The 288358-nt window shown below is 45.5% G+C and overlaps 1 protein-coding gene across 2 annotated transcripts; it reads right to left on the bottom strand.

Moving 5' to 3' along the window:
- Positions 1 to 121948: 121948 nt before the first annotated feature.
- LOC146772574 (excitatory amino acid transporter 5-like) lies at positions 121949 to 278250 on the bottom strand. Of its 2 annotated transcripts, none has more exons than XM_085637743.1 (11): positions 277914 to 278250; positions 187960 to 188039; positions 179907 to 180119; positions 168168 to 168210; positions 162610 to 162829; positions 158061 to 158160; positions 152934 to 153167; positions 140335 to 140529; positions 138188 to 138322; positions 128559 to 128658; positions 121949 to 122244 (listed from the first exon to the last, which is right to left on the bottom strand). In XM_085637743.1, exons 1-11 carry the CDS (start codon positions 278088 to 278090, stop codon positions 122107 to 122109), a joined length of 1635 nt encoding a protein of 544 aa, XP_085493869.1. In that variant the 5' UTR covers positions 278091 to 278250; the 3' UTR covers positions 121949 to 122106. The 2 variants fall into 2 exon arrangements, with proteins under 2 accessions (XP_085493869.1, XP_085493870.1); XM_085637744.1 differs by having other exon boundaries at positions 278044 to 278249.
- Positions 278251 to 288358: the final 10108 nt, after the last annotated feature.

The raw sequence follows: 288358 nt of genomic DNA, 5'->3' as shown, positions 1-288358 counted from the left end.
AAAAGTACTACAGATATTCTTCAGTCTTTAAAAACACTGTTCGTTCAGTTTTAACTGTCATTTTGTTTAATCCATTGCCTTTACTTCATGTAAACATTTGTTCATAAAGTAGTCTGTGGTACAGAAGACTTTTATGAGTTGTTTCCCATATTGTATATGGTTAATCATTTTGTATAATGTGTTAAGTTATTGATTTATTTTATATAAATTAATTTATTTTTCAGACCGTTTTTCATCTTCTCTTAATATTTAAATTGGTTTACTTTAAATAAAGTATAAAGTATAACACTGCTTTCCAAATTTTAAAAATAAAAAAGAATCTAGGTGTGGTATTCTTTGAATACTTGTCTTCAATGTTCTTAAATGTAAAGCAATTACATTCATCTGGAATGTCTGTTAATTGTTCAATTTTTTTATACAGGGTTTCTCAAGACTGATTCTCAATTTAAATGAACAGTGTTGGCATTTCCAGGGTTAACTGCTCGACCAGATAATTTTCTGTGCTGTATTCCGCAACGGATAGAAATTCTACTAATGTGATGCATGTGATACCTTTTATTAAAGCCATAGAGGCCTTGCATAAGAGAGGCCTTGAACGGTTGACCTTAATAACCACCTCCGAGGCTCTGACACTAATGTAGCCTACTATATCTACACTTTTCGTTCTCCCTGCAGTGAGATGTTACTGCTCTCATTCAGATTTTGAAGGATTGTCGTAGTTTCTTGTTTGGGTGATCACCTTTTCACTTGGTTTATTTCAGCATTGAAGAGCTGCAGTTAAAAGGGTTAATTCCATTTGTTTTTTCTACCACCATCATGTCGCTTTTTGTGCATCCCAGGGCACTTTACGTTTTTACCTTTGGCTTAAAGACCACTTTAAATGTCCACCAACCTCCTGGTTTCCAAAAATAACAATACACATTTATATACGGAGAGGGGCTTTTGAGAAGTGAGACCCCTTCATTCATTGTCTGTTCAAGTAATCATTTTTTGCTTGTGTACACCACCGTTTATAGCATGGAGCAATGGTTCAGACAAATTCAGCTATTACCTCTATTCAAGGTGAATAACAGCAATTTGTTTTTATACATTTATCATGCTCCTTAATAGTAGTCCACTTTAGTGCCATGGCACGTAAGCTAATTTCTGCTTTAAGTTCATGTTTTTAGTTTTGCAATGGTTCATTTTACATTTGTTTTTTTCAAACGGGAGTAGCATCTTCAGAAGGCAGTACTTTTACTTTTGCCACTTTTTTTACATTTGGTTTTGTACAGTTAGCAAAAAGAGGGAAAAAAACTTTGAAGGCTTGCCAGACCCAAATCAGACTGCTTTGCCAATACTGGATTTAGTTAATGTAGCTAGTCATCAACTCAGATAATTTGAAGTAGAATCTTAATGGCCCATGCCCCAGCTATGATTTGGGATGTCACGGTAAAGGGGATGGAATTTTTTCAAGTTGACTCTCATTCTAGATGTCAATTTTGAGTGCATTATATAAATCTTTTTTTATAGACAACTGTTATTTTCTTACATGCCTCTACTCGTCAATGTGTTCCTTAATACTAATTTCCTTTCCATATTAAAGCTTGGTTTTGCAGACTGAATTTGCTATAAAGCACTCTGGTATCATTTAGTTAGTAAATCTTTGCCATGTAAATAATATTCACTGGGGCAGCATATTTTACCAATTTGAAGTTGGATCATAATGTAATAGTTGCTACTGTCTTATTTGTATATTTGAGATGTAACTCCACCTTCAGCTCAGATGTATTTTTCTACCATTTTGTTTGGTCATAACACAGAAAAGGAGGTCAAAGGATTCAACCCCTCCCAAAGCTACAAGGTCTGACCACTAGGACGATATTATATTATCAAGAAGTCATTAGATAATGCCTTCATAAAGTTCAGGAACTGGTACAATAAGCGCCTGAGAAGTAAACCTAGCCCAAAGGGGGAAAAGTTACTGACCGCCCCTATGTCGACGGAGCAGATGTGCTATAACATCGTAGACTAAAAAGATAACAAAAGAATTTCAGATCATTCTGGCAAAGGAAAAGTTATACTACCACTGGTATTTGAGGCATTCAAAACTGCGATATGGAGTTGCGGAGGGATTCCTAATCCAAAAGCTAGACAGAAGGAAAGCAGACATGTTAGTCAGTGTTTTGTGTATGCAGGCTGAGATTTGGCCCCTCAAAAGCTGGTTTTTATCTGGAACTTGTTCATACTAGATTCTAGAGGATAGGTTGAAAACTGTCTTAAGCCTTGCACCACACCAAAAGTTGCCTTGGTACTAGCTTACCCCTTTCCTTAGTTAACTCCCCAAATGAACAAGTGGGCTCCAGAAAACTACGTTTCACATTGACATTACCCACCACATGAGACTGATACATTTCAAGGGAATGCACCGGTGATAAGAGACACCACTTTTTCCAAGAAGATTAAAAACACAAGATAACTAATTATGTTGGACATAACTATAGAAAGGTGCATTTAGCTCTGAAGCCTACTCATGACTTACACAACAGAAACAAAAGCATCATCAATGAGATGCATGAGAACAGTGTTGGCATGTAGGGAATAATTGCAAAATCCTGCACAAAACTTGCACACTCTACTACCATGCAGCAAACACACTAATAACTTCAATGACATCACACATAGCCAAAAAATAAGTCCTGGTATGCAGCATGCATCCTTGGATGGTCACCCACCGCTTAAACCTTAACTCCTTTTGGGCATCTACCGTGTGTGTGCGTGGCTATACTCCTCTAATTGACTTGTGACCGGAGGTACAAATGTAAAATGAATATATAACCATATCAGTGGTATGTGGTGCTGGGCCAATGAGGTCATACACGTGTTTAAGATAGTCCATCCACTGTGGGGTACATGGGATCGGGCACTCCCTCAGACATGGATGAGAATTTGCAACTAATGCAGTAAGAGCTTCGTATTCAAGAGAGACTCTGTGCTTAAGGAACACCGGAACTAATGGGTCATCCTGAAGCCCATAAGCTAGGCAACACTTGCAACAAATAAGTATGCCAAATGCACCACTTTGCAGTAAATTATACAAGTCCCACTATAGCATGAAGTACTCCAAGGTTACCTTGTAGTTTAGAGTATCACCTTGCAGCTAGACATATATGGCACAATATGAATACTTTAGTTAAAGGCACCAACTTCCAGGCAGACCCGTGTCACCGAAACTGTGATATAAATCAGAGGCTAGGTTTGTACACCTAGCATCTCACTAAGGACTAATCTTCATATTTTGTCAAACTGAAACAATGAGCAATTCCACTGCACCACACAGTTTACTCAAACATGTCCACCGAATGATTATGTGCATAAAGTGACTCTTGCAAACACCATACAACAGCAGCTAAGCGAACAGCATCAGTAAAATGGTATGACTTGCCAAACATACCATGAACTTCAAAATAGGTGTGCTGTTGCAATGTTCAATAATCCTTTTCAGACACTGCATATCCTTATCATTCTACAATTTATTTTTTATTCATTTTCCCTCCTTACATGCCTTGTGTGTATCTTCCCCATTTTTGTTGTTCAGATTTAGTTGGTGGTGTACTTAGTGTCAGCGAATGAGATCCGAGGTTTTGTTCCGTTTGGGACTAGCTCCTGCTTGTGCCTTCGTTGTATTGACTTGCATGAATATATCAAATGAACCTTGGCTTTCACCCTACCTTCTGTCGTGATCTTGGAAGGTTTGTTTTAACACACATTTTTAGTTTTCCACCTCACATGATGTTCCTCCTCCAGTGTAATGCAGCATTAGGGAACAACAACTTTTGCCTAATCTGTGCTAACTCCCTAGTTCGTCACTCTGAACGGCTTCTGGCTTCTTGGGGATACTGCACCACTTAAAACTGCTCTTGTGTTTTTCCTTTATTGCACTCAGCTGTTTGCTTCGTAACATTTTCTTTTATGAGCAAGTCATTTTTGCATGTTCTTTAGGGCTTCCAGACCTCTGTGGAGGTGCAGGTTTTTTCTTTTCATTTCTTTTTTTTTTGTCCTAAAGGTTGTCTCTTAAACATTTCACTAGTCCTTGGAAGTTGTCCTAACATCTTAGTGCATCGGGTTCAGTGGTAAGCCAGCTTTTTGTCAAAATTCATTTCCCACATCTACTGAGAAAAGATGCAGGAACAAATTAGGTTTAGAGTGGACTGAACGAATAGTTTCTTACCTGTCGGTGTAGTTTTGCAGCTTGAAGATCTTTCTGGATTCACTGTGCTGTGCATTATTCCGCGATCTTGTGGTTGGGTCCGGATTCGTAGTCTTTTCTTTTTTTTTTTTTTTTTTTTTTTTTTTTTTTTTTTTTTTTTGTAGCCCAGGTGGGCGTCGACTACCACCATTTGGTGCACCTCCCGTGACGTCGTCGTGCTTCCTGCGGAAGTCCCACCTTTGGGGCGCCATCTTCGGGTTCTTTTTTCCCTTTTTTTTTTTTTTGTTTTAACCCTAGGCGAATTAATTCTTCTTGTCCATTTTTCTGTAAGTTTTCATTCCTTGTGATCTTTTCCATTTCACCCCCTCTTCCTCCAGCCTCATCTTCCTGGCGGAGGTGGGTGGGTTCGCTAGTGAATCCAGAAAGATCTTCAAGCTGCAAAACTACACCGACAGGTAAACTATTCGTTTTGCAGCGTTGATCTTTCTGGATTCACTATGCTGTGCATAGACTTTGTAGCGGTTTTCCTAATTTTGTGGCGGCTGGGTGGTAGATGAGCGTTGGTCGTTGAAAATGTGCTGAAGCACCTTCTGTCCGACCTGTGCTTCCTTGTTCATCTGAATGTCCACGCAGTAGTGTTTCGTGAACGTGTGCACAGATGCCCAAGTTGCCGCGAGGCATATGTCCTGGATGGGCGTGTTCGCCAGGAAGGCCACGGTGGCCCCTTTCTTCCTTGTGGAGTGAGCCTGAGGCCCCTCCGCCAGCTCCTGTCCAGCCTGTTTGTGGCAGAATTGAATAGTGAGGGCAATCCACCTAGCGATGGTGCCCTTAGTCACTGGTCTGCCCATGAAGCTAGTAGCAAAGGACACAAACAGCTGCTTCGACTTCCTGAGTTCTTTGGTTCTCTCAATGTAGTGCATCACCGCTCTTCTTGCGTCGAGGGTGTGCAGGGCCTTTTCTGCCTTTGAAGTCGGGTTTTGGAAGAAACTTGGTATCTGAATACTCTGATTCATGTGGAACGCCGACACCACCTTGGGCATGAAGTGTGGGTCTGTTCTCAGGACTATTCTATCCTTGTGAATCTGAATGTAGGGTTCCTGTAGTGTTAGTGCTTGAAGCTCGCTCACCCTGCGTAGTGAGGTTATGGCCACCAGAAAGGCCGTTTTCATCGTCAACATCTGCAGTGTGGCCTTGTGAATGGGTTCAAACGGTGCCTTCATGAGCTCCGTCAGAACCACGTTCAGATTCCATGCCGGCGGCGGCAACCTTTTCGGGGGGGCCATCCTTTTGGCTCCTTCCATGAATCTCTTCACCACCTGCGAGGTGAAGAAACTTCCACCCTTTTCACCTCTTGTGTAGGCCACGATTGCCGCTAGGTGTACCCTTAGTGAGCTCGAGCAGAGGTTACTCTTTAGAAGGTGTGTGAGGTACCTCAGTACTGTTGAGTCTCTTGTCATTCTGTTTTGCAGGCCCTTTTTCCGGCACCACACAGTGAATCTCTTCCATTTTGCGCTGTAGCATTTTCGTGTAGTTGGTTTCCTTGCCTCCCGTAGCACTCGCAGTGTGCTCGGAGGCAACCTTAGGTGTGCGAACTCTAGGTCTTCAGGAGCCATGCCGCCAGGTTGAGGGTCTCTGGCTCTGGGTGCAGGACCTCTCCTTTTTGCATTGAGAGCAGGTCCTTCCTCCTCTCGAACTTGTATGGATTGCCTTGTGCCATTTCTTGAATTTGTGAGAACCATGTCTGCCTCGCCCACTGCGGAGCCACCAGGATCAGAGTCATGTTGCTGGTTCTGCACTTGTCGAGCACTCTGTGCAACAGGGGTATCTGTGGAAAGGCGTAGGCAAATGTCCTCGACCAGCTTATCCATAGGGCATTTCCCTGGGATTGCTGATCTGGTTGCCTGGACGCGAAGCTTTGGCATTTTGCATTGTGGCGTGTTGCAAATAAGTCTATTGTGGGAGTTCCCCATCTCCGGAAGAGTTTCTCTGTTTCCTGGCCATTGAGCTCCCACTCGTGCGATGCCGAGGTCTGCCTGCTTAGCCAGTCTGCCTCCACATTGTCCTTCCCCGGTAGGTGAATTGCCAGTAGATCTATCCTGAGAGGTATGGCCCATCTCCAAATCTCCTGAGCTAGAGAGGAGAGAGGGAACGACTGTGTCCCCCCTTGTTTGTTGATGTAGAACATTGCCGTGGTGTTGTCTGTTTGGATCAACACCCTCTGGTTGTACAGGTGCCTCTGGAATGCCTTCAGGGCTAGCAGGATTGTTTTCAACTCGAGGTAGTTGATATGGCGAACCGCATCTGCTGGAGCCCACAGACCCCTCACTCTGAGGTTGTCCATGTGCGCTCCCCATCCCTTTTGCGATGCGTCCGTGGTAATGGTCACTGTTGGGATTGGTGGTGTCAGGCTTCTCCCTGCTGTCATGTTGTCTCTGTTCCACCAAGTTATCTCCTCCTGCACTGCGTGCGTAACAACCACTAGATCCTCCCAACTTCCGCTTGCTTGTGACCATTGCTGTTGTAGCCATTCCTGGAATGGTCTCATGTGCAGGCGTACATTCGGCACCAGCTGGATACACGACGCCATCATCCCCATCATCTTGCTCACAGCCCTCACTGTCAGAGCTCGCCCCTTCTGGTAGAGCCGCGTCTCCTTCAGTAGTGCATCTGTCCTCCTGTCGCTGGGCACTACTGTACTGTTGAGGGAGTTGATTTTCGCCCCCACGAAAATCTTCACCTGTTCCGGTTCCAGCGATGACTTGCCCCAGTGGATCGAGAAACCCAGATTTGTGAGGGTGTCTGTTACGCGTTTTGCGTGCCTCTCGCACTTCTCGCGTGAGTTTGCCTTGACCAGCCAGTCTTCTAAGTAGGGGTAGACATGGATTCCCTGTCTTCGTAGGTGGGCCGCGACCGCCGACAGGCATTTTGTAAAGACCCTTGGTGCCGATTTTAATCCGAAGGCCAGGGTTGTGAACTGGTAGTGTTCCTGTTCGATGTTGAATCTTAGAAGGCCCTTGTGTCTTCTGTTTATTGGGATGTGAAGGTAGGCATCCTTGAGGTCCACGGTGACCATGAAGTCCCCTTCTCTTATTTGTGGTAGTACCTCCTGCAGCGAAGTCATTTTGAACTTCTGCGTTCTGATGAACTTGTTTAGGTAACGCAGGTCCTCTACCACCTACCACACTGCTGTGACTGCGCTGTACTAGCGCTGTGTAATTTTAAGCTTTCCTCGTTTTTGTATTTGGGTTACTGCTTGCTTTATATTTACCCCTGTTTTTAAACTCTGCTGCCTGCAGCTCGCGCCCCGCTCCCCTTACCGCATTTAAAAAGTGCACTTTTGTGCCTCTAAAGCACCACCACTTTGGTGGGTCCGGGTCCTGGGCTCCATTTCAGGCGCCATCTTTGATTGGGGCTTCTTGTCCGGCGGCGGCCGCCATTTTGGAGCGGTCTCGCGCGCCAAGGGCTCACTGGAGAGCCTATTTAAAGTCGCTCCCTACGCGCAGCGGGACGCGCAGGTGGACGCCTTCGCGTAGCCTGAGTCGTGCCTGAGTCGTGCCTGAGTCGTGCCGGAGTCCTGCCCGAGTCCTGCCCGTCTGCGCCCGTCAGCGTCCCGGAGGCGGCGGGGCGGCGTAGGACTCTGGTCAGGCGTGGGCGAGGATGATCCATTATACCTCGGCGATGCTCCGCGCCATGCGTACTACATCTAGCCTGTGTCGCTCAGTATTTCCCGGTCGACACAAGGGTAAACGACGCTGCACGGCCTGCGGTTGGTCGCCCACTGGGGCGCAGTGTAGCGCCCTTAGGACAATCGAGGTGCATGCGAAACATCTCTGTCTGCTGCTTAACACAAGGTCGGTAGGAAGACATGCCTTGCACATTTACGATCTTCTTGTCAGGGAGAAACCTCTTTGTCTGCTCCTGACCGAAACTTGGTTGGTAGAGGCGTCCAATCCGGACATCTTCACTGCGATCCCTCCGACCTATAACATTTTTCGCCAAGACAGAGTTAAGGGCAGGGGGGGCGGAGTCGCTGTCGTGGTGAGGAAGAACCTTTCCTGTTCAGTTCTTCCCGTGAACTCCATTGAGGGCTCCGAATCCCTTGGTTTTATGCTGAGACTGTCTCCAGGCCATGCGCTTAAGGGCCTGTTGGTCTACAGGCCTCCTGGCCCGGTGGGCTCCTTCTGGGAGGACCTACAGACAGCCATTTCGGAGCTGGCGCTGTCTGCACAACATTGTCTGCTGGCAGGCGATTTCAATTTTCATCTTGATGTCACGGATGACCTGGATGGGGCTAAATTGTTGGATATTACATCTCCGCTTGGCCTGGCACCGTTTGTATCAGGGCCTACACATGAGAAAGGACACACTCTTGATCCAGTGTTCTCCTCTGTCCCAATTGTTGACATTGAAACGCGGCCGGTGCTCTGGTCGGATCATAGGCTGATTGGGTTCTCTGTGTTGGAGAATGGGCGGTTTGACACCTGCGCCCCTACGGTGCCCAAATCGGCCTCGAGAGCGTTACACAGAGTGACGCCTGCTATGCTGGAGCAGGCGCTCGCGGAACATCCCTGTTCTCTCTCGGGGGATCCGGAAAGAGACACTGAGGCCCTGCAGCAATGGTTGACCGAGAGGTTAGATGATCTTGCCCCAAGGGCAACCCCCCGGTCCACGGCGATACGGCAATCAGCACCATGGTTTACGGAGGCGCTACGCATGGCTCGCAGCCAATGTAAGGTCGCTGAGCGGGCCTGGCGCCATCAATATGATGGGGAGGCTAAACTTGCCTATAGGTCGGCGGTGAAGGCCTATCACCGTGACATTCTTGGTGCCAAGCGGGAATATCTTGCCAGGAGGATTGAGGCGTCGGCGAACTCCTGCAAGGAGATCTTTACGATTGTGAAGGAGTTCACGTCCCCTACTTCTTATTCACCCCCGCCTGTATCACCTGATGCGTGGGCGTGTGATCTTGCCACTTTTTTCACCGACAAGATTAAGGCAATTCAGGCCTCCTTCTCGGAGAGCTTGGTGGAGGGTTGCTGTGACTCCGGGGCAGGACTTGGAACATCGTCCATGCCTACGGCCACCCTGGAGGACTTTCCTCCTGTCTCCAGTGACATGTCCCGGACTCTGCTGGCCAGTCTCAAATCTGGCTCCCCACTTGACCCCTGCCGCACCAAATTTTTGGCCGGGATGGCGGCAGTGGTGAATCCTCTGGTCAACCCGATCCTCAATGCCTCCTTGAGGGAGGGGAGTATCCCACGCACCTGGAAAAGGGCGATGGTGATCCCCCTCCTGAAAAAGCCTGGTCTTGATGCCGAGGTCTTGGCCAATTACAGGCCAATTTCACTTCTCCCGGCTTTTGGCTAAGATCACTGAGAAACATGTCCATGGCGTCTTGTCGAGCTTCCTAGAGTCCAACAATCTGCTCCATCCATCCCAATCCGGTTTCTGTCCGAATTTTAGCACGGAAACGGCGTTGGTGGAGGTCTCTGAGATCATCAGGGAGACCTTGGATGTGGGTGGCAAGGCCATGTTAGTCATGCTGGACTTGTCGGCGGCCTTCGACACCGTCCCCCATGAGGCGCTTCTCGCCAGGCTTTATGACATCGGCCTAAGGGGGACGGTGTTCAGATGGTTTACATCTTTTCTGGAGGGCCGCCGCCAGACGGTCTGGGTTTCCCAGAGCTCCGCCGAGATGCCGCCATTGGGAGTTGGGGTTCCACAGGGTTCTGTGTTGAGCCCAACATTGTTTAACATCTTTATGTCCCCCCTGGCGGCTGCGGTTGAGGCTTACGGAGCCCAGATCGTGTCCTATGCCGATGACACGCAACTCCTCTTCACATGTGGAAAAGATCAGACATTTGATGGGGAGAGAATTCGGGACTGCCTGGACAGGGTCTTCGGCTGGTTCCAGCGGAATAGCCTGAAGGCCAACTCCAGCAAGTCAGAGGTTTTATTCTTCGGCTGTGCCATCGATCCCGAGTGGCGGCAGTGGTGGACGGCCGCCATGTGTCCTCCGGCACAATCCTCCTTGGTTGTCAAGAACCTTGGTGTGAAGCTTGATAACAAGCTCTCTCTGAGAGCGCATGTCCTTGGCCTGTCCGGCACCTGTTTCGGCATCCTGAAAATGCTCCGCAAGTTTCTTCCTCTATTGTCTGCGGAGCACAGACGGATTACGGTGCAGGCGCTCATCGGATCTAGGCTAGACTATGCCAATGCTCTTTTCCTAGGCCTTCCGAACTCTGCAGCCCGTGCGATCTTTGGTCTGCATAGACGAGCACGGGCTTCTGGGCTGCTGCAGACGCTTCATTGGCTGCCGATCCGGAAGCGGATTATTTTTAAATCCCTGACGCTCGTGCACAAAGCTTTGTTTAGCTCAGGCGCAGGATATCTGCAGAAAAGATTGGTCTTCTACCGTCCTGCGTGCTCACTGCGTTCGGAATCCCTTTTCACTGCTGTGGTCCCACGCGTGAGGAAGGCCCGCATTGGGGGACGCTCTTTCAGCCTCAAGGCCTCCCAGTTGTGGAATTCGCTTCCACTGGCACTCCGCAGCACTCCCAACTTGCTTCAATTCAGGAAGAATTTGAAGATTTGTTTTTTTTTTTTTTTTTTTTTTTTTTTTTTGAAAACCTTTGACATTTCAAGCAATTACACATATGGGCCTACAACCCCCGGGGCTGGCCGCTAAACAATCAGAATAACAGAAAGCAGGTCTATCACAGTCAGTACCTCGGGGAGCAAAATCTCGACACTAGCATACTCCCAGTCTCTGAACAGCCCAGATAGGAGACCAGGATAATAAAGGTTTACATTTTATAATAGAAAAGGATGGAAGGATCAGGTGCCAAACAGTTTCCCAGCAGCGAAAAATGGCAGGCAGAACGATGAACGTAAACAATACACAGCAGTCTATCTAAGCAATGGCGCTGAAACAGTAAGTTCAGGATGTGGAGGAATGACACGGCCATTTGCGCCTGCAACCCCCTGCCCCAAGGCCCAGGAAACTCCACGGAAATTATGGCACTCCGGAAACAGCAGTGATTAACAACAATGGAGTACTACCATACTGATCCCAGAAAAAGACAAAGAAGAGTAAGAGAAGAAAAGGAGGCCATAGAAAAAGGAGGTGAAAGACTGAAGGATCCCCCCCCCCAACCCCCCACCCTGCACCTCTGCAGATGAGTACGGCCCCCCCCCCCCCCCAGCAGTGTGCCTGTCGCCCCGGAACCAGACCCGAAATATAGAAGAACAGAGAAAAGAAGTGGGAAAGGAGCCCCCACCAGACGGGGGGGCAGAGAGAGTATTAATAAACTGGAGGAGGGCCTGCAAAACACGCCCCCGGTTTCTCCCTCCCGCACCACACGGTTTCCCATAAAGCATACAATAAAGAACACAAAATCGACCCTGTCAAAGAGGAGTAAGGAGCATTACGCACTTGGTACATTAACAATTATGCCATGAGAGCACACAACTCCCGAGCCCGCCCGCCTAGTAGGTGACCACCTCGGAAGGGTCAGCATCATCCTTGGCCACTCTTTGCAAACCCACCCATGCATTCCCCTCGTCCCAGTGCCATGTCCAATGTTACCAGAAAGAGAAGTGTCCAATAAAACTCAGGAAGCGACACACACAGGTAGGGTAAAGGGCTCTGAAGATCAACACAGTCAGCTCTAGGGAGGATCGTCTTTCCCGATGCCGAGCCAGGATTTACACTGCACACCAGGCCCAGGAAGGCGGAATCAGCCAGGGCGGGCGACCGTTGCTTGGACGTTGCCTGGGTCGTCGGAGACCGCGCACGGGACAAGGCCACCCCCCCCCCCACTCAGGTCCGGAACAGACCAAATCCACAGCCAGCTGATCGCACGTTAATATACTGTCCGGAGAGTCCAGGTGTGCACTATTCACAGGGGCGGCCACGACACTGTCCCCCCGTGCGCGGCGTGAGAAGTCCCAGTGTACCTGGGGATAGGCAGGCGGCAACTGTTCCGACGCTGATGTCACTCCATCGAGCTTGCTCCCCAACACCCAGGCTCCGTGAATCAGGGTGGAATGAAGGGCACCGAGAGCCTCGAGAAGGTCACCGTACCCCAGTACAGCTCCCGGCGCCCGCTCCGCTACGCTCCTCAGAGTCACACCCTCCCAATCCTGCTGCAACCCAGTGTACAGGATGGTGGACTCTGGCATACCAAAATGGCCGCTGGGTAGGTCCATCCCAGATCGGGACCGGGGCTCAGACACAAGCGCCTCGGGTTCCATGGCACTGGTAACTGGGTTCTGAGGGCAGGCAAGCAATGTGTCCGGTGTGTGGTCACGGGCCACAGTCGTCCCCACCACGGACCAGCGCCCGCGAAAATCCGGGAGCAGCCCGCAAGAATCGGGACAAGTTACGGGCTGCGTCCGGTCAGCCCACCGGCGAAGGCTGAAGCAATCACCGGAGAGTCCTGTAGTTGCCACCTCAGGCACGCACTCGTTCAGCTACGCTTAGTGGTAGGAGCGACCACGGCGAAGCGCAGTCCGACATTCACACCACTCCGGCAGTCCGACCCCACCCAGTCACCAAAGGCCGTTGTTGTTGCACTGCCGCCCGGCCACGGCGTTCACTCGAGATCCTGGCTCCGGGGCTGCACAGGCCGCAAACTTCAGACGGACATTTCTCCGGCGGTACCGCTGCCAGAAACTTCGGGGTCACACGGCCGGTTGCCGCTCGCGTTCACCAACACGGGTAGATAGCGCAGGCTAAGGATCTCGTGCAGGATATCTGTGCGGGGTGCGGAGGTTCACGGAGCCGGGAGCCTACGCTGCCGTCCCGGTCGCCATCTTGGCTCCTCCCCTCAAGACTTGGCTTTTTAATCATTCTGTTTAGGTGGGCTTCTTTCTTTCTCTTTTGGGCTTTGTTCTTCTTGCTATGTTGTTATACTCTGTAGCTGCCTGTGGAAAGCGCCGGGACGCTCTTTTAGAGTAGCCGAGCGCTATAAAAATGCATTTTAACATAACATAACAGCAGGTCCAGGATGGGTCTGAGGTTTCCGTCTACTTTCGGGACCACGAAGTAGTTTGAGTAGACCCCTTTGTTGCGTTCTCTGAACGGCACTGCCTCTATGGCTCTCTTTTCTAGAAGTTTCTGTGTTTCTTCTCTGAGTAGTGCCAGTTCCTGGGCCGATCTCTGTCTTCCCTTTGGTTTCCTGTTTGGAGGTCTTTTCTCCAAATCTATGCAGTATCCGTACTGCATGATGTTCCGTATCCACTTGTCTGTGGTTATACGCCGCCACTCCTGAAGGTAGAACCTCAGTCTTCCGCCTACTGGTGTTGTATGCTCGTAGGCTTTTGAATATTCTCTTCCCCCTGATGTTACTTTTTTGCGCCTCACCCTTGGGGGCATGACGAGGGTAGGCGTCCTCTTGTGTGCTGAGTCACTTTGATGAGGGCTGTTCGCCCCCTCTCCTCCGTTCCCTCTCCCGCGAAAGGACTGGCCCCGAGGTTGGTACTGCCAGTTTTGCTTCTGCTGACCTTGTCCGTGGCTTTCACCCTGCTGGAACGTCTGGTGCGACGGCCCCTGCTGGCTTCCTTCCCTACCGTAGGGTCTCCTCGAGGGATTGCCTCGCCTCATTCCCCTCAGCTGTAGGGCCCCCATGGACCTCGCCGTTTCGTTTTCTTTTTTCAGCTGGGTGAGCTTCTCGTCCACTGTTGCTCCGAACAGTGTCTCTCCGTTGAAGGGGGGTGCCAAGGATGTTGTTCTGCACCTCCGGTTTGAATCCCGAGATTCTTAGCCATGCATACCTTCTCTCGGTGACCCCTATGGCCATGAATCTTGCTGAAGTCTCTGCCCCGTCCAACGCCGTCTTTATACAGGAGTTGGCGATGTTCTTGCCTTCGTCTATCAGGTGTGAGGCTCTCTGGCGGTATTCTTCGGGGAGGTGCTTTACTAGCTCCCCTATCTTGTCCCAGTGCTGGTACTGGTGTCTATTGAGGAGTGCATTGGAATTCGCCATGCGCCAGTGCATTGCGGCGTTCCTCTCTACCTTTCTTCCTGTGAGGTCTATCCTCCTGCTTTCCTTATCAGGTGGTGGGCCCGAAGTTGCTGGTACGTTGGCCCTTCTCCTGGCCGTGGAAGCTATGATGGAGTCTGCGGTCAGGCTACCCTTGATGTAAGGGGGGTCCAGGGAGGAGTGCTTATATTTCTTCTCTGTCCTGGGTGTGATCGACCGGCAGGTCGCTGGTTCCTTGAAGGCTTCTCTCCCCTGATTCATCACGCTTTGTAGCATGGGGAGGAACTGGCTCCTTGTCTGGATGGGGAGCAGGGTCTCGAGGAGAAAATCGGCTTTCGGCTTCTCCTTGTCGAGTTTGACGCCGAAGGCTGTTGCTGCGCTCCTGACCACCATATTGTACACCCTGATGTCGTCGGGTGGCGAAGGCCTCGAAGGGTACGTGTCCACGGGCTCCTCCGGGTTTTCGGTGTCGAGATCCTGCCATTCGATGTCGTGGCTGGTAGATGGCGCCGAGTCGTAGAACGACTGTTGGTCTTCTTCCTCGGCTTCTCCATCATAATAGGCCTCTTCTTCCTCTTCGAGGTCCCTTGTTAGTCCTTCGGTGTCGAATTCGTCCTCGACGACGTCCGCTGATGAAACCGTTGGAATCTTGAATTCCTTCATCTTGGCGTCGAACTCCTTCTTCCTTTGAAGGATGTTCTCCATTTCGGCCTCGAGCCGCCTCTTCTTTTTCTCCATCTCGGAGATGCTTTCGGCGTCGACCGCGGGCCTTTTCGATGAAACTTGCGTCGACGTCGAACGTTCTTTCAGCGTCGATCGGGCCGTTTCCTGGGTTGTCTTCGACCCTTGCTTTTCGGCTTCTTTCGGCACCAGGGAGTCCTTTTCTAAGGATCCGCTCAGCCTCTTGTCCATGGTTCCCCCTTTGGTCGTCGAAGTTTTCGGCGCCGGGGCTCCCTTCATGGACTTAGACTCTGATTTTCTCGAGTCACCCTCGTGTTTTCGAGGTACTTTGTTTTGCGCTCGACGATTCTCTTACCTCGTCTTCTTTTTCCTTGTCGGTCTCTACGACCGTGAAGTTTTCGGCTGTCTCGGCGACGTTGTCCTCGTCGTCCGTGGAGAGGCCCAGATCGTAGAGCGACGGGGCCTTACCCTTGCCATCCATGCTGGCGTTGGCTCTTCTCTGCCGATCTCTCACCCTGAGTGTCTTCGGCGCGAAGGCTGAGCAGGCGTTGCAGTCCTTACTCTGGTGCTCGACCGGTAGGCAGAGGTTGCAGACCGGATGCTGGTCCTTTTGCGCGAACTTGTGGTGGCAGTTTGGGCAGAACTTGAATGGCGTCTTGTCCATTGCGCTCAGGGCCTCTGAGTGCGCATTCTCCAAGGTCGTCGAAGAAAAAAGGGCGCTGAACCTCCTTTCTTCGCGCTGCTGATGAAATCTCTTCCTTTCCTGTGATATCCTCTATTATTTATCGACGAAACTCGCTTTTCGTTCTTCTTCCTTCGAGAGTAATTCTGGAGGTTCCCGATGACGATCCAGACCCAACGGCGGAAAAAAGAATCTGAAGATGGCGCCCCAAAGGTGGGACTTCCGCAGGAAGCACGACGACGTCACGGGAGGTGCACCAAATGGTGGTCGTCGACGCCCACCTGGGCTACAAAAAAAAAAAACAAAGAAAAGACTACGAATCCGGACCCAACCACAAGATCGCGGAATAATGCACAGCATAGTGAATCCAGAAAGATTCACGCTGCAAAAAGATAATTCTTAAAGGCAGATGCCTACCATAAGCTTTGTTCTCAACTCTGCCCTTTGCCTTTTGAGCACCCAACTGGTTGAATCCAATAGTTTGTGTGGGAGGGTGTAATGTTCTTACTTCTGTATTGCATGTATATACATGCTCTGATTTGTTTTGATGTACCATGTTCTGCTTCTTTGATCGTTAGTGTTCTTGATGAATGGTGATTCAGTTCTTCAAGGAAACCAGCAAGGCAGGAGGTGCGGTCGTGGATTCCCTTCTCTACACTTTAGAATAAAAGACTTGCCTTGCTTTTACATTACAATTTGGTTCATCTGATGACTTTTTGGATCATGTTGAATGTGTTGCGACCTTAGTTGGGGATTTGTATAAGGGTAATGGTAATATTTCCAGCAAAGGTTAGTTGGAACCATTAAATGCTGGTCCAAGGAGAGTAACTTGATACCATTTGCCATAGTAGCTGGAGGACTAGCCCTTGTGGATAGTTTCTTATTACGCTATGATGTCTTTATTCCACCCATTATGAGATTACTTGATTGAAGTCCATGAAGGTCATCTAGGGTTACTACAACAGTTGGGAATATCAAGCAGTTTTATTGGTGGTCAGGCATAGATGCTTTTAATTTATCACTACCTAACTGTGTTTTTAAACGTGGCTGTCCATTACTAATTAGCACTTTGTATTCAAGCCTACCTGCTTTAGATAAACTCCACCGACGCGGCTTGTGCCGTTGCGCGGAGGGCTTCCCAGGAGTTCGAATAAGGAGGCACTTCCGGTGAGGGTCAGCACACTAGATCATTGTGCCCCACCACTACATAATCACATGGTTAAATGCACGCGCAGCGGACACTGGCGTGCCGAAGGCAAGCCCGTCTGCGCCTGTCTGGGGCTAGGTGCTACCCACTATGCCCAAATTACATCGTATTCAGCCACTGAACTGCTAAATCTACAGGCGAACTGGCCCATCAACCCATCCTTAAATCTTTATTTATCTACTATAGGGATCCTTAACCCTAGGTATGGATCGCTCGTACTCCCTACCTTACCGCTTAGGGAGTGCTCTTCGGCCAATGCAGAAGAAACACCGGATCCTATCTCCTCCTCGCACCTTAACAAGACGTACATGGTGTTCAACTACTTAAACACTCGCTCACTGGTTAAGCACCAATTAGAAATTTTTCACTTACTTGACTCTAATAAACCAGATATACTTCTCTCCGAGACCTGGCTTACTGCCGACTCTCTCCCTGATATCTTAACAGCAATCCCTACGGGGTATTACATACTCCAGACCAACAGATCCCCGGGGAAACCCGGTGGTGGAGTCGCTGCCATTATTCGCCATAAATTTAGATTCACTGCCGTAACAGTGACTGGCATACCCTCTGTTGATAGTCTTATTTTAAAATTTGACTCCCCTCATTTCCCCTTTATTTGTGCTCTCTTTTACAGACCCCCTCAACACATGCCCTCTTTTCCTCAGCTGGCAGGTGATCTGATTTCCCAACTAATCAACAATGCTAAAACCATTATCATAGGGGATTTCAATTATTGACCCTCAGACATAAAGGAAAGCACTAGCTCCTCAGAATTTACAGATCTCCTTTCTGGGCTAAACTGTATCCAGCATGTACACACTGCCACTCATGAGAAGGGTCATATTCTGGACCAGGTATGGACTGCCAATATGGTTATTTTGTCCCTCTCCATCTCCCCATGCTTGTGGTCAGGCCATTATATTATTCATTTTTCGTTGGATTGCTCTCCCCCTCACTAAACCCCCATCCATGGGCAAGCACTGGGCTAGAAACTGGAATCGGGCCTACAAAGAAGTTTTTCATTCCCTATTAAAGACTTCCGTCCCTGCTGAGACGGACTGCCTTAATATTCAGGCCTCCGCTATCAAGTGCTGGCTCGACTCAGCCAGCAATGCCGTAGCTCCTTTTAAACTTTCTAAACTTAAACGTCCTCACGACGCCCAACGCTGGTTTTCTAACGAACTGAAAACCAAAAAATTAGCGCTTAGACAGGCTGAACGCAGCTGGAGGCGCGATTACTCCCCGGAAAGGAAAGCTATCTATACTAGCCTTTTAAACAACTACAAAAAATCCATTATCCAGGCCAAATCTACGTACTTCTCCCTGAAAATTATCAACTCCGCTACGAAAACTAAAGACATATTTGCTATTGTTGATGAACTATCGTTACCAGACAGAGTTACTGCTAAACCACTCCCTTCCCAACTGTTATGCGACGCCCTTAATGACTACTTTGTGGAGAAAATCGCCACTATCAAAAACAGCATCCCCCCGCCCGCGCTCCCTTTAGACCCCATGATCTCGTTTAAAAACCTAAAAATACTAGATCAAATACCCCCGATTTCGAAAGAGGAATTTCTTGCCCTTGTAAAGAAAGTTGGATCAGGATCCCCAACAGACCCCTGTCCTCCTCACATTCTTCAAGAAGCATTCTCCATCTGTCCCGATCCCCCTCTAGCACCTCTCAACAAATCTTTGAAATTAGGTGTGGTCCCTGACTCTTTTAAAACGGCCGAGGTTGATCCTATCCTCAAGAAACCCAATGCCGACCCCTCAATACTTACTAACTTTCGTCCGGTCTCTCTACTCCCCTATCTCAGTGAACTTTCGCTATTTCTACATCCCCAGCAGGCTGGATTCAGACCAGCTCACTCCACAGAGCTGGTCATACTTGCAGTCATGGACGAACTCAGAAAGGGGGCTGACCATAACATCCCTCAGGCCCTTATTCTCCTGGATCTCTCTGCTGCTTTCGACACGGTCGACCATAATCTTTTGGTCGACCGTGTCGGGAGCGCCGGTGTCCAGGGAGCCGCCCTAAAATGGATCACCTCCTTCCTTGAAAATCGGTCACAGGCAGTTCGTTTAGCTACCTTCTCAGCTAGGAGGGTAAGCCTGACCTGCGGAGTCCCTCAGGGGTCCTCTCTCTCTCCCCTCTTCTTTTCAACCTCTATATGCTTCCCCTGATCCGCTCCCTACGTAACTGCGAGGTAGCCACTTTTAATTACGCCGATGACCTTCAGCTCGTTTTTAAAATTGACTCTTCCATTTCGTCTAGGTCAAATTTTCAGGCCACCTTGTGCCTCATCAGTAACTGGATGAACGCCAGTCATTTGAAACTCAATCCTGATAAAACTGAGCTCGTCCTGACTGGCGGCACCTCTAATCCTTGGAATACCAATTTTTGGCCCCCTTCTTTAGGTACCCCTCCTCAACCTGCGGACTCTGTGAAAAGCCTTAGGGTCATTATGAGTAGAGATCTGTCCATGAACACTCAAATCGGCACAGTGGTGTCGTCTTGCTTTTTTCACCTCCGCAGAATCCGTAAGATCTCTAGATTTCTGACCACCGAGGCGCTTACCGTGGTTCTTTTGGCCCTAGTCATCTCTCGTATTGACTACGCCAACTCACTTTATGTGGGCATTCCAGCTTACCAGCTTCACCGTTTACAATTGGTCCAGAACCAAGCAGCCAGGCTCATATTCCACCAACCTAGACATCTACGTGTCCGCCCCCTGATGAGGAGCCTCCATTGGCTTCCAGTGGCAAACCGCTGCGCTTTTAAATTGGGCTGTACCATTTTTAATGCCTTAGCTGGTCTTGGCCCAGCCTTCATTTCGTCCTTGATTCGTTGTTACACTCCGTCACGTACTCTTCGTTCTTATTTAAATCTGCTCGTTATCCCCCCCCCTTCAAGCGGAAAAGACTTGGCGGCCTTAGATTCTCTCTATTGGCCCCCCCAATTCTGGAATTCCCTGCCTGTTGAGCTTAGGCTAGCCACCTCATATTCCCGATTTAGAACTCTTCTTAAAACTTTTCTTTTTGTCCAAGCATACGAGTAAGCCCTGTTTATCCCTCTTCTGCCGCTTCTCCTCCACTAGCGCCATGAAACCGTTTGGTGTAAGAGCGCTCTGTAAAGATTTTTAACATAACAACATCTAGGTGTCTTCCTGCAGTAATAGAGGAGCAGCTTCCAACTCCCAGACCAGCAAACCTTGTCTGAGGTAGCTGGGACCTTATATAGTCTGCTATTGTTTGGTACATGTGTACACTGATTGATTGTTGTATCTGGTGTTTCTATTGGATTATGGTTAGTGTCCTCATTGGTTGGGTATTTGAGGGTTCTGATTGGTTTCTGGGTCTGTGAATCAATCAATGTAGGGTTCGGATTTGTATTGGAAGTAGGGACTAGGACTTACGGTGTTATTGGGACTAGGGCTAGGCCTTTAATTGGAAGTAGAGATTAGGGCTTCTGGTGTGATTGGTTACTGGACTAGGTGTGGGACTAAGAGTAGGGTTAGGCTTAGTATTGGAAGTAGGGACTTTGGCTTCCTGTGCCATTGGTTGCTTGGACTTGGGTTGGGACTACTGCTAGGGTTTTTAAACTGATTGGTTGCTTGGACTAGGGCTAAGATTGGCTGGAAAGTCCTGGTCTCCTACTGGTTCCAGATTTTAGGGGTAGTGTGATTGGATAGTGGTAGGGTTCCCATTGGCTGAAGGGGTCACCTGATTACAAAGGCTATAAAAGGCCAGGCTTAGGGCGTCTCAGCCCGGGTGTCGCGGCTAAGGGCGGAGAGGACAAGGGCAGTTGCCTGTTTGAGCCTGGTCAGGACCAGGGCCAAAAATGCTGCCCATGTTCCCATTCAGTAACACCCACCCACAATTTATTTTCACTATAAATATGTACCTGTCTTTGTGTATTGCTTTGTATAAACATGTAGAATAATTGGGTTTTTAAAAAAATTCCTCTTTGTTCTACATGTACTTGCTTCCATTGTGCATCTATGTACCTCCATGTCCTTGGATCCGTGAGTCTGTTACTTTTCTCCTGAAAAAGCATGTTCGAGGCATATGAGCTGCAGAATTCACACTGTGCATAGACTGCCATCTGGTGTTGGGCTCAGATGCTTGCACCTTGTTGTATTGGAAAGAAGTCTTTTGTAGTCACGAGATAGGTGACTCCTTCCTTGGACGATAGTGCGCATGGGCATCGACTCCATCCTCAGTTTTTTTCCACCATCGGGTTCGGATGCAACATCTGCGCTCCGATTCGGTACTGTATTATCCAAACCTTTTCGACACGCAAACGATCAAAAAACTCGATGGTGTTGTCTTCGTACACGCGTGCCCTTCGACGCACTCCTCAAATACCAGATTCCAGTCGTCGACACGGGCCGCTGGGCCTATCGACGCCATTCGGGCCTATGGCTAATGAAAAGGACTCCATTTAAAAAATGCCCCCAGTGTGGAGCTAAATTACCACACAGCGACCAACACAAGGGTGCCAATTACGATCCTGTAAAAACCGGGTACGAACCGTCGGACGGAGCATATTCTCCGTCTGACGCGTACCCGGTCGTCAAAATTTACAAACATGGAATTACGATTCGCACGGGAACAACATTTCCGTACGAATCGTAAAAAACCCCGACCAAACAAAATAAACCTACAAATGCGATCCGGGAAAGCGCCGACCTGACGTCGGGACGCTCGCAGCCTGCCATTCACGAACCAGGAATTGCGATTCGCACCGATGTCATCCCGCACGGTGAATATTTTCCGGCTGCCAAAAACTGCCGGGAAAGCAGGACGACGCGAACAAGGACTACCAGTACGCGACGGACAGACAGGACGACGCAAACAAGGAGGACCTGTACGCGACTGACAGACAGGACGACGCGAACAAGGAGTACCAGTACGCGACGGACAGACAGGACGACGCGATCAAGGAGGACCAGTACGCGACGGACAGACATGGACCCGAACCTACGTGTCATCCCGGCCCTCATAGCAGTCGACCTCCTCTACAGGTTCGGACGCAGACGCCGCAGAAGGTCAGAACAACTAAGGGAGGGGGGAAAGTGGGGTGGGGTGGGGTGGGGGTGGCAGGACCAGGGCAGGCCACAAACCCCCCACCAAAGTCACACAGCACACATGCCCTGGACATACCTGACTCCCATGCCCTGGTCACTACGAGGGGGTGGGGGCGTGTCCAGCTAAGCCAGCGACCGCCACAACGGAAGTCCGTCACGACAACCAAACAGGTACGTCCCGTACCCACGCCTGAAGAGCGTGGGTACGAGTCGTACCACGCCCACACCCACGTCACCCCAACAAAGGCGGGACGGCTCGTACCCACGTGGCAAAGGCCTGGGTACGGGCCGCACAAGCATCACATAGCGTGGGGACGGATATGTACGGACCCTACCCCCACCCCGTATGCATGGAGCGTACCCCCACTCCAACAGTGTAAGTACGACCCGTACCCACACCCGCGTACGTATGGAGCGTGCCCCCACCCCAACAGTGTAAGTACGACCCGTACCCCCACCTGCGTACGTATGGAGCGTACCCCCACCCCAACAGTGTAAGTACGACCCGTACCCACACCCGCGTACGTATGGAGCGTACCCCCACCCCAACAGTGTAAGTACGACTGTTAGACGGACCGGGAGGGTCGGCCGAGGACAAGGGGAGAGGTCTCCGGGGAGAGCCGTCTCCAGCGATCGTACAGACGAGTAACTTCCCCCCCACAGATGTACACCACACAAAGATAAGGTTTTGACGTTCTTTATAAGCAATCTTTAGGTACGATAGAATGGTACAAGGAGGTCAGGACTCAGGGGTCCCCTCGATTCTAGTCTCTTGGTTGGGAAAGGGGGTAGCGGGACAGTCTTGTTACCAATCTGGTAGCTGAGATGGTATGATGGATAGCTCACAATCCAAGAGCTCGGCGTTCTAGATGGACGGGCCGCGGCGGCGCCAGCAGGTCCCGGTGAAGGTGGTAGTTACAACGGTCCGCGGCAGCGCCAGCAGGTCCCAGTGAAGGTGGTAGTTACAACGGTCCGCGGCAGCGCCAGCAGGTCCCGGCGAGGATGGAGGATGCAAAAGGCCGCGGCAGTGCCAGCAGGTCCCAGTGAAGGTGGTAGTTACAACGGTCCGCGGCAGCGCCAGCAGGTCCCGACGAGGATGGAGGATGCAGAAGGCCGCGGCAGTGCCAGCAGGCAGGACGATAGTTCGCAAGGCAGGGCTACGGCAGCGCCAGTAGTCCGTATGGGATGAGTTCTTCACGGTGTCTCTCGACTCCAGGATACAACTGCCTTCCTGCTCTGGAGCTGCCCCAGTTATAGGTCTGGCGCCCTTTGATGTCCGGACCCTCGCACTTGGAGGTCGGGAGGTCCGGGATGAGGGAGTCCAGACACCCAGCAGAGGGGTGGAGCCAGCGCCCGTGGGAGCTGGGGGGGCGATCGTCACCTGGCGGGGGAGAGCCATCGACACTTCTTTCTCCCATCGACCTGCCAAGTGGTCCGTTCACCTCCTGGGTGGATGGTGGTGCCGGGATGTCGGGGCCTGGCCAGGCCCAGGGTTAGGGTCGAGCTGAGGCCACGCGGCCTCGTGGTGCAGTGTCCAAGATGGCGGCCGGGCCGGGCGAGGGAGCCGGTAGTGGTTCGGCCCCATGATACAGAGAGGTCCGGGGGCAGGAGTCCCGTCTGGGGACGGGGTGCGGGTTGTTTCTGTGGGTAACACCTGGAGGGCCGGGGCTCGGGCCCTGTCATGCGGGGAGGGAGCAAGCCCTTCACGTGGCCTGTCCAACAACGACCCGTACCCACACCCGCGTACGTATGGAGCGTACCCCCACCCCAACAGTGTAAGTACGACACGTACCCCCACCCGCGTACGTATGGAGCGTACCCCCACCCCAACAGTGTAAGTACGACACGTACCCCCACCCGCGTACGTATGGAGCGTACCCCCACCCCAACAGTGTAAGTAAGACATGTACCCTCACCTCGAATGCATGGAGCGTAGCCCCACCCCAACAGTGTAAGTACGACACGTACCCCCACCTCGAATGCATGGAGCGTACCCACATCCGTGTATGTCATGAGCGTACATATTGTGAAATTGGAGAGGGGGGTGCAGAGTCCTCCCAGCAGTGCCCTGAGACAGGAGGGGTGGGTGCAGAGTCCTCCCAGCAGTGCCCAGACACAGGAGGGGTGGGGGCCCTATCACTCCCAGCAGTGCCCAGACACAGGAGGGGTGTGTGCAGAGTCCTCCCAGCAGTGCCCAGAGGCAGGAGGGGTGTGTGCAGAGTCCTCCCAGCGGTGCCCAGAGGCAGGAGGGGTGTGTGCAGAGTCCTCCCAGCAGTGCCCAGACACAGGAGGGGTGTGTGCAGAGTCCTCCTAGCAGTGCCCAGAGGCAGGAGGGGTGTGTGCAGAGTCCTCCCAGCAGTGCCCAGAGGCAGGAGGGGTGTGTGCAGAGTCCTCCCAGCAGTGCCCAGAGGCAGGAGGGGTGTGTGCAGAGTCCTCCCAGCAGTGCCCTGAGACAGGAGGGGTGGGGGCCTATCACTCCCAGCAGTGCCCTGAGACAGTAGGGGTGGGGGCCTATCACTCCCAGCAGTGCCCAGAGACAGGAGGGATGTGTGCAGAGTCCTCCCAGCAGTGCCCTGAGACAGGAGGGGTGGGTGCAGAGTCCTCCCAGCAGTGCCCAGACACAGGAGGGGTGGGTGCAGAGTCCTCCCAGCAGTGCCCAGACACAGGAGGGGTGGGGGCCTATCACTCCCAGCAGTGCCCAGACACACGAGGGGTGTGTGCAGAGTCCTCCCAGCAGTGCCCTGAGACAGGAGGGGTGGGTGCCCATCACTCCCAGCAGTGCCCATGGAACGCAAAGGGTGGAGTAGTCACAGATACCATGCCCACAAATGTCAGTCAGGTGCACAAAGACCCTGCAGTACATGTACGCGAGGCTGGGAGTATACGCATGCATAGCGCAGAAAAGAAAACATGTACACATGAAGTCATGTCAATAGGCCACATACACAAGTACAATGACTACCAAGGATGCCACGAATGATGCAGGTGGAGACATCGCTCAGCATGCATGTGCAAAGGTGAAGGACTACGTCACACACCCAGCTAATGGACACACAGCTCTGTGCCAAAGTCAGGGGACACCCTGCAGGGAAGAAGTCAGGGTACACAGAGGAAGGAATACACCTTGGGACAATTGCAACATGCAGCAACTGCTTACATGAATGGAGAAAGGTAGCTAACACCGTGTGATGGCACACAGATCCCAGGGTCCCCCCTATGAGCAGCACACTACTACATTTCCCACACACCCAACACATGACCAACACCCACAACCATGTAGCAGCCCCACCAACAGCAATGCCAGCAATGCAGGAGTGTTCCAAGGGCAAAAAATAAATAGCTTTATTCAGCATGAGCAAAAAACTAGTATGACGTAAGTCCAATATTAACAAAGGCCATAGGGCAGTCCAGGAGACCCAGCTGGATGGGGGACACAGTGGGATGCGTGTCCCCTAGCTTGCCTGCACAGTTACAATCCGTTGTCTTCCACAGGGGTGAGGGCATCATGTGGGGGGGAAGAAACAGGCACCGCAGGGACAGGAGGGTGAAGGGTAGGCGTTGTGGGTGCAGGGATGGAGGACTCCACCACAGGGGGTGGGGCAGGGCCAAAGGCGGAGGCCAGGATCTCGCTGCACACCTAAGCAAGGTCCTCCAGGGACTCCCCTGCACCCAAAGGAACCACAGGCCCCAAGGAGGGGGGAGGTCAGAGGGATGGGTCGCAGCGCCACTGGGGGAGGGTGTGGACAGGGGGGGGGGGACTCAACCACCCTGACCGAGGACTTCCTTGACCGCTTGCGTGGTGGCGTCACTGTGGGGCTCAGGGACAGAGCGGCCATGAAGGAGTCTTTGGGGGAGATGTGGCCAGGAGAGCTGAGGGGAGGGGATTTGGAGGGAGTGGATTGGGTGGAATGCGGACTCCCACTCTGGCTGCGTGTCACACGTTTGCCCCCCGACCCAGTGGGTGTGCCTACTGCACCCTGTGTGTGCGTGTCAGGAGGAGTGCGGCGGACCTTCCCTGCTGGTGTGGTGCCTGTGTCTGTTGTGGTGGGTGCATGCTTACGTCTGGGTGTATGTGGGACAGGCATGGGAGTGGGAATTGTGGAAGGAGCAGGGGTAGGGGGTGGGACGTAGCGCTGCAGGAGACCCACTGCTGCAGTCAGTGTGGAGTCTATGGACCTCAGCAAGTTGCGTTGGTCAGCCTGCGATGAATGAATGCCCTCCAAGTATGCCTCCATGTTGTTGAGGACCTGGCTGTGGGCATGGAGGACATTAAGGATCGCAGTCTGACCAATCTGCAACTGCCGCTGGATGTCCACAGACTCAGCATTGGCGGCAGCAGTGGAGACAGGGGCAGGGGGTGCGGTGCCTGGCAGGAAGGAGACATGTGGTGACCGGGCACGTTGGGAAGGGACACGAGCACGTGGGAGGCGGCTGATGCCAATGGAGGGGGCGGTGCCAGATGTAGGGCTGCTGTCAGATGGTGGTGCAGCCACCGCCCACTCGGAGAGATCATCCTTGGACCCGTCAGCTTCATACTCTGTTGTGCCAGTCGACAGGTCCCCGGGTTCACTCTCCTCCGCCTCAGTCCCACTCGAAGTGCCAGCCCCGATGTCACCGCTGGCACTGGTGCTCAGTCCCTCCGCGCCGTCTGTGTCCATGTCTCCCTCCGTGTCCCCCGACGATGCTGTGGGCAGGGTGAAGAGACAGAAATTAATCATACACCTGTATACATATGTCACATGAGTCAAATCTACGTAGGTTACAGTGCATAGCTTGAAACAAAGAGTTACAACTACATACGTAGGCCCTGCAAGACACAGTTGTGTGACCCACCATGCCATGGAAAAACTATGGAGAGCATGACACAATAGCAAATGAGATGACATGGTATTCTGACTGAGGAGCAAGGCCCTGGGGACAATACAGCACTGCATCTGCACCACACAGCGTGGCAGGAAATTGGGATGAGCAGGGACCAAAGCCAGGAACTAGAGGCACATGCAGCATAGGTAATACTGAGAACATGCCCACCCTGACTGGCACGCTGCACCTTGAGTGTATGTCCAGACAAACATCACACACTGGCCAGTCCAAGCAAGGAGATTACAGTTCTTGACATGTAGGCCATGCCCGCCCCACCCACCCCCTACATGAGACAAATCTGTGGAGACACAGGAAGCACTTACATCTCTTAGTCTGGGTGAAATACACATGGGATGCAACAATTCAAGATTGCACACCAAATACCCAAGGTGCGCCTGTCCTAATAATAATCTACAAATGGGCATCATCAGATGATTGCAACAAGACACACAGGCAATGGCCACCGTGAGTATGTACTTTGAAAATCAGGTCAGGCTGGACAGTGGACACTTGTAATACATCTCACGTCAAGAAACATGGTGCCAGGGGACAATGGCACAGAGCACAACCTATGCTGTAGACACAGAGATTGTCGACATTCTCGGATTACACACATGATACCTAGGAAAAGATGCCCCTGGGGACAGTAGTGGCCACACAACTCCATGCTCCTGAATGGGAATGACTGCAACACACGCTAACATCCCTGCACTATGCCTAACGCACACTCATGCACATCATGTCACAGGCCACCACATGGGACATGCCTGCTGGAAGGCCTGGCACTCGAGAGATTAACTCCCATGTCTGGACTCAGCATTAGTGCCAACTGACATGGAACCCACAAGTCCAGAACTGGACAGGGCACAGGCAAGGTCACAAAACCTGTTACACACCACCCCCACACATGATGCTGCAGGCATTGTACACTTGGAGAAGGTGTCAGGCTACATAACCTTGTGATGGAGTGACTACACACAGACCAGGGAACACATTGCAAGGAGGGGAAGGGAGGCAGGAGAGCACTGCAATACTGTGGGGAACAGGATCTGCACAGCACCATAAACCCTGGAAGTGTATCCATGGAACAGTGCACTTACAAATGCTGGTTAAACACAACAAACACACACACGTACCTACCCCCTTCCGGCTGCTGCATGTCCTGTAGACGCCTGTCCAAGTCAGGAAAGACCACCGCCAGCACACGTTTCTGGATGTGGGAGAGACTGCGGCGCCCGCGGTTCTTGTGGCTCTCAGGTGAGTCCCCCAGCAGGACCCGTGCGATCCTCCGCGTCCAGCACCGGATATCCTGCCAGCGTTTCCTCACCTGGGACAGGTGCCGCCTCCGACCATCCGCACTCCTCACGGCGCTGACGGCGTCCAGCCATATCTGCTCCTTGGCAGAGGCGTCTACCTGTGAGGATGAACAAGTGACACTACATCAATACACCTTGCACATGTCACGGGGACACAGATTAGAATACATTTGCTGTTTACAACAAGGCATAGTGTGCATCCAACGCATTGCAACTTTGTCATAGGGACATGATCCTGTGGGGGAAGGCCAAAAGCAGTACGTGCCATTGAAAGGACAGAGGTGGAATGAGGGCAACTACACAATCAATGAGCCAGGCTCACACTGTGCATCACACCCACCCCTCCTGTCTCAGGGCACTGCTGGGAGTGATAGGCACCCAACCCTCCTGTCTCAGGTCACTGCTGGGAGTGATAGGCCCCCACCCCTCCTGTCTCAGGGCACTGCTGGGAGGACTCTGCACACACCCCTTCTGTCTCTGGGCACTGCTGGGAGTGATAGGCCCCCACCCCTACTGTCTCAGGGCACTGCTGGGAGTGATAGGCCCCCACCCCTCCTGTCTCAGGGCACTGCTGGGAGGACTCTGCACCCACCCCTCCTGTCTCAGGGCACTGCTGGGAGTGATAGGCCCCACCCCTACTGTCTCAGGGCACTGCTGGGAGTGATAGGCACCCACCCCTCCTGTCTCAGGGCACTGCTGGGAGTGATAGGCCCCCACCCCTCCTGTCTCAGGGCACTGCTGGGAGTGATAGGCCCCCACCCCTCCTGTCTCAGGGCACTGCTGGGAGGACTCTGCACACACCCCTCCTGTCTCTGGGCACTGCTGGGAGTGATAGGCCCCCACCCCTCCTGTCTCAGGGCACTGCTGGGAGTGATAGGCCCCCACCCGTCCTGTCTCAGGGCACTGCTGGGAGACATCAGGCATTCCCCCCCCCTGGGACCCCCCCTACAGTATATAGCATGTGTGTCACACCTGGACACAATGGCAGAAGTCACAGTCACTAAAAAGGGACACAGTCTGTGCCAGTGGACACTGCACTCACCTGATAACCTGGTCGCCCATACAGCATGGGGTACCGTGGGAGGATCACATCCACCAAAGCCATGTTCTCCTCCAGGGTGAATGGCTGTGACCTCTCCACAGCCCTTGACATGGTTCCAGGGAATCAGTAGCAGCAGCTGGGTCGTGGAATACAAAGATGTGCAGGCAAGTGCTCCCTCATGGGACCTGGCTGCCTTATATCTGCCTTGCTGGCCCATCTCATGCACAGGAGTACAGAGTGATTGGTCACTCACATTTGCATCCTATGTTTCCTCCAATCCCTTCAAACCTAGCAGTCTGTGGGTTCTCGATCGGTTTTATTCTCCTGCATGATGTCAGCCCCACAAACACATTGCAACAAAGTAGATTAATTCCAACTGACTTCTGCTGTGCACCTTCCAGAACAAATTCAAAATTTGAACTTGGTCTCCATGACAACCAGCATGCATGTAGGCCTTAATACTTGTCCCTCATGTGTCCCCTATGTAATTTGGAGCTTCACACACACGTACGGTGCGTTCCGGAGCCCTAGGGCACCCCAAATGCATTGCAACGGCCCGTACACGCGTGCCTACGTTCACTATCACTATGGGTGTCCTCGCGTATGCGTACACGTAGTGATAGTGAGCGTACAGGCGTGTGTACGGCCCGTACCACTACGAGTACGCATACGCGAGGACACCCATAGTGATAGGGAGCGTACAGGCGTGTGTACGGCCCGTACCACTACGAGTACACATACGCGAGGACACCCATAGTGATAGGGAGCGTACAGGCGTGTGTACGGCCCGTACCACTACGAGTACGCATACGCGAGGACACCCATAGTGATAGGGAGCGTACAGGCGTGCGTACGGCCCTACCACTATGGGTGTTCTTGCTTATGCGTACTCGTAGTGGTACGGGCCGTACACATGCCTGTACGCTCCCTATCACTATGGGTGTCCTCGCGTATGCGTACTCGTAGTGGTACGGGCCGTACACATGCCTGTACGCTCCCTACCACTATGGGTGTTCTTGCGTACTCGTAGTGGTACGGGCTGTACACATGCCTGTACGCTCGCCATCACGATGGGTACACATACGGCAGCACTCCCATAGTGATATGGGAACGTACACAGGCCCTCTTAGCAGCAGTACGGCGGTTTTCACACATCACAGTGGTGACAGGCGGCACACAGGTAGGGATAGGGCGGACATACTTGTCCATGGATGGACATACTTGTCCATGGATGGACATACTTGTCCATGAATGGACATCAAGGCATTGTCTGTGCATTACTACATGTGTGGGGCACAGGTGTGACGGGCTGTGATGTGGAAAATTACTCCTGAGTCGAGAAGGCACCAGATGTATGATGAGATGTGTACAGATGTACTGTGTGACGGTGCAATGTGTGCCAGGCATGCCCTTGACTCCTTTGACATGTGTGCATGTCGTACTGCACACTTGGGGTGAGCGTCACTGGCATGGCACGGACACCAACACACGGAAGTGTCCCCTGATGCCCGGTACAGGGGTTACCACACCTGACTTGTCACTACCCACGGTGCACAATGTGACTATGTCATGTATGTGTGGGGGCTTCCCATCAGGTTGATGTTGGAGCACCCTCAAAAGCTGCAGCTGTTGCAGCAACCAACATGTGTCTGTGTGTAGATTGACATTGCACACTGTTCCGCACACCATGCCACATGTGGTATCGGATGTGAGGTGCACATGTATGCATGGGACACGGAGTAGCGTGACAAGGACATGTCTGCATCCTCACAATGAATGTGTGGTGAGTCATGACATGTGCACCTTCATGGCAAGGTGTGTGGGCTGTCCTAGTGTAATGTCATGTGACCTGTGGCTCTAGTGTTCCGCTACCAGTCTCTGCAATCGGCATCCTACTTCTGCTGATGTGTGGGCGTATGTCACTCCTGTCTTGCGTCTGGCTGTTCACTTGCACTGGGACACAGCTATTCCCATGGCATGGCATGGGGAGGTTCTCAATCTCCGTGTGTAGCTGGGTCTTGGTAGGAGTGTCACCTTGCATCCATACGTGTCCTGGGCATGTAGCACATACCTGACTCCCTATGTAGCATATGTGTATTGACAGATTAACATGTGCTCAGTACATATGAATTGTTGTCGTAGTGCACTCACTCTTCCTTGTCACTTCCAAATAACTGCAGAGCGCCGCCTCTTGCCTGACCAATTCCGGACTTGGCTGCCATGCGGGAGAATGACAGCATCCGGTGCTACCGCTTCCCCCAACCGTTGATTCTGGAGTTGACGGCGAGACTGGCACCACACCTGCAACCGCAGCACAGGTATCCTACGGCACTGACACCCCAGCTGAAGGTAATGGCTGCCCTACATTTTCTTGCCACGGGTACCTTTCAATATACCATAGCTCATGTTGGTGGCATGTCCCAGAGCATGTTCTGCCGTCTGCTGCATGATTTCTTAGAGGCCATGTTGATTCACCTGGATGACTTCATCAAGTTCCCAACCCCTGAACAGTTGACTGCGGTCAAGCGTGGATTCTATGCCCTGGGAGGGATGCCCCATGTCATTGGGTCCATAGATGGGACACATGTAGCTTTGGTACCACCACACGCACGGGAGGTGGCGTACCGCAATCGGAAGCACTACCACTCCATCAATGCCCTTGTGGTGTGTCAGTCCAACATGGTGATTTCACATGTCTGTGCTCGTTTTCCAGGATCAGCACACGATGCCTACATCATGAGGCGTAGCAGGATGCCTGAAATGATGATGCAGCTGCGCAACGAAAGAGCATGTGTTGTTGGTGGGTACAGTCTGTCTGTCCTGTATTTTGCATAGCCTACCAGCACGACCGCTTCACCACTTCTAACGATGTCCATGTGCTTCCCATGTAGGGGACGCTGGCTATCCCAACATGCCATGGCTGCTCACACCTCTCCGCAACCCCATCACGCCGGCCCAGCTCCGCTACAACACCGCCCATGGCCGGACAAGGCGAGTGATAGAGAGGACGTTTGGCCTGCTGAAGAGCCGATTTCGGTGCCTCCACAAGACCGGCGGCGCGCTCCCATATGCCCCTGCGAAGGTCTGCAAAATCTTCATGGTCTGCTGCATGCTGCACAACATGGCAGTTGAGAAAGCTGTGCCACTCATCCTGGATCAAGATGACGAGGACCATCCACCCGTGGAGGACGAAGGGCTTGGCAATGGGGCTAGTGATGTGGAGGATGTGGAGCCGCAAGAGGACATCCGGACTCGGCTCATACGCGACTTCTTTGCTTAGTGGTGAGTACCAGTGTCTGAGTGTGCACGCATTGGTCCCCGTGTGGCATGTGTTGTGATGTGTGTCTCCACCTGCATGTATGGCACGTGAGTCAGAGGTGTGTGTGGGTGTGTCACTGGAGTGATGGTGGCAGTGATGGTTGTATTTCCCCAGTCCCAATTGTGACCTAGCATGTTGTCATCCATACATGTGTCGAGTAAATGCACATGCAAGTGGCTGTGCTTTTTGTGGCTGACTTCTTGTGCGTCTTTTTTCCCCAGGTACTTGCGCATGCCGTCTGCTGGTTGCATTGTTGTGGCACTGCTATTCCTCATGGACACGTCATCGTGGGCTGACTCCGCGTTACAGGCACGGACATGTTTGGAAGTCTCCATAGGGTAAGGGATGCATCAGGGGTGTATTGGGTGTGGCAGTTGTTCACGATGTATGCACACTGCCCCTGTCGATGTTTGGTTCCTCTGCAGCCATGTAGCATCACCATGGGACACGACATGCAGCTGTGTACACCTGAATAGATGGTCTGCCTGGTTGACAGTCATCAGTGATGGGATAGTGGATTGTGATGATGGCATCAATGTGTGTGACACTGCCCTCGGACACATACGGTTAGCATTGGCTTGACATGGTGTGGGACTTCCACATCAGCGGATCAATGGTGTATGGCAGTCTCTCCGTGAGCAGCTGTGGGTGTTTAGCTGTTAGCCGACAATTGTGTGCCAGTTCCATGGCTAACACGCATTTGTGCTGCAGAAGGGGGGTGCCAGTGTTGGACCCACATGTTACTCCACAAGATGTGTTCATGTGTACTTCAAGTTGCCTCTGCAATCCCGAAAACATGACTAATAAAGGTGTCCCTATGCCTCTAAGGTGCCTCTTCTCAGTCAATGCTGGTGTGTTGCCACGGTGCATCCAGCATGTCTGGCATGGTTTTCCCTGATAGTGGCTATGTGTCGATGTGTCGAGTAGCAAGATGCAAGCTGTGTGTGTGGGCTGAGACTGTGTATTGGGCATGATGTCCATGACTGTGTGGGTATTGTGACATGTGCCATCCCCATGCATCCAACGTTGGCCAGGCCCCCATTCTCTGCATCCACCGGACTCAAGCTTGCAGGACATGGTTCTGCCACCTGTCTACACATACCTGGGTGCCCCCCAGGACACTGGACATGATCCCTGACCTCTGCGCATGACTGTTGCTGTACTCAATGTGTCTGTCAGCACGGTTGTGCGGCCACCCCCTCAGCTGGTTGGGCCCATCACGGGTGTGTATGGTGCTCCATGTCTGTCTTGCCTAATACACTGTGACCCGTGTGTCCTGTGCCAGACTCGGGCCCCAGGGTGTGGATGGTTGGAGTCAAAAGAGAGCTCAGGCATGTTTAGACTTTACAACACACATGTAAGGTAATAATGCAACCAGCAGGCATCTTCTCTTCATGGTGTGAATTTTTATTTTGGGGGGTGGGGGGGGATAAAGTGAGGGGCTTTCCGGGAGTTTGGAATCCAAAGTTCAGTAGGGGAGTTGGTGTCCTTGCCATTGGAAATCCTCATAGTCCATGCCACAGTCTTTGTCAACATTGGTCAGACAGTGACCAACAGGGCCATGTGGCAGAGAATGTCTCTTGATGCTGTGATGCTGTTGCTCCAGTGGGCCAGGTGCCAGGCCAGGTGTCCTGGGAGATGGTGATGTAGCGCCGACCCTCACGGTCCTTTCCGTGGACGACCCGGCCTCCTGCGGGGACCCTCAGCAGCAGGCCGTGACGATGTTTGGGATGCTCCATCGGATGTCTCCTCCTCCTCCTGATCCCTCCCTGTGGGTGGTGATGTTCTACGCCGTCTGGCACAGGGAGGGTTGCCCATGTTGTCGGCCATCCGACGGAGTGTATCGTGAATCCCCTGGAACACCGTCACTTGCTCAGCCTGTCTGTCCTCCATCCTCCGTTGGTGTTGCAGTAGACAGGCATGTTGCTCCGCATGTTGCTGGGCCTGCTGGGTCTTTATCTCATCGAGGGTCCCCTTGATCTCATTGAGGGTGGACACAACCTGGGCCATGCCCGTGGTGTCCTGCCGGTATGTGTCCATGATGTTACGGACATGGGCAAATACCGGTTCCCCAGCCAACTGGTCAGGCTCGCGCCTCTGCCGTCCTCCACTCCCACCACCCCTGCCCACTTGCACCTGGCCTGCCCTTGTGGGTACATCGGGTCTCCGGGACCCCCGAGGGGTGGCATTGGCGTGGTCGCCTGCCTCCTCCTGGGTGCCCGGGACACCGTGTCCCTCCTGGCCAGCCTGGCTGCATTGTGGTGGTGGGGCAGGGATCCTGGGTGTCTCCTGGGATGTGGCAGGAGTGGGGGTGGTGGTTGGCACAGTTGTACCTGACGCAGGTGCTGCAGGTGGTTGGACACCAGAGGGGCCAGGTCGGTCGGGGTCGTCCACAGAGTGGTGAGAGTCGTCGCTGCCGGTGGGATCGGGCTCCCGCAGATCCGGGTCCTGTGAGTCTTCCCCCCCCAGTGTTGGGGGGTGAACCACGACGTTGACCTGTGTGTGAGAGAGACAATGTTAATTTTGGTCCATGCAACATCCATGTTTCATCAGTTTCAAAGTTGGCACTTTTCCTCTTGGAATTAGGATCTGTCTTGCATTCCACTCACAGTGCACTTGTGCATGGGTGTGTCCCTTGGGCACCACTTTGGCCCCTTTAACTATGTGTGGCACAGTCTTACTTGCTGCGTCAAGTGTGACTGCAGTCATCAGTGGAGTGGGCAGGTGTGGCGAGCCATGCATTGGCGCCTTCCGTGTAGCACTGTACATGTGCACATGGAGTGGATCCACACACTTATATAATGCAGGTAGCTGTCGTTGTGCTCGTGAACAGGTTGTGACATGGCCCTGTGTTTTGCCATGGTGAAGAGGGGGGGTTCTGGCACTGGCCACCCTTGGCTACATGCACGCAGTCTACCTGCTGACGAGCAGACATTCCCACACACCACACGGCTGATTTGCTCTCCCTGTGTCTCCCTCCCTCTCTGTCCCCCTCTCCCTCCCTCTCTGTCCCCCTCTCCCTCCCTCTCTGTCCCCCTCTCCCTCCCTCTGTGTGTCAGCCTCCTCCCTCTGTCCGTCTTCCTGTGTCTCCCTCCCTCTCTGTCCCCCTCTCCCTCCCTCCGTGTGTCAACCTCCTCCCTCTGTCCGTGTCCCTGTGTCTCCCTCCCTCTCTGTCCCCCTCTCCCTCCCTCTCTGTCCCCCTCTCCCTCCCTCTGTGTGTCAGCCTCCTCCCTCTGTCCGTCTTCCTGTGTCTCCCTCCCTCTCTGTCCCCCTCTCCCTCCCTCCGTGTGTCAGCCTCCTCCCTCTGTCCGTGTCCCTGTGTCTCCCTCCCTCTCTGTCCCCCTCTCCCTCCCTCTCTGTCCCCCTCTCCCTCCCTCTCTGTCCCCCTCTCCCTCCCTCTGTGTGTCACCCTCTGTCACCTCAGCCCAGCTTCCTAGACACACACTTTTTCCAGTCCTTTGAATGGCCCTTGGCTTGTTGCTGTGAGTTTGTTTCTGATCTCCAGGCACCCATTGGGTGTAGTGTCTGTGTGTGCGCTGCTGCTGTGGTTGTGTGTGCTGCCACTCTTTCACAGTGTTGGCTGTTCATTAGCTGCTGTCATGTGCAAAATAGTGCCTTCACCCCCATGTGTTGATGCAAGGCGTCCGCCATTTGCTGGCGAGTCTTTCCTGTGTGGGGACACACTGTTTGTCTGGCTGTGACCTGGGCCATATGGGCAGAGGGCATTGTTGTCTGCTTCTGAGTTGCACTATGTGATTTTTGGGGCCCACCCTCCCGCCATCCGGGTTACCGTGTCATGTGTTGGTGTCTTCTGTGGCCTGTGACTTGACATTGTCCAGCTGGGTGCATGGGGCATGGTGGCGGCAGTGGCATGTGCGTGTTCATGGAGTGTGGTTGAGTCATGCGATAGGTTGGGGTGGTTGCGTGCCTGTTAGTGATTTTGGTTGTGGATGAGGTCCCCCCCATGTGAGGTGCGTTGTTCGTGTACTCACCCGGGTCTCGGAGTCCTCCTAATCCTTCGACTGCCTCCACCGGCTGTATGGCCATCACCCTCTCCTCCCAGGGCTGGTAGTGTACGGGTCTGCGGGAGGGCCCTCCTCCAGTGGCGTTGGCCTGGTTGTGTTCCTCCAGCATCTTGGCTCGGACCCTCCTCTGCAGATCGTACCACCTGGCTTGGCATTCCTGCATGGTCCTTCTGGTGTCCGCAACAGCATTCACAGCATCGATGATGGTCTGCCACATGGCTGTTTTTGCTGCAATGCTGGTCTGTCTGACCAATGTTCCAAAGAGCTGTGGCTCGACTCTGAGGATTTCATCAACAAGGACCTCCAACTCTCGGTTACTGAACTTTGGATTCTTGTTAGTGGGCATGGTGAGGGGTGTGGGTGTGGATGGTGGGGGGTGTGTGTGGATGGTTGTGGGGGTGTGGTTGTGCAGGTGTGTGTGTGTGTGTGAATGTGATGAGGGGGTGTTTGTGGAGGTGGTTGTGTGAAGGTGTGCAAGTGTAAGGTGTGGTGAGGCTTGTAGTATGGTTCTGTGGTGTCTGGCAGCAGTGAGTCTGTTGCAAAGGCTCATGGTTTGTGTGTGTGGGCCCTTTTTATTGGTCCATGGGTGGGTGTGGCTGTGTTTGAAGTTTGGGTGGGTGTGTTATAAGGAGTGGTGGTGTTTTGGGCCTCTGTTTGTTTTTGGCAGTTGCAGGTCAGTGAATGTGTTTTTTTAGTGTTTGTTGGCCATGTTTAGTGGCTTTGTGCCATTCGAATAGTGTATTCTTGTGTTGTTTTGTTTTGTCCTGGTTGTGTACGTGCGTTTTGAGCGTGTGTACGGTGTGTACATGGGCCATTTGGTTGTACGGTGCTGTCCTTGTGTGTGGCTTGGTACGACTCGTACATGCGGTTGTGATGTTGGGGCCTGGGGTGCGCTCCGTACTTAGGAGGTTGTGTTGGGGGTGCGACTGGAACGTACTGGGGTGTACATTGACGGTGGTACGACGCGTACAGGGGTGGGGGTTCGACTCGAACGTACTGGGGTGTACATACATGGGGGTCGGACATGTACAGGGGTGGGGGTACGACTCGAACGTACTGGGGTGTACATACATGGGGGTCGGACACGTACAGGGGTGGGGGTACGAATCGAACGTACTGGGGTGTACATAGACGGTGGTACGACACGTACAGGGGTGGGGGGTTGACTCGAACGTACTGGGGTGTACATACATGGGGGTCGGACACGTACAGGGGTGGGGGTACGAATCGAACGTACTGGGGTGTACATAGACGGTGGTACGACACGTACAGGGGTGGGGGTCCAACTCGAACGTACTGGGGTGTACATACATGGGGGTCGGACACGTACAGGGGTGGGGGTACGAATCGAACGTACTGGTGTGTACATAGACGGTGGTACGACACGTACAGGGGTGGGGGTACGACTCGAACGTACTGGGGTGTACATAGACGGTGGTACGACACGTACAGGGGTGGGGGTTCGACTCGAACGTACTGGGGTGTACATAGACGGTGGTACAACACGTACAGGGGTGGGGGTACAACTCGAACGTACTGGGGTGTACATAGACGGTAGTACGACACGTACAGGGGTGGGGGTACGACTCGAACATACTGTGGTGTACATTGACGGTGGTACGACACGTACAGGGGTGGGGGTTCGACTCGAACGTACTGGGGTGTACATACATGGGGGTCGGACACGTACAGGGGTGGGGGTACGAATCGAACGTACTGGGGTGTACATTGACGGTGGTACGACACGTACAGGGGTGGGGGTACGACTCGAACGTACTGGGGTGTACATACATGGGGGTCGGACACGTACAGGGGTGGGGGTACGAATCGAACGTACTGGGGTGTACATAGACGGTGGTACGACACGTACAGGGGTGGGGGTACGACTTGAACGTACTGGGGTGTACATTGATGGTGGTACGACACGTACAGGGGTGGGGGTTCGACTCGAACGTACTGGGGTGTACATACATGGGGGTCGGACACGTACAGGGGTGGGGGTACGACTCTAACGTACTGGGGTGTACATACATGGGGGTCGGACACGTACAGGGGTGGGGGTACGAATCGAACGTACTGGGGTGTACATAGACGGTGGTACGACACGTACAGGGGTGGGGGTTCGACTCGAACGTACTGGGGTGTACATACATGGGGGTCGGACACGTACAGGGGTGGGGGTACGAATCGAACGTACTGGGGTGTACATAGACGGTGGTACGACACGTACAGGGGTGGGGGTACGACTCGAACGTACTGGGGTGTACATTGATGGTGGTACGACACGTACAGGGGTGGGGGTTCGACTCGAACGTACTGGGGTGTACATACATGGGGGTCGGACACGTACAGGGGTGGGGGTACGAATCGAACGTCCTGAGGTGTACATAGACGGTGGTACGACACGTACAGGGGTGGGGGTACGACTCGAACGTACTGGGGTGTACATTGACGGTGGTACGACACGTACAGGGGTGGGGGTTCGACTCGAACGTACTGGGGTGTACATACATGGGGGCCGACACGTACAGGGGTGGGGGTAGGAATCGAACGTACTGGGGTGTACATAGATGGTGGTACGACACGTACAGGGGTGGGTGTCCGACTCGAACGTACTGGGGTGTACATACATGGGGGTCGGACACGTACAGGGGTGGGGGTACGAATCGAACGTACTGGGGTGTACATAGACGGTGGTACGACACGTACAGGGGTGGGGGTTCGACTCGAACGTACTGGGGTGTACATACACGGGTGGGGGTGTACATACACGGGGGGTACGTCTCAGACGTACGGGGGCGGGGGGGAGTGTTGGGCACGTATGCGGGCACATGTCTCCATGGTTGCTATGGGAGTTCGGTGCGGACGGTGTTTTTTCCATACGGTTGTGACATCGGACGCACGGGATGGATCGTGATTCCTCGGTCGGACTTCACCTTTCACATTTGTACGGTAAATCGTCCGAGGACGTGTCGGACACATTTTCCGACCCGAGGACGTGTGGGAAATCATTCCCGATGCGGTTCGTATGGACTTTTTACCATGCGAATCGTGATTGCCAGTTCGTACGGCACTTGTACGATTCGTACGGTAAAAAGACCGGATACGAGTCGCACGGGGAATTTTTTTACCGGATCGTAATCGGCACCAAGGTCTGTAACCTCTGTCTCTCGCCCGAGCACAAGGAGAGTAATTGCCAGGCCTGCGCCTCCTTTCGATCCAAAAAGACTATCCGTGATCGCCGGCCCGACGACACATTATGGCGCAACAAGCGGCTCTGGTGCCAGAGAACATCTTTAACGAAGGCCCCAATGTCCCGGAGGAGGATTAGGAGGATCTGGAAATCGTTTCAGAGGCAGACGACTCCAAGTCAGATGACCACATCACTCCAAGTGAGTACAACTGCTCCAACCCCACCTGAAAAAAAGAAGACTCGGGTAAAGACTTCGCCTGCTGGCCCCACTCGCGACCGAAAGAAAGCTTCAGAAGCCCCGCTTCTGGGCCCGGCTCCAAAGACAAAGGAGAAGCCTTCCAGCGGCTCTGGACCGACCAAGCCGTATATTGGTGCCCTACACACACCATCGGCACCGAAGCCGAGAACACATCCTACTCCCGCAGTACCCAAAAAGCCATTGGCACTGAGCACCTCGGCGCCGAAGGAAAAGGCCTCGGATCCGAAACCAAACATTCGGAACCGAAAAAGATTTAAACATCGAAGCCGAAGGATCCAAAAACCCCCTCAAAGGCTCCAGAGCAGAAATCTAAACCCTGCTCTGACCTGAAAAAATCGACGCTGAAAGCGACTACCGAAGAGGAAGAACTTTTTCGACTGGATCCCATCGATCCGAAACAAAACTCTCCAAATGGACTCCAAAACAGGACATGTGGTCCATGTTCCACACAAGAGAAAATTGGACACCCCACACATCCCTGAGGTGCCTGTAATAAACAAAAAAAAAGACTGCCACTTCAACCTTTATGACCCTCTTCTCCTATTCTTCCTGCTAAGTCTTTCTCTCCTCCAAATTCTACCATACTCACCACAGGATTATGATGATTTAGGGGGTCGGGGAGGGAACAATGACCTTTTCACTGACCCTGATGACAACAGACATACCATAGGACGATTGGGTTCATTATGATGACCCAGTAGGTCCTCCAGACCTTCCTGATCCCGATGTATACCCTACAAAGCCATCTCCCCCAGATAACAATATTGGTTTTAGTCCGCTTTTAGACAGAGCTTCCCATTACCATGGTGTTCAAATGCATTAGGACCCCGCAGAGGAGGACTTCCTGATAGACACCTTTTCACAGTCACAAAAGACTGTACAAACCTTACCAATGTTAAAAGGTGTCATTAAACACGCCCCAGCCATATTCAAAGACCCTGTAAGGGCTAGAATTCACAATCCCAGAATTGACAAAAAATATAAACGTGCTCCCAATGATCCCACTTACATCAAGGGTCAACTACCTTTAGATTCTCTAGTGGTGACCAACGCTAGAAAACATGTCAACTCAAACCTCCGGTCATGCTCCATCTCCGGACAAAGTCCAAATTATTAGATGCTTCGGGCAAACGGGTTGCTGCCCAAGCAGCTAATCACTGGAGGATTGCCAATGCGCAGGCATTACTTGCGAGGTATGATAGGGCTCATTACGACCGTTTGGAAACCCTATTGCAGCCAATGATTTGATTCAAGAGGGCAAATTAATAACTAATGCATTAATCAAGTGCGCCCTCAATGCAGAAGACACCTCATCTAGGTCCATTAACAGTGTGTTACTAAGGAGACATGCCTGGTTGAGCATTTCTGGTTTCAAACAGGAGGTACAAACAACTATCCTCAATCAGCCGTTCAGTCTTCCTCCTACAAAAACACCACACAAACGTCCCCCAAAAAGGGATATTTTAGAGGTGGGTACAGGGGAATTAACAACAAAGGAAGAGGCTGAGGTAACAACAACACTTGCCTCTCCCACTAATAAGCAGTGACTTCCCTCCAGACCATTCCACTCCGGTCGAAGGGAGAGACTGACAGTTCCTACCAGTCTGGAATTCCATCACTACTGAAAAGTGGGTAAGACAAATTATCCAGTATGGTTACTGCCTGGAACTTAAAGCTACTCTACCCAACATACCACCCCAAGCAGCGTCCAATGTCCACAGAGCATCTGACTCTCCTCAAACAAGAAGTTCTTTCGCTGCTTAAAAAGCATGCAATAGAACCAGTCCCCATACAACATCAAGGAACAGGAGTTTACTCTCTATTTCCTAATCCCCAAAAAAGACTATACCCTAAGGCCAATATTGGACCTCAGACCTCTCAATCTACATACAGTCAGATCATTTTCACATGATCACTCTTCAACATGTTCTACCACTGCTTCAATAAGGGGACTTCCTTGCCACACTAGATCTCAAGGACGCCTACCTCCATATTCCCATACACCATGCTCACAGGAAATACCTAAGGTTCACAGTGGACAGCCAACACCATCAGTTCAAAGTCCTTCCATTTGGGGTGACCACAGCACCCAGGGTATTCACAAAGTGCCTTGCAGTAGTAGCAGCACACTTGCGAAGACAATCCATGTATTTCCATACCTCTACGACTGGCTCGTAAAAGCCAAGTCATATAACCAGTGTGTTCACCACACTTATCAAACCATTCGGCTGCTACACAACTTGGGGTTCACAGTAAACTACACCAAGTCACACCTTCAACCCTCCTACATACATCAGTATCTAGCTCTAGCATACCCCAATCGAGCAAGGATAGCCAGTATGCAAACCCTCATCTCCAAGTTTCAGCCCCAACACACTCTCCCAGCACGAGTGTTTATGCAGCTCATATAAATGATGGCCTCTTGCATTTTCATTGTACCTCACGCAAGACTTTAGATGTGCCCTTTACAGCAATGTTTAGCATGGCAGTGGAACCAGGCTCGAGGTCAACTTGCAGATCTGGTGTTGGATAGCCGCACACATTGCTCTCTGCAGTGGTAGTACACACAAAACCTTTCCAGAGGGCGGCAGTTCCTAGAGCCGGTTCCACAGATAGTGCTAACAGCAGACGCATCACTCACCGGCTGGGGAGCCCATCTCCTAAACCACACAATTCAGGGCAGGTGGACCACTCAACAAAAACTGTTCCACATCAATTACCTAGAATTACTGGAAATTTTTCTAGCGTTAAAGTCGTTCCAAACACATCTCAACAAAGCTGTCCTAGTCTGTTCAGACAATGTGACAGCACTGTATTACATACAAAACAAAGAGGAACACATTCTTTGCAACTGTCTCACCTAGCGCAAAGCATATGGAGATGGGCCATTCCACAAAACATATCTTCTGGCAGAACATCTTCCAGGGGTAAACAATCAGATGGCGGATCTGTTAAGTCATCAGACTCAACAGATATACGAATGGGAACTTCATCCGGAAGTTCTTCAACCCTTCTTCCAGATGTGGGGCCAACCAGACATGGATCTGTTTGCAACACGTATGCAAACGCAAAGTGCCCAACCTTCGCCGCCAGGTTCCCACACCCGTTGTCCAAGGGCAATGCGATATGGATGAACTGGTCAGGCAGATTTGCGTACGCTTTTCCGCCACCCCCGCTCATTCCACTAGTAGTACGCAAGCTCAAACAAAAGTCTCTCAAGATGATCCTAGTTGCTCCAACATGGGCACGGCAACCATAGTTCACAACACTACTCGAACTCTCAGTAGTTCCACACCAAAAAATTACATCTCTCCCCAAAGCTGCTAACGCAGAACCATGGAGAGAAGGCACCCAGATCCAGCACAACTGAATCTAGCGATCTGGCTCCTGAAATCCTGGAGTTCGGTTACCTTAACATCCTACCGGACTGTACGAACATTATTAAAGAAGCCAGACGCCCCACTACTAGAGCTTGCTATGCAGCTAAATGGAAAACATTTGTCATTTACTGCAATAATAACAAAATTGACCCATTAGATGCCTCAATTCAGAACATTATCTGTTATTTGCTACATTTACATAGATGCAATCTGGCATACTCATTAATAAGATTACATCTGGCTGCCCTTGCAGCCTACCTACAAAACAGACCACATTTGTCATTGTTTAAAGTACCCGCTATCAAAGCCTTTATGGAAGGCCTTAAAAGGATAATTCCACCCAGACTGCCACCCTCTCCAGTGTGGAACCTAAACATTGTTTTTTACTAGACTCATGGATCCCCCATGTGAGCCTTTACACAAATGTGAATTACAATTCCTTACATGGAAAGTAGCTTTCCCTGTCGCAATCACCTCTCTCAGAAGAGTAAGTGAGATCCAGGCTTTAACCATACAAGAACCATTCTTACAAATACATCGTAACAAGGTGGTTCTTAGGACAAATCCTAAATTCCTTCCCAAAGTAATCTGCTTTCCACCTTAATCAGTAGAGTTACCAGTATTTTTCCAAAACCCTGATTCCGTAGCGGAAAGAGCTCTTCACATGCTCGACATTAAAAGAGCTTTACTTTACTACATAGACTGGACTAAAACCTTTAGGAAAACAAAGCAACTGTTTGTAGCTTTCTCTCTACCTCAAAAAGGCAATCCTAGTTCCAAAGCCGGAATTGCCAGGTGGATAGTAAAATGTATTCAAATATGCTATCGGAAAGCAAAACGTACATAAAGAATTCCCCCTAGAGCGCATTCAACACGCAAACTATGGGCTTCCATGGCATTCTTCTGGAACATTCCCCTAGAAGACATTTGTAAAGCAGCAACGTGGTCTACGACACACACCTTCAACAAACACTATTGTAGATGTGCAGGCAAAGCAACAAGCTTCTGTAGGCCAAGCTGTTCTTACAACACTTTTTCAAACCACTGCAACCGATACAGGTGACCACCGCTAGGGGAGACACTGCTGTACAGTCTGCACAGTGTGAATTCTGCAGCTCATATGCCTCAAATGAAAAATGCTATTTACCGATATGCATCTGTTCTTGGCATGTAGAGCTGCAGAGATTCACACGCCCACCCACCTCCCCGGAACCTGTATCTGTTCCAATTTTATCTTACTTAGATACATTCTCATGAACATCTTTCTGTTTCTTACAAACTCCATCATTTCCCTTCATGGCGAAAAACAATGAGGATGGAGTTGATGCCCATCCGCACTATCGTCCAAGGGAGGAGTCACCTATCTCATGACTACAAAAGACTTCTTCCAAGATGACAACAAGTTGCAAGCATCCGAGCCCAACACCAGATGGCGATCTATGCACAGAGTTTGAATCTCTGCAGCTCTACATGCCAAGAACTGATGCATACTGGTATGTAGCATTTTCCATCCAATGCACTACACTATTTCTCATCCTGTACCTCTATCAATATCTTTCATCTACATATACTTACCTCCTTTATGCATCTATATACTTTCAATGTACATATGGATCTATATATTTATCACTTTCTTCTAATTTGGCATTTCCAATGCACTACCCTATTTCTCAGCCTATACTTCTCTCAATATATCTTCTAGCCCAACTTTCTGACTCACCTCAAACTACTTTCTACTACTCTTTCCAATGCACTACCCCATCTCTCACTCTATACATCTATCAGTATATCCTCAACATCCACTCTCATTTATCCCATACCACTACTATGATCCCCAAAATAACCCTTTCTAGACTCTCCTACTCTACCCTTCCTTGCAACATCTGACACCTTTTACTATACCGATCCCCCAAAACAAACCTCTCTAAACTCTTCCCTCTGACTCTTCCCCCTCCAAAAACCCTTTTACTCCTCCAAAAGCCGCCTCCTGCTATTACCTAAAAAAGAAATTTTTAAAAAATCCCTTCACTCTTCTGTCCCTCCACTATCCTTTTCAATCAAAATAACAAACTAACATGTTCACTTCTCAAATTCCATATTCCACTATGCTAACTCGCCACTAATCCTTTATGGGTTCCAGAGTAGCGTGCTACTCGCCAATAAAGCGTTTCAACACCCCATCAGGGTTACAAGCGCTATATAAATGCAAACCTTTTTTCCCTTTTCTACCCCCCCCCCCACACCCTTCTCAGTCCAAATAACTGACTAACATATCCACCACTAAAATGTCATGTTTCACCATACTAATTCAACATAAATCCTTATGGGTTCCAGAGTAGCATGCTACTCGACAAAAAAGCGCTACAAAACCTTATCAGGAGTAGCAAACAATATATAAATACAAACCTCTTTCCCTCTTCTATTCTGCCACCTACCCTTCTCTATCCAAATAACTGAATACCATATCCACCACTCAAATTACTTCATATTTCACTATACTAATTTTCAATCGCTAAACCTTTATGGGTTCCGGGGTAGCGTGCTACTCGCCAGAAAAGCGCTTCAACATCCCTCAGGGGTAGCAGGTGCTATATGAATGCAAACCTTTCTTCCCCTTCTATCCCTCCGCTATCCTTCTCACTCCAAAAAGCTAATATCCACCACTCCAAATTACTTTCATATTTGACCATACTAATTCACCACTAATCCTTTATGGGTTTCTGGAGTAGCGTGCTTCAACACCCCATCAGGGGTAACAAGCGCTATATAAATAAAATCCTTTTTTTCCTCTTCTATCATCCTGCTATCCTTCCGAATCCAAATAACTGACTAACCTATCCACCACTTAAAATTGACTTGCATGTTTCACTATACTAATTCAACACTAATTCTTTATGGGTCCCGGAGTAGCGTGCTACTCGCCGGAAAAAGCACTTTGATACCTCGTCAGGGGTAGTAAGTGCTATACAAATGCAATTGCAATACAATAGAATACAATTTTCTTGTTTCTGACAAATACTAGAAGTTATGAGACACCATTGTACATGGTTCCTTTACCCGGTGGTCCTTGAGGGAAAAAGTTGCACTTGATTTTGCAGGTCAATTTGATTTTTTTGCCTTATAACAAGTGTATGTGGGTCCTTGTAGATTTTTTTTCTAGGTGAGTATATTTTGATTTTGTCTCCATCTGATACTTAGTGATTTTTTTTTCTTCAAATTTTTGTTGTTGTAGAAGGACCTCCGAAAGAACCAGTCGCTGATAACGGGATATTCATTTATGGATGATTTACAGATTAAGCAATGCAGGTCACTTTATTCCCCCCCCCCCCTACACTCCAATGGATTGGTGGAGTGCATGAATATGTTTTGCTCCATCTTCAGGTGTGCCTGTGGAAGTGTTTTTGCACAAGAAGGTTTGGTGTTATGTGGTGACCCCCCACAATACCATATTTTAGTCTATATTTAGGTAGTTTCCCAATAGAATGGGCAGGTGTGCTTATTGCCCTGATTGGGTTATAGACATTAAGGGTAGTGCAGATGGTTCAGGAGTTGATTTAGACTTAGTCAAAAGCAAGCAAAGTACTATAAAAGCTCACTTTAAAAGCAAACTTTGCCAAAGAACTGGTCTTGGAAAGTGGAGATTGGGTTCTCAAGAAGCCCAATAGAGTAAACAAAACAAAAAAGGGGGACTGTAAGTTTGCTGTCTGTGTAACATTTATCCTGAATGTCGAAAGGGGCTGTGTTTTTGGAAGTGGAAGTGTGGTGGAGCAGAACAAGCCTCAAAATATCTCCTGAACAGTCTCTGAAAATTTGGCATGTAAAGAAAAATGGATGCTTTAGTGTTAACAGTGATGTTAACCATCAACTTGCTACTTCGTCAATTGCTACTCGTGTTTTTTTATTTTATTTAACCTGGATCACCTTCATATGAGGGAAGATCTGGTCAGACAAGTGCAGGGTCAGCCTTTGCTGGCATTGATAACTGTTTCGAATAACACATCCTCCTGTTCATCTTCATTGGAGGGTTTTCCAAGAGCTAGTTTTGCTAATTTGGAGGAATCCAGGTTCTTCAGAGGCCTAATCAAAAAGTTTCTATACCTGTTAGGTTTAGAGATTATTAAATGCATTAATTCTGTTTTTGTGTTATATTGTATGCATTTATTCTGTTCTTATGTTCATGTTTAGTTTTTACTATTAGATTTTTTCGTTTTATTTTTACAGAAGGGTAAATATGTAATGGTGTGTAATATTCTTATAGCGCTTGCATATACCAGCTTTGATTTGTTTATGTTCGATCTATGTTCCACGTTATGCTTCCTTTGTCTGTGTACTTGATGAACAGTGGTTCATTTCTTCTAGGGCGCGGCCATGGGATTCAAACAAGACTGCATTTAATAATGAAGAATGTGTGTAATAGGCTTTTGTCTGTGTTGCAAAGTCATCCTGTGCCCTTGGCACCCCCCAACGTTTTGCTGAATGGTACTGGTGGTAACTGACTGACTGACCCTGGGCTCTGCCGAACCAGGGCAAGTGCTATGCTGAAAGACACATTTAGAATACAGTGAAAACACCTACATACACTTTGGTGACTATGGTATTGGGTATCCCTGTGATTGGCATGACCTGCCCTATCAGGCCCCATTAAATAATAGGGCAGGGGGATTAAAAATACCTAGAAGTCCCTAGTCCACAATAGGGCATGGCAGTTTAGAGGCCAGCAGCTTTTTCTGCACTTGCATGTGTGCACTGCTGAAGCCTGATGTCAGTTTAAAAGCAGCGCTAGGTGGCAGGACTGCTTTTAAAAAGTAAATGTGGCCCAAACTGGACTTTTGTGTTTGGGGCACTTAGAAATGGATAACCTACAATGTTTTGGCATATTAGGAAATCACAGGATCTCCCCTAGGTGTCCCGGGGGGTGGGGGTGGTGGGGGGGGGGGTGTAGGTATTTATAAGGGAGATCCTTATAAAATGAGTTTGTATGCCCTGGGTTAAGTGAAATTTCACATTTCACACCCCACATTGTGATAAAGTGTTGCTCAAATTCGACTATGATGCTAAGAGCACTGTGGAGGGAAGATCTGCAATTTTTCTACAGATTCAGAACCCCCAAAATCTCCCCTAGTTGTTCCATAGGGCTGGGGCTGTAGATATAGGCGGAGTACTTATAAAATGTTTTTATACGCCCTAGTGCTGGAAAAATGGCCCAAGTCATTTTTCCCATTGCAAATCCCATGCCACATAAGTCCCTTGCTCACTTTACCACTGGATTCAAGCTAGCCTGGCTGATGACGGCCCATCATCCCCTTTGGTTTTACATAGGTTAACATGGCAAAAGGATTTTAACTTCAAACTCCTGATAGGATAATGATACAACTTCCATTCAAAGACTTCTCAGAATGGTAGTGATAAATCCAACACTATATTGTTGAATTTCTCCTAAAATGTACAGACAAGAAGTTATAAGACTTTCTTGTTGGTAGGTCCAGATTCAGCCTTCCAGTGGTCTGTCCTGATTGGTCAGAGTTAAGTGGATTATCCAGGCTGCTTTGAAGAGGTGATAGAGCCCCTGGGGTTAACCAACTTTACTGGGAGGGCAAGGTCCAGCTACACAGGAATGCCAGAGCAGGGGGTGGAGTCGTAATCCATGGTCTTCAAAGGGAAGGGGAGGCCTTAGTGTCATTTACAACTTCACTCTTGACCCGAGGCCAGAGCCAGGCTTATAGAAGGAATGAGCAGGTGCAGGGGGGAGAGGCTATGGAAAGTAGCCATCCTAGGGGTGTTTAGCCAGACCTTACCTCCCTGCTGGAAAATCAGCCATTATGAATTTGGATGATTTGGTGCACTCTGGGGAAAAAATAATGCCACACTCTACAGGATGTGGTCATATCCATGGGGAGTTGCCCTGCTCCCATTGGTCAGGAGTGACCTGCTTGAACTCTGAATATGTATCTGAGAAGGGCAGAGTCTCTCAGATCTGCTGCTTGAAACTTAAGAAAGCAAGACGTTGCCATGCTGAGAAATTGGGGTGCAAATTCTAAGGCCTGCCCTCTGAAGACTGCACCAGCTGAAACTACAGCCGTGTGGATTACCTTGTGGTAAAAGAACTAAAGAGTGGACTCCCTGCAAGCTACAGGTTAACTGAGCTCACCTGGAACATCACCACCAAGGATCCTCAACCTGGAGAACTACCAGTGGATTTGTAAGGGTTTTGTCCAAGTGGATTGTGGAAACTGAAGTCCTCAACTTTCAAGGACCATCTTGGAGCTTCCAGACTCTTGGAGTGAGTTTGAGACACTTTGGGACCCCTTGGGGAACTTCAGGAAGAAGTTCCAGGAGTTTGGAGAACTTTGTAGCAACTTTTGAAAAAAGCTCTATGGGGGACCGACTCAACCTGGTCAGCCAAGCCGCCTGCCTTCAACCGTGAGCCGGCCAAGCCATCCGGTTGCGTCCCACTAAAAGATCCGTGTGTCCGCTTTCTAGAGTTCCACCGGGAGTAGAAGAAATCCAAGGCCGGCGAACCCTCACCGAATTCGGCCGGGTGAAGAGCATCGAGGGACCCCGCGAGAAAAAGCTCCAGAAAAGATTCTAAGTCCGAAGGTAAAAACTGTGACCGGGACCTACCGCGAGGGGTAGCCGCTCAGGGCTCCATCGCGGTCGGCCTGAAACTTTGACTTTGAGCCGGTCTATCGTGATCAGATATCCCAATAGGGTGCTATGAGTTTCTAAGTGCTATATAATGCTAAATGTTTGAACATTCATATCTCCGATTCCCTACATTGGATTTTTGTCGTTTTGGTGTCATTTGAAAGATACAATATTTCCTTTTTTATAAATTGCTGTAAATTTTTATTGTGTTGTCTTAATTATTTACTGAATTGGTGTTTTTAAATGCTTTACATACCTGTCTTTGAAGTTAAGCCTGCCTGCTCACAGCCAAGCAACCGAGGGTTGAGCATAGGAAGCATTTGCTTAGACCTATTCTGAGCCCTATACTGTGTTAGTGGCCTTATTGCCAGTGGCAGACCTACATTTGCCCCTACCAATAATCCACTTTCCAACAGTGAGAGTGGCCTAACAGCATGAATGGTAATACTGTCCATGCTTAATTGCCATGGTTTCAGTTTAGACACTTAGTCTTCTGACAATGTTCATTTGAAGCAACATTTAGAATCTGCTCTTTCCTTTTTCCCTTTTGTAGGCAGGCAACCAGGGCAGATGGTCTTGCAAAGTTGCATCTTGGAAGTAAGAAGGTAAAAGTAAAATTTTCTGTAGGTTTCTGGTAGGGACATTGCACGCATTTCTACCAAAGCCTGAAGCTGAGTACGGGTGACCGCTTCCTCCCTCCATAAGACATTATTGATGATAAAGGAATATAAGAAGCCAGTGCATCGGCAGGGTGGGACAAATAGACTGATTGAGGGGCTTTCTACTACATCTTATTTATCAAGTCACAATCATTCTGATACACTTGACTTGTAGACAAATACTGCAAAATAAATATGATAGAATACTAAACTTTGCATGTGTTGTCACCTGCAGATTCTATTCACCCTAAACACCTATCTACAAGGATAACTCATTATAGGAGAGGTGGGAGACATCTGGCAGTACTCTTTTTTTCCCTAAAGGGTGCTTTTTCTTTTGGGACTATGGGTATGATCCCCAAAATGTTACTAATGAACATAATACAAGACCTATATTCTTCACTGACATGACATAGCTGCACTAGAAACCAGACCTGAGGCACAAGCCCTTTTGTTTATACTAGCACCCAGAAAAGGAAGCTGGAGGGCCACATCTCATCAGGTACACTTGCTAAAGGGGAGAGTAAAATGGCTGGCAACTGTAGACCGCGGTGTTACAGCCACCGTTTCAGGGATTCATGTTTCCAATACTAATGTATTGTTAGCAAAATAGGACTACACTCACTGAGCCAACAACCACGAGTTACTGGAACATGGCCAGTAGCCATACAAATAAGTCAAATTAGTGATAAGATGTGAGGGTGTCGGGATTTAAGATCACACTCTCCTGATGTCTCTTGCATGTGAACCAATCCCGCATCTGGTCCTGATGAGCCCTGAATTTCCTGGGCTGTTAGTAACCTAGCAGCAAATAATGGCCTTCAAACTCTTGGAGCAATTCCAGGCCCCTCTGGTTCGCCTTAGAGTTGGAGGAGTCTCCATTTACACTGCTGCTATCGAGTCCACCTCTGATGCCCCTAGACCAATGCCTGGGCCGGTTTCACCTCTGTTACCAAGGTTCTCACTGGTTCCTTCCGTACTAATACTGACCACTGGTGTCAATTGACGATCTGATCTCAATGCTGGTCTTTGGCCCAAAACGGACACCTGCCGACCCCAGGTGTATGTCACAGTAAGAAGCTGGCTCTGTATATGGTATTTCCACTAGGTGGTTATAGCGTGCACAGAGTTCAGGGGTTCCCCTAAAGTGTACAGAGCTTAATATAAAACCCAAAGTGTCCTATTGGTGGTAATGTGGGCGAGCAGCCTTTGGCCTAACACAGAGGGGTGTAAGATATTTGTTGCACAACATAGACCAATAAGGGTGTAAGACATTTATTGCACAACATTGACAAATAATGGACACACAACTCAAGAAGGAGGTCCAGACCAATTTTAGAAAAATATACTTTGTGTTTTATTTTAAGACCAAAATCTTCGCAATCGGGCAAGTACATTTGAAAATAAAAATACTTTTCACTTTGAAAAATCGTCACTTAAAAACTTTTCAGCACAGTTCAATGTTATCCTATGGGGAAAACAATATTGCGGGTAAACGGGTAAGTAATGCACTTACACTTCCAGTCTTTTGGGACCAAAGATCAGCCGGGAGCAAGGGTCAGGTGAGTACCAAAACTGCCCCTCCAGTGGCACATGGGCGGCCGGATGCAGAGGCAGCCTAATGCTTTTTAGTGGAGTTTGGAGGTGCTCGAAGCCTCACTGTTCGCAGATAAGTAAATCGGTTGCAGGGGTCAACCTTTGGGGGAAAGGTTAAGCGGGGGGGGACCACAAACCACCACCAAATATACCTCATCAGTGGCAGAGGGGCTGCAGTGTGCAATTTTGACGTTTGTCACCCAATGCTTTTCAATGGAGATTCTTCTGTTGGCAAACAGCCTGCAGGCGTTTCACCAGAGATTGCAGGAGGGAGACCAATGACTCCAGAGGTAAGTAGAGGCACCGTCTGTTCATCTCACCAGGGGCTAGGGGTGCCTTTTGACGTTGCAGCCGGTCGTGTTCAGGGGAGCCTCTGGATTCACACCAGGCGCCGCTGTGTAGATCAGGAGAGGTCAGCTAACGCTGGACATGAGGTCAGGACCACTGGGGAGACTTCACTGCACAGGTGATCCACTCAGACTGGGGCCGTGGGCGTCTGGTGCAGAGTGAGCAGGAGACAGATCCACCTGGATCTAGAGTCCTTGTAGTCTGTTTCTTCTGGACAGGTCTGCTGTCCTCAGGATATTGAAGTCTTTTTCTAAGGCAGCAGTCCTCCCAGGGTTTCAGAGGTTGCTGGCTGCAGGACAGGTCGCAGGTTCGCAGAAGCTGGATACAGGCCGATGGGGCTGGGGCCAAGGCAGTCATCTTCAGTCTTCTCTGCCGGGATGTCGTCTTTCTTCTTAGGTCATCGCAGATCTACTTTCTAGGTCTGGGGGAGACACTGAAATACTACATTTAGGGGTGTTTTAGGGGAGTATCAGGTAGGGCTAATGGCCACCTTACCTGGGGTGACCACCCTCTATTATGCCACACTCCTGTGGGAGTGATATAGACCTAGCCCTGATTGGAGGAGTCTCCTAATCTTCAAGATGGCAGGGACTGAAAGATGTGCTTCACATCGCCTCCCCCATCTTAGGGGTGGAGTTGGCAGAGATGGACACACCTAGTTTAAGTTTTCCCACGTTTTCATACCCAATGTTGGGGTGTAAACCGGGGCTGTGATCTGCTGCTAGCAGCAGAGGCTGGGGGTTGCATTACAAAGGCGGCAGGCCTTTGAAGCTTCCCTATTCGAGGACTGGCCCATTCTGGGGAGGATATGTGACACCTCTGCCCAGGATGTGCATTTTCTCTGGTCCCACATAGCAGGGGCTCTCTCCCAGGGGTCCAGAAACATGTCTGGTGGTGGCTGGCTGTCTACAGAAGGTCAGAGACCACACCAGAATTGATAGGTTTTCAGGGGGCACCTCTGAGGTGGCCTCTGAGTACATGATACAATGCATCACACTGGTAACTGTGTATTTATTGAAAGGAGTAGTTTGGTACCAAACACTCGTGTTCAGTGAAGCCATCATGGTGCTGGGGAACTCGAGTTGTCGAGTTTTCAGCCCAAGTACTCCTCTGTTATGCTTCACAGGCACTTACAATATTAAGGAATGGGCGTTAATATTGTAGGGGCATATCTGCCCATGCAGATATGTCCTCACCTGTGGTATAGTGCACCCTGCCTTAGGGCTGTAAGGCCTGCTAGAGGGCTGACTTAACCTATACCTTCAGGCATTGCTGGCTGGCATGGCACCCAGGCAGGGTGACATATCGACTGTCGTTTTCTCCCTTACGGGCATGCAACCTGCAAGGGCAGTAGCACGATCCCGGCGACGGGGCTCCCAAAAGACACTCTTCAGCTCCCAGACCCCCAGGGTACCACTCACTAGGGACTTGCAGGGAGCAGAAGAACCAATTATGGATATATTTTTAGGGAAGACTCACTGGCGCAGTGGACCTGGTTGGCAGGGACCCTGTGCACTACATTCGCGAACACATCAACACCAGGCAAAAAGTGGGAGCTTACCTTGCAAAAAGAGGCACTTTCTCAAGTCTTGCTATGAAATCACAAAAGTGCAATCGTTGGGTTATACTCCCAGATTTCAACCCCAGCCCTCTGCCTCAACAATAGTATCCTTATAGGGTTTAGGCTATTTTTGACTCCGATTTAGACCCAGTGCAAAACTCCATTGTCTCATGATACTGATACAGATAGTGCTGGATGTATGACGGGACCACGCATAGCTTTACAACTCTGTCTAAACCACAAATAAGTGAACCACACACGTCTTTACCACGCATGTCCATAGAGATGCATTAAAACTACCTTCACCATCCATACTTTTACCATGCATTTCTTTACCATGCATAGTGTTTCAAAGCAAGTTTGTGAAGCATGTTCAGTTCATAAAACTTTATTCAGCAATTTAGAACAGTCATAAAAGTGCAGGAAACATTTAATAAATACATTTAAAACAATCTTAGTATCCAGATAAAATCCTTTACTATATCCATATTATACTTACATTTCATGATTTAAAATCGGGTTCCCACTAATACAAAATACTTTTCCTCACATTGATGGCTTTCAAAATAAAAAGAGCAACATTATAACACACAGAGGGTTCCCTTAGTGCATGGGTACTCACAAACATTTTACCGGGGGGTGCAAAGTTTGGTCATGGTGTGACAGAGAGCCACACTGATGCCAGCGGGTGGGTAAAGTTGGTGTGGGGGAAGCAAAGCATGTTTATATAGTGGTTGAATGAAATTGCATAATGTGAAACTAGAAAACCTGGGATGAAGCCCGGCTTCTCCACTTGACCAAATTGTGTGACCCTGGGCAATTGTTTTATTTTGATTTCCCTCCTTTTTCTTCATTATCATATAAGAAACTTGAAATACATGACTTACGGACGCATGCTGTTCAAAATCATCTCCTGTGCTTGGATGTAATCACTAATAGCATTGTTGTCAGGGTGGGCAAAAACAACATGAACATTTCTAGATTCGTGTTTGAAAAACATCACTTTAAGAAAAATACTACTGAATGCACTGCTATAATTTGAATTCCTGAGGTGAAATAGTTCTACAGGTCAATAAAATACACTTTTTGAATTTTGAAAAGACTCCTATTTTTACACATTTAATGTGTTTAAAAATGTAGGTGTTCCTAAAGTTAAGGGCCTAGTTGCTGCCTTTCCCCGACTGCAGTTAACCTTTAAATAAGTTCTTGCTCTGTGTATATATAACATTTTTCTTCATGTTAGTGCTGATTCGAGTAAATACCAGCCCAGTGCTGCTGCCGCCCAGGGGGCCGCATGTAAAGGTCAGAAGGACCACATGCGGCCCCCGGGCCGTTCTTTGAGTATCACTGACTTAGTGCAATCAAGTATTTCATAGCAGCTTTAAGAGATTGAATATTCTGTACAACAAAAATGGGTTTAAGATGAAAATATAGAAGATTCTGGTAAAAATTACAAAACTGCAATGCGCTTTGCTTGCTTCAACCATCGCATCAGCAAGGGGTCATATCTGAAGGACAAGACTTCATATCTGGAAAGCCACTAAGTAGTGCACAATACCAGTCTTACCAAGACAAAATGATGCTGAATATTTGTCACACATGATAAATAACTTTCCACCTGCCTCTAAATCAACTGACATGTATAGGGCAACTGGCGATTTTGATCTGTCGGCAGCCATTCACCGGTCGGGTCTATGCTGCAAAAAGTTTTCTTAAATGGCCATCTTGGTCAATGATATACCTGTGCAGGATCTGACCATATGGACAGTTTAAACAACATGCTAAAAGAGGAAATGATATACACTAGCCAAGGGATACGTGAAATGGGATCCAAAGTAAATCTAACATAATGAATCTAGTAAAACTAGCTTTCTCTTTTACCCGTAAAGAAAAACATAACAAAGGTCTGACCAAAAGTATGTCTACTAAATATTGCAGTCCAACCTCCTGGTGAACAATCGCGCTTGAAGCAGAAGCGAGTAAACCTAGCCATATAAAAAACTATTTTCCTTAACTTGCAAGGCAATGGTATAGGCGTAACCCCAAAAACCAGCCCCATATGTAGCAGTGGCCAACCCCTCTAGCCTTATAAATATCGTCCATTTCCCTAATGGGTCGGCTACATAATGTAAAAGAAAATCTAAAAATCCCTTGCGAGACTCTGCTCATTTTAGCTTTAGTATTTAAATTCTGTTGTACCATGAAGCGTTGCCTGTAAATAAAACACCCAGGTAACAAAATTAGTTTACTTTAGCAATAGGGGTATTGTCAATAAAAAACGTTCTACATTGTTTATACTTCAGACCACAAACAATAGTAACAATTTGAATTATTAATCGCCATTTTCTTGAGTACATAAACTCTCCAAAAGCATTCATCAATTTCTGTAAGCCAACTGGGGTCCTGAAGCATGTTAAAAAAATAAAATAGTTTCTATACATCTAAATATTTTGTTTTGATGTTTTCTAAAAATGTAGTAACATTTGCAGAAACCCACCTATTTTTCTTTCTAGAAACATTTTACTGAAAACTTTCAAACAATAAGCAGAAAATATATGTAGATTAGAGTAATACATCAGAAATAATCCCATTACAACTGTAGTCCTTCCTTGGTTTTGTAAAACAAGCTGAACAGAAATAAAATGGCTGCCATAGTTTCGAATTTAGAAAACGTTTTCCTCAAACATTTTAAATTCACTTCAAGTCATAATAAGAAACACGTTTCAATATACATTCCAATGCATATTTTTGTTCGAAATGTGGTTACCCCTTTAAAACGAGCTGTCCATCATTTTGTGACCAGTCTACACGGACCATGATCGCGGCCACATGTCTCTTCGGCTCTGTGAACAGTGACAATTTGCTGTAGTGATACCGCCATATATCAGAGAAAGTAAGTACAGTGTTTAAGCGAACATACCTAGTATGGGCAAATTATTCCACATGATTAATTTGTTATTTTACACATTTCACAGATTTGAACAAGTTCTGGGATTTCTTTTCTCTGAACAGTAATCATTTACCATAATGTGAGTACACATTAGTTAGATTTTACATGAAAGTAATAAGAAAAAAGTTTGCAATAGTTTCTGTAATTAATTTTTTTAATATGTTCTTGCAGCACCAGGAGTGACTTACAAGGGAGATGGTAGACAGACATTGGGGGCAATTGTACTATTAAACCTTCACAGTGGGTGTCCCTCTGGGCAGGTGCTAGACAGTGAGTTTGGGAACATTTCTATTCAAACTCCGCTGTGGGCATCCAGCAGGGCAGTTGCTGGACAGAGTTTAGGGGAAAAAATACTATTGTAGCTCATCTATGGGCATCACTCCGGAAAGGTGGTGGACAGTGACTTTGGTCAAAATTACTATTCTAACTCTGCCAGAGGTGTACCTCAGGGCAGGTGCTGGACAGTGACTGGGGACAAAATTACTATTCTAACTCTGGTGTGTGTCCTCAGGGCAGCTGCTGGACAGTGACGGGAATGGTGATTGCAATTGGTTTTGGAAAAGTAGTAACCTATATTTTCTTTTCTTACAGTGCCAGGCATGTTTTCCAACTACTCTGGTATCTCTGAAAATAATCACCTTTGAACCCCAGTGTAACAAAGCCATCACACATTTAAAAGTAAGTCAACCTTTACAAACAAGTCACCAAAACATAACAATAGGCAAGAAAATTAAACTAACAGCTTGTTCTAACTTTTTTTGGTCTCCACAACTAGAAAATCAATGGCATTGGACAGTGAAATTTTTAAAACCCAAACCAGATTCTCATCAGCACCGACTTTCACATACAGCAACAAGGAACACAATACTCCCAGTAAAGAAATCTCACCATTCCATTTCTCCTATCACTAGCGTCCTTTTTTTGCGGGTTGAGATGTGCAATTATGCTACACATTGTAACAATTTGAACATAGTATCTGTAATGTTCCTGGTCTCTGTTGCTAGGTAAAATTAACCAAGTAATGCCTTTCTTTCCAAGCAGGCATACAAACTGTGCGCAAAAATTATAAATATATTTTAAAAACACAACAGCTTATACTTTTTCCTATTTCTTTTTTTCTCCAGTTATTAAACCTACAACATTGGACTGAACAAGCCACCAAGCCTTAACCGGATTTATCATGTTCCAGACTTACTAAAAAAGTTCTAAGAAACAGTATACTCTGGGTAAACAAAGCTCACTTTTCAATTTCTCCTGTAACCAAATCTTTTTTCCCCAGGTTGAAAATTTGCATACTAACAATGCCATGTAACCTTTTCAACAAGGTTTCCAAACTGTTCCTTTTCATTATTGTTAGCGTAAAGTTAACAAACAGTTGTCCCCCCCCCCCCAAGAGGCATACAAGCACTGTACATAAAATAAATATTGCAACAAAAATATTGAAGTTTATACTTTTTTCGTTTTTTTTCCCCACAGAATCTAAAGAAATGGCTAGACCAAGCCAAGCAACATATGTAAAGCCAAGAAGGTGCAACCAACCACTCAAATACACTTGCTACCTTTATTGTAAAGATAGATTGACTGAGCCCTGGAGTCATTGGAGGTGTGTGCAACATTTTTATCCGATTGCACTGGTAGAGTGGTTACTGTAGACTGTGTGGAAAGCACATCTGAGCATAACCACTCTGCCTTTGCAATGGAGATAGAAATTAGAATGTCCAACAAATCAAACGTCTTGCATCCACCTCCATTGAACCCCGGGGAACAGTCTTGAGGGAGGTATCACAAAACATTCCCATCAATGTTTCTAGTAGTGTGCCTGCAAATACCCAACCTCCGGAGGATGATCCAGAGACAAAACCGGGCAAGTAATCCTCAACGTGTGAGCCCACAAACCCTTTCTGATATTAATATTCTCCAAGAACTTACAATTACTTTTACTAATGAAACTTTCTTACTGCATGATAATGAAAACCTTCAAAAAATAATACACATTTTTTTTTCACCAACCCGTAACCTAGTAACACTTAAATAGTGATCTGGATGATGGATGGTAGTTTTAAGTCTACACCCCATCCATTCGCCCAAATATACACTATTCATGCGAAAGTAAATTATACAACCGTACCATTGGTATACAGTTTACTCCCAGACAAACATTCCTCAACTTATTCTGAATTTTTGTCAGTGACAAAGCCAAAACCTTGAATAAAAGTCCTAGAAAAGTAATAATTGACTTTGAAATATTAATTATTAATACCATTACTAAATTATATCCCACCACCGAAATTCAAGAATGTTTTTTTTTTCCTCACTTTTCTCTGGCATTTTGGCAAAAAATCCCCAAAACATCTTTAGTTGAGGATTATATGTCTGCCAGTAATTTGCAATTCGAATTATGTAAACTACCTGCCTTATGCTTGGTACTACCTGAATGTGTGTAGACGAGTGCTACACATCTATGACTGAATCAGATTACACACAAAATGACGATCGGCACCCTTACTAATTTATTTTGAAGACACCTGGATTGGCTATCTAAGCAGGTCGGGTCTCCGGAGGATGCCAAGGTTCCCTAATGACTGGTGGAACTGCTACATGACCTGCTTAGAGGGTGGTGCGAAAACTAACAATGCCATTGAGGGAGGGCACAACTCCTTCATCAAATCTATTGGCTAACATCACCCAAACCGCTCACTTCCTGGAAATTTTGAAGAAGGAGCAAAGTTTCCAGGAAATGAGAACTACACAATCTTTTACAGGTGTTCTGAATCCCAGGTATCTAAAAGGAGTAAACCATGTCAGAAAGACTATTGGCAAAAATCAAAGACTTTTCTTTCAAGAGTGCTTCAGACTACCTGGAAAATATTGGCTTTATTTTGCTCTACTAAAAGCCTCTAACCCTCTCTCCCATTACTTGCCTGTTTTTACAGTTCTCCAATTTAAATTGGCATATTTTAGAAAATTATTTTATTCACAAATATTTAAAAACGAAATCTTCCTACCTAAAGAAGTCTTATTTTTTCAACTCTTGGCAATGTTTTAACTCCCTCTGTCACCAAGATTTTTCCAGCCTAAATATCCAAATAAGATTCCCACATCCAAAACCATGACAGTGAAATTTTATTTTTAAACAAAAAAGCGAAATCTCAAGCCAGAGAAAGATAACCATCCTCTTTTATGCAGGAAGGGTCATCCAAAAACAGGTTCCAAAAGCTTTTCCAAAGCAGATCTCTTCTCCATGCTGATGTCGAAATCTGTTCCATGTATCATGGTTGCCGACCAGACCATTACAAAATGTGAAAACTTACAAACAAGTTCCCTTTCCTTCCAAACAATAATTGTTAATTAAGACGAAATTCCAAACATCATCCTTCCATGTGCACCTGCCTCATCCCACCAAGTACGAGTTTCTTCGTCATAAAAAACACAGCGGAAAAAAATAAACGTTTTTCTTTACATAAAGGTTTAAAAAACGCTTACTTGTGCTTTTTTTTCTTTACTTGTTTTGTACGAAATACAACCGTTGTGACGCAAGCATACTACTGCATCATGTACGGGAATGGAATGTGTTAAACATTCAAACAATACAACATTGCCATTACTGGACCATCGCGTGGGACCACCTTACTGACTGTGTTGACTCTGTTTTTTAATTGACTGGCGAGGACTTCCTACTCATTTTCCTTTGCTAAGATTGCTTGTGCCTTGTTATCAAAGGACGCAGGCACATTGATCGCTAGTATTTTGACCAACCTGGGTAGCTGCGGTTTTTGTTTTCTGAGGGCGCATTATAGGGAAATGGAAAACCATGGAAGGTGTGGGAGGAAGTGGTGGAACTCGAGCAGTAAAAGGGAAGAGGGCCAGGAAAACACTCAAACATCCGGGCAGCAATTGTGTTCTTGACTGGATAGACATTTTAATTAACGAGTGTGAGGTCATTTTAGAGGGCAACCAGACTGCGCCCAGCACCTATGGCGATTTAGCTGATAGACCCCCCTAAGTCTTAGGCCAAACTGCCCCCCAGTTATTCCGACGATGTTTCAAAAACAACCCCCAAAGAGGGCTCCCACCGAACCCAAAACTTCTGCACTAACATCTAAGGGCACACCGTGCTCTCCCCCTGCCTCCATTGATAATACTGGCTCAAGTGCCCTTCCTTTAGAGCCAGTAATCCACTGCGCCAACAGATTTTCACACCGCGACGACTAGCATAAAAAATAAATTAGAACGCTCAGACACCCACCTTATTTTAAACACACTTAGAGCAGAGATCGGCACAATGAAAATCATGATAGGTCTCGCCACCTTAGTCAAAATGCTAATAAAGGCAGACTCGTTTTGCATACAGCATGACACCCTTGTACATAGCCATCATCCACACTCCACTCACAATGACCTGTCCCCACAAGAACTAGTATCTCCTGGCAAAGGACATACTTTTCAGGACCCGATCTCTTACCACCTGGTCATTCCCGCTACTTCCACCCACAAGCAAGCTACTAAAGATCTTCCAGCTGGGAGAAAGAGTAGTTTTGACATCCCTATACAAGATAAGCTTAAGATGCTAGCTGTCCCACAGTATCCTACAAACAGCCATAGGGCTGCACACCCATGGCAAGCCAATCTTCCTCCACAAGCAAGTCGAGGTAAGCCATTTTTGCCAGCTGCCCCAACCACCATCAGCCTGCCACAACCCAAACAAATCTTCATGACCAATGTCCCGAAAACTAACACTAAGCACGCCTACGAGAGTGAAGACTCTTTGATAAATAAGGTGATCCATTGGATCCGTCATGTCAGGGGCTGTCGATCAGAGACGACATTCTCAGAGCACGGAGGTGTTCCTATACAACTAATTACCTGGATAATATTGAGATTACCTTAAGGGGAACTGAGATGACGGAAAACCTCCTTGCCCTAGAATTCCGCACCTGTGCCCCCGATGGGTCTTCCATTCAATGTAGGCGTTTTCCAACATCACAGCAAGGTAGGACACCACCCTCACATACACCAATACTCTTGGCAGGCAGCTCCTCCTTGGAAGCCAATGACTGACTACAGGACACGCCCATCCGCCATTCCGATCTTGCCTGCATAGCATATAGTTCCAACTACACAGCTAGCTTTCTTCCTAATTCTACTCCTCCCAGCCTCCCAATCTGCTCTAGACATAGTTCCCTGTGCCTGGCCAGCCCATGTAGTTCCTCTACCTCCATATATGAAGAACAAACATCTGGTAATCAAGTGCATATAGCCTTGCAAACACTATCCCACATGCCAACCAATACTCACATTCCCACACAAAGCAACGCTTCCGGTCCTATGGACCCTCAGCAATTGAAGATTGTGTCATGGAATGGGGTGGGTTTAACCAGTAAAATCCCACTGCCCCATTGGAACCAACTAGTGGAAGGCTTTGATGTATATATTTTTCAGGAGACATGGAGCTTGGTCCCCTTACACAAAGTTGGCTATACCTGCTTTAATTCACCCGCAACTTTAATGGGAAAAGGGCGCCCATCGGGTGGTCTGATTGTTTGGATAAGAATTACTCTAGATTGTCGAATCATCCTTCAATCAAGTTCAAGTCCTGACATCATATGGTTAAGAATTAGGGGACCTAGGGGCAGACCCACAGTCAAACTCTTTAATGTCTATGCAAGAGGGACAAAGGGAGGTATAACCTCAACCACCCTGACAGCATTAGACGAATGCTTAGCTAACTGCTTACCTCACCCAACAGTGATAGTCGCGGGGGATTTTAATTGTACCTTCGAACCCCTGGCACTGGAAGACAAATTGGGATTAGAAGATCAAGATAGCAGGTGGGCAATCCCCCAGCTCGACCTCCCCTTAGTCAAAAGATGGACACAGCAGGTACTCCAACTTAATTCTATCACTATGGAGTATGGGCTGAGGGCAGCCAATGGCAGGACATTATCTGATAAGAAAGGTGCTAATACCTACAATAGAGCCAGCAGCCCATCCTGGATCGACTACATCCTCCTCGATATAAAATTTTGGGGGGGGGGGGGGGGGAAGTATGATCATTATGTCAGTGGGCTCGACCACAGAGAGTGATCACAATCCCCTGTTCTTAACCTTGAAGCCCTTGTGGGAGGCACCCTACTACCAGTCGATAAACCAACTACTGTTACTTATGTTGTATGTTATGTTGTAGACTTGTAAAGCGCACAGCTGCCCCAGCAACAGGGCGTCCCGGCGCTGTAGACCGCTGGGGAACCCGTCCTGGCTATCCCTGTGAGATGGTCCCTTTCTGGGTATCTCCAAGGTGAAACCAGGCATCCCCGGCGTCTGTGGGGGGCCGTTGTAGAGATGAGGCAAGCTTAATGCCCAGAGTTGCCGAGTGTGTTCCTGGTTAGAGTAGGTACCGAGGCGAGAATTATCGAGTCCGTTTTGACCCTGGTCCACGACCCTGCCGCGTCGGGAATTGAACCCTGGTCCCTGACCGATTCTCTGCTTACGGGTCTGCCGCCTCTAACCAGTGAGCCACACCTCTCCACTTACTAGAGACATAGTCCCATCTAACTGTAAAAAGTTTTTGAAATGGAAAAAGATAGCCCTGAGTGACGCAACGATTGCAGGCATCAAATCCGAGCGAAGCGCGGGTATGGCCAAACTCCACACCGCGGCCCTAAGCCCAACCATACCAGCGAACATGTACAAGGCCCACACGTACACTATTCGCCAAATTAATACATACTTTCAAGCCCCAAATCAGAATAAAAAACCCAGGTACACTATCAAGGACCCATAACCCTGGTATAACAAAGATTGTAGAGAAAAAAGACTGCTCCTGGCCAAAGCCATCAAAGTAAAAGATCAGACCCTCATAAAATTGGCCAGAAATTCCTACAAAGCATCACAGCGTGAGGCAAAGATGAGGCGGGATGAGTTACACTGGGAACAACTCAAAGGCACATGCTCTTCCAAAGACACCAGCTCGTTTTGGAATTTGGTCACTTGGGGAAGCAAGGCAGGTGCACGCCCACCCCCAAATTATATCACTAGCCAGATCAGGTATGACCACTTTAAAGGACTCTATTCAACAGCAGAGGCTAGTAAAGAAGGCAAGCTAGATGCACAAACAGGCCCAGTATAGAAGAGGAGTGTTTTACCTTACAGGAGGCAGAAGCTGCAATAAATAAAATTGTTCCAGCAGCAGGTCCCGACGGCTCGCCTGGGGACCTTTTCCTGTCCGATCCCCACCACTGGACTCGCTACATTTCACTTTTAGCAAATGAAATAGCCAATGGCACACCAGTGCCAGCGTCATGGAAGGTGGCAGAAGTTGTCCCCATCTACAAGAAGGGTGACAAAGACTACCCTTCCAACTACAGACCAATTAGTCTGATTGACGCTATGCAGAAGGTCTTTGGCCGGATGCTTCTGCATAGGATCCAGTCTTGGTCTGAAGAAGAAGAAATCCTATCCCACTATCAGGCCGTTTTTAGGTCAAAGACCAGGACAATGGACCAAGTGTTCAGACTCCTCCTCGTTTATTGGAAGGTAGTGGTGCTAGGCAAGGACAGTCTCTATCTTGCTTTTATTGATTTGAAGACTACCTTTGACCTGGTTCCTAGATCCAGGTTGTGGACGACGCTTGGTGAAATGGGTATCCCCCTTTCATCTTAAAAATTCTAATTCAGCTCCACGAGGGGACTTCAGCCCAAGTCAGGTGGGGTGAGCAGGGACAACTAAAAGAGCTCATCCCTGTCAACAGAGGAGTTGGACAGGGATGTGTCCTGGCTCCAACGTTGTTCTCCCTTTATGTGAATGGGGTAGTTATTTTCCTCCTAGAGGAGCCTGCAGACTTGCCTACCCTGGGTGGCAACAATGTTAATGTTAAAAAGACTTATATAGCGCTCTGTTACCCAGAGGTGTCCTGGCGCTGTAAGCTATCCACCTGAGATTGGTCTGTGAAATGCTGATAAGGAGGTTTAGTTAAATAGCCATGTTTTTAATTCTTTCCTGAAAGAAAGAAGGTCCGTGAACTTCCTGAGTTTAGGAGGCAGCCCATTCCAAGCCTTTGCAGCGCAATGGCAGAAACTCCTACCTCCCCAGTTAGTTTTGTTAAAGCGGGGGAGGGTAACTAGATTAGCCTGAGCCGAGCGCAGGGCTCTTCCTGGAACATACCACTGAAAGGCACGTTTCAGAAAATCAGGACCAATTCCACTGAGTGCCTTAAAAACAACGCACAGTGCTTTAAACTGAATTCGTTGCCTGACGGGCAGCCAATGGAGTGTCCTGATACCCTTTCTCACAGAGACAAATCTAGGTGTCCCTGTGATCAGCCTGGCTGCCGCATTCTGTACAATCTGTAGTCTAGCCAAGTGTCTCTCCTGGATATTGATGTAAAGACTATTACAATAGTCCAATCTGGATAGAATAAATGCCGTGACGACTGTCTTTAGGCTATCTTCAGGGAGGAGGAATTTAATTTTCCGAAGGGTTCTTGAAATGAAAAAACAGGAAGAGACAACCCTGCTAACTTGGTCACCGAAGGAGAGTTTGGAATCAATAATCACTCCCAGGTTCTTAGCTCGAACCACAGGTAGTGGGGGTGAGCCCATTCCTGCTGGCCACCAATCTGGAGTCCAGAGGTTAGTGCTATTCCCAAAAACAATCACTTCCGTTTTGTCAGCATTGAGCTTCAAACAGTTCGATGCCATCCAGGCAGAAATCTCCTGCATACAATTATGACAGCTGGATCCAATCTCAGTTTCAGCCCCCCTTTTAATAGATAACACAATTTGTGTATCGTCCGCGTATGTGGTCAGCTGAAAACCAAATGATCTAATCACAGCGGCTAGCGGCGCTACATACACGTTAAACAAGGTAGGGCTAAGTGAGGACCCTTGTGGGACCCCACAGGGAAGAGCGAAAAGGTCTTGATTTGTATTTGCCTAAGTCCACTGTTTGAGTTCTTTTGGTCAAGAATGACCTAAGAAGATCCCAAGCCTTGCCTGTAACCCCGGCCGCAGATAAACGGTCCATCAAAACCACATGATGGACCGTATCAAAAGCGGCCGAAAGGTCCAGTAGAACAAGTATGGCGTCACCTCCCTGATCTAGGGCTTTCCTGACCTCCTCAGTGGATTTAATCAATGCCGACTCAGTGCTATGTTCAGCACGAAAGCCAAACTGTATTTTATCAAGCAGAGAGTTGGCTTGAAGGAAGGAACTGAGTTGCCCATTCATGGCTTTCTCAAGTATTTTCCCAGGAAAGGGAAGCCGAGAAATGGGCCTATAATTACAAGGGTCAGAAGGGTCTAAATTGTTTTTTTTTTAAGAGGGGGAGGATAGAAGCTATTTTTCAAGCACATGGAAAATGACCACTGTCACAGATCACTGCGAACAGTGGGGTAAGAACTTCCACGCTCACTTCCGGGACCAGGTGCAAAATAGATACTTGACATGGGTCCAAAGGGGAGCCGGATCGAGTCTCAAAGAATAGTTTAAAAACCTCAGATCGGTTTGGGGGAATAAAGCAATCTAATGTTGGAGTATGTATGTTACCACCAGATGGTTGAGTTAGAACAACTTTTGTGGCTCCAGAAGATATAGAGGAAAATGAAGAAAAGATCTTTCCTACCTTTTGTAGGAAAAAAGCAGCCAGAATTTCACAAAGTTCTGGACTACTCTCGGTTTTAGGGCTATCGGGAGTGGTAAGTTTAACAATTGTTTTGAACAAAACCTTAGCTGAAGGTCCGGCCTTCTTGATTTGATCTCCAAAATATGCTTTCTTTGTTTCTAAAACCAGTTTTTTGTATTTGGAGAGGCATAATTTATAGATCTCTTTATCATGAGTATCATATCTTTCCCTCCACTTACGTTCGAATTTTTTGCATTCAAGTTTTTGTTTTTTAAGATTTTCCGAGTACCAAGGGGCAGATGGCACTATTCGTTTAAGGATACATTGTTTGCCTGGCGCAAGTTTCTGACAGGCAGAATCTATCCATTTCGTGTAAGCATTTGTGTCTGAATCTACATTAAATAAAAGAGCAGGCCGTGTTGATTCCAACAGATTCCCCAATTCTCGTTTATCAATATTTTTCCAGTCCCTAGTGATCGTGGACACCTTCATGGAGGATCTAGAATAATTACGATTAGTTACTTCAAGATCAAAGAGAACCGCCCTATGATCCGTCCAGGTAAGAGGGACTGTTTTGGAGTAAGTAAGAGAGGGGTTGTTTGAGAAAATTCCATCAAGAGTATGGCCTGCCGAGTGGGTGGGATCTGTTACTAATTGTTTAAGATCCCCACCGCTACAAATCTGCTGTAGGCTAATGTTATCCGTGTCGGACAGGTCTTCGAGATGAAAGTTAAAATCACCCAACACCGTGAAAGATTTGTTGCATAGCCCTTCCTCTAATAATGTGCCAATAGAATCTAAAAACTTGCCCTTAGGCCCAGGAGGTCGATATGGAAGAATGGCACTGAAAGTATCGTGATCTGATATTTGCATGTTAATACATGTTGCCTCACAGGCCGAATTAGAGGCCTTAGTAAAGGCAGACTTTAAGGTTTCATGATATAACACCGCCAGACCTCCTCCTTTTTTAGTCGGTCTGTCAAGTGTATAACATCTAAAACCAGGGGGGCATGGCATTAACAAGATCGTGGCCCGATGTTTCATTCGTCCAGGACTCCGTAATAAGAGCTAATTTAATATTGTGATTTGCCATAAATAGAGCGCATTCCATACTGTGCTTAGTTAGTGACCTTGCGTTCAGAAGCCGGCACTTCAAAGATTCGTACTCCGATGAAGCGGGTCTGCCACTAACAGGTCTGCACCCCATAGTACCTACGTTTTCCCCAATCCATATGTAGTTACATTGTTGGCATAGCTCTGTCTGCAGGCCACTAATGCAATCAGGATTAATCCGGGTGCAGTTAGCCTTACCCCCCTTCGGGTCCCAGCTCAGCATTTCCTCCCTGGAGTATCTTCTAGTAGTAGACGGGAGAGAATCAGGGGAAATGGCCCTATGCCCGGACTTAGCGCGGACGGGCGCAGACGGGCTTGCCTTTAGCGCGCCTTCGGCGCGCTGTCGGCGCGCCCGCTGCGCGTTCGCGCCAGCGTGAGATTTATACCGGAATCTGTCAGAGCACTAGAGCGCTAACCGCTAGCAGTGAATACCAATGGCGGTAAAAGTAGATAATTCCCCCTTCCGGCCCCGTGACCAGAGTGCAAGTCGACAAGTCAATGTGCAAAACAGCAATTACAATCAACAATGATGCAGGTAAAAAAGGTTAAAATATGTAAAATATGCTTATAGGCAAATCGGCAGGTTTCTCGACCACCAGCCTGACTAGCATTAGACACAGCTTCGTCTAGGTGGTAGCGCTGCGCGTTCGCGCCAGCGTGAGATTTATGCCGGAATCTGTCAGAACACTAGAGCGCTAACCGCTAGCAGTGATTACCAATAGCGGTAAAAGTAGATAATTCCCCCTTCCGGCCCCGTGACCAGAGTGCAAGTCAACAAGTCAATGTGCAAAACAGCAATTACAATCAACAATGATGCAGGTAAAAAAGGTTAAAATATGTAAAATATGCTTATAGGCAAATCGGCAGGTTTCTCGAGCACCAGCCTGACGAGCATTAGACACAGCTTCGTCTAGGTGGTAGCAACAAGATACCACCCCTGTTTTCAGACGACACCCTGTTGATTTCAAAGACCCCAGTTTGACTACAACACCTTATTGACAGATTTCAAACCTTCTGCAATAACCCTTGGATTGGTAATAAACAGCACAAAAAACAAATTTATGGCCTTCAACTGCCATAGATCATATAAGAATGGACCTTTGCTGGGAGGGATACCCCTTGAAAAGGTGGACACCTTCGATTACCTTGGTGTAAGACTCAATGACAAAATGTCTTAGAGACCCCACTTAGCAAAGATGCTGTAGGCACACAAGCGTGTGGTAGGAGTAATTGGGAAGGAACACCGCCTTTCACACACTAGGCCTATAGCTCCCGCTCTACAAGTATACGATAAAGCAGTCAGCTCTGCCCTCTACGGAGCGGAGGTTTGGGACTTTGATAAACTTGAAGAGCTTAGTAGATTGGAACATACATTTTTAGGAGTCCTGGTCATGGCTCCCCTCACTGAAAAAGGGAACCCCCTAGTAAGTTAATTTGAGGTCAGGGAACAGGGGGAAACAAGAAATATCAACTATACTAAGCAGTATCCCTCTAGACCTATCTTGCTTTACTTAATGTGGGTACAAATGGAAATAGATATCACAACTATGTGTACATTTATATAACTTATTTTTATTTATAGTTATTTTTACATTGTTTCTTCATGGTTAATTACTTCTTCACATTATTTTCTCATATAGTACAATTCATTGCTTTTTTGGTAAATGGTTTTGTCTTTTTATAAAATACAGAGTGTAAACAAACGTTTTTTTGATAATCAAACCATGTGTGTTTCATCAATAATTCACAACAAAAAGGATAAGAGTAACCCCACACCAATCACACCTCTAAAATATCTACATACATATCACATTCATACAACACCTTACAAACAGCACCCCAAAAGAGAAAGACAGCAATTATGAAGCTCGTCCAAGACAGGGCAAGCCGCTGAATCCTCTGATAGATTACTAAGCGTTGGGGTGTCTCAAACTCTCTGGTCGACGCACGTTTCGGTGGCCTAACACTCTTCAGATGCCACCTTCTTCAGGACCTGTTGCTACGTGTGTTAATCACGGGCAAGGGTGGGGGCCTGAATTATCTGAAAATCAATAAGATAATATTACTGAACATGATTTTGTGTAATATCAAATACCTTGTGTCAACCCCACAGGAGAGTGTACAATTTATCTCCAATACGTAATTAATTTGGATGACCCTTAACACTGTCAGGTTAGCAAAAATGCTACTGAATTCATTGCCCTTTGAATAGTATTACTGGTTTACTTAAGTGAGGAAAGAAGAGAAAGTTTAGAAGAACAGAATTAGTAGAAGATAAGTAAAGTATATAGTCTTGGCTTCTACTTCCACATCTACCCATCTATCATTCTGGGGGACTTCTTCACATACTACGTTTAATAGATATGAAGAAGAAATGCACGAATATACCTGATATCAGGCGAGCTCACTGGTAGTAGTATGGGGACGTATGATTGTCTGGATTTCAAGGAAGATTGACTTGACTCTGGCTATTACTGTAAGAGATAATGATAATTCGGTCGTCTATTTCTAATGGATGTATCATTGTTTGACCGCATATTTGCCCAATAAATCATCATCCAACATACCTCATATATGTCTGAGTCACTCCGAAAACTGTTAAATGAGGCCGTACATTCACCACGTTATCAATTTACGGTATCTTTTTATTTGAAGAGACTAGTTGCGTTCAAGATACCCATGATCCTCAGGGAACCTGTATTTGATCATAAAAACTGAAGGTTATTATCTATGCGGTTACTCATAGTAGGGGAATGGATGGATTGTACCTATTTATAGACAAATCACTCTGTTTGTAAGACTAAACCTACTTGTTCAAAACTGTTTTCAGTCTTGTCTCTGCCGGTTAGTCTTAGTTATTATTCACTTGACGAATGGGTCTATCTTCGTCAAAATTCAGCGTCTGAGTCTCAATGCCTTTGCAAACGCTGATGTGGAAAATGAAATAGAGAGAAGAAGATAATTAGCTATTTTTACTGTTATTTTCCCCGGAGCCAATATATGTGCAAAGGTTTCTTGGCTTTAGTTCTGCTGTCATTTCAAATTTCGTTGATTGGGGCCCCCAACAGTTTAGGGTATATATTATGCTAGTGATATTCTCCCTATCTAACAAAACAATGCTCGTAGGCTGGGGTTAGTCCACTCCCCCCTCCCGTGAGATAACCACCTCCCAGACCACGAAACCTAGTTTCCCTTTAACCCACTACGTCTTATTACGATTCGCAAAACTATGATTTATGAAGTTTATATCGGGATAAGTCAAATGCCAATTCCCTGAGATTCCGTTTGGGCCCCAAATGCGAACGAATTCGTATGACGATTTCTCACCCGTCGCTTGATGCTGTATGGTGTTCTCCAATGGATCTTAACGTGGTCCGGCTCCATGTGAGTCTCAGGCGAAACTGTTGCTTTTTATATACCTTCCGCCTAAGCCTATTTTAGAGGTGATTGATAAATACAGAACACCTGCGGCTCACTATCAGCGGGCTATACGTCATTTCCCGATACATATCCTCTTCGTAGGGTGTTCCTGATAAAATTCCCTCCATCTTGGAATGGTTTTTGGATAAATGGAGCCCTATTGCGACTTCTGGCAAATCTCATACTATTGTTTGCCACGTTCCACTATGGACCCTGTGACATGGAGTTTAAACTATTATATTTGCTAGACATCGTACCGGTATTTGTTATTTACGGCAACCCAAGTGTAAACGTTAACTTTGTTTTTGTCGGAAAAACGTTGGCGCCATGTTGGAATGGGTTAATCCCGGTATATGTATGTCCTACAGGATGGCTGTTAGTGCCGCGAATCTAAATCGACATAATGAGTACGGTGTATAACAGAAATATATTGCAAATCGTGCGACAATAAGATATAATAAATGCAGGTATCTGTACAGAATGCCATTTATATTGGAAATACTATTAACCGTTCTCCATCAGTACTGGAATTACCTAGGCAGAGCCTTCCGTTTCGATTCACTTGTATCCTTTGTCCAGGTTACAGAGGTTGTGGTTTATAAATAAACCCAACTTAGTTACATTAATGTGTATGAACCTCATGTGAGGTACAAGGAGCATTGGTAAAGTATCTTCTAAAGTCTATAGCTTCACTTCTACAGTCATTTAGATGGAATTAAGTGCGAAACATAAACGCCATTATTTAGTTCAAAACTAATCTCAATGTTCCCAAGTTGAGGTAGATGTAAGATGGAAACTAGGTATACATAGTAGGTGATGTGTTTTAACTAGCAACTAGTATGCCACACTATTTCCTCGTTCAAACCGTTTTTGACTGTGTCTAGGGTGTAGATCCAATAGTTCTCACGTGTTTTTCTCACTTTTTGTGTTTCCTTGCCCGAGATATTTTTTATCTTTTCAAGGATCAACCATCTTAGATCATTTTCATTGGAAGAACTGAATACTGTTTGAACGAGGAAATAGTGTGGCATACTGGTTAAAGGATGTTTACATTTTATGCAGAAGACGATTATGCCATGGACTATTCACTGTTTGTATACTGTATGAGAAGAATAGTGTGGTGGTGTAGCTACTGGACGCCATCTCACATGACGTGCCAACATATGTTCCGGTAGATTATGTACAATTAGAGATGACAGCCTGAGTATACACTCAGGGATTGCTAGTTAAAACACATCACCTACTATGTATACCTAGTTTCCATCTTACATCTACCTCAACTTGGGAACATTGAGATTAGTTTTGAACTAAATAATGGCGTTTATGTTTCGCACTTAATTCCATCTAAATGACTGTAGAAGTGAAGCTATAGACTTTAGAAGCTATAGACTTTAGAAGATACTTTACCAATGCTCCTTGTACCTCACATGAGGTTCATACACATTAATGTAACTAAGTTGGGTTTATTTATAAACCACAACCTCTGTAACCTGGACAAAGGATACAAGTGAATCGAAACGGAAGGCTCTGCCTAGGTAATTCCAGTACTGATGGAGAACGGTTAATAGTATTTCCAATATAAATGGCATTCTGTACAGATACCTGCATTTATTATATCTTATTGTCGCACGATTTGCAATATATTTCTGTTATCCACCGTACTCATTATGTCGATTTAGATTCGCGGCACTAACAGCCATCCTGTAGGACATACATATACCGGGATTAACCCATTCCAACATGGCGCCAACGTTTTTCCGACAAAAACAAAGTTAACGTTTACACTTGGGTTGCCGTAAATAACAAATACCGGTACGATGTCTAGCAAATATAATAGATAAAACTCCATGTCACAGGGTCCATAGTGGAACGTGGCAAACAATAGTATGAGATTTGCCAGAAGTCGCAATAGGGCTCCATTTATCCAAAAACCATTCCAAGATGGAGGGAATTTTATCAGGAACACCCTACGAAGAGGATATGTATCGGGAAATGACGTATAGCCCGCTGATAGTGAGCCGCAGGTGTTCTGTATTTATCAATCACCTCTAAAATAGGCTTAGGCGGAAGGTATATAAAAAGCAACAGTTTCGCCTGAGACTCACATGGAGCCGGACCACGTTAAGATCCATTGGAGAACACCATACAGCATCAAGCGACAGGTGAGAAATCGTCATACGAATTCGTTCGCATTTGGGGCCCAAACGGAATCTCAGGGAATTGGCATTTGACTTATCCCGATATAAACTTCATAAATCATAGTTTTGCGAATCGTAATAAGACGTAGTGGGTTAAAGGGAAACTAGGTTTCGTGGTCTGGGAGGTGGTTATCTCACGGGAGGGGGGAGTGAACTAACCCCAGCCTACGAGCATTGTTTTGTTAGATAGGGAGAATATCACTAGCATAATATATACCCTAAACTGTTGGGGGCCCCAATCAACGAAATTTGAAATGACAGCAGAACTAAAGCCAAGAAACCTTTGCACATATATTGGCTCCGGGGAAAATAACAGTAAAAATAGCTAATTATCTTCTTCTCTCTATTTCATTTTCCACATCAGCGTTTGCAAAGGCATTGAGACTCAGACGCTGAATTTTGACGAAGATAGACCCATTCGTCAAGTGAATAATAACTAAGACTAACCGGCAGAGACAAGACTGAGAACAGTTTTGAACAAGTAGGTTTAGTCTTACAAACAGAGTGATTTGTCTATAAATAGGTACAATCCATCCATTCCCCTACTATGAGTAACCGCATAGATAATAACCTTCAGTTTTTATGATCAAATACAGGTTCCCTGAGGATCATGGGTATCTTGAACGCAACTAGTCTCTTCAAATAAAAAGATACCGTAAATTGATAACGTGGTGAATGTACGGCCTCATTTAACAGTTTTCGGAGTGACTCAGACATATATGAGGTATGTTGGACGATGATTTATTGGGCAAATATGCGGTCAAACAATGATACATCCATTAGAAATAGACGACCGAATTATCATTATCTCTTACAGTAATAGCCAGAGTCAAGTCAATCTTCCTTGAAATCCAGACAATCATACGTCCCCATACTACTACCAGTGAGCTCGCCTGATATCAGGTATATTCGCGCATTTCTTCTTCATATCTATTAAACGTAGTATGTGAAGAAGTCCCCCAGAATGATAGATGGGTAGATGTGGAAGTAGAAGCCAAGACTATATACTTTACTTATCTTCTACTAATTCTGTTCTTCTAAACTTTCTCTTCTTTCCTCACTTAAGTAAACCAGTAATACTATTCAAAGGGCAATGAATTCAGTAGCGTTTTTGCTAACCTGACAGTGTTAAGGGTCATCCAAATTAATTACGTATTGGAGATAAATTGTACACTCTCCTGTGGGGTTGACACAAGGTATTTGATATTACACAAAATCATGTTCAGTAATATTATCTTATTGATTTTCAGATAATTCAGGCCCCCACCCTTGCCCGTGATTACCACACGTAGCAACAGGTCCTGAAGAAGGTGGCATCTGAAGAGTGTTAGGCCACCGAAACGTGCGTCGACCAGAGAGTTTGAGACACCCCAACGCTTAGTAATCTATCAGAGGATTCAGCGGCTTGCCCTGTCTTGGACGAGCTTCATAATTGCTGTCTTTCTCTTTTGGGGTGCTGTTTGTAAGGTGTTGTATGAATGTGATATGTATGTAGATATTTTAGAGGTGTGATTGGTGTGGGGTTACTCTTATCCTTTTTGTTGTGAATTATTGATGAAACACACATGGTTTGATTATCAAAAAAACGTTTGTTTACACTCTGTATTTTATAAAAAGACAAAACCATTTACCAAAAAAGCAATGAATTGTACTATATGAGAAAATAATGTGAAGAAGTAATTAACCATGAAGAAACAATGTAAAAATAACTATAAATAAAAATAAGTTATATAAATGTACACATAGTTGTGATATCTATTTCCATTTGTACCCACATTAAGTAAAGCAAGATAGGTCTAGAGGGATACTGCTTAGTATACATGGCTCCCCTCACTCCTTTACTGTTGGATATGGGTAGGTGGCCAATAGCTGATGTAGCTAGGCTAAGCCCTGTACTTTTCTGGGCCCGCATTAGGCGGACTCCCGAGCTTCTTTCCTATGCTGAAGCCCTTACCGAGATCATCCGCCTAGACACCGGCTGCAAAATAGGCTAGATTGCTGGTATTAAAAGAACCCTTTCAGCCATAGGCCTTCAAACCTGTTTGGATAGTCAGGAACCCCCAAGAAGAGAAGATCTCAAACGCCTATATTGGGATAGGGTGGACCAATGGGAGATTTCCAAACCAAATGTGGGTAAACTAATAGCAGAATTTCTCTTCCACAGATAAGACACCTTGAGCCCTTCCTTGACACAATTCTGGTACCAAGAGACCGAATGCTGTACATGCATTTCAGGTTTGGAACCCTTCCTGTTTGTGAGGTGACAGTAAAGTGGGCCACCAACAATGGGAAAAATTATCTATGCTGTATGACCCTTAAAGAAAGCATTGCCCATTTAATGTTTGCCTGCCCTGCATACAAAGCACCACGGGCCAAATGGCTGCAGCCGCTATGTCAGCAATTGGGCACACGGGACCACCACACAGCATTACGTATTCTCAGATTGTATCCTGGGCCATTCTTTGCATGCTGTGTAGCAAAGTTCTTGGGACAAGCATGGCTCATAAGGTGGAAAGCCCTCGAAAGATCGGTTTAAGTTCGCTGGAAACTAGGAAAGATACAATTTTATGTTCTAATGTAAAAACTATTTGCACTTTCTGGCACAAGCACTTTATTTGTCAAAGCTTTGCTGCAATCTTGGGGTCTTATGAATAGCAGTTTAGAAAACTGTCCCCTTACCATTTTGAAGATTAAATTAATTGTTTTAATACCTTTTTAACTGTAGAAATGTATTTGACAAATTTAACTGTGCATCTGCTAATGTTATCCTGTTTTTAACACTCTTCAGATGAAATATGCTTTATCGAATTTAGGGCTCAATTGATCATTGTTTCCTGTATGTATTGCTTATGTAAATCGGAAACGTATATTTGCACTATGTTTTTAAAGGAAAAATGTATTTTAAACACAGCTTTTATGACATTTTTGTCGAATAAAGCTTCTTATTTATTTATTACATTGATCAACCCCAGTGTTGCATGCCGCCCTCCTTCTAGCCTTGCAATAAATGTAGTCATCTATAAACATCTAAAAAGCAAAGTTGGTCTTACCTGACGGCAGCCCTCCCATATTTCCGATCTCCAGGGCGACGCTATACCAAACTGTCGAAACAGATGCACAATCTCGTACATCATAGCTGGATACAAAAGCAAGAAAAGGACTGTTTTGCATATTGAAATCAATGGAACATCAAGGGAATGAAACTTTAAAAAAAAAAATGTTTCGCAATGTTGATTTTTTTTAAATGTATTTTTTAGCAAAGATTTTACATTTTGTTTTTAAAAAATGTTTAATAAATTATTTGAAATGGAAAACTGTTTATTTTTTAATTAATAGTTATTAAATGATTGCAAATAAATTAGCTGTATATTTATCTGTTTCTATTAAAATGTTTTTAAAAAATTAACCACTTCAAAGTTAATAAAATAAAATTTTAAGAAGGTTGAAGTGGCTTGTTTAAAAAAAATGAATACTCTGGTCATAACAATACCGGAGTATTAATACACTTCCCCACCCTGTATCCCTTCTATCCCGTACCTGAATACCTTATTGTTTAGTTTCTTTGCTCATTAAAATTGGTTTTACTTGTAGTTTTGTGGGTTCAATTAAAACTTGGGTATTTGTTTTAAAATTATATCTTGATATACTTTCCACCCTATACCCTTGCATCCTGTCCCTAAAATATTTATCTTTAACTTTTTACTTGCATGCGTAATACAATATTATTTTTTCCAATGTAAAATAAATTGATTCTCATGTATTTACAGTTAATACCTGAGTATTAATACACTACCCTAACCTAAACTGCAACATCCCTTACATCCCGTCCCTACAACCAATTTTCTATTACAATTGAGGACTAGTACTTCTTTAAATATTTATTAAGAATAAATTAATACTAAAGTATTTTTTTTAAATTAATACCAGAGTATTAAAACCCTTCCCAACATGTACCCCTATATCCCTTAGATCCCGTCCCTAAAATCAACCTCCTGCATAAGAAATAAAAATGTTATTTTTACACTTGTAGAATAAATGAAAACTCCAATTTACTTTTTTTTTTTTTTTTTTTGGCAGTATATACATATATTTCAACAATACAATGCAGTATACATCAATCTCTTGGTCTTCCAGTGATCCAATCAGAGATAGGGGACCAAATCATTTTACCAAAGTCCTGTTTTTTCTTCCCTTTCTGGGCATAGAGAGAGATCTCAATGTTATAAATGCCCAATAATCTAGATAGCCATAACTGAAAAGAGGGGGCATTTATATCCTTCCGGCCTGAGGTGATTAATATCCGAAGTACTGCTACAGATATGAAGACCAGAGCTTCCTCAGCTTTCCCAAGTTTTAATCTGTTATCTATACCGATTATCATCAGAGAAGATGACCATTCTATCCTCCGGCCTAATACCTCCACCCAGAATTTACCTATCTCTCCCTGAATAGCTGATAGCGAACCACAGTTATAAAACCTATGTAGCGAATCTGCTTGAGCCACATTACATCTGGGGCACTTATCGTCGGCTTTAACCCCCCACATAAAAAGCTTTGCGGGGGTAAAATACAAATCAAACAAAGTCTTATAATGCTGGGCCATCAAATTCGTAGAGCGAAATATTTTTTTATCTATATAGAGTGCCATATCCAAATCCACATCGGGATTTCCTAATTTCCGTACAAGACTATTCTCCATTTTCTCTATATCACCTTGGATTTCACCCAGCAAAGACATATAGATTATTTGCTTCTTATGCCCCCTTTTACCAGCATGTCGATCAGAGGGACTTTTGAAACCATTGGCCACCTAATTCTTAAAGCTTTAATAACACTGACCAGTTGGACGTAAAAAAGCCAATGGCTTGAAGGGATATCAGCTCTACTCTGGAGAGCATCAAAGCCACTCATCCCATCTTCACCCACCAGGTCTCCTAGTGTACTAATTCCATGCTCCTGCCAAATCCAGAGATTCCTATCTAAACCCCTCCCCCGAAATAAGCTAGAGTTACTAAGATGGAGATATGCATGAATTTTGGGAATTTTAAAGAAACTAGATATAGCTCTCCAAAGTCCCCATACTCCTTCCAATATCTTAAAACGGGGTCTTTTATAATATCTACGCTCAACCTCACACAACAGGAGACCATAAGCTTTCCTTCCAACTAATAACTCGTAAATGGATGGTGGAGTCTGTGTATCTCCATTCCTTAGATTATAAGATTGTGTAGAACGAAAAAGAATGAACATTTCCGCCAGCAGGCAAGACCAATGATAAAGTCTTAAATTAGGCAAGGTGAGCCCCCCCCCTATCCCACGGAAGTGACAATAGGTTTGTGGAACGTCTAATTTTCCCATACTGCCAAACAAATCTAATGAATATTGATTCTAGCTGCTTAATAATTTTTTCCTCAACTAACAGGGGTATAGCTCGGAAAAGATATAATATTTTTGGCAACATTGTCATTTTGAGGACGTTGACCCTCCCAATCAATGATAGATGTAAAACATCAATTCTTTTCAGATCTGTTTCAATCGTTTTTCCAAGTGGGATGAAGTTCTCCTCTGTGATCCTATTGACTGATGCATTAATTCTAACTCCCAGATAGGTTGCGGAGTCCATATACCTGGAGTCAGCTTTATCTATATTTGCCGTACAGATAATTTGAGTTTTTGATTCATTTAACAGATAACCAGATTTATTACCAAATACCTTAGCCAACTGAACCAGAACCCCAAGTGCCTGTTGCGGATTAGTAGTGATCACAGCCAGATCATCGGCATATGCCATAATTTTATTTTCATATCCATTGTATGTCACTGGTTTTATCAGGGGGCTGGCTAAAATCTCCCGAATGAAGGGGTCCATATAAAGAGCAAAAAGGATAGGGGAGCAAGGACAACCTTGGCGCGTACCTCTACTTATAAATATTTTCTCCGAACACTCACCCATAACCACAATCCGAGCGACTGGATCAACATACATTGCCCTCAGAGCAGTGATACAATTCTTGCCGAAGCCCCTACCGATTAAAATCTGCCAAAGAAACTTCCACCCGACACGGTCAAAGGCTTTCTCGGCATCGAGCAGGATCATGGCCATCTCTCCCCCCACTGCAGACTAAATATCAAATAGAGCTATTGCCCTCCTAATGTGGTCTGTAGTACCACGCCCGGGTACAAATCCATGCTGCCATGGGGAGACGAGATCTCCTATGACCCTGCCCAGCCTCTTAGCCCATATTTTGGAATATAGCTTTGTGTCTGTATTAATTAACGAGATTGGGCGATAAGAGCCCGGCTTCTCCCTAGGTTTCCCCTTCTTATGGAAAACCACTATATTAGTTTCCTTCCATGATTCCGGGACCACTCCTGTACCCATTATCCCATTAAAAAGGTCACTAAGAAACGGGGTAATCTCTGCCTCAAAACATTTATAGACCTCCAAGGGGATTCCATCGGGACCTGCTGCCTTGCCGAGGGCTGTCTCGCACAGGGCTTCCGCTATTTCCCTCCCGGAGATAGCTTTCTCTAGCTCTTCTCTACAGGTATCTCCTAGACGAGGGCCGTTGTCAACAATCTCCTCACTCTGAGGTTCATTTAATGTAGCCTCTGCATATAGATTTTGATAAAAATTCTTAAAAACCTGGAGGATATCTAAGGGTTCAGAATATTCTATCCCATTTTCTTCCATCTTAGAGATGGTGTTTTTTGCCTTCCCCTGCCGAATTTGTAAAGCTAAAATTCTGCCTGCTTGTTCGCCCGTTTCATACCGTTTAGCCCTAGATGATTGGTATTCAAACATTGCTCTCTGTGTAACCTCCTTCTGTAATTCAGCTCTAGCAACCAATAATAACCTATAGCTATCATTACTAGCCCGGCTTTGAGCAATGTCAGAGGTATGTTGTTCCTCTGCAGCGGACAAATTCTTCACACATTTCTCAACCTTACTCCTATCCTCTTTTCTCAGCCTTACGGAATAACTTATCGTTTCGCCTCTAAAAGCAGCCTTGAATGCCTCCCATACTCCATTTCGTGATGCACTGTATCTATTAGCATCGAAAAAATCGACCACCCATTATCTAATATGACCGACGAAACGATTATCCGATAGCAACCTCCTTTCAAACGTCCATCTTGTCCGATTCTTTGGTACTCCTACCATTTGTACTAACAATACCAAAGGGTTATGATCCGACAAAAACTTCGGAAGTTTAAACATTTCTACCCTGTTGATTTCTGAGGAGGATATAAAAAAATAATCCAGTTTTTAATATTTTTTAAACGGGTTTGAAAAATATGTAAAACCAGATTTTAAAGGTTCCTTAACACCCCATACATCAATCAACCCATGTGAGTTGATAAGAGCTTTTATAGCCTTAAAAACTCTCGGTTTTCATCCAGAATAAGCAATGTTGCTGGCCCAATCAGCCATGATATTCAAATCCCCACAAAATATTATAGGGGTTAGCCAGTTTACCAGCTCCATTTCTAGAAAATCGAAGATCTCAGGGTCGTCACAATTTGAACCATACACAACACACAATGTAAAACCTTTTACCATCTCTGCCAATAGCCATCTCCCACTACCATCGGTTTTAATTCATCCAACACCACCAATAGAGGTCCTGGCTAAGACAGCGACCCCTCTGATTGTTGATGATTGAGTTGTACAAGCTAACAGCTCAAAACCATTTATATGCATAAGACTCCTTCGGGCCCAGGGGAGATGGGTTTCTTGTAAACATAGAACGTCAAAGTTATTATACTTCACATACTGTGCCAATTTATTACGCTTCCTCCAATCATTCAGCCCCCCTATATTAACTGAGCATATTTTAATGCCTGCCATCCCTAAGATATAAACAAATAACAAAAACCGTCTGACCCATTGGCGATTTAGCACTTATTTTAATCCTCATGAACTGCCTACACAAATAACCAACTTTTCCTTCTTCTTCTACAAACACCATACTGCATCTAGTTTTTCCACATTTTGTTAACCCACCACCCTTACCCAGCCCGCCCCCCCTCTCCCCATGCCACCCCCCCCTCCTGAGAAGCGCTCAGACCTAGTCTGTGCTTAGGATGGTGTGCATGATTTGCAGTGACTGCTTTCTATTAAGGCCAAAAGATAATCTTAAATACAATCGAGGCCCAACCATTATTGTAACCAACATAATATCGATAGACTATTGATAGTCTATTCCCCCTCACCTCATTTTGACAAGGCGGGTGAAGAAAACAAGCTAGGATATATACCCCCCCAACTACTTAACAGATGGTTCCGTTTTGTCAAGAGAGTCCAGGTACTCTTTTGCCTTGATTTCTGAGGCAAAAAAGATCATCTTCCCTGCATTAATTATTCTCAGCTGAGCCGGGTTTATCAAAAAAGCTTGAATCTTTTTATCCTGAAATAATCTTATCATCCCTCTCAGCCTCCACCTACGCTCCACTGTCGTATGGCAGAAATCAGGACGGACAAAGAAAGAGACCCCTTCGCTGCTTCTTTTGGAGTCTGGTCTAGCTTTTTCTGCGATAAATTGCCTCAAAATATAGTTACCAAAGAAAACCAGCACAGCCCTGGGCTTATCTCCTTCTTTAGAATTTTTATGTATATTAAAGGGGGTACGATGGACCCGTTGAATTTCAGTAGCCCAGTTCCAATCTGAGAGCTCCGGAAATGCTTGCTCAAAAAGTTTGACCATGTATGCTTTAATATCCGAGCCCTCAACTCCTTCAGGTATTCCCAGTACTCTCAGGTTATTCCGTCGTAGCCTGTTCTCCATCTCCTCTATTTTCCACTGCAGATCAACCACCTGTGCAGAATGGGACTTCACTTGGCTAATCGCCTCCGCTGCCTCTGTCTCCGTTGACACGATTCTCTCCTCCAAGTTAGATTCTCGATCCCCTATATTTGTGCAGGTTTTAGATAATTTCCTAACACCCTGGATCTTCCTCATAGCAGCCTGGGCCTTGCGATTGTCCTGGCGAGTCTCCTCTCGATGTGAAATTATCTCCTTGTGGATGGCTTCTAGCATAGAGATATGAGCAGTGTCCAAATTAGGGGAACCCTGTAGAGCCAGAGTAGAGGAATGATCCCAGCTGAGCTCGCCTTGAGAATTAACGTGGGCTTGAGGCTGTTTTTTCCCGGGTGGACACGCCGGAGGTCTAGATGTAATTATGGGGGGGTCAAGTTCTAATTCATTTTCTGAGTCCAAGAAGGAACTACACTCATCATCCTCGGACCACTCTGCCCCCTCTGAAACAGAGAAAAAACACTCACTGGAATCCTTATCCTTATCCTTTTCTCCTTCATTGGAGTGAACCCCAGAGCCAATCCCCGAGCCCGCGACCGAGATCAAAAAGGCTGACTCTTCTGATTCCTGCGGGCACAGCTCGCTATCAGGTTTATCAAGGCCCTGCTCTGGAAGGGCTACGTTATCCCTCGCTGCCTCCTGAAGGGTCAAATCTTTGTTCATCTCACCCCCGATTGCCAGACCATCTAAATTTTTTCCCCTATTAATTGCGCTAGGTGCCATGGGTAATGCCTGCTCACTATGGAAGAGTCCATCCTTTATATTAACAGTCTCGATAATCACCATCTCTGAGGGTACACTGTCCCTCCTGTGTTTTGTTTCATTCATCTTTAAGCCCTCCTGCTCCTTACCGGTTTTTGAAAAAATATCAGCAATTGAGGCTGTCGAGGATGTAGCCTGTCTAGTTCTCCCAAGAGTTTGTTGGCTTTTTTTTGTTGAGCCAGGTCGACTTGCTTTCCCGCTCAATTCATCGTTAGCTGCCGTATTTTCACCTTCTTGTAGGAGTTTTTTCCTTTGGATGGCCGTTTTCCCGGCCGCCGCTTTCGGAGCCATTATGCCTTCTCTCCTAGAAAACCACTTCGAAAGGACCGGTACAACACAGCAAACGCCCTCTGGTCCAAAGCGAAACTCCGCTTCACTCAGCCTGGAACGCTGACCAGAAAGCGAGCCCCGCCCTCCTATGCGTCCGGCACAGCACTCAGACGCGAAAGCCACAAACGCCCAGGTAATCCTCCTCCTCCTGGAGCAACAAAGTATCAGGTATGTAAATACTAGCGTTCTCGGCATCCCCAAAGTATGTGTGCAGAAGGGGATAATCATTTCCCGGGATAGCGGGTCAATGGGTCCAAATGTTCCGTCTCGATCGTCTAATCCTTACGAACCGTCACTACACCTCCGCAACGGCTAAGGTTTAGCCGCCATCTTGCTTCCCCAATGCTGTCTAAAACTCCAATTTACAATAAATACCGGAGTGTTAGTAGACTACCTCGCCCTATACCCCTATTACCATTACATCCCACCCCTAAAAATATTTTTTTTTAAGCACATTTAGTCCAGAAAAATATAAAATACATTAATACTCGAGTATTAAAAATAATGCAAGAGTATTATTACATTTCAAAAATCGGGTATTAAATTGTAATTAAACCCCTAACTATTTTTAAAAACCAGTAAACAACCCTAATATGCTTGCCAATATACTTGCATATATATGCATGGTAAAGACATTGGTTGTAAAGACATATGTTTTAAAGGCATGCATGGTAATGACTGTGAGGTAAAGGCTGTTTCCCAATGATGATGTAGCCTTCTCATTATATTGCTAATGCTTTGGGTTAGACTGCTCCTAAAACAGACCTTAACTCTCCACTTGGATCACAACAGAGGAAAGTGCTTCGCTTGCGCTGGTGGTTCAGAGGGCAGCAGAAATACTAGACAATGGCAAATGTTATTTATTCTTCAACTAGGTCTAGCCTCCTCTAAACATCATTGCTGTTTAATCAAGTCATTAATGTACATAATCAAAGTCATGCTTATGCACACCAGTCAGCCGACCTGTTGCAGGGTGACATAGAATGGATCATGAGTGGGACTTTCCTGACTAAGCATCATTCACACGGTAGCCAGATTGTTCAAGTTAGATTAGTCCAAATTCTTTCCTGAATAGTGTTCCGAATAGGGAGTCAAGAATACTTAATGCTTGCAGAAAGAGAATGTTTCCTTCAGCTATTCTAGACATTTGTTATTTCAATGCAGTTTGTCTCTTGAATAGGTGCACCCACTAGGTATTGGGTATGGTGATCAATAGCTTGCTGGACTTCATGGTGCCTGGCACAGGTGATTCGGATGCAGCATGTGTATGCTCTTGGTTGTCCTCAACACTGACTGCATTGGCACAGCTTTTGGCATCTGTGTTGTACTAAGAAGGCATGCTGAATGAAAGCAACTTGGTTTTCTGGAGGCGACCAGGCGTTCCTAATAGTCTTTTCGATTGCTCTAGGCTAGTCAGAGAAAAAGTAGATTCAGCACTGTAATTATCAAGAAGAGTCAGTCCACAGCACATTCTCTGAGGGCTAAACCAGTTTCCCATCAATACAGAAAATTCAGAAGCTATTTTGGGGAGGATGGCTTACAGACAGTGCAACATCTTCCAATCAGTACTGCAACAACCAAACCAGTCATTTCGGGCCTGGCACTGGTAGAGAACGTTTAAATTGCGAGGTTTGCTGCCGCCTCTTTAATTTGCCCTTCCTGGTTCGGGCCTTGCAGGTTGGAAGCACAATACAGCATTTTCTTTCCCTGCTGGAAATCCTTACATCAGCCAGATGGGTCAGATTGCTCAAAGTGGTAATGCCTTGCCCTTTTTTCTCCTCACCACCCAGAATTCGGAACGACTCTCAGGTGACTCTACAATACTGATGCAGGAAGTCAACCTTCTGCTGTCCAAGGGTGCTTCTGAGAGGATTACAGACACTGAGAAAGACAAGGATACTGTTTGTGTTACTTGTCCTGAAGGAGGAAGGCCTCCGTCCGGTTTTTGACCTCGGCCCCTTTTCTAAGAGAGGACAGTTTTAAAATGCTCACTGACTGTGTGTCCTCTCTGGTTGCAGGGTACCAAAGGGTGACCTTGGACCTACAGGAGAAGTATTTCCATGTATCTGTCTTGTTTTAAATTACCGTCCTCCACTTCACCATTTCCTTGGCTATTGGGTATTGAAGAAAGTGGTGGTCCCTGCCAGTCTTCGGAGGTCAGAAGAATATGTATTCCCATACATCAAGGATAGGTTGATGAATGCAGCCTCACTGTAGTTAGTTGAAGACTACCTCTAGATGTTGGCCAAACTCCTGACGTCACCGGGGTTTCCCAGCAACGAGCTAAAAGTCCCCCTTGAGCAGAGGATGCCATTCATTGGACTGTTCTGTACAGTGGTGCATTCTAAGCCTTTCCCCCACTGACACAAGTATGGGATATTCAGGATATGATGCTGATGTTTTGAGATCAGATTTTGGAGAGAATAGCTCTTGGGCTTCTTGGCCTTGAACATGCTCCAGCTGACCTACAGTCCTCCCTAAGAACTCAATGGGTCCAGCATCGAGGCTGCCTCTCTAACACAATTCCAGTTCCCAAAGGTTACAGCACAAGATCTGCAGTGGTAGCTGGTAGGTGCCAAACTGTAGGGTAGTGGTAAGCCACTTTCTCCTCTCTACCCAGAGTTCTGTGGTGATCGACCTGTTTCTGTTGGGTTGGGGCTATGGATAAAGGGACCTCCGAACCTCTGGACTTCAGTGGAGAGACAACTCCATGTCAGTCTAGTGGAAATGAGGAAAATAAAATATCATGAGGCCTATGTGTCCCCGTGTGTTCCCCCACACTCATGTGCACATACATGTCACCTACGTATTTCCCCTCCATGGCCTGTCTATCATGATGCTCATGCTATAACGTGGCCTGCCATAATCCAGTCTCCCATGAGAGAAACGACAAATCTGCTCTGAGGCCTACACGTTTTGCATCATGTTTTCCTGCATTTCCATTATTGTGGCCCAGCCAGAGCCGAAAAAAGGCTTCAGGCCTCAGAACGCTCTGAAAGCTGTAGCTGCGTATCCTTGGCCTTGCACACTTGGGCCTCAGCCAAAGGGGCCCTGTCCGAGACAGTATTGAGCACGGTTATCTGCTTACTCCTACCGAAACCACATTCCTGCCTGGAGAAGGAGGGATAAACATGACATCTGCAAAGGAGAAGCCTAGCCTTTCTGTCTCTTTTTGTGTGATTACAAAGCTCACGTCAGTGAAAAGCCCATAGCCCCCGTGCAAGACTTCAGCAGTAAACGAAGAAATAAATGCCACATTGGCCCTTGGTGATGGGCAACCTATGTCACGAATCAGTCCCTGCTCCAAACTTTAGATATCAGACAATACGAGATGTGCTGGTCACCCTGACACTGAAGGTCTCACTTCTAGACTACAGACTCCCCGGTTGCATAGCAACCCTTTACACGTCATGCTCGAGTTGAGCACAAGTAAGGCAAAGTTCCAGTAAAGTTCCAGCTGATCACGCAACCCCCTCTAGGCATCCACCCACCTATGACACTTACCTGTTATCATCAAGTGGACGGCCACCTTCACGCCTACTTACACGCCCACATGCTCTTATCTCATTCTCTCTTGCTCCGCCTGAAGCGCTCTTGCTTACGTATATTATTACAAACATATATATACTGTACTCTTTGAATAAAGTTTGAGAATACCTTTTTGAGAACCCTGGTCCTGATCCCTTGTAGTGATGGAACTATTCTCCCTATAACTCGAGTTATTTGAATAAAGCCCTTTTGAACCTGATACCACGGACTCAGCCTTTTGCTTCATGTATAATTGTATTGATATCTTAAAATTCTGAAACTCGTAATAATTTATTTATGACATAATGGCGCCCGAACAGGGACTGATCTCCTTCCCCATGCGCCGGAGATGAAGGTCCAGTTTTGCCCCCTTCCACAGCTGTGACGGACTTCGAGTGTACACGACGCGGGTTTTCCCGCCAACTCCCTCAGGCCAACGAAGGAGGCGGACTGCGACCAGGCATCCATACGAGGCGGTGAGGATTGCGGATCGTTCCGACCCAGAGCCCACCTGCAAGAGAGCTGTGTCCGAGGTTTCAAGAGATCCACCTAAGATACGCCATTCCCTGCGCAGCGTCGAGTTTCCGAGGCCTTCAAGTTCAAGTACAAGTTCTGCTTCCCGGTGAGTTTCTCATGGGGGTTGCAATCATGACGGGTTCATTTAATGAACACGGTAAAGACGTGTCTCACTTGTGAGACCGGTATGTTCAAGTGCATGCGTTCAAGAATTAATGTTTCCAGATTTAGAGGCCAAGTTTTCAGGTGCACCGATATAGCTGTATGAATGTTATCATCTTAAGTTAGGTTCAGTTAGGTTTGAATGTGTCAGGTTTGTGTGTAAGTTTGCTGCATTGTGATTTTTGGTTTTTTTTTTTGGTGTTCATTGTGATTTTTGTTTTCGGTTACATTCCAACATGCCGTTATTTTCGAAACTGCGTAAGATAGGTACCAGGAAAGGTGTACTAGAGGAACCAGTTAACATTCCACCTAGAGACACACCTGGACATTTCATGTACTGTAAGCATGGTTTAGATGCCGTGTTGTTTTTAGAACTTTGGGTGGATTACACGAAGGATTTAGAGACAAAGTATAAATGGCCCATTACGGGAATGTGGGATGCGGAATGCATCATGAAGGTAGAGGAAGAGATACGGAAGAGAAAATCTAGACCTGCTCAGAAGGATGCCATTGAGTTATGGCGCAAGGAATCTCATAGAAGAACAGAGAAAGAGTTCCACAAAGCAGAGAGAAGTAGACAGGAGTCCGAAAAAGCAAAGGAAGAAAAATTACAGGAAGAAGGGGAGCGGGTAAAAAGAGAGCAGGCTGAAAGAGAAAGAAATACTGCCGTTGCTGGTATTTATCCCGTCCTTTCAGAGGAACTAGCAAAAGTGGCCCCAGTAGAAAAATTAGTTAGAGTGCCACCGCCAGTACCCCGAAAAATAAAACAAACAGCATCCGACACGTTCATTAACAACTACCTAGAGGAACCCCCACCATCATACGTGGACGGAATTTTCCCTGCACCCCCAACACAAGAAAAGCTCCAGGAGCTCGAGGACGGCGGGGAGGGAGGATCCGGGGCAACATCAGGAGGGGGACCGACAGTAAAAGTAGCAATCTCCGAATGTATATATGACCCAGATCCAGGAAAGGGCAGAATGCTCGTGTTTTCATTACGGCTTAGACGAGCAGTCGCAGATTTGGAAAAATTGCCAGATATGGATAGACATCTAAAGAAAATGTACACGTTCATAAGAACAGGGGAAGGTCCTGAATGTATAGCAGAAGCCGTACAAAATAGAAAGGTAATTATTAAGAACTATATCCTTCGCTTCCTAATTAATTGTCTGATCAGAGAAAAAGACGAAGGTGATGGTGATGTAGACCGTTGTTATACTGGTTGGAGTGATCGCATAGATGCCGGTCAGCATGATAAATCAGGCCAAACAGACAACATGTTGACCAAAATCCTGAAGGCAATAATAGCATCACATGAAGGAAACCCGCACGAAACAGCTGAGTTATCTTCTGATGACGAAGCAGGGGACACAGACAGAATACATTATGTGGGCCGTGCCCGGCGATTCGAAAGGCCCAAGGGCCTCAATCACCGTAAACAGGGAACTGCCATAAAAGAAAGATATTCCCTTGAAAGTTTGTTCCAGATCACCGAAAAAGCGGTGAATAAATGGCTGGGTAACGATCAGCCCCTCACCCCGACCGAAAATGAATTAGCACGATCAGCTACCCTGTGGATATCCCAATATGATACATATAATAATGATATCGTAGCCCAAACGTTCCTGAGCCTCCCACCAAACGAACAGCGCATAGCTGGTGTTTACATGGTCCAACATTTGATCACGCTATATGAGAGTCAATATTCTGGTCCTGGTCTGTTGTATAAATTGCTGGACGACATAATACTAGACAGATGGATGAACATGGGTACTGAACTGATTAATGTCATTCTGGATCAGCGACACAAGTATATAGTATACGTGACTAGATCCCTGCTTCCCGCTCCACCTCAGGTTAAGGAACAGTCGTACGACAAGCTGAACCCCCTACGAGAGGTTCATCCTGTAAAGGATGCAAACAATGAACTGCAACGGGTGTATGTCTACACCCCCTTGTCAAAATTAGAGATACTGGAAATGAAGAAAATGTTACCATCCCATGATAAAGACCCGGGGGGTTTTCACCGAGAACTAAAGGACATTCTTCGTCTAGGAGAATATACATATGCTGACATTCTAAAGTTATTAAAAGTACTATTGCCCGCTGGTATTTACGAGAAATTGAAAGGACAGGACTGGGAGGTAGGAGACAAAAGACTCAGTTGGGATATACTGGAAAGAGAGGAGGCAGGAAGGGGCCCGGGGGTTGGTCTGGGTCCTCGAGCTAAAGACCTACCTGAACTCCTTGTACAGGTTTTGCCCAGATTACTAATCACCAAGAAGGAAGACTGGGATGCTATTTCGGCCTGTAAACAGAAACCAGACGAAGACACTAGCGATTTTTACTCTAGGTTCGATAAATGTTTCACTATCAATAGTGGTCTTAAGCCCGGTAGTGATTCATATCCCCATCTTTTCGTGAGCAAACTAGTAGAAAATTCCCTACCAGAAGTGAAGTATAGGGTACTAAAGGTTGAGAGTACTTGGCAAGCAAACAGCCCTTCACAAATGTTACAGATGTTACAATACCACCAGAACAGAATTAGAGAGGAACACGAACAGGATAAGAGACGCATGAGAGACACAAAGATGAAGATGCTGGTGGCCCAATCAACACCGGCAAACACAAACACGAACAAGAATAGCACGAAACAAAATACTGGGACCTGTAATTATTACAAGAAGCCAGGTCACTTCGTAAATGAATGTGCAGTCCTGAAACACAATATAGCGATAGGTAAAACTAAGCCACGATCTTACCCTCCCAAAGAAAATAACACACATCAGACATCAGACACCTTTCCACCACCGCCGCCGCCTGTCCATGCACCTGCACCAGCCCACGCCACAGCACAAATGTATGAGCACGCTCAGACTAACTATCCAGAATACCAAGCATATTCGTGAAAAAGCCCAGAGAGGGAATTCGACTTGCCCCTTATTCCAGTTCCTGTGGACCAAGCGGGTCCCTATGTGCATGCACGTTTACTAGGACAGAATAAAAAGTTTTTGATTGACACCGGGGCAAGTAGAACTACCATCAGTCATTCTGAGGTTCCAGGGGCACCCCTCTCGGGCTCAAAAAGCATATCCCTGGGCTTTTCAGGAAGGCCTATTATCAATGAGGTTTCAGAACCAGTCTCTTTAGGAGTCGGTCCACTAATACATACAACAGACTTACTGCTTACTAAATCATGTCCAGAAAACCTACTTGGCATAAAAACATTAAAGGAACTGGGAGCAGTTATCTGTTGCCCGCCAGAAGGAGTGCGACTGTATTTACGTGATTTCAAGGGACATTTTGTCATGAAAGACGTTGACATCAGGCTTCAAAATGTACCGCAGCACCTATGGGCACAAGGCCCGACTGACGTAGGTTTCATGAACATTACACCATACCAGGTCACCCTCAAGGAAGGAATGGTGCTGCCGCGGATTCGACAATATAAAATTCCTCCTGAAGCTGAAGTAGGGTTGCTGAAAATTATCGATGAACTCATTGCACAGGGGGTGGTGATGGAGACAGAGTCAAACATATGTAATTCACCTGTTCTTCCTATTCTTAAAAGAACTGATCCCAATGCACCACCTGTCTATAGATTAGTTGTGGACCTGCGAGAATTAAACAAATGTGTGGTACCACAGTACCCTGTGGTCCCGGACATTTCTTCATTATTGACTGCCATTGATGCGAAGGCTACGTTCTTTACAGTTATTGATCTAAAGAACGCCTTTTTCAGTATCCCAATACATCCGGACAGCCAATCTCTTTTCGGTTTCAGTTTAAAAGGCCGCAGCTTCAGATTCACAAGAGCACCACAGGGCTTCACGGAAAGCCCTAGCATCTACAGTCAGGCGCTCAAAAGACAACTAGACAGTATTCATATGCCTACCACTACAGCACTGATACAGTATGTAGATGACATTCTCATTACCGCACGATCGGAAACTGACTGGGAAAGTGCATCACTCACTGTTTTACATTTCCTGGCTGACAAGGGGCACAAAGTGTCCCCTTCGAAGTTACAATTCTGTGAACAGCAAGTGGCGTACCTTGGGCACTTGCTATCCAAGGAGGGTAGGCGACTAACACCAGAACGTATTCAATTGATTTCTGGTCTTTCACAGCCCAAGACACAAAAGGAGGTACGTGCATTCATTGGCCTCACTTCATATTGCAGGCAGTGGATTCCCCAGTATGCTCACATAGCCAAGCCCCTAATACAATTGACGACACAGGAGGCAGCTTCTACTAAAGTCCTCCCTTGGACACAAGAACACACTGTGGCATTTGAAGAATTAAAAAGAGCTTTATGTCAAGCACCAGTTTTAGCAATCCCTGATTACAACTAATCTTTTATGCTTTTTGTGACAGAGCGGGATGGAACAGCACTATCTGTCCTCACACAAGATCATGCAGGAAAACACAAGCCCTGCGCTTATTTTTCTAGTACATTGGACCCAGTAGCACAGGCTTTGCCTGCGTGCCTAAAATCTGTTGCAGCAACTGCCTTAGCCATAAGACAAAGTGACTCGATAGTGCTGGGCCACCCCCTGACAGTACAAGTACCACACGCAGTAGAGGTTCTCTTGAACCGAACACAAACACAACACCTGACTGTGGCGAGACTGACAGGTTATGAGCTGACGTTATTTCAACCACACATAGAGATCAGACGATGCAACATACTGAATCCTGCTACTCTTTTGCCCTCCAGTACAGAAAACGTTTCCCCACACGACTGTGTTGAAGTAATACATACCGTGACTAAACCAAGACCAGACTTGACAGATGTTGCACTCCCAGACCCTGACCTAACACTCTATGTTGACGGCTCATGCATGAGGACGGGAGCGGGAGAATTAGTGGCCACTGCTACTGAAATCATAGAGACTAAAAGAATAGACATACTGTCAGCACAAGCAGCAGAGCTCATCGCTCTGACTCAAGCGTGCATAAGAGCTAAGCACCTGAGAGTAAATATTTACACTGATTCACAATACGCATATGGGGTAGTTCATGACTTCGGCGTCCTATGGAGGGAAAGAGGGTCCTTGACTTCTCACGGGGCCAAGATACAGCATGGCCCCCTTATTCATGCCCTTCTGGAAGCGATACATTTACCAACAGCCATAGCTATCCTGAAATGCAAAGCACATACTAAAGCCACAGATACCATTTCTCAAGGCAATGATCTGGCAGACCGAACAGCTAAACAGACAGCTCAGACCCCACTAGACATGACGAAATCACAGGTACCATGAAGGTCCAAAACCATGACAGTTAGGGATCCTTCCAAGGATGTACAAGACATACAGACACATGCTACTCTAGACGAATTAAAGAAATGGTCGGAACAAGGAGGGGTACTGACTGATCAGGGTTGGATGACTAAGGGCAAAGAAACATGGTTTCTTCCTGATTCAATGGTACAAGTGATTATAAATACCGCACATAGCCCTGCACACTTAGGGGAGAGAGCAATGCTAGACAGCTTACAGAACATATGGTTCAACAAGCACCTGCGTGCAGCAGCGAAACAAAAAGTCAGAACATGTATGATCTGTTGCCAATTCAATCCAGGTAAAGGCATTCCGATGGAACAAGGTGGTTTCCATCCACCTGACCATCCTTTCGAAGTCCTTCAAATGGATTATATCCAAATGGACAGATGTAGAGGTTACAAATATGTCCTAGTAGTAGTATGTTCCCTATCAAGATGGACAGAGGCCTATCCAGTCCCTGATTATACTGCTGTGACTACCGCCAGACAACTGGTGCGAGAGTTTTTCCCACGTTATGGATTACCGCGTGTCGTATATTCCGACAACGGTCAGCCTTTCTCTTCTGAACTCATGAAACAAGTGTCCCTTCTGTTAGGGTATACCTGGAAGTTCCATTGTGTACGACATCCTGAGGCAGCAGGCCTTGTAGAAAGACATAATCAGACCTTAAAAATAAAACTAGCAAAAATTTGCGCAGACAAAGGTGTGGATTGGATGGTAGCCCTGCCGGTTGCCCTCTTTTACATGCGAATGGTAGCCCATTCTAGAACAGGCTTATCTCCCTATGAAGTGGTCTTTGGTAGACCACCGAATATGTGGGGCACTCCAATGCCTAAAAAGATCACTGATGTTGATAGTAACATGCTGACAGATTACCTGGCTTCCTTGATGTCTGCACTACTCTCTTGTTGTTCGCAGGTTGCTGCCGCCTTCCCTGACAACACCCAGGTCAAGGAACATTCCCTCGCTCCTGGGGACTTTGTTCTTATAAGGAACTTTGACAGAACGAGCCCTCTTGAGCCAAGGTGGAAGACGCCTAAACTAATACTATTGACTACGAGGACCGCTGTTAAAGTCGAAGGACGAAAAGGATGGGTCCATCTACATCATTGCAAACGCTACTTTGGGAATAACGATTCGTTTAAAAAAGACGTAAAGACTTCAGACTTTGAGCCCCCTTTATTAGAGGAGACTCCTCAGCAGACTTACAAAACCAAACTTAGATCTAACAAGTCAGAACCCGTTTGATCAATTAAGTCCACTAGGTGGTGAAGCGGTTGAACATGTATTCTGGCTCGCATAAGATCTTGGATACCGGAGATTAGAAAAAGAGCAAGATGAAAACAAAATACTGTAAAATATTACGTGGTAGATGTAGTGACTCTGATATTTTTATTTCTTCTGTGCATCACGATGATATGTATCAGCTTAATACTACATGCTATTTTTCCTCCTATTGCCTCACTCTTACACTCTACCAATGATACCATAAAACACACATTCAGTGATCTGCCATCCCATGAGCTATCGTATCGACTTGCCTTACGCAACAATACTTTTATCCAGATGCTGCACCATTCGCATCAGACTAGCAATGCTACAGACTGCTGGGTCTGTGGCCGACTTCCCCCGTATCAGAAGGTGAAAGGAGTGTTGCCTCTTTTCCCTTTTCCATTCTCCCATAATGGTTCTTGCGGAGCATGGTTTGCCTTAATGACATCCATCAATGGTGATGCCAAAGAATGTCAAGACAAGGAATGTAGGGGCGACTGGGTATGGGGTAACTTGAACAAAGCCATGAATAAAGCATGTTTCCCAGATGAAGAAGGTCTTCCCCAAAGGAAAGGTACCGATCTAGAAAATGAAGAGTATCTGCAAGGAAATGCGACCCTTGACTTTATAGTGTTGAATGTCAAGCCCATACACAATTTAGGTCCATCCTCAATCACAGTCCTGCCAGTAAAAGGGAACTTGTGTGTCAGAAAAGAAGGCTCTGTACAGTTGGGGCACAGCGAGTGTAACACTATACTAGTGTTCAAAGACAAAGGAAAATCTTACTTCAGAGCATCACGACACACCTACTTTATTTGTGGCCAGACAGCCTATGTACAACTGCCCTTAGACTGGGGTGGGACGTGCTATATATCATTTCTCCTACCACCCGTTTTCTTGGCCCCATCGAACTATCATCAAAATCTTCAACTAGCACTTATCAGGCACAGACGAGGGCTCGATGCCTCTGGCATTGACCAGACTGAAACAGCTTGGGAACAATATACAGATTTCAACAAAGGATTCTTTTTCTTCATAGGTCCCGTCCAGAATAGTAAACTTATCCGCAGACTAACAAGGATTCTAGAAACAGTTGCTAATGAGACTGCATCAGCCCTGGGGAACTTGACCCAGGAACAGTCTGCTATGAGAATGGTCGTTCTTCAGAATCGTCTTGTTCTTGACGTCATCCTAGCAGATAGGGGCGGGGCCTGTAGGGTCATCGGTTCCAGCTGCTGCGTTTTCATACCTAATAACGCACCGTCTGTATACAAAGCAATAACAAGACTCCACAAGATTGCCCAAAGCATACACCAAGACCCAGGCACGTGGACTTGGTCCAGTTGGCTCTGGGAAATAATATCAGCATGGGGATGGAAAGTGTTGACCGTCTGTGGACTAATTCTACTGATGATATTCAGTTGTTGCCTATGTCTGCAGTGTGGCCCGGCCATTTGCGGCCTGTGTGCTACTGCATGTGTCCCACATCCCCATTTACAAAGCATTGAAAATGGAAAAATAATGCTGCAAGAACAGATTGACTGTCTAATGAGAATAGATATGACGTAAGGGTCCACTAGGGGACAAGGAGGGAATGAGGAAAATAAAATATCATGAGGCCTATGTGTCCCCGTGTGTTCCCCCACACTCATGTGCACATACATGTCACCTACGTATTTCCCCTCCATGGCCTGTCTATCATGATGCTCATGCTATAACGTGGCCTGCCATAATCCAGTCTCCCATGAGAGAAACGACAAATCTGCTCTGAGGCCTACACGTTTTGCATCATGTTTTCCTGCATTTCCATTATTGTGGCCCAGCCAGAGCCGAAAAAAGGCTTCAGGCCTCAGAACGCTCTGAAAGCTGTAGCTGCGTATCCTTGGCCTTGCACACTTGGGCCTCAGCCAAAGGGGCCCTGTCCGAGACAGTATTGAGCACGGTTATCTGCTTACTCCTACCGAAACCACATTCCTGCCTGGAGAAGGAGGGATAAACATGACATCTGCAAAGGAGAAGCCTAGCCTTTCTGTCTCTTTTTGTGTGATTACAAAGCTCACGTCAGTGAAAAGCCCATAGCCCCCGTGCAAGACTTCAGCAGTAAACGAAGAAATAAATGCCACATTGGCCCTTGGTGATGGGCAACCTATGTCACGAATCAGTCCCTGCTCCAAACTTTAGATATCAGACAATACGAGATGTGCTGGTCACCCTGACACTGAAGGTCTCACTTCTAGACTACAGACTCCCCGGTTGCATAGCAACCCTTTACACGTCATGCTCGAGTTGAGCACAAGTAAGGCAAAGTTCCAGTAAAGTTCCAGCTGATCACGCAACCCCCTCTAGGCATCCACCCACCTATGACACTTACCTGTTATCATCAAGTGGACGGCCACCTTCACGCCTACTTACACGCCCACATGCTCTTATCTCATTCTCTCTTGCTCCGCCTGAAGCGCTCTTGCTTACGTATATTATTACATATATATACTGTACTCTGTGAATAAAGTTTGAGAATACCTTTTTGAGAACCCTGGTCCTGATCCCTTGTGGTGATGGAACTATTCTCCCTATAACTCGAGTTATTTGAATAAAGCCCTTTTGAACCTGATACCACGGACTCAGCCTTTTGCTTCATGTATAATTGTATTGATATCTTAAAATTCTGAAACTCGTAATAATTTATTTACGACAGAACCATGTAGCCCTAAGCCATCTGGCCATCCACCAAAGAGGTGTGTGCTAGGGCTCATGAACAAACTGACCACCATGTGGTTTTGCAATAAGCATGACGTACTGGGGGTTCTGGATCCTGTGCGAGGAGATGCTAGGCCTCTGGGTGTACCTTGACTAGCAGACTATCTTCGTGATCAACACCTATTTAGTCGAAACCCTGAATGCCAGAGCAGATAAACTCAGCATGTGCTGTCTGACAGTCTCGGAGTGATGTTTCCATTCTAGGGTATCGCAGGACCTCTAGGATCAGTGGCAAACTTTGGCTAGATCTATTTGGCACCATTGAGAGCACAGTGTCAACAAATCTGCACATTGGCGTTTCTTCCAAAGTTTTGCCTAGAAGACCTCTTCCAGCTGGAATGGAAGGCTGGACTCCTGTGCTCCTTCCCACTGCTAACTCTAGTGACTTGGTTATGATGAAGGTCAAGATAGAACAGGCCAAGATCATTGCCCTGAACTGGCCAGGATAATTTGGTACGGAGCCCCTGAGCTGGAGTATTTGTCTATTCATCAGGTTTCCACTTTGGGAAGACCTACTCTCTCAGCAGCACAACAGACATCAGCATCTGAGTCTCCACAACCTATGTTTCCATTAATGGAGATTGTCTGTAACTCAATGCGTTTGACTTGCCAAAGGCGAAGGTAGATGTCATCCTTGCAGCCAGACGTCCTTCCACAAAGTTGATCTATGCTGGGTGCAGGGACAGACATGTTGCTTGGCGTGGAGCTCGAAATACCCACCTTTTACAAGTCAAATCTTCTGATGTTCTTTTGTTTATTTTTGATAGCCAACAAGGCCTTGGAGTGGGCATAGGGAAAGGTTATTTGTCAGGCCTTTTGGCTATCCAGTGTTTACCTGAGCAACCGTCTTTGTTAGGTCATGGGTTGTGATGTTTCACAAAAGGTTTAATTCATATGTTTGAAATTGAACCACTTGTTAAGCTTCAAAAGGGGCTGAACTTCCTCTATTGAACTTTTACCCTGTGCACTCCTTTCGATCATATGCACAGCTGTTTCATAAGGCACTTAGCAGTCAAAGTTGTCTCCTCATTGCTATTGCATCAGTCCACCCCATGAGTGAATTGCAGGTTCTTGTGGTTCAACAGCCGTCCAGCGCACACGCAGGAGGCATCACAGACCAGTTACTGGATCGGGTGACCGGCGGCGGCGACTTAACTGTTGACCCACAGTCGCATGAACTTCAATGAAGGGAAATGTTTGGCATAGAAATACCAAACACTGCAACTTACGTCGTCAGCTATAATTCACAACGAGAACCCTTATGTGGTAACAATTTGATAAGAACTTGGGACGCAACGAAACATGTGTTGAATGAAATTGCTTACGAGCGGAACAATAAACCGAGATACAAAATAAAGCAGTGAAGCAAGAAAGTTCTTACATTGTCCCCAATTTGTTTCTAAACTGCAGGCGTGTGCAGGGGACTGTTGTGTTTTCTGTCAGTGGTCTCACCACATTTTAGGGAGAGTGGTGGTTCTCCCTACCTCTTTGCACCGCACTCACACCACGTCACAACCAAATAGTACCTGCATACTGCCTAGGAGTACCATTACCCTATTCAACTAACGACCAGACATGCAACTTACACATAAAGGCTCATCACAGGGATGATCAGTTCTTTCAGCTCACTGAAGGGGTTCAGATCCATTGTCCTTGAGCCCAGGCCACTACAACAACTTTGGTGAGAGGGGAACATGTTCTAGACCTCTGTCCGGATATGATAGGGGTGTATGCCCACGTCCTGAAGCATTGTTGCGTTGACAGCCAAGTCCAGTTGGAAGGGGACTCTACCGGCTTGATTCTGCAGGACCTTTTTGGTCCTTCAGAACCAAGCTCACTCCCCTATATCATCCTCCATTGTGAGGTATTGCTTTGGTATAGATTTTGAAAGTGAGGGCTCTGCGGTTATAAGTACGCATCAGAAAAACACATCCTTGGGAATGCTCTTTCTTGTGGATACTCTAGCCTCGGATTCCTCACTGCCCTCTCACTCCCCATTCTGAGGAGTATACTCTTTATCATTCAAAATGGTTTCATGTTTGGGAATAGCACGCACACAGACAATTTGTTCAACTCTTTGCATCTGAAGGAGCGGAAAGAGAGAACCAAGGAACTGAAAGTGCACAGTAGTGGCGCTTATATGTGGCTCCACTGCCATTTCCAAAGCAGTGTGGAGTCGCACCAGCGTCACCTACTGGCTCGAGAGTACTGTTGGAAAAATTCTCTGAATCCATTGTGGATCGTGGGGTTATTCGAAAGGTGAGCAATCTATTGTTATAAAATCCACCAAAAAGAGCTTTCCCAAAGGTAAATAAATTGTTAATTTGGAAATTCATGGACAGTGCCCTTTAAAATACAGGCAATTGGTTAGACTAAGAACATAATACTGCCAGGGCTCATTTCCTCCAAAGAGCAGTAGCAGAGTATACTCAGTTGAATTGACTACCATGCTTCCTTAGAGGGCCCTCCTTCCTTGCCCCACCACTCCTTAAAAGAATAATGAGGGGGGGGGGGGGGTGGCAGCATTGGGCAGTTCTTTGTTCAAGTTTCCTAGAACAGTAAATATGTAGTTTAACATAGATAACTCAAAAATCTATGTTTTATACTTGTTTTACAAAGACAATATACCTCCTAAGGAATGAGAGAGTTGCTGTATTTATTGATTAGATCAATTTAGTATTAGGCCATACCTTTTACTCTTTAGCCCCTTCCCATTCATCTAGTCAAATCCTCATCATTGGTTGTAACACTTGGGTAAGGGCCATAACCTCTAAATGAATGCAAACTGAAAGGCACAGTAACGTCTGGGAGTCACAACCTGATAATTCAGTGCCCATGCTCTTCATCGTTACAGAAAAGCCTGAACCCATATAAGATCCAATATGGTTTCACCTGAATTGGGCCCTAGACAGTACAATATTAGTGGTATTTGTCATGTGTTCAAGTCCAGTGTGATACTGGGGGACTTGGTTGAGGGATAACACATGCAGTCTAGTATTTGTGATCTGTTGCTCACTGTTCTTGTGTGTGTAAAAAGATGGATAGATCTATAAAAATAGCTGTGAAGTGCTAAATTAGTACAGAGCTTCTGGCTCAGTCACATAAGCACATGAGTATATATACCTGTTCAAATGTAGAAGAAAATGAAACCCTTAGAGAAGCCCACAGACGTGTAGTTCATGTTTGATTCAAACATATTGCATGTAGCAAAAATAGTTTTAAGTGCAAAATTGTAATGTCAACAGACCAGTGCTTTGCCTTCTGAGCTCTTGGACTTAAATTTGCTTCATATTATTTATCTTTTATGCATTGTTTGTAATGCAGCAGCAGAGGATGAAACCTAAACTGAAGATAACAGGCAATGAGCAGATGCCTAGCTGTTCACATTGGAAGAATGCAAGAGATTCTTCAGGAGGAGATGCAATGGGCTATGTTAGAAACCCAACTTCACCAAATCTACAGTTTCTAGCTTGTCTATGCCAACTTTAAAACAAGACTACACCTACTCGGGCTAAATGGCAGTGGTCACGACTGAATTATAAAATGTGTGTTAATCTGCAAAACCACAACGGCTTATTAGTACTTTAATTATCTAGAAACACAATTTTGCAAAATGAACAAGTGGGTACACTGGGATGCAACTGATTGAGATACATGCTAGAAAGTTATGTAAAGGTTAATGATGTGAAGCTTGCAGTTTTTAAGGTGCAGTACATTAATACTTAGACCAGGGACTACATTTTAATTACTTGCCCAGAATAAAAAATACATACCAGTCACCAAACTTTTATGTCAATGCAAAAGCACAGATATATTTAACAAAACATATGACCGCAATATTTAACAGCTTCATCAATTGCTGGGATATTTTCTTCCAGCTTAAAAAATAATTGCTAGCTAGCCATGAACAAATAAATCATTCATCTTTGGATAAAGTCTGACATTAACTCAGATTGTGAAAAGTCGTCTTATTTGCCTACAGAATCGTAGTATTTGCCACAACATTATTACTATGGTTGACATATGAAAATACGGAAAAGAGAATTTTTGAATATTTTTTTTAATTACTATCATGAAGGTAGTTGATATTTTGATATGGTTGTGACCAAAATCATCTCCCCGGCATCAGGGAATAGTTGATGGCACAGAAGCCAAAAAAACCTTTGCTGCTCAAAAGTCTGATCATCTCTACCTAAGGCACAGAAAGCTAATAATCACATGAAAAAAAGTGTAATAATCCCATTGGCCTGACAGCTTATTCTTTGCTTTTGGTCTTAACTTTTAATCAATTCATATCTTATGAAGAAAAAATGTTTTGTTTTTTCTTGAAGTTTTAATATTAATTCTTGAACAGGATAATTATTTGCATTAATGTAAAAAAAATACAGAACAAATTAATAGTTAATTTAGAATATTTATTGAGCATCTATTGTAAAATCTTCGTTTAGTTTCTATTTCTGAGAATGGAGTAATTCAAGTCAGTCAAAGTGGATCAGTCGGGCTATTTTTTATGTAGGTTGACCTCTAATTATATCCAATTTTGCAGACATTAGTTCAAGAAATTCTGTTTACAAATCTTCCCTTGGAGAAAACGTTTTCAATCATGGAAAAGCTTTTGATGTTTATAGGCAATCTATGTTTAAATCTTATCGTCAGTTTGGATTTGGTACCACAAAAAAAGATTACATTATTATATATAAACTTGATATCAAACTGTATGGGATAAGACAATCAAAGTATTGTTATATCCATAAGAAGCACAGGATACAGGGTAATATCTACCACAGGGAAAGTGTACATTTCAATGACAAAAGATTGTATTATAGATTTGTAGCACCAGAGGGATTGAGTCTCGAGTGAGATCTCATCCTTGTCACCACAAAACTGGTGTCATTTATCACTCAGCTCCCCAATTGTGATATGATGAAGCTTTATTCCTACAATGCCACAGGCACCACATGCTTTTTGCTCTACTCCTTTCTTTTATTTGAATCATGCATTTTTCCAAACACCACAGAGCTTTCAAGTTCCAAATGAACAACGCATCATAGATGAATAGCACTTCTCTTCTTCTTTTACATTAAACAGGAAGAAGCAAGAAAACCTAGAATATCACACTAATCTATTGTTAATAGTATATATCTCTATTCTTCAGTTGTCATAGTTGCACAACACAATCATATTTCATATCTCCCTTCTTCATTTATTTGGAATCCTTATGAATATATTTCAATCAGTCAGGTAAGTGGTAGAGAACAAAGGTGAGGTTGGTACATTATCTAATATTGTATTTTTTTTTATCTGTTGCTTGTTCTGGAAATATGACGATATTACATCTTCATGGCTTGTCTCCTGATTTTACGTATTTTGTTCATGTTATGTATGTGCTTTTATGATATGTTTTATTGAAATAAAGCTTATTTCACTTAACTAATATTGCATTACCTTCGATTCACCTTTTTAGAAGAAATCAAATTATATTCCAAAGTCATTGGTTATTTATTCAAATGTCAACAGAGATGTTTCCACTTATTTATTTTATTTGAAAATCCTGTTAATTGAATACCATTAGAAACCTGATCAAATTAAATATTCTGCCTTTATTTTTAAATAATATTAAAAATAACCAAAATATTTTTTTTTTCTATTTACCTGCGTATTTGTCAATAATCTCTAATATATATTTGGTGTTGACGACTGGAATCTATTAAAATGTTCACCCTGTTATTTTCTACTCGTTATCTGTTTCCTTTCCATTTACCCAGCAATTTTTTCTATCAATTGATTTTATTTTGCCAACAAGCGTATTGAATAAAAAGAAATCCATTATAGATTTATCTATACTAAATTAATTTAAAAATAACTAAAGTGGTTTTATATTTCTAGACCATGGTTTTGTTTTAAAATATTTAATTTTGCCTTTTTACTAACTTAATTATGATTTTCACTTTCTCTATCTGGTGGCTCTCAAAGAACATATCACTGATATATATATTTTCACTGAAAAAACAAAGGTCACGGATATTATAGTTGGGAAATGGAATAATTTGTTTTTTTTTAATTAATTAAAAAAACTAAAGGCTACAGGGATGTTATAGTTAAGCTCAGGTTAGTAGGCCTGGGCAAAACCAGTGAAATTCAGCAGTTACAGTAAGCTGACCTCACATATTACATTGCTTATGACATGGCCAGTGAAATCACTGATGACATTTCAAAATACATGAGTAAGTGGCTGTGTGATTGTATGGGTTACTGACTCGGTGCGTGAGTGGCAATCCCACTGTGTGGAACTTACTGGAGGAAACAAAAGGGGTTCCTGGCACCCAAGGACCCCCAGCATCCAAGGAGACTTCATCCCCCAATCAGCAGTGTGCCAGGAGGCACGTTTGCAGAGTAGTGGGAAATGAGGGTGTGGTCTTTGACAACCTACTCAGCAATCCCACTGTGTTTGAGTTACAGGAGATAACAGGAGGAATAGTTGGCACCCAAAGACCCTCAGCAGACAAGGGGACTTAATTTCCCAACCAGCAGTGTGCCAGGAGGCGTGTTTGCAGAGTGGTGGAGAAAGGGTGTGTGGCCTCAGAAGTCCTGTCAGCAATCCTGCTGTTTGGGACTTACTGGCGGTAACAAGAGGGCATATTGGCCACCAAGGACCCTCCGCTTTCAAGGGGACTTCATCCTCCAACTAGAAGTGCACCAGAAGCCATGTTTGCAGGGTGGTGGGAAAAGGGAGCATGGCCTCCGACCCCCTCTCAGCAATCCTGCTGTGTGGGACATACTTGAGGTAACAAGAGGGTTTGTTGGCCCCCAAGGACCCTCTGGAGACAAGGGGATTTCATCCCCCAACCAGCAGTGCACCAGGAGATGGGTTTGCCGAGTGGTGAAGAAAGGGGGTAGGGCCTCCTGTGAGTTGGCGGGCATTCTTTTCGAGGGAAGGGGGCTGTGTAGCTGTAGGAAACTGGCTCTATATATACTACACCAAAATGAGGTATAGTGTGTATAGAGTCCAGTTGACCCCCAGAGGTAGGCAGAGGTTAAAGTTAGATCTGTACTCTCTATTTGTGGTAGAGTGGACGAGGAGTAAGGCAGTATCAGAGGACAGTGTTAAGCATTTGGTGTATACAATCAGTCAGCAAATGAATTCACACACTCAAGAACTGAACTCTAGGCCAATTGTTTTTGTATAAAATGATATACTGTTGTTTTATTTTTAGAACCAAGCAAGCCTGGCACAGGTAAGCATGAAATACTTTACAGTAATAAGTTGCTGATGTAGAACAGTTCGAGAATGCAATAGGAATTGTACTTTGTTTGATATACAGGGGATGCAGTAGGTTGCAATACTTAGCAAATACTAAGCGTGGACGTAGTGCTCCGCTCCGCCTGCAGAGTGTGTGTAGTGCTGCCTACTTCGCGGTCCGTAACGTAGGCGTAGCAGGCAGGCTACACACACACCACGGCGGAGCAGAGTTGCCCGCCACCCGCCTCCCTCCCGCCCTCTTTTAAAATGCCTTACAATGTTTAAAAACATGTTAAAAGTAATTAAAATTACTTACCTGAGCTGCGGCGTCCCAGGGCTCCCTCTTCCTGCTCTATCGCCGACTTCTTCCTCACAAATGCGCATGCGCGGGCGCCTGCGCATGGGCATTTTCCCATGTGCACTACCCCAACACCCTGGGGGCCCGCAACGGGCCCCCATAAGCAGGAACCGCATGCCTTTCCGAAAGGCGAATCACCGCCTGAACCATAATATGGATGGTGGTGTCTTTTAGACACCGCCACCATATTATGCCCTTTCCCGGCCGGTCGACGAGTCTACCGGCGGAAAAGCGGCAGGCGGTCTTTCCGTCTGCCGCGGACCCCCCAGGAATGCTAATATGGCGGGGGGGTCAATCAGGCAAGGATTCCGGATCGCCCCGTCGGGCCAGCGGCAGTCACAAATCGTGTCTGTGTGTGTTTTATTATTATTGTTTGTATACTACAATTGTAACTATTTTTCTTTGGTTTTTTTTTTGTTTTTTTGTTTTTTGTTTTTTGAAACCTTTATTACAGAGTTCAAGAGATATACAAGTATGGGCCTACAACCTTCAGGCCGGCCGCTAGTAGACAGTGAGACCATGAAACATATTCATAAACACAAGCAGCAAGCAGTAAAAAGTCCCACTGATCAAAAATATCATTTGCGGCCACATTGCCCAAACATCCCAAATGGCGGTTTCCTTTTAAATGAAAAACAAGAAACAAACCCACAAGGCGGCAAAAATCTAGGCAACAATATGTGCTCCCCTCGGGAGGGCTCTACCAACCTACAAGAATAAGAGGGGGGGAAGGGCAGGGGCAGAAACAAAGTGGTTACGGTAACACAGAATCAAGAGAATGTGCAGACTAGGGAGACAGGGCCGCCGCCAAGTCGGGCGTCAGTGGCGGGGTACAGATCCCGCCGCGGTAGGAGTTCCAGGGGCCCCACACCTTTACCCATTTCCCAGGCTTACCTCTCGCCACATACACAACCTTTTCTCGGAACATACACCAATCCATATTTTCCTTCCATACCGAAATCGTGGGTGACCTCTGGGAGCCCCACAATTGTGCAATGTCACGCTTGGCCACCATATATCCCAATGTCACCCACCACGTTTGCGTCACCGTATAATCAGTCGGCTCCCACACATTCAGCAGACACCGCCTAGCCTCGGGGAGCAGCGCAACATGCGTGACCGCTTGCAACACCTCATGCACACCACACCAAAATCGAGTCACCTCCGGACATTCCCACAAAATGTGGAGGAAGGTCCCTAACATGCCACACCCACGCTTACACATCCCATCCACCGCGTATCCCATACGCATCAGGCCCGGTCCCGTAACGTAAACCCTGTGGAGTATTTTGAGCTGGACGAAACGAAGGCGGGCCAGTATGGCCACCTCTTTCGGGGAGGCCACCGCAGATACCCAATCCTCGTCGTCCAGCTCCAATCCATCAGCGACCCATGCCTCACGGAGGGCAGCCAGCAGTCCCGAGCGATCATTGATGAGCTTTTTATAGATCAATGAGATAGTGCCATCCGGTACATGCCCATCTAGCACTCTATCTTCCAACGGGGAGCACTCCGGGATGGACGCGACCTCCGGGAACACGGAAGACAACGCGTGGCGAACCTGTACAACCCGGAAGTACTCCCTGTCATGCAACTGGTATTCCGCTTTCAGGGCATCAAACGTTTTAAATCCCCCCTTCGTCCAAAGATCGCCCACCCTGCTAATGCCAATCGTGTCCCACTTCTCGAAACCTTTCGTCGTCCACAAACAACCCAGTCGTTTAGAGGCGTACAGTGGCGTCGCCCGGGTCAACCGATCTTTCCACCCCATCGCCGAGTTTGCCGCATGCCACACCCGTACCGCGACCCGTGTCGGACCAGTCAAACGTGCGTCGAGCGATCTAGAGTAGAGCGCACGATTGTAGTCGCCACCCGGCAACAACAATTTGTCCATTTCAAAAGCTGGATTAAGGGCGGGCCCATAAAGCCCGTGGTTTATCGCAGCCAGCTGGGAGGCCCAGTAATAACGTTTGATGTCGGGGAGGGCGACCCCCCCCATCGTACCACGGGAGCGTCAGCTTCCCGAGGGCGATCCGCGGCCTCCCATCCCAAAACAGTTGGCGTTGCAGACCCTCCACCTCCCGAAAGTAACTAGCCGGAACGACATCCATCGTGTTTTGCAAGGCATATAAAAACCGTGGCAACGACATCATCTTAAACAGCGCCGCCCGGCCGAGCGGCGAGAGCGGCAAGCGCCTCCAACGCGCCACATCCGCCTTCAAACGTTGGAGGGGGGAGTAGGTTCTGTGTGTATCGGGCCGCCGAGTCCAGGGTAATAAAAATACCCAGCTACTTAAATCCCTGTTGAGCAACCTGGATAGGACAACCCCGCGGGAGGATAGGGGCCTCCCCCGAGAGGACATGTACACAGGATTTAGCCCAGTTGATGACTAGGCCTGAGTTACGGCCAAAGGAATTCAGCACATCCACTAACACAATCAACGATTCACGCGGGGAAGCAAGATACAAAAGAATATCGTCCGCGTAGAGAGAGACTCGATCCTCATACTCAGGAGTCCATCGGAGACCACGAATCGAAGGGTGCCACCGCAGCCACTCCGCCAGGGGCTCCAAGGCGAGCGCAAAGAGGAGAGGCGACAGCGGGCAACCCTGTCGCGTGCCCCTACCCAATTCAAAAGGAGCCGACACTCTACCATTCACCACCACCTGGGCTAGCGGTCCGGAATACAACAATTTCACCCAGCCAATCAATCCCGGGCCAAACCCAAACTTCTCCAGCTTCGCCCAGATATATGGCCACTCAAGCGTGTTGAATGCCATAGTGGCGTCCAGGGACGCCAAAATGGCTGGCTCACGTATGAACGGAACCCTCGAGAGCACCCCATGCAGACGCCGCAGGTTAAGCGCGGTGTTGCGATGAGGGATAAAACCGGACTGGTCCTGATGGATCAGGTCGCACACCACGCTGACCAGCCGATTAGCCAGCACCTTGGCCAGAATTTTCGGTTCCGCATTCAAAAGCGAAATGGGCCTGTAAGAAGTGACCCGATCACGTGGCCTCCCCTCCTTGTGAATAACCACAATAGTGGCTAGACGCTGGTCCAGCGGGAGGGAACCCGCCGCCCGGGCCGCAAGGAACATATCACGAAGATGCGGCGCCAATGTATCCGGCCGCAATTTGTACAATTCAATGGGAAGGCCATTAGGACCCATGGCCTTGCCAGAGGCGACTGAACGTATGGCCAGAGCGATCTCCTCAGACGTCGGAGTCGCGTCCATCAACGATTTATCCTCCTGCGAAAGGGAAGGCAACGCAATATCTTTAAGCAGGTCGCGGGAATCCTCTTCTGAGCGAGAAGATACCGGGGAATACACCCCGCGAAAATACTCTGCGAAGCAATCAACAATTTCACCCGGATCAGTAACATACACACCCTCCACTCTCTCAACCAGTGGAACAACTCGACTCGCTCTCTCCTTTTTATCCAGCCACGCGATCAGTTTTCCAGCTTTATCGCCCCTGCTGCTCCCTATTCACGCCCCTGGCCGCCTCGGTGACTAGGGCTTGTTTGATCCTGAGAGCATGCAGTTTGTCGTCCGTGACACCACAATCCAGGTCACCCTCCAACTCAGTTATCTCAGACTCGATACGGGTCACCTCCTCCCGCTCACACCTCTTGGAATGGGAAATGAGGGACAGGGCCCCCCCCCGGAGTACCGTTTTGAACGCCTCCCACAGAGAAACAGCAGACGACACTGATCCCACATTATCTCCAAATATTGCTCAAGGGATTTAATCAAATCTGCGCGAATTTCGGGATTACGCAGGTACCAGGGGTTGATCGGGACCACCCTCCCCTCCATCCCCGGGACAATATCAAGGTGCAACAAGAGAGGGGAGTGGTCTGAAATACCCCGAGCAAGATGCCGCACCTCCCCGACCCTCCCCGCCTGTGCCGCTGGCATCAGAACATAATCAAGTCTCGAAAGACTACCATGAGCCCCGGAATGAAAGGTGTATTGTACCTGCCCAGGATGTTTTAGCCGCCAACAATCCACTAGACCCAGGGTATCTAAGAGGCCAGACAACCAAGTTTGGGCCCGGGGGAGATCCCTGGGTGGGTGACGATCCTCAGTTCCGGAGACCACAGCATTAAAATCCCCACCAACCACTAAGATACCCTCCGGCAGCCCAAGAAGAAGGCGCACCAAATCAGCAAAAGTAGTCGTCTGCAACCCGTGACATAAACAGAATCCAAAACAACTACTTTACCCTCCCATCTACCCACCAGAGCCGTATATCGACCCCTGTCATCATGGAGCACCTCGTCAACCTCCAACGGGAGCGAGGTTTTAACCATAATGCCCACACCCCTCGAACCAGAGGTGAAGCCCGAATGGGCCACAAGGCGATAGCCCCGCCTATTCATAGCACAGAAGGAATTACCAATAAGGTGTGTTTCTTGCAAGAACACAATATCAGGTGAAATCCGTTTTAAGAACTGCAGGACCACCCCCCGTTTTATCCTGTCCCCCAGTCCGTTAACATTCCAGGAAAGAAGTCTCAGTCCCCTACCCCCCATCACAGCCAAAACCAATCTGTCCCCTCCCAGAGAGCACCTTGAATAGAACACAACAATATGTCTGCCTTGTGGTACAAACAAACAATACCCAACCCCAACCCAACATTCCAAACAAAACTCCCCCCTCCCTGCACCCCTGCATGAGCCCAAACAGCCCCCCCAACTTGCAGTGTGCCTGTCGTCCCTGCATGAACTAAACTACAAAGACCCCCTAGAGGAGGAAAGAGAACCCCCTCGAGACACACCACAACCTCCACGGGAGGGGGAGCAAAGCACGACAGTCAAGAGACCCTGAGCACAGCCGAAAAGTGGCATCATCAGGAATTAGCCCCAGTATCAATACCGCTGGTCCGGTCCAGTGGGCACTCTCCTCCCGCGGCCCCCACACCCTCTCGATCATGTCCCCCAGGCAAAGTGTCCAACCAGTCCCCGGCCGTCTCTGGACGGTCAAAGAAATGAGAGCGACCCTCGGACTCCACACGCAGTCTGGCCGGGAAAAGCATGGCGTATTTCAAGTTCATATCTCGGAGCCGCCGCTTAACGCCCATGAAACCCAGCCTCTGCTTCTGGACCGCTTGAGTAAAGTCAGGATAGAAGTTGACCTCCACGTTCTCCAGCTTAAGCGGCCCCTGCACTCTAGAAGCTTGTAAAATCGCATCCCTGTCCCGAAAGTTGAAGATACGGGCAATAAGAGGCCGCGGGGGAGCTCCGACCTTCGGCTTGCCACCAGGAACTCTATGGGCCCTCTCCACCGCAAAGAATTTACTCAAACCTCGAGGCTGCAGACGATTAGAAATCAGGTCCTCCACAAAGAGATCCGCCGCCGAATCCTCCAGTCCCTCTGGCACCCCGATAATGCGAACGTTGTTCCTCCGGGCCCGACTCTCGGAATCCTCCAGTCGCCGATCCGTGAGCGCACTGGCCTGCCGGAGCCGACGTACCTCCGTCTGAAGGGCCGCCACCTCAGTCGTGAGGCCCGACGCGGTGTGAGCCAAAGAATCCACCCTGTCATTTGTCTTGGAAAGATCTGCCCTGACAAGGTTAACATCGATGAGAACCGCGTCGAGTTTGTGCGCCAGGGTATCAAATTGTTGACCCACCGAGGTCTTCATCTCCGCGATGGCGCCCATGATGTCCTGCAAAGTCAGATCTGTCGGCAAATCCGGGGCATCTGCGGGGCACTCAGGAGACTTATGCGACCCGCCTGGAGAACCCTTCGGTAGGGTGTAGCGATCCATAATGTTGGCTTGAGTTGCAGCGCCACGCCGGGTCGGTTTGGCCCTTGGCCTCTCGCCATCCTGCTTCGTCGCCATTGTCCTGTATCCCGTACACCCACGAGTCCTACCGCGGAGAGCGAACAGTCGAGGCCAAGGACCCCAGAGGTCGCCTCAGAAAGGCGGAGCAGGTCCCCGCAGGGCAGGCAGGGTCCCCCAGCGAGGCAACCACCACACACACAAGAGCCGTGATCCCACTCGCGACAATGGCAAGAGGGCCCAAAAGCGAAAGTGAAAGTGTGGGGTACGCGTCACGCCAGGCTCGTCCCGACGTTGTTATTCACTTCTCCACTGGATCACCCCCCAACTCAAGTCCGGGGTCAGGAGAGGAGCAGGCCGCAAACTTCAATCGATGCCCAGAACGGCACACGGGGTCCGATTGAAATACGGAAAACGGGTACCACCGCGGCTCAGGTTCACCAACACTGTCCCCTCAACCGAATCAGGATGAAGACAGGATAAACGTAGGAGGTCGCGGAGGTCCTCGGGAGCCTCGCACCTACGCGGCCATCTTGGTTGCGCGTTAGGCTCCTCCTCCTATTTTTCTTTGTTGATGATTAATTGAACATATTCTATTTCTTGTTTTTCTCTCAGTGAACTAAAAAAAAAAACAATCTGTGTCATCTATCTCTGTCTCCTCTATTTGACTCTTATTCCTTTTACTGTACATGTTTATTTATTCAGGTCTTTTTTCCCTGTTGTGAAGGGATCTCTTCTGCCTGCTGATAATTCTCTATTTCCAAATTTATACTTGCCACAGCTATTTTCAGGCACTTCCCAGATTTCCCTAGTCCTTTTGTCTGTGCCATTTTCCTAACATGCTCCTGCTTATATGCTCTCATGTTCCCCTGCCTCACAAAAACTGCATTTTACTACTTACTTTTAAGTAAGATGTTATTGCCTGTCCATTGTAGGCTATTGCTGTTTAGGCTCATTAGTACCTTCCAACTGCCTTATTTATCATTTTCCATTTTTGTTTTACTCAAACATATTTAACAAACCTCCAATTAACTTTGTTTTTGAAATTGTAAGAAGTTTTTGTTCAAGTTTTTTTTCTCGCTCAGAAGTCAACAGGTTATCCTCAATGATTTTAAATCTTCTTCCTCAAACTAATTCTATTCCTTAATAATTAGTATTTCAAAATCCTCTTTAAATGATTTTTTAACTCAAATATCCCTTTTCATAATTTTGTTACCTTTTCTCCTGAATATTGTTTTTCCACAATGTAATTTCAACTGAAGGGGCTTGACATACTCGCCAAAACAGTTTTCGTTGTTTTTTCTTCTATATGAGGTAGATTCCTTTCCTGATCAAGAAACCCAAAGAGTGCAAGCAGGCAATGCGGAAAAGCACATGGGTGAACGTAACACAGAGAAAATGTGGAGAATGGCAAACTCACTGGGTCAACAAATACAAGATTTGGACATCAAAACAGATACATTTGGAATACCAGTGGAAGATGCAGTCAAACATGTCACAGACATTAAAAAAAACAGCAAGCCACATTTCAAGATCAAGTTGTCATTCTTTCAAAAGAATTGGAATCACTGAAATCAAAGCAAGATGACTGTGAAAACCAGATGTGTAGATGACATTTTTATATTTATAGGCATTCTAGAACAAACATAGTGGGTGAATTACCTGTATCTCAAATGATTGGTAAAAAACTAATTCAGGCACACATTCTACCCAGGAACTGAAGAAGATCATTCTGTTGGTAGAGCACACAGACTTCATTCTACACCAGCTAAAGTACATTTATGTTTTTAGCTATTTTGATTTCTAATAGAACATTTTGGGTGCAAATTCAAGGTTGCAATAATGAGGTAGGGATCTCCTGAGAGAGATAGACATAACACTATGTAGCAGGAGGAGTAGGTCGAGGTTAAGGACATGGGTGTCAAGTAGGGGATGAGAAGTGAAGTTGGCTAGCATGTTGGGTGAGATTGATGGGGCATAAAGAGTACATTGCTTTTTTGAGATTCTCATATTTAGGAGCAACACTCAAATAAGCTTCATGGAAATAATGTACTCAGGTTGTTGAGTAGGAACAAAATTTAAGTTAAAGTCAATGACCTTAAAAACAAAAAATAATCTATCTTTCCTTGGTTTAATAAAGTCTCACAATTGTCCTTATTCCAGAACGGCACATAAAAAACCAGCATAAAAAGAGAAGTCTTGGGCTGCTATTGGTCAAGACCTGTATTCATCTGCTTTTCCATAGATAGGGCTGTGTTGGCTCGCTTTAGCTCTACAAATGAATCACCAACCTTTTATGATTGTTTGATGTTATCACCCAATATAAGATGAGATGGTTTATATTTCCAAAAACAATTATAGGTGAAGATTTTAATTTGCTACAATTTAAAAATTGAATCTTCAAATTTCAATATTTGTCAAAACAGGCGCAGATGTGCTAGAGCATTCTAAAGGACTATATAGGATATATAGGAAGTATGGATTCCTAGAGAGCTAAAAATACATTTGTTCAACACTTTTCCAAACATTTCCAGACATTTTCGTGACTGGATTATATATTAATATCTAAGGGCCATATGTATGAAGCCAAATTGCGAATGTCAGCATTTGCGATCGCAATTTAGGCAGTGTGCAATGTAGCACACAAAAACCCACTCGCAAAATAAGGAATCGCAAAATGTGCGATTCCCTATTTTGTGAATGCATTTAAGGAATCCCAAATTGCGATTCCTTAAATGCAATGTAGGAAGCACCCAAGTTGTGCGATTTTGGCTTAAGGAATCGCAAATTTCCACCAACTTCAGGTTGTTGGTGAATTGCGATTTCTTTGAAAAATTCCCTTTTTTGCATTTTTCAAAGTGCCATGTGGCACACATACCTGCCCTCAGGGCATGTATATGGCGCCACATGTGCACACCTGCTTATTTCAGGAGTTAAACAGGGAATCTATTGACACCCCTGCAACCTTGAAATTGCATTCTCAATTTGCGATTCTCTAATTGGGAGTTGCAAATTGAGAATGTCTTCCCATTCATTCCTATGGGCCTTCTAGCCCATAGGAATGAATGGGAAGGTATTCCTTATTTGCGAATCTCAATTTGTGATTCGCAAATAAGGAATATGTAGGATTTGCTAAATATTTAGCAAATCCTACACACATTGCATTTTGAGATTCTCGAATTGCAATTCCCTGAAAATCGCAATGTGAGAATTGCAAAACGCGTTTTTCATACATATGGCCCTATATCTGTCAGGTGCTGACCAATGGTGCCTACATTACGGGCATTTCCGTGGCAGAGCCCCATGTACTACATTTCCCAGAAGGCCATCCTTCTGGGAGGGGTCTGACGTCGTATATCGCATGAGACGCGTACCGAGCGGTGCGCGTAATTCAATCGAGTGATTGCTGTTGGGGGAGGCAGCGTGGCTGCGTTGCACGTCTGAAAGCTTGTCGGTGGCATTCAGGAGGGGGAATCCCTCAGGGGAATCCCTCAGGGAAGCTTGGTTACCGAGAGAGAGACCGGTGCCACGGACGTATATCTCAGCTTTGTAGACGGCTGTCTACATTCGTCTTTGCTGCAGTTCAGGAAGCCTCTCATTACCCTCGGGAGCAGCAGAGGGAGAGCAAGGCTAACGGATCCCTGCCTAAGCATACAGGGAATACTACGCTCTCAGGGAAGAGTGCTGGGATGGAGTCCAAAACTTGCCTGGGAAGAGGAGGAGGACATGGTAATGCTCTCTTGCCTTTGATGAACAGTATTAGTACGCAGTCTCACAGCTTACATAGCGGTGCAATCTGCTGGATCTTCACCTTCTTGGTTGGGCAACTTACAGGTACCATTTGAAGATTAACTCATTGTGTCTGGATTGCCTCAATTGCAGTATGTGTTCGTCGTTCCTGTGGATGGACAAAATTGACTAAGCCTATCAAAGGAATAATTTTGACATGAATGCAAAAGGAAAGAAATTAGAGTCAAGAAATACTATTGACTTGGTGCACCATTTTTATTTTTGCTTCACATTGTTCTAAAGACAATACCAGTTGCCTATCAGTTCTTCTGATTTATGACTCTTGATTTTCCTCCTAAGAACTCTCCTGGGGGATTTTGTTTTTCTTTACTATGTTTTCCACTGGTCTTCATCTACAGTTTGGGGGGAGTGCTGGAAGGGTATATAAGAGTCATGTTTATTTCCTTCAGTAGGAAAGTAGGAAGTGGGAACGAATGACACTGTCCATTGTTTTGTTGTTGTAGGTATCCGATCTTCTAGGTTGAGAGAAGTATCTTGTCTGGAAAGAAGATAGGGACACTAAGATAACTGTTTGTGTTTCCAGGTACTAGCAGTTGTAGTGAGAATTTATGAGAGTAGTCTGTCGTGGAACTGTAGTAATTCTATGTTTTGTGTTTACAGGTATACCATTCCCCGCTGTTCCTACCCTAATTCCTTTCCCCTGCTTGATCGCCTCTATACTCTGTGTATGATACGTCAGAGTTGGGGATATCAGGAGGTGGACCCCTTTGTGCATCGCCCGGACCCTGAGGAGTTCCTGTGGTCATTAGAATATTAATCAGTGCAGTGGTTACTTTTATCCCATACTCTTTTTTGTTAGCCACCCAGCTTCAAAGTAAACAATTGAGTTTCACACACCATTGAAAAATACCCTAGAGGTAATTTAATTCAATAATTTTCCAAAGAAAACTTTGTGTCTGCATCTGAAGGAAAACGTTTGGATGCCTGTAAAACAACTGAAAACGGGGAAAGAATTACACAGCAAACACAGTAGGCAAAGCTAAAAGCCAACAACTAAGGTCTTTACTAAACGACCTGCTGCTGCCCCAATTGTGGCTTAATCCAAAAAATAATAGATGCCATTACCAAGCTTGGGAAGTATCAAAAGATATGCGAAGAATACATTTTCCAGAAAAATATATTTTGAGGTCCTTATGACTGGACAGCAGCTATATGAGGATGGTGAATATGCGGGGAAGATTCTTACCTGGTGCACTAAGACACAAAAAATGAAAATATAATTTCTTCCATTAGCTATCCAGACACAGGCATCATTAAGTTCAAATGTTAAAAAACAGAACTGATTACGTATTTCTAAAATAATTATCAAGCTCAAAAATTACCCTCTAACAAGAAGATTGAGAGATTTCAGAAACTGGCCAGTATTTCCTCATTATCAGATAAGGAATACCAAGTGTTAGCTTCCCCGTTTCAGAAGGGTGAAATATTTGAAGCAGTAAGCAATTTAGCTAAGGCATCAGAGTAGTATCAACAGGTTATCAATGAATGAAAAGATTAACTTATTAAGATTTTAATAATGTCTTGCTAGGGGTAAAGTTCTTAGTTTCATTCTTAAGCATACTTTGATATGATTGCAGAAGAAAGATAAAAATGTAATCTAGGGTCTTGGATTTGATACAGAGAGATATTAATGGCTTTATTCCCACCCATCAGGTATAGACCAATGCACATTTCTTCATGAAATGCAAAGCCTATTTTTCTTACAATAAATATCCAGCTACTAATATTTTTTTGGAGGCCAAAAATGCTTTTAACTTTGTGACTTGGAAATTATGAGTAATTATTATTATAATAATTATAGTCTATGTTCACTGAGTACTGAGCATGTTTGTTCTGTTTGAGGCAGTGATGCTATGCTTTGCAGTGCCAACCATTGGTTCTTAATGGTAGTCTATTTCACAAATTAAGTGTTTGCCACTTTTATTGAACCTTTATCTACTGTTCTCAGATCAAACACCTCCATCAAACTTGCTTTGCCTAATGCCTGTAAGCTCAGACTTTCTGCCAGTGATATACAGCTAATCTTACATGCAAATAAGCAACATTTAGAAAATGTTTTTTCAGCTGATTGCTACATTCGGCATATAAAGTGAATGTTTCTAAATATTTAAGTTTTGCTTTTCAGTGCCACAGCCCTGAGTGCTTTCTAATCCTAATGGCTTAAGCCAAAACCACAATTTAAATCCTAAGAGATATCTAGGGATTTTGGTAAGAGGAATCGACAACATATGTATGACTTGTTCCCATTATTAAACTAAAATGTGTCTATTGCAAAGATGGAGCTTATTTACACTTTGGGGTCTATTATGATGGCGGGCAGACTTTGTCCGCCCCCACCCCATCGCCCCAGGAAATGGGACTGCCTGGTAAGGGTGCGGCGGTACCGCATGGGCAATTAGGATGCGCCCGCCACACTGGCGGGCGCATCCCGCATTTTTTGCATAGCGGCAATACAAAAAAGGCATGTGCGCATTTGCATGCAAATGCAGCGGAGTACCATAGGTTCCCCCCATGTGCCCCCTCACCTCCCCAACATCCTGGGGGGCCGCAATGGGCCCCCAACTAAGGAAACCGCATGCCTTTGCCACCACTGAAAGGCTGCTTCCCCCTGCCATCATAATATGGATGGCGGTGTCTAGCAGACACCGCCACCATATCAGGCCCCTTTTCTGCCCGGTCACCTGTGTGACCGGCGGAAAACAGGTGGATGGTCTTTCCGTCTGCCGGGGTCCCCCCACCATACTAAGATGACAGGGGGGAAATGGCATGCGGGCGAAGGAGAATGTCGGGCGGATCGCCACTGCCATGCGGACGGTGGCGATCCGCCCGACATTCTAATAGACCCCTTAGTATTAATGGTCTTGTTTCAGTGTTAAAAATAAACATTCTTCTTCCTTTTCACTTTTTTCCCGACACTGCTTTGTATATAATGGTGCCAATTACGATCCTGGAAAAAAATTCCCCGTACGACTCGTATCCGGTCTTTTTACCGTACGAATCGTACAAGTAGCGTACAAACTGCCAAGTACGATTCGGATGGGAAAAAGAGCACACGAATCGCATTCGGAAAATTTCCCCACACGTCCTCGGGTCGGAAAAAGTGTCCGACACATCCCCGGACGATTTTACGTACAAATGTGAAAAGTGAAGTCCGAGCGCGCAAGTACGATCCATCCCGTGCGTCCGATGTCACAACCGTATGGAAAATGCCCCGTACGGACCGAACTCCCATAGCAACCATGGAGACATGTGCCCGCATACGCGCTGAACCCCCCCCAGCCCCCGTGAGTACACGCCCAACCCCCCCGTGTATGTACACCCGTGTACGAGTCGAACCCCCCGTGTATGTACACCCGTGTATGTACGAGTCGAACCCCCCGTGTATGTACACCCGTGTACGAGTCGAACCCCCCGTGTATGTACACCCGTGTACGTACGAGTCGAACCCCCCCGTGTATGTACACCCGTGTACGAGTCAAACCCCCCGTGTATGTACACCCGTGTACGAGTCGAACCCCCCGTGTATGTACACCCGTGTACGTACGAGTCAAACCCCCCGTGTATGTACACCCGTGTATGTACGAGTCGAACCCCCCCGTGTATGTACACCCGTGTACGAGTCGAACCCCCCTGTGTATGTACACCCGTGTACGTACGAGTCGAACCCCCACCCGTGTATGTACGGTGCGTACCCCCAGCGCGTACATACATGGGTGGGGGTTCGACTCGTACGTACACGGGTGTACATACACGGGGGGTTCGACTCGTACGTACACGGGTGTACATACACGGGGGTTCGGCACATACTCACGGGGGCTGGGGGGGGTACGGCGCGTACCGGACCCCCTAATCTGGTCGTTTCGCGGCGTACTTCGCTTTTCCGGCACTTTTTGGGTGCCGTGAAAATATTGCCGTCCGGACTGCTGTCGGTTCAAATCGTACTTCCTGGGTCGTGAAACGCTGCCTGAAAGCGTCCCGACGTCACGTCGGAGCATTCCCGGATCACATTTGTATGTATATTTTCGTCGGTCGGTGTTTTTTACGATTCGTACGGAAATGGTGTTTCCGTGCGAATCGTACTTCCATGTTTGTAAAATTTTACAACCGGGTACGAGTCGGACGGAGAAAACGCTCCAACCGACGGTTCGTACCCGGTTTTTCCAGGATCGTAATCGGCACCAATATGATAAATATTATTTAAAAAAGTTGAGGATTTTACCTGTAGTTTGATATGGCATGAATGCCAAACTGCAACTTGTCTGACAAAGCTATCATTGTCATATGAGGGAAGAGGTCTGACCGTACCAGATTTTCAAATCTATTATTTAGCTGCCTACTTATTACTGGATACCAGATTAGTCAAGCATTACACGTCTAACATTTTAGACAACTTTTATCTTAATCTTCTAATTGGTGATCAATATAGATGCCCATCTCAAAAAATTCATATGTTACAATCCAAAGCTAGTAAATAATCACACATTTAAAACATATGTCCAGTGGCGTGAAAAATTAATGTGATTTCTTCTGATGCCATAAAAATATGAAGAATATCGGGATAGTCTGTATTGAGTTGGCAGGTAAGGAGGCCAGTTAATGGGAGAAGATTGGTATGGGCAGAATTGGGGTTTGATTTATCAAATGCCAGATGAAACATTTGGATTATCTAATACACTAAATGCATCAAATTGCTCAAAGGTTTCAATTTTCATACTGAATACACACCATTTTGTCCAACTTTGGATCTCAAGATATTGAAAATATAAGATCACTGGTGCTAATATCTACAAAGAGAACCACAGATGTGTAGGGACTGAGAAACAGGATAACATTTTGCAATATGTCAAAAATATATCGCTTTTAATTATTGAGGCTATCTTAAAGAAATTGGGATAGGATAGAGGATTGATAATAAACTCTGGAATATGGAAGCAGGTGTCTGACTAGAGTCAGTGCAAACTTTAGGAGAGTGCAACTCTGCACAATGATTGGTCTATTACACACTCTGCTCCAAGACACAAAAGTAGGCCTAAAATTCTGGGTGAGTGTCCCAGATGTTGAGGGCAAGGCAGCTGGATACATTTGATTTGGCCCTGCCTCTCTTTACAACAGTATGGGCAAGTTTTTCATATATATATTTAAATGTTTAAACAAAGATTTAAAACCAGATGCAATTGCATTCTTGCTTTCAGGATATGGGAATTTCAACTAAAGTGGCTTGCAGATGGTGGTTCTTAGCAGCATTAAGTGGTGGATCTGTGATCACCACTCACTGGTAGGATAATGAACCCTCCAATTTGATGCCATGGTGGAAAAAGTGAATCAAATACATGGTTTAGAAAAAGCTTTTGCAAAATATATTGGAGCCGTGTGCAAATCTCAGGAAATGTGGAGGTCATATGAAAATTGTATTTAAAGCTATTATCTATATTTCTTGATTAACAAATGTGATGATGTTAATCTGAATTCAAATCACAAGTTTAGATTTCATTGATTGTATATTTATGGGTTAGTGTTATCTTTTGGTATTGTGAATCTAGTATAGTCATTATTATTATATTATTATGTTTTTTTACCACCTCAAGAAACTGTCTAAAATAAAAAATTTGTCGCCTTCTCCTAGTCTCAGATGAGCCAAATATAACTATTCAATCATTCATTTCCTTTTTGTAGATCTTTACAAAACAGAAGAGCTTCAAAAGTATCACAAGTGATTAAACATTACAGCAGGCCGTTGACATCTACGCACCAAGGATCGGAAACAACATTCCCATATCCATCAGGAGCACCACAACATTTCTACTATTTAGGAAACAGACTGCAGAGGGCTCCACTGCCTTTTGTCCAGGTTCACACTATAGACACAGCACATACATACATCCATTCCCAATAACCAGTGTGCTACAACATTTAAATTAATCTTTGCATAACAGCACGCTAAAAGTTTTTAGGTATTTCAATTAATGCAAGCCTAGTTCCAAGTGTCACAGGAGCACTTGACAGAAGATTGTTTTTTCAACAGGAGCATCTCAAACATGGGGTAGTGCGCTCAGAAATATGACTGTTGGGTGCATATTATTGAGATACTACTGGACCGCACACTCTACAGTTAGTTTTTTTGCATTTTATAATTTTAGATTATCAATGTCACATATTTACCATTTGAGGCATCATGAGATAAAGTAAATCATTTAGTGGATTAGTTTGTGTGAGTGCAAAGAATAAACACACCCTTATACAAAGGTTTGACCTTTTATTTCCATGAAAAGACGTTTTGATTTGGGTGTTCTTAGAGAGGGGATGTATTAATAGGTGCATAAGATCAGTTTGATCACTTCTCCATATACCATTTGGCATGAAAATCTTACCCGGAGGGATTACAATATAAATACCGTATTGTGGAATTCAGCATAAGAAATTATTATTAACTTCATATTATTTGTTGACTGAACATAATGCTTTTCCTTTCAGTATTCCATATAGCCTCTCTTTTCCCTCCATCTCAGAGTAGTGTTCTTGTCACAAGGAGTCAAACTGATTTTTAATGTTTCTTCCATTGACTCGTACATAATGACATTTTGCAGGCTAGAATCTTTAATGATTGAAAGTTCTTGCTTGTCATGGAGGTATTGTGTTTGCTATGGAGGTGTGAGGCATTGTGTTTGGCCAAACACTAGATTGAGGTATTGTTCGGTCTCCTCAATGAGACTGATCCTCCATAAAACGCACCCTTCTCTGAATTCTTGAGAAGAAAATGTCTCCACTCTAAAAACCACCATTCTGGCCTGCTTTCTTGTATATCTTTTCCGTGCTGATTCAAATTAATTTTCATTTTATTCCTGCCCTATTACTTCGGTGTTTTGTGTGTTTGTTTGCATTGGACTTGTACACTCCATTACCCTTTGTGGTTTCAATCCACCTTATTAACAGTTAAAAATGTGCATTTTTTTCATATGACTGCTCTGTTCCTTAATCGAAGGGCACATACTTCTTGCTTGATAGCACTGTAATAACATAAAGAAACAGGTGTGCAGTTGGTTTTATGTAAGGTATTCCCCTTGATGAACTGTTTTGCTCATACAGTTTCTATATGAAATGCAGGAGGAAATTGTATGTGTTCAAAAACCCATAAACAAGCTCATTTCATGCAAAACACATAATTAAAAATCGAGCGTGAACACCAGTTTTAAAGAAGACATCTGGTGAATGATGTCATAGTCAGTCTGAAAAACCAAGCAAACATCATCAATGTCTATCGATTGTGATTTTTAGCGATTAAGGACTTGATATATTGAACGTTTTGTTCCTTCTACAGGAATGGCTCCTTCAAGATTCCAAATGCTAATCCAAATTTAGGCAGAAAAGTCAACAGCCATTTTTTAGACGGTACCATGTCAAAATATTGTATAGAAAATATTAACCTGGAACAATATGAACTGCAAGATATTGAATTGCACAATACCTTCAAGGAAAGCACTCAAAGAGGTAGATTTGATATTATAATTGCACATCTATGTATGTTGATGATATTTTATAGTTTCTTGTTGCAGATTGATATGTAAAAGTCAATATTCTGTTACTTCTCTGTTTCAGAATATCCAACATTTGAATTCACTGCTAATGGAGATGATCCTTTTCTAAATTAAATAGATTGGTTATTTTTTATTTCTTTTGTACAGCCTCTCAAAGAGGTGTTCTTTGATACCAACGCACATGCTCATCCATGAGTTATATAGAAACAGTAAGAACTTCAGGTGCTTCTGTGGTTAGAAAATGTCCCATTTAGAGACAAAATGTAAGGAGGGCCATGGACATACTCAGAAAAGTAAGATACTTTTGCCAATCTTAAACAACTTCCCACTTAGTCCGGAATTGGGTCATGTTTCCTTATGACTGCCTGAAGCACAGCATTCAACTGCTGTCTGAATCGTACAACTCCAACCAGAATCTCTTCCAACATGATAGATTCATATGTTTTATTTGCAGGTGATGTCATCAAAAAGGAGGAAATTGATGGGCCTTCAACATAGAGGCCGCATATTCATTTCACACATTGTCTTGGGTTCCTTTCTGCTTTATCATCAAAACCACTGGTAGAGATGCTTGAAGATATGGGTTGCTTAGACCTGGCACACATTGTAATGAAACCCAGTTCGTTCTGCCAGAGCCTCTTCTATTATCTCCATCACTTCATGCTCTTTGGTCATTGGCTTCCGTTGCGCATTCGAACAAGGCTCCGTGGGAGTCGGCAAAGTTTGCTGGAAAACAAATCACAAAGGCGGCAGATAACATTTTGTTTCCTTAATCTTTCCTTACAATTTGCCTTGTAATATACACTTACTGATATCAAATGAATAAATTACTTTTTGCTTTTCCAAAGGGCAATGGCACACAGCTATGAAATTGTTTGCCCAACAAATGGCGATGCAGAGATGTCTGACAGTAAAACTGTTAAATCTTCTCATCCTCTAAACTAACAGGCTTTCTATAAATGAAGTGGTAATTGCTGAGGAACTATTTCTACTTTTACTGCTCATTAAGTTTTTTTATTCATTTTTTAAAATTTGCTAAGGGATTGATTATTGAAGCCGCATTTTGCACAGCAATGAACAATTATAAATGTACATCCCGCAAGCAACAATTGAAATCATCTACCATTTTGTTTAGAAATAGCTTGAAAGTTATGATTACATATCTGCGCAATATCGATCAGAGTAAAATATATGTTGTGAAGGATAAATAGGTCCTTGTAAGACTAAAATGTTTACCAAGTGTTTGTGCATTCAATGAATGGCAATGGTGATCAATGTATTGTGTCTAGAGTCATTATAATGGAGGCTGAAATAGTGTGTCTTGAATAGTCAGAACTGTATTCACTACACTACACTACAAATCCCAGCATGCCCGATGTGAGAATGATAAAACAGGCACACCTGAGGCCAGCATCTACATGGAAACACGCAGGGGAGAATGCAGCGCTGATAAAGAGTGTTCACTCACGATGGCCTCTGAGTAAGGAGATAAATGAACTCCGAAACACGTCAGGCCAAGGACTTTTGAAAGGGATGCGAAACTGATAGTCTGTTAAATAAATTAAGTGGATACTTACCCTACAGCGGAGCGCGTCCTCATTTTCTGGGCAACCTGTGGTGATATGATATGCGGCAGCTCCAGGCCGCAGAGGATTGCTGCCACCCCTAAAAGACGTGAAGTGGAGGACCATATGAGGGGAAGCTCTCTCCTGGTTTCAGTGGCGCTGCAGGCAGTGGATTAAGACTACCAGGGTCCCATCCAGGCCCAATGGAGGGCCGGTAACTTTGTCCCGTATAGAAGCGTGAGTGACCCAACCCACTGGAGGGATTAAGATGCGCCTTCAAAACTACAAATCCCAGCATGCCCGATGTGAGAATGATAAAACAGGCACACCTGAGGCCAGCATCTACATGGAAGCACGCAGGGGAGAATGCAGCGCTGATAGAGTGTTCACTCACGATGGCCTCTGAGGAAGGAGATAAAAGAACTCCGAAACGCGGGCGCCACTAGGTGGTTATAGTTAGGATAACAGCCCTGAAACCTATGGTTTTTTCAGTGAATATATATATATATTTATGGCAAATAGTTGTAGTGCATTATTTCTTGATGTTTCTTAATGGAGATCAATTCTTGTGTCTGGGATAATGGTGATAGACATATTCACTAATTAAATATTAATTTAGCTTATTTGTGAAAAGTTATGTTTTTTTCTATAAGCATACTGCTTTTGCAATTCACAAAAAGGCGGATCTGATAGATACATCTTGCCGCAAATTTCTTGCCTTTAAATTTCACCTGCACCAGACTAGATCTGGAAGAGTTTTTGTGAGCTGTACCCCTGCACACCGGTAAGTAGCGTCGATCAGCTTCACATAGTGTTGTCTGCACTGGCAGTGATGTTTGCATCACCTATTTAGGTACCACCTCGGGGTTCTGACATCAATTCCTTTATTTCCACTCGAGCCTGCTCTGATCTGAGAGAAGAGCTACCTTTCTGTCAGTTTTTGACAGGATTTTTGTGGAGTTTCTGTTCTTTTTAGAGGTTTCCTCCTGGTGTGTTGAGGATATCATCGAGAAAGATAGGCTGTAAACCATGTGGCACCTGTCACTATGCCGTGTCAGTGACGGAACCGCACCTCATGTGTTTGTTCTGTTTGGAGTACGACCACGACTCAAAGTTGTGCTCCGACTGACAGGCCATGGCACGGAAGGCTTAGAGAGAGAGGTCCCAGAAGCTGGAAGTGGCCTGGCAACCGACTTCATGTAAGCCATGGGCCCGCTCGAGAGGAAGGTCTCTTCACCATTCCAGAAGTCAATAGTTCTCTTCGTCCTATTCCAAATCGTCGGGGCACTCAAGTAAGAGGCACAAAAAACACAAGAAGTCGAGGAGTACTTGGACTTCTTGTCTATTGGCCGACATTACAAAGGAACATCAGCGTTCCAGGTCTGGTTCCTCGGAACCTGCTCCTTGGCAGAATCTGGGCCTCTCCAATTTTCCAGGAGCCAGAGCAACCCCGCTCAAATCAGTGTTCTATGAGGCCATACGCCTAATTTCTGAGCAGCCTGACCCCTCTGGCGCGCCTAAGGGCCCCACGTGGTCAGAGGTCGCACATCAGGTTCTGCACAGGCTGCCTCTGCTCTGATGGGACCCAATGGATCCAGACTGGCTCTGTTCATGACACTGCGACCTTCCCCGGCACAGCCAGCCCCATTCTGATACCTGACAATATGGAGCTGCCGGATTTCAGTGCTGACAGGACCCCTGCATTCTAGGTCGAAGCCTGAGCCCTATTCTCAAGGGGTAGACCTCAGGGAGGAATGGGAGAGATCTGGACATGTCTCCAGATACCGGCATGGTTTCTCCCCCTACTGTGGCTACAGAGAAGGGTGCCACATATGCAATGGTGGTACAGAAGGCGGCTGAGGTCCTCGACCTTCATTTACCCTCGGTGGCAGTCAAGACTAACATCTTGATGGAGATGCAGCAACCGAAAGTCCCCTCCTCTGTTTCCCTACTCTCGTTCACCAAAGTCCTCACCCTCGTCCATCTGGGGACCTGGTACAAATCCAGCACAAGGGCTCATGTGAATAGGATGACTGCCCACTGTCCATCCCCCAGGGGACTCAGATTTCTTCACCTAACACCCCACCGTGGAGCGCTTGGTGGTCAAAGCCTCCACTTCCCTTGGTGCAGTCCCTGCTGCTGCCCTGGACAGGAAATCCAAGAGTCTGGATAGCTTGAGAAATAAAACATTTTCTTCAGCCAGGCTTGCATTGCAGCCAGCGAACACCGCATGCTTATTGGATAACTATTCTCACACACTGTGGGAAATGGTTGCGCAAGTGTTGTCACAGGTCTCGGAGGAGGCCTGAGCCATTCTCTCTCAAGCAGTTAAAGGCAGGAGATATGCATCAAAGTTCACTGTATGCTGTGGCTTGGACACGACAGACTCGCTGAGCAGAGTGGTTTCATCGATAGTGGCACTCATACGCAACACCTGGCTGAGATCTGGCTTTTCACTGGATGTGCAGGCTTCCCTCATGGGCATGTCCTTCGATGGCACCCGTCTCTTCAGAGACAAGGTAGACTCAGAGCTGGAGCTGTTTAAGGATTCATGTCATCCCCAGTCTGCCTTTCGCGGCCACAAAATGGGCTTTCAACAGCGCCAACCTTATCCCAGCCACTGAGCCACGCAAGCTTCCCAGCCTCTACGCGGACGAGGGCGCAGTCCCTATGCACCTTGTGGATCGGGTCCTGACACCACTCCTCCGGCAGCCTCCAAACCCTCCTGGTTTTGCCTGTTTATATCATGGGTGTCCAGTTGATGGCAGGATCCCCCATCACCTCCACCACTGGCAGTCCATAATATCAGACAACTGGGCTCTGCAGATTGTCCGAAAGGGGCTACTTTCTCCCCTAAGAGACTACGCCTCCATCTTACAACTGGCTCACGGAGGATCACCTGTCTCTGCTCCGGGAGGAAGTCATGGCTATCTTTGCCAAGACAGCCATAGAGAGGGTTCTGGTGCCAGAAGTAGGCTGTGGTTGCTATTCCTGCTACTTTCTGGTCCCGAAAGAGGACAAGGGCCTTCATACTATCCTAGGTCTCTGAGCCTTCAACTACTTCCTCAAAAAGGAGAAATTTGAGATGCTCACATTGGCTCAGGTTTTGTCTGCCCTGGACCCAGGAGACTGGATGGTGGCATTGAACTCTCATCCTGCCTGCCCACCAGTGTTAAATGCGTTTTACGGTAGGCCATGAACATTTTCAGCACACAGTGCTCCTCTTTGGCCATACCAGCACACCTCAGATGTTAACTAAGTGATGTAGGTGGTCGCGGCTCAACTGCGCAGATCAGGGGTGCCAGTCTTCCCCTATCTCAACAACTGCTGGTTCAACACTTGGAAGGTTCCCTGGACACCAGGGCTAACAAACTCAGCTGTTGATGCCTAGCGGATCGCAAATGGGGTCTCCACTCAGAGATGGTGCAAGGTCTCTTTCAACAGTGAGGAGAGCCTTTGTTTAGATCTGTTCGCCTCTGCCGAGAATGCGCACTGTCAGCAGTTTTGTGCTCTGGAGTTTCCAAGGCGGCTCTCGCTCAGAGATGCTTTTTTATCTCAAGTGAAATTCAAGCCTCCTGTACGCCTTTCGCTCCATACCAATCCTGCCCAGAGTTCTCAAGAAGATCAGGAATGACCGGGCCCAAGTCATCCTTGTGGCTCCAGACTGAGCACGGAGAGTCTGGTATTCCTCGCTTCTGAACATGAACATCGATCCTCCGATCAGGCTGCCCCTTCGAGAGGATCTCCTGTTGCAGTAGGGGAGGGTCCTCCACCCGAACCTGTCAACTTTTCTCCTTCTTGCGTGGAGATTCAGCGGTGATAGTTAATAGCTTTCAACCTGCCTTCCGAAATGTGTTATGTTATTCTGGGAGCCTGGCGTCCCTCCACCAAGACGGAATATGCCTGTCGATGGAAACAGTTTATGTAATATTGTACTGAAAAGTCTATTGACCCTCTTTCTACTTCCCTTTCTGAGATTTAACTTTTAATTTTGACTCTTGCCCAGCAGGGCTCTGCTCTGGGCACTCTGAAAGGTATCTTTATGCCTTGTCTGCCTTTTTGCAGCTGCCTGATTAACCTTCCTTATTTAAATCTCCCAGTGTAAATAGATTTCTAAAAGGTCTTGTACATATCTTCCCACCTTCATCTTTCACTATGCCTCAGTGGGACCTTAATTTGGTTCTCACATTTCTGATGTATGCTCCCTTCAAGCCTTTACACAATCATCCCATCAGGCTGCTCACAACCAAAACAGCCTTTCTTGTGGCTTCAGGATTTACCATCCTGCTTATCAGTTTTTCCTGTTGAACAGGTGCTTTGCACTAGGGCCGCTTTCCTGACAAAAGTGGTAACACCATTTCATGTGGGCCAATCTGTCACCTTGCCCACTTTCTACGTTCCTCCACTACCTCTAAAGAAACGGAGCGACTCCTCCATCTGGACCCAAAAAGAGCATTGTCGTCCTACCTTGACCGCACACAAGAGTTCTGGGCGGACGACCAACTCTTTGTGGGGAATGTTGGTGCGAAAAAAGGTCAGGCGGTGCAGAAATGGATCATCTCTTGATGGGTCATGCTCTGCATCAAAATCTGCTATGCACTGGCAAAGACACAGCCTCCTAAGGCTTAAGAGCTAATTCCACTAGAGATAAGCTGCAACCACTGCATTATCCCCTGGAGTTCCAGTCCTTGACATCTCTCAGGCAGCAACATGGGCATCCCTGTACACGTTTACTAAGCATTACTGCTTGGACAGTATGTTACTCCGGGATGGGCACTTCGCCCGTTGGGTCCTGCAGGGCTTCTTATTCTAAATGTGTCTGCAGTCCCACCTCCGTGGTTGGTATTAATTGTGTATCTGGTAGAGATAATATCTAGCCACAGATTCCTCACCCACCCACTCATCCTCCGCACTCTGTAGATAGATTTCTATGGTCAGGTTTGATTCATTCAGGGCCCTAGTTTGGACATGCCAGTGTCAGTGCACTTCATGGCTCCGCACTTTCTGGCATTGAAAGTCGTAAAAAGTAACTGATGTCAGCGCGCCAAGGTGGGGCAAATGCAGGTGACATGGACATCACTTCTGTGTCGCCGTCTATACGTGGAGCCAACCGACGCCACCTACCAGCGCGCAGAGATACTGCTCATGAAAAACTTCTAGTCTGAGCATGCGGGAAATTCAAAGGAAAGGAATCTGAGGCTAAATATTGTCTCTACCAGATAATGTTTTACTGAAGGTAAGTAACTGGCACCTATTTGTAATAACAAATCTTTATCAGATCTATTCCTACCCAGGGAAAGGTGAGACATTTACTCCTAAATCCCTTTGCTTCTCTATCAGATGTTTGTAGGTGTTTGCAGAACTTATGAAAGCAAAACACTCATCCCATCAGGTTTCCTGATCAAGGCTTCAGTTGGCATGGAAAGAGTTGATGGTCAAACTTAATGTAATTCTCTTCGGATGTGTAACACTTACTTTCTCTGGTACGGATGCAAACTCTCGCCGACAAATATGTGCAACAATTCCTGCAGCCAACGCATCCCCAAGCACATTGGTCATTGTGCGAAATCGATCCCTACAGTAGAAAAGACCATCAAAACATTTTTAAATTATGATGATGTTTTAGAGCACAGATAAATGCAGTTTATAACTAAAATGACTTAAGCCCTATAATAGAAAAGGATTCTTCCATTAATTAACACAAAGTCAACAACTCTACAATCTTCATCGTAACTGTAGACTTATCAGTCGTGAAGATCTCCAAACACCATTCAGAAATTACAGTGTACCAGCTGGACCCTAGCAGACATACTAAGTCATTCCCCGTTTGCACATTCCTCTGTTACTCCTAGTTCGCACATCAACAGGCTATACATCTATTGTGCATAAACTAAGCTGGATACCATACCTTTATTAATGGGGCACTGTGTAGCTTTAAAGTGAAACTTTACAAATGAAGATTAACTCATCTAAAAAATCAAGATAAGGTACTATAATGCAAAATCTAATATTGAGATGGCATACATAGGTGCATAAGGCGCTACCGCACTAAGAATGTACTATACAATGAGGTCATTAGTGTCCTCCATGAGTGATGGACTTGTGGATGTAAAGTTAATGCCTTACCCCTCCTTGTAATCATCTCTACATACTCTGGGGGTTTAACTGTGATACATTCTGTGTGTCCATGTATCCACTCACTTGCTATGTGGGCTCATGTAGACATCTCCCAACAAGGATATGCGTGTCATAGGCTGCCATTTGTATAACTTGCACATAGATGTGACCATGTACCTAATGCTGGAGATAACCATATATAGGATTCATCTCTCCATCCTATTGCCACTTTCATCATACTGGACACTGCCAGGTTTGTGTTCTGTACTTGAGGGGAGCAAGCTCACCCCATTTATGTAAACTATTAACTACCCTACAGGTGTCAGAACCCACCGCTGGACAGCAAACCAAATTCTGCCCTGGCAAAAATGCTCACACCAACCCAACACTAGAAGAGGCTGGGCTACAAGGTGAAGAAGGGGCATGGTTGGGTAATAGCAGCCTATCCTGCTCTGAAAACAGGCCCTTAATACTGTAACCCTATATGGAAATGTTAAGGCGATAGAAAGGCCTGTCCATCCTTGCAGCACCTGGCCAGGCAATTAGCATTAGCTCAAGAAACCATAACTTGAACCCCTGGCATGAGAACCGTCACTCGGCCACCAAGTGAACTACTCATGACATCACTCATGATGTGACAGATGGGACCACAAACTGTATTGATGACATCTCTCCTGACATTACATATTGTCTACTGATGACATTACGGATGACATCACTATGAGTACATTATTTTCATTTGATTTTTGGAATGCGCATTATTTAGGACCAGATTTAGATCTCGGAAGACAGGTTATTCTGCCACAAAGGTGACGGATATCCCGTCCACCGCAATAAAAATCCCATTATATCCTATGGGATTTATATTTCGGCGGATGGGATATCAGTCACCGTTGTGACAGTAACTGTTCCACCAAGATCCAAATCAGGCCCTTAATGTTATTGCATTATTAAGTTATGTCATTTATTTTTTTTGTGTTGAAATTTTTTATTGAGTTTATAATAAGAATACATCGAAGCATGAACATCAATAAATAAGGAGATGATAAATCCATAGTGAAATATACAGTGCAAAGAAGTATTGATGAATAAATATGAAATAAATATACATTTACATAAATAAATAATAGCTGAAGCAACAATTAGATTAAAACATAGATCGATAATACATCAGAGCATGAACATCAATAAATAAGAAGATGATAAATCCATAGTGAAATATACAGTGCAAAGAAGTACTGATGAATAAATATGATATAAATATGCATTTACATAAATAAAAAATAGGTGAAACAATAATTAAATTAAAACATAGGTTAATACATAATAAAGAGTAACCTATAGAAAAGAGAAAAAGGAAAAAACCTAGAAGATAAGTACACAAAATATGAATGAATGAAGCAAGGAAAGAGTAATTAGATAGAAACAGAAGGACACTCTAAAGGATGGAGTAGGCAAAGAGAAAGAGAGAAATAAAAAGCAAAAGAGGGTAAAAGCTGATTAATCTGCTTGGGCAAGAGTGGAAGCAGGAGGGTCTGCAGCGTTTGATTTAAGAAATGGAGACCAAGTTTGAAGAAAAAGATCAGCTTGGTCCTGGAGATTATAAATTGTGCGTTCATGTGAGGCTGTCTGCATCATCGCTACCAACCAATCTTCCTGAGAGGGAGGTAAAGATGATTTCCAATGACGCAGTATACATATTTTAGCTGTAGCAAGTGAGATATGAAAAAGGCGGAGTTGTGGTTTCGAGAGCTTTGGGGAGTGACCTAAATCATGCAAGAGAATGTTAATTGGTGTAAGTGGTAATTTTAGAGGCATAGTGGAACTCAAGGAAGCACCAATGTAAGTCCAATAGGCTTGTATACTAGGACATTCACAAATGATGTGGGTGATATCACAACCAGGATTGGAACATCTCCAGCAATTAGTATGAGAGAGAAGGCCGGCTTTGTGTAATTTGACTGGAGACCAGTGCCAATTATGCAGTATTTTAAAGAGACAGAATTTGAGCCTTGATTCTCGGGTTCCTTTATGTAAATTTTCTAGGATAAGATCCCATTTGGTGTCTGAAAAGGAAACTGAGAGACGAGATTGCCATTTACATTGAAGATCATGCGAAAGAGATTTGGAGAAAAGATGAGACAATTTTTTTTGTATAAACCAGAAGTAACACCTTTAAATTTCCCCCAAGTATTTAAATAGGATAATATAGGGGAATCTTGCAATAACCAAGGTGATGACCCCAGGTGAGTCTTCAAACATTGCTGAAGCTGAAGGTATTTAGAAGAATGATGTTGGGGAAGGTCAAATTCCGCACTGAGCTGAGAGAACGATTTAAAGTCACCATCCTGAAGAAGTTGATCCGGACAAAGGATACCTGCAGCCTGCCATTCAGGCCAGGATAACATACGACCATTGATACGGATACCCGAATTATTCCATAGGGGAGCCTTGATATGGATTCTTGGATTTGAACCTAGTAACCTCTGACTTTTCTGCCAGGATTTATGCATGGCAGACAGCATTGGATTTTTCGGATCAAAGCGACTAGTACCACTACCATACAAAGGAGTAACATTTGTTTCTGAGGATAGAAGATGACGTTCTATTTGAACCCATTGTGGTAAATCTTTGATACCGGGTAGAAAATATGAGAGTTGGGAAATGTGCAATGCTAGAGAATAGTGTTCAATAGATGGAAGGCCAAGTCCCCCGCATAACTGATGAGCCTTTAGCTTTGTTATAGCAAGACGAGGTTTAGCGGTGCCCCAAATAAAAGATTTAATCTGGGCATCTATTGATCGAAGCAAAGATAAGGGAATCTGTAGGGGAAGCATACCTAAAATGTAAATAAATCTCGGAAGGGTGACCATTTTAATAGCCTGGGTTCTACCCCAGAGAGAAAGACCCAAAGCCTTCCATTTATCAAAATCCCGTTGCATTTGGGAGATTAGAGGAGTTAAATTATCTGCAACCATGTCTTGTAACCCTTTATTAACTAGGACACCCAAGTATTTAAGGCGTGAAGACTGCCAGTGAAAAGGAAATCCATAAATAGCTGCTTTTGTAGTTCCATTAGAAATGGGTAATGCCTCACTCTTGTCCCAATTAATCTTATAACCTGAAAAAGAAGAGAAATCATTTATAATTTGAAGAAGAGAAGGAAGCGACCGAGGAAGACGAGTAAGAGTGAGTAAAATGTCATCAGCATATAGGTATATTTTGGAATGTCCGATTGGGAGAGGGACACCTGAGACCTCCTCAGATTGGCGAATAGTAGCAGCCAAAGGCTCCATAGCCAGAAGAAAGAGAAGGGGGGATAATGGACAACCTTGGCGTGTCCCTCTCTTAATTATAAAAGTGTCAGATAAAAACCCACCACAATTCACCTGGGCAGAGGGGTTGTTGTACAATAAGCGTACCTTATCTATAAAGTTCTTACCTAAACCAAATCTGTCCATTACCGTAAAAAGATAATCCCATTCAATGCGATCGAACGCCTTTTCTGCGTCAAGTGAAAGGGCTAACACATCTTCTGTAAGATGCTGAGCTGACCATAGTGCATGGGACAAAGAGCGCAGATGATTCCGGGAAGAACGTCCCGGTACAAAGCCTACTTGAGTATGGTGTATCAAAGAAGGTAAGACTTTACGTAAACGGGATGCAAGGATGCTAGCTAGAATTTTAATATCAGAGTTCAGCAGAGAAATAGGACGATAGCTGCTGCAAAGTTGGGGATCTTTACCTGGCTTCGGAAGCACAACAATAATAGCTTTGTTAGAAAGGGAACCTAATGAAGATACACTATCCGCCTCCTGGAGTGCGGCATGTAGTGTCAATAACATTGTGACCTGCCCATCGATAAAATTCAGCAGGAAATCCATCCTCACCAGGAGCCTTATGGTAAGGCAGGGCAGCTATCGCACTAGAAACCTCATCCTTGGTTATGTCACCATCAAGAATGGCTCTGCCATCCGCTGAGAGAGAAAGGTTATGTCATTTATTCGTATAAATATTGTGCAGTTATGACAGAGCATTGATGGATTGTTTCGCCAACCATATTAGGGCAATTTCAGTGTTTTTTTGGTTTTATATTGTAACCATGGGACATTTCAGCTTTTTTAACCCCATGTTAAAGTGTTATGACAGATGCAACTATAACTCTCCCTTACAGCTTTTTCAGTGTTTTTTGTTGTTGTTGTGAATTTACCTTCTAAAAGCAACTCAGCGGCACTTGGCCTGCAGCCATGAGCACTGAAGGCCGGCTCAGTACCTGGCGTACAACTAACTCTCGGTGGGTGACTATTCTAATCATCAATGATGCATGGCCTTTGTCTGTTCGTAGCCGGATTGCCGAAATGTCTAACCTACGGACAGTTGCTGCATCCAAACCCTATGGGTGACCAACACCCAAGGCATAAGGCCTTCAGCTGTGGGCCCAAGATCACCATGCCTGACACCGTTTCAGGAAATTTTTGAATTGGTGGAATCGTCTGCCTTTTCAGGTCCAGGACTTGCTCATCTTTAGGAGACAACTAAAAACTTGGTTGTTCCAGCAATAAGTATCTTGGGGGCGAGGTTTGAGCTCGTGTTGCCTGGGGTTTTAGTGGTTTTTAGCGCCGGGACACTCTGTGAGTAGCCATGCGCTCTACAAATACCTAATTACATTTCATTATATATATATATATATATATATATATATATCTCCACAAAAAAATGCCCTGAGGCAAGGAAGCACACAACTGCTGAGTGCTTAGTCAAAAGCTTTAATTTCCAAAAACCGGCAATTCTGCTCCGAAAGTCTTGTAATCCTTACGCGTTTCAAAGCTCTCTGGCTTCTTCTTCAGAGGATGACGACTGATGAAAAACTGAAGTGCTCGTTTGGCGCCTTTCACGCATGCAGTTGCAGCCCACGTGGGCCCTCCCAGGTGAGTTCAGATTCTTAGCATGCTGGTACCTGTAGTTCCCTACATCGAGCAAAACATAAATCCCAAGTGGGTTTCAGTTCCCCAGTGGGTTTCAGTTCGTATTTCAGTGTCTTTGTTGGAATTTAAAAACCCCAGTGGGCTTCGGAAATGCAGACCGGAGTTGGCTTTCACTATCTCAGCTGTGCCTGAAGGTTGGAAAGTTCGAACCCTGTTGGGCCCCATGAAAAGGTGGCGCTTCCTTCACGGCCGGGCTGCCGTGCTCACAAATCCACAAAAAAATGCCCTGAGGCAAGGAAGCACACAACTGCTGAGTGCTTAGTCAAAAGCTTTAATTTCCAAAAACCGGCAATTCTGCTCCGAAAGTCTTGTAATCCTTACGCGTTTCAAAGCTCTCTGGCTTCTTCTTCAGAGGATGACGACTGATGAAAAACTGAAGTGCTCGTTTGGCGCCTTTCACGCATGCAGTTGCAGCCCACGTGGGCCCTCCCAGGTGAGTTCAGATTCTTAGCATGCTGGTACCTGTAGTTCCCTACATCGAGCAAAACATAAATCCCAAGTGGGTTTCAGTTCCCCAGTGGGTTTCAGTTCGTATTTCAGTGTCTTTTTTGTAATTTAAAAACCCCAGTGGGCTTCGGAAATGCAGACCGGAGTTGGCTTTCACTATCTCAGCTGTGCCTGAAGGTTGGAAAGTTCGAACCCTGTTGGGCCCCATGAAAAGGTGGCGCTTCCTTCACGGCCGGGCTGCCGTGCTCACAAATCAACAAAAAAATGCCCTGAGGCAAGGAAGCACACAACTGCTGAGTGCTTAGTCAAAACCTTTAATTTCCAAAAACCGGCAATTCTGCTCCGAAAGTCTTGTAATCCTTACGCGTTTCAAAGCTCTCTGGCTTCTTCTCCAGAGGATGACGACTGATGAAAAACTGAAGTGCTCGTTTGGCGCCTTTCACGCATGCAGTTGCAGCCCACGTGGGCCCTCCCAGGTGAGTTCAGATTCTTAGCATGCTGGTACCTGTAGTTCCCTACATCGAGCAAAACATAAATCCCAAGTGGGTTTCAGTTCCCCAGTGGGTTTCAGTTCGTATTTCAGTGTCTTTGTTGGAATTTAAAAACCCCAGTGGGCTTCGGAAATGCAGACCGGAGTTGGCTTTCACTATCTCAGCTGTGCCTGAAGGTTGGAAAGTTCGAACCCTGTTGGGCCCCATGAAAAGGTGGCGCTTCCTTCACGGCCGGGCTGCCGTGCTCACAAATCCACAAAAAAATGCCCTGAGGCAAGGAAGCACACAACTGCTGAGTGCTTAGTCAAAAGCTTTAATTTCCAAAAACCGGCAATTCTGCTCCGAAAGTCTTGTAATCCTTACGCGTTTCAAAGCTCTCTGGCTTCTTCTTCAGAGGATGACGACTGATGAAAAACTGAAGTGCTCGTTTGGCGCCTTTCACGCATGCAGTTGCAGCCCACGTGGGCCCTCCCAGGTGAGTTCAGATTCTTAGCATGCTGGTACCTGTAGTTCCCTACATCGAGCAAAACATAAATCCCAAGTGGGTTTCAGTTCCCCAGTGGGTTTCAGTTCGTATTTCAGTGTCTTTGTTGGAATTTAAAAACCCCAGTGGGCTTCGGAAATGCAGACCGGAGTTGGCTTTCACTATCTCAGCTGTGCCTGAAGGTTGGAAAGTTCGAACCCTGTTGGGCCCCATGAAAAGGTGGCGCTTCCTTCACGGCCGGGCTGCCGTGCTCACAAATCCACAAAAAAATGCCCTGAGGCAAGGAAGCACACAACTGCTGAGTGCTTAGTCAAAAGCTTTAATTTCCAAAAACCGGCAATTCTGCTCCGAAAGTCTTGTAATCCTTACGCGTTTCAAAGCTCTCTGGCTTCTTCTTCAGAGGATGACGACTGATGAAAAACTGAAGTGCTCGTTTGGCGCCTTTCACGCATGCAGTTGCAGCCCACGTGGGCCCTCCCAGGTGAGTTCAGATTCTTAGCATGCTGGTACCTGTAGTTCCCTACATCGAGCAAAACATAAATCCCAAGTGGGTTTCAGTTCCCCAGTCGGTTTCAGTTCGTATTTCAGTGTCTTTGTTGGAATTTAAAAACCCCAGTGGGCTTCGGAAATGCAGACCGGAGTTGGCTTTCACTATCTCAGCTGTGCCTGAAGGTTGGAAAGTTCGAACCCTGTTGGGCCCCATGAAAAGGTGGCGCTTCCTTCACGGCCGGGCTGCCGTGCTCACAAATCCACAAAAAAATGCCCTGAGGCAAGGAAGCACACAACTGCTGAGTGCTTAGTCAAAACCTTTAATTTCCAAAAACCGGCAATTCTGCTCCGAAAGTCTTGTAATCCTTACGCGTTTCAAAGCTCTCTGGCTTCTTCTTCAGAGGATGACGACTGATGAAAAACTGAAGTGCTCGTTTGGCGCCTTTCACGCATGCAGTTGCAGCCCACGTGGGCCCTCCCAGGTGAGTTCAGATTCTTAGCATGCTGGTACCTGTAGTTCCCTACATCGAGCAAAACATAAATCCCAAGTGGGTTTCAGTTCCCCAGTGGGTTTCAGTTCGTATTTCAGTGTCTTTGTTGGAATTTAAAAACCCCAGTGGGCTTCGGAAATGCAGACCGGAGTTGGCTTTCACTATCTCAGCTGTGCCTGAAGGTTGGAAAGTTCGAACCCTGTTGGGCCCCATGAAAAGGTGGCGCTTCCTTCACGGCCGGGCTGCCGTGCTCACAAATCCACAAAAAAATGCCCTGAGGCAAGGAAGCACACAACTGCTGAGTGCTTAGTCAAAAGCTTTAATTTCCAAAAACCGGCAATTCTGCTCCGAAAGTCTTGTAATCCTTACGCGTTTCAAAGCTCTCTGGCTTGGGATTTATGTTTTGCTCGATGTAGGGAACTACAGGTACCAGCATGCTAAGAATCTGAACTCTCCTGGGAGGGCCCACGTGGGCTGCAACTGCATGCGTGAAAGGCGCCAAACGAGCACTTCAGTTTTTCATCAGTCGTCATCCTCTGAAGAAGAAGCCAGAGAGCTTTGAAACGCGTAAGGATTACAAGACTTTCGGAGCAGAATTGCCGGTTTTTGGAAATTAAAGCTTTTGACTAAGCACTCAGCAGTTGTGTGCTTCCTTGCCTCAGGGCATTTTTTTGTGGATATATATATATATATATATATATACATATATACACTAGGGGTGGGCGGAATTTGCGGAATTAACCTTCGCAAATTATCGCGAGAATGTTTAAAATTATCGCAAACAAGCAGAAATATCGCGAAGATGCGGAAGTTTTTTTCCGGCATGTTCGCGAGATTTTCTGCATGGTTGCGGGTCGCCAACTTACCCATGTGGTTGCTTGCGGGCACGGCCATCTTGTTTTGAGTTGTTCTCGCGGTGCATGATCGCGAGAAGAAAGACGTGATCGCGCGACGCATGACGTCACTGCGGGCGCGAACTGTCGCGAGACAGCGCAAATGGCTAAAAACGATACAACATCTCATGGAGAACGCGACCGGATCAAGAAAACTTGTCGGCGAACGCAGGGATTCAGGTAAGGCGATCGCGCGCGCGCGAGAATGTATCATTTTACAGCGCGAGCAAGAAACAAATTATCGCCAAGCTGCGGAAACCGGAATTTTTGACATTTTCGCGCTCTTCGCGGAACGCAAAAATGTCAAATTATCGCAATTTCCGCGAACGGAACGAAATTTTTGCCCAGGCCTAATATACACACATACATACACATACAGAGGTGTGTGGCGCCACGGCTAGGGCGACTAACGCCGGAATCTGGGGATCACGGTTCGATCGCCGACTGCAGATTAGCTCATCACGATGTGACTCTGAGCAATAGCTTGCGTAATCTTCCCGACGGCCCCCAGCGCCTAGAGACCCTTACAGGTGATTGTTCGCGCTTTACAAATGTGGATTATTATTATTATATATAGTTAAACTTTGAAGGTTAGACATTGTGTATTGCACAAGGGTTTGTCAGACTAAAATAAACTACAAAAGATTGAATTTAAAGGTAAGAGTTGACTGTTACGATAAAAGACAGAAAACCAATTGGTAACTTACAAAGCCCAATCTACGGCAACAATAAGAGTGATGTCATCAGTGGGAAGGCCAACAGATGTAAGAACGATGACCATCGTGACTAGGCCAGACTGTGGGATTCCAGCTGCACCTATGCTTGCTGCTGTTGCTGTTATACTGCAAGGAGAAGAGAACAACATTGTTCTGTCATTTCCATCCTGAAATGATCCACATAAAAATGAATAAACAATTTCCATGTGCACCTAGTTTACCCAGTGCTCTAATTGCCGCAGCACACAATTTTCTCATAAATGATTGTCTTAGAACATACCTTTTCGGTGTTTCCACCTTCTCAAGTTTAGGTCTATATGAGTTGTAGAAATCACAATTGGAGGATAAAGCCTTCCTCATTTATTATTGAATTTGGTTAATGATTTCATATGGAGGGATCAGTTTGATAAACAATTTTAATAATTCCATTACTACTCCACAATGTAAAATATTAGATATTGTAATTAATACAAGTATGAAAAATTGATATTAGCAGAAAAATCACCTCTACACTCAAGCATTTATTTTAATCTGCCAACGTGTAACAGGCAGCATGTGGTTTGCAGTTTAAAACTAAATCCATGGGGGCCTATTCACAGATGCATTTTGGAGTATGTAAAAGAGTACTGCTGTTGTCTTTTTTTGTGTACACTACATGTTGTGTAACACAAGATATAAAATTGGACTATTCAAGCATTATCAATATACAAGGACTTTACCCTCTTTCCACTTTTACTAATAAGCAGTCAGATGATTCAGGGATGATTCACAAAAGCATGTAAATGTACTCCTGTAGAACTACTCCCATACGCATAAATGCTTTTGTGAATTGGCCTTGTGTCTTGAGAATACTGTTGAAATATTCCATTTAGGATTTACTTATGTTTAGGGTCTTTATTTTTATTTTTTAGCAACCTGCATGCCCACCTAAAAGACTTGCAATTAAACAAGTATGTAATGCTCTTCAGAAATGTGTGGAAGATACTGACAATACAACCCGGGCTAGGCATGGCTTCTGTCTGGTATTCCTAGGCCACTACACCTTGCGGCGTCCAGGTATCTTTCAAAGGACAGTATTGCCATCTCTGTCTTCAGGAGTTCATTGAAATACAGCTAGTTGGGCTTTACTATTTGGTTTGGAGACAGAAGGTTCCAAATTTTAAGCTATGGACTTGGGAGACAGCACTGCAACTCCCACCAGGGCCCCCTGTCCCACCCCTCAGCAGGATGGAGCACTCCACCCCACCCTGAAGCATGTGTTAGGCATGGTATGCCTCACCCTCACCTAACAGGTAGGTAGCCATCTTCCCAGGGAGGGGGAATGTGTCTTGGGAGACAGCACTACAACTTCCACCAGGATCCCCTTTCCCACCCCTCAGCAGGCTGGAGCACTCCACCCCACCCAGAAGCATGTGTTAGCCATTGCATGCCTCACCCTCACCTAACAGGTAGGTAGCCATCTTCCCAGGGAGGGGGAATGTATCTTGGGAGAGAGCACTGCAACTCCCACCAGGGCCCTCTGTCCCACCCCTCAGCAGGATGGAACCCATGACCCCCGCTGCCCCCCCCCCCCTTAGCATGTGTCTGAAAGTCCCCACAAAAAGGAAAACTGGACAGGTAACCGGGCAGTGCATGCACCCCACCATCCCTCACCAAAAGCATTGAGCCATATGACAACACAAGGCCCAAATCCACACCAATATAGAACCAAACAATATATCTATTGACAGTATGCAGACAGCTAAGCGTACGTAACTGTGACAGGAACAGAACTGTCACTCACCAAAAATTATGTGTAAGTAAATCGGGGACCATACATGCACTGCCCCAAATGTCATCTGTAACTTCCAGGGGTGCTGAGCATGAAGAACCATAGGAAAACTAAACAAGCATGGTCTGTTGTATAAAGAAATACAATTTTCCCTCCCATTTCACAAAATGTCTGTGTTCCAACTCTTTGCAAAGGGTTTTAGGATGCAGCCATTGACATTTGATCAATGTTGGTGGCTTAACGTTAGGCAAAACAGAGGTTTTAGCAGACTAGAAAGACATTATTAGTTAAGGTGCTCTATCAGAATATGAAACATGTAGAATCCTGGTGGATTACTGATCTAGAGGAAGAAAAATGAGGAACTTGCCTGATGGTGATAATTTGTCCCAAGTCAAGATCGTACTCGTTGACCTGTGCGATAAAGATGGCTGCTACGGCTTCATAAAGTGCAGTGCCGTCCATGTTAATGGTGGCTCCAACAGGAAGAACAAACCTCGCCACGCGTCTGTCAATTCTGTTGTTCTCCAAAAGGCATTTAAGAGTGATTGGTAGAGTTGCAGAACTGTAGCAGGAAGTTAAAAGCATAGTTAATGTTTGTGGTGAATTTACATTTACATTTATTAATCTTTATTTCGACTGTTCAAGTGATAAAAGCTACAAAAGGCATACATGATAAAACACGCTTAAAAATGTTAGAGGAAAAGAGTTCGAACAGCGCATCTCACAATGAACGCACAGAGACTTTGTATCACAAAATTATTGTTTTGGTGGCAAATTGCCTGCATGGTTAGGACATGTTAGACCAATGTGTACAAATTACATAGGGTGGTCGATTCAACTGCCCGCAACAATTAAAATTGAAAACAAGCCTATATATGAGCCGGCAGATGGATACCCTACCAGTTCGGCAACAGCCAATTAGGAGTTATGCCTCATACAAAATCATTTGTACATTTAAAAATGGAATTCATTGGTTAAAAACTAATGTGAAGTATAAAGAAATCTAATAAAAGGGAATAAAAGCATCTTTCAGAGAATATCACAGGTTAAAAAAGAAATCTTGGCGCTGTGTTAATGAACAAGGGGAGCTAGCATGATCTTACAGCGGTTTAGGTGTATAAAATAAAACTTCGTACACAGCAAACGGGTTGATAAACTTAGGGCACTCCCATAACAATCTGGTTGTACAATCAATCTGCAGTAAAGTGCTTATGCAATACGTCTAGTGCAATTGAGGGGATCATAAGTTCAATAACTGGGGCCTGAAAACAACTCGGTCTAAGGGTCAACCTGGCCATTGCTGAAGTGCTCTCGTGCGTGCCTTCCTTCTAATGTCCCACAAGTGGCTTTGAAACGTAGCCACTGCGCATGCAAAGAGGGTCCTGGTAAGTAAGTAAGTAAATATTTTATTTGTACATGATTAATTAAAATCTTTACAAGTCGAATAAAAAACATTTAAAAGGACAATTAAAAATTGCAAAGAGAATTAACCAAAGGGTATTTAAAAGTTCTCTCTGTCCTGTGCGTTTGCCAAGTTGATTCAGATTAAAGTGTTGCATTGTTAAAATCAACAGTCCTCAAGCTCTCATGTATCTGACTCCGGCCAGTTCAAAGAATTTTACGACCTGACAGTTTAGTTTTGTTTTGCTGGGATTGAAGCAAAGTTTGACTGCCTGTCTGCATGTCCGTATACCATAGGTTTTGAATGAGTCTCGCAGGAATTTGCATCTCAGATCTTTCAGTTTGGGGCAGATGCACACTGCGTGGACAAGGTCTTCCTTTCCTGCTTTACACAGACGGCATTGTGGATCAAGATTTTTCCTTATCCAGGGCGGTAGGTGAGGATATACCGGGATTACGCCCAGACGCATTTTTAAAAATTTCTCTTTCATTCTTAGGTTCATGCCCACATTGAGGTAAGCCTGTGGTTGCATTGGACCATAATCATTAAGGATTACCCAACCATGTGCTTTTTTTGTCAGGGCCTCCTTGTCTTCAGTTTTAGAGATGAGTCTAACTACTTTTTTGGCTGTTTTTTTAAACGTCACATGGTCTGTTGGAATGTCCCATAAGTTGGATAGGCCCAGCACTTCAAGAGAGTCAATTAAATACTTCCTCGCTGATGATTTTTGATGCTGAAGAGTCTCATCCCAGATGTTAGAATTTAGGGAATCATTGTTGGCGTTACGTATCTTGTGCCAGGCAGTGACGTATGCACACCGTCTTTCTAAGGTTTGTTTCGCGATGCCAAATTCCAGTCGTATTTGTGCTGAGGAGACTTGTTTTGGCAAGTTAAAGATGAGCCTGTAAGAGTTTGAGATGATTGTGTCCAGAAGAGTGGCGTCTTTTCCTTGAAGGGGTTCGCTCCCGTAGGTGAGTGTTGGTTGCAGTTTTGCGCGAAGTACTTGGAGAAGTGGATAGAAGGTCAGATCTGGGAGTTTAGTTTTTAAGGATTTTAGGGCAAGGGAGGTTGCCATTCCCTTGCCTCGCAGGGAGTCCAGCTGGGGTTTAAAAGTGATCTTCGAGTCCAGTATTATGCCCAAGTATTTGTAAGTTGTTACGTTTTCCAATCGTTCTCCATTTATATGCCAATTATGTTCCCTTTTCTTTTTGTAGTTTACTGCCATAACCTTAGATTTATTGAAATTTATCTGCAGTGCATTTTTATTTGAAAAATCGTAGATGGTGTTTAGAAGGTGCTGAAGACCAATGGGTGTCTGGCTGATGAGCACCAGGTCGTCTGCATACAGCAGGTTGGATAGTGTGGTCTTCCCTAGCTTTGGTGCATGGCAGTATTTTTTGTCTAGTTCGCCGGGCAGGTCGGCTAGGAAGAGGTTGAATAGCATTGGGGCTAGGACACAGCCTTGTTTGAGGCCCTTTGTTGTTTTTATTGGTTTTGAAAGATGTGTGCCTGCACCAAGTTTCACTTTAATCCAGGTGTCAGAGTGTAGTGCTATCAGTACGTTTAAGAGATGAACAGGTATGCCCCATTTGGTCAGTTTTTGCCATAACATGTTGCGGTCTACATGATCGAACGCTGCAGTATAGTCGATGAAGGAGAGATATAAAGATTTATTGTTATCTCTTGCTGATTCCATCAGTAGAGTCAGGGCCGTGATGTTTGTAATTGTTCCTTGGCCCTGACGGAATCCGGTTTGGGTGTTCGGGATTACCGAGTTTGCGGCGGCCCATGAGGTTAATTCCTCTAGTATGTTCCCTGCAAAGTATTTAGCTTCTACGTCAATTAGTGCTATCAGACGGTAATTTTTTGGGTCTTTTTTGCTCGAATGTTTATGGATTGGACTGATTATTGAACCATGCCATGACTCTGGTAGAAACTGATTAGTTTTTGCGTAGTTGAATAAAGATGTTAACGCGACGCTCCAGAACTCTACGTCGTTTTTGTAAAGCATTGATGGTAAGCCATTGGGTCCAGGGGCTCCTGTTGGTCTTCCTTTCGCTATTTGTCTTCTGATGTCTTCAGTCCCAATCGTCGATGGCTGTGGATCTGAGACTGTTGAGGTGTCGGCGGCATTCTTTAAATCGTTCGCTTTCAAGATGAAAGTGCTGCGTTTGTTGTTTGCTTCTCTTTGGTGGTATCCTGGTACTACCTCCACGTCATCCGTGCTCAACCTCCTTAGCACTTCCTCTTTAGTTGTAGCCTCGCTATTAAAGTGACTGGCTAGATGGTTTATCCATGCTTCTTCTGTGATGTTAGAATCTATGCCACCATGGTCAGGATTTTTTATTTCCTTGATCATTCTCCAGAATTTAGAGCTGTTTTTTTGTTTCGCTTCGTGGAATAGTTTTGCCCACAGTTGATCGTTTTTATTTTTCTGTTTCTCCCATTTCTTCTGTTTTAGTGTTTTTTTAGCTTCCCTCAAGGTTGCCTGCATATCTTTATTGTCCGGGTCTTGCCGTATCTTTCTCAGCGTGTGGTTTATTATTCGTTTTTGGATCTTCATGCCTGGAGAGAGTGATGTTTTATTTAGGTGTCCCTTGCCATACGGAGGCTTCTTTACTGGACCCTTAGATAATTTGTCTGCAACTTTTTGGGTGAAGTTTTGCCATTCTTTTGATGGTGTGTTCAGGCGCTTTACTGTTTGAATGTATAAAGATTTTACGTCGAGACTTATTGTAGTGATGTTGTTGGAGTTACATCGAAGTCGCCTTAGGTTTGATGTTGTGTCTATCTTTGGGCCGGTGTATGGTTCTGTGTTTAATAGTGCTCTTGCTTTTATACAGATTTCTTGGGGGAGGTGGTCACTAAGGTCGTTGACCCCTATCCTAAATGTTGTTATCATTGGGAACATGTTTAAGGATGTAAAGGTGTAGTCGAGATGGGAGGTGTGATTATTGGAATGAAATGTTGGGGCCGGTGGATTGTCGCCAGCAAGTCGCCCGTTAAGTGCCCTTAGGTTGAGGTCTTCTAGCTGTCTCAATAGTTTTTTTGAGTTGGTTGTTGATTTATCTGTTTTAGCCATGCTTTGTCTTGGCACGCCCCACGCGGAGCTGAGTTCTTGCTGAATGTTATTATCGTGGTCTGTGTTGATGAGGAACATATTGAAGTCACCACCGACTATGATCTGGTCGGACTGGTCTTCTTCGGAGATTTTTTGCAGTACTTTTATCAGTTCATTTGCTGCTTTTCGTTTTTGTGTAGGATGAATATAAGTATTTATTATTATAACCTCTTGAGTATGTTGTTGTAGTGTTAGCTGGGTTTTAACCGTCAGGATTCCGCTGGGGGGGGATATGTAAAACTCTGTGGGTCTTATTGTTCCTATTGTGGCTATGGATGCCAAGATGGCAAGACCTCCTGATCTGCGTCCAAAGATAGAATTTTTGCTGGCAGGGAGAAAGCATGATGTAAACCCTTGAATTTCGAATGGTTCTTCCTCCCAAGTTTCTTGGAGGAGCAGGAGGTCGAATTGGTTTAGGTACTGCAGGAATTCAGGGTCGTGTCTTTTGCTTGCCAGGCCGTTGATATTCCAAATACAAATTTTTATTTGTTTGACTTTTTCTGTAGTGCTCTCAGTGTTCAGAACCCTTTGTCAATTTGGAATAGCTGTATTAATGGTTCGCTGGATCAATGGCAGCTTTTGGGTGAAGATTGGTGGGTTTTGGTCATTTTGTAGGAGTTCCTGACCATTGACCGTTGTTGCCCCAAGTTTGGAATGTGCTGTCGGCGAGAAACTCCTTGCTCCTTTTAGCACTGAATTGGTCTTTTTTCGCGCCGGTGATCTGGGCGGAAGTAAAAAAGGTGCCGGGTATCGAGGTTGTTCTACAAGTCGTAAGTCGATCCCCCAATTTTTAAAGATTATTTTTTCTTCCATTATCTTTATCGCTGTCTCGGGAGTATTCCACGTTGTTTTTGTCATTTCTTGGTGGATGATGTCGTTACTGGGGATGAATTCAATTTGGAGCAGGTCTGAAGAGTAAGTGTTCTCTAGGGTTGTTATTGAGTGAAGGAGTTTAAGAATGTTACCCCTGTTTAATATGTCGTCCCTGCCAAGGGACGTGTATTCTGGCGCAAAGAGAATGACAGTGGAATTTGCTTGGTTGGTGATGTTTTTGCAGTTTGGTTGGAAACTCACGTAGGTGTTGTGACTAGAGTGGGGTTGCCTGCTTATGCTGCTCACAGTTGGGCTGTTTATTTTGGTTCTTTATGTGTGCTCGACTCTTGTTTCGGTTATATTGCTATTAGTTGTGCTATTTGATGGTTGAATGAGTTCTGTATTATTAATGAGCTTAGTTGTAGAAGTGGTTTTTTGTGTTGAATTAAACTTGACTGTGGGGTCATCGATCTTTCTTGGTTCACAATTGTTTTGGTCAAGTAATTGGTTGTTTGTTTCCAGGTGAAATTTCTTGGCTGGGCTTCTGGTTGTCTTTTGGGCTGTGGCGTGAGGAGGGTTAATTAGCTGCTCTTGTATTTTATCTTGATCCTCTTGTTGTGGTGTATGTGGGCATGGCTCTGTGTCCGTTGCTTCAGAGGAGCTTTTGCTGTCTTCTTGCTGTGGGTTGGACTGTTTTTTGGTGAAAAAGTTGACGTTTGATATGAGCTTTTTCCTCCCTTTCCTTTTTTTCCTTCGAATTTTGTTCTGTGCTTTGTTGTTCTTTGGTGTCAGATTAGTGGGGGTGGCTATTTGGATTACTGGTTCGACGCCTGGGACCTTTAGCTGGGTAGAGGTCAATTCCCTGCTCTCTGCAGTTGGATTGGTGGCTGCTCCCGGGACCAGTGTTGGCTTGGGGTCCTGCGGTTTTTGTTTTGGAATTGATGCTGCACAACAATCTTGCATTAGAGGAATTGATGGTTTTTGTTTTGGAAATGATGCTGCATTACAATCTTGCGTTAGTGGAATTGATGATTTTATTTCTCGCATCAGGTCCCCTAGCATTGATGGCATTGTGGCTAGTTTGTCTAATATCAATTCACAGGAGCATGGTTGGGAGGGTGACTTGATCGTGTAGGTCGCTTCTTGGCCCCTTTTTATGAGACCGTTTAGTTCAGATATCTTCCCCTCAATGCCTAGTATAGAAGTAGCTATTGATTGTAAGACAGTTAGCTGGGTGTCCATTTTTAGCGATTGGAACTCTAGTGCTTTGGCAGTTGTTTGCAAAGTATTTATGATTATAGGCCATGGGCTTTCAGCTAGTGGATTTAACGTGCTATTGCTGTTCCCCTGGCTTAATGAGGTGTTTGGTTCGTCGAATAAAGTGTTGTACTCTGGCCTCAGGTTGTAAGAGGCGATGAGATCTTCCCATTCCTGCGTGGCCATGAATGTCATATCATTTTCCGCGGAGCAGGTCGTGGAGTTGAGGTCGCTGTAATGAGATAGGGAGCGACGCGTTTTTGAATTGGACTCGATTGTCCCGCTCTGGGCGCTTGTATGCCCCCCATGGTCTGGTTTTGTTCTTATTGGGGGCTCTGTTTGCGTAGTGGTTATGTTAGTCTGTTGGAGTTGTTGGTATTGTTCTTTTAGTAATGTTTCTTGCTTGGTGCTCAAGCTGTCCCGGTTTGTCCGGTTGTTTTGTTGCTCCGTTGAGAAATTTCTGTTTGTTTGTCGAGGTAACGCATCTTGGATGTTCCAACTGTTACCGTCCTTGCTGTCTACTGTCATGGATGGGCTTTGCAGTTTCTTGTCCTGGTTCTCCTGGCTGACCCAACTTTCCTGATGCGGTTTGTTGGTTTCAGTTGAGTGAAGTGCCTCCCTTGAGATGGTATTTGGGGAGTTGGCTGTCACGGCGGGTCCGCCCGTTTCTGATGTGGTCTCTCTTGTGCGATCGACCGTGTCCTTGTCACGTGTGTTAGCCAAGCTTTGGTGGTTTCTTCTGATTGCTCCTTGGTCTACCTTTGGCGGTGACGTTGCCGGACTCCTCAGAACTGGCGAGGTTTTTGAGACTGGTGGATCGTCTAGTATGGTGCTACTGCTCCCCTCTGTAGTCAGTAGGGCGTCATTTGTGTGACTATCAGAACAGGTATAAGTGACTGCCTCGGGTAGGAGAGGAGTTTGCAGACCCTCTATGCATCCAGTCTTAGAGTAGATTGCTAAACCTGGATCTTTCAGGAAGGAAAATTTTGTGTATATCTTGGGTTGTTTAGTACATTTCCTTTTTGTTTCTGATGTTTCTAGTAGTCTCTCTATAGAAATGAGCTCCTTTGATTCGCTAAGAGATTTTAAAAATGACTTCGTCCTGATGATTGGGGGTTGCGATGTTGAGAGTGATGGGCCTAGTGCGGCGGCTGTTGGTAGTTCCGGGTCCGATTGTTGTTGATGGGCCGTGACAGAACTCAGGTTGGGGAAGTTGGCCTTTGATGGTGTCTTGTCCTGTTCTGTCCTTTTGCCGTCTCCATTCGTAGGTGAGGCTGGGTTTGGTGAGGCCGTTAGAACGCTCCTATCTGTCTTGACTGAGGTGTTTTGGGTGACCTCTACAAACCCTTGAAGACCCTCTTGAAGCGGTTTGATGTGCAGATCGAGTGCTCTCTTTATCTTCTTGGGCTTTGAGGGAGGATTCAGGTGGGGGTTGGGTAGCAATTCCCTGACTCTGCCAGATCTCATCTTTGTTGTCTTGAAGGCCTGTTATCTCGGAGGCCTAGTTTAGAGTAGTTAAGTTAGATTGGAATGAGATGGATAAAGCTGGGGGGGTGTGTAGATAGTTAGATAATGTGCAGAAGGGGTGCACACGATCAGACCCTCAAACCCTCAAACCCCTGACCCCCAGGACCGTGTCCGTATCCGTGTCCGGGTTGTTTGCTGTTTCCGGGAAGCAAGTAAGTAGACGCCTGGCGTCGTCTGTGGCGAGGGAGAGGTAACTTGAGGACAGGCGCTGGCAGTCCCCTCAGGGGGGGTCAAGGCGGGACGCTGAACACTAGGCACAACAATGGACAACACTGGACACGACAAGCAACAAACAACAAGACAGCGTCAGGAGATTACTCCTTGCCACATCCCGTTGTGTCCCACTGTCTCCCGCTGCGTCAGCTGTGCCGGTTTTGCCAGTTTGCCAGTCCTCTGACCCGTGTTCTCCCGTGCGTGCGCGCCTCACCTCGCCTCGCCTTAGCTCACTCGCTCACTCGGCACCACTGTTGGCCGGGTTCAGTCCGGCGATGAATCAGTGGTCCTGTCGTTTCTTTTCTTTTCTTTTTGCGGCGTCGGCTTGCTGATTCAAGTTTCAGGTTTTTTGGCTCGGACCACGAGGAGGGAGCTTGAGGGGGAGGGGTGGTGGTCGATGTGACTTAGAGAAGCGCGCTAACAGCTTGCACCTCTCACTGCGCCCCTCTCATCTCCTCTGATCGCATTGACGTTATATCTGCTGATTTCTGCTGATTTCTGCTGTCCTGCTGTCCTGCGAGGACTCTGCGCTGCTCCTCTCAGATCACGGCAGTGTTTGGGGGTGGTGAGACAAGGTAGCACCTCCTGTGCCTGCAACCTCCGTCCTCCGTCCGCATCTGTCACTGTAATGCAGGCGGAGACGTTGAAGCTGTAACGCCAGCTCTGTGTGCGCAATTTTAAGCACCCTTTTAGTCTCTTAAGGGTGATGCCGAGGTGGGGCGGAGAACAAACGAGCCGGAGCTACAGGGGCCGGAGCTGCCGGAGCTACGGGAGCTACGGGAGCCGCGGGGAGCGGGGAGGGGGGAGGGGGGGGGGCAGATTGGACTGCTGCACCAGCCTGCTCAACCCGACCCGGCCCAACCCAACCCACCTGTGTCTCTCTTGCTCTCTGCCGAATCGTCACGGCTCCGCAGCACCCGGCTCCACAGCTCCACAGCTTCGCTCAACTACTGCACTAGCAGTCCGCGGGAAAGCAGGCTCCTCCTCCTTCGTGGGCCCGTGTGATCAGCTCTCCAGAAGCGTGATTGAAATTCTTAGTTAAAGTAGAGCAGCAGGGCCGCATCCGTCTGCCTGCCACGATTCAATCACACCAAGTCCTGGTGTCCAACTTTAGTATGCGCAGTGCTTCCCAATGGTTCCATGTCCCCAGTTGTCGGCAGACCGGTTGGAGCCATTTGTCCCTGGGCTGCGCACAAGCAGGGCATGCAAACAGCCCGTGGGCTACGGACTCCACTGGGCCATTGCAACCATGGCAGTTGCTCAGACTTTGAGCATTAGGGTGTCACTTGGCTGTTCCCTCACCCACAGGAAGGGTGCCAAGCCTAAATTGAATATATAACGTCCTATCCTGGGGAATGTGGATTATGTCTAGGTAGGGTTCCAACGATCTGGCAGGTTTGTGGAGCAGGAATTCCTCAGTGAGGTTCCCCTGATTAGGCTTGATAGACTTGCGTTGCTCCACCCATTTCCAATAGTATTGCTTCAATGCCTCTTTTCGAAGCAGGGTGGGGTCTGGCTTGTCCCAAAGACCCTGGAACCCAACATCTGACACCAATTGCCTGATGTTTCTAATCCACCCTACCTTGTTGCACGTGTCATGATGGGTGACCTCTGCCAAGGCTTCCATGAAGGGCAGTAGCTCCGGTGTCCTCGTAATGCGTGCCTAATAAAGCAGCGGGCGGAGCTTTGCTCTATCGCTAATAGGGCGTCTGCCCATATCGAGCATTAAGGGTGTAAGCGGGGTACTTTGGGGCACCATCACGAAGTTCCTAAGAAATTTGTTTTCTGAGGTACTGAGCTCAGATGTCTTGTCGAAACCCCACAGCTCTGCGGCATACAGAGCTGCGCTAACCGCCTTCAGATCATAAACCTGCAGGGCGGCAGCAACAGGTCTACTATGCGAACAGCGTTGTTCCTTCCCTAGCGCACCCGTGATATGTTTGTGGCCCAGTAACATCTTGGTTATGTGGGGATGCCAAGACATTCTATCTGAGAGTCCGACACCTAGGTTGTCAAAGGTACCGACTCTTTCCAAGGGGGTCCCTCCAAACACTACACTGCCTTTGAAGGACTTGTGCGGGTTAAAGGCCATATATTTAGTTTTGGTATTGTTAATGACCAAACCCCTGGTGTCACAGAAGGATTAGAATCTATTGATCAGAAGCTGGAGTCCTGCTGGAGGCTTAGACACCAGCAGGGTGTCGCCTGCAAACAATAAGGTTGGTACCTTATCACCCCCCCCCAAGGCTGATGCGTCTGCAGGTTCTTGTTGTAGAAAGCTAACCACCCTGTTCATTCAGAATAATAAAAGGTTGGGAGCCAAAATGCAACCTTGGCGCACTCCCACTAGGATACGCTCAGTGAGTTGTCCCTGCGGCCCCCATCTGATCTGTGCATAATTACCCTCATGCAATCAAACTAACAAGTTGAGGATGGGTGGTGGAATGCCCATGTCATTGAGCACGAGCCATAGCTTGTGCCTGGGGACTTGTGGTGAATTAAAGCTCTTTGCTTTTCAGGTATGTCAATCACTACAATTGATGAATTTATCAAATTGTCAAGTCCGACATTTTGAAATGGGTTCTCTGAATTGAAAACACACAGTTGTACCATAATAAGCAAGATGCTTATCAGATGTCCATGACCGTTGGGCTGGCACATTGTCATCTGATGCCAATAGAAGTGATCATCAGCCTACCTTGCTCCTCCCTGTTGATCCCCCATTCGGCACCCTGGCATTCAACATTCTGGAGGCAATCCAGCATTTGTGATACTACTGCCTTTGCACTGCTGTAGTGTAGTTCCTATTTACCTGATAGGTTCTGCGCATTGGAATAACATACACTATAGGCTTGGCATAGGACTGAGGTCAGTATGCCCCTATCGCGTATATTAAACTTAATTACTGTGTACCAGCTAGCTCAGAGGCCACTAGAAACTTCTTGACAACAAGAAGGGAATAGCTTCTGGCAACCACATAACATAAACCCCTGATCCCTCAGGATCGTGAAAACAAAATACTACTTTTCATTCAGTCACTCATCTCAGAGAAGTACATAGAAGAAACAGTCTGGTCTGTTTACAATAAAATGTATTGCACAGTTGTTATTCTAGTACTGGTAATATGTGCTGCAACAACAGTTGGAGAGTAGCAGAGAAATATGGCCAGCAGTGCAGTTAAATAAAAAGGCATTGTATAGTTTTACCATTTTGCAATAGTAATGAACACATACATGAAATACAGAATGCATTAAGATAAAGCCTATACCCCTATGATGCCTAACTAGATGTACCTAAGTGTACCTAGTATCTGTGTAGGTCTTAGAGAGACAGGAATCCCCCTAGGATTTATTCAAACCCCATTACCTTAGTGGGACTTCATCCTGATCTCGAGCTGGACACCCCAGGATGGGTGGATGGACCTCTGCCAGCTGGAGCTGTGGCATGACGCAGGTTGCAGCGTCTCAGGTCAGAGTGTCGGCATGGAAGTCTCGGTCCCCTCTGGTTTGCTTGGGCAACGGGAGGTGCATTTATACCTGATAGGTGCCTTGGAATGTTAGTATTGACGTAAAGTCGGTCAGAGGAAGACGTCAGGAATGAACCCTTAGGGAATAGTTTTTCATGCATATTTAATGAGTCCTTGGAGAAATCAATAATCCTGTGCTAGGGAAAATCCCAAGAGCTTAAGGGTCTGTTTCTGAGAACTCGTGACGTAGGTTAGTCACTGTTGGACATAGAGATGATGTATTTAGGATGGACCGTCTTCTGCACCCAGAGCACACGTCAGATAAGGGACAGCCTCTGTTGCTCGTTATTGTGAAGGGAGGGCTAATGTAGGTGAAAGGGCCTTTAGTGGGTGAAAGGGCCTGCCTGTCTTTGTGGCACAAAGGTTTTGTGCCTCTGAAACAGCGCACCTATGTTAGGGCCTCAATCCAGCACATACCACTGCTTTCTTCTGCTTGCTGGTTTCAGCTTTTATCCCTGCTTTATCTCATCTCCCTGGGCCCAATCTACTGCTCTCTTTTCAAGTTATAGCTGGGGTTAGTTTTTGTATTCCTGAGGATTGCATATTTTATTGGTGGTCACAGGTTACTTGTTTCTGTACCAGTGACCCACCTTTTCTGCTCATCTGTCCTGCCCCACCCTGCACTGTCATTATACGCAGTCCCATCACCTAGTTGTACCCAACACCAGCCACAGCTTTTATATCCTTAAGTATTTTTTCTACATTCAAGTAAATATAGTCCTCACAAGTGTATCAGTCTATAAACTATACACATAAGATAGAGGCTTTGCAGAAAGTTGGTTACTACTGTTGATTTAACTAAATGCTGTTTGACATTGTTGTGATCAACAGTTAACCCTAAACGTTTAGAAGAGTGAACTAGGGATCTAGCAACCGAAGGATCACCGCAAACTCTCCCAAGAGTAAATAGCCCGTCCTTCCCAGATGGAGTGATCTGGCGACACACAGATCATCTCAAGCTCTGCAAGAGTGAACTGTTAATTTGATGACCTGCCAAAAAGGAGTTATCTAGCAACCACTACCTTTTACTAAGGACCTTGTAGCCACCCAAAGCAAATGCCCTATTTGTAGATATAAAAATATGCACATTTGTCAATCACCTCTTACCTCGAAGATGTCGCCAAGGCAATCAAGAGTGCTTGTAGTATTCCCTGGATGAATGAAAAAGGATTCTTCTTGGTAAATATGAGATACAGTAGGGGCAGAAGAATGACACCGTGGATAAACAGTCCCGCCATCACTGTCATGGCGTAGAGGCCTAGTTTCCTCCCAATCACTTCCGGATCCTCCATGTCTAGAATTTTTCCAGCAATGAGGAAAACAATGCCGAAAGGGAAGTACCTGAAGATACAAGAACGGAGCATAAGAAACAATGTCACTGACCTCATTCATGACAATGTAGACAGCAAAATCTGTGACACTATCAATGAAATCGGGGATCACATCAGCAATGACATTGTAAATGATGAAAAGAATTTCTAATGGGCAGTACCTAAGGGGTATAAGCAAAGTACACGAGTCACCACACATGACATAGTCGGTGAGAAAACTAAGAACACCATCCCTTAAATAATACCATGCACCAGCAATAACATCTGCAATGTCAACAGTAAACATAATTGGAAATTACATGCATTAAGTAAGAATGTCAATATAAGAAGGTATGCTAATGACACCACACATGGCATAATATATGAGATCATCAATTACACCACCTATTAAATTAAGGCATTCACTAGTCACTACATTACCCAAGATATAGAGAATTTGTGTCTTGACTGTTCCTTGTAGGAAGATTCATATCCATACTGACCTTCCTACAATACTTCATTATTTGTTTCTAATGCAAGTATGTTATTTTGAGTAGCAACTGCATGCAACAGTTTTCAGTTCCTGTGAATTAATAACACTGAATTGGTGGGTCTTACAAAAGTAATATGGGGCAGCCTCGCGTTTTCAATTTGGAGTATCTAAAAAAAGTCAGCAGTTATGTGATGTCACTTCCTGTGATGTCACTGACGCTTTGAGGAGTGTAGGTGTTGTCACTTTCAATGTCCTTGTAGTTTTAGTGAAATGGTGTAAGTGGTTTATTTTTTATTCAACATTGTACCAGTACCCTTTTATGGAAGTATGTCTTCAACTATATCTTATTTTTACCTTGTGATTTTTTCCATTTTTCCACTGCACTATTTTGTGTGAAATTAACCATAAAACAGCATTATAGATGCTTTTGGGGATATTCTACACTATGGCTTGTGCCAAAAATGTTAAAGTTTGTTCTAATTTCATGTCCTTTCTGTTTACACAACAGGTGCACTGCAGGTTTGCACTACAAGTGATGAGTGGAATGCTTGCAAAAGTCTCCACCACTGGCAACTGTTGGTGGCAACATTTCAGCCAATTGGTTTTTGCTTTATTTTGCACACTGCGCCACACAGACATGGAGCTTCCTTGCAAATCAGTCCTGCATCAAAAGAACCAGTTAATTGAAAATCTCACAGGAGCCGTCCCTCCAGAATGAGAATGCAAGCAACCCCCAGAGAAGGTTTCAGCCTTGGTGGGTCTCATCTGTGTGGTGAAGCTTAAAACCTATGGATCATCAAAGACATAGGATTGCCCCCATTCTCAGAGAAGGATACTGGCCATTTGTTTCATATTTTCATGTTCCGGATAGATTATATTTACTATTTTAATAACAAATATTGTAAAATTATCTGTATTGCATTTTAAACATGCATCAAAATCTGCTATGTTATATTTAGGAACACTTAATATGTATTGCAAATCCTTTTGAAAATATTTATTCTTATATTTACCATTACAAGTTTAGATTTTTAAGAATTATTACTTTTAATACTGGTTTTACTGCTTTCACCAGATTTTTTGAACATGTCTTGACTTAAAAACATCACCCGTGTTGGTAAAATACTGGTTAGGTGGCAATCCTGTGAACATGACACCCATGTCAGAGCATGCCCATTGCACTTAGGGCATCCAATTAAAAGCAAGAAAAATTGAAGAGTTTGCAAAAGTCTTAGGGTCTGATTTAGATTTCAGGTGATGGAGTAACCCATCTGCCAAGATCAAAATCAGGCCCTTAGACTTTGGCAATCGCTTGGGCATTCTCATTTGAAGTTTTTTCTGTGTTGTCCCCTAGCCTGCGTTACCTATCTTTAGAGTTAATCACACTGAGTGCTACATTACAGCTGTCTAGGGTCTGAGTTACAATGGAGGCTCTGAGACCATTTTGGGATGTTGGAATTTCTTGACCTCTCTGTCTTGGCTATGAATTTAGGGCCCTAGTCACAAACATAAATTGACATATGTAGATTTCTATCAAGCAAACTTACTTTTACACTTTTGAGTAACTTCACTACTTTTGGGTATTCACTATTTACGAGTGAAAAGTTACTCAAAAATGAAGAATTACATGTCCCCACTCCCTGAATTCAAGGGTGGATCCTAACTTACAAGTGAACAATACTATTTGTTACTAAACTTTTAAAAAATATCAGTATTTTCATGTTAAATAATAATGTAAATTCATGTAAAATGTGTATTTTAAATGTGAAACAAAAAAAATGCTTCAACTTTATTAAACTTATTTTTACGTACATATTTAATTATTTTTGAATATATTACATTAAATTAAATGATTTTAATAAGATTTAAATTAAAAACCCAACCTGAAGCATAATGTATTTATTTATTATTATGTAGTTAATAATTACCTATAATTCTGTAAACCATTCATTTAAATTAGCTAAATTATTTAAAAAAAATTATTTTACCTTAATTTTTAAATTCAAAAAAGGTTAAAATATTTTAGAAAATATTCATATTTATGTTTTACCTATCTATATATTTATTTAACTACAAATTAAGTTATGTGTTTTTCTTTTAAAGTTAAAATAAGTGAATTTCATTTAATCTTATTCCTTTGGGATTTTCTTGTATAGTCCCCGCCTTCATTATTTTCTATGTGAAACTACTGCTGTACCAGTGGTTGGCCTTTCCTGGCGCTGTACTTACTCAGCTCCAAGCTGGAGTACATTTACTACTGTTTATGTCCTTTTTGGCTGTAGTAACTATGGATGGGCTGTTTGTGAATAGCTTTGGACTTTTGAGTGTATGTTTTTCCTTAATGCCACACTAGGCCTTAGTAATCGGTCCTTCCTCCTCTCAACACAGCTCCCCTTTTACTTGTGAGCATTCTCCATTTTCCTGCTACTTGCCCTGTCCGGCTGTCACTACCTGCAGGCCATGGTCCTGGAGGTGACTCCCTCAACCTTCTTACACAGGAAAGGTGTTGTCCATGGAAGACAGCATAAGTCTTCTTTGGAGGATTATGTCCTGGGTCAAGACAGTTATTCTGATCAGCGATGACATGGTACCCATCATGAGACTATGAGGGACAGATCCACACTTGTTTTAGGATATCCACGTATAATAAATGTACATTTAAATTATATAGATAAAAATAATTTACATAGTTATTGGCTATCCTCAAAACTTGGTAAGAATCCAAACTTCCTGGATCTACACATGATACACTACGGCCATAGTTATCCATGAAAGAACTTGCAATTGTTGCACCTTTGCTAAGGAGAAGTGTGGGACTATCGAAAGCAGGAGTCATTGCAGTCAAACATAAACTTCTATTTATATTTCGGAGTTTCCGTATGCTTTGCAAGTTCCCTTGAAGATCAAGCCTCCACTGTGGACAAGAGACCTACAACCACACTTTCTTACTGTAGTACCTCAATATCGCCATGCCCTTCCACAAAACTTGAACAACTCTCCAGGTCAACAAGATCCCATCATTCCTTGAACAGAGTAGATTTATAGTGTAAAACCCTCAAAATGTACCAATAATTGCTAGAACTCTTGACGGCCAGCATCAATATAATCATTTTCTATTTGGAGTAAAATTAAGGTATCTTCATTAAACCTTACAATTTTTCCATACAAAACAGTTAGCAAATACATAGGACTCCAATACATGTTTGGAGTTACTTTCAATTTTGACAGACTCATGGTTTCCTGCAAAATCAAGAATTTAGCGATGAACAAATACTGGAATCCCATTTTTCCTCCCTTGGTTATTTTATAGCTACACGCTGGTGAAATTGTGTAAGATATTTGGCGGAAAAATAAAACGCTGAAAAATAGGCACTATCCACTGGAATCAGATGAAGTGAAAATGAACACTATGATAATTTTTTAAGAGGATCCTCAGGGTCAAGGTTGGTACACCACGGCATTCCCTAATCTAAGCATCAGTGATGCCCCTGGTATTGGTAAAATTACCACCAGTAACCCCTGTCCCTCACAGAATGGAGACCTTAAAGTAAAATGTTGACACAGCAAACATCAAACAGATAAAAAAAAAAGGGCACAGTCTAAAGGCATCTGCAATTGGGGAGGGAGTGGTACATTCGAGGAGGTAAACCAGACAAGGTAATTTCATCTTTCCCACAATCATTTACACTACTTGGTTACAGTGCATGTACCTTCACAATGTAGTCACATGTAAGCCTTCAAAGGCCATGATGGCCAACTTTAGCCCTATATTGAAGACCCAATTTCACAGAAAGAGCATGTGGTAAATATGCACAAAAAGAAAGACTAAGGTAGACCATAGAAATACTTTGCATTGTCTGCTCAAAGCCCTTTAAATTTATTATGCTTTCCTTGTTAAATATAAAACTAGTCCAATACAATTTGGGTGCTCAGGCCATTATTAATCACTAGCTAGGTGGGCTGTTGTGCTGCTGAAGTGGTGTGAGCCCCCACAACATAGTGCTGGGTAGGCCACCATTTCCGGCAACATGCCCTTCACTTTTTGTTTTGTGAAACAACTCCCTAAGTAAGATGTTTATTTTAGGAAAGTGAAAAACAAGCTCGCTGCACACAGCAGTTTAACCCATAAGCATATGTGAAATTTTACATTGCTTCTTACCTGGGACCACCATGCCTTGTTGAAATGTTGACAAGCCCACCCTAAAATGGCTGACCTGTAGGTGTTTGAAGACAGCGGCCCTGTGGTAGATGGGCCTTTGGTAGGTCACTTTCTTTTAGGGTAAACAGTAAGAACTATTTTGTTGAGGGGTTACTCAAATTCCAATTGCCCATCAGGAGCTAAGACTGGACTACCAACATAACATCTGAAGAATTTTCATTCTAGTGCATAATCTAAATTAAAATAATTCATATATCAAACAATGTGCTCACCAGACGGCCACTGAAACAATTTTCATTACAGCTTCATTGAGACATTGACACACGTTTACCAAAGGTAATCCTCTGTCGCCCATTTTTCCAAGAAGCAGACCTGAAAGCAAAGGTGCAGTACATTTTCAGAAAATAAAAAGGGATTGTTGTGCATGCAGTTAACAATTTGTTGCAAACAACCAGTTTTCATTTAGTTCCCAATATAGAGGTGAGACATTTCTAAATGGTCCTAGCTTTGGCAAGAGAGGGGAACTAAGGCCCAGGGGGATAAAGATTGTGCCCAGAATGACAAAAAATGGATGCTGTAAAGGTGTCACACCTGCAGCAATTTTATCAGACAGCTTGTTCGCTTACCTTGTAATATAATAAAATGTAACTTACATTTTTAAAAGTCCTAGATTTGATTTAATATTTACATTTATATATTTAAAGATTTTACATATAATGTGTGGTATTCGTTTAATATTAGAGGAAATAATAATGGAGAGGTTTTGATGGTGTGCTCCCATTGTGTTTGAGCATATTTCCTAACTTTAATATATTGTTTTTTCTCTGACAGTTCATTTAAAATATATTTTTTGTCATCGTTAAGTATCTGTACAAATGTTATACTAATTGAATATTACTACTCTTATGCGCTCTTCATTAAAAAAAAAATACTACTTGCTGAGAGTAGGTGGTATTTTTGGTGCTAAGTTCTCACCTCTTCTGGGTCCAACAGCAACTTTTTTTTTTTTTTTTTTAACAACAAACTTTATTGTTTTGTACAGTACAAGGGTCAATCAAGAAAGGCGACTTCGTACTAACATGAAACACATAAGCACCTTTACTGCAATTTCCTCCCACTACCCTGGTCTGCAAACATCAGACCCCAACCCCCCCCCCCTCCCATCCCAACCTATGCCCACACCCACGTCGTTCCATCGCGCAACCTGACGATTGCCACCGTACTGTAGGGTTCAGACACCTCCATTACTGTAGGGTTCAGCCAACAGCAACTTTTAATAAGATTTTTTTTCTTGCACCTGTAGCAGCAGGTGTGGTAAAAACGGCACATGGTAAATCTGAGTGTAGTAAATTCACAACTAGTACGTCCAGCTATGATTTTAACACAGTATTATGATTTTATGGGGCAGATTTACCACAAAACATGCAGTAAATCCACTCAGCACAATTCGTAATGATGACTTCAGTGCCTGGTTATAATGTCCATGTAAGTTAGACTTACGTGTCCAAATCGTCAGATATGCAACACTTTTCTAATTCGGGGTCAGGGGGTTGCATTAGAGAGGGTAGACTGCAAAGTAAGTTTATTACCAAACAATCCCCCACATTTGTGGGTATTCTTTAACCTGTCTCTTATTCTCCTCCCCTTCCCCAGAATAATTTGATTTAAGTGTGTCAACACACGAGTAGGAGTACATCCCATTCCACTGAGGTAAAATGAAGATCAGACCCATAACAAGTGGTTGGACAGTAAGAGAAATGGGTTTAAAATGTAGAAAATTATTTTCCTAAAGGAGAATACAAAAATTAGAAAGTGCCGCTGATTTTTATACATAAAAGTATATGTAGGTTTCACATGTCAAAACAGAGTATATCTCCAAACGTAAATGGTCCAGGTTTCTATGCATTCTGGGAAAACTGTGGTGAAATGTAAAAAAATAAAGAAATGACTCATGGTGCGGACCATGAGCTGAAACTCACAGATACCTATAACCTAAATATTGCTTATAAAAATACCAGCAATCAGTTAGTGATTAGGTTCAATGTGTCCATTGCAAGAAACTTCTTGCTATAGACTGGGTCAAGGGCAAAAGTTAAGGGGAACTAAGACGGCGTGTGGGTCAGATACAGGGACCAGGTTCATCCCGTTAGAAAGTTTACCTTCTGACTTAGATACATTTATGGAGAGAAAATGGTTAAATATGAGTCAGTGGTGGGGCAAGCTGCAAGCTGGCAGGTTGCTAAAGATCGGTGTCTCTGCGCGGTTCTTGGCGAAGGCGGGAAAGCTCAGAGCGGGCGAAGTCTGAGGTCACTGCCTGGAAAGGCCTCAACCTCAATCGGAAAGGGAAGCAGGGCTAGGTGGTAGTTTAATTTGCCAGTGACAAAGTAGCCATCCTTTGTAGCTCAGGAGGGGGCTGGGCAGAACAACAGGCAATACTGTCAAGGGAACAGCCCCCCTCCACAAACACACAGAGCCCTTTGTCCACTGTCAGTGAACAATAAATATCTCACCACAGAGGAGCCATCAGGGATCATTTAACAGCTGGACACTGGCAGGAAAGCCTTCTAGTTTAGGCAAGAAAATGACAACTTTCTAAAAGTGTAATTGCCAAAATAGTAATATAAAATATCATTTATTCTTTCAATTGGATCTTAAATTAATCTGAAAATGATTCCTTGAACCATTTTAACAGCTATTTCCAAACTGAATTTAGCATGCATTAAAAGTAATAATGTAAACCAGTGTTAATCTATTCGAGACCCAGTCTTGCCATAGTGAAAAAGATTTAGGAGATTTTGCGTTGCCAGGACATGTAAAACATTAAATATACATGTCCTAATTTTGGAATATCATGCACACTGCCCTATTGGCTTATAAGGCCTACATTAGGAGTAACTTATAAGGATTAAAAAGGAAGGTTTAGGATTGGCAAAAGGTTTATTTTTACCAGGTCGAAATTGCAGTTTACAACTACACACCCAGGCTGCAGTGGCAGGCCTGGAGACATGTTTTCCAGTGCTACTGTCGTGATGGGTACAATGAGTGCTGCAGCCCACTAGCAACATTTAATGTGTAGGCTCTGGGTACAGGTATTACAATACATTAGGCATCTATACACAAATTAAATGAGCCAGGTGTATACCAATGTTACCATGTTTGAAAAGGAGAGCACATACACTTTACCACTGGTTGGCAAGGGCCATGTGCACGACCAACAAAAGGCAAAGATCTGGGGGATTACCACATAAAAGATTATCTTTTCAGCACTTTATAAGTAAATAAAATATATTCAAGCATTCAGATGTTCCACTAATTCAAAATTGCATAGGCTGCTGGGTTACGTGAGTCAATACATTTAAGTTAATTCTTGGTTCCTCTGTTCCCTTCTTTTTGCAAAGTCTGGCTTTTATTTCAAGAAACTACTGAGTGAAACTCCAAATTGCCACAAGGTTCAAGAGGAAGCCTTGTAAAAAGTTTGCAAGTTTCGTATACTTAAATGAGCCAAACACATACCATCAATTACAAAAAGCCAGAAATATAATGAGAATTACATAACAATGCCAATGTATGTACACATTGCTAACAAATTGGAGAGGAAGTTGTTTCACAACATTAAGAACAATAAGTCAAATAAAAGTGACTTAATAAATTGTGTACAAACTCTAATTGTTGACAGAAATATGAGAAATTGAAAAATATGCTCCATTAGTTTGTTCATTCCCAAAAAGGGAAATATACAAATGAAGGAATAAATATGCGTAAAAAGAAAAAAATACCAAAGTGTGAGCACAAAGGAGCAAAAAGTTTACATTCTTTAATAACAAAGTTAGAGAAACAAATGTACACAAGCATACAAAGTATTTGTACTGAAAGAAATGAGATCTATTTTAAAAACTAATTTTTCTTTATGAGTTATATTAGAGACTTTAAAATGTTGGGTGCATTGGAAGGAATGCCGTTGTTAATAGGTGCATTAATGTGAACACAGCAATGTTATGTCCATTCCTTAAATCCATAAATCCACTGTGCCTCTAGTTGTTTTTCATTAAAACAATCTGCTGTATGTTAATTGAGCTAAAGTTCCCTATGAACAGTATCACAAATTCCTTAGAAAGCTTCAGGTTTTTGATCACCCTGGCAAGAATTTTTCAAAATCTTTATCCATAAGATTTCTGAGAATAAGAGCATATTGATCATGCTAGAAAACTTGTTTCCACTAGTGTTTAGTGTGATAGAAGTGTGAAATGATCATCTCCAAGTACTTCCCGCGGCCAATCGCTTGTTCTAATTTCTCCCTACCTTTTACACCTTTTAAAGCAGCATCCTGGAAGCAAGTGTCTTATGTAAAACTTCACATAATGTAAAATAAAAAAGAAAGTTTTGTTTTTCAATCTCATTGACTTGTAAATATTTCTAAGAAGTTAAACCCTAAGAGGGGTCTTTTTTCAATCTTCAAACCTCTCTGGTAAGTGTTTATTAATCTTTGCCACACAGGCATTTATAAGAGATATTGAACCAGACTTTAAATATTGTAAATATTCCAAGTAGCATCTATCATGTCCATTAGTGAAGAACAATGTGCCCTTACCGGTTTGTCATAACCCAAGGACACCCTTTTTCAAAACAGGATTCCAAAAATTACAAATCAACTATTGTTAACAAGAACATTCTAATAACTGCACTTTGGTTATTGGTCTGATTTCCAAATGGATCATCTTTCCCTACACTTATCCCTAATGGCACTTTTCTAAAATTGAGAAATACTGCTTGCCTCTCGGTTGGGACAGTTATACATTATAACTGAAAGAGTGTTAGCTCTACCTATGGTAGCTGAGAAGATGACAATCCCCAAGACATTCATTTCTGTGGCACTTCCAGGTTTCGTCTTGTAGCTCATTTGAGGAGACGGGGTAATCTCTAAGAGGACAGGATGGTGAATTTCAGGATTCGAATCGTCCGGAGCAAAATAAATAAAACTCAGGGACTTCTTCTGGTACTTTGTGTCTTGAGCCTTCACCACAGGAATTAGAACTGTTCGATACTATAACAAATCAAAAGATGGAAAAAAATTAAATTCCAATTAAATACATTTTTATTTGGGAACACAAAAAACTGTTTCATTTTAAACTAGCGAAATGCAACACATTAGGTGAGAGAGCAGTGGATATCTAGTTTGATAGTTAACCACCAGGTTTGTAATCAGGAATGAAATATTTTGACTTGCATCCAGTATGTACTTTTTATACAATGGTAGATTATCTTGATTCATACATGTTAATATTCTGTTACCAAAACGTGTGAGTATTTTTTAGGTTTGAAACCTGTCAATTAGCATAATCATGACATTACAGAAGACTGCATTGCATGACATGACCCTATTTATATATTTTTATATAGAAATTTATATGGCGCTAGCTAGACCCGAAGGTATCTGAACGCTTTACAAGTTGTGAACATAGGTTAATTCGAGATATATGCATGGATAGTGTGGGTCAGATGCAGTCATTCGACCTGACAATAACATCAAAGAAAATGAAATCATGTGACACGAGCCACATCAAATCTTTATGCAACTATGAAGAGAAAGAAGGTGTGTGTGTCTTTTGCATGGACAGGGTAAATATGTGAACCTGTGCATTAGCGTGGGGAGGAGCACTGCAGGAATTTTAAGGATTTTCATTGTCAAAGTTAGGCAGCTCAGGTAAGGTGCTTTGGTACCAAACGAATACATCACCTATGCTATTCAAATATTTGTCCATCAAACAAGAGGTACTACTATTGGCTTTCTGAATGCTATTTTGTCATTTGTACTTATTCTACATTATAAATGTGTGGTTTTGTGATCAGAACTACATTTTTCTGATGGATAGTTTTATAATTATTAAAAGAGTGGGGTATACTGTGCTCAAATATACCCAAAAACATTTCATAGGCAACATTTTCCAAATATTAATTAAAGGAAACCTTGAAAAATAAACTTAGACATTGGATAAATGTATAGGTATATTTTCTGACAACCAAAAATCCTACTCACCACTTGGACTTCACTAAATGCAAACCATGGGTAACTAAGAACTTTTAGGTAATCATTAAGATACATAACAGAGTACTTTTTAACCGTTTTTTTAGTAGATATACATCCTACATCATTCATGGAGTAATGGCTATATTCTTTGGAAAGGAACATTGATGATAAAATATCATTAAAATATGCCAACGTTTGCCAGAGATGGTCAAACAATAGTAGGGTTATTGTTAGTAAAAGGGTGTAAAGCTACTTAAGAAGTGATGGCTTGCCCTTTTTGTCTTGCAAATAGTTTCCAGGTTGCTCTTTTGAAGCAGATGCTGTTACAGTTGTACAAATAAAAGGACTGAGCAGGTCACATAATTATCAACAGAAACGTTGTTCCATGGACACATTAAATACTACAATAGGCAATAGAGTGTAAGACTAGCCCCAATTTAGATGGAGAATGGAAGCGTGCAACATCATAGCGGGTTGTGTGGTTTTCCATTGCATTGAAGATTGCACAAATGTTTGCACAGCATTCAGAATTTAGCCCTTTAACTTTTAACGAGGCCAAAGCTTTATCCATGCTATATGGTGACTTTTTATTGTTAGACTGTTATTGCACAGTAGCAGCTTCAAAAGTCATAATTGTTGTTCATGTGGTAAAAAATGAAGAATGCAGTAAATCTATGCCCTTAGAAGCTAACATATCTATTTATGAACCTAATCTTACAATTCTGTCAACTAACTGCATAGCCAGTAAATTTATATTTATGCAGCAGAAATCATATGTTGCTTTACATCTTGTGCTGTGTGACAAAATGTATAGAACTAACAGTTTGTTCAGGGCAAAGTGAAAACAGGAAAGCCTTTGTCTTCTACTGTCCTGGGCTGAGAACTGTGTATCTGCCTAGGTAAAGGTTTCCCTTCTCCTGCGGGACCACGTCTTCTGCAAGAGTACCCCTGGTCTCATTTGAATGCATTCATGCAGTGACCAGATTGCTTTCCTTCGCGCTCACAACTGACCAACCACAGAGTTTTTTCCAGACAGGAACGAGGAAGGCACTACCAGATGCTCAGCCCCACCCTCAAGCCTCTCATTGGCTTATCACGCTGTCCAGCAGCTTTCATTAGCTGCTCTCAGTGGTAGACAGCCTCTTTTAGCCTGCACTGGGGCTTGTTTTTTTAGAATTTTTACACGATTCTTTCGGATAACAATTCTCTAGGACTAGACGGGGCATTAAAGGGGTAGGAAGGAAGGAGACTGATCCAAAAGTGGCAGCCTAACACTAAAATCTCCTGGGTTGATAGGTATTTGAATAAAAAGGTAGTTCCCTAGTGAACATATATATGTTCAGACGGTGTAGGCAGCTATCTTTTAGTTCATTTACAGACAGAAATATCATTACAAGTTTTGCCGGACTCCCAACCGGCACCCTTGAAGTCCTGATACTGCAGTGTGAAAAACATCCCGGGTGCAGTATTACTGTACTATAATGAGTTCCAGGTGCTGGACGGGGCAAACACTTGTAGACATAGATGTTTCTATTCAATTTGCCATTGGCTTTCCACTTCTGAGATCTATTCTCAGTCCAAATTCCCCTTGCTCAAAGGTGTTCAGGGAGAAACTCATAATCGCTGTTCGGCCGCTCACTCTTGTTACTGGTCCAATCATTGTTTATTCAAACTTCTAATGGGAAACTAATTATTTACTCCAAGGCCCTTACATGTGTATAAACTGTGCTAGCAGTTTCTTCCTAATGGTTTATTTTGATATCTGTTTAGGATCAAACTGATCCATGGGTTCTTACCCAAAGTGATAATCTTGAGGTCCCATGATTAGTCTATTAGTTGTGATGATCTCAAAGCTGAAGGTCCTTACCTGATAGGCGGTAAGATTTTTGTGCTACCCAGGTTTACAAGTTCTTGTAAATCTGGGGATGCATCAAAATCCATGGGGGTTGAGTGGGAACACCCATGCAATGCCCATGGAATGCCTTCCCAGGGCAGAGCAACACAATGCAGTGATTTGCGCTGCATTGGTTACTCCAGATTTTTTTAGCCACTTGGAGCCACGCAAAGTGGCATCGCGTGGCTTCAGAAATCTGTCTTAAAGTTTGCATCGCTCTTGCAACACGTTGCATGGTGCAAGAGCGATGCGAACAGCCTCATAAATAGGCCACCCAAAAGTACCACGGCCCATTGTACTTGGAGTATGAGCTATATCCTTGGTGTGTTTAGTTGTCAGCCATGTCGGTGTGGTGGTGACTCTGTTAGGAGGATTAGGATTATACTTTGGGTGGGTCCAAGCATCTGGGAAGGGGCTTTTATGACCCTTGGGAGATGACAGTAACATTTTAGCTTCCATTCCTTGTATATTTTACACATTCATTGCAGAACTTACCAAGGCATCCAACAGCAAAGCTTTAAATTCAAGATCTGGCGCATTGCGAACAATGCTCTCAAATGAACCCATAGTGCTCCTTATCTGAGCATGAAAACGCAAACCAGGCTGCACTTTCATACTCCATTTTGTTACCCCATTTAATAAAAACAGAGCGAGAGGCACTGGTCCTGCATTAACTATTGACACGCTTCTGATGGACTGGGGAACTTCTGCAAGTCATCGTTTCCATAAGATACTGAGGTCATTATTTGGCCACTGTGAGTTCTAGGCTACTAATGTTGTTCCAGCACTTTGATACCCAAAGAAGACTGTGCTCTTAAAAATATTAACCTGAACAGGAGAAATAATAGCTCCTGCAGCTGGTATGTGATTTTTGGTGGAAATTTTATCTGTGACCTATTTCCAGACTCTCCTTTCCAGCAAATTTATTTGAAAAAATCATGAATAGTCAACTGACTCAATTAATGGAAGAGAACGACCTATTAGATCCAACACAATTTGGATTCCGATCGGAACATAGCCAGGAGACGGCTCTGATTGAAGCCACTGATAAACTAAACTCCATCCTAGATGGAGGAGGAACGGCCGCTCTGATCCTACTGGATCTGTCTGCCACCTTCAATACCGTAGACCACCCTAGGCTGATCTTCCACCTGGAGGATTTAGGCATAAAAAATACAGCCTTAGAGTTACTTAAATCATTTTCAAAGAACAGGGCAAACATCGGGAAACTGGATAATTTCAGCTCCAGCACCTTCTCTCTGCCTTGTGTGGTACCACAGGGATCGTCGCTTAGCCCCACCCTGTTTACTATATATGTAAGAGAACTCGCCCCCCCCCCTTATTTAATCCTTTGGTTTCTCTGTCACTTCATATGTGAATGACACGCAGATTATTCTATCTGCTTCTAATGATGCCAATTTTACTAGTCATCAGCTCCATAATGGTATAAGAGAAATTGGCTCATGTATGAGTAAGCACTGTCTCAAACTTAATTCAGATAAAACTGAAGGGATTCGCCTGGAAAACAATCCCCATTTCTGGTCTACCGGTAGCTGGCCATCGGATTTGGGCACATTACCCCACCCCACCACAAAGGCCAAAATCCTTGGGGTGATGTTCGATGATAAGCTTAATTTCAGCAAACAAGTCAACACAATCCTATCATCTTCTTACAACACTCTCCGAATCATAAGAAAAGTTATACATTTTCTTCCCATTAATTGCAGAAAAACAGTCATCATCTTTAATCCTCTCTAAATTGGATTATTGTAATGGAATTTACATTAATCTTCAGTCACAACATCTCAAGAAGCTTCAGGTTTTACAAAACTCTGCCGCCAGATAACTTCTGGGCCTCCCCAAACACCACCAGTCTCTCAAGTGATCAAAGATCTACATTGGCTAACGATCAAGAGCCGTATCATATTTAAAGCACTCTGCCTCATTTTCAAGGCTCTGATGCCACAGGACCAGATTTTCTGAGAAAGTCCATTTCTTGGCATATTCCCCACAGGAACCTTAGATCAACTGGATCCTACAAAGCTACCACCTTCAGATTCAAGAAAACTAAATGGGGTGGAAGTAGCTTCCTTGCTGGAGCAACCAAGCAATGGAATTTCCTGATACACGTAAGATCGGCACCTTCTCTACAGGTTTGCAGAAGGCTTCTAAAAACCTGGATTTTTACCCTTATGCTTCTATCTGTTTCACCTCTGCTCTCTGTTAAATTAAGCCAGCGTCAAGACACCCCAGGCTATACGTAGTGCTCTACAAATATTCTAACATAACATAATAAAGTTTTCGTCTGAACTGTAAGCTATTTAAAAGTGGAGTATGCACCATCTTTTCGAGTAAGCCCCAATTAACCTGGATATGGTTTAATCTCTATTCAGATTTACCAGAGTCCTCCTTTTTATATAATACTTTCTAAATACTTTTAAATGTATAAATATAACGTACCTGTTGGAATGACGCTTCGATCAGATTAGCAGGAAACATGTTTCTGTAATAGTTAAGAAAAAAAGATTGCTTCTCTTTTGATTTGTTTTTCATACTTTGTTGGTACAATTACTTCAACACTCCCCAGAAAAGATTTAAGCAACCTCCTTCATCTCAGTATGTCACTGTCATCAGTACTGGCATCTGAGCCCTCACAATAGGTTTAGAATATATTTACGAATATCACAGTCAGTATTCTGCACAACAACATATGCATACAGGCAACTGAGAACTGGGTAAGTACGAATTGGCTGTATACTCAGCAATGCAATTTCAAGCTCCAAGGTCATTTGTTTTAGAGCCCTCAATGGAAGCAATCGGACCTGCTTTGTGTCCCAATGCAAGATGGCGACAGTGTAGCACCTAACAAACCGCTCCCTCCCAGACTGATCGCTTCTGGAGATATATTGTTGCAATTCAGGAAAACAGGAGAAACGAAGTAACTCTGAGGCGTGTCGAGTTGTTCCTGCCAGAAAACCCGATCTCCACGTAGAGGCATAGGAGTTCCGGGGGTTCAGGTTTTGTTTATAGCAATCTGTGTTTCCTCCCAGATTCTACGACGAGATGCAGGAGCTGTTGGTAGCACAATTTATTGCAGTAAATGAGGGGTGGAAAACATGCCTTTGAAAAGCACCAGGTAAGCCCAGGAATGGGCTGCCAACACCGCCCCTCTATGCACAACGGGGCACGTCTACTCGAAAATTATGGGCGCAGTGAAAAGACAGGAGAGCGGTTTGCAGAAAGATCCTGCACCTCAGGGGTTAAACATTGAAGCAAAAAATGGAGCTAACTACAGAGAAAGGTGGCGTGGACAATGCAGTCTAATCAGCCAGTCGCAATTCTTGAGTGCTAATTTTTTTGGCGTCCCAGCATCAGCTCCACGATCCCTCATTGCAGAAGGGAGAGTGGATACAGCAGTGGAGCGTGCGGTGGTGCAAGATGTAGTCTGCGGTCCGAATATGGCACCGACACCAGAGAGCTTATCTTCTCTACAGTCCCTGGAAGATACTGAAAAACGTCTCGAGTCCAGGCCAGAGTTGGAGGTCTCCGACAAGCACTAAGTGGTGGAGACCACAGAGACTGCAACTAGTGTGCAGGTTAGTGTGGGGACTGATCATGAAAAAGAGAATGTGTCAGGGCCAATAATGACTATGAAACATCGACGACAGATAGAGCTGACCCTCCCAAATCACCTCAATCTGACACTGACAGTACTGTGAGTTTAGTCCGTTCTGGAGATCTGGGGTTTATCTCTACTAAGCAGGACACAGGCCCGCCTGAAGCTAACATCAGTGGCACAGAGGAGAATGTGGGTTCCACGGATGATGTAGAAAAATACTTTTTGCTCATCGAGGAGTCAGGAATCTCCGATACGAACGGCCGTGAGTCCAAAACCAAGCCATATACTTGGGGGTCATGCGATACCTCCAACAGCTCTCCAATTGAGCTGTTTTTAATGGCGAGGAAAGCAAAGCCACAAAGGAAATGCAAAGAGAAAATTCAAAGGGGAGAGCATCAGAGGAAGTCTCCCAGAACGCACATACTCTGAAATGGAACTACTCGGCAGCCCAGCAGATATACTCTGAGGAACATGATGGGCATAGGGCATTGCATACAAGGGGGCGACAGTCTTCTGGAGCTGGACCAAAAGAGTTTGGGGAGCCCCAGCTGGCACTCATCTGGGGCTCCATAAAGCAACTTCAAGAAGAGTCTTGTAGCGACAATCGAAAAGCCAACTTAAACACTAGAAAACTGCATGGGGCTATCAACCAATCAATCAATCAATCATTTCATTTGTAAGGCGCGCTACTTACCCGTGAGGGTCTCAAGGCGCTGAGGGGTGGGGAGTGCCGTTACTGTTCGAAGAGTCAGGTCTTGAGGAGTCTTCTGAAGGTCAGTAGGTCTTGGGTCTGCCGTAGGCGGATGGGGAGGGTGTTCCATGTCTTGGCGGCGAGGTGGGAGAATGATCTGCTGCCGGCGGTCACTCTTCCGATGCGGGGGACAGTGGCGAGGGTGTGGTCGGCGGAGCAGAGCTGGCGGGTGGGGGTGTAGAAGCTGAGTCGGCTGTTGAGGTACTCTGGTCCGGTGTTGTGGATTGCTTTGTGTGCGTGAATGAGGAGCTTGAAGGTTATCTTCTTGTTGACGGGGAGCCAGTGCAGGTTTCTCAGGTGGGGTGTGATGTGGCTGCGGTGAGGGATGTCGAGGATCAGGCGTGCGGAGGCATTCTGGATGCGTTGGAGCCGTCTCAGGAGTTTGGCCGGAGCTCCTGCATAGAGGGCGTTTCCGTAGTCCAGTCTGCTGCTGACGAGGGCCTGGGTGACCGTCCTTCTCGTTTTGGTGGGGATCCACTTGTAGTTCCTGCGGAGCATGTTGGAGGGTATTGAAGCAGGAGGAAGAGACGGCGTTGACCTGCTTCGTCATGGAGAGGATTGAGTCGAGGATGACCCCTAGGTTGCGTGCGTAGTCAGTGGGTGTTGGAGCTGTTCCTAGTGCGGTCAGCCACCAAGAGTCGTCCCAGGCCGAAGGGGTGGATCCGAGGATGAGGACCTCCGTCTTGTCCGAGATCAGCTTCAGTCGCCTGTTTCTCATCCAGTCGGCCACGGTCTTCATTCCTTCTTGGAGGTTGGTTTTGGCGGTGTGGGGGTCCTTGGTGAGGGATAAGGAAAATGAATTAAACATGCTCTGAAATCAGAGACAGGATTGCTTGTGTAGAAGAGTGAGTCACTGCAATGGAGGGGAATATCGGCTCAGTGAAAGGTCAGAGTGATACCCATGAATCGCAATTCGTGGATGTAATGTGGAAAATGGAAGATTTCGGAAACAGACAGCGGAGAAACAACTTGAGATTCCTAGGGGTTGCAGAAGAAGCGGAAGGGGGTGATGTCAGAACCTTCATGCCAAACCTGTTGAAGGGGCCTTCCTAGACCGCACAAAGTGGAACTGGGATCTGGAGATGCAGCGTGTACACTGTTTTCCTCAGGTGCTGAGAAAGTAATGAGAGGCACAATCCGACAGACCAAGAGCCATTTTGGTTTATTTTGGCAACTTCATACTCCGACAAGCAATTTTTGAAAAAGCCCGTCCCTAAGCCAGGAGGAGCTTTGATGGTTATAGCTTTTTTTCCCACCCTGATTTCTGCTATGCTACAGAGAGAAGACAGAGGTTAAGGCAACTCATCAAGCCATTTCAGCTTCTTGGCTGTGAAGTGTATCTAATGAATCTGACTCACCTAAAAATGATATCTAGAGGAAAGACTTGAACATTTATCTCCAAAATAAAAGCCAAGGAGCACCTGCAAGAACTCTTCTCAGGGTCAGCCGTAGAGACATTAGGGTCATGAGAAAATTGCATTGATGTGGGGAAAGCTTACGTTGAAAACAGCATATTGTCGATTGTTGTATGCTCATCTTTTTGCCTTTTCTATGGAGGGGGTACAGTAGGTCTGAGGGAGCCCCTGCAGAAGGTCTTATACTGGGGGAGAGTAATTGGGGTGTTACCAGAAGCCAACACTCAGGTCATGGCAGAACTGACTGCTTCATGGTGGTGGTTAGGGATCCAGGATTCTGTGGGGTGAGATGGCGGGAAAGGGAATGAGGTCTTTTTGGAGGCTTTGGGGGGTTGGTTACAACACAAGGAGAGAGGTATAATGGTAGGAAAACTGGTGGTTCTATGGAAACTTCTAATATGTATACGGAAATTAGAGAGCAATAGTGTGTATTTTGTTTTAGTTAGCCTTGGTATATGTGCTGAATTTGGGATTAAGTTATGTGCAGTCTGATATCTTGTCATGGGTAAGATCCGTATAGCTATCCTAAATATTAAAGGGATGAATGACAGGCTCATGAGGCAAAGGGTTGACTTAGACTTACAGATACTACGAGCTGATCTATTGTGTCTGCAGGAAACACCTGCTGGAATCACTGGGTTACCTAGTTATTGGTTCCATGACCCAAGGGACAAGGACACAAGGGGTAGCCATTCTAGTGTAAAAGAATCTTTTTAGGTTCAAGCAAACTCATGCTGATAGCTCTGGTAGATGGGTAATTATGTAGTGTTGTTATGCAGGAGGGTTTTTTACACTGTGCTCAGTATATGGAGCCAGTCATAGATGGTTGGATAAAGAAATGGCATTGTGGCCTACCACAATCATTATTTGTGGTGACTTTAATATTCACTTATGGGGTGGATTACTGGAGGCAGGGGATAATTTCTATGTGGGTCTTAAACCTAGGGTGTTTAAGGCACGGTACTATATGGGGAGAGACCATGGGCTATCTGATTTCTTGAGCAAGGCTCTGGCATCAGGTGCAGGGTTTACATATTTTTTGGCCCCATATTGAAAACATGCCAATTTAGGTTATTTTGGTACTTCTCATGGTCTGCTCCAAAATTGCAAGATTGACCCCGGGTCCTCTCCGACCATAACCCCTGGTATTGGAATTAGCATCCCAAGGGCTGGTGAGGATAGCGTCAACCTGGATGTTGGAGCAAGCTTTATTAGCCAATGAAGACTACGTTAGACATATAGACGATGGATACCGATTTTCATGGACGATAATAGGAGGAGTGCCTTTAAGGTTGGAGTGCATGGGGAGACAATCAGATTTAGCCTGAACTGGCAAAAAAAAAAGAAAAACAACAAATGCTGGCACAATATGATATTTTGGCTAAAGCTGAAGCCAAACTAATACAGGCAACATCTGACAGGGTGGAGACAGTACAGCATTATGTTGCTATTGCTAAATCTGCGATCACTGAGATTTCTGCAAGGAAGGCTGCTGGGAAGTATGCCGCTTCGAAGCAGGACTGCTAAGTGTATAGCGAACGAGTAGGTTTGTCTCCTCGCTATCAGAGTTAGACAAAAATCAACAAACACAAGGGGAGATAAGGGGACCAAGGGCTCCCAATGGTGGCATTGCTGGAGATCCCGAGGGCATAAAAAAGATTTTACAGGGGTACTATCAAGATCTATACAGTGAAGAAATGGATTGCGGGGATGGGAATATAATACGATTTTTAGAGTCAGTCCCTTCTCTGAAATGTAATGCTGTAGATGAAGAATCACTCGACTCCCCCCACATCGGAGGAAATTCTGATAGCTATAAAAAGCTTACCCTCAGGGATAGTAATTGGGACGGATAAGATCCCCATCAAGTTTTATAGAGTGTTCTCCTTCCAGCTAGAGGCATTCATGACAGACTTGTTTGCTGGCATCTACGAGGACCTTACCTCCCCCCGGCATCTTGGGCAACAGCAAACATAGTAGTTTTCCCCCCCAAAAATAAACTGCTCCATGGACCTGGGTCAAATCGCCCAATAGCGTTGATTAATACTGACACAAAAATCTATTTGAAGGTATGAACCATGTGGATGTCGCCTATAATTGGCAAGGTTGTCTCCCCAAGGCAACATGGCTTTATACCAGGGAGGGGGACCACTGATCATATCCAATGGGTCATCACTTTGGCTTTGATTTTATTAGACGCTGAAAGAGCATTTGATAAGGTCTCCTGGAGGTATTTATGGATCATTATGAATTGGTTCAGATTCGGCCTGGGTACATTAAAGCAGTAAAAGCACTGTATTGCAATCTCACTGCTAAGATAGCATTATTGAGGGGTCGATCAGAACAGATAAAGAACCAACGAGGTACAAGACACGGTGTCCATGCTCTCTATTACTGTTTGCCCTATATATAGACCCCATAATACAGAAATTTGATAGTAATACTGTAATTCCACCTATGCTCTATTGTGGGTGGGACACAAAATTGTTGGCCGATACTGACGATGTTGCCATAGTGACCCGACCCCACAACAGCATTAAAAGAAATTGAAAAAGAGGCGGGCAACTATGGTAAATTTTCGGGGTACTCTCTAAATTGGGATAAAACCCAAGTGGTCATTAATTGTAATTTACAGCTTAATGATATTTGGGTGGTAGAGAAGGTGGTGTATCTGGGTGTCAGTATTTCTACCAAATTGTGGAGAATAATTTGATTCCTGTTATCGGAAAGACAAGAAAAGATTTTTAAACAATGGAAAGTCTGCATCTGTCCATAATCGGTAGGAATAATGTTGGCAAAATGATGTTTCTTTCCAAAGTGTTATACTTCTTTCAGGCCATCCCACTCAAATTCGGAAATCATTAAATTGATTGATGAGATGGTAACTTGATTTATCTGGGTCTACAGAAACACTAGGAGGGCTCTCAAGTTTTTGACTCACCCTAAAGAAAAAGGAGGTTGGGCCATTCCAAATTATGAAAATGTCCTACTGGGCAGCGGGGCTTCAATATTTGGTTACTTTAATTGGGGAGGAGGGTGGTGCTGCAATACGCAAGGGAAGAAATTCCCTCGGTTGTTTAATTAATGCACGGTGCAGAGGCTAGAAGGTGCCTTCTTCGTCAGATTCAACCCAGTTATTTTTTTTAAAACTCGATTCAAGACTGTTCAGGGAGCTTATAAGATCTGGGCAGCACTCCAAAAGAAATTGGGGCTGGTTCAATTTACATTTGAAATCCTGATACAAGAAAATCCTTGTCTCCCAGGGGTCTTTTTGAACTCTTATATACTTGGGTGGGCTTGGTCTTAAAAGAATAGGGGACTTACATACCGATGTTGGAATCATATCCTTAGAGGACCTAAGGACAAAGTTTGAGCTTATTCAAAAGGAAATTTTTAAGTATCGGCAAGTTTGGGATTTTATAATTAAGAAGGGTGGAGGCCTGCAAGGGTTTTCTTGAGTAGAGCTTGTGGATGTATCAGTCAGGGGGTCACATTTTGCAACTGGATGAATGTATGAGGTTTTAAATTCTCTTTCACAGGATGATCTAGAGACGCAATCTCTGAAATGGCAAACGAAACTGGGTGCCACAGACAGCTTTTTTGTGGAGTCACTTGAGTTAAGTCACTCTATATTACTGTCTGCTAATTTGGCAGCTCAATGCTAAAAAAATGTAGGATCTATATTATAACCCTTGGAAGATTGCTAAATGGGGAGGGTGTGCAGGGACCAGCTGTCCAAGATGCCAGTGTATGGATACAGATCTGGTACATATGTTTGGTAGTTGTCCCATACTTGACTCACTTAGAGTAGAGATTGGTACGGTACATTTATTGAGAAAAGCCTGAAACTCAAGATATCCCTTACCACTCAGTTCATACTACTGGTGTACATAGTGAAGAGGTCTCCAGTTCGCCCCAGTTTTTTTATGTTTGTTGCCATGGCTTTATTTGGATTATGTATCGTGTCTTCCTGGCTCGACCAATCCCCACCCTCCTTTCATCAATGGCTCGCGCGATTACTAGAAATCTATAATTTGGAGTTTTCACTATACTCTCACAAGGGGAGGAAAGCTAGATAGAATTGAACACCAGAAGCAGGCTGTTTTTTGTACATATGGACTTGCATTCAGTCAGCTGTGATTGGACAGAACATCCTACCGACAGCTTGCTGGGTTTCCAGATAACTTTTTCAATTTTTTTATAATGAATGTGGACCGAGAAACAGATTATTTACACTCTATATTAATGAGCAGACATAAGTGAAAATGGAAAACTGGTAGGCATATTTATAAGAACTGCATGTGTTATATATGTATATCAATTGCCCAACAATCTTCTTCTATCATTTACGCTCAGGTGTAAAAATCTTTCTGTAATATAGTTAGAGTAAAATACAGTTGCCTAATTTCATGTTAATCAAACAGTCAAACAAGTAAAAATGTCTTAGATTGGATGCTTTGAGAATGGGCATTATCCCAATATGTTATACTTCTCTAGTAGGAGAGGTTTCAGAATCCGACCAATGTTGTGATGGTGTGTTTTGGCGTCTGCACAATTTTGCTTGAATTTTTTCTTCTTTTGCAACTTTTTGAAGCCCCTGGGTGGAAGCTTTTAAGAGCAGTCTTTCTCTTGTTACCTCAACGAAATTGCAGACGTGACTTTTGCAGCTAATTTCCAAATTCCCCCCCTATTGGTTTTGTTGTAACTACATTTCTCGGTTCTACCACTAGAATGGGAAGCAGCCTAGTAAATTAGCATCCCTGTCCTATATCTTGTGGTGAGATACCTGTGAAGCCGGGGAAGCTTATAGGCCTGTGTGTTGTCATCATCTTACACTGTGACTTTATTGGTGCTGTTTGTGAGGTTTTGAAATAGTTTTAGATGTTTCTTAATAGTACTTTTTAGTTTTGTAATCTTTTGCGCAATTGATTATAGAATGGTTGATTTGTAGTATTTTGATATTGTTAATTGATTGAAACACACTATTTGAGTGAATGACATTGTTTATTTTTTTGCCGTAGTAAAAAATCTACGTAAAGTGGGCGCAGCTTGGAAATTAAATAACTGGTTTCAATTTGGCGTATGGTCTATATTATGCTTTGGATACAGTTAATAATGGGGGGTGTGGATGAAACATTCCTTTTTTCAATGTTTTAAAGTGTCATTGCTCATTAAATGCATTTTATTTTATTTTCATTTTTAATTACAGTTTTCATACAGCGCCAGCTACATTTATGACCGAGCTTCAGGAATGCGAGCGAAGCTTGGCAGCAACCGCTTCCCAAAGTCTTCCCTATCAACATCAGATGCGCCCCCTCCCTGAACACCTTCATGAAGGTGCTCAAGACCTGGCTCTCTGACTGAATGGAACAGCTGTTCCCCCTCATCTCCCCACAGCACCTTGAGACCTTCACGGGGGAGTAGTGCGCTTATAATTCCCTGACTGATTGATTTATTCATTGATTGATCCCCTTGGCTACCCAGTTGTGAATGAAGAATGGATGTTGTGTAGGCTGGGGCACTGGAGAAGGAACAGAGCTTGGGTAAGGAGAATGTGCTTTGGGAACTGGAGGCTTATGGGACTTCACTTCCCAAGTTACCAGGATTGTAAACAGTGTGGGCTATCGCAGAGTATACAAGATATTGGTACTTTGCTAGTGGCTCGCAACTAGTTCTGGTATTCCTTCCTACCTGCGGTGCTCATGAATGCCCATGTCTGTTACATTTCCTCTGATGTCCCTGCATCCTTTTTTATAGCAGGTATCTCCTAAGAGCAATGGTCTTTGGTGAAAGTACTGTGGTATCCTTTTCCTGGCATGATTCTTCATCGAGCAGTCGTCAAGGAGACTGGCAGGCACTTTTCTTACCGTCTTCCTTTTTATTTTGGGTATGATGATTGGCCATGTATTTACACAGTGTTCTAATTGTGTTGGATACAGAGGACCGAAGAGTTTGGGTGGATGCTTGTACAAAGGTCAAGAGGGTCTACTGTTCTTGTGCGGCTGTCCCCATTTTTCCAATACAACTGCCTAAGGGACCATCTCCGTCCAGGGATCCTGCCCGGATGTATGGAAGATGCTCAACGTCACCATCCTGCCCTTATAGTCCTGATAGCAGTGACATCCAAATGTATTACAGTTAAAATTTAGAAATGCATCATGCTTATCTGCATTAAAGTATGCCATATGCTAAGATACTTAACTGCAGATCACATTTAGTGCATAGAGATATAGACCATATATGAATATGTTCAAATTGGGTTCTTTTCTGAAAAATGAAGAAAATAATTAACTGCTTGAAAAAAAACAATATTGATGGACAATATAAGGATCTTTAGTATCCTGAAGGAAAACATCCTGTCTTGTTTAAGGAGAATAGTTTTCTAAAGTCATATAGTTGAAAATCCAAAACATGCTGATAAGATTCAACCCTGACACCAATCCAAATGCAATTCTACGCGAGGGAGTATTTGTTGATAACATAGAACTCCTTTTTGCTAACCCAATGGGTACAGTGATTTGCTTTTTGCATTGAAAAGTAAGATGTATCTCATCACAACTTTCCATACATTAAAAAAAATAGAAATTAATAAATAACAAAAGAATATTTCAGATCAAATTTAAAAAACGATGTTTGCAAAATAGTGCTATAGGCTCATAGTTGTTTGGCATAAGTGATATCTCTTAACTCTAATACCAAAGATAGCAATAGTAGATCATTCTACATCAACGTAAAAGATCAATCATCCAATTATTAAGTTATCTCCATCCCTAAAAGAATATTTCCAGATGGTCATTCGTCCAACCATTCATTCTAATTAAGTTGGAAATATTGTGATCTCCATTTTTGGGCAACCAAGGTATGGGTCACTAATGATGCAAGGAGTGATTTTTAATTCCAACTATTCATAAGTATATGATTTTGAAAGAGGATTAGGGACGAATGGAAACTTTCTCCCAATTATTACTATTCCCGTTGTAACCAGCATCCATCGAGAAGATGGGTAAATACAGGTCATTGTTATGTACATGACATCATAAGGAATCAACCAAGCAAAAGCTTAAAGTGAATAAACAGTTCTCAAAATTGTTGGGCTCAAACATGATTTGTTTTAATTGCAAACTGACAACAATTTCCACCAGAGTTGTATGTGAAAATGATGATTATTTGAAAAAGAAAGTTTGAGTTGTAAAGTTTTTATGTGCCCAGTATAGGCTAAGAAGACCATATCCTTACTGAAATGTCAGGATAACCACTAATTAAGTAAATAATTTACACTTAGATTCATTTTATGTAAATTTATCTTAAACTAATATCCAAGGTATATAGCATGGATGCGGTACTCCTTAACCTGCAATGGACAGCCTTGCATGAAGTGATAATAGCAAAGAGAGAGAAAGATGATTGCATGTAGTCTGGATGGAAACAAGCTCTCCACCTTTTGCCTGCCACTATGTATTAAAATAAGAAACCATGCCAGCTGTATAGATGAGAGACACATATTTTCTGTTACAAGCAAACTGTAGCTCAAAACTTTAGAGTTCTCTTTTCTTTCATCCTCATATTTGGTGCATGCCTGAAATACACACTATCCCATTAGCCAATAGATACTGAAATGGTAAGTCTTACTTTTCTCTGGCATCTACTGATGGGAACTCCTGCCATCTGATAGCAGAGGGATTTTCAGCACCACAGAATGGCTAGTAAAGGTTCAGGTATTTGCTAGCCAGGTGAGAAGGATTTTGCATGGCACGCATAAGGAGTGCTCAGGAAACGCCAAACATCACTTTGGCAACCCAGTTTCCTCAATATATCTCCTGGGGTTAGGGTATCCCATGCCAGGATATCACAAGAAAAATTGCTGCATCCCTCTTCGCTAAAGTAAGTGTTGCCTTATCACGTGAGCAAAGGGAATTGGGTAGAAAGGGACCAGTGGGTTTAAGGTGGCAGTGGAAGTTGGAGTGGCTTGGGTGATGGTAGAAGGAGCTAGAGCAGCAGAGACTAGTGCAAGGGCCAATGTTGGCCGCAGGGGCCATGAACTGGAAACCTGGGACTACATCAGAGTAGTGACAACCTGCTTGTTCCCTGAAAAGCCCATTCAAGAAGCAAAAATAACTTTCTTCTTCTGGAAAAGGAGCCTGACAGCAGTTTTCTAAACTCAGAAGATGCACATTTAAAAGTTTGAGGACCTTCCAAATTTGCACACCTATTAGTAGGAAAATGTGTAAAGTATAGAACAGAAAAATCACACAACTTATTTGTAATGGCTATTTTTAAAGAAATGACTCCGGTATTAAGTGTCAAACTACAGACCTTTCAGATTAAAATCCAATGAAGCCCTGCCTGAAGGAATTTAACTATTTTATAATCGGGCAATATCACAACTTTGTTGCCAACTGTTATTCATAGATTACCTTATTAAGTCTAAGAGAGCATCTGCTGAACTTAGGATAGGTTTACCACCGGTGTGTTCTTCCTTCTGCGCTGCTGCTCCAGGATGTATTGTGATCACCAGAATGATCCCCACCGCGACCGCCAAAAACGTGGTCCAAAGGTAGTACGTGATGGTGATCAGTCCCATTTTCCCGCAGACCTTGGAATCCATAGTTGCTAGGCCAGACATTAAGCTGAAAAGAAAATATCACTTTTATCACTCAAACAGATATCATTCTCAGAGACCAACATAATGTTTTATGTACCTAGTTTGGTGGGAGGAGGAATAAACACTGCCAATGGAACATCATCCAGGCCAATAAAATATTAACAGGGTCAAAGATAAATTTGTTTGGACATTATCCAACCACGAAAGGAACCCAGGTGGTTGCTGGTGCTTTAGAAATACATAGAAGATTGTAGGCAGAACCCAAATGTATTATGCCAAATCTAGGTATCACCGCTGTTTTATTTAAAGATATTGCAAATTAATTAAGGACAGAAATGTTCTTGTCCAGATATGTGATTACCGCGGATTAGGAAGTAGCAGCCTCAAAGAGGCGCTAGTAAACCTGCTATTTCACAGACTGCCTTAGCGTTGTTGGTCTTTCAGTAGAAGCATAGAGCCTGACATCTATCAATTCAGTTCACATTTTTGGGAATTTGCTAAAGCTATCCTAAAACAATACATATAAAACAGCAAAACCATAAAAACAATTTTTAAAAAGTCATATATAATAAGCAAATCAATTAGTAATTGTATATTCACAAAAACTGCAAATCTAACAGGGAGCTGCAACTGATAGGATAATGTAGTTAGAGAATATTGCAGACGTATCAGACCACTACAACATCTGCTCAGAAAGAGTAGAGTTTAAGATAGTGAAGCAACCACTGATCACATTTTAGAAAAATAAAGCTAGCACTATAAGCTGTGAGCAAATGCTTAGTATATAGAATATATGGATAATCTCATAATTAGTTCCAGGTTTTGGTTGCCAAGAGACAAAGAGCCTCATTTAGGCCCTGTTGGATGGCTCACTAGTCCTTTGTGGAGGGCAGTAGTTAAGACCTTTGCTACTCAGGCGGCAGACTATCTGCCCCGTTTAGAGCTTTGCGCCTGCCTGATGCGGTTCTCCATATTGCAAAGGAAGCCACCATCACAGTCCCCTATTGCAATACTGAAGGTTTTCTGAGTGCCGCCATTTTTAAGAAGATGTTCGGCACACTTTTCCATTTGCAGAAAATAAATTCCCAAAACGGGAGTTTGCTTTCTCTGAACAGAAAACAAATGACCTTGAGCTGCATGGAGTTTTCCCCCTGCATATGAGAGTCATCTAATATTTGATGTGCCCTTTTGCAGCATACCTCGCATGGCAGATTTGAGTAGGGGAAACAATTGATGGTCATCCCACCCTCAATAGGTTGGAATGACCAACACTATGACCCAGGGATCCTGCGTTGACTAGACCTTTGGGTTAATGGTTACCATAGGCAGCGCAAGTGAATGTTCTGCCCTCTGTAGCTTGGGGAACTGCTGGTTTAGAGCATTCTTCTTGCTCCTTCAAACCCTAGATGAGGCCTAAAGACTTTAATCAGACTTTTCCTATGAAACGTGGCAGACCTATATTGCTTAATATATAATTTGACCATTCTACAGTTGATAACAAAACCGACAAAAGTCAAGCAAGTATTTACTAATAATAATATAAGATAACAGCTTAACGACATTCTCAAGGTTACCTTCAAGTAAAGGACTCGTTTAATAATACCAGTTATTAATTCTATCATAGAAGGACAGTGGGTGCCTTCCTTCCAGTTTCCCTGTTTGAAAAGTAATTGCCACCATCCAGCAGACGCCAGAATTTCTGCCATGTTATCTCCTCGACTACATTTTTGTAAGAAGATTTTGCTGCGGGAAATCAAGAAACTAGCATAAGGTAAGGCACTACTGCCATTTAGATAGGAGACACAGAGTGTGTGCTACCCATAACACCAGTTCACCAACTCTTCTTGACAATAAACCACAGACTCACACCTTGTGAGTTTGTGGACTTCAACAAGACACTTCACCACATTAGTTATATACACTTTAAAGGAGGAGTAAACCTTCTTTCTTCAAGCTTCACAAAGAATGTCATGTCTACTTTAATCTACTTGCACCCTCATACCTGTGTTAAAATGTCTAGCTCACCAACTATGTACTCACCAGTACCAATTATACAGCATCCGACACGGATATGTGCATACGTCACCTCTAGCGTTAATTTGCCGGACCTTATCTTTTGTGGTACATGGAGAAACACTATTACTTAGGACTCTTACTTGGGTGTACACTTTGATTCTGAGGAACAAGGATCAATTAGAGTGAAAAAAGATTGGGCCTCACACTGTGTGGAACACGTCTGTTCACTCTGGTGTCCTCCTCTCCCTTCAAGCTATGATTGGGGCCAACATGGTGTACGTTCCCTGATAAATTTGAACGGCCAGGCAAGAAAAATTCTTTGGCCTTAAAGATGGGTTCTCTGTGGCCTAATTGAAGCTAGGAGTTAAGTATAGCTGGTCAAGTTCTTTAACTCCTACTACATTTTTGTTACACAAATATGCTACCATTATTACTCCTCTGTTCTGTTAACCCCTTTGCTGCCAGGCCTTTCCCCCATCCTGTGCCACGCCCTTTTTTGGCTATTTGGGGTTGTGCGCGCTGAGGCCCCTTTAACTTTTTGACCACATAAGGTATCCACGCCAAATTTGCGTCCTTTTCTTCCAACATCATGGGGATTCTGAAGGTAATCAGGGTTTGTGGATTCTCCTGGAGGGGTCACAGAAATGAGCCAATATACAGCAAAATTTAGTTTTTTGGGGGGGAAATGGGAAAAACGGGCTGCAAATGAAAGCATCTGGGTTTTTCCCTGCAAGTCTTATCAAAAAAGGGATTGTGGGGCGAAATCACCATTTTCCCAGCTTTTAGGGGATACCAGACTTTTGTCAGAAACCCAACATTTTTTACACAGTTTTGGCATTTTTCTGGGACATAGCCTATTTTTGCTATTTTTTGTGCTTTCGACCTCCTTCCAGTTAATGGTATAAATGGGTACAAAAGCAATAATGGATCCTGTAAAGCTATACATTGTAGAGAAGTAGACAAAATTCTGAATTCAGCAAGGGGTCATATGTGGAGATCCATCAAGGTTTCTTTATAGAAACTAACAGTTAAATATAGGATAAATTGAAAATTTGTTGAAAAAAAGCGCCTTTTGTGTCAACGTTTTCACCTGTAACTAATTATGACAGCTCTTTGAAAGCAATGTACCGTTACATCCGCTGAACATTACTGGTTGTGGGGATATATAGGACTTGTAGGTTCACCAAGAACCCGACAAACCCAGAGCCAAAAACTGAGCAGCAACTTGCAATGGTTCTTTATTATGTACCGGGTATATAGTAATTATTCTGTAAAAATGTGTACATGGAAAAATCGGTATGAAAGACACCTATGTATTTCTGAAATGGGAACAAAATATAGAGTTTAGAAACAGTAGATATTTGCACATTTCCGAATTTGGGAATACTCATACTAGCATGAGAATTATCAGTCATTTTTTAGAATGACTTCTTTTTTACACAATGTCTTTCATTTGGAAGGCAGAAATGCATCGAAAGTCAATAGGTAATAACAGGTCCTTTACAAATCTGAATTACCCTAAGTTTCTCGATAAAAATGGTACCTCACTTGTAGGGGTAGGCATAGTGCCCGCGACAGGAAACGGCGCAAAACGCAACGTGGACACACCTCAATTTCGCTGTGAAAAATGACCCTTTTTTGGCAAAGTGCCTAGCTGTAGTTTTTGAACCATAGCTCTGCCAGAACCTAGGGAAACCTAGCAAACCTATACATTTTTGAAAACCAGACACCCAGGGGAATCCAGGATGGGGTGACTTGACTGCCTCCCACCAGGTTCTGTTACCCAGAATCCCTTGCAAACCTAAAAAATTGCCAAAAAAACGCATTTTCCCCACATTTCTCTGGTGGAAAGTTCTGGAATTTGCGTGGATCCACAAATTTCCACTCACCCTGCATTCCCCAAAGTCTTCCGAGAAAAATGGTACCTCACTTGTGTTGGTCAGCCTAGTGCCCGCGTCAGGAAACGGCGCAAAACGTAACGTGGACACACCTCAATTTTGTAGCGAAAAATGACCCTTTTTAGGCAAAGTGCCTAGCTGTAGTTTTTGAACCCTAGCTCTGCCGGCACCTAGGGAAACCTACCAAACCCACACATTTCTGAAAACTAGACACCCGGGGGATTCCAGGGAGGTATGGCTTGCGTGGATCCCCCAACGTTTCCTTACCCAGAATGCCCTGCAAACCTCAAATTTAGCTGAAAAAATCACCTTTTTTCACACATTTTTGTGTGGGAAAGTTGGGGCATCACCGAGCTGACACAAATTTCCTACCACCCAGCGTTCCCCCGGGTCTCCCGATAAAAACGATGCCGCACTCGTGTGGGAGGCCCAAGTACCCGCGACAGGCAAGGGCCCAAAACGTATTGAGGCGACATGAAAATTGCCTACTTCAAAACGACCTGGTTTTGCAAGGGGGGTCACCTGGGTTGGCCCGGTGCTCGGTGGCCACCTAGGGGAGCCTACCAAACCCACACATTTCTGAAAACTAGACACCCGGGGGATTCCAGGGAGGTATGGTTTGCGTGGATCCCCCAACGTTTCCTTACCCAGAATGCCCTGCAAACCTCAAATTTAGCTGAAAAAAATCACCTTTTTCACACATTTTTGTGTGGGAAAGTTGTGGCATCACCGGGCTGACACAAATTTCCTACCACCCAGCGTTCCCCCGGGTCTCCCGATAAAAACGGTGCCTCACTCGTGTGGGAGGCCCAAGTACCCGCGACAGGCAAGGGCCCACAACGTAGTGAGGCGACATAAAAATTGCCTACATCAAAATGACCTGGTTTTGCAAGGGGGGTCACCTGGGTTTTTGGCCCGGTGCTCGGCGGCCACCTAGGGGAACCTACCAAACCCACACATTTCTGAAAACTAGACACCCAGGGGATTCCAGGGAGGTATGGCTTGCGTGGATCCCCCAACGTTTCCTTACCCAGAATGCCCTGCAAACCTCAAATTTAGCTAAAAAATTCACCTTTTTCACACATTTTTGTGTGGGAAAGTTGTGGCATCAGCGGGCTGACACAAATTTCCTACCACCCAGCGTTCCCCCGGGTCTCCCGATAAAAACGGTGCCTCACTCGTGTGGGAGGCCCAAGTACCCGCGACAGGCAAGGGCCCACAACGTAGTGAGGCGACATAAAAATTGCCTACATCAAAACGACCTGGTTTTGCAAGGGGGGGTCACCTGGGTTTTTGGCCCGGTGCTCGGCGGCCACCTAGGGGAACCTACCAAAGCCACACATTTCTGAAAACTAGACACCCGGGGGATTCCAGGGAGGTATGGCTTGCGGGGATCCCCCAACGTTTCCTTACCCAGAAGGCCCTGCAAACCTCAAATTTAGCTAAAAAATTCACCTTTTTCACACATTTTTGTGTGGGAAAGTTGTGGCATCAGCGGGCTGACACAAATTTCCTACCACCCAGCGTTTCCCCGGGTCTCCCGATAAAAACGGTACCTCACTCGTGTGGGAGGCCCAAGTACCCGCGACAGGCAAGGGCCCACAACATAGTGAGGCGATATGAAAATTGCCTACCTCAAAACGTCCTGGTTTTGCAAGGGGGTTCACCTGGGTTTTTGGCCCGGTGCTCGGCGGCCACCTAGGGGAACCTACCAAACCCACACATTTCTGAAAACTAGACACCCGGGGGATTCCAGGGAGGTATGGCTTGCGTGGATCTCCTAAAGTTTCCTTACCCAGAATGCCCTGCAAACCTCAAATTTAGCTAAAACATTCACCTTTTTCACACATTTTTGTGTGGGAAAGTTGTGGCATCACCGGGCTGACACAAATTTCCTACCACCCAGCGTTCCCCCGGGTCTCCTGATAAAAACGGTGCCTCACTCGTGTGGGAGGCCTAAGGACCCGCCACGGGCAAGGGCCCAAAACGTAGTGAGGCGCACTACGTTTAGGACCCTTGCCTGTTGAGGCGCACTACGTTTTGGACCCTTGCCTGTCGCGGGTACTTGCCTGTTGTGGGGGGGGGGAGGGTGGGGGCATTGGCGTGCCCGTTTCGGGCAGCCCACACCCTAAAAACAATTGCGCAAAAAAAAATCCCTGGTGTTTAGTGGGCTCTCTGCCCCCCCGAAGGGGCAGATTAGGGGCCAATGCCCCATCTGCACCCCGGAGGGAGCAGAAAGACTAATAATTGTGGGGTGGGGTGGGGGCATGGGCCAGCCCGTTTTGGGCAGCCCCCACCCCTATTTCTTTAAATTCCCTGGTGTCTAGTGGTCTTTTTGCCCCCCCGGGGGGCAGATTGGGGGCCAATGCCCCATCTGCCCCCCAGGGGGGGGCAGACAGGCTGTAATGGTGGCGGGTGGGTGGGGGCATTGGCGTGCCCGTTTCGGGCAGCCCTCACCCTAAAAAAAAACTGAAAACAAATCCCTGGTGTATAGTGGGCTTTTTGCCCCCCCGAAGGGGCAGATTAGGGGCCAATGCCCCATCTGCCCCCCGGGGGGGCAGAAAGACTGTGATAATTTTGGGCAGCCCCACCCCTATTTTTTTTTTTTTACTATTCCCTGGTGTCTAGTGGTCTTTTTGCCCCCATGGGGGGCAGATTGGGGGCCAATGCCCCGTCTGCCCCCCAGGGGGGGCAAAAAGACTAAATAATGCCACAATTATTTGGGGGGAGCAAAGGCCCTTGCCCAAGGGGCGGCTCCCCCCTCCCTGGTGTCCAGTGGGTGGATCCCTGCTTGGGGATCGCCCTCCTGTGGCGATCCCCAAGCAGGGATCCACTGGGGAGGGGTACCATTGGAAAGGGGAGATTCTCCCCTTTCCAACGATACCTCTCCCGTCTTTCTACGTGCTCAGGGGGCTGAGATAGCCCCCTGAGCACGTACAAAGTGAAACTGAAATGAGCCTCTTGGCTCATTTCAGTTTCAGTATCAGTGTAATGACGTCGGCGACGATCGTCATTACACTGAAAGGGGGGGGTGGCCTCGGGAGATGGGGAAGCTCTTCCCCAGCTCCCGAGGCTATTTTTAATTAAAGGGAATCCCTCTAGAGTCCGCACCAGAGGGATTCCCTAGGGAATGCCTCATGACGTGCTGGACACGTCATGGGCACAGCGCGACTGTGCTCCATGACGTGTCCAGCACGTCATGGGCACACAAGGGGTTAATGTGTGAAACTTCAGAATAATACAACTACTGGAAGATATAGCATCTACACCAGCTTTCACAACAACTTTGGAAAGATGCTGCCATGGTTTGATATTATATGTACATTTCAAAGGTATGTGGAAAAATCATTTTTTCTATGCAGAAGTGGAGTAAGCTTACTTTGGTCTAGTAGTTTCACCTGTATGTGGTTCTCAGTGAGTCAGAAATGTAAATATATTATTTATTTTCTTCTTCTGCTGGCCCTTGCATCTCCATGCACTGCCTGTCAAGATGGCAGCCTCTTTTGTAACTAATAGCATTTCTGAGACTTCTAGCATATCCGTGAATGTCGATCCTGATTTTCATTGGTGCACACTTGAAGGTTCTTTGAATGTGAAAAGACAAATTTTCCTCTTCCATGATGTATCCGACATAGACGTAAGGCTTACAGTGAACAGGGTATCTATTAACTTTCTAATACTGAACAAACATTTTGTAGTGAAGAAAGGAAATGGAAGTCAGGCAGATAATTTTTTGAAAGTAGTTAGTGCACTAATGTAGCACAGGTATTTGCATACAGGATAACATGCAAAATCCTCTCTGAATTATCTGATTACCTGTATTTGAGTTTACGTAAAGCATTTAGATTATAAGTGAGAGTAATAACACACAAGGGAGAAAAATTCAAATTCTCAGTGTTCTAGCCCAAGACTCTGTCTCCATGTGTGGGCAAAATATTACTGCATGCGTACCTTGAAGTGATGAGCGGAAGAATTAGCATCTTTAACATCCGCATTAGAAGCTCTCCTGGGAAAGAAAAGTACTGCTTCTCCTGCACAAAACACAAAATAAAAGTAAATGTGAGAACTTAAAGCAACACTTTACAATGTCAGATAGTTCATACTCTCTGTTGCATTCACAATAATTGGCAATAATTTTGTGAGATTAAAAAAGCGATATAACATTTACTTTTTATAGCGATTCATAGAAAGTTGGTCAGGAAAGATATGTAGCAAAATCTTCCTCTGTGAAAAATGTCTGCAGCGAAATTTTGTGAATTTAATAAACTATGCACCATTGTGAAGGTGGCCTTTTTTCAACTTCATAATTTCTCCAGGAATAATATAGTTTCACAGACTCCTAGGGGCCGATTACGATGTCTTAGTAGTCAATAAATAAACATTTATAAACATGATGAATAAATGACATACTGGACACACTGTGATGGCGGGTGTGAAAAGGCTTTATCCCTTGGAGTGAGTATAGTCCTCTTTTGATGACTATGAAAAAGAACTTCCAATAGGAACGAACGAGATTGAACCATTTTAAACAACCTGCAAACTGGTATTATTATTGACCAGCATTGAAAAAGGCAAGTCCGCTGAAATGCGACTGCCAGGATGAAACAAAAGAATGTTGCAACCCACTGAGTGCTCCTGTTTCACTTTTGTGAATAATTTTATTATGTCATCTCACTCTCACGTAAGGAGGCACCCTCCATCAAGTGTTCAATGGTCAAATGTGTGGCTTTGGTGTGCGGATATATATATGTGATCAAGGTCCGGACGGCCAAAACGCATAATGGCCGAACAAATAAAGTTACACTTCTTGCACGAAAACTGTGGCCTGTGTCTGCTTTCAGCAAAAGGATCTAAGCGGGAAGGAGCAGACAAACGCTATATATCCAGTTCCTGGACACCAACACAGGGACTCCAATCGTATTTAAAAGAGATTGTCTTTTTATTTTGATTTCAGGTAACGCGTTTCGCCTGTATCCACAGGCTTGCTCACACCAAAGACGCTGTCGCCATTTGCATATTTTTAAAACAACAGACTCCCGATCACGTGGGTCGCTGTCTCCATAGCCATGGAAGACAGACTGCAGTTTCCATCGATCTTATTACATATTTAAAAAACTCATAGTTAAAACTAATTTGCCGCTCTAAGTCACTTTAAATATAACAATTCATGCATTGTATATTTAACAAAACATTCCCGATGTTTACTAAAATTCTAAACATTTTCATGACATTCTCAAATGTGGAGAATTCTTTCTTTTTTCTCTTTCTTTTTCCATTAGTTCAATAGTCATTAGACAGACCGATTTTAGGCAAGTGCCTGTATCCTCCTAAGTCATGCTAACAAACTCCATGATTTATCAAATTTGTGCAAATCTCCGCATAAATAATTAATTCCTCACCTACATTTTTTAAAACAACACCATATTAGAATTCATAGGTATTTAAAAATATGTATATATATATATATTTACACTCCTAAAATTCCTCTAAAAATCAGTTCTTTCTAGAGAGATTCCATAGGTTTGTCAGAATTCTATTCAATCCAGATTAAATCATAGTATTCCATGCACTATGCCTTTTTGGCTTTCTTATTTCCCATTTCTTATTTCCGAGCTATGAAAAACCAATGATTAATCGCATTCGATACCTGGCTTTAAGATCCTATAAAAGTGCCTGTGCATCGTGCAATATTTAGGGTGCAAATATGCAATGTTCAAAATACAATGTGCAAATGCAAACCATACAGTACATCAAATATTTTTGCATTGCAGTTTTTTGAAGAAGTGCAAGTGCTTTAGCCGTTATTAGCTTCAAGATATCTTGGTTTCTCATTGTTTTAAACTATAACTCTCTAGATAAAGTGCAAGTGCATGTCTAATATTAAAATCCTAGAATTCCATATGCTGAATTTTGTTATGCCAGTATTATTGTATTCTGGACCCTAAACTTCAGGTAATGTGTTTTTTGTTTCATCATTTCTTTTTTTTACATTTTTTGTTTTTGACAACAGCAAATTAATCAATCGAGAGTCTAGCTATGTATTTTTAGGAATCTGAACTTAAAAACAAACCATCTTGCCTGGAAACTACTAATGGCTAAGGTGTACATGTAAATCCTCACCTGTATTCATACCAGACGGGATTGTAGTGTTGCAGAGCATTATATATTTTGACTCAAGTTGCCGCAGATTTTTTTCTCTGCTTCCTCCCCTTCCTCATCTTTGGCACCTGGTCTATTGCATAGTAAGTTAATTCTTCCAATTTGCCGTTATGGAAATCATTAATATTGCGTGCCACCGGATTAGTTTTGTCGTTAGTTTTTACTGCACGCATATGTTGTAAAATACGAACATGGACCATGTGAATAGTGCTTCCCACATATTGCTTGGGGCAGGAGCATTTTAAACTATAAACCACATGGTCACTTCGACAATTTAAAAAACATCTAATTCTCCAAGGGTTAACTATTAGTGGGGACAGTATTTGTTTTGTATTCTGGGCTATTGTACAGGCTTTACATTTTTGGCATTTATGAAAGCCCGGGTTTGCCGTTAGCCAATTTTTCGATTGGATTAATTCTGGGCTGCTGTCCACCAACTCCTGCCTCATGGACTTTCCTCTTTTAAAAGTGACCTGGGGCCTCAGTTTTGGTATTGCACCCATAATTGGATCACTCTTTATTAGATGCCAGTGTCTACTCACACAATCTCTCACTTTTGTGTGGTAGACACTGTATCCGGTGATAAGTTTCTTCTTTGTCCTGCTTTTTGACGTCTTCCTTACCCTCTTTTGGTTCGAACAAGACTTCTCTTGTGATACTACTGACTTTTTTAAGTGCTTGACTCAGGACTTGTTCTTTATATCCCCTTTCGTTAAATCTCTTAGTTAAGCTGTTTTGTGCATCCTCTAATGCTTCTCCTTCACTGCAGTTTCTCTTCATCCGAAGATGCTCGGCGTAGGGGATGCTCATTTTCAGCTTAGTGGGGTGGAAACTGTCCGCATGCAGGATCGAGTTTCCTGCTGTAGTTTTTCTGAATGTGCGTGTGTGTAATAGATTTTCTCTCACATAGATCACTAGGTCTATACATGTTACTGACTCTCTTCCTATTGTGTCTGTGAATCTTAAATTAAGTGTGTTATCATTCAATTGTCTTCCAAAATCCATTGCAGATTCCATTGAGCCTTCCCAGATCACAAAGAGGTCGTCTATAAACCTTTTCCAGATTACGACATTCTCATTCCATTCTTTTGGTTGCTTGACTTTGAGCACCTGCTCCTCCCACCAGCCCATATGCAGATTGGCATATCTGGGGCGAAGCAGGTGCCCATTGCTGTACCGCAAACTTGTTTATACGTGTCACTTCCAAATAGGAAACAATTGTTCTCTAGGCATATTCTACCCATCTCTAAAAGCATTCACGAGTGTTGATGATAGGAGATGTGCCGAGTGTCCAAGAAGTGACGCATTGCATTCAGTCCCGCCTCATGTTCAATACTTGTGTACAGTGAGGTCACGTCAAGCGTAATCAACAGATAGGTATCTTCCCATATCAAAGTCTCTATTTCATTCAAAAAGTCACGAGTATCCTGTATGTAAGCTGGGAGTTTTGTAACAAATTCTTGCAGAAAATGATCTAAATATGTCGCGGTTGTTTCAAACAAGCTCCCGATCACAGAAATGATCAGTCTACATGGTGGCTTCTCTTTATTTTTGTTGACTTTGGGGATCAGGTACAGGATCGGTGTCACCGGATTGTCTATCTTCAAATACAAATATTCGGCTTGTGACAATAGGCCTAATCCTCTCCAACGTGCCAACTCCTTGTGTAGTCTGTTCTTGATTTCCATCAGGTTGCTATGTGGTACCTTCATGTAACAGTTTCTGTCACTAAGCTGCGATTTTGCCTCCTGATTATACATTGATAGTGCCCCCTTTGTCTGATTCTCGTACCACTATTGATTTGTCCTTTTTAATTTTATCGATAACTTTATTGTATTTTCTGTCTTGAAAATTATTTTCTTTTTCAAAGTTTTTGTTTGACGATATCGCTAGGTCTTTCAGGTCTTTGACCACAGCTTCTGAAAAAGAATCTATTAGGTCTCTTGGTACGTTTGGAACAAATGTTGATGGAGGTTTGAAAGTTATTTTTACTCCTCTATAAGTGTCTATTCCCAAAGTCCTGATTGTATTTCCTAGTGTCTCTTGTGGCTGTAAGCCTTCATATTCAATTTTCAATTCACGTATTTCTTGTAGTGTTTGTAAGTCCCCGACCTCTAAATTTAGATCATCCTCCACCAAGCCCTGTTGGGTTTCTGTTGAATTTTTTGGGGAGAAGAATTTTCTCAACTTTAATTTTCTTACAAATTTTAAAAAGTCAACACGCGTTTGGCAGTAGTCAAAATTGGTCTTCCTACAGAATTATAATCCAAGTGCTAGTAAGTTCCTTTCCTCCATAGAGAGTGCCAATTCACTCAAGTTAATGACTGTGGCTGAGTCACCTTCTATTTGTGATTGTATCACTCCTTGGTTTTGGTTCCCGAACTTAGCTCCATTCCCTCCTCTCCGCTTCTTGCGATTTCTTGCTGATTTCTTGCTGATTTCTTCCTTTTTGTTGTTGTGGTCTTTTTCTGTTGTTTTGCGTTCGGTCTATACCTAAAACAAGAAATTCATCAACTACAGATGGTATATTTTCGGTGTTCAAGGGGGGCTCCTGCACTCTCATCTTCAGAGCCTGTCTCTACATCAGAGCTTGCTATGGAACTTCTTTCAGAGGCACTGTCATTTCCTGGGATTCGTGGTCATTGCTTTTTCCTACTGTCCGCTATCCCTGACAGTCTCTGCCTGCTGATGCTGAATCGACGGCGATAGTATAAATTTGTCCCCTCTGATAATCTAACTTGTCTTTTAGGAATTTTGTGACCTTTCTCTCTCTTATGGTCTGCTTTTGTTTTTTCAATGTATTCAATAATTCAGTTTCCAATTTCGTTAGAGAATCCGCTTTTATCATTTGTGTCAAATCCAGCTCAACTTTCTTAATTTCTTTAAATAGTTTAGTCCCATCCTTTTGTACATATTTAATAAGAATTTTCATCATATTGCATTTCTCTAGGGACTTAACATCCCACCATTTGGCAACTTCTCCACGTTTTAATTTTTCAGGTTTTTGCATCAGTGCTTGCGCATTTCCCTCTTGACTGGCAACTTGTGTTTTTTCTGTATGAGTAGTGTCAGTTTCTCTACTGTCGTCAAACATTGTGTTTGCCGCCTCCTCTCGTTCCCTTAGCCATGTATCCATTATGGATTGTGAATTTTCGTACACGTTACTGTCACTTTTCTTGTACGTCAAAATACCTTTTGATAAATCTTTGAGAATAATCTTTTATCACTTTTTTACAATGTTGTCCCGCCGGGTGGTCTCCCCGGCTCCTCTCCCCTGTTTGCCTGAAAATTACATAAATCCGCACTCTGAGGTACGGGACTCACCCGACTGCAGGCGTCCTCCGACTCACTGCTTCTGGCTTGTTCCTTCCTCCTCGTGCTGCTTTCTCCTGGGATGTGCTCATCAGCTTTTGGGGGGCTTCCAGTTATGCGCCGCATTTATACCATCTTGCCAGATTCCAGGAAGCTCCTGATCGAGGTCGCGTTGGTAACTGCCGCTTTCCAGCAATGCGGCTCAACACGAATCAAAAACTCCAGTTTACCATCCAGTTCCTGGACACCAACACAGGGACTCTGTTGGACTTGGCCCTTTTTCCCTGAGTTTTTTTCGTTTTTTACTTCTCCCAAGATGGCTGCTACAGGCCCCTGCTACTGCAGAGTGGTCTTTCATAGTAGCACCCTAGCTGCCAGGAGCTGGCTGGAACCCCACAACAATGTTGCGACACCAGCCCGCCTTTTTTGTCCCATAGGTAGAATGGGGAAGCTCCTGGAATGTGCTGGAACCTTCTAGAAGGGAGGTGTGGTTTTTAGTTTTGCCGCCTTGGCTAGAGGTCACCTGACCTAGGGATACATAAGTGAGGGAGGGAACCTTTTCCTGTCAGTTGGCCAGTTGGGGTGAAGCAGAGCTGGAGAATCCACGCAGGAGTGTAGGCGGTAGGGCCTAGCCAGGGACTTATGCCTCTGAGAGTGACAGGGCTTAGGTGCTGCCTCTTAAGTGAGTAAGGGATCCTGTGAAACCCACTGATCTTGCCCAGCAGTAGGAGGACCCAGGGAACCTCTGCCCAGCCTGACTAGGAAGGACCTAGTCGCCAACTCATCCCCTACCCCCCAAGGAACAGAACCCCAAGGGCGCCAGTATCATCTGCGCCACAAAGACTGAATATTGAAACTGCAGAAGTGACATCCTGAAACTTCATGCCAAGCTGAATATTGTAACTTCATTAACCGACTGATTGCCTGACTGCTGGGGATCGACCAGGTACTGGCGCTGTGTTTCCTGCGCTGCCAAACCTGTGACCCCCTGTGCAGATCTGCTGTCGAGCGCGGAGCTGGCCATTGCGCCCGCTTAATTTGTGACCCCCCCTGGTGCGAGGACCCGCAACGCGATCACCGCCGCGGCCCGTAGGCCTCAGGGAAGTGTCAGTGCCAAGTCGGAGCCTGCGGAGAAGCCCGGGGCCCCGCCGCTGCCGTCGCAGCATCAGAAGGAAGAGCGAGTGTCCAGGAGTGTCCCGCCCCGTTGCGCGCATCGGAAGGAGGACCCGGAGCGCAATTGAGCGACGAGACCAAGGTAACCCCCGGGGGCTGGGAGGTAGCGCGGCCATGTGGCGGCCTGAGACTCGCCCCCCCCTGCTCCCCAGGAGTTGTGGGAAGGCCCGGTGCGCCCCCTGCCAAGCGGGAACGACACCGCATGCAGTGACTGTGAGTTTCCCCCCTCCGTGGGATTTCCCGCCGTAATTGTGAGTCTCCCCTCTGTGGGATTACCCTCTCCTGGGGACTGCCATTCGCAGGACTCAACAGTGCTCAATGCATTCTATGTCCCAGTAGCGCCGATCATTCCATTGTATTTAACAGTGCTCAATGCGTTCTGTGTGGGAGTAGCGCTGATCGTCCAATTGTATTTACCAGTGCTCAATGCGTTCTATGTTGGAGTAGCGCTGATCGTTCAATCGTATTTAACAGTGCTCAATGCGTTCTATGTCCTCGTAGCGCTGATCATTCCATTGTATTTAACAGTGCTCAATGCGTCCTATGTGGGAGTAGCGCTGATCGTCCAATTGTATTTACCAGTACTCAATGCGTTCTATGTTGCAGTAGCGCTAATCATTCCTGTGTATTCACCAGTCATCAATGCGGTCTAAGTCTAAGGAGTGCTGACCCCATGTGTTGCGTCCACAAGCGCTCCATTCGCCAGTGAAGGTCCCAAGTGCAAGGCGCTTACTGTACCCACAACGCTTATGCTCAGGGTGCTAGGCAGACATTATACGACCTCAAGTTATGCTCATGTGCCTTTGTTTCTTCGTAGACACCAGTAGCGCCACGTGTGCAGGCCCCGGCCCGCAGCACTAGGGAAGCTCATACTGCAGGGATTGTTGAGGTAACCGTAATGAGATGCTGTAATGCACATGTTAAAGTGTACAGGTAATGAGAAACTGTAATGCAAATGTTAATGTGTACAAGTTAAGATACATTGCCCTCCAAGATTACTGTGTGTGCTCCTTTGATTAGATAAAACCTGATTCATTTGCATTCACCTTATTGTGTGGCGTCCATTATTGTGTGCGTTTACTGCTTCAGAGGATGCGTGTGTTGTATGGTCGCTTAACACACAGGCCTTTGGGTGCCCAGCCGCTTGTGTCACGTTACCCCCTTAGGGCCTGGAGACACCAGGTCTTACATTGTTGGTGAGTGGTGGGATTTGAGGACCTGTGACCATACAGCACCCTTCCGTGAAGCGGAGGGCGCCACAATTAAACGCCTATTGTTTTTTTCAAAAAGCTCTGAAACCATTGATTGCTGTGTTTATTGATTCCACTGTCCAGGCTGGGTGTGTAAGAGAATCCTGGTTAGCTGGTTACTGTCACCCATATCCTAGGAATTTCTTCCTTAGTATCTAGGTCCCCACCTGTCACGATGGAATTCCGGTTAGCTGACCTCGAGGGGTACACTGTAAAGCAACTGAGAGAGTTCGGGCAGGGGATGGGGGTGCCTGGGGTGCGGAAGGCCAAAGGACCGGAACTCCGTACCACCATTAGGGCATGGGTAGAAGCCCACCCAGAAGGGAGAGAGGATGAGGGACAGGAGGCGCCAGATGCACCTCAGGAGGAGAGCGCCCAAGAAGTACTAGACATACTTAATGTAGATATGTCTGAAAATGTGCCCCCAGGGAGACGTTCTGGGGCCAGTAGTAGGACAGGGTCTAGGAGGAGCCAGTCTCCAGAGGAGTATGAGGACAGGAGGGAGGAGAGGCAGTTAAAGTGGGAGCTGGCCAAGTTGGAACAAGAGAGAGAAAGGGAATTGGCCAAATTGGAACACGAGAGAGAAAACAAGAGATGGGCAATGGAGGAAAAGAAGCTGACGCACGAGCTTCAGCTGAAAGAGTTGGAGCTACTCGCCCTCCAATTAAGTGTGTCCAATAGGGACGATGGTGGCAGCATACCGAGAGATCCCCAAGACCCAACATTCTATTTACCCAGGGTGTTTGAGGAGGCATTGGGGTGTGACCCTGAAGGGGGTGGTGCAGGGATCTTCCAACGCAGCGAGGTGGGGGAGGTGGCAGATAGCCCAGCTAGGTCCCAGGAAAGTGAGAGGGTTGTAGGGCCTCACGACCTATCCATAGGATGGAGTGAGACGGGGAGGTGTCTCGAGGTGCCCCAACCGCAGTCTCAGGGCCTGGAGAGTTCTGTAAGTGAGCCCCAGGTTGGGAGCCTAGGCTGTCCGGATGTGCCGTCCAGGGAAGGGGAGCCCCTAGTGTCAGGAGGACCCGGAGTATCTGTCATCAGAGCTCCCGAGGTTCTGGGGACGGCCCAGTCGCAGGGTTTAGATCTGGGGCTGGGGTGCCAGGCTCAGGGGTTGCCTGACCTGGTGGGTGGGACGTCTGTTAACAGTGTCCCCCCAGGATTGACTTCCAGGGGTACTTTTCCCGTTGGGAGGGTGCGGAACTCTGGAAGGGGGTGCAGAGGGAGGAAGGTCTCACCTCGGGCACCGACTCAGCCTAAGGGTTTAGACCCTAGGTTGGGGAACCAGTTGAAGGGTCAAGGCCCTGGACTGGGGAGAGAGTGGTGGTCTGAGGGTGCCTCGCATGGTAGGGTGAGGAACCCCAGAAGGAGAGTTAGGGGAGGAGAGCCTCGCCCCTGAAGGCTGGTCAGCATGAGGGTGCGGACCCCAGGTGGAAGGACCAGTGGCAGTTTGGGACTGCAAGGAAGAGTAGGAGAGTGGTCAACGGGCACTACAGGCCTGGGGCTACTGCCCCCCACTCTGAGAGACCACACGGGCCAGAGACATCTGGATGGCCCAGGGGCCGGTCCTGGCCACACCTAGCTAGGGAGCCCCAGTGGGGTGGTTTCGTTGGTCCAGGGAGGTCTGAGAGGGAACCGTCGGGTTCCAGAGTGGAGGAGAACCTGCGGGTGCTCCTGCAGTCGCGGGCCTACATCCACCTTTTCTCGCCCCAAGCAGGGAAGCCCATCAAGGCATTGATCGGTCTACCCTGGCTTTTGGCTGGAAGGGGGTTGTTTTGGACTTGGCCCTTTTTCCCTGAGTTTTTTCGTTTTTTACTTCTCCCAAGATGGCTGCTACAGGCCCCTGCTACTGCAGAGTGGTCTTTCATAGTAGCACCCTAGCTGCCAGGAGCTGGCTGGAACCCCACAACAATGTTGCGACACCAGCCCGCCTTTTTTGTCCCATAGGTAGAATGGGGAAGCTCCTGGAATGTGCTGGAACCTTCTAGAAGGGAGGTGTGGTTTTTACTTTTGCCGCCTTGGCTAGAGCTCACCTGACCTAGGGATACATAAGTGAGGGAGGGAACCTTTTCCAGTCAGTTGGCCAGTTGGGGTGAAGCAGAGCTGGAGAATCCACGCAGGAGTGTAGGCGGTAGGGCCTAGCCAGGGACTTATGCCTCTGAGAGTGACAGGGCTTAGGTGCTGCCTCTTAAGTGAGTGAGGGATCCTGTGAAACCCACTGATCTTGCCCAGCAGTAGGAGGACCCAGGGAACCTCTGCCCAGCCTGACTAGGAAGGACCTAGTCGCCAACTCATCCCCTACCCCCCAAGGAACAGAACCCCAAGGGCGCCAGTATCATCTGCGCCACAAAGACTGAATATTGAAACTGCAGAAGTGACATCCTGAAACTTCATGCCAAGCTGAATATTGTAACTTCATTAACCGACTGATTGCCTGACTGCTGGGGATCGACCAGGTACTGGCGCTGTGTTTCCTGCGCTGCCAGACCTGTGACCCCCTGTGCAGATCTGCTGTCGAGCGCGGAGCTGGCCGAGCTCCCGCTTAATTTGTGACCCCCCCTGGTGCGAGGACCCGCAACGCGATCACCGCCGTGGCCCGTATGCCTCAGGGAAGTGTCAGTGCCAAGTCGGAGCCTGCGGAGTAGCCCGGGGCCCTACTGCTGCCGTTGCAGCGTCAGAAGGAAGAGCGAGTGTCCAGGAGTGTCCCGCGCCGTTGAGCGCATCGGAAGGAGGAACCGGAGCGGAACCGAGCGACGAGACCAAGGTAACCCCCGGGGGCTGGGAGGTAGCGCGGCCGTGTGGCGGCCTGAGGCTCGCCCCCCCCTGCTCCCCGGGAGTCGTGGGAAGGCCCGGTGCGCCCCCTGCCAAGCGGGAACGACACCGCATGCAGTGACTGTGACTTTCCCCCCTCCGTGGGATTTCCCACCGTAATTGTGAGTCTCCCCTCTGTGGGATTACCCTCTCCTGGGGACTGCCATTCGCAGGACTCAACAGTGCTCAATGCATTCTATGTCCCAGTAGCGCCGATCATTCCATTGTATTTAACAGTGCTCAATGCGTTCTATGTGGGAGTAGCGCTGATCATCCAATTGTATTTACCAGTGCTCAATGCGTTCTATGTTGCAGTAGCGCTAATCATTCCTGTGTATTCACCAGTCCTCAATGCGGTCTAAGTCTAAGGAGCGCTGACCCCATGTGTTGCGTCCACAAGCGCTCCATTCGCCAGTGAAGGTCCCAAGTGCAAGGCGCTTACTGTACCCACAACGCTTATGCTCAGGGTGCTAGGCAGACATTATACGACCTCAAGTTATGCTCATGTGCCTTTGTTTCTTCGTAGACACCAGTAGCGCCACGTGTGCAGGCCCCGGCCCGCAGCACTAGGGAAGCTCATACTGCAGGGATTGTTGAGGTAACCGTAATGAGATGCTGTAATGCACATGTTAAAGTGTACAGGTAATGAGAAACTGTAATGCAAATGTTAATGTGTACAAGTTAAGATACATTGCCCTCCAAGATTACCGTGTGTGCTCCTTTGATTAGATAAAACCTGATTAATTTGCATTCACCTTATTGTGTGGCGTCCATTATTGTGTGCGTTTACTGCTTCAGAGGATGCGTGTGTTGTATGGTCGCTTAACACACAGGCCTTTGGGTGCCCAGCTGCTCGTGTCACGTTATCCCCTTAGGGCCTGGAGACTCCAGGTCTTACAGACTCCAATCGTATTTAAAAGAGATTCTCTTTTTATTTTGATTTTCAGGTAACGTGTTTCGCCTGTATCCCCACACACACATACATATATATATACACACACATACACATATATATGCATCTTCTTTTCTTTAGAAATTATAATGATACAAATGCTCACGTTGTAAGGGGCTTGATGGAGGTTGGTGAAGAAGAATTTATTTATTACTTTTGCAAATTAGAAATGTAACTACGTGGTAGAAAACTCTGATAAAAGAAAAGCAGGGCTTTAGGTAGGCCGGGTCCCTCCAGGTCTCAGCCCAGACTTATTTTAAAATATACATTGAAACGGGTTCCTATTGGGCTCCATATTCACATTCTTAACTTGACAGCCAAAAATCTTTTCGATACACAAACAATATGACTAAAAAAGGTTACGATAATCCAAGTCAGTTATGTAGTTCCTGCTTATATTTTATGTTTTACTTAATTCCAAAAAGTGTTTGCTTTTTCTGGAATGTTGTCTTGCTGTAGTTTTTTTCCGTGATACATTTTAATTCTTATATACTGCATACTTTGAGTCAACTCCCGTTGTTTGTAATTAGCCGTGAATGAGAGCTCGGGACCGGAGGTTGAAGGCAAATGGAATTTCTCACAGTGTCTGGCAAGGAGTCCAAAAGATGGGCGTGATTACGATGATGGTGGGACCGCCACTGATAGCCCGTCGGTGGCAGTCTCACCACCATCGTAACACAGTTTACCGCCAGCCATATTACAATGGCGGGTGGATGGATGGCAGTTGGATAGACCAATTGCCACGCATCCGACGGGCTCACGGAGCCCGTTGGTGGATTGGAGGGAGCCACAATCCCTACAGTGGTGGCGGTGCCGGCCAGGCACTGCCATAGGGATTATGATGTCCCTCCCCACTAGCTGTTTCATGGCGGTTTACCAGCCATGGAAAGGCTGGCGGAAAGGGACATTGGGGGATCATGGTGGCCCCCTTTACTCCCTGGCCCTCACACATGGGACCTATGGTACCCCCCTACATATCCCAGCACCATGTGACAGGCAATGCATGGTGCCTGCCACGTAGTGCCGGGATATGTGCAGTGTCCCCTTTTTGTACTGCGGCGTCTGCTGCAGCAAGCAGCACCCGCCACAGTACAAAATATAGGCATTATGACCACCGTGGTGGCAGTCGCATCCTAATGCCTATGGCGGGACCGCCGGCAGCCTGTTGGGCGGTCCCATTTACGCAAGGACGGTGGTCGGACGACCGCCATTCTAATCAGCCCCAATGTTCGGAAAACATGGACACCCAATCCTAGTTCTACCTGCAGAGCACACAGAGCAGTGCTTGTGTCATTTGCAATTGTGATTCAATCCAAATGTGTGTGAAGTAAGTATGCAATTATCAAAATGTTGACAATACAAAAGTTAAGGAAAATGCACTGTTTACATGTGAGTGTGTGTGTGCTTTGTGTTGGGGTGGTGAAGTGAAGGAGATGAGAGGAAGTGAATGCTGGAGAGATATGCAGATGGTTGATTCCAGTAAGATGTGGGGCCACGTGTATCAAAAAAGCACTTTGTGATTACCAAATAGCGATTTTTACTGAATTGCTATTTGGTAATTGCAAAATGCTATGTATGTAAGGAATCGCTAAAGATTTAGTGATTCCTTAATATTACTAAACAGCGATTCGGTCAATAGGTAATCTCTATTAGGTAATACTACTCCAATCGTCCCTGTGGGCCTAAAAGCCCAGAGGTGCGAATGGTTTTGCATTAGCTAATTTGCAATTACCTAATTGGTAATTGCAAACTAGGTAATGCAAGGCCAAGGTTGCCCAGGGGTCTAAGGCCCCTCTGAAATACCCCAGAAAAAAAGTGCACATGTAAAGTGCAGCCCTAGGGGCATGTGTGCTCTACATGGCACTTTGAAAAATGCATTTTTGTGCATTTTATTAACATTTGCACTTGGTTACCATCAACTTTTAGTTGATGGTAATAGCATTTGCTAAATGCACAGTTTGAATTTAGAAAATGCTTTGTACATGTGCTAAGGGAATCACAATTTGTGATTCCCTATTTGTAGTCACAATTTTAGGGAATCACCATTTTTGCAATTACCTAAAATTGCGACTACAAAGCCTTTCATACATCATGAAAGGCTATTTTGCATTTGCAAACAGACGAATTTTGAGATTCACACCGTTTGCAAATGCAAAATGTTTCATACATGTGGCCCGTGAGGAGAAAAGGAGCTTCTGTTTCTAACATTGTGTGCAGAGGAAAGTCGTATGAACATAAGAACAGGAGTGACTGCGATACCCTGAGGACCACTACTCCTTCCACAGACCTTATTAATGTTTAATTCACAGTTTCATATTTTCAAAATTGAAACATTTTCAATATTATCATCATGGTTGTTAATCACTTATCATTTTAGTTTACATGTTCTAGCCATGCCCTTAATTACTTAGTCAACGCCACTTCGAATTAATTCCTAGTTACACTTATTAGGTCACGCACCTTTTAGAGACATCTCAATTTTTTCATACCACTTAAGGCCCTGAGGAACAGTATGATGATTCCAAACTGCAATGTATCTTGGTACATTGCCTGCGAGCCAGTGCTGGAAATGGAAAAAGTTTACTCCTAGAAGCCATAAATTGGGTGTCAGGCAGTGCTTAATTTGAGCCGGTGGTTTCTGGTGCTCAGCACATCACTTAATCATCAACACCAGCACTTACAGAACCAGTTAAGGACACACTCGTTTTGGTAGGCATGGGACGATTAAGTGATTTGCCCAGAATCACAGGATGTTGAGCCTTGCCGAGTCTCGAATCTGGTTCCCCAACTCCAAAATCGGCAGCTGTGGCCATTACAGCACATCCCTTCGCCACAGTTAGGGTTTCATGGTAAGTAGTTGGGTCTGTATTAGGCGGCGCCAATTAGAAAAATGGGCTGGTTGCAAGCTACCTCCTGAAGAGAGCCCCAGCACTTATTTTTTTACAAATGAACCACTGGTGTCAGGGTGAGGCATGAAAAGCTCATTTTGACAGTCAACTATCACATATTTCTTAAAACTGTGCCGTGAAGAGATTATCAACAAGGACAAATGAAACCGTAAATCTCTTCCGACCTATTTAATTGGTCGCTATGGATCGCATTTTTGAATATCTTTTGGGGTTAAGGCACCTGCTGCAGAGATCTGTGTCCATCAATTTTCAAGGAATAGTTATATTGGTAAAGTAACTCTGGAAGTGCATTCTGGAGAGATCTGTGTTTTGTTTAGTCACAATTAAGACTACAAAAGTAGCCTAGCATAGAGGAGAATTTCCGACTTTTCTTCATTGCATTTGAGCTGAGCTGCTGAGAGCCAATGATAAACAGCTGTCAGGCATTTTTTTACCTCCAAAGTCGAGAACTCCGATTTGCCCCAGGCTAACCTCCACATTTTTTCCAGAATTTTTTTTTTTTTTTTTTTTTGAAAACCTTTATTGACAGTTCAATAAGAACAAGTATGGGCCTACAACCCCCTAGGGCCGGCCGCTAAGCAATCAGAGCAATAACGACAAGTATAAACACAGGCAGCACTTCGGGGAGCAAAATCGTACTGCTAATACTGTGAACAGCGTAAGTAGGGCACCAGGAGAAAGAGGTTTTCATTTTATGATGAAACAAGGCAGAAGGATCAGGTGACAAGCAATTTTAAAACTACGATCACGGATATGCAGAGTAATGAACGTTAGCGATTTACAGCAATCTATTCGGTCAATGGCGCAAACACAAGAACATCAGGATGGGGAAAAACATATTATACAGTTGCGCCCGCAGTCCCCCGCCAGAACTCCCCAAGAACACCCCGGAAGTTGTGAACACATGGAACGGCAACGAGGCATAGCAAAAGGAGGTGTATCACGCTGATCCCAGAAAAAGAAAAACAAAAAGAATCAGAGAAGAAAAAGGAGGCCATGGAAAAAAAGATGAAAGAATACGGAATCCCCTCCCCCAACCCCCCACCCTGCACCTCTGCAGATGAGTACGGCCCCCCCCCCCAGCAGTGTGCCTGTCGCCCTGGAACCAGACCCGAAATGTAGGAGAATAGGGAAAAAGAAGTAGGAAAGGACCCCCACCAGACAGGGGGGTAGAGAAAGTATTTATAAACTGGAGGAGGGCCTTCATAACAGACCCCCGGCTTCTCCCTCCCGCACGGTAAGGTTCCCCTAAAGTGAACAAGGAACAGCACAAAAACAATCTTCTCAAACCACGATGGGGAGCATTATGCACCTATTGTGCCAGTAGCCATGTCAGGAGAGCACACCACCCCAAGCCCGCCCGTCCACTAGGCGACCACCCCCGAGGTGCCAGCCTCATCCCTGACCACTCTTTGGAATTCTGCCCATGCCAACCCCTCGACCCAGCACCATACCCAATGTTCCTAGGCAGAGGAATGTCCAACAACGACAGAGAAGCGACGCACACAGGTGGGGTGGAAGTCTCTGAGCATCAACACAGTCCGCCGCGTGAGGAAACAGGCTTCCCAGTGCTGCCCTAGGATCTGCACTGCACGCAAGGTTCAGGAAGGCAGAAGCAGCCAAAGCAGACATTAGTTGCTGGAGTTGTCTCTGGGTCGCAGGAGGGCATGCACGGGATGAGGCCACCACATCCCACTCAGGTCCAACGCCTCCGGGACAGATCAGGCCCTCAGAAGGTCGAACACACTGTAGCGTACTGGCCGGGGCGTCCAGTCGTGTACTAACCTCAGGGGTGGCCGCCACAGCGTCCTCCTGCGCGCAGTGTGGGTAGACTCTGTGTTCGTGCGGACAGGCGGGCCGCCACTGCCCCAACTCCGACGCCACACCATCGAGCTTACTCCCCAAGATCACGAAACCATGAACCAAGGAGGAGTGAAGAGTACCAAGAGCCTCGAGGAGGTCGCCATACCCCAGCTCAGCTCTCTGTGATCTCGCCGCCACACTCCCAAAAATCGTACGCTCACAGACCCGCTGCGGCCCAGCGGACAGGATGGTAGGCTTCATCGACCCAAGATGGCCACCAAGTATGCCCGACCCTCACAGGGGCCGGGACCCCGGGACAAGCGTCGCGATGTCCACGTCGCGGGTGACCGGGTTCCGGGGGCAGGCAAAAAACTATCCGTGGTCACGGGCAACAGTCGTCCCCACCACGGACCAGCTCCCGTAGAAATCCGGGGGCGGCCCGCAATGATCGGGGCAGGATACGGACGGCGGCCGGGCAGCTCACCAGCAAGGCAGGGGCAGTCACCGGAGGATCTAAGATTTGCACCCCCGGGCATGCACTCGGTCAACTACACTGGGCAGTAGAAGTGACCACGCCGAAATGTAGGCCGAGTTTGGCACCGCTCCGGTGGGCCGACTCCACCCAGTCACCACCGGCCGCTGTTGTCGCACTGCCACCCGGCCACGGCGTCCACTCGATGTCCCGGCTCCAGGGCCGCACAGGCCGCAAAGTTCAGATGCAGTTTTCTCCGGCGATAGCACGGCTAAAAACCTCGGAGTCACACAGTCGGGAGCCCCTCTCCTTCAGAAACACGACCACGTAACACAGGTTGAGGATCTCAGGCAGGATATCCGTGCGGGATGCGGAGGTTCACGGAGCCGGGAGTCTACGCTGCCGTCCCGGTCGCCATCTTGGCTCCTCCCCATTTTTTCCAGAATTAAAACATTTTCTTGCACTCTGTTCCGAGCCCATGTAATGCGGGGTAACTTGGATTGATCCCTATATAGTTTCATTGCATCAAATGGAAAGGGCAGGAATGCACCCTATATCATATATACCGAGATATGGTGCATTCCTGCTCTCTCCTATGCTGGTGCACTATGCGCTGCCTAGCCCCAACGCAGGCACTGTTGCACCGTGGTAAAAGGGTGCCTGTGTTGCAGGCAGGATTGTTTTTGTGCAGGAATGTACACCTTTCCGCACAAATACTATCCTTAGAGGCATTTTACTCTTTCTAAGTGTGCTGCGAATGCAGGACACTTAGCAAGAGGAAATAGCGAGGAGAAATAATGCTATTTCTCCTCGTTGCACCTCTATCGGGAAGGCATACAATTTTGACACATTCCCAGGTTTGGTAGTCATGGTAAATCTAGGAATGCACCAAAAAGCATGGGTGGATGCATGGGGGCTCCCACCCTCCACCCATGGAATGCCTTCTCAGACATAGTGACAAAAGGCAGCAATTTGTGCTGCCTTGCGTTACTCCAGATTTACCATGCCAAGTAGGGCACTCACGGTGTCTTTGCGTGGCTCAGTAAATTTGACTTAAATATTGTGTTGCCTTTTTTTTTTCCCTCTGAGTGTTATATAGTTCGAACTCAACCCGAAGGTATCAGGGCACTTTACATGAGCACCAGTTGCATTACAGACAGACAGAATAGTTTTAGGCATGGGGAGATTAAGTGATTTGCCCAGAATCACAGGATGTGGAGCGTCCCTGCCTAGGCTCGAACCTGGTTCCCTAGCTTTGAGGTAGACTGCTATGTAACCTTAATGCAAGGGCAACGCAATCCTTTGATAGACCTGGGTCTTAATATATAATGCCTAGCAGTATAAACAATATTTGACTCCTACACCTTGTAAACCTTATTGTTTTGTAACATTTCCAGAACATTGACATACACTTGTTTCATTTATTGTCTCTGTCTAATGCTGTGTGATGAAAAGCACTCTTACCCCTAAATTGGGAAAAGTGGTGCCATTTGAGAAATTAAATTAAAAAATACATTAATAAGTACTCGATAAATCATTATTAGTGTAATTACTCTTACAGAGAGATATATATGACATTTTATACAGTGCATACATATCTCATACATAAATAGGTGGTGACCTTAAAGGAGGGTCTCTAGAATCAATAATACATGTCAAGTTTTAAATTTAAGTTTTTTAGTTGACACACATTGTCTAGCTAGCCTTTGACACATACAACAGCACAATATAGGAAAGTCAAGAATACAAACTCTATACTAAGTTCCGGGTCCTAATGGCATCCCACCCATTCTGTACTAGCGAAACCCTGAATACTGGGAAGCGGCCTTATTATCGCTATATAAACAGATTCTAGAAACTGAGATAATTCCCGAATCAGGGAAGGGTTCAATAATAGCCCCAATTCATAAGGAAGGCAGTATAAACGAGGCAAAAAACTACAGACTTGTGGCCTTAATAGACAATGACGCCAAATATTATGCCGGCCTTCTATTAGAAGAGCTTACAGAATGGGCGGATGAAAATGCAGTGATCCCCATCATCCAGACAGGTTTCCGCAAACATATGGGAACAACGACAAATATTTTTGCCCTAACACTCTTAATAGATGCCGCCAAATCTGCTAATCACCCACTCTATGTATGCTTCATTGATTTCACCTTCGCCTTTGATAACATCAACAGAAACACACTATGGGAGAAGCTGTCCAATAGAAAAATTCCATCAATTTTACTATCGCAATTGATGCTACTACATACGGACACGTGGATGCAAATCAGGTTGGGATCTGGCGATTGCTTGTCATGGAAAGTACAGACGACCAAGGGCCTTAAACAAGGGTGATTGCTAGCCCCGACCCTATTTAACAACTTCATTTCCGACCTCTCACCCAAGCTAGATGGCTGCAACTCTCATGCCCCTAACCTAGGAGGCCTCAATCTCTCGAACTTGATGTATGCGGATGACATTGTGCTAATCAGCCGTACGCCGATAGGGTTACAACATCTAATCGATACAACATATAAGAACTCGGCAACGAATGGCCTATGCATAAACCTCTCCAAAACAAAAGCAATGAGAATAAATGCTAAGAGGTTTACGCCCAGGTTCCTCTGGCAACTGGGAGGATCATCACTGGAAATTGTGGATGAATACAGATATTTTGGCATAACAGTTGATAGCAAAGGGACATTCCAACCACAGAAAGAAGCGACAGTAAGGAGAGCAATTACAACAGTGGTCGCACTGAGGAATCTTAAAATGAAAACGGCTGGCCGTTGCTTCACCCCTCTACTACAGGTGATCCAAGCTAAACTTATACCAGCCATCACCTACGGAAGTGAATGCTTACGAGGCAGTGATGCGCGGACACTGGACAACATAGTAGCCATGGCAATGCAAATTATATTTAACCTTCCTAAGTACACATCCCAGGCACAAATAAGACTTGAATTTGGCCTGAGGAACCAAAGAATAGCAAGAATGAGCGCTTATGCCAAATGTTGGCATAAAATACAGGGAGCCGAAGTAACAACATTGGATCACTATCTCTGGAAGGAGTTAGATAGGAAAAATGGGTGGGCAGCCGCAAGCTATCTCAAGGATTCAATAGACACCATGGAACTACAAGATCTTTGGGAAAGCACTGGATTGCACAACACGTTCAAACAACTGGTAAACAAATCAGTAAGGATCAGCTCGCAAGCAGAGGACAAATCAACACTGACCAACAGGGCCCGTGGCTGGACTGTCATTGAAAAGTATACCAGCAACTTCCATCAAAGCTACCTAAGCGTCTGCTTCACACGGATTATGAAGGAGAAGTTCCTACGATTATGGCTGGGCATCCTCCCATCACAATATCAATTGCCCCCGTGGAAAGGCCCTCAAATATTAACTAACTGTCGCCTATGTGGGGACTCAAAAGAGGACATCTTTCATCTAATATGCATCTGCAAGGAACTGGACAAGCAGCTCAGATCACATTTAAAACCTGCCTTAAAGGAAATGGGAATAAGAACATGCAGGCAGGTGGTTAAAGCATGCTTTGACAGCAAAAAATAGCGTGTCACCTTGCTAAATTTCTGGACAAAGCGGAAAAAAAGCTGAACTCTAGTAGGCAGCGATTAGAAGAAGACATCTCATGCCGTACTTAAGTCTTATTGCCTTTTGGCAACAAACAAGGAATAATTACCACTATACCTGTATCCCGTGCACGTATACAATATTAAAACAAGCTATACGTGTGATTCAAAAGCAGATTGTACAATATTCTTTGTCGATGTCTTAGTTCCTTTATTTTGTTGTACAACGCAGCCAGCCGACACGTGTTTCGTCAGGGTAAAAGTAGTCCCCCAACTCTTCAGGGCTGAAAGGATTTACCAAAACTCGGAGTAGTCCCTAAGCCGGTGTTAATTCCAACCCGGTAGGGCACGAGTGTCTGAATATTCCAAAATCCTGGATGATGTGAAGACAGGTGACTGTCAGGTGGGTCAGCAAATGGCGTTATCGTGTTACCGGTGATACTTCCAACCCGGCACAGCTGAAATTAGGTCAAATATCGTCGCTGGTGTACTAAAACAATCTTTGATAGGTATGTGGAACAGCAAAGATCGCCAGTACAAAGTGCAAGTAGAATAATTTGTAATCAATAGAATCAAAGAGCACGTACAAATGCCACAAGGGGTTGGTATCGGACAAGTCTAGGCCAAACACGTGTGTGTGTTTGCCACATCCATTTGGACAGAGAAAATTGCTAGCGTCCTGGCATCTCTGGGTTCTTGCTTAGGAATAATTACCTCTATGTTAAAACATACAAATGCAAAACTTCGGACTCTTCCATCTTCTATTTTGTTTTGAAGGAGGCTCATGAAATGATACACGCTACTCCACAAACTAAGCGCTGACCTCTGATAACCCGGCTGTGCCCATTTTTATCACTATACCCCACATTTTTTTTAGACATGTTTGAACTTCTGAAACTGTCTTTCTTCCGTCGTTACATGGACTTTATGGAGGCAATGTTCAACCCAGCTGTGCCCATTTTATTATAATACTCCATATCCTTTTCAGATATGTTTGCACATTTGAAACTGTTTTCTTCTGTCGTCACATGGACTTTACGGAGGCAATGTTTTTAAGTAACCATGCTACAAAAGCTATTATTATTTTTTATTACAAACAGTGCGCTACTGTGGATTGGTTACTATGTCACAAAATTGATGCAGCTTATTGCAACTAGCCAACACGTTCTTCTGGAGGACCACCTTTTGTCTGCCACGCTAGCCCGACCATGTTTCTCAAAGCCAACTTTATAGAAACTTGCACTGCCTTAGGAACTTTTAGGTGAATGGACTCCAAATTCGACATCTTTCACTTTATTATGAATCCTTTTGCACTTTACTGCTCGCACTAAATGCCAATTTTTATACTCCTCTTGTAGTTTTATGGAATCATTGTAATTTCTCAAACTTATTTTAACTAACTCTACTTATAAAAAGGGTTGTTTTAGGCACTTTTTACATGTAATCTACCATGCAGCTGCCTGTACTGGTTTTTATCAATTAAGCACTCTTATATGTGTCGTTCTATGTAACTGATTGCAATGGTTTTTATTAACTATGCAATAAAGATTATTATTATTATTAATAATAATATTATTATACTAAGTTCAAAGCAAAGATTTCTGGAAATTAAATTAGGAAATAGGTCTAGAGTCAGTCTGTGTAATCAGATAGAAATACAGAAAATAAAAGAAATATGGAAAAAGGCAGTGCAGGCTAGCGTTCTCCTCATGGTAACTTATTTACCCATTTATGGAGCTCTACCTACTTTCTTTTGATATATTTAAAGCTCTGGGTGAAGAACAGAAGGAGACTAGGGGGTGATATCAGTCTGATATTCTTCAGTTACAGCACCTGAAGATTCAGCGGATAGTTAAACTCTCTCAGTGACCTAGCAAGGTTACCCTTGGCACTGATGCAAGAAAGTAAAACCCCCCTATTATGCCCTTAAGTTGGGTAATAAAAGAAATAACTGTGACATAGTGGACTTTTCGCACCAATGAGCCCTGGTCCCACTGCACATTCTGTACTCGCTAGCTGCACGCTGGACCGGATGCTAAAACACTTCCTTCTTCGGCCTTTGCTGAAATGGCTTGGGCTTAGGGACTTTGACGACCTGTGTCCCTGGACTCCCAGACATCTGCCCAAATGTTTATTCTGTTTGAGGGCTCGTTGAGAGGAACGGTTGTCATCACTGATCAGAAGTTCAACAGGAACATAGGGCCTCATTTAGGTCTAGGCGAATGGGTTACTCTGTCACTGCAGTGAAGGATATCCCGTCCACCGAAATATAAATCCCATAATATCCTATGGGATTTACATTTTGGCAGACAGGATATTCGTCACCGTTGTGATGGAGTAACCTGTCCACCAAGATCTAAATCAGGCCCATAGTCTTTTGGAATATGTTACTAGTGACAGGGAGATTGATTTTGTGTTATTAAGTTTATGATTCGTCAGCTAGGAATATGTGGGAATATTATGAAGAGAGATGCATTTGACATCTCTAACATGTTCTCCATTCATTGAGTTTTCTTCAGCTTTTATACAGTTGGCTGCTGTTTACACTAAAGTAAATTTCAGAAAAGAATTGAGAAGACTTACCAAATCTACCCCACTGCCATCGACACACAATATTTTTCAATTACTCCCTTGCTACCATTTTCTCCACTCTTATTCAGCTGTTCTGCTCTGTTGTACACAAGTCCATATCTGAGGAACATGTCACTCTTTACTGGTCCTGCTTTGGTCAAGTAGAATAGGTGCTCAGGAAAATTATGAGATATCACCATAAATATTTTATTGATAGGCTCTGGTTTCTTAGTATCATCTCTGTAAAGTAATATGGCTAGTGGAGGAGTCACCTTTGTGATAAATGTATGTTATGGGAGCTTGAAGTATAGGATGTAGCCTGGTCATAGAATGTTTTTGCTTTGGAATGTAGTACGTTGAGGACCTATCGTCCCTACTACACACCTAAAGATCGCAGTCTTTTATTGCCACTGATCAGGATAGTGCTTCCCCTGCTTGGTGGCATTCTCTACTACCCCTCAGCTATATTTCTGTTCTCCAGATCCATAGTGCTCTCCTCCACCATCCATGCTCTGGCCATTTCTCTGGACCACTGCAAGCTGACTACATTAGGCTATCACACAAGACCACAGTCTTCCTGCAGGCAGCTCACACGCAGTTTGCAGATCACTGGGACTGCCCAACAACCCACTCAGTCCCACTTTTCCACAAACCACCGAACATGTTTATACCCAGTGAGGCTGGATTCCAGGCTTGGGGATCACAGAAAGTCTGTGATATTCCAATGGCTGTTTACGCACAGGTGCAACACAGCTTCAATCCCAAAAGAGGGACAAGAGAACCAATAAACTGACAACACAGCCCCAACCACAATTGAGTGCCACAAAAAACTAGGCTTAAAGGAATTAAAAGACAAATCCAAACCCAATAGAGTGAAAAAATAGCTGCAACACTGGTCCCCAAATAGGTGAATCAAAGTCAAACGATTTCAGCTAAAAGTCATTCAAATGGTGCGCTCTACTAACAAATATTTATGTGCATCTAATATATATATATATATATATATATATATATATATATATATATATATATAAAAATAAAAGTTAGGTGAATATGTCAGTGAAAACATTAACGTTTTGAACTAAAAAAAGAAAACACAGAAATTCACCAGTTCTAGTTAACAGAGCTAACTAGAATTTGCGCCCCCGCCAAGCACATGTTCTATGACATAATTTATTACATCACTGATGTGTCCCTCGAACCTAACCATCCAGATATGCAAATAAGTGTGAACCTACCTTTCTCAAAAACTGCTGTACAGATTTACACCAAGTCACTAAAGGCACAATTGGCACATCAAGATCTCGCTTCCAAATTTGGTGTAGTTCCATTCAGCAGTGTTTGCTGTAGCCCTGCCTAAAAAAGTCTATGGAAAATGCAATGCAAAATTTGCATTTTGGGACCCCCCTTTTATACTTGGCTCACGCTTGACAGATCATCCCGAATCTCTCCATGCACATTCTAGTCAAAACTACCTAACTAATACCACTTAGTGGTGACCGCTATATATGTTATGTTAAATACTATGTTAAAGAGCACGATTGCCCGGAGGCGTATTGGTGCTGACTACGGAGTGAAAGAAGGAAATGGAGAGTTAATCTTTATTAAATAATCAAGTCTTGAGAGATTGCCGGAAAGTAAGAAGGTTGGTAGAGGATTTGATAGGGAGAGGAAGACTGTTCCAGGCATTAGGAGCATTTAGCAAGAAGCTGCGGCCACCACAAGCTGCACGTTTAAATTCAGGGATGATCACGAGTTTGGCATTAGCCGATCTTAGTTGTCTAGTAGGAGAGTACCAGCTGAGGCTCTTTTTCAGAGAAAAAGCGGGGCCCTGATCAAGTAAGGCTTTAAAGGCGATACAGAGAGCCTTAAAAGTAACTCTGTGTCTGATAGGCAGCCAGTGAAGCCTTTTCAAGTGTTTACACACAGATTGATATTTTGGATTTTGAATACATTTATATATTTTCTGCAAAAAACAAGAGTTAAAGGGATGTTATAGTATGTGAAAATGTCAAACCCACTGAAAATCACCAGTTTTATAATTATCTCAAGTACATATAACTTGTGCCCTAAAGTACGTTTTCATCAAAGATGTTGCAATCATGTAATCAATTATGTCATAGTCATAAGTGACGTAATAGGTGAGGTCACAAGCATTGCGTGGTGAGGGTGTGAATGTTTCAACTGACATTTGCACTCAACTATAACGTTCCTTTAACCTTTGTTTTTCAGTGAATTTCTATGTTTTTTCAATGCAAAGTAAGATATTATTACCATACCTAACCTTTGTTTTTCTCAGTGAATTTCAATTTTTTTTCGCATAAAGCAAGACATTGATTGCCGTGCACGGGCTGGGTTTGATGCAGGGCTTATGCCCAACCTCGCGCCGCCATCTGACCTTCCAGTTTGGGCGCTGGACTTGACCTGACTCCCGCTGCCGCTATCCCCACCTTGCACCCAACACATCCCTCTGGCGTGCTCAGATGACTATTTGTAGCAATATAAAGGGTGACATTTTAAGTAAAGCAGACATACTAACTTTTTCAAAAAGTCACCAATAACTATAATCAATTGTATATTTCATAAATTCATACATTGCAATGCCTATCGAAAGTGATTGCCACAAAATATTTTTGAAAAAAAATTAACATGTCTTTGACTCCTTCTTTTAACATTTTTCAAGGCACAAAGTGCAACCGTAGACCCAACCACTAGAGGTCTCCACACTCCAGCTGACGAGCATACAGCTGCAGCAAGGAGTCTTGGGGTCATGAATTTAATGACCCAGAAGACTTACTGTTTTTTTTAATGTTATGGGGGACAGCAGTGAATGCAGCAGCCTCCCCCTCAACATTAAAAATAATTGTCTGATTGTGCCTCTGCCTCTTCTAGGGACACCATCTGCAAGGAAATAAGCTATTCAAAAAAGTCATGGGCATTATGGAGAGCACCTTGCATTTTTTTGCCACTCATTATTATTCACTTTTATGTTTCATTTCTGTGGGTGCCCCATCCGACCCGGGACACCCACAGATCTGATTTATGTTGAAGGCAGAAAGGGGGCTTAGGTTCCCCTCCACCCAATTGACTCTCTACAAGCTGCAGTCTTAAACAGGAGCCAGGATTTATTTTCTGTGCTGCCCCGGTGCCCATCACTCGTAATGCTGGAGCCCCAGGGCCTGTATGGCAACACCATCTCCCTGCTAGCCCAGAATCTGGCAGAAAGAAAACGTTTTTAATGGGGTACCTCGATATCTGCCTAGGGCACACTACAGCATTTTTAAATGTTGGGGGCCACAGGGGGAGCCCTTGTAGGAGCAGCTTTTCTTTTGCACCTGGGCAGGAGAAAATCTGTGTTTTTCCCTTTCTTACACGATAGTGGCCTACCCAGGGAGATAATGATCCCTTGTGCAATAGAATGGATCAGGGATCTGCCCAATTATGGTTATGGGCCTTGGAGATGGAGTCCCCTGGGGCCTCGTAAGACTTGGGGAGGGGGCCGCACACCTTCCTTCCCTTGCCTCGCAAGACTTGAGGAGGGGGCCGCACACCTTCCTTCCCTTACTTTAATACAGCCCCAAGGGATGGGGTCCCACGTATCTCGAAGAGGCTTGGGGATGGGAGGCCATGCGCCCTCCCTCCCCTTAATATTTATATCAGCCCGGGATGGGGTTCCCTGGCCCTCAGGAAAACTCATGGAGGAGGGGGGTGCATGCCCCCCTCCCAGATTAGCTGTACCATGGCCCACCCCATTTTTCTATAGTGCAGGAGCCTGTTTTCTTTTGTTTCACAGACCCACCGCAAATTCAGAGTAATTTTTTTTAAAGAATTTTTAGCCCCAGGCCACCAGACAGAGCGGGTCCTTGATATCTTTTTTTCATTTTTTTTCAGGATAGAAGACTCTAGTCCTAAAATGGCCACTGCCACGTGTTTTTTTCATGTGGTAGCAGCCAATCAGATCTTATCTTCAGCCAGATCCTCTGATTTCTCAAAAACTACTGAACGGATTTACACCAAATCCTAAAAAGCGCACTTTCTCAGCCAAAATCCAGCTTTCTGCCAAATTTAGTGTAATTCAGTTCAGCCCTTTGGGCTCCAGCTGTGTCTCATTTTCCTATGGAAAAATGAATGAGGAAAATGCCTTTTGGGATCCCCCCTCTTTTTCTCGGCCATCGCTTTATGGATCACCCCGAAGCTTTCCAGGAAAGAGCTGAGGTGGATGGAACTTGTTTTTGAAAAGTTGATTGAAGATTTGTCAAATGTCTCCAAAGTTATAAACAAACCAAAAAATATATTCTTAACTATAACTACCCAGTGGGGAGCACTGTTTGATGGAATAAAAACTGTTTGTGTCATATCTCCACGGAGTCAGCGCCTGTCGTTTGCGGATGCCAGGATTGGAATTATATATATAAATATATACATACATATATATATATATATTCACTGAAAAAACCATAGGTTTCACACATGTTATAGTTAGCTGGAAATTTACTGATAAAAAAACCAATGAAATTCCCCCGTTATAGTTAGTGCAGGCAACTATAACTCACGCGACCGCAATCCTCTGCTGATGACATATGTGTCTTTATGAAAAAAAAATATTTGTAATATATGTATAGCTAAAATTTAATGGAAGAAGACATGGGCAAATAAGTGTCTAAATACAGTATTAGCATCAGCAGAGGATTACGGTCGCGTCAGTTATAGTTGCCTGCACTAACTATAACGGGGGAATTTCATTGGTTTTTTATCAGTAAAATTTCCAGCTAACTATAACATGTGTGAAACCTATGGTTTTTTCAGTGAATTTGCAAGGTTTTTTAAATGCTAATTCCTAACTATAACGTGTGTGAAACCCATGTTTTTTTCAGTGAATTTGTACGGTTTTTTAAATGCAATTTTTTTTTGGACATTTTTTGTAAACCTATGTATAAAATAATATATGTACTATATCCTGCATTATGGAAAGGTTTTTTTTTTTATGCATTTTTTTCCGTGCGCGTACGGTAAGCTGACAGTACGCGCTCCGTACGTCATAAGTACGGTGCGCGTACGTAATAGGATACGCGTACCGTAAGCTGACGCTACGTGCTTAGAACGTCATAAGTACAGCGCGCCTACGTGATACGTGCGTGACGTACGCGTACACGCGGAAGCAACGTCGCGGATACGCAGGGGCGTGTAATGCGCATGCGCGAGTGCATCTTACGTACGCGCTCCGTAAGCGCTCCGTAAGCGTCACGTTTGCGCATGCGTACTTGTTTACGAGCGCGTACCGTGAGTTTACGGAGCGCGCACGGTAGGTCATGTGATCCACAAAGAACACTTTTCATTGGTTGAAACTACTTTCAGTTCCAGAAACTTCCCACACCACACCCATTCCCCTCATTACTGCTTGTGATTCTCTAGGAGCAGGAGCTGAATTGTCTTTGGGATAGAATGGCAGAACAGCAGACCTCTTCTGAGAGTGAGGCTAGCAGCACCACCATCATCCAGAGAAGGAGGAAACAGAAGACTTCTTTTGTATGGGAGTATTTTACTTTTCCAGAGGGGGAGAAAAAGGTCAATGCTCCACTGGTCACTTGCACACTTTGTGACCGTGTTTTATCAAGAGGAAATCCTAGGAAAAAGTATTCCTTTGGAAATCACTCTATGATGAGACACCTTAGGGATAAACATCCCAGGACCTTTGATCGACATACTGGAGAAAACTCTTCAGTAAGTCACCAGAGCCCAGCCTCAGAAGTTTAGCCGAGTACATCATCGGCAGCTCAGCTGAGCCCTTCCTCTGAGGTGGGAGCATCACCTTCTTCTGCTCCTCTGGACGTCAACCCTCGATTTGGGAGGGTTGTAATGAGGTGTATAACGTGTTCTGGTCTTATTGTTTTTGGGGAGACCAGTGTTCCCCTTATTAACAATAAGATAGACCAGCACGTTTGTAGACGCTCATAATATTCCCATTCTTTCTTTCCTCTATGAACCCAACGGCTCTTTTAAGAGCCAACCTTACCTCCCAATTTTTTTTTTTTTTTTAAGCTTTCCTTTTTGGAAAAAATTTTTAACAGTGCGCGCACGGTACGCGTAATTCCGCGAATTTCGCGAAATTTCTCCTTTTACGCCGTGCGCGTATGCTGCGCGCATTCGGCGATTTTTAAAAAAAAAAATTAAATTAATTTTTTGCCCTTGGGGGTCCTTCTGAGACCCCCTGACAAAGGCTAGGGGGTCAGGAACTGTCCAGCCTGCCCCCTTTTCACGTTATCCACCTTTGTTTTACACCCCCTCAGACTGCGAGAGAGAAAATGGCGGCCGCCGCTTCCTGGTTTCGACCGATTCGAATGTTTACTAAGATCTAACAGCCAATCAGAATCGCGCTCGCGCACGGCGGCGTGCGCGTACGGTAAGCGCACCGTAAGCGCACCGTAAGCTGCCACAGATATATATATTGATTTAAATGCTATTTTCTCAGGAACTACTGAACAGATTTACACCAGACCTACAAAAGGCACTTCCTTGACCTGAGGACTACCTCTCTGCCAAATTTCAAGTAACTCTGTTCAGCCGTTCGGGCTGTAGCTGTGTCTAAAGGTCCTATGGAAAAATGCATGGGAAAAACGCGTTTTGGGACCCCCCTTTTTTCTCAGCCCCCGCTTACGAATCCCCCCGAGACTTTCAGGGTAGGAGCGGAGCGTAGCGCCCCACCTATTTTGAAAATTTCGCGAGGATTCGTCGACCGGCGCCAAAGTTATTCCAAATAGAATGTTGCGGTTTTCCTATGGAAACAGGGTCCTAACTATAACTACCTACTGGCGACCGCCAGTAGGTAATATATATATATATATATATATATATATATATATATATATATATATATATATATATATATATATCGTGACGGATCAATTCCAATTTAAATGAAGTGAGAACATGGCTCCAACTTCAGAGGCCTAACAACAAAGGTACACCACAACAGGGGGCAAGACAGCACCAACTAAAGTCAATGACAACTGCAACACCACTGACAACAGAACTCCAAGCCTATATGACATGATAACAGAGCGCTGACTCCAAAAGGGGGGAAAAGCTAGCTCCAACTGTATTAGAGCACCTGCAACGATAAAAGACTGTCCCCACATTGCTACAACTCCAATGGGCATACTACACAACTCAAAAATACCGGTCATACCCCCAACTCTAACAACGTGACTTCATAGTTCCAAGATGGTGTAAATATCCCTGCTCAACCACACTCATTGGCAATCAAACTGAGAATGAAGATTTAATCACCCATTAGAAATAAACATACCACATTCTCAAAAATGCTCAGTCAATGGTACGAACTAGAACATACTGCAGCGAACTTGCCTCTAATGACCTGACCTCCCGAGTCACCTGCTGACAGCTGTAATCTCTGGTGGGTTAAGTCACCTTTTCTTTCCCAGGAAGGCTTTAGAGCCAGGCTATTTGCAACAAAGCAGCTTACCCCTGTAAAGGATGTTGTCGGAAGTGTACTTTCAATGTGCAACACATGTCCGCTTGTCTAATATCCTGGATAAAGAAGTAAAGGGTTCTAGACATACGAAAGTCACATGAAGTAAGCTTCGGGCCTCATCCATGTACATGAAATATTATGAATTTATTTATTTATTTAAATATTTGTTTAATTATTTAGGGACATATTATCAAGCACTACGTTAAAATTATCGCCGCATTAGTGCAGAAAACTGCCGCTGAAGCTGCGATAATGGGCTTGATAATATGCCGCAGAGAATTCCCATAGAAGCCCATGTTGACACCAGAACACGGGCTTCTATGGGAATTCTCTGCGGCATATTATCAAGCCCATTATCGCCGCTTTAGCAGCAGTTTTCTGCCGCTAATGCGGCGATAATTGTAACGCAGTTTCTTGATAATATGCCCCAAAGTTTGTAATAGTAGCAATAGGGAGCAAACAAGACCAGAAGCAGCCGATCAATGTACAATACAAATTATATATTCACGGTGGTGGTGGAGCAATCCTTGTAGCAACAATAGATTAGGAACAGCCTAAAAGTTGCACGGAAGTAGTAGTAATATATTTTTTTTTAAATAATTAAAAATACAATAAACAAATTTACAATACTCAATACAAAACCACAGTGGGCTGCAAAAGCAGACTCTAAAACAGATTCATTCACAGTGCCAATGCACTTGTTGAGACAATTTAGTAGAGAACATTCTCTGCCACCAACCCCATGGCTACAATTTCAATCAAATGATCAAGAAGAAATTGAACAACCCCACCCCTCCTGAAAATTGCAATCAAATGGCTAGGAAGAAATAATTATACAGCATGCCCAAATGTATTAGAAAACAAACACAAAAAATGACTATTAAACCTGAAATGTATCGGTTGCATTTACAGCATTACTGAGACATTTCAGAAACCTGCAAACTAATATGCAGATCTTTAATAAATATGTCTGCTGCTACACTGATCTGATTAAAAGCTTATAGAATAACTCTTGATTGACACTTGTAGGCACAGACACACAAATACACATCTACTTAAAGATAAATGAACTCAACAATGTGGGGGAAGTTTCAATAAAGGCAGATGTTGTCTTTCTAGTCTGTGGACCACTGGTACCAGGCGCTCACAGCATGACGTTGGTCCAACAAGCATAGAACCAAAGTGATGATTGTTCATTTATATTTATCTTTATTTATTGAAGTTAACAAAGGGCATTACCCAATCTACAATGTGCGGCACATACAAAATAGAAGAGAATGCTGCTGAAATAATAAGCACTTATGGGAACATTACAGAAACATCCTAAAGGGCAGTGTACCAGCACCGCTTACAATTTGACTTTCAGACTCACTCATGCACAGACACAGACTTACACACTCACAAACACACAGAGTGATATGCAAATATACAGACACACATACACACACACTGCACCCCAGAATTATGCTGCAAGATAATTGCATCAGAGAGGGACGTGGGTGGAGGGTGTGCTTCCATGCCGAAGCAAGATGGTGGTGGACTGCTGAGCTCCAATATGACCACAGAGCTTCTTCACCTTTTTTTAGCCCTTCTACACCATGTCTTGGTTCTCCTGGCAAAGTCCTCAACTCCTTTACTTTGCTGGAACTTCGCATAGCCAGGAGATTTGACGGAGGTACGTTCAGCAGCTCCCGGTGCTGCAGCGGTGTTTTTTCCTTCATATTCGCGAGAGGCTGCCATTTTCTGACGCGTCACTCGCGATTACAGTTTTCACTCTTCTCAGGTATTACCTGATAACTGCATATCTGTACACTAAATGAATTGTTTTGGAGGTATGTTTTTTAAGCTCCTGGGGCTGTGGCTGTGTCTCTCTTATCACACATGAGCAGCTGCTGTTTTTTCTGGCATGTCGCTTGAGCTTTAGCTCTTCAGCCTCCCGAGGTTTGCATGGCAACCAGCATTTCTCCTTAACATGCCTTAAAGGAAATGACTTTGTTCTACTCCAGTCCAAATTTTCATTTTTCTCAACTTATTGCTGGATGAAATTAGGTGGCCCCAGTTTATGATGCCAAACAGCTTCTGTTAAATACAGCTACTACAAGGAAAATATGATGTAATGATAACAGTCTCCTGATAGTTCTTCATATATATCATTTTATATTGACTGTTTGCACTTCTATACCTACTCAAATCATATTATTCTTCAGTGCATGGGCAGGATTCGATTACTCCAAAAGTTTAAATGGCGTTCTATTCATCGCATCAAGATGGCTAGTGATTTGCATTCATCTTCTAAACCGTCTTCTTCAGGTACAAAACCAAAAAGAGCAACAAATGGGCCTCCTTCTCCAGTTTTGTCATCTCATAATCCTGTCTTAGACACTATTCTAGATGAGGTGCGTGGTCTTCAACCATTCAGGTGTGCAACTACTGAAAAATTGCAGCAAATTCAGGATCGTTGGATCGTTATAGAGGGTAAGTTGTCTAAATTAGAACAACGTGTTGGAGATCTTCAGGACATAGCTACCAAAATAGCTAATTTGAAACAAGAAATTAAAAATCTTAAACTATCGAAGACTATGAAAACCGAAATAGAAGGAATAATCTTCGCCTATATGATCTTCCTGAGAACCTGGATGGTCCAAACATTTTGACCTTCCTGACGAAATTTCTACCTGATCTCCTTGAACTTCAATCTGCACAGCCTCTTAATATTCAACATGCACATCATTTGGGCCGCCTTCAACCTCACTACACTAAACCCCGTGGCATCATAATGCTCTTTCTGGAATTTAGTGACCAGATGCGTGCATTGAAGGCTGATGAAGTAAAACGTTGCATTAAATTGTCTGGTCACAACTTATTTATTTCACAAGATATTTCCAGCACAGTCAATGCTCGGTGTAAAGAATTCTTATCCCTTCGACCCCAGATGAGACAATTGAACATTCGTTATGTCATTCTATGTTCCTGCCTCTGTAAAATCACCCATGAAGGAGTCTCACGTTCCTTCGATGATCTAAAGACTTTTTTTACTAAATATTACAAGTAAGGCTATGGAGATTAATGCTTGATATCTCTAAATATTCTTAACTCTTGCATGGTTTTTCTTAACTTATGCTTTAATTATATGTTTCTTTGAACATAGGGCTAATCTTTGATATAGTCTTCGGTTCTCCTCCTCTCTCATTCTTACTTTTGACGCTAGTATGGTCTTTACTTTATTCAATCCTCTTTACCTTTCTTCCTATTTCCTCATCCTATTACTCTTATATTTGTAGGAGTGTCTTCTCTGTTCTTTTTTTTTTCAATGACTTTTTTAAATGTTATTTGATTGTTAATAAACAGTGTCTTTTTGTTTCTCTTATTGATTTTGCAGTTCATTGTTTCGGTTTCTGTATCCTTATCCTTACCCTACAGCATGATTAATAATGTCTTGTGAAATGTTCATGGTCTGGGTCACCCCGTCAAACGTCAAAACATACTTTCTCATCTATAAAAACTTAATGCACATGTTGCTCTTTTACAGGAAACCGATTGTAATAATGTTGAATCATTTAAACTTAAACGTCAATGGGTTGGTCAGGTTATTTTTTTCTCCAGCTGTCAATCGTAAAGGTGATGTTGCCATTCTATGCCACAAATCATTGAAAATTCAGAGCTTATCAACTGAATGTGATACGAGTGAACAATGGGTTTTGGTTGTTGCTATTATATTTAAAAAAACAAATTACTTTCCTTAATATTTATGACCCTGTTAAATCTGACACTGAATTTTGGCAAAATTTAAACTAAAGTTATCTTCTATTTCTAACCCCAATATTATCGTTGCTGGTGATTTTAATGATTAGTTGGATCCGTTTACTGATAGAAAATCTAATTACAAGTTTAAACCTGATAAATTCATAAAGCATTCCAATCTGCTATTGCCTCTTGTCCACTCTTTGATGTATGGAAAACCTGTAAGCCGGATATATTCTCAAATGTACATCATACTTAGTCTCGAATGGATTATATTTTAGTTTCTAAATCCTTACTCCCTTCCATTCAATTATCAGAAATTGGTTCTATTTTAATTTCTGATCATGCCCCTGTTTTGTCTTCTTTTGAGCTATCCTTTAATATTTCTGAACAGGGTCGTTGGCAATTTAATAATTCCTTACAATCTAACCAAACCTTTATTTTGGAAGCAACTTCTTTTAATAATGAGTTCTTTCAATTTAATCAATCTAAGGATACTTCAGTTCACACTAACTGGGACGCTTTCAAGGCTTCTTTCAGGGACTTTACTATTGCCTACTACGCTAAAAAGAAAAGAAAATTACATTCCAAATACCATTCGACTCTCCAATATATTAAAGTTCTTGAACATACCTATTTTACCTCCAAATCTTCCTCTAACTTACAGGAACTGATTGAGGCCAGGTCTGCCCTTAACAAGATTGATACGGTTGAAGCTTGCAACGTCCTCCTTAAAATTAAATCTAAATACCATGGCGGCCAAAACAAAGCTGGTAAAATGTTTGCCAGTTATTTAAAAATCAAATCAGAACAGAAAAATATTGGCCCTATTCGCGATGAACACAGCAACAATTTATTGTCCTCTGATGCTGATATTATCACTGCTTTTCAATCTTATTATGAACTATTATGTACAGAGGATACTAATCCTTCTAAGTGCGATATTAGAACTTTCTTTCATGACCTCCCTAATCCCCCCTTCATTTCTGACACTCTTTTAACTCTTGAAAAATATATTACTTTTCAGGAAGTTATAGCTGCTATTAAGTCTTTAAAAAAGGCCAAAGCTCCTGGTCCAGATGGTTTTTCAGTTGAGCTTATTTCTTTCTTTTCCTCTATTTTTGCTCATAAATTACTTGAACTTTTAAATTCTTTTTTGCTTAACTTTAAAGCAAGTGGGTCCTTTTTGGATGCCCTTATGATCGTTATCCCTAAACCAGACGAGGATCCTACCCTCTGTAAAAACTACCATCCAATTTCATGAATTAATTATGACTGTTACATTTTTGCTAAGATTCTAGCATTTCGTCTGGATATTGTTATCCCCCTTATTGTTAAACCTGACCAGGCTGGTTTTGTTAAGGGCAGACTTGCCTCCGATAATGCTAGAATGTTTTCTAACATCCTTGCCCTTGGGAAGAAATACCCAGTGCCTCTTGCTGCTCTTTCACTTGATGCTGAAAAAGCTTTTGATTGTATAAATTGGCAATTTATGTTTACTACTCTTCGTTGGTTTGGTTTTGTCCCAAAGTTTATATTCCTTATCAAATTACTATATGGTGAACCACATGCTTGTGTTTTTATTACTGGTAATTTTTCCCCTTACTTTAATTTGCTTAGAGGCACTAGACAAGTTTGCCCTCTTTCACCTTTGCTTTTTCTGCTTCGTTTGGCACCCCTCCTTGAGCATATTAGACATAACTCTCTTATATCTGGTTTTAAACACAACTCCTTAGAAATTAAACTCCTGCTTATGCAGATGATATTCTGATTTATATGTCTAATCCCCTCACTTCCCTGGGACCTTTTGTGCAAGAGATTGATTTATAATCTAATATTTCTGGTTACAAATTAAACATTACTAAAACTGAGTTTTTACCATTGACTTCTTCTTGCTATCGTTACATGTTTGATGATACTAATTTTGCATGGTGTCCCTCTAAAATTAAGTATTTGAGTATCTGGTTCTCTTCCAGTATTTCCAGTACACTCACTCATAATTTTAATGCCCTAAAACTTAAACTACACAACTTATTTTCTACCTGGTCCCCCCTTTATTTATCTTGGTGGGATAGATTGGACACCATTAAAATGATGATAGTTCCTCATGTTCTTTTTATGTTCTCTATGTTACCCTTCAGAGTTCCTAATTATAATTTTTTCCAAATGTCCTCTATTTGTATTAAATTCCTTTGGAACAACAAACATGCCCGTATTCCATTATCCAAATTAATTCGACCAAAGACTGAAGGCGGTCTACGTTTCCCTAACTTTAAGTTATATCAAACTACCTTTGTAATTTGACAATTCTATGCTTTGACCAATGATTACTGTGACTCACCTATACCACAATGGATTAATTTTGAATGTTCTTTTTTTACATGATTTTTCATTTTATGATGTAGTTTTTATGTCTAATTGCACATTCATATCTAAAAACCCCTTTAAAATGCTGCCAACATTTGTTATATACTATATTTACCCGGGGTCTGATTTTTTTCAGTTCCTCCTCGCAACCTCCATTTGGTACAATAACGTTATTAAATTTCGGCATAAACATATTATTGCAAACACTGGAAGAAATAGGGTATTTATTTTGTTAATCACTTGCTCTCTCAAAATTCCATTCTATCCTTTGAACAATTACAAGAACGATACAACCGACCTGACCCCTGCTTACAACAATATAACCTGTGCTCCATCTTTTTTTTATCAACCAATAATTTTTCTCCTGATTCTACCCCATTCACTCCCTTGACACCATTGTACAATATTACCTATGATTCCGTCCCCAAAGTGTCTCTCATATATACATTTCTATCTTCCCCTATCCCTATGATAAATAAATCCCCTATCGAACTACTATGGGAGACGGACCTCTCTCTATCATTATCTGTTCATCGATGGGATCAGTACCTCGAGAGCTGCCAATATTAATCAGTCTTTATTTTTTGTATATAATAGAGCTGTTATTACTCCTTCCCTCCTTCATAAAATTGATCCCTCTTCCTCTCCCTTATGTTGGTCATGTCTTTCCTCTGATGGTAATTTGGCCCATCTATTATATTATTGTAAAGTGACTGAATTGTGGAAATCTATTTGGTCAAAATTTCAAATGATTTTTCCATGCAATGTTCCATTATCTATTCAAAATGTTTTTCTTGGGACCTTATCCACTGATATTAATAACCTTTCCTCAAAACCTGTACTATTTGATCTTTGTATTGCACTTGCATTGAAAGTTATACTAACTTGTTCGAAATATAATTCTAAAATATGTATATTAACCTGGTGGAATCTTATATGTGATGAACATAGAATATCCACTATTGCATCTTCCTCGTTATCGCAAAAACTTAAATCTGATTTACTTTGACTACCTTTCACTACTTTTTTAACCTCACACTCATCATTTTCCTAAACCTTATAAATTATTTTCTATCTCTTTCCTTTCTTTTCTCTTCTTTCTTCTAGCTCTTCCTCCTTTCTCTCTTTGTTTTTCTAAAAAAAGGTATAAAATATAGCTAATATATGAATGGGTCATGTTGCTATTTGCCAGTACCTGATTTGTATTTCTTAACTTCTTGATTTTATTTCTGTAGGGATCCCTCGACTAAATAGGATTGTTAACTTTGTATTTCATCTAAACATTTTATTATGCCTGACAATTGTACTTTTAAACTTTAATAAAAACGTATTTAACTAAGAGAGGGAGGTGGGTGGTTAGTTTGAGCACACATATAGTGCAACATAAAGTCTGTCCTACCAGCCCATAATCAAACCATAATATCATATTTATTTATATATTTATTTATTTATGACATCACTGTTCGTGAATTGTAATCAATACATCAAAAATAATTTGGTTCTACAAGCCCTTATGACAACCAAAACAACTGTCTTCGGAAACTGGAAATCAGAATGTAAACCATACATTGAATGATGGGCCCTGGGAATTATAAACCTGGGCTACTTTGAACATGTGATATAAAACTTAAAGTACTAAATATAAACATTTCCAAAAACTTGCTAAATCGTCACAATAGTTAAATTATAAATTGTATGGAAATGAACTACGTTTAGGTGGTGTGAAAGTAGAAGTCATATTGTGTAATGTTTCCAAATATAACTAGCTCTATTTAATTTGTCTTGGACGCCACAATTCAATGTAGCTTTTACACCACTTTCTCTAAATTAGATTTTTAACTCAAAGGGCAATACAGGTAAATTTAGGCCTAGAATAGTTTAACTAGATGCCTAATAGTTTTTCTTTTATACTGTACTCACAGTAACATTTATACACCACCAAAGTCAGTTAGAAGTTAATTCACAGTCAGATCAATAATGAACAAGTTGTCTTTGGTGCAGGGTCAACAGAGAACAGCAGACAGGTCAGCAGGGCTGGGGCCAAGACGGGTGCTCTCTTCAGTCTTCTGCTTTGTGACTCTTCATGTCCTTCTTCATAGGTCATCAGTATCTGCTTCTTTGGTGCTAGGGACTCCCCTAAATACTGAATTTAGGGGCATTAGGGGACTGTAGGGTGGTAGCCACTGGGCTACTGATCTTTGGGTTCACTATCCCCCCGATATAACCACTTCCTGCAGGAAGTGGGCATAATCCTTTCGAAGAATACCTAAGTATGTCATTAGAAAGATGGCTACTTCTGAAAACTCATGTCCACCTCACAGTATCCCACCCTAGGGGGGATACTAGCCTTGAGGTGGCACGCCTACCTGACTAGCTAATGTTCTCATCTGTCCAGGTGCCAAGGGAGCTCTGGACGGGGGTGGTTTCCTCTCCTTTGAGGGGAGCCAGATTCACATTCCAAAGGCGGCAACTTCTTTGAAGCTTGCCGGCCCACGGAGGCTAATCGGCAGGTCATCCTGTGGGAGGGGGTGTTACACCCTTTTCCTGGACAGGCTGTCACCCTAGAAGGTCAGAACAGCATCTCAGGTGGCAGGCTGGCAGAAACAAGTCAGCAAGCACACTAGAGGCAGGTAGGTTTTCAGGGGGCACCACTGAGGTGCCCTCTGGGTCCATGTATTGGTAAACCAACATTGGCATCAGTGTGGGTTTACCAATATGAGATGTCTGATACCAAAGGAAGCCATCATGTAGCTGGGGAACGCATTTTCCAGCACATGTTTTAAAATGACTTTCTTGGTCACTTGCACTGGCAGTAATGGAACTGGCCAGCACATGGGCATATCTGCTCATGCAGGTATTCCCTTACATGTAGAACTAAGCACCCTGCCTTATGGCTGTCAGGCCTGCTGTAGGGTTGACTTACAAGTATCACATGCAGTGGTAGGGAACATGGCACGTTTTCACTTTTGTCTGCACCAAGACACACAGCCGGCGATGGCATTCTTGCATTTGCTTGGATGAGGGGTCCCTTAGAGTGGCACAATTCGTGCTCCAGTCCTTAGGGGTCCTCTTTAGTACCTCAGGCCCTAGGTACCAGGGGTGCCATTTACTAGGGACTTATAGAGGGTGCTAAGAGTTTTGTCGATTAGGTTAACAATTGTACCTTTTTGGGGGAAGAACTGGTACTGGTGACTTGGTTAGCAGGAACCCAGTACAATTCAGTCAAAGGTGCATCAAATACCAGATAACAAGTGTGGGGAGGGGTACTGCAACAAGTACCCAGCTTCCTACAAACAGAAATACTATTTGTCCATTTACTTATAAAGTATTTAAATGGCCATAATTTTGAATGGGCAATAAGTTTGATCACACTGTGTCAAGAATTCCTGTCATACGAGGGGAGGAAAACGGTAACCAGCGAAAACGGACTACATCTCCCAGGATGCTTAGCGGTTGAGAGGTTATGTAAACAGGAGAGCTTTTACATAACTCAAGGGAAACACGCCCTTATGTAAACAGGAGAGCTGTTACATAACTCAAGGGAAACACGCCCTTATGTAAACAGGAGAGCTGTTACATAACTCAAGGGAAACACGCCCTTATGTAAACAGGAGAGCTGTTACATAACTCAAGGAAAACACGCCCTATAAAGGGAGGAACCGGGAGGTACAAGGCTGTCGGATATTGTGTTTACACCGACGTACCTGCTTCGTGAAGAGCAGTGTTCCGGAGTGGTGCTCCAGTAAGGCAAGAACGGAGGTAGGTCGAGTCGTTACTCCCTGGGCCGTGTCTTGCCCCATCGTCACCTGTGAAGGACCCGGAAGCTCTACCGGTCAACCATTGAGCTTCGCTTTTTGACTCGGCTGAGTCCAAGCGCAGTGGCGCTTTTGCTGGTTGGAGTCGTAACTCCCAGCCCGACCAGAGACACAGGGACTGCCAGCTGTAACGCACACCAGGAGGTGTTTGCCGCGTTACAGACTCGGAAGTCCACAGGATCGATCGAGCGGCTGCTCTCGGTTCAGTCTTCTTGCTTGGTATTGGGGTATCGGTGACGCATCACCAGGAGGTGACTCCGCGTCCCGGTGCAGTCTGAGGAAGAGGTTGAGCGGCTGCTCCCTTCAGGTAGAGACCCCGGCTGGGTGTTTCCCTGACTCCTCGATTCTCCCCAACACTCTTCGTGCCCCTCACAGCCTACCGATTGGCATTGTCGGCCATTTCATTTCTGCCCTCTGTTGGCATACGCCGGGATCGGCGTATATGCAGAGGACGGTTAGGACCATCCGTGCTGTGGGCTGGTAACGTACTTAGCCTGGAGGATTCCAGTGACTATAACTTTTATTTGTTCTTTGTATTTTATTTGCCTTCATTAAAAGAACTAACCCTTCACAAGTGGTTGCGTCCTCATTGTCGTGTCTGTTAAACGATCCTGAGACGTTCAGGGCGTTTCAAAATATCCGACCTTAATAACACTAACTGTCTCCCGGTCGATAACAGACATGGCAACACTTGATGATGTGCTGGCTGCTTTAGCGGCCATGCAAGTTGAAGTGGCTGCCTCTAGGCAAGAAACAGCCGATGTAAAAGCCAGACTGGATGCTATCCAATTGGACCCGCTCACGCCCAGCACCTCCCTCACGAACCAGACCCCTGCGGTAGTAGTGGAAATGCCGGTAGCCATCCCCTTGGCAACACCAGAGAGGTACAGTGGGGATCCTAACACAGTGCAGGTATTCCTCACACAAGTGGCGCTACATTTATCGTGCAAACCAAAGGCGTTCCCCACGAGTCAGGCTCGTGTGGCTTTCCTTATATCCTATTTGGCTGGAAACGCGGCACAATGGGCCGTACCTCTGGTGAGCAGGAACGACCCCCTCTTATGTGATTGGGGTGCTTTTCGCGAGGAATTCCTGAAGGTATTCGACAGAAGGGCTGACTCGTACACGGCGGACCGTGAAATGCTTGAGTTGAGACAGGGATCCAACGACCTGGTGCAGTATCTCAACGCGTTCCGAAGGCTGGTTGCGGAAACCAAGTGGCCTGTTGCTAAACAGACGGCGCTCTTCCATCAAGGGCTGTGCGATGAGCTCAAGGACGCCGTGGCTCATATTGACCCTCAACCCAAGACATGTGAGGGCCTTATCAACCTGGTATTACGGCTGGAACATAGGCTAAGTGAAAGAAAGGGGGATCATGGGAGAAAAGGAAAATCCCTTCCATCCTATGTGACGGTGGGAAGTCCTGAAACTTCCACCGCATCCAAGGGAGAACCCATGGACATCAGCGCAATACGAGCGAGCCTCACAGCCACGGAGAAAGAGTCACGCCGTAAACAAGGATTGTGCCTATATTGTGGCAAAAAAGGCCACTACGTACGTGAATGCCCTGCCAAACCGAAGACGTCACGTTATCGGGCCAACCGGTCGGTAACAGCCGTGGTGGACATACCGGCGGAAAACTAGAGGACTCCAAGACCAGAGAAGGGGCATCTCGGAGTCACTCATCCATCCCTTCACTTTCCAACTCGGTCACTAAGGGACAACGACACCTGTTTATCACGGTGCACGTGGGAGTGCATGACCAGTGGATACCCGTTGTGGCCATGGTGGATTCAGGGGCCACTGGCATGTTTATGGACCACAACGAGGCATGCAGGCTAGGGCTAGTGCTTCTTCCCAAAGCAGTACCCGAAGACGTCTATGCGGTAGACGGAAGGCGATTGGTGACGGGGCCCATCGGACAGCACACGGGGGTCCTTCCGATGAGATATGGGAGGAACCATTTGGAACAAATCGATTTTAACATCATCCGAGCGCCCCAATATGGCGTCATATTGGGATTGCCGTGGCTACAGAAACACAACCCCTTTGTGGATTGGCCAACACATCGCATCGAAATGACGTCACCGTATTGCATCCTGCATTGTGGAATAAGAACGGAATCCCTTGACGCAGATGAGAGCGGGAGTCAGACGGTGGCTACAGCGGCAGAAAAAGATGTGGCTCTCCCCCAGGCTTATCACAGTTTTGAGGATGTATTTGATGAGGTGAAGGCGGAAGTGCTACCACCACATAGACAGTTTGACTGCCAGATCGACCTGGTGCCAGGGGCCAGCGTTCCCAGCGGCAGGCTGTATGCCCTGACGGAGCCTGAAAACGTGCATCTCCGGGGGTACCTGGATAAACTCCTCAAGCTAGGATTCATCCGCCCGTCCAAGTCTCCGGCCGCCTCGCCACTCTTCTTCATCCCGAAGGCTAATGGGGAGCTGAGAGCCTGTGTGGACTTTAGGGCATTGAATGCGATAACCATAAAAAATCGGTACCCCTTGCCTCTCATCAGTGTACTTCTGGAACAGGTCAAGAAAGCTCGTATCTACACCAAGTTGGATTTGAAAGGGGCATACCATCTGGTGCGCATGAGGGACGGAGACGAGTGGAAGACCGCCTTTAAGACCAGGTTCGGCCTTTTTGAGTACCTCGTCATGCCGTTCGGTCTGTGCAATGCCCCGGCAGCCTTTCAGTACTTTTTGAATGAGGTATTCAGAGAGGAGTTGGATATCTACGTGGTCGTATATATCGACGACATCCTCATCTATTCGTCCAGTGTGGAGGAGCACGTACACCACGTCAAGGCCGTGCTCCAAAAGCTGAGGGAAAACTTGCTGTTTTGTAAACTCAGCAAGTGTGACTTCCACGTCACATCCGTGGAATTCCTCGGAGTGATGCTGAGTCCAGAGGGACAGGAGATGGCAGAACGAAAGATCAAGGCGGTGAAAGAATGGCCGGTGCCCCAAAGCGTGAAGGACGTCCAAAGTTTCATTGGCTTCGCCAACTTTTACAGGCGGTTTATAGATGGATTTTCAGGATTGGTGGCCCCAATCACACAGCTACTGAGGAAGTCCAAGGAGTTTGTCTGGTCCCCTGAAGCGAACACAGCCTTTGAGGCCCTGAAAAGCGCCTTTGGTAAGGCGCCGGTGTTGGCTCACCCCGATCCGGATCTCCCCTACGTGGTGGAAGCGGATGCGTCGGATGTGGCGCTGGGGGCTATCTTGTCCCAACGCAACCACGACACAGGGGTGCTTCATCCCGTTGCGTACATGTCCCGCAAACTCAACGACGCCGAACGCAACTACCATATTGCGGAGAAGGAGCTTCTCGCAATCAAGGACGCCTTCACCGAATGGAGGCATTGGTTGATGGGGGCAAGACATGTGGTATCGGTGTACACGGACCATCGGAACCTACAGTTCATGACGGCCACTAGACACCTTTCTCCCAGGCAGCTGCGGTGGATGATCTTCTTTGCGGGGTTCAACTTCCGCATCACATATCGGCCGGGGACGGAAAACCGGAAGGCGGACGCCCTGTCCCGTCAATCTGCAGTTAAGGAACCATTGCCTGCAACCGAGCGTTCCATCATTTCCCCGAGGATGGTATTGGGGGTTATCCAACCGGATACTTTCCTGAGGGGAATAAAGAGAGGGATCAGGTCATTCGCATGGCGGAGGTGGCTCCTCAGTCACAGAGAATGGCAGCTGAAGGACGGGATACCCCTGAAGGGCAGGTGCCTATTGATACCCACACCTAGGCTAAGGAAACAAGCATTCATCTGGTGCCATGACTCTCCATGCGCAGGTCATTTGGGCTTTGAAAAAACGGTGGCTAGCATGGGACGGCATTTCTGGTGGCCAACCATGAGAGTGGATGTCAGGAGGTGGGGACAGGAGTGTCCTACGTGTGCTACCATGAAGGCCGACCATGGCCGAACCCAAGGGCTCTTACATCCACTTCCGACCCCGGATAGACCATGGGATAGCATATCACTGGACTTCGTGGTGGGCCTACCGGTAGACCAGGGGATGACGGCAATAGTGGTGGTGGTGGATTACTTGACGAAAATGGGGCACTTCATCCCCTGCAAGAGAGTCCCTACGGCCGGGGAATTGGCGTCACTACTCCTAAAGAATGTGGTACGACTGCATGGATTACCTGGGGTGATCGTGTCGGACCGGGGGTCGCAGTTTACTGCGCAATTCTGGAAGACTTGGTGCACTGCGCTGCATGTTAAGACCGCCCTGTCCACCAGCTACCACCCTCAAACGGACGGCCAAACCGAGCGCCTGAACCAAACGCTCAAACAGTATCTGCAATGTTTTGTGGACCAGGGCAGGGAAGAATGGGTCGACTTGCTATGGGTTGCAGAGATAGCCTATAACAACGCCACTCACAGCTCCACACAGTCATCTCCGTTCTATAGCAACTATGGCCAACATCCCAGGTTCTTGCCATTTCTACATCCGTTCAGAGAGGACAGGATTCCCGCCACAGCGGACAGGGTGGCACACATAAAAGACACGTTGATACGCTCAAGGGCTGTCCTAATAGAGGCCAAGAGAAGATACAAGGCTGCGGCAGATAGGAAGAGAAGGCCCGGGCCACTGTACCGCACTGGAGACTACGTCTGGATATCCACAAGAAACATGAGGTTTCGAAAGAACAGTGTGTTCCATCCCAAGTACATGGGCCCCTATCGAATTACCAAGTGTATGGGTCCCGTGAACGTGAAGGTGTGCTTGCCCCAGTCATTGCGGATACACCCTGTCTTTCATGTATCATTGCTCAAACCAGCACCCTCCAAGCCGTCTGGGACACCTAGGCCGGTATGCGTGGAGTCGGAGGTGGAGTTTGAAGTGTCGGGCATACGGGCGTCCAAATGGCGCAGGGGGAAGCTGTGGTACCTGGTTGCGTGGAAAGGCTATGGCCCGGAGGAGCATTCATGGGAACCGGCTGAAGGGGTTCATGCTCCGCGCTTGGTCTCCTTGTTCCATCGGCGTTTTCCTGCCAGCGCTGGACCCGTGGGGAGCCGCTGAGAGGGAGGATGTACTGTCAAGAATTCCTGTCATACGAGGGGAGGAAAACGGTAACCAGCGAAAACGGACTACATCTCCCAGGATGCTTAGCGGTTGAGAGGTTATGTAAACAGGAGAGCTTTTACATAACTCAAGGGAAACACGCCCTTATGTAAACAGGAGAGCTGTTACATAACTCAAGGGAAACACGCCCTTATGTAAACAGGAGAGCTGTTACATAACTCAAGGGAAACACGCCCTTATGTAAACAGGAGAGCTGTTACATAACTCAAGGAAAACACGCCCTATAAAGGGAGGAACCGGGAGGTACAAGGCTGTCGGATATTGTGTTTACACCGACGTACCTGCTTCGTGAAGAGCAGTGTTCCGGAGTGGTGCTCCAGTAAGGCAAGAACGGAGGTAGGTCGAGTCGTTACTCCCTGGGCCGTGTCTTGCCCCATCGTCACCTGTGAAGGACCCGGAAGCTCTACCGGTCAACCATTGAGCTTCGCTTTTTGACTCGGCTGAGTCCAAGCGCAGTGGCGCTTTTGCTGGTTGGAGTCGTAACTCCCAGCCCGACCAGAGACACAGGGACTGCCAGCTGTAACGCACACCAGGAGGTGTTTGCCGCGTTACAGACTCGGAAGTCCACAGGATCGATCGAGCGGCTGCTCTCGGTTCAGTCTTCTTGCTTGGTATTGGGGTATCGGTGACGCATCACCAGGAGGTGACTCCGCGTCCCGGTGCAGTCTGAGGAAGAGGTTGAGCGGCTGCTCCCTTCAGGTAGAGACCCCGGCTGGGTGTTTCCCTGACTCCTCGATTCTCCCCAACACTCTTCGTGCCCCTCACAGCCTACCGATTGGCATTGTCGGCCATTTCATTTCTGCCCTCTGTTGGCATACGCCGGGATCGGCGTATATGCAGAGGACGGTTAGGACCATCCGTGCTGTGGGCTGGTAACGTACTTAGCCTGGAGGATTCCAGTGACTATAACTTTTATTTGTTCTTTGTATTTTATTTGCCTTCATTAAAAGAACTAACCCTTCACAAGTGGTTGCGTCCTCATTGTCGTGTCTGTTAAACGATCCTGAGACGTTCAGGGCGTTACACACTGATACAATAAAAGGAGTAACTGGCCCATCTGAATAGTAAGCTTAGGAGAATACGGACTGTCTTGGGATCTCACCCAGAGCTTTCACTCAGTGGAAATGGCATATATGGGAGCACAATCCTAACAAAATATTGCATGTTACATACAAATAAGGCCTGATTGTACCCAAAACATGAGAAACATTAATTTGCGTATGCATAATGCTTAGGACCTAGAAAACTAAAAAAGTATGTGCAAGATTACCATATTATTTTAGAGCCAGGTTGACTTTAGTTGTGTGCCTAAAATTAACTAACATAGCAGAGAGGAATCTTCCATTCTGCGGTACATAGATTGACTAGCACTGCAAGGCCATCCAGCCACGCACAGAACAAACTTGGAAGGAAGAAAGTTGGTTACAGTTATCACCTTTTTAATGCATCTCTGACCAAAACTTTTTTTTAATACTTTATAATGCATCCATGAAAGGCTATCTCCTTCCTTCTCCATAAAGAATCATTGGCGGAGAAGGATAAATGAAGACCTGGGAATTTGGAAGAGGCAGCACGAAATCTGAATGCACATGGGAAAATGCCCATGTGGCATTATCCGAATTTATAACCAACAGCTTCCTTAGGTATACAAGGGTAATTAGATGGCTTAGCATTAATTATTTATGGATAATACTAATCATACAGCCAATACAATAAGCATAAGGCTGACAAACTTTTTATTCACTGAAAAAGACAAAGTTACAGGGACGTTATAGTTAGGCTCAGATTTCACTTGTATAAAACCAGTGAAATTCAGTTGTTATAATTAGTGAGCTAACTGTAACTCACGCCCCCACAATGAACTGCTTATGACATCACATATTACATCACTCACAACATGGTCAATTACATCACTGGGGGGGAAGAAGTCCACTCTAGTCCTGAGGCCCTCAGGAGTAAAGTGAAATTCATTCCCCAACCAGTAGCGTGCCAGGAGGCACGTTTGCAGAGTGGTGGAGAAATGGGGAGTGGCCTCCAAAGACCTCTCAGCAATCCCCCTGTGTAGGACTTACTGGAGGTAACAGGAGGGCTTGTTGGCCCCTAACGACCCTCTGCAGACAAGGGGACTCTATCCCCCCACCAGCAGTGTGCCAGGAGGCACCTTTGCAGAGTGGTGGAGAAAGGGGGCGGGCCTGTAGCAACTTGACGGTAGTTCATTTATTTATTTTTTAGGAAGGGGGCCACGTGGCTTCCATTCGCTGTGTCATTTTGGGTCTTGGGGACCCTATCCCCCAGGGCCAGTCCCTTAATTCAAAGATGAGGCGGGCACGGACTCCTTTTTTTCATAATTTTTTTTTTATAATAATGGGTGAGGGACCAAGTGGATCACTCCGGGGCCTATTTTGAACCCAGGGACCCCATCCCCCTAGGCCCGGCCTAGGGTCTAGGTGCCCTGGTCCCACCCAGGGCACCCAGATACTTTGCTGGGGACTTCGGGGGGAGCCTGAAGACCCCTGTGGTCCCTGCTGGCGCCCTGTGTCCTGCGGGAGCCAGCACTGCTTTTGGACAGAGGGAGCCGCTGAACATGCAGCTCCCTCTGTCCAAAAGCAATTCTGCTCCGCTTCTAGTAAGTGAGATAATTTTACATGCTCTTGCTTACTTGAAGTAGAGCAACGTTTGCCATGGCTTGGAGGTAACAGTGCTCTGGCAAATCCATAGCAAACTGCATTGTCCTGGGGGCGGGCACCCCGGGACATTGCAGGAACTGGCCCTGGGGGATGGCGCCCCCTGGGCCATCTAGGGTTCTAGAAGGGGGGCTGTGCCATCCCCTCCTCTGTTCTAATTTGCCCCGGGGAGGTGGTGGTCCCCGGGAGTCTGCAACGGACCGTCAGAATATATTTTATTTGAGCACTGGAAGGTGGTGGTCCCCCCTGCTGCGGGGGGCAGGTGGGCCCCCCACTTTTGTTTACTTAAGTGCCCTGGGGAGATGGCGGTCCCTGGGGTTTGAATAGCTTGAGGAGGGAGGCCTTGTGCGCCCCCCTCCTATGTTTCCACAATGACTCTGGGACCTGGCCCACTCAGGGGCTTATTAATGAATAAGCGCGGAAGTCAGCACTTCATTTAAAAAAAACGTTTCGGCTCGAGTATCCTACGTGACTCCCGCTGAAATGTCTTTTAAAAAAAGCTTTTTGATCCCAGGGGGGAGGGGGGGTCCCTGTGTTTCTACTCTGCCCCCTTTTCCTTGTTCTAATGTTTTTTCTGTGACTCGATTTGACCGAGTCACAAGATGGCTTCCAACACTTCCTGGTTTGAAGTGGTAGCAGCCAATCATATCTCTGCACTAGATCAGGAGGGGTTGCGGATCCACAGCGACCCCTATATATACAAGTGGAAATTTCTTTACATTTCTCCGCAACTACTGAACAGATTTACACCAAATCACAAAAAGGCACTTCCTTGGATCAACATCTACCTTCCTGCCAAATTTGACATAATTCCATTCTGCAGTAAGGGCTGTAGCCTTGTCTAAAGGTTCTATGGGAATTAACATAGGGAAAACACGCTTTTAAGCATCCCCTGGTTCTCGGCCCTTGCTTGATGGATCACACTGAAGCTTTCAAGACTGCATCTGAAGTGAGCGTCATATCAGTTTTGAGAATTTTGTGAAGATTTGTCGAACAGCGCTAAAGTTGTTTGCAAATGGAATAAAACGCTCTTGCTATGGAAACTAGGTCCTACCTAAAACTACCTACTGGCAATCGCCAGTAGGTAATATATATCTATATAGTCGCTAGATAGGGGGATTACACTAAATTATTACAGGTAGCAGATATGTCCGATGTAGAATGCTTGCATTTTTTATAAATGTAATTTTGCTTTATATAATGACTGCTGAGATTAGCGTAAAAACAAACAACATTTTGCCAGCAGAACGTAATAAATAACCTCTAATCATACCTACATCTGTGTATGTCTGCTGCTTTTATATGCTAGTGTGATTGTTCACATTTAAAATACAGTCCCCTGTCGATAGGAGCCTGTCTGGCATGGCTGTCTGACTCATAACATTCTGATCCTGGCTGAGCCTAACTCTTCATATAGAAGAGTAAGAGACACATGCATGTTCTTCTTTTCTTTGTAAATGAGGCAACACAAATTTTCCTCCTGGAGCTAAGGAGATCTAACCGGGTGTGCCCATTCAGACTGGGAGGTTCATGATGAAGCAGGTGAAGTCTATGGGTAATTGGGAAAGGGATGTGACCTAACGGCTAGAGCGGTCAACCTGGAAGCTGGGCAACCAGGTTCGATTCTCGACAGGGACGCTCAACATCCTATAATTCTTGGCAAATCACTTAATCTCCCCGTGCCTATCAAAATGAATTTGTCCATCTGTAAGGCAACTGGTCCTCATGTAAATCTCCCTGATACCTTTAGGTCGGGTTTGAGCTGTATAAAACTCCCCAAAATAAGAAAATACCTCAGAAGAATATGAAAGGAGCAAGTAAAGTATATACTATTATCCCCCAAAAAGCTATAATACCTCTTAATTCTCATTCACCGGCATTACCAAGAGCCCCGGAGAAGGGGGAATAACAAACTACTCATAAGGAGAGCAATAAGGTTATTAGGTAACCTGTTTGTAAGCACTCCCATTTTGAGTGCACTCGTTCACTGAAGCACAGTTCTGGGGGAGAAGAAACATTAATAAGTGCTGCAGGATTCTGGCACCATACAGCATGGAAGAAACCAGAGACCTTAGGTCTTTCGTAGTGTTTCTGGGAATAGCTTCAGGAGCAAGATAGATCTTTTAGGGACAGCAAAAAACCTGGGCACCAAAATCAGCAATCACCTTTTCACTCACAAGTAACGTCCGTCACAAAGGGCAAACATTTTATATTCAGAGTAATCATGATATAATTCCTGCTCTTCAAGCTCAACCCTCGATTGAAACTCAAACAAACATTGGCAATTTTATGCTTGAATTTGCGAAAATTGAGCACACGTTGCCTGACCTGAAATCTCTGCACCATCTCTGTAACCGAGGCTGGAGTGAAGTCTTGTGCACTATCCTAAAGACTTAATAGAGTACATTACTGGATACACTCCAAAAATGGTGTTCATTTACACACTCATCTTACCCTCTAATTGAGAAGAATTTGAGCAATCCATCAGCCGATGCAGATCTCTCCGAAGACCTGTTTAAGATCCATCACTAGCTTCCCTAATCAAGGATACTATGCATTCGAGAAGTTCCCGCTCATACCCATACGACCACACTGTCTGCAAAAGATTAGTGCACACTCCTGTTACAGTTGGCCCTGCCTCCTTTCCCATGTGGCTTAGAGACAAAACAGCCATCAGCTGATCAGGAAGCCATCATGGCTGATCTCCTAAGATTCAAATTAGCTTGAGAAGAGCTGCAATGTGGCCACAAGATGTGGTGTCCATCAAAACATCTGAATAGTATATAAATAAATAGTTTAATTTGACTTCTTATCTTTCCTGCATATGATTTAAGAAAATGTGAGAAATATATTAATATTTTCCTCTACAAGTAACTCTATGTAAAACATATCACTATTTATTTTTCCATACAAATAACATTTTATTAGGGAAAAAACTTTCATAAACTCCATTACATTAGACAAATCAAGGGCTATATATACTCAGTTTTCACTCAACACAGGGCAGCAAGCAAAGTCTACTAAGATATGGAGCATTTCTGCTGTCTCCTAGCTTCAGTGCACTCTGTGCTGCGTAGCAACAACAGAGGCACCCTTGCAGCATGGGAGGAGGGAAACCTTCATGCACAACAATCCATAAAGGCATTCTTCTTTTTCTATGCATGTTAAGGAATGCAGCATGCATGGAAAGAGGAAGTAGCAAGGAGAAACAAAGATATTTCTCCTCATTATGCCTGGTCAAGGGAGGAGTAGAGTTTTCCACACAATCTCAGGTTTACTCGCCTCAATAAATCTGGGATAGCGTCCAAACCATGGGTGACTCTATGTGTTTTAGTAAATCTCGAAAATGGTTTCGCTTCGGGCAGCATAAAAAGTGACGCACCCTGATGCAAAACCTTGGTAAATCTGCGCCCAAGTCCCTTCCGCGTATCATGCCAAAAATATAAGGGTAACAGGAGTGTATATTTATATATACAGGGTGGATGAGAGGCACTATGAATGAATAGCATGTAAAAAGATGCAATTTATAGAAGTTGACAAACAGAAACAAGTTGTTGGTAGAGAGTCTCTGTGTGGTTTTATTTCAGATATGCTTTGTTTGCATTTGTTGGGAACAGCCAAAGCGTTTCGCCCAAACAAGGGCTTCTTCAGGGTGATTAGCGATGCTGTTTGACTGGCATCGTAGGTAAAGGTAGGTGTAGCACGAGACGGAATCGGCTGTAAAAGAGCCTTTGGACTCAAAAGCCGCCCGTGAGTATATCCCACTGTGTTGTCAAGTTCTAGGAGTGGCAGCGCATTGTGGCTATGTAAGTTCGTATTAGTAGTTGTAGTACTTTAAAGCTGGAGCCGTGTCCGGATGCGTACTGTGGTCTACGGGTTGAAAGGCAGAGTATATTTATATACAGGGCATCACCAAGGAGGCACATATCAACTAAACTCAATGTAAATTTAGAAAGGAGGGTATGTTTCCGGATTTTCTTTCCTTGCATTAATTCAAGGATTATTCATTATATGATTCATTTTAAAATGAGTCCAGAGCTTGCATTTGCTTGTCCCATTCTTTGCATTGCACACTCTAGGGCAGTCATTCTTCTTCCAGCCCTTCACACGAATGGAACAAATTTGAAAGGACACAAAAATGTCCACACACCAGAAGCCATTTCCTCACGTGCCATGACCACATTCCATGCTTTGCACACCACAAGCAATGAATTGCACAACCCCAGACACTGTACAAGCCTGTGTTGCGCTCTGCCTATCGCCGCCCATTGCCTGGTCATTACAAGGCACTTTGCAAACATTTAGCCATGTTTTACACACTAGCAGCCATGGTCTGTGCAACCAACTCCTGAGTCATGCTTAAGCACACCCCCTAGGTTGCCATCTTCTCCTGAGTAAAATACTATTATTAGTTACTCTTTAGAGAATATTGAGGGGCTGTGGGGCCACTACTTAAATATGAACTTGATTACAATCCTCTGTATCCCTTTTAAACATGGCGATGCTGCGCTTTAAAAAAAACCTACAAACATGTACATGGCAAATATTTTTTAATCAATTTCTTCTAGTATGTACTGTTTGAAGTTTGTATTTTAAATCGGGACAATAATGGCATTTGCTGAATTTCCCAGGTTTTCCAAGACTTTTCGTAAAAACATCCATCATAGTGGTAAAACATTGGCCATGTGCAACCCTAACACCATCACCCTCACACTTCTCTCCTCATCGAGATGTGCCCTACCCCAACCACCTCTGCGGTCACTCAGCAGAACTCTACAAACCCTGAGCCGGTCTACCCACTTACACTTTCTCTCTCTCCCTTGGTTGGATGGCAGGGGTCGGCACTGGATCCATGACTGGGTTGGTTAGTTATAGTCAAATGCTTACAGGATGGGGGGAGGGGTCTGAGTTACTGCTTCCGGCATAGTCAAACGTACATCAAAAGTGCTTGAAATATCTCACACTTTTGTTTTTCACAAAATTATTGGTACCATATTGTTGGTAGGATTCAGAACTACTGATCCAAATATTAGTATAGAAGATTTAGATTTTAGATTTGAGTTTTATATAGCGCTCGAATGCCCAGGGGTGTCTTGGCACTGCCTACTGCACAAATCTGATACTTTATCTTATCATGAATAATGACTAGTTGTTGAAGAGCCTGTTTTTAGTAACTTTCAAAAGGACAGGAGATTTGGGCTATTTCTACAGTATACAATATCTGTGTGAATTTCACAATATACATGATAGGTTGGTGTGAGATTACTACTGGACTTTAAGATTAAAGAGACAATGACAACTTCAAAAGAATGCTAAACTGTTTCTTAAAATGTGATCTGGTCTGCTAGATTTAGCCCAATTTTCTTGGATGGTGCATTATTGTACCTTCTTGGTTAATCTCCATTAAGTAGGTAAGGATTTGTCTGTTCTAAGAATTAGAAGCATAACATTCGAGGATCTAATATAAGAATTAAAGTACCCCACCTCAAAGTGACATTGGATTCCCCAGTGCTTAATTTGTGTCGTGGTTGCTGGGGATCACGGCTGTAATTTAAGCATCAGACTTTCTTCCAAAGTAGAAAAGTAGAATGAAGGGCATAGGGAAAGCTGTGACAAAGGGAGTTAAAAGAGATTAAAAAGAACTCACTGGACAAGATAAAGTACCAGGAAGTGCAGAGGTGGAACATAGAGGCATAAGGCGGAATCAAGACTAGGCATCCTTAGTAAAAAATAACTTTGGGCCAATGCAGGTATTTGTTTTTTATAATATGGAACAAGGGGTGTTAGTAGATTAATAGTCCCACTCTAGGGAACAGACTCAATGTATAGCAATTTTTTAGTTGCAAACTGCACCTGAAAGACATAACTTTAAGCATATACCATGGAGTATACAGGATGGAATCTATTTCTTTGAATGATATGACCACACATATGTACAACTTGTTACGTCTAAGAACGACCCAGTGTATAACTGAATTCCATGCACATAATTGCACATCCATTCTCAGCACTAAGTAATGTTCATAATTTTTCTTAACTGATTTTTGGTTTAATTAATGAACCAATGATTACAAAGCAGTACATTTAAGTATGAATTTGAAACATCCAGGTTGGGTTCAAATAATTGTAAATGAGAGTGTGCACTCAAGTTGGAGTTTTACTTATGATATACTTTGTGCATCTGAAGATAAACTGATGTTCATTAGTGCAGAACAATGTAAAAATGACAGAAGTGCTTACATAACTTATGTACATATCAGGAAACACCTCTAGAGGAACCTTGCAACAGGTCATCCATAGGTGATAGATGTTTGTTAAAAGCTGAAAACCTAAATTGAATAGTATTTTGGCATATTTTGTACATCTAGTGAGACGTTGACACAATAATTTCACTATGAAAGCAAAGTAACGTACATTTTAAATGCAATCATGGAAGTGAGATGTTGTGATCAAGCATAGTTTCCTGTACCAAAGAGGGGAATTGATGCTCCTTTCTGGCCTGACACAGCTAGGAGAACATTTGATGTCAACATAAATTGACTAGCCACAATCATTTCACTTCTCTAACTAGAGAGCATCGCTCTCTCAAGCTCAGAGACTATCTGCCTGATTGCGATCTTGGTGGACAGGGTTATTCCATCACAAACATGATGGATTTCACGTCTGCCAAATTACAATTCCATTATATCCTATGGACCTTGGAATGCGGTGATCGGAATATCGGAAGATGGTATCAGGCCCCATATTTTGATAGACTACAGCAGAGAGTAAAAAAAAACGTTATTCCCATAGTTTTTCAGAAACATTGCGTACTATCATCCAGGCGTCAAACGTAATGGGAGTAGCGTGGCAACTGGGGGTTTTAACATCAATTTTTGTCAGATCTTTCTTAAAACATTTAGATAGCCTTCCAGTTATTACAGTGAACAATGTAGGGACCTATTTGCTGGATTACTTCCTGTTGCCACCTTGGCTACTGTGGTTATCATAAATATATTGTTGCTCTAAAAGTGCGTCCACTGATGAGTGCCGCGATAGGATTGAAGGTGGATGATGCCGCCATGAATAAAATATCTAGCATAATTCTATTCACTGAGCTAGGACAGGTACAACCTGTTTCCAGCTATTTGAGATGTGCCAAGAAGATTATATGGAATTTAAAGCTGGTACTGCATAACATCAATCTGATGTTAACTCTTGAACGGCAACAACAGTATTAGGACAGGTGTTTCACAAGAGTAAAAATTCCTGCTCTTGTGTAGATGACTTTGAACCTGCTAATATGAAAAATGAAGAGAAGGAAACCAAGGAAAAAGCCAAGGCCTTTTTCTTAAAAACTGTGAAAGTAATTGCAGAGTATGCTGCCTACCTTGTATGATTTGTGTTAGTGACTTCAGTAAGATCTGGGGGCATATGTACGAGAACATGTTGAAGCGCAGAGCTGCACAAAATTAGACAGTGCCACGCTCTGACATTTTCAAAATGCAAGGATGCGCCGTATTCACCAGAATACGGCGCACCCCTGTGTTTTCCCTTGCGCTGGCGCTCAATTTAGCTGCCTAGCACCAACTCAAGCCCCCTTGCACCATTGTGCAAGGGTGCCTGCGTTTCAGGGAAGGATTATTTATGTGCAGGAAGGGGTCCATATGGCAATTTGTTACTTCTATGTGTGCCGCAGAAGTAGCATATCCTCATTATTTAATGATTGTTTATGTGCAGGAAGGGACACCTTTCTGCACATAAACAATCATTAAAGGCATTTTGCTCTTTCTAGGTGTGCTGCAGAATGCATCACACATAAAAGAAGAAAAACTAGGAGAAATAAAACTATTTCTCCTCGCATGGCGTTAGTTTTTGGCGCTGCCTCAGATGTTAATGTTAATGTTAATGTTACTGGGTACTTATAGAGCGTGCGGCTACTCCCAGGAGTGTCCCGGTGCTAGAAAAAAAGGAACCAGTGACAGAACCAAACAGGACGCCCCAAGGCCGCTGAGCTATTATGTAAACAGCCAAGTTTTTAAGCTGTGTCTAAAACTGAGGAGATCCTGCGCCTGACGCAAGGGTAGAGGCAAACTATTCCAGAGCCGAGAGGCCGAGAATTACACCTCCTTGTAAATCTGGGGGAGCGTCAAAAGCAATGAGCGTTGCGCTGGAAAGCCCACAGCAGCACCCATTGCACGTCCCTTTCATGCCAAGTGATGTGTGTGAAGTGGCTTTACATACAAGGCGGTGTTAACCACAAAAGTGACTTAACTCCGCTTTGCAAATATGGAGAAGGGCATATCCCCACCAGAATGGCACTAAAAGTGACGTTCTGGTGGCGATATCCGCTTGTAAATATGCCCCCTGATTTGCAAAGAAAAACTGAAAGAGGTGCTTTGAATGCAGGTGTTTTAACCTTTTCACAGACCATCAGGATTGACAATGTGTGTGAATCAGAGTCAGGCTCTGCTGATGGCCTGACTTCTTCATGACTTCCATCGATTGAAACATTATTGCAAGAAACTGAATCCAACAACCGGTTTGGCCTCATCAACTATAAGCTGACAGACACCTTTCTGGAGATTGCTACTACAGAGCATAGAAATCTACTAGGACTGAATTCTGATCCACAGATGCCAAATTACCTGTCACTGTTTCTTCCTAAAGAAGCTGCTACCGGGGTTTGCTACATTACACTGTCTTCTTAGCAGTGGCGTCACTAGGAAGGTGCGAGGGGTGCGGACCGCACCGGGTGACACCATCACATGGGGTGACACCGTGACACCAAAATGCAAAATATTGGGACCCCCGCCCGCGGACCAGCCTGCACGTGGGAGCCCCGTGCCCGGAGCCCAGGCAGGGACGCAGGTAGGGAGTGCGGAGGCAGGGTGCAGGTGGGTGTGGAGGTCAGGGCACAAGGGAATGCGAAGGTAGAGGGAAAAGAGGAGACGAAGGTAGGGGTACAGGGGACTGCGGCGGTAGGGGCAGAGCGAAGTGCGGCGGTACGGGGCAGAGGGGAGTACGGAGGTGCGGGGCACGGAGGAGTGCAGAGGTAGGGGGAGTGTTGAGGTACGGGCAGTGGCATCACTCGGGGGGTGCAGGGGGTGCGGACCGCATGGGTGACACCATGAGTTACCGCACTGGGTGACACCAACCCTAGAGACGCCGCTACTTCTTAGACGTTGCTTCAAAAGTTGAAGCATTGTTGTCAGATGGAGAAAAAGTTTGATCATTTTCTATAGTACCCTGCACACTTTAATGTATTCATGCTCACATACATACATTCAAGGTAAATACTCGCATGCATCATGCACATTTACCACCTCATTTTTTTTTTAAAGGGGAGGAAGTACCCTCATTTACTGAATAACGACTATTCTGGAGGTTGTGACATTCTCACCACAATAGCATGGTGAAGCTATTACAATATTAACACTTAACACCTTGTGCTTTAACCAAGTAAGACGTGTTTTCTGTATGGTGTATTTTATGCTGAAACACTAATGTCCTAGAAATAGACCTGTCTTAGATGAAAGTGATTCAAAAGCATTCAACCAACAACCCAATTAGCATCACTGCTACTTTCGGCGCTTTCTTGCTCAGAGACGTTGTAAGGCATGGGCGAAGTAGGAAATTGCCCAGGGCTCCTACTTTCCAGGGGGCCCTCCTGGGAACATACATTTTCTTTCTACCTCACTTCTATGTATTTCTGTATCTCAACGTTCCAACATATATTTCAATATTTTAAGGCAATTTAGCACTTGAATTAGCAGAAAAATGAGTAATAAAATCCTAAATTGTGCCAAGTAGGGAGCCCCAAAATATTTCTTGGCCGGGGACCCCGACATTACTCAAGATGACACTGTGCTTGATGATGTGGCTGCCATCCAATGTTTTTAAATGGCCGCGAATGCCCAGGACAGCAAGGCGCGTCCTTTGTTTACGAAAAGTATCTTAGGATTCTGGGATATATTCCAAGTGATGATGTAACACAGGTTACAAGGGAACAACCACACCTCCCACCCTTGAAAATAGAAGTTAGCAATAGGTGATGTTTTCTGAATTGTGCTGGGCTATTTCACACAGAGGTGAAATTGGTCAAACAGAAACTTAGGCATTTTAAGACATGCACAAATGTCAGGTATAACATAATTTTGACCTCACTTGCTCAGATCTGAACGTGAGATCATTGCAATCAGACCTGAACCGATGAGATATCACTAATTAAGAGCAATGCTTGAGTCTTATACATAAAAGTTCTTGCTTAGAAAGTAAGCATAGAGGTCTGGAAGCTGACTGAGGGTGTGTTCTGGACCAATGGCAACAGGAGGCTGAGAAGTCTGCACTCTCATCTTTCAGTGTGATTGGATGTTCCTGAGTCAGAAAACGTAAGAGCACTCTTCAGGAGACTGACACTCCCTCTCTCTTGGATTGTGAACGATCTGGAATGAGACACCTCCGTGGGAATAGCTTTTCACCTGCAATTATCAAGGTATGCAGAAGTGTGTGTGTGCACCTAGTATTTTAGCCTTGCATTAATAATATTAAGAGCACAACATTATGACAGAATCTATTTACAGTAAAACTGTAGCACCTTGAGATAAAACAAGCCATTGAAATGTTTTTGAATCTAATACAACAAATACAATGTCTTCATTTCTTTTTTTGCAACATTTTGTCTAATACCGACGAGTGCCTTTGCAATGTTTTTGTCATTTGATAATGTTACAAACAGGGGCGGCTCCTCCGCTAAGGCGGAGGAGCTTCGCCCCGCTGCTCTCAGGGCAGAGCAGCAAAAATAAAATGATAACGTTGTTATTTTCATTTTATTTTTTGTAGCTGTGGGGCTGTGTTAGTGCAGGGCAGGGCTGATGGCACAGGGGGAGGAGTGGTTTGCACACTCCCTAAGGGCACATGACTGTTTGGCCGGCCCTCATGGGCCAAACAGTCCTGCGCACTTTGTTTGTTCCCCACCAGGCTGCATCACACAGCCTGGTGAGGAACATGCAAAGCATCCCTTTCCCGTCTGAGCGCCGAACCATGGCGCTCAGACCAATCACAACGCTGCATTGAGCGCTGTGATTGGCTCAGGGGAACCCGGGAGCCGGGTGCTTCCTGCTGCTGAACTGCAGGAAGAAGGAAGATGAGGAGGACAGAGAAAAGGCAGAGGCCGGCAGAAAGATAAGTGGTATTTAAAAAAACCAAAAATAATTATTTCATCTCCCCCTCGCCACCCCACCCCTCCATCACCGTTCCCTGCCAACCGCTACTGGTTACTGTCATGACCGTGGCCGGGGTGAGACATCGGGGTACACGTAGGCACATACTATCCTCCTCAGGCTATTATGGAATGACTGGGAAACGAGTGCCTAACAAACTATATTACCCAGCATCCTTTGGGGTTTTCGCAGGAAAAAGCAATGGAGGTCAGCTGTTGAGGGAAGGCAGTATATAGCCTCTCCTGTCCGCTGCTCCGTGCTTGTCATTCCAGCTTCCTCGTGGAGTTGCCAGTGGCCTGCCGCCCTGTTTGTTACTTCGTGGATTCCTCTGCTCACTTTTGCGGACTTCTGGCGCTGCCTCCTGTCAGCGCATTGTCCCAGCGGCACACGGCCTTGCCGCGACTAACCCTAGGCGTAGTTCGCGAAGTAGCACTTCGCGAAGCTACGCAAAGTGCAGTTCGCACTACGCGAGCTATGCGTAGCACTTCGCGAACTGCGTAGTACCTTGTTCGCACTGTGCCAGATGTCGTTTTCAATGATTGCACAGTGCGGACAAGCAACCGGCACTGTGCAATCATTGAAAATGGCATCTTGCACAGTGCGAGCTGTAGTTTTCTGCTGCTCGAGTAGATTTTTACTCGAGCGGCAGCTTTCTCAACGCGAACTGGTAGTTTCTCATCGCGAGCGGTCGAGAGCATAAGCGACCACTCGCAATGAGAAACCTGACCTCCTCGCGTTGGGAATCTCGCTGGGAGGTTTATTTTCCATGCTCGCGATCGCCAACTTGATGTTGCTGATCGCGAACAAGGAAAAAGTCTCGCCGGGATGTCATTTTGCTTGCTCGCAGTCGCCAACTTGACGTTGAGGACCGCGAGCAAGCAAAAAATGACCGCAGCACTATGCCACACTACGCTACGCGTGTTCGCACTGTGCTACGTGCAATTCGTGTAGTGCGAAGTAGCGCGAACTTCGCAAACTACACGAGCGTAGCGTAGTGCTTTGCCCAGGCTTAGCCGCGACCCCTGTTCTACGCGAAGTCATCTTTCACCAGCCGGCGGTGGCGTCTTTGCCGGAGCGATTCTTCACGTCCTCAGTTCTGGGGTCGTGCGGGATACGATTCGTTCCTGCCCTTACATCCTCTACAGTCAGTTCAGCTCCTGTGATGAAACAAGGAGCTACTCCGAACAAAGAACAGCTAAGTGGTGGGGAGCGTGCGTCGTTCCCGGACTTTACTTTTTTATTTAGACTGTTTTCTCCGGGTTTTTTTATTCACAAAAACTTAGACACTGTGTTTATTTCTACCAAGCCTAAAGAGACTTTGTATGTTTTGGAACATTTTGCCATTTACTGTTGGATACAGCGCATAACTTCTGGCTCCTCCATTGCAGGTGGCCAGCTTCGTGGTGATCATATACTGTATCCTTCTTTACTGCCTTTTAAGTGGATGCTGAGGATGTGAGTTTTTGTTGGGGTAGACTAGAGTGCATTACTCAGGGCAGGGCTTGTTTGCATGATTGTTCTCTCATTTTTATCTCTTCTCTTGGACACAGGGTACTTCCTCTAGGTCAATGTTCTTTGATGTCCTGGTAGTATGCCATGCTTCAGAGAAGGCCCTAACCAGCGCATCCTCCACCCGCAGCATTTATTGTTTTCTCCCATTCCCTTTTCCCCTGCACGCTTTTTACAGGGCAGCGAGATACGTGCTTTTTGTTCCCTGTACAGCAGCTTGAAGGGGAAGTGGGAAACTATCTGCTCTCCATCATCCTCGCTGTACCTCATCGGAAGGTCAGTGGCATTTCTGTTCTCAGCACCCAACAGAATGACAGGCCCACATTGTTGACCAGCCTGGATAATGGAAACAAATAAAATGCTGACCTCAGTCCTTGAGACCCTGACTACCTTGCAGATAGAGGTCCAGACGTTCCGAGCAGAGAACCAGGATCTGCGCAAAGAGTTAGACTATGCGCAGGGAAGTAGCAGGGCTATCAAGAAAGGGCAAGACGGAGAGTAGCAGAGGGCTCTATATTAAGGAATGGACCCTGCCCCCTCCCATACATGCTGAAGACGTCTTTACTGATCGTCTTCCCTCCCAGGCTCTTGATGGGAGCTCTCCTGTCTCAGGATGTTTGTCTGCTAACCACACTTCCTCTCACTACGAAGGCGGTAATGCACCTATCAACTTCATCCAACAACCTCAAATGCCATTGGCCCCACCTGAACGTTTCTTTGGGGATCCAAAGAAATTTGGCATCTTTCTGAACCAGTGTCGAACACACTTCCTATGTAAACCGACTGTATTCCATGATGACCAAGCCAAGACTGCATTCGTGAAGTCGTATCTAGGGGGAAGTGCAGCAAGTTGGTCGATTCCGTTGGTCAAAAAAGACGCTCCAGTGTTGTATGATTTCTCAGCCTTTTGTGATGAAATGTGGAAACTCTTCGACAGAAGATCACATCGCCTCCCCCTAGACAGGGAATTAATCACACTGAAGCAAGGGACACAGGATCTCTTAACCTACATAACGACCTTCAACTGGCTGGTGATCGAAACAGACTGGCCAACAGATAAGAGAACCGCTCAGACAAGACGGAAGTCCTCATCCTGGGACCATCCCCCTCTGCCTGGGACGACTCCTGGTGGCCCCCGGCACTGGGCACCGCACCCAAGCCTACGGACCACGCACGCAACCTGGGCGTCATCCTGGACTCCTCCCTCACGATGACCAAGCAAGTCAACACCGTCTCATCAACTTGCTTCAACACCCTGCGCATGCTCCGTAAGATCTTCCGATGGATCCCCACCGAAACCAGGAAGACAGTCACCCAGGCCCTCGTCACCAGCCGCCTGGACTACGGGAACACCCTCTATGCCGGAACTACTGCCAAACTTCAGAAAAGTCTCCAACGCATACAGAACGCGTCAGCACGTCTCATCCTGGACGTCCCCCGCCACAGCCACATCTCCGCCCATCTGAGAGACCTGCACTGGCTCTCCATCAACAAGAGGATCATGTTCAGACTCCTCACCCACGCACACAAGGCCCTCCACGACATGGGCCCGAAGTACCTCAACAGCCGCCTCACGTTCCACACACCCACCTGCCAGCTCCGCTCCGCCAGCCTCACCCTCGCCTCCGTTCCACGCATCCGCAAGACCACCGCCGAGGGAAGGTCCTTCTCCTACCTGGCGGCCAAAACGTGGAACTCCCTCCCAACCCACCTACAGCTGACCCAGAACCATCTCTCCTTCAGGAAACAGCTCAAGACCTGGCTGTTCGAGCAGTAGCGACCCCCCCCCTCCCCCCTCCCCAGCGCCTTGAGACCCTTACGGGTGAGTAGCACGCTATACAAATTCGCTGATTGATTGATTGATTTGTTTTATTAGGGATTACGGGGAGAGCTGAAGGATGTTCTAGCCCAAGTGGTGCACATGCCCCAGTCCTGTGATGAGTTGATGGAACTCACGGCGCAGTTGGATCAACGTCTTCTGGAAAGGAAGGACGATATGGGGAGAATAGAACCACGTTATTTTATACCTCGACCCAAACCATTGGTAGAGGAGGCATCACGCCCTGCCAATGGAGTGGAACCCATGCAGATCAATGGGATTTGTGGTTCCTTAACCTCGGAAGAGAGAGAAAGCAGATGTAAACAACATCTATGTTTATACTGTGGGAAAGGAGTACATTTCCTTAAAGAGTGCAGGGCCCTAACGAGGGATGCAGAAAAAGGAGCAGTGGCATGAACACAAGCAGTCCTGCAGCAAGACTGGAACAATTGGGTGACTTTGAAAAACTGAAGAGCCCGAGCAAGACCGAGATCCCTTGTTTGAGCAAAAAACACCCCAAGATCTCTCCTGTTGTGGCCAATACCGTCCAGACATCGGTAGCCCATATCAATGTGGTTGTCACCCTTTGGTTGGATCAAGAACCTCACCAGAAAATACCTGCTTTACTTGATTCTGGAGCTACGGGCAACTTCATGGATCAGACCTACACACAGCAGTTAGGCCTACCCTGTGTACGAAAGAGCACCCCAGAACCTGTGAAGGTGGTAGATGGGGCAGCCTTGAATCCAGGCTCTGTGAAGTACCACACACAGCCCCTTGTTATGCAATTCATGGACGAACACTACCAGCAAATCCAGTTTGACTTGATTGATGCTCCCCATTTTCGCCTCATTCTGGGGATGCCACGGCTGACCTTTCACGATCACTATGTGCAATGGTCCGCTCGCTCAGTTACCATGAACTCTCCATTCTCCCAAGAACATTGTAAGAGTAAGGAAGCGTGCCAACAGAAGGGCTGAGCAACGCAATCAGGCTACCTTGCAGCAGGATGCAGAATACCCCTGGTTTGTTTTAGCTCCTCCGGAGCAGAACAATACCTGCGGTGCTTTACACTTCAACACGAGGAAGAGTGGGGCACCTTGCTCTGGATGGCTGAGTTTGCGTACAACAATGTCGAACATTCTTCGTTGGGCTGATCCCCTTTCCTTTGACAGAACGGAGGTCATCCTAACATGCCAGCTTTTGAATGGCCCAACTCTTCGAGTCACCCCTCGGTGCAAGAACATCACGCACATTTGCATGCGGTACTTCAAGTAGCCAAGGCACAACTATTAAAGGCTTAGTCAGATGACAAACGTTATGCTGACAGAAACGCTCCAAGGAACCCGAGTACCAAGTGGGGGATAAGGTGTGGTTGGCAACCAAAAACCTGCATTTAAAAGGAGTCAATAAACTAAAACCCAGATACATTTTGACATTTACTGTTGGATACATCACATAACTTCTGGCTCCTCCATAGCAGGTGGCAAGCTTCGTGGTGATCATATACTATATCCTTCTTTACTGCCCTTTAAGTGGATGCTGGGGATGTGAGTTTTTGTTGGTGTAGACTAGAGTGCATTACTCAGGGCAGGGCTTGTTTGCATGATTGTTCTCTCATTTTTGTCTCTTCTCTTGCACACAGGGTACTTCCTCTAGGTCGATGTTCTTTGATGTCGTGGTAGTCTTCCATACCTCAGAGAAGGCCCTAACCAGCGTGTCCTCCACCCAGCAGAATTTATTGTTTTCTCCCATTCTCTTTTGCCCGGCGCGCTTCTTACAGGGCAGCGTGATACACGCTTTTTGCTCTGTGTACAACAGCGTAAAGGGGAAGTGGGAAACTATCTGCTCTCCATCATCCCTGCAGGACATTATCAGCAGATCAGTGGCATTTCTGTCTTCAGCACCCGACAGTTACAAATGATGCCTAAAATTTCCATGAGGTGTGGACAATATATATATACACACACCCACAGCACACACATATTTACTGAAAAAACAAAGGTTAAAAGGATGTTGTTGTTAGGTGACAATGCCAGTTAAAACATAGCATTTTACTATCTAACAGAGGCAGCTCCTCTGCTCTGGCAGTGGAGTGGCGCCGCCCTGCCCGCAGAGGCAAACGAAAAATAAAATGAACATGATTTTATTTTTCGTCCAGTAGCTGAGTCTTGGGGACGGTCCACACCACAGCACTGCAGAAGGGGGAGGAGGGGTTGTGGGCACTGCTGTCAGTGTGCATGACGATTTGGCTGGCCACCTTAGGACAGTCAAAACGTCATCTGACATCTCTTCAACCCAGCTGTGTTTCTGGGTGGAGAGACCAGCAGGCACAGGGTCCCAGCTTCAGATGGAGTGCAAAATAAGCCCACTCAGCCCAATCCTGACACTGCTCTCATGGGTATGAGAGGAGCATCTGGATTGGCTCCAGGGGAGTCTGGGAGCTTCAGCCTGTACCCAGAGGAGCAGAAGAGCAGCGAGCAGAAGACCAACAGGTAAGGTTTTTTTTAATTGTTTGTTTTGTTGCAGGCCACCCTCTCCCCGTGCTACCTCACCACATTTCCTTGACACCAGCCGCTACTTCCATCAAACTTGTGCCAGGGCGCCAGTTCTCGTTTTATAGTTACTTGAGTGTGCATACAGCTTCCCAAACGTGCTACAGCTAATGATCACCGGATGCAAAATGCATATGGTAAATGACATGTCAGCTTGCTTAAGTATGTATGTGTGTTCACACATGTGTCCACACATGTCTACTTATGGGGAGTGTTCTAGGGTCCTAGGAAACAGTTGACGGCCAGCACAGGACTCAGGAGCGACTTCTCTGCTAAGGGGGAGGAGCATCGCCCCGCTGAGCAGGTCAAAAAGGAAAATAAATGTTGATAACAATATTATCAATTAATTTCTCTCTTGTTGCTTAGCTGGGTAGGGTGGGTTTGGGTTCTCATGAAGGAGTGGTTTGCACTCTCTTAAGTGCGCATGAAGCTTTAGCTGGCCGTCTCAGACCGCCCTAACTCCTATGCGCACTTTGGATGTTCTCTAACCAGGCTACATTACAGTAGAACATGCCCAGGCTCCCTGTCCCTGTCTGAGCGCTAAACCATAGCGCTCAGACCAATCACAAAGCTGCATTGCAGCGTTGTGATTGGCTTAAGGGAGCCCGGAAGCCTGGGTTCTTCCTGTTCCTGCTTCCTGTCCTGGAATCGGGCGAAGAGGACCGATGTTGGGACAACAATAACAATATTGTTTAGCTTGCAATATTACTTTTACTAATTCGTATACCCATTACAAACAGAATCGTTGTAAGAGAGCCCCTGGGCCTCTATCCTAGCTAGCTCAGTTGAACAGGAGGATGTGTTTCAATTAGGATTCACACCTTTTCTCAAGTAGATGTAAAGATGCTACAATCAGCTTTATCAAATGGTACACTGTTTTCTCATCCTGCACCCCTCTTGCTCTTTGTAGAAGGGAGAACTGTCCACATAACACAGAGCGAACAAGTGAGCACCGCAGCATGTTCTATGTATATTGGCTGGAAATCTGCTTCTCAGTATGTTGTGAAGATAAACTTGTACAATATTTTAGGGTCTGAAACTGTGCCCAGAAACATTATTTGCCTGGAACAGCCATTCAAATATGAACTGGAAAACAATGCTACTGCTCATCCATATCTTTTTTCAGGAAGGAATGTGCTGAGAATCTGTCAGCTTGTCCAGTCCTCAGTGCAGCCCATTGGCCACCCGACTAGTGGAATCAGAGGCCATAGTCTTTAACATCTGCTCACTTTGAGGGATAGCAACGCTTGCTGTGCCTGTTATACCTGTGCAGTCTAGTCTCCATCCAGAGCCCATAATATCTGTTTAAGATGAAGGATATTTCTGTTGCTTAAGAGGGGGGCACTGCTATTTACGGCCCAAACCCTCACCTGAGATGTAGCATTTCCCAATGAATGCCTAAACCTGCATGGACTGCTGCTGGTAGCACATCTGTGGGACGCTGGGGTCTGTAGGGGGTGTACTCTGGGTCTACGCTCAGGGGCCCAGAGCCTAAGTATCATAGATCTGCTACATGGGCGCTGTGGCTCCTTTTAAACTTACCAACCTTAGAGGCTTCCAAGACTGAGTGTGCATTATTCATTGAGGTGCATACAGATGTAGCAGCTTCCATTGCTTTACAGAACAAAGAGCACATGTAGATACACAGATGTTCAACAAAGGCATATAGATACACCGGAGAGATGTGAACACAGTACTTATCATGAAACCAGAAGCCATAAATATAATGTAATATTGCAGTACTGATATAAAACCCCTCTGTGCAATAAATAATCGTGTTTCCCTCCTGCAGGGCCAGGATAAGGGCTGTGGCTAACAGTTGAAAAGATTTGTGTGAAGTGTCTACCTGAAAGGTGGTTGGTTTGATTCTGCCAAAGAGATGAGATGAACTCATTGCTGGGGTCAAGGGATTAATGTATCAATCTCAGTTCATAAATAAATCATTTCTTCTTCCAAGTGACTGATTTGTAACCTGAGATTGCTTTTACACTGGGCTGAGGGCACCAAACCACCAGAGCACAGGACCATTTAGTAGGATTCCGTCCCTCATTATTATTAGTGAGACAGGATTCTGTGCCTCATTATTTTTAATGAGAGGATTCTGTTTGAGAAGACTACGGAAAGGGCTGAAAATGCAGGTCTGGAGGCCACTGTGGTATGGAGGCCACTGTGAATTTTGGCCTCGCTATGCACCTTCTCCTCCGCTTTCTGCAACAGTGGTTCGCAATCTTGAAGTGAAGTTTGACAATAATTTGTCTTTTAAATCACATGTGGCGAGTGTATATGGGTCCTGTTTTGGTCTTCTCCGATGTCTGAGGAAATGTTTGTTCCTGCTTCCTTTGTCATGTGAGAAGACAGTAGTTCATGCCCTCATGACATCTCAGCTGGACTACGCCAATATGTTATACTGGGATCTCCCTCTGTACCTACTCACACGTCTGCAGTTGGCACAGAATGCTTGCTCAACATCTCAAGAAACACTTCGATTTATTTCTGTCTCAAGGATTTGCAGTGGCTGCCTGTGAGGGAGAGAGGGATGTTTGAGGGGTTGGTCTTGGCCCACAGAGCTTTCTATGGCCGTGGTCCTAGCAACCTTACTAAGAGACTCTCACACTATCATCCCTCGAGAACCCTTCGCTCATCGTACTCTCTGTTGGCGGTGGTTCCCAAGATCAAGCTAAAGAAATGGGGAGGCACCTCCTTCTCAATACTGGCCGCTACAGGGTGGAATACCTTTTTCATCTGCGTGCAACTAAGGATGCAGGCTCCTTCACACAAGGCCTAAAAATGTGGCTGTTTAACCCTGCTTTTTGATCTGCGCTCTGTGTTTGTGAGACTTGGGGGTGACGTACTGTTACCGCCAGAGCACTGTATTGAGTAGCTGCGTGCTTTATAAGTGCCACTTTGATTTGACTGTATACAGCTGACTCACATCCCAGTATTCACCTATGCAAAATGCCATTTTTAGTGCAACAATGTTCCTTTAGGGTAAATGTAAAGATCAAATTAACACTATCTTAGATACAAAAGATGGCATGATGCAAAGGGGTTTAGGTGGAGCATTCAAGAGTCAACCCAGTATTCATCTCCAAAGCTCTAGCCATATTCACAAACTGATAGCGGTCCTTCATGGACGGCTTCCATTTTGTGAATGCCGTACCACCCCCAATGAGGATTCACAAAGACATTTGCAAATGACAAGCTTTGCAGTGTGATGGATGTCAGACGCCAATTGCATGGCTCCTAGGGGAAGCATTTCGAGACCCTTATGAGAGTAGAGAAAGGGAAGGAAGGAGCCTTAGGCCTGTCCTGGCTCTGGTCTGGCAGGCTTACCATTAACATTTGTGGTTCTTCCAGAACTCAGTGAACTAAAGGGGCCTGGACTGTGTCCTGACATACCTGACTCCTTGCTAGTCCACAGACTGCAACTGAGCCCTACCCCAGCCACTGGGGTTTAACAATTGCTCGTACATTAATGGTCCATTAATTTGGTTTAGCAAATCGGCAGCTGTCAATGTTACCAGTCACACAGGGCCTTTGCTTGATTTTGGTCTATTGGCTGAGCTCGCCCGTGTATAGGAGCATGGTGTCAACACAGAGGTCAAAGGGTGCCTGCTCACCCCCGTTACCAATGGCGATGCTGCTCATCTTCTGGGATGCACAAACGGGTAATCTCTGTTTTGCATCTGCATTCATGGTGAGTGCAGGTAAGTCTAACTGAGAGACTAATGACTGACTGATTAAATTTATAATGCACTCATTACTTGGTCTCTGGTCTGTTGACACTGGTCTCACAACAGTACTGCAGTTCCAAGGAATTCAAGTTAACTGAGTGTGGATCCCCTTGGATAGGGATAGTGGATGGACAACAGCCTGAAAGAGGGGTGCTCTTAGATCCAGGAAGGTTAAGAACAGACAAGAGGCACTATACAGTCCAGGGGTTATTTATGAGAGCACTGCTTCACTTTTGCACCACATAAAGTGGTACATGCGTGACTCAGGGCTCAGATTTATGAAGTCATGCAAAACCACCCTGCATGGCTTTAAGTGGCCTCATAAATCTTGAGTAAAAGGCGCAGCGCAAATCGCTGCGTCGCCTTACTCTGCGCCCGGAAGGCATTCCATGGGTGTTGCGATGGGTTCTCCCACGCGACACCCATGGATTTTGGCGCTGCCCTTGATTTATAAAATCATGTAAACCTGGGGATGCACCAAATCCTTAGACCTCCCGAGGTGAGGTATAACGAGGAGAAATATGTTTATTTTTCCTTGTTTTTTCCTCTTTCTCAAAGAAAGTTTTTGTGCCTTCCTGCACAACAACAATCCTGCATGCAGGGGAGGCACCCTTGCACCATGGGGCAAGGATGCCTACATTGGCGTTAGGCTGCTGAAATGGTGCTATAGCACGGAGAAAGGACAGAAATGCACCATATCGCATAATACGGTGCATTCTTGACCTTTCACTTGGCCTAGGGCAGCACAGCAAGCTGATTTGCTTTGCTGCCCTGCGCCAAAATCCCATAAATTCCGGCCTCCGTCTTTTAACCATGTTCTACCCCCTGTGCAGGGAAGCCCAGCAGGGGATTGATTATTTATTGCATGTATAAACTCTGTGAGTGGCTAGTGTGAGAGGTCCACCCTTTTGTAGCATCTTCACAGTTTGTTTGCATTTAGGACAGTAGAGTAACTGGTATATTTGGACTATGTTTTGACTCTGGGCAGTGGAAAACTGCTACATTGTACACATTGCATGAACTCTGCCCCATAAAAATGGCAACAGATTGGCTAACCCCAACTGGCTTGTCTGACTTCCAGTTCAGGTGCAATGGTATAGAAAGCACATAAATGTAACTGAGCAACATGTGGGCTGGCTGTGTAGGTTTTCACCAGCCAAAGGAGTACATTTAAACGTATGTCTTCAGCACTGCCATTGCAGCCCTGCCCTGCTGTGAGCAAGGCTGCGACAGATACTTGTCAAAGGAAACCAATTTGACATGTTTAAATGTGATGTTAAGAAAAACACCTGTAGGTAGTGCCTTGAAGCCAGCAAGGTTTTTGGTGCATAATGTCCAAATGTAGGACAGTCCTAATATTTAGATTCGTAAGTCGTTGCACAGAAGAGATACCAAAAGCTCCTTTTCCAGAAAGTGTAGGCTATGGTAGCCCATTTTCCTTTGCTAAAAGGCTCCCTGTGAATAGAACTCTATAGTCTAATATTTCTGGTTATTAAACGCAAAATATATCATATATGCACTGTTGTAATGATTGTTATAAATCAAATTCAGAGGCACGTACAGATTTGTGTTGCACATAAAGCTCAGCTGATGTTATGAACATCTGTCTGAGTCTGCCAGAGAGCCTGGGTGGCATGTGTAGCCCTTCTCCCTTCTGTGGCAATAATGAGCTATTTGGTGTAGTATAAAACCCCTTCCTGGAGAAGACAATAGTCCTGCGCCTGCTAGCTGGAAGGATGCAAGAAGTCATTACTGGCTAACTTGGATGTGGAGGAGCGGACTGGACAGGAAGAGCACATGGGCCTGATGGCCCAGACCAAGGTCAGGCTTCAACCTTCCACAGTAGCATATCTATGGTGGCCTGTAAAGTCAAGGGGGACCTGTAAAGCTGTCTGCTACCAACCAACCTGTCTCTGTAACAAGCAGAGGCACCACCTCAAACAAGCCTGTGCTTTTTCCCAGGGTTTGTTCCCGCGTCTAAATAGTTCAGCCTCTAGCCCTCCGTTTCTACCATTGTGATAGACCTCCCGGAACAAGGGTTCCTGGGATAGTTCACCGTTAAACAATAGAAGGCACTGAAAACAGAGGATGGTTTGGTTAGAGAATTTGCTGGAACTGGGTTGAAAGCTATCCCAATCATTGGCTTTGGTGCCATAAAACAGAGGCTTTTCAAAACCCATTCATGAGAACAAAACTGGTGTTGAATAAGTGATGGTCTCTGCTGTCTGTGTCCGCCTTTTGGACAGTTCTGAGGCTGATCCTGCTTTCTCCTGAATTGAAGCATGGAAGTGACTTTGGAAGGTAAGATTTGAAGACCACTTATAGACATAAAGGAAAAGAAAAAGATAAATTTTGGAAGAACCAGCTCATCAGTTGATATTGGAGTGGATTAGACATTGCATGGGCCCAGGTTGTGGTGTCTGGTTGAGCTTCCCTCTCGCTGCCATCTGTTATCTGGTCTCCAGGAAGAGAACAATGGCAGTGTGTGAGTTTTTGGAGTGACCCGGAGGAAGAACTATAGCATCTGAAGAATCTAGAGCTGTTTGTTGTGGCCTGGAGCAGGAATGAAGGATATGGAGGCCTGTCTCCCCGGTGGACCGATCAGGAAGATTGGAAGCCTGCGAGGGTACCAGTCTGGAAGGTAACTGACCTCCCCACCCCCATCTTTCCAGGCCTCTCTTAAGGAGACCAGCATGGCAGAGCTCAAGGCCGGTGGTGGTGGTGTGTCCCTACACATGTGCAAGCAAGAGCGACAAACCTGGAATGTTCTTTCTTATAAAGAAAAAAATCTTGCAAGGCGGGTACCTGTACATTTACATTTATGAGCAGTGCACTGCTAATAAACGTAATGCACGGTGGCCATGTTAGAATTTTTATTTACAATTCCAAATTGGCCAATGGCTATTTTCCAATGGTAAATCAAGAAAAAGTATCTATGGGAGCACAAGAAAAAAAGAAGAGAGCATCTCATTAGCAGTATGCAGCTGCCAGACTCTCACAAAAGCCATTAAGAAGAAAAAAAGATACGTTGCGGTCGCAAACCGTGTGATTTTGTGAATTGCAGGCTTTGCGAATGCAAAATATCTTTGAACATCAGCCTCAAAATTACCTTAATATTGTATATCCTATATTTTGTTCTGCATTTATTTCTTTGCCCAGTTTTACAGTCACTAATGAAAGAAACTGCAATCTTGAATGTTACTCTGGCTAGCGAAAGCAGCTCCAGAACATTCACACAGTATATGATCCTTATGTCTCAGCACCATTACTAATCTCTCCCCAGCATTCTTTTCCACCTGCAGATTTTTCACGGGCCTCCTTCAGACATTTCAGTTATTTTTTTTTGTAACATACTTTATTTAGAGACCATCATATCAAATCCTATGTAATGAAAATTTACATAGAGACAGTCATTTTCCTCTTACAATGGATACAGCATAAATACTTCACGAAATTACCATCTTATCCCCTGAAAAAGGGGTATTAATAAGGTCTGGTGACCTCTCGTATAGCTGCCCACTGTAATAATGGCAAATAAATGAGTAGCATAGTGTTGTTACTTTTTCCAGTTATCAAAAATAACAAATTCAACTATGTCCCTTCCCACCCTAACCCTCCCATCCCTCCCACTGCTGGTCTTTCGGTATTTTCTATGTCCAGTAGGACCTCAAAGGGGAGTACTAACAGGGTAGCACAAACTGGTACTCGGTAATCATGCAAGGCAATGTATGGGTCACAATCTTAAGGCCTACTGAGGGATAGTCGCCTATTCTCTCTAAGTGCGTACAAAACTTGAGTACCCGGAGGGGGCAGTAAGTCATGTGATTCAAACTTGTGTAGCATTGCCTCCCAGTCCATTGAGATGGGCTGCTTCCGAAGCCCCTTCTCCTCCTCCCTCCGAAGTGCCGCCCCTTCCGCCTTTACCCATTGTATCATGTCAGCTTGCCAACTGGATAACGCTGGACAACTGGGGGACTTCCACCTCATAGTAAGAGTTCTTACCGCTAAAATGAGGGCTAGGTCTATGAATCTCAGTCGTACTTTCTAAACTCTTGAGCGTTTGCGGAGGCCCATAAGGCAGTTCAGGGCGTCATCTGATATAAGGGTTTGTGTGGTTTTGCCTAGGGCTTGACGAATTCCCTCCCAGTAGTTCCGAAGGTGTGGGCAAGACCACAGCATATGGAGAAAGTCCGCCTCATCCCCTTTACAGCGGGGGCAATTGTGTGAGGCATCAGGAAACATACGATGGATCCGCTTGGGGGTGAGATATGCCCGATGTAAGATCATGGTCTGGATGAATTTTAGTTTGGCATTACGGGAAACTCTTTTGGGGTGTTCTAGCATGCACTTCCAAGCCTTATCGGTAATCTCCGTGTTAGAGTCCCTGGACCATTGCTCTCTAAGCGAAGTAAGCGTGATTGCAGCGTGCGTCCGTATTCCTGTGTATAACCAATGAACCAAATGTCCCCCCTTCCCCATGTGATATAGAAGATGTACTAGGTTGTGCTGCTGGGGTTCACTGTGCTGCGGTGCCCATGTGTTCTTTATGTAGTGGGATATAGTGGTGTGCAATAAATATAATCGTGGCTATGCGCATGTGGTCTGTAAAAAGGTGTCGTGGTCCATCAAGTGGCCGTCAGTAAAGAACGCTCCAATGTCCTCCACTCCGGCCTCCATCCAATCCTGTATACTGGTCTTCGCTAGCCTACCCTGTGGTGTGGGGATACCTAAAAGAGGGATGTTCGGTGAGTAAGGAGTCACCATGGAAGTGTATTACAATGCCTTCCTCCAGCATTGTAAGGCGGTATTCAAAAGGGGGGGACCGTCCGAGCGGATCTTAGCCTTGGGCAAAAGCAGGGAGTGTAGCATCCCCCGGTCCATCTCCCCCGATGAGTACCCGATTTCCTGTAGGTGTCTCCCTGCGGTCCAATAAGATAGCCACTGGAGCTGACTAGCATAGTAGTAGGCACGGTAGTCGGGATCTCCCAGACCCCCACCTCCGCTCTCGAGTTGAAGTTTCCGCAGGCTGATACATCTGCGGCCATTGCCCCAGATAAGATCCACCAATAAGGTGTTTAATGTATTAAAGGTAGACTGTGGGATTATGACCGGTAGGTTTACAAAGTAGTATAATAGGTGGGGGAGCATCACCATCTTAAAGATGGCAACCCGCCCCATTACTGAGAGCGGTAGGGAGGACCAGAAGGCCACAGTGGCCCGGAGCCCCGTTATGGCTCGCGTGATATTACCTTCTATCTGATCCACCTGTGTTCTATAGACTTGGATACCTAAGTATTTAAAGGTGGTGGGTGCCACTGGTAAGGTATAGTCGCCAAAGCGCAGGGTATCCGGACATGGTCTATCCCTGAAAAAGAAGGCCACAGATTTCCCCGGGTTTATAGCCAGACCCGAGAGGCGCTCAAAGGTGCCGAAGATGTCAGGTAAGGGAGCATTCTCGGCCGACAGGTCACGTAGATACAACAGGATATCGTCCGCATAAATGGAGGTCAGGTGGGTCACTCCATCGATTGGAATACCAAGCCGGTCTGCCGACCTTCTGAGTGCTATCACTAAAGGTTCTAGTGCGAGAACAAATAGTAATGGCGATAACAGACATCCCTGTCGCGTGCCCTTGTGAACAGGGTATTGATTACAGATGTAGCGACCCGTGCGGGCCCGGGCCGTAGGGGCCGTATAGAGAAGGCGTACCCATTTAAGGTATGTGTCTGGGAATCCGAATCTTTGAAGGGTTGCGAACATAAATTCCTAGGAAAGAGAATCAAAGGCCTGACGGAGGTCTAGGGCTATGCAACCCGCCGACTGATGAGCCTGCGGAGTGGCCTCCATTACATAATGCAGACGCATGGTGTTGAGAGACGTACTACGATTCGGCAGGAACCCGCACTGATCGCTATGTATGAGCGTATTGAGGGAGGGCTGTAAACGATTGGCAAGAGCCTTACTTAAGATTTTATACTCCGTCGCAAGTAAGGAGAGGGGCCTATAATTATGGAGATCTAGGCTGTCACGTCCTGGTTTGGGTAAGGATATGACCAATGCTTGCATGGTAGAGTGTGGTAAGTGGCCTTCCGGGAAGGCTGTATTATATACTGCTTCTAGTGCAGGCACCAATACCTCAGAATACGTGTGGTAAAATTCAATGGGTTGCCCGTCAATCCCAGGTGTTTTATTGGGATGTATATCTTTTATCGCAACTCGTATTTCTTGTTGCGTTATGGGACCATCTATTCCCGCTCGTGTCTCTTCGGGAAGTTCCGGCATGGGTAAATCCCGCAGGAAGTCTACGATGGAGGAGTTTTCGACAGGTGGGGGCGTAGCATATAATGTAGTAAGATAGTCCTGGAAGGCTAGGTTGATGTCCCGCTGAGTGTGGACGATATTGCCATGGGTTGTACGGACGCTAGTTATTACCGGAGGGTCAGGCCTAACCCGAACTATGCGGGCTAGAAGTGTACCAGACCTGTCTGCTTCTGTGTGTTTACGTTGAAGGAATGCCCTCTGATCAATTACCCGTAGTGTTTCTAGTATCTCAGCGTGTTCGATACGGGCGGTCTGTAGTTCCGTTTGTTTATCAGGGTCAGTCACCGCTTCCTGTTCCAATGTAGTCATCCTTTGCTCAACTCCGTGTAATCGTTGGTGCATTTCTTGGCGAGCCCCCACTAATTGTCCTATCGATGCCCCCCGTACTTCCACCTTGAGCGCATCCCATTCGATTAAGTTAGAAGAGGCTGTGTTCCAATTTACGGCTAGGTAATTAGTCATGGTGGTAGAGAGGGCTGTCCGGAAAGGAGCGTCCTCTAATAGCTGCGGATGTAGCTTCCAGGTGTGGACATTTCAGTTGTGTCATCAGTGATGTCATCAATGATGTCATTTGAGATTTCATCAGTGATGTCATCAATGATTTCATTTAAACTCTTGTGAGTCATGTAACTTCTGGGGCCATAAGCACTGCATGATGAAGGCACAATTTATGGTTAGTAACTGACAAATATCAGTAGTTGTTAGGTTTTGTTATACCTGAACTTTAACTGTATTTTTCAGTGAATTCATTCTGGTGAGCTATAGAAGCCTAACAACAACTTCAGTTTAACTTTAGGAGGCTTCCAGTAATAATCTGGATTTTTGATCATATTCAGTGTGGACCTGTCTTTTCACATCACCATCTCTTTATGACTAACCCTTACATCACACACAATTTGGCTGTGAGTAGTAAGGAATAACTTTATCCTCTGTTTAAAAAAACATGTAGTAGACAACCTAAGCCTTCTAATACATGGCTTGTAAGCATGTGATGCAGAAGTTGACTGCATATCATGATGGAAGGACCCTTGTTTTATCTGTACAGGTGATTGTGTCTACAAGCACTGTTTCCAACCCTTCAGCACAGCCAACCTCTGCTGTGCACTTGCTCCAGCTGTACGCAAAGGGTGAAAACCACAGGGCCGGGCCCTGAGCCCCACCGTCAGCATGCATCCTTTAGCTGTGCGCAGTGGAGTGTAGGATGCAGGGCGTGACCGCCGGTCAGGCTCTGTGACCCACCCCTCACATGCGTCCAATCCTCACAGCCCATTGTCTTCAGTTGTGCACAGTGGGGTGTGACCAGGGGCCTAAAGACAGGACACTGCAAAGGTGGGGTGCATGACCTGGCTTTCAGCCAAGTCTTGCACCCCACCACCCACAGGCATCTGTCCTCTGTTATGCACAACATTCAAGTTCACGCAGTGGGGGGTTCGCAGCAGAAACTGGTCAGTAGACAACTTACTATGGAACCCAAAGTGTATGTGCTTTTTTGTGTTGGTTGTTTAAACTGTGTTGGGCCGTGCACAGCAGTAGCCCTTCAGTCCATGAAGCTTGCCCCCGTGTTGGTCTACTGGGTGGGTGGAGATCTTGAATGTACCTTTGGGGGCCATGCGCAGCAGGACCTTTCAGTCCTTGAAGCTTGCCTCGGAGCTGGTCTAGCAGGTGGGAGGAAGCCTTGACAATAACACTGTAAGACATGCACAGTGGGACGATCCAGCCCCTGAAGCTTGCCGTGGTACTGGTCTAGTGAGTGGGTAGAAGTTTGGCTGGTACAGTTAGGCCATGCGCAGCCAAGGCCCTTCAATCCATGAAACCTGCCTGGTGACCAGGCTGGGTGATAGCTTGACACGCTCTGCAGGACACTTCAGTCTGCGCAGCTTGCCATAGTATTGGTCAACGGAGTGAGCAGAAGTCTGGACAGCTCTGGCCTGGGCCATGTGCAGCCCTGGTCTACCAAGTAGGCAGGAGTCTTGATGGCACCGCCTTAAACCATGCGCAGCAGGGGGCTTAAGCCCATGAAGCTTGCAGTCTTCTGGTCCACTGAGTAAGGGGGAAGCTTGACAGTATCATTTTGGGCTATGCAAGGTGGGGTCCTTCAGTCCCTGAAGTTTGCCCAGGTGCTGGTCCACTGGGTGGGTGGAAGGTGAATTTATAGTTCTGAAATCGGTAGTCAACTGGGGGCAGTAAGGAGTTTTTAGGGTTGATTTACTATCTGTAGTGATCTTTGTGAAGTCTGTAGAAGACAGGTTGTACTGAGAGAGCAAGAACTGGCAAAACCAATAAGTCTGGTTTACAATTTAGTCATAATTGAAACATTTTTAAAAACCAGCTGCACTGAAAAAAACAAAGCCAAAAAAGTATTGCTTTCTATATATGACGCAACTAAGAGAAGAATAAAGGCATGTTTGATGATTCAGAGTACTTTTGAAATGTAAAATAGTCCCTCTTGCGTTGTAATACAGGCACTCCTCAGGAGGCAAAATGATAAATCGTCCAGCCAATAGCATGGGGTGAGAGACAAATACTCTTGTGGGCGGTGCAAAAGTCCCCTCTATGCATATTTGAAAGAATTGCTAATAATAGTTAATGCAAACAGCTCTGTTGTCACGCTAGACCTAAAAATGTGGGTAAATGCACTTACTGTAGTGATCTCTGCGTAACATGCAGGTCAGAGGATTGAATCCCATTAATAAGGCTCAGTGGTGTAATGCAGACCTTTGTGTCTGACTTATTGGTAGTCAGTAGGTTCCAAAGATAGTGAGATAGGTTAGTGGGTTAATGCACCTACAGCAGTGAGATTCGTTTTTAATTGGATGTCACAGGTTCCAATTATAGTAAGAAGTTTCATCACTGCAGCACAATAAAAATGTGAGCTTTATATCAGGTGACTTGTTGGATTGTAAATAAATGAAAATGATTTATACTAAAACCTACTAAAGAAGTATGGCATTGGAGACTGTGCTGCGCAGAAAGTGCTCTGCTCGGCTGCTGCCGAAAAAGAGAAGGCAGAATGGAGGGAGGGGCAGTGTATGCCTCTAAATTGAGCCGCTGCTGAGCAATCCAGAAGCGGCTCATTTGCATCACTTAAGGGCTGTTTAGGGTTGAGAATGCCCTGCGGCCCTCTGTGAATAAAAGTTAAGGGTCCAATCAGACCCTGCCCGTGGATTTCCTGTCCGGCGATGACGATGATCGGACGTGTTGGGAGACGATGATCGGATGTTCCTGGGAGGCCATTTTGCTCCAGCGCTGGCGCCGAGACGGGGATCGGACTTTCCTGCATCGGTGGTGACTCCGGTGGTGATTCCTGGATCAGCGACGCTCGTGGTTCTTCCCAGCACCAGAGAAGGACATGCCTGATGACTGACCCCCAGGATCCCTGCCAAGCAGCCAGCAAGTGATCTGGTAAGCGCCATTTTCTATCCTTTGTGATAGAGGGGCCCTGCTTTCTTGCGCTACTTATCTTGTATGCCGATTTTTGCTTGATTGCTTGCTTAATTTGCTCTGTTTGATTTTATATTCTGATTACAATGTATTATTGATGCACTCTGCTTGATTGATTTTTGTTCAGATTGCAATTTATCATTTATGCACTCCACTTGATTGATTTTTTATTCAGATTGCAATTTATCAACTATGTGCTCTGCTTGATTGATTTTTTTTATTCAGATTGCAATTTATCATTTATGCGCTGTGCTTGATTAATTTTGCACTGCAATTCATCATTTATGCACTCTGCTTGATTGCTTGAATCTTTTTGCGCTCCGATTTTTGGCGGGAGACTCGCGGTCCGACCCGCTCCACCCGCTCCACCCTCTCTCCCACTCCTCTAAGGTGCTGGGCCTGCGTCTCCCTGGCTTGACCGGGGCTAGGCTGCGCACCGCAGTGGAGAGGGACTGAGAATCCATTCCCTGTGCGGCTGAACCCCAAAGCTCGGCCTTCGCCCTCTGGCTCGCCCGGCTACCTAAGGCGCTTCACTGCACCCCCACCAAGCAGCACCAACCATGGAGTCAGACGTCACGGCTCAATCCGCCAACACCGAAGACGACATGGAATGGAACACTAAGGCAAAGAGAGGACGTGACTCGTGCCCGAGCGCACCAGAAAAAGTAGCAAAGCTTGACCGCGCACCCCCCACAAGCAACGCGATTCCAACCTCAAACCACTATCTGGTTCTCCAAAGTACCCAGGACAATGACGTCCACCCTCAGGATCACACGGCATCTGAACCCGGGACCTCTTCAGGTCCCACAAAGTGACTACGGATCCCTCCCATCATCCTGAAGAACTTAGCCACCCACAAGGTCCTAGTGGAGCTACTTGAGGAACACTGCACCTCCACCTTCACAATCAAGCCCCGGCAGGACCACACCAAGATTATGCTCACCACATCGGAGGACTACAGGAGCGTGACCAGCATGCTTACAGAACAGAAAATGGAGTACCACACCTTTTCACTGACCGCTGCAAAAGCCCAGCGCTTTGTAATACGGGGGCTCCCAGCAAACGCATCCCTTGGGCACATCACTGAGGACTTATCGGAACTTGGACTTCCAGTCAAAAATATAACGCAGATCGCCTCTCCAGCGGACAAGAACAAGAAGTTTCCCCTCTTTGTGGTAACCCTGTCGGCAAGCAAGGATGGGAAGCCAGCAGACCTCTCAGCAGTCACACGGCTCTGCAGTTGCACCGTCACCACAGAAGCACCTAGAGGGAAACAAGGACCGGTCATGTGCTACAACTGCCAGCGCTTGGGGCACACCTCTGCTTTCTGCCACCAGAAGCCAAAGTGTGTACGCTGTGGAGTCGAGCACACCTCTAACCAATGCACTAGGAACCGAGAAACCGAACCAGCAATATGTGCTAACTGCACAGGACCCCACCCAGCAAGCTATCGCGGCTGTCCCTACCTGCAGAAGGCAAAGAAGGATGGACGCTCAAACCACCCCAACCACAAAAGACTTCCCCACACTCAACTGCAACAGACCAGGGACAAAGGAAGACTTACAAACCCGCATTGGCACACAGGATCCCAACTGGCAATCCAACCAACAGCCATAGCGACGCGCGTGTGGATGAAAGAACATACGCAGAAGTAACAGGACCCAAACAGGACAGCCCACCACCACCACCAACACCACCACCAACTGCCCCAGCACCATCCTGTGATATAGGCTCAGCCATCAACTGGCAGGAACTCATCACGAAGATTGCGAAAACAGTCGCAGACATGAACATCCACCCTGTGGTGACAAATCTCATCGCCGGACTTTTCCACGGTGAAGAAAACACCCGCAATGGCAGAAAAATCTAAAGGAAACTCCCTCTTCTTGATGTGGAATGCTAACAGCATTCAGAAGAAAACTGCAGAATTCCTGCACCTGATGTAAACCATGGATGTGAGTATAGCGCTTATCTCCGAGACCCATCTCCAAGGAAGCCAGAAGCTCAACCTAGCAAACCACAGGGTGTACCGCACAGATCGCACCACCGGAGCCAAGGGCGGAGGAACAGCGGTGATTGTCAGCACAAAAGTGAAGCACCACGAGATCTCACTACCACCAGTGGGGAGCATTGAAGCAACTGGCATACAGATCCAGACATCTGCAGGCCCCCTACGGCTGATTGCCGCCTACTCACTCCCAGGCAAGCTAAGCCCAAAGGACTTGGATGCTTTATTGGACCCCCGCATCCCAACATTAATTGTCGGAGACCTAAATGCCAAGCACCAGTGCTGGAACTCTCGCGCGGTAAACAGCAAAGGACACGCTCTACTTGGCCACTCAAAGAAGGAGGACTTTGTAGTGGCAGGCCCAACTCAACCAACACACTATCCAGGCACTGCACTGCATAAACCGAACGTTCTGGACATCGTCGTCATGAAGAATCTCTCCCAGTCTATGGAGCTGGAAACCTTAGCTGCACTGACGTCCGACCACAACCCAGTGTTGATCATAGTTGGTGACGTGCTTGAAGACCAGCAACAGGGCACCAGGCACAACTACAAGAAGGCAGACTGGAGCCTATACAAGAGAAGCCTGGAGGAGACACTGGCCCCTGGCCCCCTATGCTGCATTGAAGACATTGACCAGGCGGTTCACCACTTCACAGCTGCAGTCCACACTGCCATTAAATGCAGCGTTCCCGAGCAGAAACTCCAGCGCTGCTGTATCTACGACCTCCCGAAGGGCATCAAGCAGTCGATTGCTGACAAGAACAGAGCCCGGAGAGAGTGGCAAAGGAATCGCACCCCCAACCTGCTGAAGAAGTACAATGAGCTGACAAGACAGCTGAAGATGCAAATAAGCCAGCACAGAGGTGAAAAGTGGGAAGCAGCTACGGCTAACTTAAAGGACCCGGACAACTCTCTGGAGAATGCCCCGACGCTTGACTGGGAAGAAGGAACCAAACCCACCGATACAAGGGAAGGCTCACTTGGCATGCAGCAACAGGGACAAGGCTGAGGTCTTCACTGACACACTGGAGGCATGCTTCAGGCCTAACCAGGCAAGCAAACTGGCAGCAGAAGTCGAGCAAGAGGTCGCTAAGCACCACCGGGAGCACCCACCAGAAACAGAAGCTGCAAACATTGAGGAATGCTCAACGGGCAAGCTACTGGCCCTGGTAAAGACACTAAAAAACGGCAAGTCACCAGGAAAGGACAGAATAGCCAACCAAGCCATCAAGATGCTCCCAGATGCCGCAGTGGATCACCTTGCTGAGATATTCAACGCGTGTATGCAGCACCAGCATTTCCCTAATACCTGGAAAGAAGCAAGAGTCAACATATTCCCCAAGGCTGGGAAACCACTACGAGATCCTGCAAATTACCGCCCAATAAGTCTGCTATCTGGCCTATCAAAGCTCTTCGAAAAAGTTATCCTTGCCCGTCTTGTGGACTTTGCGACAAGCGAAAACCTCCTCGCCAAAGAACAGTTTGGGTTCCGGAAAGACCACTCATCCAATCACCAACTCCTCAGAGTTGTGGACATCATCAGCCATGGATTCAACATCAACAAGTCTACTGGAGTAGTCTTTCTGGATGTAGCCAAAGCATTCGACCGAGTATGGCATGAGGGACTGCTTTACAAACTTATCAAGCTCAAGTTTCCAAGCTACCTGATTAAACTGCTGTCTAGCTACTTGTCAAAACGGACCTTTCACGTGGCGGTACGAGATGAATGCTCAACGTCACGCCCAATCCTTGCTGGAGTGCCTCAGGGATCAATACTAGGACCATTCCTCTTTAATATTTTCACAAACGACATCCCCCACGGACCTAAAGAAGACTGATCTTGCTCTTTACGCCGATGATGTTGCAGTCCTTTCCCAATCCTTCAGCGAAAAGGAAATGGCTAAGAACCTTGACACATCACTCAGCAGACTCTCCGAATGGTACAGCGACTGGCAGATCACCCTGAACACAAGCAAAACCACAGCAACATTATTCACCAGGAAGCTGAACAGAAAACACCCACCGATCCTCCTCAATGGGGATGAGATCAAATGGGAAAACAGCAGCTCCTACCTGGGGGTGACTCTGGACTCTAAACTCACATGGAGAAACCACATAGAGAAGACCTGCCAGAAAGCAGCAACAAAACTGTCTGCATTATACCCACTCCTGAAGACCAAGTCGATGCCCTTGCAGAGCAAGGTGCGAGTAATCACCGCAATAATTCGACCAACCATGACGTACGCTTCATCAGTTTGGAGTGGCTGCCGCCCGCAGCATCGGAAAGACCTGTAGAGACTACAGAGCAGGGCCTTACGGATTGCAGCAGGTGCTCCAATCTTCACAAGAACAGCAGACCTCCACAGAGAACTAGGCGTTGAGATGTTGGACGACCATCTCCGCAAACTCAACCGGACATTCTACAAAGGATTGGATCAAAAAGATAACCCACTGATCAGGAAACTTGCAGACATTTCTACAAACCCATTTGACCGCTACCCGAGGCCCATCGAAGCGCTAACCTTGTGAAACTGAAACAGCAACACAGCATCCAAAAACTCATCACCTCCTGAGGGCAAATCGCCCCGGCAGGTACCCAAAACTCATCACTGTCAGAAGGCAACCGCCGCGGCAGCCATCAAAAGCTCATCACCGCCAGAAGACATTTGGCAGACGAATACAAAACTGAGATAAAACTTGCTGACACTTCCGCAAACCAAATTGACCGCAACCCGTGGCCTATCACAGCGCTGACCTTGTGATCCAACCTCAACTGTGACAAAGCGTCACACATCAATAAGACAACCTAAACAGCGACTAAAAAACTCAAAGTGAATGTGGAGTAATGAGGCTATCGCCTCGGTATGCAAAAACTCACCACTGTCAGATGGAATCTGACAGACGAAAACAAGACACACGGATGGAGACCCTGCCCAGTCAATTACACTGTAGGTGTGGGACTGTGAGCCTATCCCCTACCCACAAATCTAATTACAGCATGACACCCGAGATGAATGCAGCTCTCAGTACGAGTCGGCGGGGGGGGGGGGGTATTACACGCTACCCAGCATCGGATTGGGAAGGCGGACATTGGGCATTGGATGGTGCCTAAGGGTCTCTCTGCTTTTCTTCCCTGCTCCCTGTCCAGGCTAGCGCCCTGAAGCTATAGTTTGCTGGGAAAGGGGGAGAGTTAGTGAATTGGCCTTGCTGTGTGCCTGTTGTTAGCACCTTCGCTCCAGTGTCTTTCAGGCCTTGGTGGGGGGTTTATGTTTGCAAAGGCTGTGAGACATCTTTCCCAGATAGGAAAATTGAGAGGATGTAATGTTAGGGTCGGTCAGAGCTGCCTAACAAGGAAAATAGGCTTGAGTCCCAGCTTCAGCTCAACATCCTGTGATTCTGAGCAAATGACTTAATTGTCCTAGGCCTAAAACAAAAAATAATGTGACTTTCTGTAATGTAACTGGTGCTCATATCATCTCTGACCTTGTGTGTCTGCTATGTTTGTGTGTTTGCCTGCATTTGTATTCCTGTTTTTGTAAGAAAAAAGAGTGAGAGAAAGAGAGAGAATCAAGACACTCTCAAGAGGTATTTTAAAGAAAATGGGTGGCACTTTGTGTGTACATGTCTGCTCGGCGACAAAGATTCATAAATAACGAAAAAAAGGGTGGGTGGGTGAGTGAGTGAGTGGATGGATGAGTGAGCAAGGGTGGATGTCTGGATGGATGGATACATAGATGGATGGATGAGTGAAAGCATGCATGGGTGAGAGAGGGTGGATGATTGGCTAAAAGGGCGGATGATGGGTGGATAAGTGAAAGATTGGATGGATGAATAAAAGGATGGATGATGGATGAGTGAAAGGAGGGATTGAGTGAAAGGGTGGATGGAATGAAAAGGTGGATGGAATAAAAGAGTGAAAGGGTTGATGGATGGATGAGCGAATGGATTGATGGATGAGGGAAAAGGTGGATAAAGAGATGGATGAGTGAAAGGATGAATGGATAGGTTTGGAGATGGATGGATAGGTTTGGAGATGGATGGATAGGTTTGGATATGAAGGGTGGATAGACAGAATGGTGAAAAACTGAATGATTGATGAAAGACTGAATAGAGGATAGAATGTAAAGGTTAAATGGTGGACATCAGCAGGTAAATGGTAGGATGAAAGGATGAATGGATAGATCGATGGAAGAGACAAGAGATTTCTTCTGGGGAGGGTCATGATTGTTTGCTTCATTTGCATGGTGCAATAAGATCTTTTGTTCGAAGTGGGGGTATTTTCAGTTTCTTCCTACTCGCACGCTCAAAAATATATAGTATTATGCCAAACAGCAATTAACAGTATGACATTAAAAAGGTGTAACTATTGCAAAAGAAAAGGAAATGTTAACATATTATCGCATTTCTCTTTCATTTTGTGTAATAAGTTAACTTGCTTTGTTTATATTAACACATTTCTCATGTGTTTTGGTATGTGCTGCAACTAATATAGAAGTCGTTAAGTATCATCATGTCTGGCCTTTAGCCCCGCCCCCTCACTACACCTCTAGCTCATTTTAATGAGTACCTGCACTTATTTTTTCCCATTTAAAGCACTGCGCTTACCCTTATAATAAGGATAGGAGTTTGTTGACCAATATCTTACTAAGTACCTTGAAATCCACATGCATTGAAGAGAGGGGCCTGCATGATTTCATCATTTTGCTGTCTCTTCCAGCCTTAGGTAACGTCGTTATTTGTGAAACCCATATTTACGACTTGATATCCTTATTCCACACCACTGTGAATGATGAAATTTTGTTTTCATAATAAGTAGACCACATCAGTGTCAGGGCTATGTGGGTCAATGTCTGCCTGCATTCAAATCTGCTTTCATTTCATGTGCGTTTTTGAATTTAGGTTTGCAATTTGTCTTTATTATTTACGGTTTTTACAGACATATGCACACCAACTTTGGATTCCAGCATTTTTACTTGTGATATGTTTTACACTGTTAATGACCACAGTATATGTTCACAGTTTTGCCAATCCTTCTTTTTCATAAGGACACATGGAGCTGCACTGATCTGAGAACTTGTTTCGCGTGGTCTAGATTATGGATGTCACATTTTGCAATCCTATTAAGATAGCTAACTTGTTAGACCTGCCTGCCTTAGGGTGGTCTTGCCCCCAGCTTTTCGCCTTCCTCTTCCAGTTTAACACAGTTTTTGCTGGTATTGGGACTTTGCACATTTTACCACCGCTAACCAGTGCTAAAGTGCTTGTGCTCCCTCCTCTAAACATGGTAATATTGGTGCATCCCCAATTGGCAGATTTAATTTACTTATAAGTTCCCTCTCTATCTTTAGAAAACTCCTGAAAACCTGGTTATTTCCCGTTTAACTTTTGGCCGTGTTCCCTCCCCCTTTCTGCGTCTGCTTAGCGCCTTGAAACCTACGGGTATAGTGCGCTCTATAAATACTATCTTATCTTATCTAATAAAATGGTACACCCTTTAGCCAGGGCCTGTAAATTAAATTCTACTAGTGGTTCTGCAGCACTGGTTGTTCCACCCACTTGAGTAGCTCTTTAACCATGTCTCAAGCCTGTCATTGCAGAGCCTGTATGAGCAGTTTACACTGCCATGTCGACCTGCCAAAATATACATTTTGGAAGGCCCAAACCTTCCCTTTTCATACATATACATATAAGTCACCCCTAAGGTAGGCCTAGGACAGGCCAGAGGACAGGATGCACTGTATTTAAAAGTTAGGATGTACTTTTACATGTCCTGGTAGTGAAAAGCTCAAACTCGGTTTTCACTACTGTGAGGCTTGAATCTCCCATAGGATAACATTGGGGTTACCTTATTACCTTTTATAAGAGTAATTTATTAAATGGGAAGATATAACTGATTGAGGTTTGGTGTCTCTGGAAACACCATTTAAAATCCAATTTATGGTGAAGTCGGATTTTAAATTGAAATACTGAAAATGCCACTTTTAGAAAGTTGGCCTTTTCCTGCTTTTTTTTTTATATATTTTTTTATTTGCCTTTATACATGTGTTCAAAATGTAAATATAATCATTACAATCAGTTGGCCTTTACCTACTTTAGCCATTTGGTACCTGCTGCCTATCTCTGATCATCTGTTGGGGTGGGTGACAGCTGGGTTTTATGTATTCCCCCTAAACAGCCACACACAATGGGAGCTTAGGTGTGACTTGATGGGCCATCCTGGCAGGATGGGAGGGAGGAACTGGACCCAGCCTCACTTTCACCTAAATAGGTTGTGTCCTGTCCCCACACAAATGGCTGCATACCTCCCTGTAGTGAATCTGGAGTCAGGGCAGGAAGTGCAGGGCCTCTGTGCACTATGCACTCCTCCACTTCCAAGGCACTATTGAGCATAAGTACTGAACCTCAGACACCACCACTTCAGTACACTTCTGGACCTGTGGACAGTGGCGTAACAATAGCTCCTGTAGATCTTGAGGTGCAGGGGGGCTCCCGAGCTCAAGAGGGCCCCCTCCGGCACTGGGCAAGGGAGGCAGGTCCCTGGCCTGAGAGCTCCTGACTGAGCCCAGAGCATGGGGAGCCCCTCCATGCATTTTGCAGGGGGGCCCCCTCATGTTTCGTTATGCCACTGCCTAAGGATACTCTGCCAGGAAGAAGGACTGCTGTGCTGCTGAGGGACTGCCACTCTGCTGGACTCCTCTCTGCTGGACTCCTCTCTGCTGGACTCCTGCTCTGCTGACCTTCTAACTACTGCCCTCTGCCTGGGTGAGAAGGACTGGGCCTGCATCACTTGACCCCGGAACCCAGAGTGACTCCAAGGGATAGTTGGCTGGCCTCCTGATCTGAAGTCTCATGGACATAAGACTTCCAAACACCCTGCTAATGCACCTGGACTCTGCCAGCTGTGAGTCTAGCCTGCCAAGTGGTGCCACCTCAGCACTGGACCCTTGGAAGTGGGCCTAAGGTGCTTGCCAGTGAAACTGATGCACCCTTTCTGTTGAGTGTGCATCTCCAAGCAGAACTGACGCATCTTCTCGGCTGAGTAGCGCATCCTCGAGCAGAACCAGTGCATCGCTGCTGTGTGGATTGGACCTGTCGCAAAAGACTTACATCGCCGCCGCCTCCCACGAATTGGGACCGGCGCATTGCCTCTAGAATCACCGCTGTGCGACCACTCACCCGGCACAAGCTACTCGCATCCCTTGTCGATGGCACTCTCGATGACGACGCTGAAACTCTGCATCGTAACTTTACCACTATTAGGAATTGATGCATCGCCTTGGCTTCACCTTGCATCCTCTACATCGGACTTTACATCACAAGTCCATCAATACGATCCTCGACGTGGACACATCAGGACCTCGCACTGTAGCCTTGTCGCTTCTTGAAACCGATGCAATGCCTAAGCTGCGCAACGCATCTTCGCCACAGATCCATGCAACTTTCAACAACCAGGATTTAAGGTACTTTGTTTAGCTGATCTAACTGGGTCCCTGTAGCCGGCCCACGCTCCATGGCAGTCGGCCTGAACTTGTGACTTTGTCCCGGTACGGTGCAACCAGATATCCCCATAGTGCTTTTTGCTCCTTTCAGCTATTTTACTTCAAAACTTTGAAATTTAATATCTCCAGGTCTACTAATTGTTTTTTGTCACTTTAGTCTTGGTTTATGAAATTCTCCTCTATTTTTCTAACTTGGTGGTGTTGAATCTTTTTGCGTGGTATTTTCACTTTTTTACTGTTTGAAGTGTTGCACAACACTTTACACACAGCCTCTAAAGTTAAGCCTGACTGTTCTGTGCCAAGCTACCATTAACTCCCCTGTTCACGGATGTGCGTGACAATAGAATGCCGGCACAATGTCTCGACCTTTCACCCTTGAGTCTTCAACTCAAATAAGTACCCTGACGATTTTCAATAATACCAGCTATTATAAGTGACAACAGACAATTCAGTTGTGGAATAAAAGTTTGAATGGGTGACCTGCACTTTTCACAGAAATCTCTACTGCCTGAGCTTAATCTACTGAGCTATTGAAGAAATATGTTTCGCTAGCTGAAAATAAAGAGTTAATTATTCGATTCAGTTACAGTTTTTTCAACTTTTTATTCACAACTTCCCACTACTTAAAAGTGGCTCTCTGCTCTCCTGGGAAGGCCTCAGGCACGGAGTTCCTATTTATTCACATTTCTAGCCTTTGGAAGGGACAGGAGCTGGCACTTTAAAAGGAACGTATGTAAGTTGCTTTGCATTCTCATTTTTACATGCCATTCTGCCTCAGTTTGCTTCAATAATCGTTTAGGAATCGTTTAGACAGCTCTAAAATTTGTTTTTTTCCCCTTGAATTGGCTACTTTACATTTGTATTTAAAAAGTGAAAAAAATCCAGATTTTGATTGTTTTCATAATATTTTTACAACCTGATCATAAAATGGAGAGTATATCAGCAAAATGCTGTTCAGGTGGCACCCTTCCTCGAAAGAGCTGCTGTAGCCTTGCATGTCAAGCTGTTGTTTATTCATAACGTCAGACCTGTTCCAGTTATTTTTATCTTAATACACACCAGTGCTTGAAATGGAAAAATAGAAGTGCAGGTACTCTGTTCCAGAGTACCTGCTTGTTTCTGAGAAGTGCCGGTACTCTCCAATTAAAAGTATTACGTCACTCTTTAGAAATTCCGGTACTCTCCCTCTAAAAGTAAAAAAAGTGCCGGTACTCAGTACCGGACAGTACCGGTCCATTTAAAGCACTGATACACACCCCACCAGAAGTCATGAAGATTCTTGAAAATGTTAGTCTCAGAATCAACTAAAAATCCGAATGATGTGTAGTTTGATCGAATCAATCCGCTCATATCGAATTTTCTGGCAGACATAAAATGAATGTATTTCTTTATTGACAGTTCGGAAACAAGATCCATTAACTAAATGCACAACCGTACAAAAATACAATAAAATACATTAAAACTTCTTAAAAGTTTACAATGAAATACAAAAGAAAATGCAAAGTTATGAACAATTCAGAAAACATCTTCCAATCAGCAAACAAGCTACCTGGATTTCAATGCGTGGAATCCACAGAGCACAGGATTCGGGTGGAAATGGACTCACCTGTTCGCTCAGCTCCAAGGCCCTCAGCAGGAACCCGATCAGACACCCGGTGAGGACGGAGAGCATAGACAGGGTGAGTAGGCCGTTCTTTCGCCAGTAGGCGGTGAACCACTTCCCAAAACTGCCATACCTAAAGGAAAAGGTGTTCAGCAGGGCCTTCTTGATGCGCTCCCACATGATGGTTCCGCGCCCCGCGCGCCGCTCCCACGGCGGGGGGAGTCTGCACTTTCGGTGCAGACTGCGTCACCGCCCTTGGACATCCTCCATTTCCGGTGATGCCTCCAGCCCCGGAGATGCACATCCCTTCCTCGGTCCAGGGCTCCTCTGAGGCAGATCATCCGGCGCGCGGTCGCTCAAGCCAAGGATTTACCAAGGGTCGCGAGGAGGCGGGAGCGCGTTTCCAACCAGCTATTTACGAATCCTCACTCTTTAATTACAACTGACATCTTAGCTGATCAGTCCTTCCTAGGATCAGTGGTCAGCTAAGTGGCTAGCGTGGTGAGACGCAAACAATGCATGCACGGCCTTTTTTAGTCATTCACCCTGTTGTAAGTAATACAACCTTTTATTTCAATGATAGCTGGAGCACAAAGGTGATGTATTATACTATTATGAAGAATACATTCTGCAAATGTAAGTCTTGTAAAAATAAAGTAGAAAACACATTTTAACCATCAACGCTTTTTCCTCAGGTGATATTGCTCATCACCATGGCTCTCATTCAAGTTTTGCCGGAATAGCTGTGAGGTGTGGTAGATACCACTCATTCTGAGTTTGTAAATGAAAAATGAGGCATAACATTAAGAATTGGCATTTAACACACACAATTTATGGTTGAAATTTTTGCTTTTGTGTTAGTTCTTTTCCTCCAATAAATTTCGGCATATTTGACCTGCCAGAGTTTATCAAGGGAAAACTGCAAGGGTCTGATAATGATCACACAACTAGTAATTTCGATACCTGTACAACAACGGCTGTTAGAAATGAGGCCTTAAGTCTGAATGAGGGCTTATGTGTCCATAAAAGTTCCATGAATGTTTCCAGAAAAAGGTAAATTTCTATTTGTGACTTTAACTTGTTTTTAGTCTTATCGTCTGTGTGGGGTTATCTTTGTGTGTGTAAGAGTGACGCAGAAGTGTCTGGTACCGCCTATCATTTTCTGTATTGTCCTGTTTTGTCATAGAGCATGACTTGTTCCCATTTTAATGAATAGGCGGGGTGCATTTGTTTTGGATAATACAGAAGTGAAACAGCCATGGTTCATAGTGCTTCAATTCTCTGTCCAGCAAACAGTGGGAAAAAAATCACGAAAATCAGGATGCAGAACACACATTTTCACCCCCTGCTGTCATTTATATCATGATGGAATGCATGATTCTCGAGCAATGGAAGCTAAAGAGATCGCAAAATAATTCAGCAGAACATTTCCTGAACGACAAAAGCAGAACAATTTCACAAAAAAGACACAAATCCATTCTGTGTGGGAAGTTCATCTCTTGTTAGGTTTTGCTTGTTTCCCTGTGGGTCAGAATGTTTCCACCACCCACTATTAAAAAGTGTGCAGTGCTAAACGTATTGAGTTTCTCAACTCCCTGTCTAATAACCGAAGACTCTGTGCTTCATTAATGCCCGAAGAAAGTTGATTTTATGAGTGAGCCCTTGGCACCTCCGTGGGTCTGCCTCCGTGGGTCTGCCTCCGTGGGTCTGCCTGCGTGGGTCTGCCTGCGTGGGTCTGCCTGCGTGGGTCTGCCTGCGTGGGTCTGCCTGCGTGGGTCTGCCTGCGTGGGTCTGCCTCCGTGGGTCTGCCTGCGTGGGTCTGCCTGCGTGGGTCTGCCTCCGTGGGTCTGCCTCCGTGGGTCTGCCTCCGTGGGTCTGCCTCCGTGGGTCTGCCTGCATGGGTCTGCCTCCATGGGTCTGCCTGCATGGGTCTGCCTCCATGGGTCTGCCTGCATAGGTCTGCCTCCATGGGTCTGCCTCCATGGGTCTGCCTCCATGGGCCATGGGTCTGCCTCCATGGGTCTGCCTCCGTGGGTCTGCCTCCGTGGGTCTGCCTCCATGGGTCTGCCTCCATGGGTCTGCCTCCATGGGCCATGGGTCTGCCTCCATGGGTCTGCCTGCATGGGTCTGCCTGCATGGGTCTGCCTGCATGGGTCTGCCTCCATGGGTCTGCCTCCATGGGTCTGCCTCCATGGGTCTGCCTCCATGGGTCTGCCTCCATGGGTCCATGGGTCTGCCTCCATGGGTCTGCCTCCATGGGTCTGCCTCCATGGGTCTGCCTCCGTGGGTCTGCCTCCGTGGGTCTGCCTCCGTGGGTCTGCCTCCATGGGTCTGCCTCCATGGGTCTGCCTCCATGGGTCTGCCTCCATGGGTCCATGGGTCTGCCTCCATGGGTCTGCCTCCATGGGTCCATGGGTCTGCCTCCATGGGTCTGCCTCCATGGGTCCATGGGTCTGTCTCCATGGGTCTGCCTCCATGGGTCTGTGTAGGAGAGTAGGATCTGCACTTGTGTTGCCCCCACTTTTTTCTGACGTATACACTGGTTTCTGGCTATAGTCTGGCTGGGCCCCTGCTAATCAGGGCCCCAGTCTACCTGATCTCTCTAAACAACTTGATGTGCATACTAGATGCACTAGTGATTGGATACTGTGGTACCTTGTGAGCCCCTAGTATATGGTACCTTAGGTACCTAGGGCATTGGTACTTCACAGGCCTACCAGGGGCTGCAGCATGTATTATGCCACCCCTGGGAAGCATTCTCAATCTGACACCACAGGCCTGCTACTGCAGCCTGTGTGAGGTAGTGTTAGCACTCCTCACTGAGGTATAGGTTTCTATATCTCACCATACACACACATATGAACCTATCAGTCACCCCTATGGTAGGCCCTATCAATCCCAAGGGCAGGGTGCGTGGTTTACTATGTGAGGGGGTGCTTCTGCCTGAGCAGGACCCCTCTGCAGCTGGCAGAGTCTATTCTCTGCTGCTGTTTGTGGATGCGGTTAAACCATATACTCTTAAGTGCATTATAACCTCCCGGTTAATGCTAACTTTGGAATGACTGCATCAAAACATGTCGTGTTTGGTGTCAAACGTTTTGGAATCATACCCCCACACCAGTAACTGGTGTGGGAGTATGATCTTACCCTACTAGAGGGGACGACATGTACCCACTGTACCAAACGGTAGAAATCTTCTAAAGCCCTGGCATCACAAAATGGATGCCACCAGCACAGACACCGGGCTGCCCTCCTGCTGCTGACCGAAACTCGCAGTGGAGGGAGCTCAACAAAGGGTTTCCTGTCACAGGGAGGTGTCACAACCTTCCAGACAGGATTTAGTGTATTGGAGCTGGGTGGGTGCACTCTTAGAGTGCCTTTGAAGTCCTGCACTGGGGGAGCAGTAGGCTCCTCTGTGCATATTTTATCACAGACCTCCAATGCTCGTGTATTAAATCTGGAGACAGCCCATCCAGAATGCTACAAACTTAACAATTAAAATAGATAGAAAAGTGAAAAAAGGAGAATGTGTAGTCAGTCAACAAACAAATACACTCTACAGAAACCCTCAAATGGTGACGAGGTGAGAAAATGTGTAGAGAGAGAGAGAGTACCTCACGTGCGCACCACCAGAGGAGCTACTGGTTGGTTCTCACCAGCTTGCCCACGTTTATTTCATCATCGGTCACTCTCTCTCGAAAAAAAAAGGGTGTGCGGTGTCCAATAGAAAACACAAAACACAAGACAGTGTAATGTGAAAAACACAACAAACAAATAAATTGTGCAGACAACGACAAATCTGAAAATGGTGAAAGTGTATAGACTCACAGATGATTGTTTTATTCTGGTTAGGAGTCTATCACTCTGTTAAAAACCACAGCATGTTGCATACCTTAACAATGACGGCCAACATGTTTCATTGCCAATAGAGTTTGTGGCAAATTCATCAGGGCTAGAAGGGGTCAAAAAATCACCTTCTCTGGACACACACCTTTAAAAAGACTGACAAACACAGACAAACAAACAGCATAGTCAGTGCGGGGAGGGATGAGTTTAACAACCAACCAACGACTGGTGATGGTAACACCATTTGGTTCATTACCTGGTTTTGGCTATGGGCCCACGTACCAGCCACCAACCAGTTGCAGGGGCGTACTAAATTTTAAACTATCGCCATCCTGCTCAGCAAAGCACGACCAGCGTTGGTGCCTGCACCTGTGGAAACAAGTGTAGATCGTCTATACATGACTCAATCTACAAGACACACTGTGTATTCGCTCTTCCTCAATATTCCAATGAACAAGCACCTTGCTTATTTAAAAGTTCCTACAGCCCCAGGACCCTTTGAAATATATTATATCACATCAGCACGCCGATATCGTACTCACAGCACAACTGCCTTCAGCAAACCCAGCGTCTAGTTTAATAATGTGTAAAACGAGAGATCGCCCAAGCCCTTCGTACCGCAACGCTCACATACCAACTCGAAACGAGAACAGCGTTTGTTCAGTATCTCGTCCGTCCCCGGGCTTACCCTATCTCTTGTATAACCAGGCGTCACCTCAGCACTGGAACAACTCAACGCGCGGCTGCATTCAATTTCAATGAGTAGCTGTGACAACATCTCGCGAGACTACGCGAGTCAAGAGGGTGTGTCAATTACAATAGGGAAATGCCGCGGCCATTTTGAAGTGGTCATAGCTATGACTTGCAACCCGGAGGAACCAAGCTACGAACTGAAATAAAGGGTAATAATACACACTTGTTTAAAAAAACACTTGTTTTAAAAAAACCCAAACAACATACGTCCACCAGAGATAAGGCAAGGCCCAATAGGTGGCGTGTATGAGGCAATCCCAGCCAGTATGTAAGCAGATTCTTGCAGTCACAAGACCCATATGGCAATCATCATTATCAAAGGGCGATAGTATATCGGAGAACAGTGAAATGAGTCCGCAATTAAAGACGATGGGGATAGTTATTGACCAACCTCCAAGATGAAACAAGACGCGCATCGGTACACCCTCGTCCTATTTCGTGCAGCGCCCAACCCAATGGCACCAAGAGTGAGCTATACCAAAGGCCAATGTGTCACCTGATGTATGCCCTAGGGGGCTGGAACATCTCAACCAAACCATTGCAGAGCATGCGGAACCACTTTGTCAAAGTTATACTATGTATCAGATGTTAAGAAAGGTTCATCGGGGGTGAGTGGAGGTAGTATATTGATAATTTGTTCAAATACTCAGCCTATCAATAACCACCTATCTGCTTACTTTATTCCACTCGATCTGGTCATTGAGGCCAACGGTGTCCCCCTTCTCAGTGAAAATCCAACGGGCCTCCTTCACGGCTAGTCTCTTATCAATATCACCCAGATCGCCCCACATCTTTTCCAGGACAACCCACTTTACAGATCTAGATTGATGTCGCTGCTCCTTGTAATGTTGGACTAGTCGAGTGGTGAGCTTACCAGCCCTAATGGTGCTCAGATGCTCCTGAATGCGTACCTTGACCTTTCTAGATGTAAGCCCAATGTAATGTAATCCACAAGGGCATGTCAACCTGTAGATTACATGGCACGTATTACAGTTGGTGAACTGACGGAGAAACCAGGTCCTCCCACTACCTAGTATGATCTCAGTAGTTTTTTCCGTCAGTTCACACACTGAACAGCTCCCGCAAGGATGGTGTCCTGAAGGTAGATTTATGTTCTTCTGAACATGGGCAGGTCGTGTATGCACCAGTCTATCCTTCAGGTTTTGGGTCCTTTTAAATGCGAATCTAGGCTGGGGCATCTGAAAGTCACTGGTGGATAACAATGACCAATGTCGCTTGATTATTTGTCTGATCTTATTAGACAACGGGTCAAATGTAAGGACAACTGGCAAACTCTCCTTGGATTCCTTTTTGTTCCTCTCCAGCAGAGCCTCCCTAGGTGTGTTGTGCGCCCTTTTACGGGCTCTGGTAATGATCCTCTTGGGATAAGCACGTCGTTCTAATTTCGTGCTCAACACCTCAGATTGATGTAAGTAATCTGATGTAGAGGAACAGTTTCTACGATATCTTAGAAACTGCCCCACTGGGAGGTTATCCCTCAGAGCTCTGGGATGGTACGACTGATAGTGTAAAAGGGAGTTTTTATCAGTGGGCTTGTGATGAACACTGGTAGTAAGTTTGTCATCCAACACAGTGATATCGAGGTCAAGGTATGTCGCCACCTCCCTACTAAACTGCCAAGTGAATTTCAAGCAGGTGTCCAGAGAATTCAGCCATTCAAGGAACTCACAAAGATGTTGTTGAGTGCCCCTCCAAATACATAGAACATCGTCTATATATCTCTTCCAGAGGCAAATGTGCCCCTGGAAGGGATTAGAGGGGTGGTCAAGGTAGTTTGCCTCGAATTGGCCGACGTAAATACACGCCAGGCTCGGCGCAAAGGTAGCGCCCATCGATGTCCCCGAGATCTGTAAGTACAGGGCATCCTTGTGACAGAAAAAATTACGAGTGAGAGCCAGCTCCACACATTGCATGACAAAGGACTGGGGGGTGTCATAAAACCACTCCTGAGCACCCAGGGCGCGGGCTGCTGCCACCAGCGTCGCGTCCTGGGGGATGCTAGTGTACAAGGACTCGATGTCAATCGTCACAAGTAACTGCTGGGATGAGTCAAAGGCCATATCATTAATGATGTTAAGAATATCGGTCGTGTCCTGCACATAGGATCGTTGGGTGATTACCGACTCCCTGAGGAAGAAGTCGGAGAATTGGGAAAGCGGCTCCAACACCGAGCCAATGCCCGATACAATGGGGCGGCCTGGGGGTGGACGCTGGGCCTTATGAATCTTCGGCAGAATATAAAATGCCGGTGTCCTAGGGTTGAGGTTAACGAGGAACTCCGCCTCTTTTGCAGTGATCCACTTTTTCTCTCGCGCCTGTGCCACAATGATGGTAATCTGCTGCAGCAATTCAGCCGTAGGATCACGTGCCAGAGGACGGTAGTTCCTCCTGTCACTCAGCAACCTCAGAACTTCCGCCTCATAGTCGCAGGTATTCATAAGGACCACAGCGCCCCCTTTATCAGCAGATTTGATAGTGAGTGCGGTGTTATCTTGTAAGGATTTGACCGCAGCCCAATCCAACCTGCTCATATTGTTATAGGTGTTGGCCTGTACTGACTCCTCCACAAGTCTGATCTCATTCAAGACCTTGTTCTCAAACACTACCACCTCAGGACCCACAGAGGATGCTGGGGGACAGAACTGGGAGGGACGATGTAAATCAGTGGAAAAAACTGAGGTGGGAATCTGTTCTTTGTTTGCAAAGAATTTCTTAATTTTGATTTTTCTCACCATTTCATGGAGTTCAGTCCGGCATCTGAAAGGGTCATGTTTAGGGGTTGGGACATACCCAAGGCCACGGTTTAATACTTTCAATTGACCGGCTGTTAACTCATGTCCCGATAGGTTTACAACGATATTATTCACATCTACATCGGGGCTCGGCCTCGACTGCGAGTCTGGCGCGGGGAGAACATCTGCCAGTTCTGAGACTGGTTCTGTCTGGCTCTGCCCCGTCCCCTGTGACCTCCCCCTCTGTTGCCTTGTTGGGCCTGGCCCAAAAAAGAACGAATCAAGGAGCCAAGTTCTTGGTTGGCCTGAGGTTCCAGGTTGAATCTCACCTTCCCCTGAGCTATAGGTGGGGCTGCCTCATCATCCTCGCTAGAGGTGTTATCGAAGTATAACTTTGACAAAGTGGTTCCGCATGCTCTGCAATGGTTTGGTTTGGTTGCCCCCTAGGGCATACATCAGGTGACACATTGGCCTTTGGTATAGCTCACTCTTGGTGCCATTGGGTTGGGCGCTGCACGAAATAGGACGAGGGTGTACCGATGCGCGTCTTGTTTCATCTTGGAGGTTGGTCAATAACTATCCCCATCGTCTTTAATTGCGGACTCATTTCACTGTTCTCCGATATACTATCGCCCTTTGATAATGATGATTGCCATATGGGTCTTGTGACTGCAAGAATCTGCTTACATACTGGCTGGGATTGCCTCATACACGCCACCTATTGGGCCTTGCCTTATCTCTGGTGGACGTATGTTGTTTGGGTTTTTTTAAAACAAGTGTTTTTTTAAACAAGTGTGTATTATTACCCTTTATTTCAGTTCGTAGCTTGGTTCCTCCGGGTTGCAAGTCATAGCTATGACCACTTCAAAATGGCCGCGGCATTTCCCTATTGTAATTGACACACCCTCTTGACTCGCGTAGTCTCGCGAGATGTTGTCACAGCTACTCATTGAAATTGAATGCAGCCGCGCGTTGAGTTGTTCCAGTGCTGAGGTGACGCCTGGTTATACAAGAGATAGGGTAAGCCCGGGGACGGACGAGATACTGAACAAACGCTGTTCTCGTTTCGAGTTGGTATGTGAGCGTTGCGGTACGAAGGGCTTGGGCGATCTCTCGTTTTACACATTATTAAACTAGACGCTGGGTTTGCTGAAGGCAGTTGTGCTGTGAGTACGATATCGGCGTGCTGATGTGATATAATATATTTCAAAGGGTCCTGGGGCTGTAGGAACTTTTAAATAAGCAAGGTGCTTGTTCATTGGAATATTGAGGAAGAGCGAATACACAGTGTGTCTTGTAGATTGAGTCATGTATAGACGATCTACACTTGTTTCCACAGGTGCAGGCACCAACGCTGGTCGTGCTTTGCTGAGCAGGATGGCGATAGTTTAAAATTTAGTACGCCCCTGCAACTGGTTGGTGGCTGGTACGTGGGCCCATAGCCAAAACCAGGTAATGAACCAAATGGTGTTACCATCACCAGTCGTTGGTTGGTTGTTAAACTCATCCCTCCCCGCACTGACTATGCTGTTTGTTTGTCTGTGTTTGTCAGTCTTTTTAAAGGTGTGTGTCCAGAGAAGGTGATTTTTTGACCCCTTCTAGCCCTGATGAATTTGCCACAAACTCTATTGGCAATGAAACATGTTGGCCGTCATTGTTAAGGTATGCAACATGCTGTGGTTTTTAACAGAGTGATAGACTCCTAACCAGAATAAAACAATCATCTGTGAGTCTATACACTTTCACCATTTTCAGATTTGTCGTTGTCTGCACAATTTATTTGTTTGTTGTGTTTTTCACATTACACTGTCTTGTGTTTTGTGTTTTCTATTGGACACCGCACACCCTTTTTTTTTCGAGAGAGAGTGACCGATGATGAAATAAACGTGGGCAAGCTGGTGAGAACCAACCAGCAGCTCCTCTGGTGGTGCGCACGTGAGGTACTCTCTCTCTCTCTACACATTTTCTCACCTCGTCACCATTTGAGGGTTTCTGTAGAGTGTATTTGTTTGTTGACTGACTACACATTCTCCTTTTTTCACTTTTCTATCTATTTTAATTGTTAAGTTTGTAGCATTCTGGATGGGCTGTCTCCAGATTTAATACACGAGCATTGGAGGTCTGTGATAACGTACACTTCCTCCCACCTAGTCCAGAGTAACAAGAAAGTTCCTTGCTACATTGTGCCAGTACTTTTTTGTTGAAACTATTGTTGATTGGAGGGCGTTCTGGCACTTGTTCCCTCTTTAGCTCCCTTGTTTGATTGAATCCTCTGTGCATATGCCAGCTCAAACCGGTTCAGGGGCCTCTGCCCCTGTCCTGGCGCGAAACTGGACAAAGGGAAGTGGGTGTAACCACCCCTACCCTGGCCCTCCTAGAGGAGTGGCCATAGAGCTAGTCCCTCCCATCTTTACAGTATAAGATACCAAATATTGCCAATGCAATTCAGATTACACCTGGACGACGCTCTACGAAGAAGAATCCGGTCCCTTCAACGTTCTACTACCTTTAGAAGACCGAAGGATCTCCCTTGGAGCCAAGGAGTGGCTCCCCTGCTTTGCAGGCACCTTAAGGACTGAACAACGGTTGCAAACTTTACCGCTCCCGCCGGAGCCCGAAGTCCCTGCGTCCCCTGAAGTCGATTTCCTGACCTCTCTATGGCCATTTTGAGTCCCCAGCGAAGCTGTGGCGTCTGGACCCCACGAGTGACGAGGAACGACAATACCAGGGAACCGTGCACTGATTTCGAGTGCAAGCCCTGAACGACGAACTACAAACCTGTGCTTTGGACCACTTAATGTCCAAGTCCCGAGCAGGTACTGAACCAACGATCAGCGGCCTACCCCGTCCCGAGTGACCGTGGGCTGTTGCTGAAGTTTTCCTGCAAAGGCGTCTTTGCGGTTGCTTGCCCGTTGGCTAGTAGCCCTCCTGAAGACATCCTTGACTATTCCAAGGGCTGGCCTGATTGCTCTGGGCCTACCCTCACTTACCCTCGCTGGGTAAGTCCCTCGGACCTTGCTGGTCTGAGCCATCCACCATCTTCACTCTACACGAGACTTGCAGTTGCCAAGGTTTGTTGGCTCCAATCCGAGTGCC

Source organism: Triturus cristatus, chromosome 12 (assembly GCF_964204655.1).
Source record: "Triturus cristatus chromosome 12, aTriCri1.1, whole genome shotgun sequence".
NCBI classification, from domain to species: domain Eukaryota; kingdom Metazoa; phylum Chordata; class Amphibia; order Caudata; family Salamandridae; genus Triturus; species Triturus cristatus.
The sequence above is the reverse complement of the archived record's forward strand: the minus strand, read 5'-3'. Positions and strand labels throughout refer to the sequence as shown.

What these genes read in the sequence shown, in the direction of transcription:
- LOC146772574 (XM_085637743.1), bottom strand. Translation starts at nt 278,090, where the DNA reads ATGTGGGAGCGCATCAAGAAGGCCCTGCTGAACACCTTTTCCTTTAGG. An exon ending in CTTCCGCTCATCACTTCAAG is followed by an intron (nt 180,120 to 187,959) that starts GTACGCATGCAG and finishes TTTTCTTTTCAG; the next exon opens with CTTAATGTCTGGCCTAGCAA. An exon ending in TCGAAGCGTCATTCCAACAG is followed by an intron (nt 162,830 to 168,167) that starts GTACGTTATATT and finishes GATTTGTTATAG; the next exon opens with TATCGAACAGTTCTAATTCC.